Source organism: Gambusia affinis, linkage group LG10, assembly GCF_019740435.1.
Source record: "Gambusia affinis linkage group LG10, SWU_Gaff_1.0, whole genome shotgun sequence".
In the NCBI taxonomy this organism is placed as follows: domain Eukaryota; kingdom Metazoa; phylum Chordata; class Actinopteri; order Cyprinodontiformes; family Poeciliidae; genus Gambusia; species Gambusia affinis.
In genome coordinates this window covers 15,937,016-16,223,730 of record NC_057877.1, presented here as the reverse complement: position 1 = coordinate 16,223,730, position 286,715 = coordinate 15,937,016, and the positions used below count along the sequence as shown (strand labels likewise).

The window sequence follows — 286,715 nt, the reverse complement described above, 5'->3', positions numbered from 1 at the left end:
TTGGCATTGTGGGATAATAAATATGCAGAGTAGCATAAAAATGCATCTACCCCTGTGACTATAAAAGTAGAGGTAATTTAATTGCAGAAGGCCATATTTTGTGGTTTCCTTGTGCTTCAGAGTTGTACAACCAAGGAGTAGTCATGTTGCACAAAATATAAATAATGTTGACGTCCAGTTGGAAAGAAATCTGGTATTTGTTTTAGCTTAGTGATGCATGGCTGTGCTCAGACCAAAACATGCAATAAAAATCTGAGTAATATTTTCCGTATGATTCCCTTTCTTTTTACATTTTATTTTCAACATGTTCATTATATCTTGACTAAATGCTGAATGTGTATTTAACAACTATGCTCAATTTACGCATAGTAAAAAAGCAAAACAATTACATTTCTACTTTATTAATTTTTCTGCTTGTTATACCCCTAATTTATTTTTCTCTGTGCATCCCAAAGAAACACAACGTCTCACCCAAAAAATATGCAGAAGGGCTCCGGTGGGAAACTGCACACCGCAGTGCAGAGTGATTCACTTTACTTTTTTTCCACTTATGAAGAAAGAAGAAAAGCAGAACCTGTAAATTGCTCAGCGTAGGAGCTCTTTTTCTGTCAATACATTTTCACTGCCCCTCAAGGCTCCAGAGCATCAAAATTCAAAAAAAGAAGAAGGGATAAAAAAAGCCCTGATAGTGTCAGCATCCAGCAGCTCATCTTTAAAAATAAATGTTGGCTTCATCGAGTTAAAAGCAAAGTCCATGTTTTTTGTTTCCTAACTATCTTTTTCTGATTGCTTCGAAAAACGTGAGCAGTGACAAAATGGTTACAAGAAAAAAATGGAAATGCAGGTTCACAGGTGGGTGGAAGGAGAATATTATTTTAGACATATGTGAGAAAAATACTACAGTACAAACAAAGCTCAGGAATGAACGAGATCTGTGGGTTACAATAACGCTGATTAAAAATACCATCATTTCACAGCAGCATGTGATCTAAGCAAAAATTAAAAATATTGTCTAATTGTCCAATATTTAAAATTTAAAAAGCAACAATTAAACTGATGCTAATCTAATGTAATGTAATCATAGTAATTAATATGTAACATTAATTTGTCATCATTTTGATTGTGACACAAAAATGAAACGCCACTAGATTAAGAAGTAGTGCAGCTTTTGCCATTTTCCTAATAGAGGAAACACAAATAACAAAGGAACTGTTGGTTATAAAGTCAGACTTCCTGTTTGGACAGCCATCCTGCCGTTGTCTCACTCTTATGGTTCAAGTCAGTGGCGATTCTTACATGAATCCCGCCCTGGGTGACCCTCTCTTTCTGTGCATTATTTGAGTATGAATCATCATAGCTCATATTCATGTGACTCAAATTTTTTCCCATCCCAGAAACAAGTTTTAACGCATTTAAATCTTATGTACTACAATAAAGTGTGGCATGTTTTGTTTTTGTTTTTATTCAGCCCTCTTTACGCTGAAGCCCCTAAATAAAAAAACAACCTAGTGACCACAGTCTATATGACTAATCCCTTTTTTTGTATATTGTGGCTCCAATTTGCAAAATTATTTGATTCACAAGAGTCCCATGATTCACAAAAACTAAGAATAGCATAGTTAGTAGCATTTTATTCATTTATGTTTTCTAGGAAACCTATAAACAATTGAAAGGAATGCAGTCCATATTTAAAGCCCTACAGGTTTTAGCTTGACGTACAACACTTTAACTCAGGTTTGATCAGCCAAAGAATTTTAATTTTGGAAGATATGAAAATCAAAGTTTTCAAGAAAAATATTATGTACCATTAAGTACCAACAAACAACAACAAACTGAATGAATTAATCTCCTTTTATTTGACACACAGAAACACAGGATACACAGACAGGGTGCAAATGGCAGAACACATCACTCAACAGAATCTGCCGCTATAATTTTAATGTAGCTTTAGATAGAAAATAAAGAAGGGGTTCAGCAACAAGTGGAGAAGGGGTCGTGCTCCATTACTTTACACTTCATCAATTTGGCAATTTCTCTGGTTTCACATTGAAAGTACTTTAAATTGTTGCAACATTAAGATAAAAAACTTAAATGAAGTTGAAATAATATAAAATGCTGATATCAGTAATTGACCCATGGATCATCCAAGTGATACACAAGGACTTCCACGTTATCATGGCAAACCTCACCAGTTGTTAATTAACATGTATTTCAGCGTAGATGTGAACATTGGTTGAAGAACTTATTTTTTTTTTCTGTACCGATGTTTCTCTTCAGTCATGTAATTGGTTTTCTTGTGGCCTCTCTGAGCATGGCACACACTGCACCGTGCGGCAGACCCGAGCCTGTTCCAACATTTCTGAAATGACCCCAATGCTGGCGACTTCAAGATGTTTTCTGGGAGCTGCGGAAGCTGGAATACAGCAGGGTCCTCTGCTGGTGGCAGGCAGACAGGAAGGTGTGGGGAATGAGGGGGGTGCTGGGGGCCTGGAATGAAGCTTGAGAGGCCAAATCACCGAATCTGGGCCCAGGGTTTTTTGGCAGGCAGCAGAGTGTGAAATTTACAGAATTTCTTATGTTGGTGGTGCAGCTGCCTTTTTGCCCACACCATTGTGTTGTCAGACACCAGCTTGGAAAAGGACTTGAGAGCTGGAACAAGAGAGTGGAAGAATGTAGATGTGATGCTATGCCAGCTTTTGTTCAAAAATGCCACAATGCAGATAGATGAGAAAATTGTTAGGTGACTGATTTTTCTCTGCGTCTGATATGACTTCAGCAACAACTTCAGGTATGAATGCCTGAACTGTTTGTGTTTTTCTCCGCATTTCAATTAGTTTTGTTGTGGGAGGCTTCTCAAACGAAATGAGACAATCCAAAGTAATAATAGAGTGAGCGATAGCTTTATGATGAATTCATTAAAATATGAAAATTAGGGGAACACTTGAGTACTCTTGTTTTCTGTGTCCTTTTTCCAACGCGACCACATTTACATTTACAGGAAGGTCACTGAGCGTGTCTAAATAATACGTTTCAGACGCTTTGTTTTTGTGTTGCAAAACTGCAGTCACTTCTCATTTGGTTTCTTTTTATTTCTGCAAGAGAAAACAATTGGAAAATCTCAATTGTGGGGTCCACACACACCGGTCTCATCCCTGCCTCCGGCTTTCTTCCCAGTTCATCTCCCTCATCATCTCTCCAGGATATCTGTTCCAGGATTGTCTGGAACAGATACCTTCATACTTTCGACAGCCTTGCCGGTTGTCTCGGTCAGTTGGGTGGTAAGTTGCAAAGGCTTATGTACTCACGCTGAAATGTGCAGCACACACACCTAATCTGCGATGACACTAAGGCATTTGTTTTGGTTACTTCTTGTTTAAGTAAGATGAGAACAATCCCCTCAGGTGATTAGTTCATTTGCAGGTGACCAGCAGCAGAGTTTAGCTCAAACTCAGTGCCCCTCTGAGTCTTTCTTGATGTCATTACTCTCTTATTCATCTGCTACTGGCGTCATTCTTTTCTCTCAATTTTTTTGTTTGTTTTTCTTTTCGCTTTCAGGAGGGAGAAGCAAATAGAAAGGGAGCAAAGAAAAAAAAAACTCCCACCAAACTGACAAACAGAAATGTTAAGCCGACTAGAGTGATATTGCTGCTCTTTGTCTTGCTCTCATTATTTTCGCTTTGATTACAATCTGGAGGAGCTCAAGTTACCCTAATTCAGTCGGCCGAGGCTCTGGCTGAAATTGTGCTGTGTTGAGTGATGGTTGAAGCTGCTGGAGGTAGGTGGAGTGGGTCGGGGCAGGAAAACATGGTTTGATCAGCTGTAAAAACAAAATAAAAAGGACTCAGAATTCGAATCCAAAGAAGAAAATTGCTAAACGAGAGGCAACATCTGGTACTCTCGTGTGACAAACATGAATCAATGCAGAGTAATAGACACAGTAAATTTTAGACTCATCCAGTGTGGAGATGTAAACGATGAGACCAACCGTGTAATTCCTTCAGGGGTGCTTTGATGGCAACGGGACGTCTTGTTTACGCCAAAGTGTCGAGAAATGGTTTCGGTGTAACGCACTTCTCGGTGGATGGAGGAACAAGGAGGCATGCTGGGATTCTCTGGACAGAGACGGAGGTACCACAGGAGGGGGAGAAAGTGCTGAGGGCGCCGCCGCCTAAGGCTTCAGCAGCTACAAGGCACTAAGCGCTGCTGAGGCCTAGTCCTCATGTAGCCCTAATCACAACCTCCTGCTCTCTCCATCTGGCTGTATATTATCACTCCACTGGTTTTCCTACATTTTTCCTCCGGTTTCAGTATCTTTTTAACTTGTGTGGCTGGATGTTTCTTTCCTTTTTAATTTAAGTCTTCTTACTTCAAGTTAAATGAGTGGGCAGGCTAAAATAAATTAGACACAATAAGTTCACATTCAACGCTAAAGAAATAAGGAAAGCATATCAACACTATTTGTGTTATTGACTAACAAAAGTCATTGACTTACAGTAAGTAGAAATGTCAGCAGTTGAAAGAAAATAATACTTTTTTTTAACGATATTTCACAGATAAAAAAAATTCAAAAGATCACTCATCTTAGTTTGAATCCAGTGTGAACAACTGCCTTCAGAAGTCACCAAACTAATGAATAGAGTCCAGAAAAAGAGAACATGAGTCAAAGACGCAGCCAAGAGCCCCATGGGAAGTCAGGAGAAACTGCAGAAATCTATAGCTCAGTTAGGAGAATCTGTTGACAAGACAGCTATTTGTCGCTCTCTCCACAAATCTGCTTTTTATTGAAAGGTGTCGAGAAGAAATTCAGCATTAAAATAAATCCATGAGAAGTTCTGCTTCCAGTTTGTCATAAGTGCTCTGGTCAGATGAGAGCATAGTTAAAATTTTTGGCTGCATGTGGCTGTTGCACACATCTTACTAAACACATCATCCCCAAAGTGAAATAAAAGGATGCCAGCATCATGCTTCCTGCAAAATTTTCTGCAACAGACACAAGCAGGTCAGATTTGTAGGGAAGGTGATGCAGCTACATAAAGGATTAAAGTAAATATATTCCCTTTTTGCATAACATTTTAAAGCCATTTGTTATTTTTCTTCCACTTCCTGATTATTTGCTGTTTTGTGTTGGTCTGTATATTGCGATCTGTGGTTGTGTTGTCACAAAGTTTAAACAGTTCAGGGAGCTTTAAGACTTTTGCAAAGCCCTGTATAATATGTAGCATGTGGGGTTTTTTAATATGTTTTTTTTTTCCATCTGCAAATTGCATTTATTAAATATAGACCTTCTATAGATCATGTATTTCTAGATGTTCCAACTGCTGAACTAATTCAAAAAAATGAAACAGCCTATTGATCTGGAACACATTTATTGAATCTGTCACTGCTTTACTCTCCCAGCTGAACAATGTTTCATGTAATGTCCCTTCTGCCGTCTGGTCGCAGCACGTCATCTGATGTAAATGGCAGAAAGTAACATCAGACAGATGTGACTTGTCTAACTATGGCGCTATGTCACTTCACTTATCAGCCCTGCACACAGTTGTACTATAGCTGCACTGAATTTTGCTGCCCTTAATGATCAGATTAGAGCTACTAATTAAAAAAGGAGAAAAAAAAAACAATATTACGAGCTGCCCTAACGCTTCTCTGGGTGGTGATGAGTGAGGGCAAAGTTATTATTCTTTTGAACTCCTGCGGTGCGGGGGAACGCCGGCAGACATTTAAAGCAGCATGACTTTTAGTGTTTGTTATTTCTTTTTTACTTTTTTAATTCCTGGCCTGCAGATTTATGGCTTGATAATGTCTTAAACTTTTCTGTTTTTATTATTTTTTTCTTTTCTTTTTCTTTTTTTCAAATGCCTGAGTCAGAAGAGATTCTCATTTATAACTATTAGACCGACTTTTTTCTAATAAATCTTTTCATTTGGACATTTTTAATGCAATTCAGCCCAATAATCTATAGTAACATCTAAGATAACATTTTATGAAAGTCTCTTAATGTATCGTACTGTATTGCTAGTTTAAAAAGGCTCAGAAAGCACTTCTTTAACAAGAGAGGAAACAACTGGAAGCTCCAGCCATGGTAATAATGGTGTGATAATCTTGTGTATTATTGTGCTATTTACAAAAAAATTTAAATAAATGTAGAACAAATATAATACGTTTATTTAAAAACAGAAAAGCAAAATTATTTCTGCTGCTGACAAATTGTTTTATTAAATTTATTTACTATTTTATATGGAGTCTTAATCAAAAATGAAGAAACACCAACCTTGTAGAGGTACTTCTCCTGATTCACATTCCTTCATTTTTAATTTATTTTTTTTGACATTTCAGTTCAGAGTACTTAATTATTAATTATATTAAGTTATTCTACCTGTTTGCACATTTCTTTTAATCAGAGTAGACTATATTTATCAAGTTGACTCCATAACAAACATTTCACCGATCGCTTCCCAACTTTAGTTTTAAGCCATATATTAATAAACTGTTTCTATCTTAACCAAGTACAACTGTACATTTTCTAGAATAAAAATATTGTCAAAAATAACAGAAATTCAATTGATGACATCATAATTTACATCTAACATAAGCTGTAAAAATTTTACTTTGCCAAATTGAGTTATTTTTAATTCTGGTATGAGAGAGTCCAGTACCTGCTGTAAGTTACAAACTTTACCTGTTTACCATAGTGGTGTAAACCACATATATGATAAAAACACCATGACTCATACTGCAGCAAGAGGTGTTTCATAAGAGCTTGGTGTGTTTTGTGAACACAACAAGCTCATTTCTTTGTAAAATCGAACGTTTTGTAACCACATAACCAGCATGTCCTGCTTCTGAACTACGGCTATTTACAACAGGTTTTAGCCAATCCTAATATGTAATCCTTGTTATTCTAGGGATGCTAGCAAGATTATACTCTCTTTTTTAATCCAAATAGGAGTAAATTATGCAATTCAGATAATTTCTCCTTTGCAAGATATTATTAACTATGGCTATTTTCAGAAGCTATAAAAACGTTTATGGAAGAAACAACAAACAAAGAAACTGAATTAAGAAAATTAAGCTATAGCTACTGAAGACCCAATTAAGACATTAAGGTCTGTCCTTTAATTTAATTTCATTTAACTCCATTCAGTTATCTCAAACACCACATTTGCATTCAGACATAAATAACATTTAAATCAAGTTAACCTGATTTTCAGATAGATTCAAAATAATTTTCAAATATTTATATTTGATCCTAGTTATAAAACAGTTCAGTCACATTTATTTTGCTATGGCAATTGGTAAAACATTTTTTAGAATGAAAACTTGCTTGATTGCGTCGACTCATTGACTTTGCAGCAATCTGTCCTCCTGAAAGAGCATGTAGAGACAGAGGATGGCTGATTGCATTGAGCTGTCTTTCCTATTAACAGAAGCCCTGAAAATAGGAATAATAGGTGGTGCTCCACTAGTTGCCACACCACAAATTTGAATCTTTTTCACAACTGGAAATTTTTCCAAACAGCCAATTTAGTCTTTCTTGTAGATTCAAGTATGGTACAGCAACTTTGCAGCCTGTTGATGACCAGCAGTGCATAGCAACAGGTGGGGGAGGAGTAAATCTGTGTTGCTCCTTCTCCCTTAAACTTGTAGCAAACAGCAGCATTTTCTTTTTCTAATTTCTAAATAAAATGATTTTACTTATAGAGACGCAAAGAAAGGGAATGCTTAACATTTTTAATACTTTGTGTCTTAAAACAAAGAATGAAGTGTTTTGCAAGAAAAGTTCAACTGAATGAATTTTGGTGCCCACTAAGTTATTGGCAAACTTCTCAGTCAGCCATGACTTCATTTGTTTCTGTTTCCCATCAAGCGTGACTGCTCGACAGCCCATCCGTATAATTAAAACGACCTTAAAGCATTTTCTCTGCAGAGTTTCCAATATTTTTAGCCTGGTCATTATTCCCAATGCACAGATGTGGATTGTCAAGAAGGAGAACATGGACCTGACAGCATCACACTCCTGTTGTTCATTTTGTATATGTAGTCAGGCTGGTGATGGACCTATTTCCCAATTTATTCATTCAAGTGTCAGTTATACAGACAAATCTGTGTGGTGCCAGGGTGGGGCAGGATTTTGGAGCTGTTACAGCCTGTCAACACTGTGAGAGCGCGGTCATTAATCACCATACATTTGATCAGAATACAGCAAACCTCTACTGTTTCCTGTGATGGAAGGACAATGGAAGGCTGTGTTAGATCTTGTTCCGCTAATTGGGTTAGTCTAGCTAATGGCCATTTAGATGGAGGATAACAGGGAGGCATTTTGCTCCACAAATGTGATGATGGATGCTGAAGCTATCATGTATTTAAAATGTTTCACAAGATAATGAAAAAAAGGTTAACAGTTTATGCTAATGCTTGACTCAAGCATGTTACAGATGAGTCATTTTTTGTAGATTTAAAAAAAAAAAAATGCAACCTTGCCCAATTGAATATTTTACAACTATTTGCTTTATTTTTCCTATTCCCACTGCTAATAAATATTATGGTCTACAATATCACAGAAAGAAAATGACAATGGACATCAAGAGTGTCACGAGAAATCAAGTAACCTACTTTTCTGCTCTCTCGTAATTTCAGTTTTCAGTGACATTTTACATCAGACTCATTTGAGAAGAACAAGAGCCCCACTGTATGGGGCCGTGGGAATTGAGAAGGGAATTAAAATTACAATACCTGCATGCCCAGCTGCCCGACTCGCATTGCTCAGCTGTTATACGCTCCTCTATGCAATATCCTGCCACTGAGCTCTGTGCAAGGCGCACTAATAATGGAGCTGTCTCCGGCATACGGATTTGCTTGTGCAAGTCATGAAAATTGGAATAGTCAGAATGGAAATGTGATCGTACCCACTAAAATGGGCTAAGGGGCCTTGAATTCCCCAATCAAGGTCACTAAGGAAGTGTTTTTTTTTTTTGTTTGTTTAGTTTTTTCTGTGGTGTCCAGTGGAAGCGACTGCCCAGTTGGTAAAGAACAGTTTGCCACCTTGGAACTACAGAGAGCAATTTAAGAACTAAATTAGGTACGTCTGCACAGCTCTTTAAGTGAGTCTTAAAAACTAAAATGTAAAGAAACAATAGCTGCTTGGCTCGGTGTGTCGCTCTAGCTCTGGGGTGCAGTATCTTTTTCACTGCCAGCACAGTTTCTGGCCCTGTTATTTCTTTCCAAATGAGAAGGAAATGTTGTTTGTCCCCACTATAAGCGAGCGGCCGCTGAGATGAGGAATAGACCCGCTGTTTCACGCAGACTAACGTGACAGGCTGCGTGATACCAGTTAGTCAAAATGGATTGCTACTTCAAAATGGGACAGTTCAACCCAGTGTTAGCAGGGCTCTGAACGGGAGAAAATAATGGACTCTGAAATGTATTCAATCTATTTTCATTTAGTTTTAGTTTGGCTGCCATGGTTTACTGTGGATTGAAAACATTTCTTGGTTCTATTACCTTCATTCTTCCTTCGTGAAGAAAAAGGTGAACTATAGAGACACAAATTAAAACTCTTATTAGCAATCTTGAAAGGAATTCACAGCATCCTGCTGTGTTTAATAACTTACATTCAGCTCTATTCCCATGTCTGAAATTAGCCAGTGAAGATTACCTTGGCGACATCGGCAATCTTATTGGCACCAAAGCAGCTTGAAACAGTCAGAATGTGAAGCTTTACAACAGTATTATTACCGATAAGTCTTTCACCTTTTTGTCGCATTACGATCAGGAACCTCGATGTACTTTACGGTGATTTTATTCAATAGACCAAGACCACATTGTGAAAGTGGAGGAGGTATTTTCTTTTTCGCTAATAAAAATCTTAAAAGTGCGTCAGACTGGCGACCCGTTCAGGATGAACCCCGCCTCTCACCCAAAACGTTAGCTGGAGATAGGCACCAGCACCCCTCCTGACCCCACTAGGAACAAAGATGTACAGAAAATGGAAGGATGGATGGAAATCTTGAAAGTGTAACAACTATTTGTTGTCATCAGCCCTGTGTCAATGTTTTGTGCAACCATCTTGACGAGAGCAGCTTTTAAAAACTGTTCTAGAAACACCAGACAGGGCCCAAACTGAAAATGTATGGCGAACATGTAAAATTTTGTATTCAAGAAAACTAACATTTCTGGTCAACCTGAACACACCACCCCCACTGTGAAGCAGAAAAATAACAAGTACATCCAGACAAAGTCTAAATTCCAGGTGGGAAAGTCGGCTTGTCAAGCAAACCTGAGTTTCATATTCAATATGGCTGCAGCATAAACAAAATATAGAGAAAGTTGACACTATTGTCCGTTTAGTATCACTTCTAAAAATTTGGAAGTCATTAAACCAGTGGTTTGGGGCGTGCTGTGGTGGCGTAGGGGATAGTGCGACCCATATTTGGAGGCCTTCAGTCCTCAACGCGGTGGTCGCGGGTTTGATTCCCGGACCCGGCCGACGTTTGCCGCACATCTTCCTCCTCTCCTTCCCCCTTTCCTGTCAGCCCACTTTCGAATAAGGGACACTAGAGCCCACAAAAGACCCCCTGGCAGAAAAAAAAAAAAAACAGTGGTTAGTGTCAAGACCATCTAACTTAAGACCAAGTGAAAACCAAGACTAGGCAAAATCAAAACTTTAAAACCGAAACCAAACCAATACAACACAATTTTCAATACTAAACACTAAAACAAAAATTGTTGCAAATCTTTAAAAAAAATCTGAGTGGGAACATTTTAATTTAGAAGCACTCCCAAATCATTTAGGTGAACCCAAACTTTTTCGTTATCAGACCCTCAACTACATGTCCCATGTCTATTAAATCTGACTGACAAGCTGGTATAAAATCAAACAAACAAAGCAGACAAATCTGTGCATACATACAGCTAAATGATTACTGACTTAGTATTAGCTCCAGGCAGAGTGAGTGGGGATGACAGGTGTAGGTGGAGGACTGAACTCACTCAGCATTTTTATTTTGCATGTCTCACAGACAGAAAAACATACTGTATATTTGCACTGAAAAAATTGTTCTTTTGTTTTTCTTACACATTTTTAACATTTTTTTCTCTCCATGTAGTGACAGCGATTAAAAAAAAGATATTTTTTAACTGTATTTTAATGCAGCTTGGAATTTCAGACTTAGTTGCAATATTAATAAAAGCTGGTTGTAAATATGGTTTTAAAGAGACAAAATACTTAAGACCGGTCTTGCGTACCACAACAACACCAGTGACCAAACTAGGACTATAAAATAACTATTTGTGAATCTTCTGAGGTTGCATCACAGTGTAAAGAGATGCCAGTTCTGCAATGAGACAATGTAGATAAATGTGTTTTCAAGAGTCAGAATAGCCTGTTAAAATCCAAACTTAAATCTAATTGAGAATCTATGAGAAGAAATTTCATTTCCATACACGCTCACCATCCAATCGCACAGCTCAGTGCATAAAACATTTACTTCAACTAAAGGTTTACGTAAAAACAGTGTCTACATAAAACTGTTTTACTTTGTAGCAAACAGTGCTTCAGTAAGGCTACATACAAATGCATATCACACTTTTCAGATTCTTGTTTGAAACACAACTATACTCCCTGCAAACACCTTAAAGTTTGTGGCTTTGAGTCCAAAGCATATTAATGCAGCTTTGTATGAAAAAAGAAACATTCTTTGAAACTCCTCTGAGTTGTTGGATAGGTTTTCTATGGAAAATTGGGTGTCTTTTCCCAGATGACATCAATTTGATATTGTAGGATTTTGGAAGCTGTGTGAAAACTTCAAGCTGTTTCTTGTATTCTTTGAGACTTTCCGAAACCCAGCGCTGTCTTGCTGGGGAAGGGGTGGATGCGATTGGAGGTGCTACCGTAGGGTAAAGCTGTTGCCATGTGCAAAGCGTAATTGGTCTTCAAGAATGTATAGGTAGGAGGCAAATGTCAAAGTAACAACCAAGTCAATGCAGATTTTTGCCAGCACAACACTGTTGTACCATGGCAAGCATTACCTGTCAGTGGTGTTAACGTCAGGCTATATATACTATTTTAACTATCATGTCAATGTTTGGGTATTATTTGTTGAGGTTTTGAAGTAAATGAAAATCTCAGTGATGCTTTGTCAGTCCTGAAAAATAAACCCACATAAATTCTTTAAAGACACTTTAAGTGAAATCTTTAGATGGTGACATTAATACAAGTTTTCAAGAGTGACTTATCATAGTGTCTAATTTAGAAACATCCCCAGAGTTGAAATATAATATGCGTGTTTAAATGTTAGTTATCAATTTACAAATATCTGGCTCTCAAATATATATTCATTTGAGATTAATTACCTGTCATATTAAACAATAATGGGTTTTTTTGTTGTTGTTTTTTTTTGCTAACTGGGTCTGTATATGGGTGACCCCCTTCCCAACCAACCTTCACTTTGCCTTTGGTGACCTGTGCACCGCTCAGACCCTGGGGGCTCAGGCGCACACACGCAGGGCTTCATCCATTGCTTCTGGACACGTTTGATTCCATGGCCTTTACATGCACACATATTCTCACCACACATGCACATCTGGTTTCCAGGATGTCCCTCATGAATGCAGACCTTTTAGCTGCCGTTACAGGCGGGCTGCTAGTGTTAATGACTGGGGCACTGCTCGGCTCCCGGGATGAAAATAGAGGAGAGGATGCAAAACAGAGGCAGCCATTGCCACTAAAAGGTAACTCAATCAATCTAGCAGGAGCTACGTGTGTGTGTGCGTCTGCGCGTGTGTGTAAATGGCCAAAGGGGGTAGGCCAGCCAAAGGTCCTCGGGGTCAGAAGAGGTTGCCATAGCGCCAGTGCACCTATGTGCCAGGTCTGGCTTCCTCTCAAAATCACTGAGAGGTCAGAGCAATTTCCGGCAGTCAGGAGTAGGTCAGGGTCCCACTTCCCCTACATATCAGTCAGTGAAGGATGAGGAGGAGAGCGCCGGGCCTGGTCTTTGTAGAATTACCTTCCCTAATCCCCAGAGTGTCAGGACTGCATGGAAAGTATTCTGTTGTTTTGGAGGGCGCGAGGTCACGTGAGGGAAATTCGAACCAGAGACTCTACTTCTTGGTCTGTGACTTGAAATATAATTATTTCATTCTGAAATGGTTGGGAATTTCATCACAGATGTCATTATTTTCTGGTTATTGGCTCAGTCCCAGATGCTTTCTGTTAAGTCTTTTTAGAAATGTCAGAATATCACCTTGTCTGCAAAAGGGAGAAAAAGAAAATGATCTAAGATCGTTTTCTGAGCAACTGTATATAAATGCTTTAAAAAAAAAAGATTATTTGACTAGCTCAGAGGTAAATTAGTTGTTTACCTGATTTTGCTTTGACACAAAAGTTATGTTTTGTTTTTTTTTATCTCCTGTGCTTTCAGTTTAGCTCCGGAATCCTGACCATCCATCATTCTCCACTGCTGTGGGTACAAAAAAGAGAAATAAAATCGCTCTTCAATGAGGAATATTTTTTGTAGAAAGGACATAGAAAAGATAACACTGACTTCATCTTAACAATGGGAAAAGGTGGGTGAAAAGTAAAAGAAAAACTGTAACATCGCCATGACAACTACATTTCTACACAATGGTAACTCAGAAGGGCGACGATAATCTCTAACAAATGATTTGCCCTCACAGACTTTAGCTCTGATTAAATTGATTCATATTTGAGTTCGAAGTTTAGCCTTTAGCACCAGAGTTTAACTCAATTCTGAAGTCTTTGTTTTGGAGACTTGACTGCAAACTCAAGTCCCCATTTCTGTAATTTCTTGTTTCCTGCAAACTTGCACTTTTGCATTTAAAGACCAGAATTCTGTGCAAAGGCAGCAGATTTTGTTTGTCATCAAATGTGCATTTCAGCGTCTAGATATTGTCAATGACTACAGTATATTGCTTTACGTATCTACATATGTTATCTATTCAACTAGATTTCCCTAATTACATATTCAGCTATCAGCATTAATGGTTTACCAATACAATGAGCCATTAAGAATCGATTAATATTGATTCAAGCATTTAGGAAAAGCATGAGCATATGTCAAGGTAGAGATATGTAGTTCACTGTCGTCAATGCCTGCCACCCAGCTAGTATAGAGATCAATCAAACCCTGTTCCTCCGGCAACCACAATTTAAGAAAAAGTTTCAACTCCAAAAGTGCAGTAAAAACAATAAAAAAGTGGACAAATTCCTACCAACTTCTGGAAAAAAGGTCTTTAAAATAATAAACACTGCGCAAGAAAAGAAGGGAAAAATATTACACTACTTTTATCTTCTTCCACTTGTCCCTGTTGCAACAACACATTTCATCTGAAAAACGGGAGCCGGGGCACCAAAGCGAGCAGCCGGCCTCGCGTGTCACTCGAACCGCTGATAACAAAAGCATTCACCCTGTGCACTGCTAAGCAGTTACCACATGATTTTATGAGAGCTGCGCTCATTTATGAGCGCAATCAGATGCAACCCAGTGCCCCACAGGATGTCAGCGTTAGCGCCCCTCTTTGTCCGATGATGATGGACTGTCAGCTCAATGGCGTTATTGTAGCTCTAGTGGCCATCCTGGGAGTAATACATTGATAACAATATCAGCTCATAAAAACAGGCTGGCGGAGGGAAAGGTCACTCCCTTTTTTTTTACTCGGCCACAACGTACCTCTACCTCCTCTCTCTCTGGTTCATGATGCCTCCCTGGATTCCTCTGTTATCTCTCACTTTCTGGGGGCTCTCTGTCGGGGTGACGAAGGCTACCCATCAGTGTGCGGGGTATCTGGAATGTCATGTTTAAACTGGAGTTGGAGGTATGTTGACAGGCCAGACAGAGGAAACAGATGGCAGCGTGACATGCCCAAGGTCATCTGGCATGCCACTGTCAAGACTCCTGCCTTTCTTTCCTTCATTCTTTGGCAATTCCCATCTATCACCTCCTATTCCTCTGCTCCTTTCTTTGCATTTTGTTGGGTCCCTAACCCATTTCCTCTTCCCCCTCTTCCCTCTTTCTTATGTTTATCACTCCTTCCTACCTCAATATAGGTCACAAAGCTTCCCATACAGGCTGCTGCCTATCTCTGCTCAAACACACTACACCCCTGAACTCTTCTCACGCTCACATTAGCGCTGTTGAACATTTATATTCCAGTCTCTCTCGTTTTTTTTCCCTGTTCGATTCCACACATGTTGATTTGGGGGGCGTGGGGAATGTGCCAAGCTACCTTTGTCTCCCAAAGTCTTGCCCCGAACATTCCTGCCAGCAGAAATGTAGAAAGAATCCAGAAGAGTTTTAATTACCTGTGCAGCCATGCCTGGAAGGTTGTGCTCTGAAAATCCCAACAGGCACGGGGTACAGTAAGCATGCCATGTCGCAACACATAGCCTCTTTGTCTTAAAGGTAATTTCCAACAGGAGGTGGTGCTGGGGGAGACAAAAAAAAAAACTGTGGGAAAGGAAAGAAAAGTTTGTAGGGAGAGGAAGAAAAAGGGAGAAAAAAATGCTTGTTTCTGCTTTCTGCCTTTTCCATCTTTGCAAAATGTTTTTTCATGTGTTTATAGCTGAATCCTGAGAAGAGCAACGAGACAGGACGGTATCCTCTCCTCAACCAAATCTTGTCAGGAATGTTCGTTTCAGCTCAGCAGGCAGAGCTGTTTGTCCCCCACCCCTAAAAAAAAAAAAATACATTCACTGCTCCTGTGATAAAGAAAACATTTCGGTGTTGATGCAAAAAAGAAAAACATAAAGTTGGGAGGGTAAAAAAGTAAAGCAGGCAAGGCGAATACTTTTTTTTTTTATTATTATGAAATTTACATTTTGAAAATATCCAGCTGCAGACAGCACAGCAAGTGTAGAGATTTGTTGATCAAGCATGTCTGACAGCACATGCCCATCATGGCCCCAAACTGTTAACCTCTGGAAAAAATATCTATATTTTTAGCCTTCCGTTGAGAATTCCTCAACTTTCACATTCAGCTTGGCACACAAGTGGCCCGTGCTAACTCTTAACAAGGTGACAAGAGCGCCGTCCTGAGGTGACATTTCCCTCCACACGTGGCGCCTTAACAAATAAACCTTCACATTTATATTGGAGAGACGCCATCACCCTCCCCCTCGATCAGTGACTCAAAACAACCCGCATTGTGTTTATGAGAATGTGTTTACGGCTGGTGTTTGCAGCCATCGGAGCAGCGCGATTACGCTGGTTGTTTATTTATTTATTTGTTTGTTTGTAAAAAGAAAGAAAAAAGGGGCCTGAATACCACCAGAGTAACAAGGCAAAGGCTGATTAGACTTAAAGGCAAAGTAGACGGAGAGATCAAAATCACACTGGGTTGAGGGAGAAAGAGAGAGGAAGAGGGAGAGAGAGGGAGATGAGGCATAGAGATATGGTGTAGGAGAGGGTGAGTGGAGGTGTGGTGATGGTGATGGGGGGTGAAAACTGTTTCAAATCTTCTCATCTACAAAGGTTATTTTTTGAATCGAAAGTCTTTCACCATGAAACCGCATGTTTTTCCTTGAATAGGAATATGCATAGCCACAAACGGAGAGCATATGGATGTATTTATGGCACAACTGTGTTCTTGCAATCTTGACTGTGCAATGCTGAGCCTCTAATAAAATAATAACAAAACAAATCCTGTTTCTCCCACATTTTCAAAGAGGAATTTTAACTCCGCGAGAACAGAATCAGAAAGTATATTAAAGGTAAGCGATGGTATGATTTGTCATAATTCTACTTGCACCTCTACGCTTGCAGACTTGCAGTATTGCACGTGTGGCTTTTTTTGTGTGGGTGTGTGTGTGTGTGAGGGTGAGATTTAAGTTTGAGCTGAATTGGGTCTCTGTGTGGGCCAGAAACACTTGATGCTAGTCAAAGTTAAAGAGTTCAAGATTGACGTCTCGATGAAGAATTTGATTTTGTGAGCAGCTCTGGTGCCGTGGCTTCAGCCATTAATCATCCATCTCTGGAGGACGGCGACTTCAGTGCAGCACGCCGGCCCGCTCTGTGTTGCCACAACCGAATGAGAGCCAAACCCAGCGTTCTTGAACAATAGATGCCCTGACGTGACACCATTTTAGCAGAGAGCTGCCTCTGTGAATGCGTGTGTGGGTGCCTGTGCGTTTGTGTGTGTTTGTGGGGGCAAGACAGATTCTTGAAAGTACAGTGACACCTAAAGGCCTAATCCTACAGGCCCTCTACCTCTCCTCTCTGTCTCTGCTGCATTTGAGTCAAGGACATGTTAAAATTTGGTGAAAAACTGATGACTTCTTACTTTTCGCTGCTCTTGATAGTTCCAAGCGCGTGTACGGGGCATCAAATTTTTTTCTACTAATGACGTGCCTTAGGCTGCCTGCAGGTAGAAAGGCATTTGTATCTGTACACTTGAGCATCTGATTGGCCACAGAGCACAAGTGTCTTTTTTTTTTTTTTAAAGAATGCACTGCATTAATTTGGGACTACTTAAATTGCTAGTGTATTACAACGCAGTTTGTGTCCTCAAATAACTTTTATTCTTAAGTTTGATGTGAAACATGTTTAGTTTGACTTCATTACAGTTTATATATGTGTAAATATTACATATAACTATATGATTCATTTATTTTACAATTAAAATTGCATGTACTTTGTGAAATACATCAAAAATTCCTTTTCAAGAATTTCTAAATTTCAATTAAGGTTATTTTTTTTCAACGCCATTTTACAACATAGAATAATCTCAAGAAGGAAAGGTTTAAGTCACACAAAAATATTAAGCTAGAAGTTTAATGATATTCTTACTTATAAAAACGTTATAATTCAATTTAACGCATTCAGCTCAGTCCAAGTTGTACAATGCTGTCAAATTAAGTTTATAACGGTCAGTGAATAATTATTAATGTGGAAGCCCATCCGGTTACATCAAGTTATTGACTTTGCAACAATCCCTTCTCCAGAGCAAGCATGTGGTGACAGTGGACATTGCCTTAAATAATTGCATTTCTTAAGGAAAAAAAAACTCAATTGTAAATTACGTTTTCTGTTTTTTGTTTTTTTTTACATTTAGGTTCAGCTCTATTCCGAACTTGGCTCACACGATCTAATTTAGTATTTTCAAAGTATCTATTGCTCTTTTCTTTCCATCCCTCACAATACACACTTGCAGAAACACATTCCTCCATCTGAACAGCATCTCTGTAGTGAGGAGAAGCTCACCAGGGCACTCCTTTGATCTCTCCTCATTCCCTGCGTCTGCTTTCACGAACAGCTCTGCATGCACGGCCCGTTTTTAATATGGCAGCGCAGCCTGGGTCCCCGAGTAACAATAAACTTTACCTTCAACTGTCAGCAGGACCTAATCACTGGGGTTACCGGAGCACTAAATGTTGGATCCCCGTTAATAATTCTGCCACTGAAGAAAAAGGGGGGGGAAAAAAAGCAAACAGACCCACAGAGGTACAAATCTCAACCTCTCTGCAACAGAAATATCCTTTGGAGTTCACAATCTCATTTTCATCACTTGCAAATATGACGCGGAAGACAGGAAGGTAAGAATAAGCCTTCAGTTTCAGTGAATGCGGACAATCACAGAGGAATTCTTTCTTCCTTTCTAAGCTGCGGGCCTATTCCCACAAATGTACGATCGGTCACTCTCAAAGAGCCTTCAGCAGAGCTGTTATTTGTCGTCCCGCGAGGTATCAGAGCTGGAGCTCACCAAGCCAACTAATGGAGCTTCAGAGGGCTGCAAATGGCAGGCAGCACGAACACGACAGCCTCTGTGGACTAAATAGATTTAGATATCACTTTAGGTTAGCGCCCTGCAAAAGCGAGAGGCACAAAGCACAAATACATTAAAACTACAATTGTGTGTATGTATTTGATGTGATAATACAAACTCATATATTTTATAGAACTGCTAATCCCTGACAGATTTAGGTTTAAAAGCAATCTTTACATTTTACCAACAAGCAGTTTATGAGTGGACGTAATATTTTGGAGTGGCTGAATCAAATAATGACTTGAGTCTGTTAGAGAATTAATGGAGTGTGCTAAAGATTAGGGTGATGTAAGGAGGAGCGCATAATTGAAGATAGTGGAAACATACAAACATGCAACTGTATTAAGAGTCTTATTGCTGTAATGCCAATAAAAAAGTTCCCTACTTATTATTGAGAAGAGTACTGAAAATGTTTGACAAATTAAGATATAAATGTAAATATAAATAAAACACATATATAGATATAGATATAGATATAGATGCAGTTTGTTTCACTGGTTTTTGTCAGTGTTTCATTTTATACCAAATACAAACTTGTTGGTTGAAAAAAAAAATTATCTAAAATTTTGGGCTTAATTGTAGTGTAAGATTTTTTTTTCTACTAGGTAATGTTTAGTAAAATTTTATTTAGACCCCTTCAACAATATTATATCAACTAGTGACCAAATTGTTTCCCTTTGTATTTATTTTCATTGCATTCTTAGAAAAGTGAGCTCAAACCCAATTGTGCAATTTTCAGTGTCATCCATATATTCACATACACAACCCCTACTCAAGAAAAAAAAAAAAAAAAAAGATGGCACCGAGTGGATTGAGAGCGTGTAGTTTCAGAGGCAAAATCCCTGCTCTGCCGGGGCCAAATATTTTACCATAGCTTAGCTGCTCCACTAAAATCTGCACTTGCCTTGCACTCCATTGCCCCCTCATCTTGCTTTGAAAAAAAGAAACACCAGTGGATTAGAGGCCGTTGTCTCAGGACTCAAGCGGCTTGACTCCTCCGCGACACGGGGTCTCACGCCCGAGTCATGTTGTGGGAAACAGGCAACGGGGGAGAGAGAGCGAGCGGTTTTAAACAATTCAACAGTAAAGTCTCTTCGGGGAGAGAGCCGCAGCCACCTCTGAGAGGTTGGGCCTGTGAATGAGTATTCATGCATTTTCATCAGCAGTGATATCATTCACAGAGAATGCAATTCAGGTTGGTTTAAGTGAATACATTAAAGTAACAAGAGGCCGTCGTTTATTGGGTTTATGCTGTACAGCTCGTGTTTAAGGTTGCGCATGGCTGCACTCTGGTGACACATGCAAAATGGCTTTGTGTACATTTGATTTTTTAATACTTTTTCATCCTCCTTCACCCAGCTGTATGCTGTGTAACTGACCCTACATCCTTTCTGCTATTGCTCCACTGTTCTGCAGATTTGAATGTATGAATAACCCCAAGTTGCAGAATCGGAGTAGTATTTGTCAGGTACAGTTTTTATTTTTTTTTTATTTTTTTCAGAGGGCACGTTTAGTAAAATGTTTCCATCAACTTCAAGTAAAGTAAATACTAAATCCTTGGATGTTTCTATTATCCCTCTTCTTTCCTTTAGCATCTTGCTACCACCGTGTTAGCAGATATATGATGGTGCTCTTTATTGAAATGATTTCCATGGGTGTTTGTCTCACTTCTGGTTCAGTGTTAGGCTTTCGGGAGGAGAGATTGAAATAAGTGGCGGAGGAAAGACAAGGTTGGGGGGTTGTGCTGTATGTGGGAAGCGGAGAATATGAAATTGATTAGTGAGCTGGAATGGAAAATAAAGACTTCATCAGGATCATCGTGGAGTCCCCACAATCAGCTGTGAGACATTGCAGGCTTCCTAATGAGGACAGAGAAGCAGGGGACCGTGTGTGCAGATGTAAACCTGCATGGTGTTCGTGTGTGAAAACAGAAGGATGAGCACAAAGGTTTCTGTCAGTTTTTATCCGAATTTGTACTCTTTTTTTTTTTTTCATTTAAAAAAAAAACGGCATTGTTCTTCAGCTACTTTCAAGCAGAGAAGAAAATCTTTTTGAAATTGTGCTTCAAAGCAGCTGAATTAAATTTTTTCAACTCTAATCGGAGATTACAAGTTTAATTATTTTTGCACAATTGTGCTAAGTGACAGTGGAATTGACAGCATTCTGGCGTGTTTGATGTCTTGACAATGCAAAAACAAGCTGAAATTTCAGAAGAAGGAAGACAAATAAAGCAGCATGAGCCAAATTATTGTTTTAATTGAAATACTGAATTTTTTGTTTGGATGCGTTTTAGTGGGAAGAAAATTATTTAATTAATAGATTTAGAATAGAGGAATGATTGCAGTATAACTTTTGATAGGTTTTGTTCCACTTTGTTGTCTTTAGTATCAAAATATAGAAAAATATAATTTGTGTTAAATGGTATTTAATTAAAAATTGATTTCAGATTGTAATCATTATATATACATTTATTTTACTTGTATTTGCAAAACAACACAAGAGTTTGTTTTTTTTTCTTCTAACAAGGTTCTCTTATTTTTTGTGTTTTTTAACCCTAATTAGCCAATATAAAATATAGGTCAGGTTTCAAGCTACTTTTTACCCTTTCTACTTACTTTGTTGTGTTACTTTTATTCAAATCATTTTAAATAATAAATCACTTAAGGAAATAAATCATCTGCAGTTTCGTCTTTATCACGGTGAAACAGTCACAGTTGGTGATTCACGTTCACTCTATTAATCATGACACCTTTGCATTATATATTCAGCCGTGAAGGCATTTCTACAGCGACATTAAGAGTCTGACTTTGTCTGTACACCTGAAAATCCACTGAAACACAGTCAGTAAACTGCAGTGAGTGTACGACATTTTTTGAAAAGCGGAACATGACAATGAATAAAATTATCAAAAGTATTTTTTCAGCGTAGATAGAATTTTAAGGTAGTTAATAAAAAATAACAGCGAAATATTGAAATTGTACCTGTTTTTATTTTAATTTGCCTTTTTGTTGAAGCTGTTACGCTTCCTCATTTGGAAGCCAATAACTCTGCTAGCCTTGATGCTTCAAATACCCAACTGGTATTTAAAGGTTAATTGTAAACTTATTATTAACACAATGGACGGTTGTGAAATTCATTAAACTCAAATCTCCAACCACAAGAGAAACATACGCACCAAAATGGGGCATGTTGCCAGAGCCAATCACTGCTGAGCACCGTCAAGCAGGCCTCCAATCAGGATGCTGCTCCAGATGATGCTGACGAATCCCTCAAAACTTTTTTCTGTCTCTCTTTTTGCCTTATTTCTATGCTGATAAAATATTCTTACCAAGTGTGAGAATGGCTGAATTGCCGTAGTGCTGCTCTCCCACTGTCCCCCCCTTCCCTGGTTATTTTGGTACGTTGGAGAAAGTGTGGTTGACTCCTGGAAGAAACCCTCTGGCGACTGCTATTTATAGGGAAGACACACAGTCACATTTGCATCTGGAGCTTATGAGGGAGGGAGAGAAAGAAAGAAAGACAGAAGGGGAATGTGAGAGAAGCATGAAGGATACAGTCAATTTTGGAAGTAATCTACACCAAGATTTCATTTACTTTCTTAGCAGGACAAATACAGGAAGAAAAGGTTAAAAGAAAATAAAAAGGAGGAAGCGGGCGGGAGTCTAAAAACAACTTCTTCCAGATATTCTTTTTTTTTGTTTAAAGTAAAAAAATAAAAAACACTTTGAAATAAGACAGGCTGACCCAAATTGAATTAAATCGATTTGGATTCTCCTGAGCCTGCTTTTTCCACAGTGTACACAGTATTATCCTCCATTTCCTGTGACAGTGTCATAAGCACCATGCATTACTCAGCTTCTTATAAAAATACTCGAGAGCTATGCCATCGATTCCTGTGCTTCAATAATTGAGCTGCCGAAGCAGAACAATGACGTTCCTATTGTTCCCCGTTTGGGCCGCTGAAAGTGTGTCTCCCTTAAGGCCGTAGGTTAAAAAGACTTCTTTTTATATGTGACCACAGACCGAATGAGTTCAGTGTGAGATCAGCGAAAAAATATGAATGGATTTTGAGTCAGACAGATAGGACTATCCCGGGGTCTGCCTCTTCTAACCACAAGGCCTGAATGCTGATTATCTGTGATATCTGGAAATATTCAGCCTACAGGTCTCTACAAAAGAGAGAGGAAGAAGAAGAAAGAACGCCTTGATGGCTTAAACAGATTTTCTGGTGGTGTTCGTTTGCTCCATTTGAAGTCAATGGCTAGATGCGATCTCCAAAAAACTGAGAAGGGGACGGCAGCCCTGCTCTACGTCATGGAGAGCATCAGAGAGAGCGGGCCCTCTCTGGCAAATCACAGCACCAACGTAAATCTCCCTCCACAGACACAACGATAGACCTAGCAACAGCAGGAGTGTTTTTGTGTGAGCCCCTCAGTGGGAAAAAACCTGATTCTAATTCCTGATGGATACTTGGAGCTCATCAACACATTAGGACTGCACAATTTAAGATCCATATTAATAGGTGCAGGAAGTTATTCTCAAGGCTTTAAAACATCTCCCATATTGTCATTTTTTTTTCCTTTCTGCAAATGAGTCCTTAAGGAATAAATATGTTAATGCATGTTTAGCCCTATTCTCCAAAAGGGCACAGCGCGTTGAGTGTGGTGAAGCACATGGTTGTAGAAGCGGGGTAAATGGGGAGAGGGTTATGGAAGAGAAGCGAGGGCGAAGGAAAGAAAGGGGGAAAGACAGCGGGGCGGGAGGGGAGGTGTATACATTATTAACTACGACTTCATCACATGTTCCCAGTTTCTTAGGGACTTATTATTCCGAAGCGCTTTAATGAATAACAAGAAGAGAGGGCAGAGAGAGAGGGGAAAGGGAGTGATTGATGGAGCAAGTGCAGACACCGCCCCCAGCTGGCTCACTCCAGTACTGCTCTTCAAACAGGAAGACCAGGGGGAAAGAGAGAGAGAGACAGTTGGAAAAATAAATAAATAAATAAATAACCACAGAGGGCAACAACCTCTAAAGTGTCCCTGGCATTAGCATTTCACAAGGTCCCCGTCTGCCAAGCTGCATATAGATTGGGATTTGCTTTGTCAAGGATACTTGTCAAGCGTAGGCATGACAGCCTGATTTCATGAGCCCTGCGCAACAGTGAGGTTGGACATCGAAGCGGGAGCTCAGCAAAGCCTCTCTGTGGTGTTGTGCTTTTTTGTGTGCGTGCAGAAGTGTGGGGAGGAAAGTGCAGTTGAGTTGAAGTCTTTATGCTTTCATGCATGTGGGCGTGTGTGTGTGTTTGCAGGTGTGTGTGTGCGTGTGCGCGTTTGTGTTAAAACATGCTTGTGTGATTGCAAAACCAAATTGGATTGTGAGATTCACTGTATCCAAGGTGACCGTTGGCGTTTTTTTTTTTTTCTCAGAGAAGGTGGAGCATTTCTGATCAGCATTGTCCTACTTTCCCTAAGTTTATACACACATAGATAAATTGACATTTCTGTGTTATTCCCCGGCATATTACTCACTGTCCTGCTGGTCATTAGCAAATGCAAAGAAAGCGGCGGAAGCGAAACTGTTGGAGATCTTTCCTCCTAGCTGCTCTTTAGATGCTTCAAGCTACTTTGTGCTTAACAGATACAATAAGTTGTGCTTCTACTGCTGACAGTGTATTCCTGCAAAAGTGGGTGTGTCTTTGCAGATATGAGACCGTAGTTGCTTCAGTGTGCTTCAGGGCTTTAGGAAAAAAAAATACAAACAAAAAACATAACAACAAACAGTAAGCAGGCTGGTAGGGAAGTCTCGACCTTTAGCGAAAAAAGGAAAAAGAGAATGCAATATCAGAGGATGTCGGGTCCATTTAGAGCGGTGTGAATCAGGCCCCTGTGCTCCCTGCTGCTACCTTTCATTCTGACTCAGAGGAAAAAGTACAGCATGTGTAGAAGGCCATTTGAAGGAAACTCATGAGAGAATAACAGCTTTTAAGCTTTAACCGATCTCTTCCGCTGCCCAGTCCAAACATTTCTTTTCTGGCTCTTTTTTCCCCATCTATTGTCATGTAAGCACATGTAAGTGAATTGGTGGCAGTTTGCATAGACAATAATCCACCTGAGAACATTTACAATAATTATTGTGTAACTCTAAGTACACTCATATGGGCCTATGCATTTATTAGCAGCGCTTGTTCGACAGTTTTATCATGCTTTTGTTTTGGTTTGGTTTTTTTATTTGCTGCAGCAATCAGAATGTGATCATCTTCAAATAGAATTCAATTTGGTTAAGTTTAAGTATATATCAGCACTTAATTAAATTTATCTTGAGGCACTATACAAGTTCAGTTCATGTGATTTTTTTATTTTTATTTCAGATTCAGCTGGTGCCGCGTTTCTCATCAGACTCTGGCAGTGTTTTATACTCTGATACGTTTAGTTTCTTTCTTCAACAGAACAGCTGCTCCATTGTTAAATGTTGACTCTAAAATACACAAACACAAAAGAAGAAATGCAACAGAAAAATGCTGAAAACAAAAAGTCCTGCCACCACAGAAAATAGAAGGAAAAATCTACAATCAACACAGCAAATGCGAACGTAAAATGCTGCAACCACAGGAAATAGAAGCAAGCAGGAAAATGTCACAAGTAGTAAAAACACCAGCGCTCCACAAAACACAAGCGCTCCAGACCACTAGGGGGAGTCAACCAACAAATCATATAGGACCCCACTAATGGTGTGTTACAATTCATGTTTTTTACAATACTATGGAATGGCAGCATATTTACATAGATAATGTTCTCCACTCCCGACAGCAACATCCACAATGGTGTGGTGGACTTCCGTTTTGTGGAGCAAGCTTGCAGTTGGTTTTTCCATTTGCAGCTTTTTCACTTTCATGTCCATCCTGTGGTTGCAGCATTTTGTTTGTTGGTGTTAGCATTATTCGTTTACATTTGTTTTGTTGATTGTAGGCTTTTCCTTCTATTTGTTGTGTTTGCAACATTTATCATTTACAACTTTTTCCAGTTGCATTTGTTTATGGTATTTGTCAGTTTTGGATTGTGCACCATTTATGTGTGTGCATCTAGTTTTACTATTTGCAGTTTGTTTCACCGTTTACTGGATGTTTGTAAACGGTTGTAAAGGGCTGTAAATGTAATGTAAATGTGTAGTTTAAAGCATAGTTTAGAGTTAACAGAAGCTATGCCACCTTGAGGTGGCAGAAAGAGGAATATATCAAGAACTGTCATCGGATGTTGGAGGAGGCAGGCTGTGTAAATATCCCAACTAACAGAAACAGACTGACAGCTAAACTTGATGCCCAATGAGTTTCCTGTTTTTATGTTTTTGGCTGAATGCTCGAGGGCTCCATTCCTGAACTCCAAGACGTAAACCGATACCGATCCAAAAGTGCTGGAAAAGTGAGCTCCAGCTTGCTTACAACTATATAAATAAGCTAAAGAGTTTTTGACATTCTGTTCTGTGAAGCGATAAATCAAAATCTGAGCTTTGCAGTTTTGTGGATCAGTATAATGTCTGGAGGAGGAAGAACAGAACATTCATTGACCTTTTTTTGCAAGTCATTTGTCATACACTGTCTTAGCCACTAGCAGTGTAATATCCAGCCATATAAATATTAAGTAATATTTTTTTTTTATTTTGTTTGGCTTCATTATCTTGGAAAAAAGAAAATAATAAGCTGTGCATTTAATTTTAATGGACAAATTCCACAGAGAATAAGAGATTTGGCAGCTTTCTTGTTGATTTATGTAATGATACGATCTGCTACATTTCTCCAAAAAGCAGAACATATGCCAAAAGAAAGACCCAGGCCAACATGCTTGTAAATCTAATTATATGACTATATAAAGTAAGGACTTGCACCATTTTTTAAATAGGATGTAAAAATGCTTCTTGCTCTGACCATCAAAAATTGATTGTGTGGAAGAATGATGTGATGCAACCAGATTAACAGAAAAATGATACATATCAAAACAAGAAGTTTAAACTTTTAATTACCGCTAATTGATTTCTTACAGCAAATACTTGAAAAGATGCAGAGCCCATTCCAAAGCAAATCTTATTAAAAAAAAATTAAAATAGATAAACAATTTAACAATTAAAAAGAGAGAATATCTTAATGATGAGGATGTATTTTTGGGATACAGTTGGCGATAAACCTAGGAGACTAACTGAAGAAATACTACACTCATTGACAAAAGAGGAAGCAAGAGCAGCCTGAATGTTTGCATTAGGAAACTGCTGTGAAATGACAGGGGACATTAATTACCACTTCGGTGTGTTCTCAGTCATCTCCTATATTTCGAAGTCTCGCTAGATCAGACACGGCGTCAATGGGAAAAGTCAGCAAAAGTTAACGTCTTGTCAAAACCGGCATACCAGCAGCTCCATAATGGCTTTAAAAGTTCGACTTCCCGTCTCCCACAAATGACCACAGTCAGCTCTGTTCCTCGTCATCTTTATTTTGTAACTCTAACCTCATCTGCAGCTGTTTTCCTGCAGGCCTTTGATTTCTCTTTTTTTTCCCCTCTCAACAATTGGACCAACTGGTACTGAGTTGCACCAAAGGCTGCTACTTGTCGTCTCTGATGTGTGACAGCTTAACTGTTTCTGTGCTTGGCAAAGACAGAGTGTCTCAAACAAGCAGCAAAATCCCAGGGTTTCAGCCGGTGACTACCGACAGCTAGGCTTCATAGAAGTGGATAATCGTGTTTATTACACGGGGGTCACAGGTCACACATCGCCTAATAACCTCAGACGGGCCGTTTTGTCATGGCTCGCCAGAGAGGAAAGCCGGTTTGGCGCACATGAGCGGCTGTCACACTTGTTTTCACAGAAGCAGAGAGGGAAGGAGTGACTGTAAGGGTTTAAGAGTTTTGGGAATTGGGGAGAGTTTACACCTGTAACCTGTCACTCAAAGCCTGTCATCACTGATCTCTGCCATTCATCATGTTCGTAAAATCATTAATCTCATTTTCTTCCCGGCAGCAACTGGTTGCAGATGGGATCCATCCGTGTCTTGTTCCACAAAGCGATACCTTCATCTGTTCGGTCTTGTACCAAGGCTGCTCACATCTTTGCTGACATGTTATCATCCGAAATTAATGCTTGTAGTCTCTGTTGTAAAAAGGAAAACAAGAACCTGGCATCCGCTCAAAATGAGTATTGACATATGAATGCATTAGTTATTTTTTCCAGGTGATGAAAACCGGGATGGGTTCACATAGAGCCTCAAGATAAAATCATCTATCATCTTGTTGTACAAGATGGGGCAAAAAGATCACATGTGCGAGACAGAAAAGCAAAGGGTTTGTACGCTGGCTTCAGCTGAAGGAATCTCCAAAGATTTGGCTTTATTGCCTCGCTCAGCCCTATAATGATGTTAGGACTCCGGGCTGCTTTGGTTTGTCGTGTTTGGGCTCCCCAGCCAGCCTCCATTTGGCTTTGGGGAAGCAGCTGATATTGGCCAGACTGCACTGAAATTTCCCCAAACAGGTTAAATCTCAGTTTAAGCTGCAGACACACATAATGAAAACATGCATGTGCATACATACATGTATTCACACGAAGGCAGTGTATACGCCAAAAGCAATCCAAGCCCTTGCAACAAAATGACATTTGAGAGCTGCACAGTGGTGAAATGGTAGCTGCCCTTAAATCTAATGTAGGTTTCTCTGAAATGTTGAAGTACTTGAAAACTAGGCACAAATCCATTTCTAATATCAAGATTTTAAAATGTTTGTTTTTATAGCCACAGTCTGACTGTCTGAGGTACTTTAATGAGATGCCAGAGAAAGTGCCCAAAATGAAAGAGGCTTCTAACTTTCAGTTATTCAATGCTGCCCCTCTCCCACCTATTGCTGCATACTGACGGTCAGTTAGCATAAAGATGCCTCTTGTTTACAAGTTAGGCAGCTTGAAGACAAACACTGAAAGTGTTTTTTTAATTCTGTTACGTGTGGAAACTAAACATGACATTCTTAAACACAGCTCTTGACAAACTACCAGAGGGATATTTCTCAAGTGACTGACAGGCTGGCTACCTGAGCCTGAATAATTAGTGCACAAATGTTATCTTGTTCCACACGTGTTCCCTCATGGAAAGCAGAACATGTGGGTATTAAGTTCTGTGCAACAGGCACATTTTCTTGAAAACAGCTAATTAAAGTACGCTCATCTGTCTGTCTGTTTTAATTGTGTGCTTAACTCCATGTATCAAAATAAGAATAAATAAATGATATCATTTGACAATCAAAGGTTTAGTCATTTTAGCAGCACTGGACAAACTGTTGCTTTTCTGTTTAAAAAACAAAAATGAGGTTAACCTATGATCTGTCATTATGTTTTCACCTTTTTTTAGTTGACGTGCCAAATCTTCTTTTGTTTAATCATTATGAATGTGCTTTGATTTTTCATTCTGATTGTTTGTGTGAAAAGTTTAGAGGTTGTTTTTCCTGGGTTGAGTTACTTCTCAAGTAGGTTAAGTAAATTGTAGTTTAAATAATAAAGGGCAGATATTCATCCATACAACCTGCCTCTATGAAATAAAGTAATTCTCCCCTAAACCTAACAACTCATTGTGCCAGCATTGATGGCCACTATGAAACCTTTATTCTGACCTTTGTTTACACCATTTCATTGGTGAACTTGTTGGTTTGCTTTAGATCATTGACCTACTGCACAACCCACATGCACTTAAGCTGAAAATCTTGGCCAAACATTCTTATGCAGGATTTTTTAGCACAGAAATCATCGTTCCAATAATTACAACAAGTCATATTAAAGCACCAAAGCAAGACCATCACAATCACTCTAAAACAACCATGCTTGAGTGACGGTATGATGTTCTTTTTCTAAAATGCTTTGCTAGTTTCAATCATCGTTGCCAAAAACAACAACTGAGCTCTTTCTGGTAAATAGTTTTCCCCTTGTAACTCTTCCAGGACTGATATTTTCACAGTTTCTTTTATGTTAGACAATGAGCAAGGACTTGTTCTGAGTCCTGCAGTGTTTCAAAAGGGCTTTTTTAACCATCTAGATGAGTCATTGTTTTTGTCGAAGTAAGTTTGGTATGCTGGATCACTACTGGGACAGTTCCACTGATCCAAGATGCTTCGTCCATTTGTTGGAGTCCCAAACCCTTAGAAATGTTACCCTTTGCAGAATAAAAAAATGTCAACTAGTCTGTTTCTCATCTATTCTTTATTTTTTCTCTCCAGAGTATTATTTATTTATACTGTTGGACATGTAACATTTATGCAAATTATTGATTCCACGGGTCAGTCTGTAATCAGGGCAAAAAAAAATGCACTTAATCAATAATGATGTGACAAACTCAAATCCTGGTTTCAAAATTGTTTTTTGTCATTACCCAAGTGCAACAAAAAAAAGCAAAAGTTGAAAACATGCAACTGCCTTTTCACAACATTCTACTTGGCAGTGAATTAATTAGATTTTTCTATCAGATGGAGAATCCATATCATCAGTGGATATTTTCAGACATTTTGTTAAGTGTTGGGGACAAAAAAAAAGATCTTCTGCTAGATTTTTTTATGTAACAGCAAAATGTACATAGTCATAAATATGAAAATTGTCATTCTTATAAAACTGAACCTGCAGACTTTTCTATTTATGTTTTTTTTCTGGGCCAGGAATTGCAATGGTGCCTGTGCATCTGTGCTAACTACAACACTCCCGATTAAAGGTTGTTGTTCAGTTTAGAAAACCCACACATCCTCCAGCATCACGATGTGTCATGACAACATATGACAACTTAATGTTTCTCTCTTTCTCCTTGCTATTAGTAGGGTTAGTACCAGTGATGGTTTTATCACAAGATGAATGCATTATCATAGCAGACAGCCCTGTTGCCAAAGTGGGAATAATATACCCATTAAATAAATTATACACTTATTATTTTAAATACTCTGCCTTTTTGTGATGGACTCCATTAGACTCCACTGTGTAGTACAGTCAGGATTTGGAGGTTTTGTTCTAAAAGAACAATCAGGCCGCTTGACCCAATGCAAAAAGTCACATTTTGTAGATATGACACACACTTCAGTTTTCTTTTCATGACTTTTACAGGTTTGTGTAAATGTACAGCTTTTCATAAAGTGCTTAGACATTGAGAAAAAATGGACACTTTAACAAATTGCAGATGTCATTTGGGTCAGTGATGTTTTGGAAACAGTTTCTTCCTTTAGCCAACTGAGACCTTATGAGAAAGTCTGCAGACCTGAGTCCTATGTTTAACTTCACAATAAAAATAATTTCCCTCTGATTGTATTCTCTCTTTGAATCTTGGTTCAACCCTAAAGTGTTTATTGCTCGCCTGCCAATTTGCTCTCTTCCACAGATGTTCCCACTCACCTGATTTCCCTCACCTGCATCACTCTCCACTCATGATGCATTGAGTTATATACTATTCTTTAGTATATAAGTTGACCGGTTTTTCTTTGCTGGTTCCTTCTGTGTTGTGATCTGTCTTATATGGTTGTTAAGCTGGTTCTTTTGTGTTTCCCTGTGTGCTGCAAAGTCATCTTGTTTCGTTCTTTAATAAAGTTCTCACTTGCTTCAGTCTCTGTGCTTTGGTCCTCTTCAAACCTCAAATAAGCCTGACAGAAGATCGATGTCTTTTCCTCAGTTCTGGGATGTTGATATTTGTAGAAAATGTTTGGAGGTTTTTTTTGTTGTTGTTGTTATAAAAAATAATTTAAGAAAAAAACTCAAATAAGTATGTTGGTACTCTGGTACGTTTCTGTCGAGGAAATACAAGTGTTTAATTTTTATTTATAGATTTTCTTTTTACGATCACCGTGAGGTCAAATATTCAAATCAAAATGGTTTCACCCGATAAAAAGTCAAGTGTTTTACTTTTTATCAGGTCCAAAACTTGACTTTTGGACCTGATAAAAGTTATTGAGCCAGCTTCCCGCACAAAATCTGAGACAAAATCTTTGCGGTCATCTGAAGAGGGCTGTGGAGTCTGCCAATATTACTCAGCCAAGATGTGGGATGCTGACAGACTCCAACCAAAGAAGAATGAATACTGACATTGATCCAAAAGGTGTTTTAAGAAAGCATAGATTTCAAAGTGTTCTCACATATGAAACCAGGCAGCTGCATTTTCTTTAATTTTTTTCTCTCAAACAGATTTGCTTGGGTTTGCTTGAACTGTGTAGGATATACATATCAATAATGGTGAAAGAAATTTTGGAAGGGATTCCTAATGGTCTCACTTTTAGGTCCAAAAAACCTGAAATTGAGTGCTAAATTTTTTGTTAAGCCTCTTTTATTAAAATGTCCCAATCCTTAAAAATAGAATTTAATTTTACAGATCTACACGATACGCCAGGGAAGTCTAAATTTCCCAACACAAATAAAAAAAACATATTAACTTTCAAAACGCTGCAGTTGCTGCAGTCTTCCACCCTGTGGTTGGGGGGAAAAGGACATTTTAGTATGTGCCATTTCAAAACCACATAAAATAAATGATGCAATTACCTAAAAGGCACTACTTCTCCCTCAACCAAGCACCGTAACGTTTGTGTGTGGCTGCTCATTCATGTGCACTCTCCTGAATTTATCATGTCGTATAAACTTTTAGTTGCTTAAACTCTTCAGGGGGCTTTTTGACAATGCTCTCAGAGACATACACCCCCAAGCTTGCTTTGCAGTTCACCAGTTCACATGGTCACCTTATAAACTATCCTTCAACCCATACTAGACACCAATGGTCCCTTTACTCTCTGGAACAAAGAAAGGGCTTAAATGAAATAATAAATATCCACAGTATGGCTCCCACTCACGCACCAGGCCGTACTGACCCCTCTCAGGACCTTCCAAGCCAGGCAGGAAGAGGCAACGAAGGGAATGGAAGCATGAGGATGTTTGGGAGGGGAGGGCAGTACACCGCTCAGGTGACCCAGGAAATGCCTTGGAGGACCTGGGGTCCTGGTGATTGCCTGGGAGAGACTAGTTCAGCGCTGAACATCAACAAAAAAGGAAAGAAAGACGGAGCCTTAGCTGAGCTGGACTGAGCCGAGCTAAGCCAGGCAGCTGGCAGATATCACAGAAAACATGTTTTTGTGCCCTGGACAAAGCAGGTCAGAAGGGCTGTGATCCAAAAGGGAGGCATAGAGAGATGGAACGGGGAGTAAAACTACGAGATGAAGATGAAGAAACTGACAGGAAAGGCAGGAGGAAAGGGGAGTTTAAATGAGATAAGATTGGCAAGATTTATAACTTAAACTTTTTTTTTTTTTTTTGCTTTCATCCTAAACTCCGAGTTTTGACTCGGTGACATCGAGCACAAAACCCAAACAAGTGAACATACATTTAGGGTAGAATCGATTTACAAAGTTATCCTGCACTCATCTATCTCTTCTAAAGTATATTATCTTTTGCACGTGATATATGGCAATCCTTTTTTGGCCCTCAATCCCGTCCTTGACCTCTAAACAGCACACTCTAGGAGCGACGTTGATCTGTCCAGATGCTGCAGCCTGTAAAAACAACAATGTGGGCGAGTCTCCCTCTTCTGAGGGCCGAGTTCAGTGCTGTTATAACACAAGAGGACAGCGGGATTAGGCGAAAGCATACAGCTGCGGCTGCAGCCCCGTGTTTGTGTGTGGGAGAAAAGGTGGATAGAGGAGATTAAAGGATGGGTGGCAGATTGAAGGATGGAAAGGTTGTGTTTGACACTTGTGTGCAAAGAGGTGATTGTGCAAACTGCATGTGTGGAAGGGCGGCAGGTTAGTGGAAGGCGGAAAGAAGATGACTGTAATTATGCTGGGCAGGCTTTAGTCAGGGAATATGTAGACAACATGTACATCTGGTTGACAGTGAGCAAGCTCAAGTGTCCTTGACTGAATGAATACAAATATTTGCAAACATGTGAAGCCAGATAGAAAATGTGTGCAAAGACCAACTAGCAAAGAGTACTACATGCTTGTCCTTGAGTCTCTGAAAAGTACAGCTCTCCAATATTTCATACTTTGACATTAATAGCAGAGCATTCTCCTGTTTTATTTACTTTGCAATATTGCAAATGGATATTTTCTAAAAAGCTCCTTCTTGTGTAGTAAATAGTTTTTTGCTATAACCTCCAATGTATTGCAGTGTATTGTAAAGATTCTTATACCACTTTGTTAAAAACACAGTTTGTTATAGACACACAAAGTGGCTCTTCACTGTAAACAGTTATAATTTTTATATGATTTAAAATGTTATAATAAAAAAAAAATCTGAAAATGTGGTATGTGTATGATTCAGTCTCTTTTACTCAAAATTATACGCACCTGAAATTGTCCACAGGGATAACCTAATTAGTAAAGTCCTGAATTTATACTGCATTTAATCTTATTATAAATGCATTTGTTCTGTAAATGCCTCATACTTTTGTTATAGCAAATTGGTAAATAAACATCCTGAAGAGCTGAAAACAAAACAGAAAGGTCAAGGTTTCAGTCGTGATAAAGCTCAAGAAGATAAAGGAGAAGTTTAAAGCACAACAGCAGGCCTACTGAGACATGGCCGTCCAGTTAACCGACTGGCCAGACACAGACAGCATTGATCACACAGGCGGTCAGGAAAATTGTAGTAACTTTAGAAGCTCCAGGAAACAGTAGCTCAGTTTGAATAGTACAATTATTAGTTTACTTGCACTTGAGAAGAGTAGTGAAAAGCAAATTGTTATAAGAAATGCAAAAAAGGTTTAATTTGAAGTGTGACAAAATCAAGACTGTGCTCTTTAACCTTTTTACTTACATGTAAAACACAAAGTGTGGATAAAAGCTTACTTTGCACATCATCATTCTAAACTCATTCTGGGGATAAAACAAAAGGTAGTGAGTTGCACCTTTCACAAAACACAAAGTGTCCCACAAACTACGGTTTTTGTGAAAGGACAAGTGAAGAAAGGTAGATAGAAGTCAGTCTACCTCTATTTTGCTTCTGAGGTTATCACTTCTCTGCATCAGCTAACTTGCATATGGACAAGCAGGCATTGTAGGGCAAGGGCATGATTTACTGATGACGTATGTTTTATGAGGGGAGCCAGGACCAAACGTGTTCTACACTGTAAACTCTCGCAGCGGTGCAGGATGTTACCAACTTAACTTGTGATTGATCAAAGGCAGCTTCTCTTTGCTGTTTGAAGATGGCGATGTTTTGTGAAAGAGAGTGCAATTTTTGTGAAGATGGATAGAAGAACATCTTAAGCTTCAAAAGGCTTAAAATTGGAGTGGAGGTTTACATTCAAGCAGAACAATGATCCTGAAAACACATGCAGTGCTGCAATAGAACGGTTTAGATCAAACCATATTCATGTGTTAGAATAGAGAAGTCATTTTATAAAGATTTTACTTTCAATTCATGCTTGCTCTATCACATCAAACTTTACAGAATAAAAAGTTTGATAACTCTTGTCATGAAGTGTCATTTGGTAAATAATGACACTTTTAATGCAAAATTGCTTTAAAAGTGTCACTATTCACATTCATAAAGGCTCCTTCGTGTTCATAACTGGTGTTTTCTCATATTTATGATGGTGTCATGTCAGTCTTATGCAGACCCCTTCAAATAAAGTCTTCCAGCATATTAAAAGCTTGTACTTGTAAAATGACAAAGAACAAAAAGGAACATAAATGCTTTTGCAATGCACTGCATATAGTAGCTCTGTGGTAAGAAGATAAAAAAGCCAGAGAACACAAATTTCTAAAACAGAAACAAACAAACAAAAAAATACATGCCAACGCTGTCAGACTGAATCCAAGGCCAGTTGTTTATAGAAGTTTGTGCCAAAACCCAAAATATGCACCCATTTGGTTTATGTTGCTTTACAAAGTTGATCTTTGAGGTGTTTTTCCTTCCGTTTTTCTCATCGTATTTGACTTTTCCTCCGTCTCCACCTCCAAGAGGCATCCAGGGACAGCCTTCAGCACTACGCATTTCTAAACAGCCTGTCTACGGGGGGTTAGTTTGTTTTACTATCCCAGCAGGAGGGCTGATGAGAGTGAACCGGGGTCAAGGCAGGCTGAGACTTCATAGCAATCCTTTGACAGAGGGGCGTAGCCTCTTCAGACCCCACAGATTGTTGGTTCAATAACAGCACAGAGCACCACTCTCTGGGAGTTCCTGTACCCTTTATAGAGGACAGCTTTAATCAACCATGGTTGGGCTGTTTGTGCAGTGGTCTTAAAGGAGTAGTAAGTCATTTCTTGTCTCTAGATGCCAAGTTTTTCATTTAGGTGCGTGGGGATTGCAGTGGGCCATAAAACTTTCCTCAGCAACCGCAAGAGGGATGAAGGCAAGCTGTGCCGGAAAATTCATCAATGTAGCTTTTAATTTCAAGTTGGATGATATAAAACGCTCTGGTTCCATATGGAAAAAAAAAAAAAAAAAAAAAAAAACAGTCAGTGAAGAATCTCATTAAAAATGCAGGCAGCACACAACTTTAGCATCGTAGAAGTTACTTCTCTTTGTGTTGGAATGTATTGAGGCCAGAATTTTTACCCACTTTTGTCGTCATGTTGCGCGGTGATGTCCCGCCCCTGGAGGATGTGAGCGGCTCTCAGCAGATGTGAGCAGCTGGGCTCTGTAGAAGGGCTACTTAAAGAGGCCTTACAGGTGCAGTAATGAGCAGGTTTTTAAAATCCCCCTGCCGCCTCTCTTCTAATCAGCCTCGGGGCTATTTTTACCAACCCCTGCGGGCCCCTCTGTCTCATCCACTTTCAGTTGCTCATAGAGGGCACATTGTTTTCACAGAAACACGCACCAACAGTGTCACAGTACACACATTAAGGAACAGTACATGCAAATTTAGTAAAAACGCCCACACAATCAGGTGTTAAAAAAAACCACAGGCAATTGAAGGGTTTTACTTGCTCACTGTAGGTGCTATCTTGCCCTTTTTTTCATGATGTTTCAACATTTTGCAAGATCTCTATATTTAGATGTGCCATTTATTTCTTAAGTTGGAGAAAAGAAGACCTAACAATGTCCTTGTTTTTCAGCCAGAAAGACAGATAAACACTGGCACACTTTACTTTTCAAAAAGGCTTGGGACAGTCTTCAAAATAAAATATCCTGGGGAAAAATGTGCCATGTCATGTATTCCATAAATGCACTTGTTGTCATTATAAATAGATATTCATTTGCTTTCAACATTTTAACAGAATTGAATTGAATTTGGGTCGGAATTTGTGCTGTTAACTAATTAGCAGTCCTTAAAGCAGTTTGTCTCTTAGTGAGAAAAAAATCACAGAAAAAAAATGAACCTTTTAAAATGTATGTGTTGGTAATTTGTTTATTTCCATATAATTTGTCTTGGTTTGATTTCAGACTGAAAGATTAATCATAGAAGGAACAATGCCAGAGTTCAAGAAGTACAAAAATAGAAAGAAAAGGAAAAATATAATTACTGTGGGGATAATGGTTGCCACCACAGTGACCTCACATGACTCTCACTGCATCTTTCCCAATCATTTCCTCCCACTCGTTCTTTGTTTTCCAGCTGGACTGACACTGTGCAAGTTCAGCAGCATGTTTAGTACATAAAGTAACACATAACGTGACTTGTGGTGGTTGCTCTCCAGCTCTAGTCTCAGAAAAACCACCATCCTGTCAGCTCAGGGAAAGTGCATTCAGAACGGTGGGAGGTAGTGGCAAACACTGGCTCGTCGCGAGGTCGTTAAAAGTTTCCCCCATATCCAGCTCACAGTTGTTTGTCTCAGGCTCTGAACTTGAAGACTGAGGCAGAGGCAGGCTTCTGATTGATGATTTGATTTTTAAACATGACACTTAAAAGTGTTTTTTTTTCCTTCTTTCTTTTTGTACTCTGTCTTGCACATGCATCATCACTGGCGGTACAAGGCATGCTTATTACTCTGGTATTGGCATGTTTACTTCCTGCAAAAAAAAAAAAAAAAAAAAACGTCTATTGCTCCCCATCTGTCTCTCCCTCTGTCTGACAGATAAAGCCAAACATTTGTGTCTGTGTCTTTCTCCAAGTCTTTTTCTTGTAATATTGCTAAACTCTCAAGTGCATTTGATCAAAGCGGTTCATAAAAGAGAAGAAGCCTGGGATTAATTATCTGTCATTGCATACATTTAAAGAAAGGCTAGTTCATGGTTAAATTAAACTCTGTTCAGAATTTCACTTTACAATAGGTAGCAAAGATATAGTAATAATAGTGTTATTCAGAAACATTAATTGAAAGATTTTGAAGTGAAAAAAACTCTAAGAGTGTTATATTGGGAGTTTTTTGTTAATTAAATCAAATGAACAGATCTGGATAAAAAAGCAAAAGCTTTATATAACTAAATATAATTCATGCTGCATGAATTATGCTTCCATGGAGTCACAGTATAGACATCATAGATATTGACTAAAATGATGGTTTGCTTCCATACCATCATACTTGAGACTGATCGTCTGTGACTTGAGTTGTCTGAACATCACATTTTCATCAGTGCACAGTTCACACATGCAAGCTGTCACACAGAAACTAAATTTTCTGAAGTTGGCAGACAAATGTGACAGTATATAAAAAGTGGAAATGACAATATGCAGACTTTTCATTCAAAATTAGCAGTGGAAATATGAGCTATTATGTATTTAATGTTGCAAAACAGCAGCTTTAGTAGAAGGACATAAAACATGTGAGAGGTGTTACTGTAAAGTCTAATGACTGATACAACGCAGAAGACACTGAAACCTTGACTACTCATGCACCATAGTTCCAGCTGAAAGTTTCTCCTTATTGAAGCTAACAGAACAATATTGTCTGCTGTTATACAAAATTGTGCCTGGCTGGGATTTAGTTTGACTGACCACTCGTCACTCGACTAGTCCTTTAAAATATGTTTTAATCCTAACTCTAGATTACATCATTTTGTCTAAAGACGGCTCCCTGATTTGTTAATGTTTAAGACATGTAGCCATAAAATGGTTAAAAAAAAAATTAGCGCAAACAAAAGTAGCAGGTTTTTGCATGAACATAGTGGGATACAAATTACAATATTTCCCTTAAAAATGTAATTTGTTAAGTACTCATATGAGAACTTAACATTTCACATTGTGTAGTAGTGAATTTTTCAGTAAAGATTTTCCACCATAGGATATAGATGAAAAGTCCTCAACTGAATGTACCTGTTATTTTTCTCATATACAGCCACATTCTTAAATGGGAAAAAAAAAAAAAGCTTTTGTCTGGAATCAGAAGAACTCATGCTGTACAGATTCTTTCTGATGTTATATTATTGATCTATTTCATGAAACCAGACATAAATATTTCTCCCTCTATCAAAAAACACATTTATGTCCAACTGTGTGGGAAGTGTAACCTGAGAAAATAAAACCAAGGGATAAATACCTGTAGTGGCGTCAACACAGTGATGATATATAAAGAAAATAAAGTGGATTTGGAATAGGATAAGTTGGCAACAGTTTCACATTAGATCACTTACTTATTGATCTCCTCAGCTAAACATATGGAGGATATTTCCAGAGCTCTACATGTTGCATCTTAGGTATTGGACATATATGCAGCTCCATGCTGATAATGTCACTTAGCATTGGTGTAACGCAGCACAGATGAGGTATCAAGTATGAAGTTGTAGGGGATGAGAGATGTAGACACACCAGCAGTTTGAGAAGCCAATTATTTTCCAGTTGCAAAGGCTGTGAGAAAGCTCGGCTAATTATCTAAATCTGATCTCGCTGAAAGTCTGTGAAAAGCTGCAGACACTCCAGAACAATTTGCTCCCATTGAGCACCTAGGGTAATTAACGTCAGTCTCACATGTGAGAGTAAGTCATACTTTTGCGTAAAACACTTTGATGTACCACCATTTGCCTCTGCTGAAAGAAGTATGAAGAACTTTGAGTGGTGCCTGTCATCCTGCAGGTACATATACTTAAGATGTCGCTTTCTAAAGACCGGCTGTCTGAGACAAAATGGCACAGAGATAACAGCTCTATTTACTAAAGTGATTTCATCGAAAATTACCATGCTGTCAATGAAACACAAACACTGATTTGTCTGGTGACACAATGCATAGACAAACCTGTCGCACAAATCTTCACAAAATCATTTTACAGATTTATAAAACAGACCTGAACACAAGTTTGAATCACCATCAGAACAATGACATTGCCTTCATAGCACACAGTCATGTCAAAAGATCATAATGGCATCAAAAGGTTGATCTTTCTCATTCAAATTCAAAAAGGAAAATCCAGGTTCTATATAGATTCATTACTTTCCTTATATTTGATTCATGTTTTAAATGAAAAACATTAAATATGTCTTACAGTAAACAGAAATCCTGGGATTTAGTTTTCCTATTAAATCATATCAATTAACAATAATAATAATGATAATAATAACAACGAAAGGTTACAGCTAACATAAGGAAAGGTAAGACTGTGGATCTACTGAGAACAAGAAGCTCATTGCTAAATAAGCTGGCTGTGGAGAGAGTGTTGTGTTCAACAGTTCTAATAGAAAATTAAGTGGAAGGAAAACATCCAGTTGTGACAGGGACAATATAGGTTTTATTAGAGTTGTAAAACAAAGTATATTTTAGAGTTTTCGGGAGATACATAATTAATAGACTACAGCTGGAGTTGGTGCCCAGGAGTCAACCCCTTTAATTCAGTTACCCTCAGGTAATCACAACTACCTTACGCCAAGCAACTCTTACTAAAGTCAACATCAGAAGTATTTTACTAAGGCCAATAATAATAATAATAATAATGTAAAAATATTGTGTTGCTCTTCAAAAGTCTAACATCCCCTTTTCAGATGAAATTCTTCATGCATTTCATTTGGAAATAAATGACCCAGAATCTGGGACTGAGTGGAAAGAAGCAGGATCCAAGCTGTTTGAGGTACAATGTGAAATTTCCACAATTTTATAAGATGCTGATTTCATCTGCCAACGCTGACAAAACTACCAGTGCCTGGTTTATCTATCATGGCATAACTGTGTTTGATTGGACAACAAATTGAACAGAGCTAAACCTAATAGAGGATCTGTGGTTTAGTCTAGAGGTTAAAATGAAATACAGCAAACACCTAAAAGTGCACACAAGCCTGATCTCCTCTGTGCCACCCCATATTAATGGAGTAATTCATGCAAAGGGAGAATCTGCAAGGTACATTCCCATTACATACAAACTGTTCAGCAGAATGACATTTAGTTTATGATCTGCTGTCAGTTATAATATCTGGATTTGTGTGAAACAACTCGATTATATATATTTCAATTCATGTTTTAATTCAGTTAACTTCCACTGATAATACAATTTATAAATACTGACCTGTACAATGATTCACTATTCCACATAGAAGGGAAGACTGTTTGAAAGAAACGACAGGCTTGTTTTTCCTTCACTTTACCAGGGAGGCCAGTAAATATCAGAGACCTGCATTTGGCTTGCTGCTGCAGGATAATGGCTAAATCAGGAATGAAACTGGGGACGTATAACACAGACAGTCAGCCACATGAAGTCATAACAGACAAAGGATATGCAAGAATTAAACAGAAGACGCTTGCACAGTCAACATTTTTATACACCTTTTAGAGTTTTTTTTTTTTTTTTTAAAGATGAGGTCACGGTGCTGTTTAATCCATCTGATAAAGATCCAGAGCCCTTTGGCTCCACAGACCCAGCTGTGGTTTCTGTTGATGGCTTCTCCAGTTTCCTCCGTGTGAGAGCTGCAGCACTTTTTGCCAGAGATGTGCCCCTGTGAATCATCAGAGGTGAACTGAAAATTGGGAATGATTTGACTTTTTACTACCTGGCAGCAGCAAGAAATGTGCTCATCGGTCATAAAAAAGTTACCAAGGGTGGAATTTTGGGTCGTGTCTTTAGTGAGAGATACATCAAACCCTTCTGGTTTTGGCTCCTGCAAAGAAACGTTGAGTTGTCATCCATTAATTTATTTTTTTGTCTTCCTGTTTTACATTGGTGTGAAGGCTTTTGGAGCCGAGGGAGCCGTGCATTTACAGTGAGCGTATAGAAGAGACCGAAAATCACAGCCAACCAATTCACACTGAAATCTCCTGTTGAGTTGTGTGGCATTCATTCAACTCTGGGATGGTTTCAACTATTTCCACATAATTCACAAGTGCCAATACAAGGTCAGCCTCCTCATTACACAAATGGAATATAAAACAACTCTCTAACAAAGTGTGGATGGAGGTTTGAAACACAAGAGAAGCGATACTGACATGAGACCGGGTGGGAAAAGAAAAAAAAAGGAAAAGTATTCCCAGTGAAACAAAGCTCTTAAAGAGGGGAGGGCAGGGGTAATTACAGGAGTGGGCGGTAGATTCCGAGTGTAGATGTACTGTACCTTGGCTCTGTCAAAAGGCAACAGCGTGAAGAAAAAGAAAGTGGAATAACGGTTTGAGAAGCATTAGAGAAGGAGCAAGGCCGGTAGAGGGACACCAAATTGACAAGAAGCAAAAGGACAAAGAAAAGTAGAAAGCAAGGCTGAGTTGGCCGCTGGGAAAGACTTTGAGGAAATATGGAAGAGGCAAAGATTGAGAACTAGTTGGCAGAAGCTCCACTGAAACCAGCTGTTTCCCATAGCACTGATGCTCAGCAGTAGACTAATAGGCAGAGCGAGTCAGTGGCTCCATCTCCTGTCTCCCAGGCTGCCTGGAGGGTCTGTATTGATAATATCCCAGCCTGCAAGGCTCAATCCGTCCCCTGGGGCGCTCAGCGGCAAGTGGATGAAGAGTCCCTGGATGGTCTTTTTCCCCTCCCACAACTAGACACTGCAAGCGGTGGAAGAGATGTGAACACCCTTGAAGGCAGGTACACGCATGCAGAAAGGCACAAGCAGGCACACTGCCCAGGCGCCTTCCCCACACCTCATTTATTCTCATTCTGAGTTTTTCCTCTCACACGAGCGGCGGAGCGAGGGCCAGAGAGCAATGATCACACGGGAGGCGAGGAGATGTATGAGGGAGGCGAATAGCGAGACAAGAGGGAAAAGTAGAGGAGAGTAGAATGACAGCCGGCGCAGAGTATCATCCTCCTCTCTTCTCTCCCATCAGAAGTGCTAATCCAGCCGGTGAAGGTGCCGACCACGGCTCGCACCTGCTTGCTCCTCTCCATCTTGTTAGGGGCCAGATGGGAGGAGAAAGTGACTTCTTGCTGTACTTTCACTACGGGGCTTGTTCCCTCACATTAATACCTCCACTGCTTGGCTCCATTTGTTACAAACGCTCAAGACACACACTCTGGGGGAGCCCGGGGCTGTGAATGATGGCCATATGCAGAACTGTGCTCATCTATAACCCCCTGTGGCTGAAACAAAGTACAGTATGCTCCTTCAGTGTTACAGCCAAGGTTATCATTCAGAGGTGGTGCAGTGCAGTGCGAAACACCACCTCTGCAAAAGTGCACCCGGTGGAGAGTTGGCTGGTCCATAAAGGTTAGCCAACGGGTTTATAGGTAGACGTTTACTAGTTTAAATATAAATGTGAGTCTCTTTATGTGTGAGAGAAATAACAAGGCCGGGAACGCTGGAAAGAGTTCCTCACTACCTTTTGTATACAAGAAGTCATGTGACAACTCTGAGTTTGTGCTTGGTGTGCTAATAAGTGAATGTGAAACAAAACTGAATTTAAAAAGCATTCATGAAGACCTGGACAGAGCCTCTCCAGATATATGTAAAAGAAAAAAAAAAACATAGTTGATGGGTGGATCAAAAGAGAAAACAGTGCAGGACTCGCACCAAACCAGCCACCATTAAAATTCAAACAGGGCAAACCAAGGGTATGGTGGATAACATGCACTGAGTGGTGCTGCTGAAATTGTGTGTTTTTTGGCTACTTCTCAGCATAGCAGAGCTCTTTCCTTTGCCTTTTTCAAGGTTGCTTTCAGGATTTGGTGAAAGAAAAACATAAAGAAGTCAGTACAGTGGAGAAAAAAAAAATCTTTTTATAAGAAAAATAAAAACAGATGTGAGGTCTATTTTCCTCATGTTTTATTGTTTTTGAACTAAATGGACAGATTGTTATCAGGTTTAAAATTTGCAACAAGTGAAACAGCCTTTTAAAGATCAGAGAACATTGTTTTTGTTGCTGTTTTCTTACAGCATTCTTATTTTATTATGTGAGAAAAGCTTATCCCACCCCTTAAATTGTCTTTGTGATGAAAATGAACCAGCGTGACAATCCATTTAATATATGCACATTTTATGAAGTCTGTTAAGAGGTTTAGTATGCTTCTTTTTGTTTTTTATTTGCACATGTATAGTTGTACCTGTAAATATCAGGGGGATATTAATAGCAGTCATCATATTTATAATATTCAGTAGTTTTAGTTACATGAAATATTAATGTGAGTTTATGTGTAAGAGAAAAAAATATAAGAATAGCCCCAACATTACTAATAATACTAACAAATGTGATAACTAAAGAAGCATAAAAATGTTTAGACAAATAGAAATAAACAAATATTAGTGGGGAAAAATTCCCCTTCTAAACATGGAATAAGTGAATACAGTTATTCTACCTCTTTGGCCCAATATTTACCATCCAGGCCATCCTGCAGCAGGACACCAGCAACTACGAGCACAACATGCCAACATGCAGGATTTTTGCAAGTATATTTTTTCACAAATCAAAAAACCACCAGCGCATTTAAAAACACCTTCTCAGTCTATTGTGCGTTATAAATCGAACAGCAACATCAGGAAAGGATCTGAAGTCTGACTTTAAATTGGGAAATGAATGAACAGGTCAAACAACATTTAATTTAGCAGTTAAGGAGTAGTTAAGATTTCCTGGATTTTTCTAGCAGATTTAAAAAGTTTATTCAATAAAAAAAAAAAGCCCACAGTGGTATCTTCACATTTTCTTTTTGTTCTGTAATCACATGTTGTTTCACCTCTGCACATGATGGTAAATATTAATCCAAACATCTGCTGGATACAAGAAATAGAAACAAAAACCTGACATTCATATTGCATAAGCCAGACTGAAACTTTTCCTCATCATGTTCTTTGGTCTTCATGACACTGTTCACTAATCTTTTACTAACAAATCTCTGAGGTCTTCAGAGAACACTTCCAGTTTATTCACTAATTAGGTGACATTTTTCAGGAGCATCAAAGTAAGAAACGTTGAATACAAATTCAGATGTTAGTTTTTTCTAGAAATGTATTTATAAACAAAAAACGTATCCCGTGTTATCATCAGTTGCCTAAATGTAATCAAACCAGCCACTTTGTTGCTGACAAATGCACAGTAAATAACCTAAAGCAGAGGGACATACTGAGCAAAGACCATCCTGGCTTCTCAGTGTGCCTGTGTTTATCTGTTGGTTTATGTGTCAGTTACTTGTTGGACCCCTGCTGAGAGAAAAGATGTTGTAAACAAGGCACCATGCACAATGCACTGCAGCGGACATCAGAAAATGTGTTTCCTTTGAGAATACACACACACACAAAAAAAAACAAAAAAAAAAAACACACAAACACGCAAAACATGCAAATTTTACTGCAATATGGCAGCCATGAGGCCCAAAAAACTAACAAAACGACTGTGAACATATGCGAACATGCCATGCACACATATGCCAACAAGACAGCTCAGTTGGACTGCTCATAGGTGGAGTAAAAAGCATTGATTATCTGTTATTAATGCCGCATGTCAAGCTCTTGGACGGGCTAGTAGGGGTAGCAATCTGTTTTCTCAGTTGGATGGAGGCAGAAACAGAGAGCAGGACTCAAGACTAGAAGAACAGGTTTGAGCACCATAGTTATGAAGGCTTAAAACACTTACCATCCTTTAACCCTCTTTGAACAATGTCCCTGGCTCGTTCTCCATGTTCTTTGGTCTTCATGACACTGTTCACTAATATTTTACGAACAGATCTCTGAGGTCCTCACAGAACACTTCCAGTTCATTTACTAATTAGGTGACTTTTTTCAGGAGCATCAAAGTAAGAAACGATGAATGCAAATTCAGATGTTATATTTTCTAGAAATGTATTTGTAAAGAAAAAATGTGTCCCGTGTTATATTTCTTCCACTTCCCAATTCTGCACTTCTCTGTAACGAACCTGCACATAAAATCTAAGTGAAATACATTTCACTTTGTGGTTCAAATGTGATAAAATGCAGAAAAAAAGTTAAGGGTTACAAATACTGTTGCAAGAATTTTATAAAGTCACAACATGGAGTACGGCAGAGAAAGCTGACTATACAGTGTTTGCCGCCACAAAGCAGAGCAAACACACACACACACACACCCACTCCCACTGTCAAACAAAAACTGGACACAAACTTCATTTGTTTGTTAAAAAAAGGTCACTTCTGCCCCCTGAAAGCTCGCAGACCACCACCAGATACCCTTTAAAAGCTTTCCTGGAGGGGATAAGGAGGGCAGCTTGTACACCTCACTTTCACTGTCATAAATACAGAATAAACCACACTGCTCTTTGAAATAGTGGATTAAGAGCAAATTTGAAGCTTGGCCATCTGTGTTTTGAAGCAGAGTGTGCTTCCTTATCTCATCTCAACCATCCACCTCTCACACAGCTCCCAGTCGCTTTTTTTACTCTCCAAGCCTGAGAGGTTGTTCGGCTTAGGGCCCTGAAACTGGGTCATCTGGGTTTTGCTGGACACTGTAAGCAAAGCTGCCTAGGCCACACACAGGTAAGGGAAAGGGGCTTGGAGCAATTGGTTGGATAGGTGACAAGTATGAAGTTCAGGATGGAACAAGGCAGCCCTGTTGATGGCAGAGATATTTTTGGACACTATGTGAGGGTTGCGGTGCCAGACCTGCACTGCCTCTTTGCTCTCATCTGGTTTCGGGAGCCAAGGCAAAGGCCAGAGGGCTCGGAGGTCAGGCTCGGCATCTCCTCTGCTGACAGACGGGAGGAGGAAACTGTACAGGATGCTACCGTTGTAGGTCTAAATAAAACCGACACGGCTTTCCTTCCACAAACACACACACACAGCGAAGCACAGGGGCCAGGTCTCAGGTCAAGATGGAACAAGAAGGACCGTCTGGGTACACACTCTCATTACAGTGGCGAGTGACAGGTCAGGGGTATCGCCCGTCCGCGGGGGCTTCTGCTGCGAAATGTGATAGTGCTCTGAGGTTAAACCAGATAGCCTGAGAGCAGCTCTAGTAATGGATAGCAGGTGGACAGGAAGTTTTTATCCATTACTGTTTTGCTGCGCATACATGTTGTAATTAGTTCTGCCTAATTCGCCCTACTTCTTTTAACCGCTTACATTACAGCACCACAACAAAATACAATGCAAAGCTGCACTAAAATAAGAATAATAATAATACAAAAAAATGGATCTTCACCCATGAAGGGGTTCCATAGGAATTTTTTTAACAAGCAATTTTCACACAATTCCAGAGAAACCCAAACAAAAAAAAAGAAAGCTAAACAAAAATATTTAGAAGATTTTCAATTACCGTACACTCTTCTCTTTTTAAATTTCTTAATTTTAGCTATGATTAGAAGAATAAGAATGATTAAGTGTTCTTTCTAAAATATAACTGCTTTCAATTATACCGATGTCAGTCTTTATGTGAGTGGAAGTAAAGATAATCTGGCATTTTCTTCTCTTCTCAAAATACAGTAGGGGTGTGTCAGCGTCTGTTTGATGGCCCGCATCTGGACGCAGGAGTGTCAGTTCTTCACTGCAGGGAATGAGGGTCAAAGTAAGGAAGCCAGCACTGTAAACATCATGTCACAGCGAGACAGTGAGTTGTTGACGAGCGAGGACCACAGGAGTGTCCAATAAAACTCAAAGTGATATCTCGAGGTAGATTTACACACCATTAAATGTGTCACTGCTCGCCAACTCATTATCTGTTTAGCCGGCAAACCTGCGCTGGTGGTGGAGTTTTGCATAGACGTGGAAAGCTCACATCTTAAGGGCCGTGAAAAAATACGTGCACTCCTCAAGGATAAAATGAGTTGCTCCTTCTGTGCGTATCTATGAGGTCTGCTGCTGCTTTCGCTTACAGTAATATGGATAAAGCTCTGCACTGATGGAAAAATGGGTTTTCGACTAACAACATGCTCCACAATTATTGAAAGTCCTGGTAAGGACGAGTAAAACCAAAACTTGAACTACAAAAAAATATTTTTACTGCGTTTTATATATATATATATATATAAAAATCTGAGAAATACTTGATTTTAATAAAATTATCTTTGTAATCTATGCTTTACGTTATTGTTCCCCAATTTTAAATTTGTAAATCAAGATTTTTCATTCCCCTCTGATACAAATGTGATATGTAACATAATGCTGATTTCTTATTTTTTCATTCAAGTATGGTAACATTAATTTTACATGGTTTATAATAAAACAATAAACATTGCTTTTTAGAATATGAGTGCCACTTACTAAAATATGGATGCTCTCAAAATTTTACACAACTCTTTAAAAATGTCAAGTTTTTCTGACCTTAATAAGATATCCACAACCATATTCTACTTAGTTATAGTTTATAAAATTTACCCTATACAATTTGATTTGATTGAAAAATAGATTTCTGAAAATGTTAAAAACAAAAATAGACCTGATTGTATGTGTGCACACCGTCAAACCAACATTTTGTTGAAGGATTCAATGACAGCTGCCAGTCTTCTTTGACTCCCACATCTTGTGATGACAATATTTGATATCCTTTAACTAATCAATACATCTGGCAAAACATGAGAACATTTTACACACAACCCTCCTCAGGTTGACCCCAGAGTTTATTTCAGATGTAAGTCAGGACTCTGGTTAGGCCTTTGCAAAACTTTAATTTTTCTCTCAGTTCATCATTCTTTTATTTATTTGGATTAAGGCCTGAATGATGAATCTATCTTCTGCTTTACTTTCGAGCAGAGACCTGGAGGTTTATGTTCAAAACGTACTTGTGATTGTTTTTATATCTAACTAACTTTTTGAAAATGCGGGCCAATTGTAAGTTTGGTTTCATCAGACATATTATTCAGGCTGTAGGGAGATTTTTAACCAGGAGTGCATTTTCTTTCGTAATTTTTTTCAGACTGATGTCTTACAGCCAAACTCCTGTCAAAGTTAAAGTTCATGCCACCAAGAAACTTGCTTCTTATTCTAAATGAAGCAGAAACTTAAAATGAATTGCAAGGTGTTTATAATGAAGAAAAAATAAGGATTTTTCAAGTACGTGTTCCAATGGCATGATCCTGCAGTTTGGAAAATTTGACCTTTTATCTTAATTGAGTTCATTGAATCAACATTTAGAATAAATTGTTTTTAGTAAAATGTGTTCAAAAGTGATAGGCACTCAATAAATATAATGCAGAGGCCCTTTTCACATAGTCAGTCTTCAAAATGGGAAATTCCTGAGCAGATGTTATTCAAAAGCCAATTTTCAGGAATTGCAATAATGGGTTTTTTGGGGCTCACTAAGTCATCACTATAACATACTATGACATTTTAGTAAATGCATGCAATGAAATTGTTGGATTAGGGGGAAAAAAAAGAGTTCCAGTCGCAAGATTTCAAATTTATTAAAGCAATAAATCAGAGCATGAAATTGTTTAAACATTTTATTGCTATGTAAAATTAAAAATCCTGTACATTCAATGAAAAAGTTCTACTTTTTTTTTTTTTACACAAAATAAAATTAGGCAAAATGAAAAAAAACAAATGGCATCATGAAGGGGAAAAAATGGGGACACTTCAGTTTCTAGCAGTTTCAGCACATCATTGCTGCTAAACACAAGTTAAAATGGTTAAAAGTATGCATACTGTACTGTTAAGTACAGACTATTATTTTTATAAGTCAAACACACTGAAGGTATAATCCTAAACATATTTTATTATATTTCTATGTATTAACATAAAAGGTCTAGAAATGAGGTCCAAGACATATTAGCCTAAATAAAATCCAACATATGAACACATCTGTGAAACCCCTGGCACTTGCATCTACAGTGCTTGTGGACAAAGGCTGCAGCTGCTTCCCGCATAAATCACTCCTGTTACAGTGCAGCAAGTGAGAGCTGATGAGTCTACTCACTCAGCGTGTTAAACAATCTCTGAATCCTGATGCACGTCCTTGTCCTCAAAACAGCAGCACTGGGGATAACAAATGTGAAAATGAAGTGTCCTCCCCACGATAGCAGAATAATGAATGACAACACAAAACTTCAAGTATATCCCAAACGCAGCTCCTTTGTGGATCTAAAGAGACTAAAGGCATGCATTCTCTACTAATGTGCAGCCGCTTTCACTTTCTGTGACACACTGCAAAGTACACATCAGGAGCTAGTGGGTGCTCTTGGTGAGGTTTGGCTCTTCATGCCGTGACTTTAAAGCCAGCTTGTGTTCCAGGAGGCAAAAAGGCTTGGCTTACTACATTGACATTCAAAACGCTTTAATTGGGCTGCACTTAATCTCACACAGTAGAAACAAAACAGTGTTAGCATTCAAAACACCACGTTCTTTGCGCATCACCTCTTTCGCAGTTAATTAATTTCATCTGCATGATAAACAACATAAAGTGACTGTTATTAACGTAAACCATCTGATATAAATTGTGAAATAAATTATAATCTGAGTACAGAAATAAAATTACTAATTAGGAACAGCAAAAATAAGCGTTCTACATCAACGTATTCAAATAAATCAAAGCTTTGTTGACGTTATTCCCAGACTGCATCCTGCAGCAGAACTCAATGCATTTGTGAAATACCTTACAAAATAAATAGTTACATAAATAAATAAATCTTGCATTGTTTATTCATTGTTAATTATTCCTTTTACAGTACCATGACTTGAAACTGTACAGTGAAATATAATACAGCAGTTACAATGAAGACAGAAGAGTGAAGCTGCCTTCTGTTATTACTAGTGCTGAGGAGAGGGATACAGGAAATGGTTAGCTGGTCTGAAGAAGATAAACTAAACTAAAACGCCCTATAGTAATCCCAAATCATCCAGCATTTTCTCCTTTTTTCTGGATCTTCCACAAGGCGATTGGGATGGGTTGAGACCCCACCCACTGTCCAGAGCTGCCTCAAATTCACATCCATACTGGGATTACTAAGATCTGAGTTTGGCTTGAGTGGGAGTTGTGGAAGAGGTGGGCGGTGGGGGGGAGGTTGAGGTCAAAAGGCGAGGTTTCGGCAGCCAGGCTTGCCACGGTGACCTCAGAGGTGGTCCATCCTGGCGGCGTAAAGGCTGCGGGAGCGTGGCATGGCCGTGGAGGCGCGGCCAAAGCTGGACGAAGGCCACTTCATGATGAACTGGGAGGTCACTGGCAGCAGGCACCTGGACAGACGGACACGAACGAGGGATGGAGGGATTAGGGGAAGAGGATGAACATAATGAGAGGATTAGTCCCACAAAGGTCACAATTTAGAGGTCGGGGCGCTTTGATAGGCACAGAGGCGGCATATTGCCCACTTTTCATACATTGATCTTTATGGCCATCTTCATTTGCACAGCTCAGTTTTAATAATGGCTGGGGGAAGTCAGGATATTATGACACCTCTTAGTTTGACAAAAGGAAAAAATAAAAGAAAAACCTAGAACTTAAAGACAGCGATCCACATAATCACAGGCATTTCATTGAAGACATATAACAAGAGTTACCATTATCACAAAATAAGATTTTTCTGAAAATACCAGATAATGTTGATTTTTTTTTTCATGTTCAGTGCAACAAAATGTGTTTGATACCTTACAGATCCCTTTGTTTTTTCCTTTTGGTTTTTAATGTACTTTTTTTGGCACATGTAATTGTTTAGATTATCAAAGAAATTTTAATATCAGACAAAAATAACCTGAGTTAACAAAAAAGCATTTTCACATAGAGATTTTGTTTATTAGGGGGATAAAAAAACTATCCAAATCAAGTTATCCCTGTGTGGATAAGTAATTGATACCTAAACCTAATAACTGGTTGCCATGGAGGCAACAAATGCAATTAAGCATTTGCAAAGATGCATGCCATGGCACACTGTTTGAATTAACGTCTCAGCTTTGACTAAGACACTTCAAAAACTTAATTTTGCTTTCACTTGGAGATGGACTATTGTCCTTCTGTATATGTCAAGGTTGCTAGAGTTGACAACCAGTCATTCTCCTTTTGGGTTTACTTTTCTGATAAAATGCAGATATGTGGTTCTATTACAGCAGGTCATTCAAGTCCTGAAGAAACAAAGGAGACACAGACTATCACACTACCAGTACATTGTTTTGTATTTTTTGCTGAAATATATATATATTTTTTATGGTTGTTCATACTACTAATTAAACCTGACCACAATCACACATCTGTGTGCACAGTTTACAATCCTAAAGTGAACCGTGTGCTCAGAAGAGGAACGCTGACATCACACAGCAGCACACTGTGCAACTTCTGTAGTGAAAGTCTGTTTAAAGCCAGGAGTGATGGGACTGTGATGTGATGTGCTAAAATTTAAACCATTTTTTACGTACAGATGTATTGTGTCTGGCTTCTGCTCGTCTCATATTAATTTCATAAAATGAGTCGGGACCATTCAGACTGCAGATGCTTTGAAAACATTAGGATAAGTATGGCACAATCAGATTCTTTGGGGAGGTGAAAAGGTCAGAATTGGACCATTTACACTGCCATGAAAAAAGTCGAATAAAGGCCACATATGGGCAAGCAAATCAGATTTGGGCTGCAGTCGCCTGCTGTGTGAATGTAAAAGAGCAAACAGTTTCCATAAAATGTTCCACTTTTGTCTTTCCTGTCTAGAAAATGTTAGTAAATGTTTTGAGGATCACACAGGCTGTTGTGTTTTGGTCAGGGGGGCTTTAACCTTTTTGTGTGTTTTATCATCTCCTTTGCCCTTTATTTGAGAGCAATCAGTCAAGAAAGCAGGTTGCGAGAGAAAGGGAAGACGTGCCGCACTGGTCGTTAGGCTGGAACTCGAGCCTGTGATGACTGTATTGACCTCTGTATATGGGTTGCATGCTTTACCACCTATCCCACCGCAGAGCCCCAGCAGGGTCTTTAACCTTGAAGCTCTTTTGCCCATCTTTGTTTTTTTTTTGTTTGTCTGTTTGTTGTTGTTTTTTTTAATGGTTTTCTTGGTTCTAGTGGCCTTAATTTGACAGTTGTCAGACAGGAAAGCAAGTTGAGAGAGAGAGGAAAGACATGCGACAAAGAATATCGGGCTGGGACTCGAACCCATGATGGCTGCGTCAAAGACAAAGGCCTTCACATATGGGCCAATTGCTTTACCCTTGCACCACAGCAACGCCCCTCAATTTGTTTCCCATTGCTGAATCATCATTAGTCAGGAAAAACAACACTGCAGTATGGCTGCGCACAGGGTAAGAAGCTCTTCGAGTTCAACGAATCCTTTCTCTTTAGACCATGGAACATTAATAAATTATGTCAACATTTGAAAATTTTGTTTTTTACAAAATTAACAGGATATCTTTCTCTTGATTTTAAAATTTGGTTGGTGATCTAAAACATTTAAATGTGCCAAAAATTAATGACTGAATAAATCTTTAAGGTGGCAAATACTTTTATTTGTAAATTCAAATCCTTCAAAAATAAATAGTCTTCTGCAAATAAATTTAATAACTAAAATGGACAATGTCCTAAATGCCAAATATAGAGAGCAAAAAACAGAGTTAAAAACTGTACATACTACTGTACATAAGCTGTAGGAGTAATGCATTGTGACCCTTTGGGGCAGTTTACTTTTAGTTTTTCTGTAATTTGACCCTTAAAATTTCTAGTATCAGGAACAGAAAATCCTCACCTATCGTTCCGAGGCACAGACGTCAGTACCTTTCTAAGACTTTTCTATGACACCTTCCACCGAGACAGAGCAGTGAGGCAGCTCCTGCTAACAGCGTTCCAGTACCTGAGAATGAGACCAGTATCAGGTTGAGATAGAGTCAAGGAGTTGTGGGAGGTGGGGGAGGTTCTGGACCCTTCCCCCGTCTGCCTTGGTTGCTTTAAATGAGTTAGATACGGCTGTCGGAGCAATGTCAGATGAGGTGATCAGATCCTGGGGAGGGTTAACGGAAGCTTAGGCAAATGTCGGGGTACTTACTTAAAACACATGAGATGGAGAGTTTTAAAATTCCACTCTGATAAGTATGAGCAGTGATTTGAATTTACAGTCTTTTCCAGAAAACTTATATCATTGAATTATACATTCAGTGATCCTATTTTTTACATCTTCAGTGAGGATCTTTCTTTAATAAAAAATACATCTAATGCTCATTTAGTTAAACAAGTACAATGGTCACGAGAAGGAGCTCCCTGTGGAAGTGTTTAAGATGTGACAATCTAATCAAAAGGAACCCATTGGGGCTGAGGATTAGAGTGGAGGAATAATATCTTCTTTAAACCATGTGTGGCGATAGCAGATTTTTCTCTGACAGCTCTCGTTTCTTGTGAAACAGCTCTTGGACAAATTAGCTGAGCAGCTTCTCCCGAAGTCGACTGGAAAGGAGAAGAAGAAGAAGAACAAGAAGAAGAAAAAGAAGAAAAAATGTCGCTAAGGGCACTCGTATCAACAGAGATTCAAACCCAAGAGAGTTAGGAGGGGATTCATATTAAATTGATTTAGTCCAATGAGAGTGTCCTTGAAACAGCTTCAAGTGGGTTGTATGGATCCCTGAAGCACAGAGTCTTCATCTACTCCTGGACTGGGTGAACAACGGCTCAGTGTGATACTTGTTCTAAAAGTTCTGCACTTCAGCCTCTGAGAGGTAGGGAAGTTCTGCTTTCAGCTTTTCATGCATCTGTTATGTAGCCTAAAGTGCTTTTGATTAAATGATTTCATACAAAGATTTAAATGTTACAAATGGACTGATTTTTGTCTTTTTTAATTTGTTTGTTTTCCCATTGCTCAGCTCCATGTATTCTGTCGCTTCCCCAAAGTCAGCATGGAAAAGGAAGAAAGAAAGATAAATATTGAACATTCGTGTAGGGCTGAGTGTCTGTTCTTTGCTGCTCCTCTGCAATTCACTTTGAGAATATTCAGCTCATAAAAAGAATCACTCTGGCAGTGGTGAGATGTGGGGAAGGCGGAGTCCAAGCGGCTGCTGTCTCTGCAGGCTACATTTAATTGGACCCTCATTCGGCATCTTCCAGGTTCGTCCTCCTTTTGATCAGAAAGATGTTCCAGAGGGGGAGGCTTGTTCATGCCCTTGTGCTTTTGCTTAAATCCATCAACAAAGATATGAGCTGCGACTTATAGATGCAAAGTTGCTATAAACTACTGTATCTCCTGACAGGCCAGTCTATAGTCATCCATTGGGATGTGAATGTCACGGTGCATTAAGAGAAGGCCAGAGAAAACAAAATATCATGACTAAGGATGGACGGGGAGACTGCAACGACAGCTGACGCAATCGTAAACCAAGAGGCTTCGACGTCTCAAAGGTTATTCCCTGCCCACATTGAGCTCAACACCTCAATTAGCTCTAATTACTGCCACACTTTTCAGACAAATGAAAGTTAATAGAATTTGAAACTTTTGTCATCATGAGAAAATGAAGTCTTTTGGTATTGCCAGTAATTCCAGGCTTAACAAGAAAGTCATTAGTAAGGCTATTTGGCTACTTCCTCTCATCAGCCCACACAGGCCCACTGAGGGTCCTCCAGCTCATGAGGGCTTTGACACACTTGATCAGAGCTCTTCACACAGGAGGGATGTGTTTGAATAGGAGCAGGCAGGTGTGGTCAGTAACAGAAACCCGGCGGACCCCAGGTAACAGACAAACTTTGATCCATGTGGAATGCTGCAAAGAGGAGACCTAATCTGTTCACACATTGGATAAATGAGAGAAAAGATGACTTTAAAGAAATCAAGTAGTCAACACTACCCAGTAAAAGTATTCATTCCCTTTGGATTTCAAGTTCAATCAGACTTTACAGAGGGTATCTGTTAACATCATTTTGCAGACTATTTGTAGCTGTAGACCTAGGTACTCTGTAACAGTATTTTTGCACCTGAGTTGTGAGTTGGCCTCTTGGTTGGTTCTCTGTTTGTCTGGTCTTTTAGTTTGGGTAAACAGTTTGTGACGTGGTAGATTTGCAGTTGTGCCAAACTCTATACTTTCAGCGATAGAATGGACAGTGCTTTGTGAGAAATTCAAAGCTAGGGATTTGGTTTTGTAGTTCAAAACTGCTTTAAACTTTTCTGCTGTGTTTGTTTTTAAGATTAAATTACACACAGGTGGAATTTTGAAGGCAATTGGTTGGTATATATACAGTGGTATCATAGTATCATAATACCTAAGTAGGGGAAATTGGGGCAAGATGAGTCATTTTTTATATTAAGGATCGCTACATCAAGGCAACCCTAGTTTGATTGCAAACTTACATATCTGCAAATATTTCAGAATATTGTGCATTTCTTCAAATAATCAGAACAAGTGCAGACATAACTGTTTTGATATGATAGCCTGTCCAAAAAAGGATGTTTCATGACACACTTACCTGTGTGTATGGGGTAAGTTGAGCACAAGTTTGAGGTAAATTGAGCCGTATACATATAAACACACACATCATCCTATTTTTGTAAGGTGTAAGGTACTGTATATGTGTTGCACTGTACCTTATAGAGGGTGTCACCCTGGGCTTTTCTAAGGTCCCGATCTTTGCATTCTGTGTTGGTTGTGAGCACTTAATAGACAGCAGTAATAGAATCCACCTATCACTCTCACCAACAAAAGTTTCATTAGGTGCAACTTTCCCAAAATTCTGTTTTAACTTGAGAGTTATTAAAAAAGAAAATACGAAAAATGCCACTTGTGTGATGAATTTGAATATTTACCTCAGGCTTGAATCACTGGTTCTTGTTGTTGAAAGTCTGGCATTAAAATATGCCATTTATGAAACCAGCTCATTGCTCGAGCCATCTGGCTTCGTTTCACAGCCCTGAAGGTTGCTGCCTTCTAAGGCAAACCAATGCTTCTTTGTATATGATCATGTTGAGGGCTGGTAAAACTAAAAGGTAATTCATGTGGAAATGAAAAACACCTGTGTCCTTTTACCATTTTCTGCAAAACAGCCTTTCAAAAGCATCGTGCATTTTATTACACTTCCACTGACGTATACGTTTACCTTTTTAAAGTAGGTCCAGAAAAACAGCTCACATGTACATGATGAGGTTTATGTTTTGTTATTCATGTTTGGGTCATTTTAATGTAAAAGACAGGGTCAGTCCCTATAAGCCACATTTTCTGTAAGGAAAATGCCAGCAGGCATGCGGCTTGAGCTACAATATGATTTCAGAGCTTTTATATAGACTGTCACTTGGTCTTTCAGATGCAAATATACAGCTAAAGAAGTCAACTTGAGTGTTTAGAGAGAGGGACCGCTATCGGGTCACGGCACAGGACATGAGCATGCACACCCATACGCTTTCACATCCACACAGTTTAGCCTTTCATGTTATGCATATGCATCAATGAGAAAATAAAATCCTAATTGCTTCTCAGCCATCTGAAGTGGCGGCAGTGGTTTGTGCGCGGCCCTTCGCATGCCGATGAAGAGACGTGAGCCACTTGTGGAACTGCAAACCACACGTTATAAACCAAACTTCTTTTTTTTTCCCCTGTCAACCTGTGACGGGAAGAGAGCGGTGCTCGGGTTGATAATGACACAAATGCGGTGCAGGTGAAGCTCTCAGTTCCCACTGAGACACTTGTACTCCAAATGTTCTCAGGCTACAGTAGGATGCTCTTGATTAAAGCATTTTGTGTTAAAGACGTGGTGGCACTCGAGTGCTGTGCTGCAAACAGGTTGAATGTTTGCAGAGTCGACTGAAAGTGCTCCAAACAGTCTGAATGTGATTTCTTCTCCTTATTTTTTCTCTTGCGACACAGAGTAACAAATTTGGGGAAAATAGTGCAATCATTAAACTGTTTCATTATGCTATTATAATCTCAATATGGATTTTTTTGCTGATGAGAGAAGGAGAAGGACATCATGCCAGACTGTTGGTTCTGCAGCCAAAGCAACCATCTTCGGGCAAGTTTGATCAGGCCTTCATTGAAATATTGAAGTGGTGGCACCAACAGAAAGCAGTGAGAAGAGGCATTGTTGCAGGATGAGGGGGGATGGAACTAAACCAAGCAGAGACCTGAGTTGAGGGGCGAAGAGACGGAAGAAGAAGAGGTAGAGGAAGCAGCAGCGACAGCAGCAGGAGGGGAGCCATGGGTGGAGGTTGGTCCAGCAGCGAATGGAAAGCTTTTTTATACAAAGATATATAGACAGAGGAAATAAGGAAAGACAGACAAATGCAAGCTTAAAGCTATCCGAAAGGATACCTTCAGCAAACATGTGGTTCTGAGAATGATCAGATCAAATAGAGAACATATTTGCATTCACATACTCGAAAATCAGTTCAGGCAAATTATAAAGGAACATCACAAGAGATAAAGCATAGAAACACCACATACCTCTTAACAGCTAAGGTTTTTATACACTAGAAGCAAAGTGATAGCTTGTTAAAATATGTGCAAGGCTTATGAATCATGTAAAGTGAGGCCGCAGGAAAAAAAAAGGAAAAAAAAAAGCTCTCTCTCGTAAGGTCATTTGCTGCTCAGACTCATCTGGGCTCTAATTGAATTAAGAAGGCCTCCAGAGGCCCCGGGCTAACCTGAGCGCTAATCTGTGGGCCATTATTTCCTGTTAACGGCACGCTCCCTCTCTCTCCCTGCTCCCAACTCGGCTCCCGCCCTGTCTGACAGGCCCACAGCATGTGTGATTTAAAAGTTCACTCATTCCAAACCTGAGCCGCTGTTCCCTGTGGCGATCTGCGTTAAAAATAGAATGAGGCTGATTTTTGCTTGTTTGTTTTATCGGGGGTTGCATGAAGAATATGATGGCTGCAAGGCTCCGCAGAGGGGGAGTGGGGGAAGCGGAAATGTTTCCTGAAAGAGGTTTAATGATGATAGCTGTATCGTAACGCAGTGTTTGTCAGTGCCTTCCAAAGGGAATTTATTACTTGGCACTTGTGGGGCTTTAGTCTGCTTTGATTAACACTCCACTTTGACCTAAATATCAGATTAAAACACCAAAATAAATATTCATCAAGGTTGTTATCTTTACACATGTTCAGCACTGCAGCAGGTATCATTCATTGCCTCTGTGTTGTGCTTATTATCTGATTTATTTTTTGCTACGTTTTTAAACTGTTCATGGCATTGCAGCAATCAGCCAGAGCGTTAAAACCACCTGCAAGATACTGCACAATGAGCTGGACGCAGGACAGCTGGGAATTTTCTTGTGATGTCATGTCGTTTTGGGTTGCGGGGAGGGGCTTGTAAATACAGACACCCGACACTGCAGTATTATGACCTGATCAATGCCAATAACATTGACTGATTGTAATATCTCGTTAATATTTTACACTTATATTTCTGGTTCATTCTCATTATTTCGCTTTGTAAACTTAAACACAGTGATCTGCACATTAAATAGTTTAAGTAAGGATGGAAGTCAAGACGTCTTCCAAATGAATGTTATAACAAAAGCAATTACTTTAGTGTTTATTGAGTCTCAAAAATTTAGAGGATCTGGCTCGGCTGGATTCAAGACAGCAGCCTCTATCCGGTCTGGACAGCACTAATCCCTCTTGAACATTTTCACCTTTTGTCACATTACAATCCCTAAGCTTCAATGTAATTTATAAGTGATAGTTTAAGTTTCTTTTAAATTATTTTTTGGGGTTTTTTCCCATTGTTTTGAATGTTGACCAAAAAAGGACAAAAGTGGTCCCACCTGAATAGAGCATGTTGAGAATAAATAATTGTAAAGGAAATGACATGTTAGGACACACCCTCAAAGCTAAGGTTAGAGGATATGACACACTAGGGAACGCCCTCTTTAGGGCATAGCTTAGATAGACGCTAACAATGGAGATCACCAAGTGTTCTTGGGTGCAATTTTGTTCTGCTAGCCCTTAAGGATAGCATGAACTATGGATCACCTCTATTTTGGTATTAATAAAAGGAATTCATGAATTCAACTCACTGACTCTTCTTCAACCTGATACATCAAGAACTTTGCATGGAGAACGGATAAGTTCTCCACAAGCACCACATTGCACAGGTTTGCTATTTCCCTTACAGGACTTGCCATAACCTGCAAACAGGATTTGTTATGATTGTCTAATAGAAAATAGATTGGAGTGCCTGACCAATAGTTGCCCTATTAACAGATTTTATCACCTGAGGTGTGGATCTCTGCAGCTTTTCCAGAGTAATCAGGGTCTCTTGGCAGGTTCTGTGTCTAAGAACCTCCTTGGTTGTTATGTCTCTTTAAGTGCTCGGACAAGTTCTATGATCTTGATAGTTGAATATTGATCTTTAAAAAAACCCTGAGGCCTATAAACAGTAACTGGATTTATGCAAAAATGGACTGTATTTATTAATTAGCTGCCTTCTGTCAGAGAAAAGAGGCTGGAAACAAATGAAAGACTTTGCTTATATACATTTTTATGTTTCAAAAATTATTGAAAGCCATGTAACATTCTATCCTACTTTCCATTTTACAATAATGAACTACTTTGTGTTGCTCTAGCTTATAAAATTTAACAATGAGGTTTGTGGTTGTAATGTGACAAAAAGGAGTGGAATACTTTTGCAAGGTAATGTAAATGCATCTTAAAATTATTGGCCAGGTATGAAGTATATTTACAGGTTATCAGATGAATTCTCAAGACCAAAACTGAACATTTTTATTTGCATATTATGGCTTCATTAGGCATATTTCTTATTTTTTATAATTTTTAAGTAGCTTTTGAAAAGCTTTTTGAATTGCCTTGTATATAAACAAGGCTATACAGATGAATGTGCCTTCCTTCAAAAGAGTGGAGGGCCCTGAGTAATTCATATTGCACCCTAGCATGTTTTTCAAATCTGTACTGCAGCAGAACAAACCAGAAAGACTGTTAAAGTCCAAGAAATCAAAACATTTGAACCCACTTTTTACCTTGTATCATCCCATTCAGGACTGAAGCTTGTCAAAGTGCCACGTGACTCTGAGACAAACTTGTAAACGACTAACAGGCAGTCCCGGCACAGCTGGACGAGTCGGCGACAGCATTGCAGCTCCTGGGGCGACACCACATCGCTGCCCTTGCTGAAGATGATCTCCCACGACGAGCTGAAGAGCAGAGAGCCCAGTTAACACACAAGTAATAAACATCACCAGGAAGCCTCACTTACAAGTTAATTATGTATGCATTATGACCACAGTGTAACCTTTTCACTGTTGATGAGTGCAAAAATCTGCATACACTCTGAAATCTTCCGGCATGGGGATAAACCCAGAGGAGGGATGAAACAAATCCAAGTACAGTTAACCCTCCTAACAATCCTATACATACCCCTGACTGGGAGAGAGTTTCAAGAACTGAGACAGACAACCCCAGGGGGGAAGTTTTGATGTCTTCCCCTCTTCGCTCCTTGGGAGGTGGGACGTGCTTCCTCTGAAAGGGCTCAAAACTCTGTTTCCATTCTCCTCCTCCTAAGTCCTTTCTTAAAGCCTGCTGAATTAATTTCCCACAATAGCTGCTGGGCCGTTTGATTGTTGTTAAGTCCCTCAGATAAAATATCAAACAAGAGACAGCGAGGAGCAAGGAGGGGGTCTTCACCCTGGATTTAGAGGGTGCTTTTGGAGCAGTAACCGCCTCACTGTCTCTGCGTGATATGGGGCTCCCTGTTGGGTTCATCCATGTTAGAGCGTGCCACGTTGAAAGGAGGAGGCCAGGCGATAGGCTAGAGAGCTAGCTGTATCATCCAAGACCACGCTGTGATCAGACAAAGATAAAACGAGGGGGGTGGGATGCAGCCTTGTCTAAACTAATCCTTGCAGGCTAATGTCCCTCCACCCAATCCCTGCCATTTCTTCTTTTCAATCACTTTCCAAATTCTCTCAGTTACTAAGTTAGTCTTTGACTCTCCCTACTCTTATCAAGCGCTTCATCTCTGTCACCTGCTCGCTCCCTCCCACACTCGCCCTCAATTAGGACTCCGATGGAAGCAGGAGAGCAAAATGGAGAGCTGTGGATGGCGGCTTGAGTTACCCCCCTGAGCCCTCTGTGCCAGGGGGAACACGCCGCTGAACAACTGAACTGTAAATGATATGGAGACTAGGAGATGTGAGAAGGTCACACCTTTATCTCAAAGGAGATGAAAAGCTAGCAGTTCAGCAGCTGTCTGCAGGTCGGGGTGGTATATCTGGATCTTTCCGCTTGTTGTCTGATTAAAGGTGCTTGTAAGACTTTAGTTACAGGACAAACCCCAACTGATCTCAATGTAAAGTTGTTTTTTTAGAAAAAGTAAATATTACTTAAAAAAATAAACCACAAGAAGACTTCAGACTGTCAAATAACAGCCTGAACTTAAGAGGCCTTCATTCACCTCCCACCCGATTCCATTCCTCCCTTTCTCTTTCTTCCTGCTCTCACCTGTGAATAAGCCCTGATTAGGCCCGGTTTAAGTGGAGAAAGTGCAGTGGGGTCTGCCTGATCTGTCAGTCACTCCACATCTCCATCTTCCACCTGTACATTTTTTCTGAAGTCAGACTGACTGGAAATGCCAAATTGTCGCTGCTGTCAGTAAAAACTGGTTTATTGATGAATGGAGGGCTCACAGGCATGGGGAACCTAGGCAGTGTATGAGCCTCTAGTTATGGAGATGGAGGAGTGATGCAATGAATAAAGTAGTAATTGGCTTGGAGTGCAAACACTTGTTCCTGTTGACTGCAAGCGATTCAAATTCATTCGTGGTTTTTTGATACTTTTTTCTGTTTTTGTATGTCTGATTTTGCCACAAGAGTACAGAGTACATCACAACTCATCTCATGTCTAAATCATCTTATACTTATTCTAGAAAAATAAATATAACTCAAGAGTTTTTGCAATTGATACTTAAAATCTTTAAAGTTTATCAGAATGTTGAACATTATTTTTTTTATGTTTTGCTCTTTCTATTTGACTCTGATGTGACAAAAAGACTAATTTCTCTTAGCTAGTTTAAAATTTGTAAAAGTAGAGAACATGTCATTCAAATAATGTAGATGTGTGTTGATCTTTATAAGCAAGTATTAAGAAAGCAACAAGAAAACAGTTGTCCATAAGAAAAGCCAGAGTATCTACTAAAAAGTTTAAAACTACTGGACCTGTGATGAGCAAGGCTGGACAAAGAGCCAACTTTCTTTCCACCCAGTGATGAGAAAGACAAGAGGAGTATAAAATATTCAAAGCTCCTGGCAGCAAAGGCTGGCTTTTTGAGGACCAAGTCTCCATAACAATCATTACACACTTTTCCACCAGGTTGTTATTTTGTTCTTAACTCAATTAAATGAAGGTTAAATACAAAAATTAGAAAGTTCACAAGTCAACAGAATAATCAAGAGGCAAACACTTATTCTGTCCTACCATGCATTGTTAATATGCTATTGTAATTTTAATTGGAACTGTTTGCTTTGATCAAATGAAATCAAAGTTTTCAGCGAGAAATACTGCAGGAAATTCTGGACTGAAACAAATGATAAATATGTTTCTGTTAAGCATGGTGGAGGATCCGTAATGCTGTGGGATCGTTTCACTTCCAAAGAGCCTGGGTGTCTTGTTAGAGTGCATGGCATCATGAACTCTTATTGTGAACCCAGGAGAATTTTAAATTAAAATGTGGTGGCCTCTGCTACAATACTGAACACAGGTTATCACTGGGTCTTTCAGCGAGATTACATGAAAGACCCAAAACAAAATCAATTTTTTTTTTTTCCTAAACATGCCAGCCCCAGACCTAATTCATGGAGAACATGAGGAGAGAAGTGAGCTGAAAAGATGAGAACACAATAGATTTTAAATGCTTCACTCCAGACTTTAAAGCATCTAAAGAAAAACCAAAGAGGACTGGTCAAAAATCAGTTATAGGAAAAAACTAGTGCCATGACTTCAGGTCGAAAAATATCTCGTGAAGGAGGATTTTTTCCTCCGATAGAATAAAAGCACAAGAATTAAAAAGAGATTTTTTTTTTACAGTGTGATGAATTTAAAGCAAATCATTGTAAGGCTTTATTCCTGAGGTGCAAACAATTTTGAAGGACAGCGTATTTAGAATAGACCCACTGGTTTTCTGTTCAGTATAATTTTAAGGGTGTTGCGTCCTTTGTTCATTTTAATAGAATTCATTTGTAGACGCAGCTCTAGTCAAGCTCAGACCAGCCTACCCGGTGTTGGAGAAGCAGCTCCAAAGGCCCTGGCCATGACTCCACAACAGTCGATTGAAGACGCGTTTAAAAAGCCGATAGAGGTGCAGGCTCTCTACATCCGGCTCCCTCCAGATCCGCTGCAGCACCATGCGAACGTTTGAACGAACAATGTCCAACACCTGAGGCAACCAGAAAGTAAGTGTGAGATGAGGAGAAAAACAATACTTACTTCAGGTTCAAAGTTGTACAAGTAAAAGGAATGTTTGTTGTAATGAAATACATAATGACGTTTCTTATTTATATGCAGAACTTGGCATTTCTTCCAGTTGTAATTTCTTCCTATTTTTTCCCTGTTGATCTTACCATGAAATTAGCAATCACACAGGCTCCCAAATTTACTCACCAACAAAGAGCAAGCTTGCATTTATGAATAAATCCAGTGAAAAATGCATATTCAACAACACAAACTGAGTGAAGAAAAACTTTAATCAAATTTTACACTGTGCACTGACTATTTGAGCAGTTTAGTCAGTGCTTTCATAGAAGTCTCCATGCAAAGATACAAATCCAATGTCTTTGTGTGTGTGTGGCTGAGCTACAGCTAGGACGAAAAACCAATGGGGCAGACAGTGGAGAGCCTGGAAGAGGGCTAATTGCTGCACCAATGTCAGTCTTGGAGATAAGGTGTCAGAAGTTCCCGGGCGGTCCACAGACACCTTCGCCAGGCTTCCATCTTTCCCCCTCTTCCTTTTTCCTATCCCTTCCCACCTCACAACCTTCTATTTCTTCCCTTTTCTTCCCCTTTTCATCCCAGCTCAGAGCAGTGCTGAGGCTCTTTTGACTTTGATTCCTCGCTCCTCATTACTGAAGTGCTTGTCCGTCTGTGCATCCACGCATGTGTGTATGTTTGTTATCGATGCAAAAGAAGTGAGATTTCCCCACAGCAGCATGAGGCGAACAGGGCATGCATGCGCTCTCAGACAAACTGATAGATGAGTAAACACACACAGATATGTCTTGGTATGGTAATCAGGCGGCAGAGCGGTGGGTGCTACGTTCCTGACCTCTGCCTGCTGCTCATTAGGCTGCTTCACTCCAAATAAACATGAGCTCACGCCACCGAGGCCCACAGCAGAGCACAGCGGTGCAGAAAGCAATGGCTGAGAGATCACATCATTACTGACACGCCTCCTGGATGCCATTTCACGTCTTGTCCCCTCTTCTGTTTTGTTTACATCTTTTTTGGTGGATCTACCTCCCATGGTCCGACATGGTAATGATCTTCATGTTTGTCATGTTTTTTTTTTTTCCTGCTTTTTTTTTTTTTTTCCTCTAAAGTTTGATTTGGGGATTATTTTTCGTGTTTTAAAAGTTGTTCAAAAGCTTTCACAGAAATAGGTAGGCGCAGTGACATTTTGTCATGTACGCTGGTTTTAACAACGTCCATTCCGTGCATGGCGACGAAATAGAAGCCCTGACAGCAAAGGCAGAGGCAGGCCATTTATACGGACGTCAAAAGATAAATGAGCCCCATTTTTAACACTTTTAGACCTAACATCAAAAAAAGAAAGGAATTATCATGGTGAATTGTGTCTGAAAGATAAATGTGTCCCAGATTTAACTCTTTCAGACCTAAGATAAAAAAATTAAATGAAGCATTTATTTCAGAGAAATGTGTCCTAGGCAGGGTTCAAAATAAACCTTTTTATTTTGAACCATCAGAAAACTGGGAAAGGGTGTTTCTCAAAAACATGTAAAAGCATTCACAATATATTTTGACAAAAAGCAACAACTTAAACCTCAACTGATCTTCAGAGTAAATTTTATGGGTACATGGACATAAGTAACAATAGATTTTTAAAAACATCACTTCAGTTTTATACATAGTAAAATATATTGTAACCCAATGCAAATCATAAATTAATTTACTTTTGAGCAAATCACATTTGCGAACAATGGGAGTCATATTGGTCCTAACTATTTTCATTAAACAAAACAAGCTCTAATTATATATTTTTGCTGTCTTTTTTTACCCATAGCTGGCTTTCTTTTGAGAAATTGGTAGACTAATTTGTTAACTTTATTTTTTCAAAATTAATTTTAAAAAAGATAAAACTTACCAGTTCTCTTTTTCTCTTATGATGTTTGATGACATTTCGGAGAGCAACACGTTTCTCTAAACTTTTACCAAGTCAAACAAACATAAAAATACTTTTATTTTAAAAAGTCTTTTTATTTCAAGTTCTTTTTTTGTAACTCAGATTTTGTATCGGGGTTCTGATTCAGACTTCAACTGCCTTGGCAAAGCAGTTCAGTTCATCAATATTCATCTCTTGTTAAAGATTCTGGGTCATTACTATGGTTTGACCTACATCATTCTATTTTAGATCTGGTTGTATGTTTAAGGTCATCATCCTGCTGAAAGGCTAATGTCCACCCAAGTTTAAATGTTTTTGGAGCCTCCAACAGGTTTTATTCCATCACTGACCTGTCCAAGAGTAAAGTAGATGGAATGGGAGTCAGATTTTGAGCCTGATGATTTGGTTCGGAACAGGGAAAGGATGGTCTGCTAATAAAAACTGTGGAGTTAAAAGTGTCTCAGTGAAGAAACAGCTGTGCCCAAAAGGGAAGTTCTTTTGGTCACAAGACATCGACTGTGATCAAAGAACAAGATTCCAGATACAAGTGACTGAAATACACATGCTTCTCAGGTGGGCTGGACTCGACCGTAGAGACAGGCTGCAAAGCTCTGTCATCTGAGAAGGGCTCGGAATAGAGGTGCTGCTCCTTTGCATCAAAAGGAGTCAGCAGAAGTGGTTGGAACATCTGATCAGGATCCCTCCTGGGCACCTCCCTCTGGAGCCTCTCCAGGCCTGTCCCTCTGGGATAAGGCCCTGGAGCAGACCCAAAACTTGCTAGAGGGACTCTGTCTCCCTTCTGGCCTGGGAATGACTTTGGGATCCTCATAATGAGCTGCAGACGGTCACTGGGGAGAAAAATGTCTGGGTTCCTCTAATAGAATTATTGCCTGACTACTCGCTCTTGGAAAATGAAGCACAATGGATGGATGGATGAAATTTTAAATGGGACATCTTATGGTTTTACTTAAACCATAAGAGGCCAGTAAATCTAAAAAGGCAAGATCTTAGGAGTTCAAAGCTAGTAGTTATCCTGTGAACTAATTCTCCCACCTGAGTTAACGATATCTTCAGCTCCTCCAGAGTTACCAAAGGTCTCTTGGCTGCTTTATTTAAAGTTATCTTTCCTTGACTGGTTTGGTGGAACGTCATTTCCTGCTAGATTTGTATTTGTGATGTAATCTTTCCATTTTCAGAAAGACTAGGGCATGGTCTTTGAGATGATTACAACTTATTGTTTTACAACCTACTCCTGCCTTGAACTGCTCATTATATCTTACTTGTCTGTTGTGTTTCTTGGGTTTTCATGATAAAATACAAATTTGAGAAATTAACAATAGATGTGAATCATTTGCAAGTCACTGCATAGACATAAAGATACAGTATTACGATAGACTTGGATTCTGCTTTGCGACTCACCTTCCGCTGTTTGGTTGAGTCCAGCTTCACCAACCAATATGACGCCACCTTTGATTTATGGTACCGCCAGTTGTCGAGAATCTGTGCAATGAGCATTCATGTTAAAGCTTTGGAAATGCTTGTAACAAACAAAAGCAAATACATTATTAAACACCATTTTATGAGATGGAAACGTCCAGTTGCATTAAACATTAACCATCTTCTCTGAGCATTCAAGGTTTCTACAGGCCTTTTATACGTAGGAGCAGAGAGAAAACTATTGAGATGAATTTATTCATCTTTTAAACTTATTTTTTAGACACTCCTTGTGTTCATTATTTTTCTTTCCACTAGGCTAAAGAATAGCAAAAGCTTTCCTTACAGAAATGAAAAACAAAAAAACATTTTGGTAATATCAAAACAATATTTTAGATGGACGCATTATGGAAAACCTATCAAACCCTGAAGACTGCAGTGTTGCTGGGTCTGTTTGATGGTTAATCTAATCACCTCGCGCCTCCTTCAAATCAGTCCGCGTTACAATAGAGTTCCATGTTCAAACATGACGGCACCATTAGACACTGGGTTCCTTGCACGTTATTTGCCACATCAAGCTACACAGGAAAGTACAAGGTGACAGACTGTTTACAGCAGCACAACACAGACTGTCTTATCTTGTTAGTGCTCTGACTCCTGTCTTTATACTCTAATCAAGGGAAAGATTTTAAAGCATTGTTAAGCTTTACAAAATCACACGTCAAAATATTTCCTGTAACCAGAATTAGAACATTTTTTCACCTTTATATGTGTGACTCTTATAACCCTGTAAAATGGTGAAATCTAAAAAAAATCCTTCTTATGGAGGTTATGCTGAAAAAAACATCTTTGTATTTTTTGATACATTTAAAACTTGTGTGGGTAATTCTCATTTTCTTACTTTTAGAACCAGAGTAACAGTGCATATTGGCCCATTGCTGTTGTTGTTAAGCCACACTTTCCCACTGATGTACTTATGTCACATAAGGTGCTAGATCCCCTGCAAAGAGGGTCACAGTGGAAAGCTCCAGTACAGTTTACCTTTCTATTCTCACACACACATATCCACACACAAGTGGGTTTCCAATGGTTTTTAAAAATCGCTTTTTTGGAGGTTTGCTTTACCTCAGCCACTTGTTTAATGCTAACTGCAAGTGCACTGCTGGAATTCGGTATTTTTTTTGCATTGTGGGGACATTTGTTGCAAAGACTAAACCTTTACGTTTGTCTTTTAAAAAAGGCAAAACATACAAAAAAAAAAAAAAAAAACTTTCCCTGTTGCTATGCTCTTTATTTTACATATCAAGATGTGGGCAAATTTTTCAACAAAAACTGCACATAAGAAATGTCCCTTATCAAAAAATTTAAAACTTGCAGTGAAAGACTAGGGAGGCAATTACTTTGATACAAATATGTATTATGTCTAATTAAACCTGAATTGTGAATTATTACAAAAAAAACCCAAAAAGAAGATAAGTGAATGCTCCTCCTTTGAGTTAAGGAGTAAACAGTACAGGTGCAGTCTCCCAGCTGTGCTTTCATTTTGCGTACAGGTGTAGTGGTAATTGTCTTCCACAAAAATAGTTTGGAATCTGTATTGCCTGTGGCAAGTTGTAATTTTAAATCATAACAAGCACCTAAAATCCATTATTTGTTGCTGAATGTCAGAGTCATGTCAAGGAAAAGATTTTTTTAATATATTAATTTAGTTAAACAAAAGCAAGAGAAATTTGTATTGCTAAAACTGAAGTTGATTATTGAAACTTGTGCCCCAGGTATCTTGAGATTTTATGCTTATTTATACAACCTATTTATACGACACGTTTCTGCAGAGAGTGCAGGAACATATAAAAAACCCTACTTAGTACATAGAAAAGCTTCATCTCAGTAAACTTGATCATGCCCAAAAGTAAGTTTATTTGTTTAATCCTAAATCAAAAAATGTTAATCTTACATTAAAAAAGGCCATTGCAGAAAGAACAAGGTATTTCAGACTTTATTTATTTTGATGATTATGGCTTACATGTAATAAAATTCCCAAATTAATTTTCTCATTAAATGTACATACAGGTTCACGGGTTCACACAGCTTTCACATTATAGATTCAAGATGAGCTTTACAATTTTAAAGGGAGCCTGATATTATGTGCGTTTATTTTCATAAAATGAAACTTGACTATATTTGAGTTTTTTACTAGCTGATTAACAAATGTACGGTACATGGATAAAAATAGTTAAAATATGCACCATCTGCACATACAGATTTAAAATAGCAGGACCCTCTCCTGACAGTTTCCGTGCAATTACAAAGAAAGTGGCTGTGATTAATAGAAAGGAGTGGAGGAGAACAGCATTGGATTGTTACTGTTACTGGGTTCATTTCAAATATAGAGGAAGACAAGTCTGATCTGACATGCTATCGTAAAGTGAGACAAGGAGATGAATCGCAGCTACACTGTAAAAACAATCAAACCAGGCAACAGAGAAATTCAAAGCATCTCTTGGTATCTTTGCTTCTTATAATTTCCCTGTTTTCTTTTTTATCCCAGCATAAAACAGTTCAAAAAGAAAATTAAATTAAACAAATGACCTGTCTACAAGAAATCTTTACCCACCTCGTCTAGCACTGCCTCAGCCTCTTCTTCAGTCTTCCCCGGAAATCTGATCCGCATGGCAGTGAGTGCTGAGAGGGTCTGACGCACCATTTCGGCCTCCTGCTCCTTAGACTTCAGGTTTATCAATGATTCACCCTAAAAATATATACATGACAACTTAGAACAAAACTACACACACACATCATCACTGACATGATGCTGCATTTGAATCTGCTTCTGTATCCTTCTTTTACCAGGGGAGTAAATAAATAATACAACAAACAACTGCAATAAACATTTTAAAACTAGAATTGGATGCACAAATTTTGATTTATTGTGGACTTTCTCTAACCCAAACAATATCAAAATTTTAGATGTATATCTAATACATAATACCTCATATATAATACCTCATATTAATATAAATTTGAGCTTACGTGAAGTAGTCTAAATTAAATTAAAATTGCTGCAAAGAAATATTATTTCCAAAAATGTATGCCCTTTTCTTTCTACCTGAAAAAAACTCTAAAAAGAAATAAGTTAAAATGCATCTTTAAAAGTCATTCCTGACTATGTAAACGCTTAGTACTGTTCACTTTATTCAACAGTACTAAGAGAAGACAAGCTGTGAAGAGGAAGGTAAATTGAGAAGGAAGGCAGAAAGCAACAGATGAGGACATTTGAAGGTCATTATCATGGGCTGCAGTAACCTGATATATGTGTTTTAAAAAATTGACAGTACTATTATAGTCACATGAAAAACAGAAAAAATGAAGGTTTACAGGTTGAACTAACAATTTAAAAATGAACTATGTAAGCATACTTTATAATTTAACACATCAAAGGTTTGAGTATCTTACCACATTAGAGTGGATAGTCCCCAGGCTGCTGCTGTGAGGCACACGGTGGGCGGAGCCACTACGGCTCAGCGAATGAGAACGAATCGCAGCGGAGCTCAGCGTAGCGGAGCTCGGCCTGGTGAGAGGCGTTGCCATCGGAATCATCGGAGGTGGCCTGGAGGAAAATGGTCGCATCTCATTGGGTGAGGGGAGGGAGGCAATGCAGCGAGGGCAAGAGATAGAACGTCTGATTGGACCAGAAAGGGTTGGAGACACAGAGGGAGTAGTGCCTGTTTTGGGGGACTTGATTGGAGGTTTCCAGAACATGCGGCCTGTAAAGACACAGGAAACGTTGAAACGAAAGTGTTTGAGATTGAGAAAACAGCTTTTCACTCCTCAGATTTCACAATGTCTTTGTCAGGCTAGCAAACTCTCCTGCTTGCTTTGCATCATTTGGCGCCTACGTCATGAGATGAAGTGTGACACACTGACCCAGCGGTTCAGCTTTTGTGTTATTAGCAAGTCTGTCTTGTGTTGTCAATGTCAGAAATTTAACATAAATCTGGTTCTTGTCAGGTCTGAGGCCAGATTAAGGAGCAGCTCACACACACAAGGAAACTCGTAGAAAATTACACAGAAAACCGTCACAGACTCGGTTGATAAACCTGGATACTGTTCCAGCTTGTCTATCAGCCAGTGTATTAGTGTGCGTCCATCGTAAAGCAAGTTTACAAGTATGTGTGTTTGTGACTGCTGAATCTTCCAAGGTTTGGTCAGTGCCAACTGTGAGCATTATGGAGCTTAGTTGTCGCAGTCCTTTGGTGGCTTGGTAGGAAGAAGGACTTGGCAAGGTTGCTGTCTCTCTGCATACACCCACACACACACACACACCCCAACACGCATGCATACGCTTCCACAAAAAACTTTATTCTTTTCCATGATCTAGCCCCTTATTTTGTGACAAATTGAATAGGTTAATGCAAGACTCCTCTCCTTGAGCGGTATAACTCAGCCCACAATACAACCAGAGAATTTCTGAGCCAAGGTCAGTGCATTGACTTCTGTGAAAAGTGTTCTCTTTTCTCACTTCTAAGAGCAAGAAAGCGATTCAGTACATGTGACTGTTGTGAATTGGAGGAAATGTATGAGGCTTATCACTCTTGCTATAAAATTATATAATTCTACATAAACCCTCAAGGTACTTTCAAGGTGTTTTACAAAAAGGTCTCTGCTTCTACTTCCATCAAAATTCTCCTGTTTATTTCTATGCAGAACTTCACCCACTCCTGTTCTCAAATGAGTGCTGTGGCCCTTTCCATCGGCGGTTGCATTTCTGAAAAATTGTTTTACCAATGAACATGAGCAAAACGAGCCAGATTGCTGAACTCACATATTAGGATTTTGCAGCAGCAATTAGGGAAGGAACATACATGATTTATTGCATCGGGTAAGCATAACAACAAAGAACCTAATACCACCTTCTGAGAAGATCATACTTTAATTCTGACCTTTTTTGGATATGGACATAAAAGAATTTGTTCAATGATCCTCAGACAAACTAATGTGGTTAGTGACACATTAATGTGGTTGCATAAACTCGCCTTCAATTTAAATTTACTTAAACATATTTTGATCAAATTTTGGCACTCATTCTTTTCAAGGTTTCCCCCCAAAAATGGTGGTTGGGTGCTAGAGCAGTCATTCATCCAGCAACCCAATGTCTTTTTGAGTTAAAAAATGTGAAAAGTTTACAGGAAATTTGAATATACCACTTATAATTATGTGTTATTAAAAGATTGGAAGATTAATACCCCGACACCAACTATAAAGTCTTAAAAATGCAAGCATTTTAAAAAGACTTAAAACAAATAAGTCTTTTATTAGCCTGGTGGAGGCACAAGTAAAGCCTAGTGGCCAGCCAAGTTTATAATGCACATGGGAAACCCTGCTTTTTGTAGGAAGCAATTGAGTATGTATCAATTGCATCCATTAAAATTTTGTTTTCAGTTGCATGAAACTGCAGTTGCCTTGGAGTAACAAGGTTCTGAATTCAAATCACAGCCAGGGTGGTTCTATGTGGAGTTTGCATGTTCTCCGAATACATACATAATTTCACTACAGGTACAAGCCTCTCAAAATGGCTTGTAGGAATGACTATCTGCACGCATGGAAGCTTGTTCTGTGTGTCACTGTGTTGTCCTATGGTGAACTGGTGACCTGTCCAGGGTATACCTACGCCTCTCCCAATAACATCTAGGAATTGCTTACAGTCCCCTGAAGCACCACAAGGAATAGGTCAATACAGACAATGACTGAATGAAAGTAAGTTGTAGTTTACAAAGAGCTTATAGAGAAAATCAAAAGCCTCTTATTGAACAGAATAGAGAAAAGTCAACAACATTATGTGTAAATTATGAGAGAGAAACTACTCATTAGTCACTGGAGAATTGATGGGACAACAGTGACATAAGAAAATCTAAAGGCTGCTCCACATTTGCTAAAAAGGCAAGATGATAACTGGTCAAGGAGGTTGCTAAGAGACCGGAGGCAATACTGAATTAGCAGCAATTTTTTTTCATCTATAAAAACCGGTTGTGTTACATATGGACAGACAACCATCATTTTTATCCACCTTATATCTGAACTATGAAGCAGGCTTACAAGATTACAGCTTTTTCTTCCAAAGGCAACATCCAGATCTGCCAAAAATCTATTCTGGTCTTCTTGTACTCAGCATCAACAAAATAATACCATCATACTCAGATGGAATTAGTTTTTTTAGTCAAGGTGGGATAAACAGTGAAGTGTTTCAGATACCAGTCAGATTTGACCTAAACCTTTAGGTGTCTGAAAAATCTTTCTTAAAAAGTTAGACACGATAGAAGTTTGTTCCACAGAGGGAAAAACTAAGACATGAACTTTGTGAGTCTCTGTCAATCAATCAAGGAAAAGTCATAAGGTTATTTCCAAACAGTTTTGAGTCCATCCATCTGACGTAATAAAATACTCACTGGGATAAAATATCAGAGAGACATCCTCCAAAAGTAACTACAACTGAATCCTCACAACCCATCTTATAGGCTTTGATGGTAAAATTTATGACATTATTAAAAAGAACAGTTGAGTTTGGCATGTGTTTAAGTGATAGTGTAGATATGGAGTCATATCTATTGTACTGTTATGCATCAGTAAATTTATTGCTATGTAGAAAGTAAGAAATAGCCCAAGTGTATGACACAAAGCTGTATATGAATGTATCTGAATGAATGAGAAAGCATATTCATTTTAAAGTAGGTGATGTGCAAATTTGAATATCTCTCTACCACATTTAGATACCACTAGACAATTAGTCTCAATCCATAAAACCTCACATTAAACCTTGGCTACACCATACTAGTACCAGATTTTACCCGTTATTTTCTTCAAAACCTTCTCAATAGTTTCTGTCACAGACTTAAAGTGTCGGAAACACTCATGAGAACTTTTTTAATGCATTGACATAATAGCATCAAGCAGTTGCTACAGTTTAACCAGCTTTAAATCCATAATGTCCCAAAGTTGCTCAATTGGGCTGAGATTTGGTCACTATGAACCAGATCACAGTACAATGAACTCATTATAATATTCAAGAAACCACTTTTAGAAGATGGGCACTTTGTGGTCATAAACAGATGGGTATGGTCAGCAAAAATATGCAGTAGAGTTTAAAATTTCAGCCCAAAGTGAGCTAAGAAGATGTTCCTCATTTCCTCATCAGGCTAAACTGTTTATGGAAAGCAGAATGAATCCATATTTTCAGATTTTTTTATGCCATATCATGACCTGAACATCTAAATACAGGGGCTAACATAAAACCAAGTACATTTTTCTCCAATGTGTTCTTGTCAAATTTTGGAGAGCCTGTGTGAATTCTAGCATTATTGTTTTCACAACCTGTGGTTATTTGAGCCTTTGTTCCTTTTCTATACTTTGAACCAATTTAATGATTCTCCTCTGACCTCTGATATCAAAAAGATATTTTTATCAGAATGACTGCCACTCAGCGGAATTTTTTTGAGAAATGGTTATGAGTGAAAACCCTAGTAGATCAGCATTTGCCAACAATGATTATGTTTGTTCAAAGTCATTTGAACTCTCAACTTAATTTTTTAAAAGCATGAAAGGAAGTATTTTGTCCTCATCACTCTTAAAAAGTGATTTATGAGAGTAAACAGAAAATAAGAAATAGCTTGCAAAAGTGTTTTGATTATCCAGCAGAGTGCTTTGACAATCTTGTTTCAGGAACTATTATTTATTCATTCTACCTGGTAAGTGTTTAAAGGTCGGGTCATTTATTGACGTATGTGAACTGCTTCACCGAGGTAAAGATATTTGCAGTGAAGTTATATTTTTAACAGAGTTAGAGACTTTTTAAAAGTTGTACATTGTACAGTTAGTCCAATTGTAAAGTTTGTAGCCTATCTAGGATCACTGACCTCAAGTCATCTTTTTTCACCATTAACATGACTCTAGTAATCAGGCCAGAACTTAAACAGTCTAACTATTTATTCATACGGTCTGCTGTAGAAATACTGGCTCACTTATTTCCACCATTTGTACCAGAAAAAATGATTTTTAACTTAATTAGCCCAGTCTAATTAATAACTTAGATTTTTATTTTCAAATGAATATCAACACTTCATTTTTCAGTTTTGACAAAAACAGTGAACATTATTTTTTTATAATATTTGCTTACCTGCATAAAGTTTTATTTCAATCATCTAGAGTTTTGATTAGCCTCAATAAATTTATAATTCCCTCATCTGCTAATATTTCTTTTATGTTTCTCTAGGCCTCTATTGTTTGTGGTAACTGCTATTTCTATTTTATGTCGGCAAACACACTCAAAAAATAAACAAGAACCTTGCAATCATATGTCACACCCTGCCTTTCTAATAAGGCAGTCCCAGAGCCTTTGCCCTACCTGAGCGCTCAGTCACGTTTTTATCCTTGCTTTCACTGAGGTCATAGGAGACCTTCTTCTCGCCTCTCTTTTCTTTAATTCCTCCTTCTTCTGTTTTTCGTGTCTCCTCTTCCTCTTCTTCATTGGACGAGGAGCATGAATTATCTTCGCTGCTGCCACTGGAGAAGTCAGCCAGGTAGTCTGGTCGTTGGCTTCTTGGCATCTGGCTGCATTCCGGCATGGCGGTCAAGGGCTGGCAACAACAAAGAAACAGATGCTCAGCACATACTCTACACATAACAGCAGAATATCAAAACGAACATAAATTGCACAGACAAAGTCATTAATCTTGACAAATAAGTTACCAGACACACCATTACAACATCGACTTTCAAGCAACAACAGTTCAAATGTTTCACATTATGTCCCATGACAACCACAAACCTGAAAGTATTTCTATAGGATTTCATGTGATAGCATCACACAAAGTAGTGCAAATCTTGTAAGTGGAAGGGAAAATGTAAAAAAGAGCAAAGAAAATTCATAGTTTAGGACAGTTGGAGCAATCTGCTTATAAGACCACTACTTGTTATTTACTTTCATAGCATGGTCTTAAAGAGTACCAAGAAAAAAGGAGGACTAAATTATGGAAGTCCTTCTTCCATAATGACAGTTGTGAAAACTGTAGGTTAAGGATATAACCTTTATTCTCTGAGCACTAATGTACTCTTCATGAACTTGCAGACCAGCAAGTCCTGCCTCACTGTTTTGTCGCCAAAGCCTGCATGGCAAACTAAATAGCCATCAAATATACTTTGGCATTGGAAAATGTATCTATCCCAGCAATGAGGTTGCCACACAAGTTCTAGTCAGTGGCTTGATCCTGTCCATGCTGAGCATAGATACATGCTTCATGACTATATAAGCTTTGTTAAAAAAAAAAGGTTGAATCAAATACGTTCAGTTAGTGTGGTGACCAGTTACAACTGTAACTTTCAGCACCTTGCATGGTAAAGCTTCTGGTCATATGGATTAAAGCCACATACTCCAACTCCAGTCATCAGGTGTTCAAACTTATCTACTATCAATCTTAAAGGAAAAATATGGAAGTCTGAACTCTTCAAGTTGGAGTTCAACTTGGACTCACAAGGATGCAAGAGTGGAAGGTTTTACCTGTGTTAGAAGATTTTACTCACAGAATCAGTGCAACCACTAACAACTGAAATGTTCTAGCTTGAAAAAAACACTATCTACATGTATATAAAAGAGCAATGTTAAAGTAGCAGCTCTTATTCATTCTACAACAGTTGTTTTCCTTCAGTTCGTCAAATAAGTGGATAAAATGTTGAGTACATGAGAGATTTTGATAACATGGAGAGTTTTCTTAACAAAATATGAACTTAGATATTTTCACCTTCTCGTCTCTATGTCTGTGCATTGAAATGTAAAGCATGAGCTAATAAACAAAAGTTTTTAGTTCAATGTTAATTATATATCTCCCATTTTGAAAGGGGGACACAATGAGGACATTGATAAAGCTTTTCTTCATCTGTTATTCAGTGTTCGGGTCTGGCATTGCTGTAAGGCCACCCAAATTAATAAGCAGGAAGTGATCATGGGTCTGAAAGAGTCACCCCTGGGTAGTCATGTGGGCGAGTGATGGAGGAGGCTAGAGACAGAGAAAGATTAAATACATGAGAAGAGAACAACAAGGGAAGATTGGAACATTAGATTGATGAGGTGAGATATAAAGAGAGGGACAAGGTGAATCTCAGCAGTGGCAGCAGAAAGGAACAAATAGAAGCACAGAGGAGGGACAGAATACGCAAAGAGGGGTGGAAATGAACTCAGAAAGGTAATGATTTTGGATATGGAGAGGAAATGAAAAGCATGCACAGGCCCTCATCAGTGAAGAGAGAGACAAAAATGAGAGAACAGACACTATAAATAAGATAAAATTTTGGTGAGAATAGCAATCATTTTGAACAAGGAACCAAGCAGTAGGGTAGGAAAAGAGAGTATCAACCACAAGCCTAAGAACAGTAGATCAAAATTAGAATTTGGAGGCAAAAAGCAATTAAAAAGGCTTATAAACCTCCCTGCCATTCTTTTTCTCAACATCCTGTCCCGTCTGCCTTAACATTTCCTTCGCTGACAGAAACATCAGTGCCATGTCTTTCCTTCAAAATCCTGTCTAACTCCACTCATCACGCTTTCACATTCTGCTTGGTTCAGCTCCACCAGATGGCTTGTAAGCAACTCACCCTCGAGAGGGAATCTATCCGTCACAGCACTTTACTTCCCCCTGTTACCGATGTCTCTCTCCATACGTTCTGCAACATCGAAGCTGACGGGCCCGAAATTAATTTGGACAACAATGATTGTGTCTGAACAAGTTCTCATTCTCGCTCGGGCCTCACAAACGTAACGGCTGAACTTCAACGTCTGGTCCCTAACACACTCCTCAAGTGTTCCAGTCAATTTAGCCCTCGAATGAGGGATGATGTACACGCATCCCAAAGAGAGAGGGATGGAGAGGTGAACGGAGGAGAGTGGAGCAAGTTGATGGAGGGAGTAATGTGCTGTCGCGAGAAATTGAAGGGGCTTACAGGTGGATGTGACAGAGAGGAAAAAGAAGAGAATGATAGACAGAGAGAAGGATAGCAAGGGGGTGTAAGAGGGGGAGCGTAGGTGAAACAGGCTGACAGCTGTCCCCTTAGGGAGTTGGGTCCCTTCTTTGGGCCTCTTTCTGATTCCTTTCTTTCTTTCCAAAGCTGCTAGACAGCCACAACCCCCATTCCCTCCAATCCTCACCACCACCTTTATTTTTCTGAATCACGTCCGATGTGCTTTCTCAGAGTGTTAGCTCCAGGCATCTGACTACCTCCATCCCTTTCTCTCTGGCACTCGTCTTTTTTGAAGGTCCCATGAGGCATCTGGACCCTACGCACTCTGTGTCTCCCAACCTCTCTCCCTTTCACCCACCTTTGGGCCTCGTTGCCTGGAGAATTTGCCCGTCAGCTTCTCGTCATCCAGTTCACATCGTTCCAGGAGATTCAGTATATCTTCTTCCTGCACGTTAATACATACAGGCAGCTCAGTTTAGATCAGCTAAACATAAAAAAATAAATAATCATTAGTCAGGATAGTTTAATCTTTACAATACACTTATAGAGTAATAATTAAGATTTGATATGTCTCTGGATTATCAAATTCTTCAATTAATGTAAAAGTAAAGAAAAACCTAAACTTCGCACTTTTATATATGCGCCTTGTCTGGGGAGATTGGAAAAGATACACTGGCCTAGGATCCTTTGCTGAGCTGAGCTCATTGACAGAGAATTAGTAAAAAGAGGAGCTTCATGGCCTTCACCAGCATGCTCAAGCCTGGTCCAGTTGGTAGCTGTTGAGGCAAAGATTATTAATGTTGTTCAAGGCAAGGAAATAACTTGCTGCTGAAATCCAATGTGATTGTCAGCTGGCCGCTGGCTTACTGGATTCATTCTGGTAGAATTAATACTTGTGAGTGTGTGAAAGCTTGGATGGTGGGACATGCCATTCTGGACACAGATGGCTTAAATGTCATATGTTTCATATGTGGATTGACTTTCAATCTGTCTGTGACTTCCAGTTTGTCTATATGTTTGGATTGAATTGACTTTTTCTGTAAAATGCCTTGAAAAAATGTTTGTTGCGAATTGGAACTGCATAAGTAAATATTGAATTAAATAAACTGGATTAATTAAAGAAAGTCAGAATAGAATTGAAGACCAACCGGAGTTGATTCATTTTGGAAACATACTTTACTTTTTTTTATGGTATGATGCATTTATTTTTAGTTGTTCTTCAAGTGTGTCAAAGCAAATAAACATCTAAAACATGCAGGGCAGTGTGCCTTAACAACCAAAGTAAGGAACATTTTTTCTAGAGAAATAGCTGAAGTTGATTGAAAACACTATTTTCTGATGTTTTTTCTCAAAATAAAATAATCTCAAATAGAAGTTGAGATTTTTCAAAACAGTATGCAATGACAAAATAATAATAATTATTATTTATTTTTATTTGAGGTCTTGCACAAATCTTTAGCAGAGGTGCCAGCCCTGCCAAAGTACAAAATTTGTAATTTTCCACTAAGTTTTTTTCAAGCAGGTCCAAGACCAGGATTATAATTTTTCTAAGGTAGATTTGAACCATGTTATCTGTACTGATATTTTCAGATTGCATAGTATGATCTGCACTACAGATGCCTACTGTATGCCAACAGTAAATCACCCCAACAAACTCTCTCTAATGTAATAAAACGTAATAAACTAACACATTGTGGGAACCCATTCTAAAAATGAGGGCGCCTCCTGTAGCTTTGCAGCACTAAATGGTTTTTTAAGCAGCCTTGAAAAGCCAGGAACTAAACTTTTAACTTTTTACAATGCAGTAATTATTACAGGGAAAATGTTACTTTACCTTGCTTTGTGGAATTATTTACAAATTACAGGCAATAAAAATCTGCTGCCAACTCAATAAGCTTTTATGAGGTGAAAGCTTTCCCCACCCACTGTGGTTTAAAAATCATTGGAGGCCCATTACCTTGTTAAATACCAGCAAGTGGATAATACCAATGTTTTGACATGTTTTTACAGCACAGGATAAAACCCAACTTGACATATATGCAGAAATTACACATGAAGTAAAAGTTATTTATTTTCCCTTAATTTTAGCTGTTTTTAATTTTCTATTGGAAAGAACTTATATCTTGTAATCACTTATACTATAACTAATTCATAAGATAGACTTGCCTTTTGTCTGTATTTGTCTGACTGCACATATTACGAATTCTTTATAAAGTAAAATTTAACATCAGCTAATAATATTTATAAATCATGAAGTGATGTTTGCTTTTAACTTTCTTCCATATTTTCCTGTGGTGCAGGACAAAAGCTCAGGAATGAGGTTGGCAAAATCCCACGAAGATTGAAAACCAAAAGAAGACCATCAAGAGAATCAGGAGAATGATAGAACCATGATGGCATTAAAGAGGAGGAAGCAACAAGAGGTCCTGCTATGGGAGAATGAAATACTTTAGCAATAACTAGGTGAGAAACAGCTGAGGGGCATGATGACTAGAGGTGCTGAGATTATCGCTAAACAACACAAATAAACAATGATCTTAAATTCTAATATCAAGCAGAAAATTTATGCAAATTAAGGGTTGTCCACAAAGGCAGCCGGGATGTGCAATACTAATGCTGATCACCTCATATGTATGCTTTTTAAACCTTCATCATGCATAGTGTTTATAGCAATTTGTTTCTTTTAGATTCCTAGTTCCCTTCATTTACTTTATTATCTGAAAAGCAAAAGATATGGTTATGTCTGTACTCCAACTTTTCTTTTCATTCTTTTCTACAGCATACAACACTATAACATACTCACTTTGTTTCTTCGTGTAAAACACTTTGAATTGTCGTGTTACTGAAATGTGCAATACAAATGAACTTGCCTTGCGTTTCTTTTTAAATTCAAGTAACCCTGAACTGCAAACAGCATCATCGTGCTCCAGTTATTTGTGAGAGCAGCAACATTGAAAAGAAAATCCATTTAAATTTAGAGTGAATATTCATTGTACAATAAAACCTACTTTCACATCAGATTTATCTTTAGTTTAAAAAATTGGCCAAAATGAGCTGCTTTAATATCCATGCTTAACTGCTGCATTTGCTGTACTTGCCTCTTTGGAAACATTTGATTCACGTTTGCTACGACTGTGTGCGTACATGCTTTTTTTAAGTTTCTGACAGAAAACCACAGGCTGCTTTGACAACATCCTGTTTCTCATTTTCATTATTCTTAAAAGTGAAGGAATAGAAAGACATCGTCTGAGGGGTGGAAAAGATATATAGCCAACAACAGAGCTAATAATCTGATGCATACCTTTCAACCTAACTGTAATGGAAGTGTGGAGAAGGGTGATGCAAACTCTGTGGAAAACAGTGTAACTCATTGCTGAAATGTCTCTGGCACAGCAAGCTGAAAGCAAGAGGGTGCTCTGCAGTCAATCAATGTTTTTTTATTTCTAGGAATACAACACAGACTCTGTGTTCTTTGATAGTGTGACAGTCCGTGACTTTTCTTCAATTCGTGGCCGTGAGAAGCTCACAAAGCCAGCAAACAAAAGTGTTGTGGGTCCAAAAACAGTCAGACAGAAATATTGACTGTTTGCTCGCAATGAAAGAACGACCCTAGACAGGCCAGTGATGACTTTTTTAGGAAAACAATAAAAAAATAAATAGACATTTACCAATGTCTAACAAGCTAAGTTCAGAGTCCCCATGTTTTTCCATTTCAAAATTCAGTACTTCTCTAATTTCAATCTTCTGATTTCTAATTAAATTTCTAGGTCACTTTTGGTAACCAAGTTCAACCAAATTCTAAAAACTGCACTGAAAAAGTATTTCCCTTAGATCTCTTTAGATTTCTTCACACTTCAATGTTTCAGATCATCAAATACATTTTAACAGACAAAGATCAGTAAATAGTTTTCAAATGATTTAATTTAATTAGAGATAAAAGGTATTCAAACCAACTCCGCCCTATGTGAAAATATATTTGTACCTCCTCTTTTTCTATATTGTGAATTAGCTGTCATTACTCACAGATAGTTGTTTAATTTCACCAGTCACACCAAAGTGACTGGTGAAATTAAAGATCAATAACAGTTAAGGGCATTAGCTAACCTTAAAATAAAAAATAAAAAAAACAGAAACAGAAACTGACAACAGTCTAAATGCAACATATCATGCCAGTAAATGAAGAAAATGAAGAAAAAGATTATAAACAAGTGATTTTCTATGAGTCTGGAAAGGGTTTGGAAGTGTTAGGAATCCCAGTAAACCACAGTGACCAAATAACTTCTAATGACATCTAAACCACTAATGGTCTCTCTTACCTTAAGGTCAGTGTTAATAATAAAACAATAAAAAGGAGGTATAGTTGCCACTGAAGAACTTCATAATATTACACTAAAATCCCCCCCAAAAAGGCATTTTGTTGCAAAAAGTTAATTAAAGACATTTTATGTTTAAATAAACCTTGTCATCCACAAAAGGACACCATTTTTTAGTATTCAATGGAACTAAGCTCACTGCAAATTGCCTTCTCACAAACAATACCAGCTCTTTATGCTTCCAAAAGGGGCACTCAATTCAGCATCTGTCAAATATAATCTATATGACAAAAGATCTGCTCGTCTGCACTGTAATTAGTAACATAAAGGAGTCTGGAAACAGAACAGTTTTTTCCAAACATTTTTGTCTTTGTCCATACTTTTCCATAACCGAGAAGCACAAAAACCAATGAGTTTATGTGCTTTTTTTAGAACCCTTCAGCTACGGTGTAAGCTGCAGTTCTCACAATATTTCAGAGAAAAAGTGCTTTCCGGAAGTGACTATGTTGCAAAGGAACCTTTGGTCTTCTGATTATACGGTAATAAAATCCCATATGATTACATTTGTTATTAAATGTGATGTATAGGAAACAAATTGAAAGCAGGCGACACACAATGTAAAAAGGCGTATCTGCATCAGCATGAAATGCACTACGTTTGGGCCGATCATTATCAGACTGAACTTCAGGAACCTTCCTTCTGTCTGATAAATGGCCCAGATTAGTATTTCACACTGTGTCCCTTAATGAGGACAGTTCAGTTGTTAGACATGATTGTGTTGGCAGATAGCAGCTGCAGAGCGACTCTCTCTTCCTTCTGGCTTTGAACAAAATCTCTGTCTCTGTGCTGGCCAAATTAAAAATATGTTCTTTTTCGACTCAGCCTGAACTTTGATTCATATCTTTATGAAGTTCCTGTGCAGTGACAGCATTCTTAGAAAAAAAAAAAACATACATACACACACAATAGTTTTTAGAGAAGAAAATGGCAAAAGGTCAGAAACAGTGAAAGTAGCTCCTATGAAAATTGAAACATGTCCTTATGGGTGATCTGAAAATAATTTCTTGCATCAATACATTTCTTAAAAATCCTAAGTTTAAGTATCTGCCTTCTAAATGTACTTCTATTTTGCTGCTTAGTGCTCCCCACTTCAGTTTTCAGCATCATTGTTTTACTATTCTTGAACACACAGGCATGGCAGAAAACTGCTGTTAGTCTCTTGTAAAGTTTTTTAAAAGGTTGTTTTTACAGATCAGAAAAATGAAAAAAAGCTCCTATTTCTCTCAGCTATTTGTCATTTTGTTCTACTGCACTCTCTTTCATATCCCCTTTTATAATTCTAAAAAATTATAAAGCTCTCAGTCAGTTTCAATGCTGTGTTTATCATCATAACTTCAGCTTCACACCTGAGCAAAAGCAGCATTAATCGAAACCACAGATGAACCTCTGGTGCGAGAAAACATTACTTCCTAACCCTGTGAAATTATCAAACTCTGAGAGCATGTTATAGGACTTTTATTTCAACATGTTAAATGTGTCCTTATACGTTCAATGTCTTACTTTTTAACATACAGTAAAAAAAAATAAAACATGTGGGAAGCAACTGTTACTCACTCAGAACGGATGCTGTCAGAAAGACATACGAAAAGCAAAAGATCCAGAAAGAGGACCGATGGAAGAGTGAGTAGTGTCGAAGTGAAGAAAGAAACAAACATGACATTGTTCTGTGGGATTTGATTTTCCTTTTTAAAAACATCATGCACTACACAATAAATATTTGTGAGGAGACAGTATGAATGACAGTAAGCACATATTGTGCTCTGCTTTCTTGCATATTGTCAAACTTCCCAACAAAACCCATGGCCTGCAACATACTCCACATTATTTGCACATCCCTAATCGTCTCTGTGGGCAGAATCTTAATAGAAATGTGCGTGTGTGTTCCTCTGCTTCCTGCCCACAGATGCCTGACTGCTATGCATGTGTGTGTGTATGTTCAGGTGTGGATCTCTGCAGGTTTCTACAGCATGTGTTTGTGTGAGTGTGTGTGTCCGTGACAGTCTGCCACTGATGTACGTGCCTTCATTCGTTTCAGAGGATTATTCATTTCCTTTTGAAGTGAGGCAGCTCGCCCAGCGAGGAAGGTCTGAAAGGCGGCCGAGAGCAGGCTTTCATACTTTTCCAACAGCAGCTTGTCGTCTGGGGGGTAAATACGTCTGCAGGCCACAGAGACAGGGAGAGAGAGGGGCAAGGAGAGTGAGAAAGGAGCAAGGAAAATAAAAAATAAAAAGAATAGATGGAAAATAGAAGGTAACGGAAAAGGGTTATCATTGAGGGGAGACAGTTGAAATGAGAGTCGGGCGATAAAGGGTAAAGAGGAGAAAGGAAAGATAGAGAGAGAGTGGGGTTAAGCAAAGGAGGCATGTGAGGTTAAAGGACGAGTGATAGAATTCGCAGCAAGGGTTTAGTACAGTAAAAAATGTACAACAAAAAGTACAGATACTGAGATAACAGCTAAATATTTGAGAAAAATTAAGAAAAAATTTAAAACAAGAGACAAGAGGGTGCAGTAAGCCAATCATAAAATATAGGTATAGAAAAGGATTACAGCATGCTAAGAGAAATAAAAACTAAATTAAAATGAGAAGAAGAAAGCAGAGACAAATTACAAAAAGACAGGCTTTACTGGCAACCTTGAGTCAAGAAACAGCCAAACTCTCATTTAATCAGTCTTTTCACACAGAGCGCTGCTTTCACGCAGCTGCTTTCTGCACCCAGAAGTACACTTCACAGTTTTTTTGGGGGGGCGGTTTGGCAATATACACTAATACGTCTGTTCGCACCTTTTAAAATTTCACCCTAAAGACTAAACTAACCCCAGTGTTTATAATGGGTCTAAAGGGAGTAGAACAATGTGTAAACCTCTGCCTGGTTATCCTCAAAATACATCTCCAAACCCACCCTCGTCATCGCTTTGGCCATCAAATCAAAACAATATCAGCTTTTTAAGCAAAATAAGCATTGGGTACTTTAAGTTCAAAAAGCAGGGAAATTTTCTGGCATCTGCAGAGTCCTATCAGAAGCCAAATCCCACTCCGTTAGATGGCCTTCCTGATTCAGACATGATGGTAACAGTCTTGGAAAACTAAATTGTGTGCTTTTTTATCTGAGAACTGATAGGTAAAGAAGTACTTATGAGACGCTTTTACGTCTCAGCGTGTGAGTAGTAGATTTTAGGGCAAGTAAAACGCCAAGTAAAGGTTAACTGTTTCAGCATTAAAACTTTAATTGCTCCCCATTTGCAATTAATAATTTTATGCTGTGTAGCTGTTCTGGGTGCATGATTTCCATATTGTTGAGAAGATGACCCAATTCCACATTACTGCGGCTCAAATAAAGCAACTGCCAAGTTCTGGGTCCTGATATGAGCAAACTAACTAAGCTCCTTTGAAATTTTTCTAACTACAATGCCTTGCAAAAGAAATAACACCCATTGTATATTTTTGTGTTGTGTCACATAGCACCTCAAATAATAGTAATAATGATAGTTAATGTGCAACATTAACTATCTTGATAGCAAATCCAAGCCTATCAAGACAGACCAGGAGAGAATTGTTAAGAGAAACAGTCATGAAACGGTTACTAACTCAGGAGGAGCTACAGAGATCCAGAGTACAGGTCAAATAATCTATCAATCAGGCAACTATTATTGGCATTATTTATATATCTGGCCTTTTTATAAGGAAAGAAAGCTAGTGTTGAAAGAAAGCAGTTTGTCACAAGTCATGTAGGGGCCACAGCAAACAGCAGATCCAAAGTGCTCTTGTCAGATCACTCTAAATGCCAAAATGTTTTGGCTTACATCCAAAATACTATGAGTAGCTGAAAACAAGCACTGTACCTAAAAATACCATGTCCACTGAGGATGGTGAGACTAGAAAGCTGGTCAGAGTTAAGGCAATGGTATAGTCAAAGCAAAAAACAACAAATTTTCACAAAAACAAATATTTCTGTTCACAGACAATGTTCATTCAATCTGACTAAGCTATTTTGCAAATAAAACCAGACAAAACTTCAGTATGTACATTTATAAAATTGGTAGAGACGTAGCAAAAGATTTACAAGTATAATTGCACCGAAGGTTGGTTTCATAAACTGGTCGGCATGGGTCACAGGTTTTTATTAGTGAAAAATATAGAAAACCTTGTATCTTTTCCCTTCAACTGCACAATTATGCAGTACTTTGAATTAATTTGTTGCATAAAAGAGACATTACAGTTTGTAGTTGTGATATGATGAAGTATGAAAAAGTTCAAGGCATATTAATCCTTTTGTGAGGGACCGCTTTCAGTTATATTACTTTAGAGGTGCATGGACCTTATTCTTTTGCTTCTTTTCAAAGACACACTCGACAAAATATCAAAAGGTCTCATCACATTAAAAAAAAAATCAATAGAAATAACAGACGCAAGAACTTGCCAATAGTTAAAGGGCCTCATCTAACCGAAAAGTTCATGGTCACTTCTTCAGCAGGCCATGTGAACACCTCGGGCTTTTTAAAGCTGAACATACGTACGTCTTGATTGAGTTGATGATTAGATTTCTCTCTGTGTGATCTCACGTAAGCGAAATGAAAAACTACAACTACTTCTTTATTTGAGATGTTAAGAAAATCTTTCTTTGTTTTCTGCTTAACAGCACCTTTAAAGTCTCATGACGCCTGCTGCTTAACAAGGTAGTGAGCTAGCAACAAGCAGCTGGGTCTTCCCCAGACATAACAGGGTCTGTACCTGAAACAGATCTTATCTAATAGCCAAATGTAAGTGAGTTCATTACTCAAACTCATCTAATGAGGAGCAGTGTGTTAATCAGAGTTCAGCGCTGCGCTGGGGCACCATTTGAATGCTAAGAGGTCTTTATTAGGGGGTGCTCCATCCTGCCTGATTGACTGTCTGGCAGCCTGTCGAGGAAAAGGAAAGATGACAGTACTTCATGCAGGCCTGGAGGAGAATTCTGACCAAGACTCGGTCAGGAAGTCACTTTGACTTTTGGAGACGGAAAGACAGGTGGGGGTGTCTGTTTTTGTTAAGAAATTGGGAGAAAGACACTAAAAAATACAATTCTGTTGTTGCTGAAGTGCTGTATGGAGAATGAAGCATAAAATGAGGAGTAAAGAGGAGCGAATGGCTTACATGGGCCAAGTTGTAAATTTTAACTTGCCAAGTCATGCTGTAGGGTGAATCTGCTCCATCTGTGAGGTTAGAAAATCGATACGCTCTGTGTCTTCCAGAGTTCCAGCTGGGGGTTTTGAGGTGAAGGGGGGAAAAAAAGGGATTGTTGGGCAGGGATGAGATGGCTCGCAGCAAGCAAGCAAAGTTTACCTACTAATCTGTGTTTCTAAGATGCAGCAAAGGGTAAGAATTTGGCAAGAGGAGAAGCAATTTGAGCCTCCATTTCTTTGCTTTTCTGCCTTTCTCTGATTTTAACTTGTGTTTATTCCAGTTTCCTGCAATCTCAAAAACAATAGGTGTTCTTTTTTACTTTCTGTCAGCAGTAACATTTATTTTACCAAGAGTTTGGCATTGTGGAGATTACCTCGTAAATGCGAGCAAGCTGGCACAAAAACAGTGGGTGGAGCTCCTGAAGGGAGAGCCCATTCTCCCCAGCTGTTTGCCTCATCTTTACCTGTAATTCCCCAGATGTCGATTTTCATGTTCTTCCCTGGAAACCTGCCTGCGAACCTGTGCAAGTTGTTCTTTCTAGAAACAAAGGAAAACATTTCACTTAGTAACAGAAAAAAAACAAAGAAGTCTTGCAAAATACGAGGAAAGGGTTTAAAGACGTCGCTGCCATAAATTAATAACATGTTCTCCCTTTCCCTCTCTCATTAGCATGTTATAAATGTGTAATTGTGCGTCTAAGCTTGTCAAATTGACAAAAAGCGGAGAGGTGGGGGCCACTTTACCACTAGCGCCGCAGTATCATTAAATGCTGAGTGATATGAGCCTTCAGCAGACCTCAACCTGAGCTCACTCTTCAGCCAAAACAGCACTCAAAGATGAGGTGGTGCCCTTTTTGAAAGAGCGCCTCTGCTCCTTTGCTCCTTATTCCCACTGATTACAGCTGTGGCTATCAAAAGGCTAATCAAAGAGGGTGGGAGGCATTAAAGCACTAGCGGCTGCCACTTTTCCCCATCTAGATTAGAAAAGCTCCCCTGATTCTGCTATTTTAAAAGGAAAAATAATTAAACAGTGCACATGTCTCACAAAACTTTGACTCTTTTGACATCCGCTGAGAAATAAGTGCAAATGAGTTTGTTCTTACAACCTTTTTCCTTTTCTAAATCTGCAGCACTCTAGTATGTTGCTTGTGCCTTGCAGTTTAAATGAATCATGCTTATCTGTAAAGCACGAAATCCAAACAGACTAAGGTGTAATTCAAACATGTTTATACCCTAGATTTAATAAAAAATAAAACCTAAACAAAACTAACACCACTGCTGGATTTCACTATTATCTTCAATTCGATTTTTGAACAGCAACATTTTGTATTCAGGTTTATTGTATGGATATTTAAAAAAAAAAAAAAAGTCAATAAACAAGTTGGTACTGAGAAGTCCATTGGTGCAAGTGTCTCGTAGGGTTGAAAGTGTGGAAAATGTTTTCTCGCTCCAGATGCTCCCTGTCCAGGTTAACCAGAATGAGGCAATATCTCTGCTTTTCTTAAACAGTTTCAAATTTCAGCATATCGTTTTTCTCCTTGAATGAGTTCAAACACAACTGTTTCCATTCTCCATGTTTGTTTCTTCTTTGTGTAAAATCTTCTCCATATTCTTTAATTTTTTTCTATAGTGCATTAAGGCTGATGAAATCCTCCAAATTCTTTGCACTACAAACAAACTACCAGATTTTAAGACTCCCAGGCATTAGCAAAGCCAAAAGTTCACGCTGGTTTAATTCTCAGAGTATTCAGAAGAAGAACTGTCTTTTAAAATTGCGTTACCAATCTGATAGTGTTCCAGGAACTAATTTAACCAAATAGTTATTTTGCAGGCAGCTATATGAAACACATTACATATTCATGTAAGCATACAAAAAGCGTGGGATTTGCAATGCATAGATTTCACCAAAATAATTGCTGTCAGATGAAGGCAAGTTGGAATTTTGATGCAGTAGAAGAAAGAGGAAAAGAAACATTAAGCTACAGCAGTCTTAGCTTGATAAAATGAGGTTACAGATGCCACTGAAGTTATAATTTATAACTTCAATCAAAGCATGAACTCTAATTTCATACATCCATACAGGTTCTAAAAGTCAAAGTGGGATATAATTTTCCTTTGACCATAGGTAATGATGAGCAGCACCTTATACAGCTTATGACCTCAGTTGAGGTAATATCATAAGGTCAGCTTATGACCTCAGTTGAGGTCATAAGCTGACCCACATTCAGATCAGCTGAAGGTGGAATATCCCGTTTGTGCCATACCAGTTCCTCTCTTCTGCGTTCTAGCGTGTGACGTTGTTTCTCCCAGTCCGTGGAAGCAGCTGAAAGTTTCCTCATGAAGCCTTGACCATAAAGCCGCCTCTGAGCTTCTGCCTTCTCCTGAGCCAGGTTTCTTTTCTTATCACTGGCCCTGAACCACAATAAAACAAGTCAATTAATAAAATGTTTAGATTTTTAGGCTCCTCGTAGTGAATAGCTCTCAACTGTTTAATAATCCTCTATGCTTTATTTTTTGTTTTCATACTTTTCCCATATAGTAAATGTTTGATAATTCTCTTCTAGCCCATACAGTAAAAAATATCCATTATTGTTTGAGAATATTTGTCCGCTTGATGTCTGGATAAGAGGTTGCTCTTCATTATTATTGAGAAAAAATATTCCTTCCAAAAAAATTCAATCAATATATTGAGAAAAAAAGTCGAGCTAAAATCCAAACAAAAACTGGAGGGACAGGATCAGACAGAATATTATGAACAAGTAGGTTACTGTAGCGTCGAGAGAGAAAAATGTATTTAATTCAGTCGCTGGCCCTTTAAACTGAATATTGAGTGCTGTGAGGGGGAATGACGTCTATCAATGTCCATGTCCGAATGGGTCTAAATTGATCCCAGTTGGATTCAGTTTGCATTGTAAACAGACCAAAGAGTCAAGCAAACACTAACAACTCCTTCCTCTGGGCAAAAAAGCTAATGTATATTAAAAGAGATAGATTAAATTTCTGCAAGACACTCATTCAGTCCATGAAGAAAAGGGCTTCATACTATGTACGCTCTGTGTTCTTACTTGCTTTCAATCCTGAAATAAAAACAAATTTTGTCAGAGAACTGGGAACACATCAACCAGAAGTTCCAGAAAGACAGGTAGCACAGCTGAGAACGTTTTCAACAAGCTACATCTATTATACAAGTAATTTGACTTCATTAAATTAGAAGAAATATATATATATATATATTAATTTATTTCAGCAATTCCAGAGTGATGCTGTTGTTATTGTTGCTTGTGCACCTTTATTGAATGATACCTTTTCCTTCCACTCAACATTTATTAATATGCTTGGATGCAGCACTCTGCCCAACTTGATCCACTTTTTGGAGAATGTCTGGTGGAAAGCTAGTCCTCTTCCACAAGACTGCATAGGCAATAACATTTCTCCGTTAAAATATTGTGTTAATAGATTTGATGTAAAATCATTAGGTTATTAATTAATGTGATTACCTCAAAATCAACGGAAATAAATTCTTGAATTATATATTATTCTGTGTGTTGAATCTATTTAATATATAAATGTCACTTTGTGAATTTAATTATTAGAATAATTTTATGTTTTGATGATTGTCTTATTTACTGAGATGCTCCTGTATGATTATGTGCCTAAGTATGTTTTCATTATGTTTCTGTATGTGCATGACTACTGGGGTGGAGACTATACTATTTAGGGTAGCGAGAAGAGGACATGCAGAGAGAAAGCAACAAAGGGAGCAGAGATCTAGAGGTCTTGTGTACAGTGATCAATCAGAGAACAAAGTCACTGTAGCCAGGGGACAGAAAAGCATGCCTATGAACACACACATACACATGCGCTACACATTACACACAAACCACTATGTATACAGAAGTACAGTACACCACAAAAAGAGGAAACGTAAGCAAAACAGGCAGACAAAGCAAGCAGAAAGTGCAGCACAGGAAGCTGAATAAATATACAAAGATGAGCAAAACATAAAAACCGAAAAGTCACAGACATTATAAACTTAAAGCTAAAAGTGACATGACTCACACACACTGACATGTGCAATTAAGGTTTTCTTCCCATTTTAAAAGACTTATGTACAGATCTGTGAGTTTGTGTAGGACACATTGATGTTTACTATAAATTTTAATAATATCCAAAAAAAAGTATTGTAAATAAATGTATAAATAAATGTCATACAATAAGTAAGTAAATATCTTAACTAAACTTAATTTAACTCAATTAATGACGTGAAGGGGGTACCCCTCGCGTCAACATGTGACGATGACGGACCTTGCCATGCGTCAATATATGACGAGTAGGGAGAGAGAATGGGTTGATTTTTGATTTATCACTGAGACACAACCATTTACAAATATGATATATGTTGTGCAACTGTTCACACCATTACCACATTTACAACAATTTTAAAATCACATGTCAAAAAGGTTCTGAACTCCACCAAGCATCAAAGTAAGCACTGACTGAAATCTTTAAACATTAAAAAAAAAGCCTTGACTTGAGCTTTAATGGGCCCCTTGATACAATATGTTTGTGTATCTGCATGAAGACCCACATACATGAGTGCAGCAGAAAGCAATACCTGATGTTGAGGAGTTCCAGAGCATTGAGCAGCACCCCTTTCTTCACATCGTAATCAAGCTTCTGATCAGTCCCAAAGCTCGGAGCTCGATTGATCTGTCAGGCAAAGAAGAAAAGGGACATTTAAAAAATGTTCTTTCTTTCTGTAACATTCTAGAGACAAGGATTGTATGCAATTACAGGAACAGACTGTGGGCTTGTTTGAAAAGAAAAAAGCTCTTCCAACAAGCAAAGGAAAGAGGAATGGAGCAAGCAGACAGACAGAGATTGAGATGTTTGAGGTTTTTTCTCTTTCCCTTTGAGAGACACTTTAAAGTCAGTTTGGCCTTTTCCTGCAGAAATCTTGACTGGCAATGATGTGTGTAAACATGAGAGTGAAGAAGAACCCGTCTGTCTGTTTGCGCACAACAGTTTGTATAAGTGACCCCGAAATCTAAAGCCTAAATTTGCTCAAAACAGACTCTATAGCACAGCCACCACTAACATTTCTGTCAGCAATAAAGAATTTCTCAGCTTGGCTCTATCATTTACAGTCAAAAGCAATCAGCGAGATTCAACCAAGCAAGAAAGAAGTAAGCCACATGGGATTTCAGGTACAAAAGCTGGCATCATCCAGGGAATAATTCAAGAGCAGCTTACCTTTCTCAACAGAACAATTCCAAGCACCGGAGTAAAGTATTCAAATATCAGTTATTATACTTGACACAACAAATGAATTATTTTTCTCTTTGTTAGCTTCCTTTATGTCTCCTCCCATGGTGAGAAATGGCTTATGTGACACAACAAAAGGAGCAACAAAGAAAGAACTGTCAACAGCAATTGGAATGGTGTCTTCCTATGTGGTGACTTCAAATGACAATGCAACAGATGCCCATGGAAAGGCTGGCGTGGGCTGATAAACCTTGATTGTTCAGATAAGTCAGGTCTCCGCTTGGCATCCTCTGAAAAACACATGAAGCACCCATTTTTTTTCTGTTTGGGAACAATAGTTTGGGTGGGTGGTTTGATATTATAAGGATTTCAATGGCCCTAATAGTGGTGCATTTGTTGTGGGAGTTTTTGTAAGTATGTGTCAAAATTGTTAACGAATGTCTTTTATTACACAACAGGTCTTTAAAGACGAACACAAAAGCTCGCACACACTGTGACCACCAGGATACTTGTATGGAACAGATGGTATTATTTCTATCCAGCTGCTACAATCCAAACCAACAAAACATTCATGGAGTTGATCAGATTATCAACAAATTCTTTCTTTTTAAGGCTCAACAATTTCTCATCTCCTCATTTAAAAAATCTAACTTGTAACTTTACCTGTGACTCATTTACAGATGTAAATTGATACTAATATTTTCAGGAAACCAGATGAAATGTTGAAATGCTAAAACAAAAGTGTTTGAATGACATCTATTTCTCCTGACCCCCAAGGACAACATAGTACTGTGAAAAGGTACATTTCCCCTTAAAGATTTTTGCTTTTTTTGCTATTTTTGCCACACAAACATGTTTTAGATAATTACTCAAAATGTATTGTCAGACAAAATTAATCTGAGTATAAAAATGTTTTTTAATTATGATTAATGTTTAAAGGGATAAAAACATAAACAGCCTGTTAAAGGTCTCAATAAGTATCTCATTTGATTTTAAAATCCACACTTTGACTACCTTATTTTTTTTTTCTTTTTATTGAGCAGTGATGAAATTAACTTACTAGTTTCCAATAATTGTCTAACCGTAAAAAAAAGATAAGCATTTTTAATGTCACAAACTGATGGTCAGACATTCTCCTTTAAGATTTTCTATAAGAGAGGAGAACGCATTGTTCCATCAATTATGACAAAACATCCAGGTCCCGAAAGAGCAAACGCAGCCACATACATACCAACAACCACCATGCTTTGCTTCTGAAATGCTGTGTTACTGTCAGCCAAAAACTCTCAAATAGTTGCCTTTTTGTTGAGTCAGTCCACAAAATATTTTCCCAAAACGTTGGGGATTATCAAAATCTTTTAATTGGTCTCAGTTACTACTCAATAATCTCATTCCTACCTTTGAAGTTGCCATTTCTAACCTGCACACATGTCTGGCTTCTCCTCACTGGCAAGTTTAGGAACAAAGTTTAAGGATAACATTTGAATCACAACCAAACTCTTTGGATCTAAGGGAATCAGAGTATTTAGTATACTGCCAGTTGTTGGCCACATTGACCAAAACAAAGACAAAAAAAAAAGTAAAGACTAATAAAAAACATTGAAAGACTGCAAAGACTCCATTTCCTAGCCCTCTGCTTTAGGTTCACCAAAAAGCACAGATGCTTCAACGTCTGATTTTTTTCTGAAATAAAGTTTCCTGAGAATCTTTCTAAATAGAATCCTCTCTCTGGTGTCACAGCCACAGGTGAGGCACTAAATCCTCACTGCTATGAACCGGGCTTGAATGGAAGCAGCTTTGTAAAGCTATGTGTGCACCAATGTGTGTTTTTTGTGTACAACAACCATTTATCAGAAGGTGGGTGATGAATGCCTTCCAGTGCAAAAAGGGAAAAAGGAACAGAGACACTATACAACTCCTTCACTCAATGGAAAGAAAGTATACAATGCGTCCCTGTGTGAATTGAGGACAGAGCTCCACTTCGAGCTACCATACCTCACCTCTGCTACAAAAGAAAAATAAGGAAGAGGTCTGTTTTCATTTAGAGTACTCCACAGCTTGACAGCCACAATAAAAAGAGTGCGACGTTAAGAGTGCGCCAGCCAATAGGTAACAGGCATACTGGCAGTGATCCTGGTGACGGTTGTCTCGTTACTTGTCATCATGTCTTGGTTTGATTTGTGGTGTCATGTTGTCATAGAATAAAACTTGCAGCAGCATTTGCTGTCTCTCTTTGCTCCTTGTCGTGTCTTTTTTTTTTTTTTTTCAATTTTTTGTGTCTCTTTTTTAGTTTCACTTTATTTTCTGCTGTCTTTCACAAGGTTTTCCAACTGGTCACCACTTAGCCTCCGCTCTCCATTTACTAGCCCTGATTCTCTGGTTGTTACCTCTCCTCATTTCTCTTCCCATATTTCTGTGCTCTCTTTTTCCTCCCTGGCAGAGGAAGTTAGACCAGTCTGTTCCTAATGAACCCCTGCAGGCTCCAAAACCCCCCACTCTGATTTCCTTAAGTGACTCTGGCAGGATTTTAAAAGAGCCCTTGGTTGCTTTAAGACACATTCAATAAAAATGTCAGATGAACAGATGAGAACATTCTTTTTACTCGATCTTTAATTTGGTTGCGTATCATATTGAGGCCAAAATGTCAGTCAGTCAAAAAGCAGAATGTGAAACGAGAGTCATGTTTAAAAATGAAGATTAAATAAAAACTTTTTCACAGATTCTTTTTCAACAATGAACTGCAGAAAAAAATTCTCAAAATGTAAAAAAAAAAACAGTATCATAAAAGTTAATGTAAATAATTTTTTATGCAAAGTTTATAATTGAATTATGACCTTACCACATATTATGAAGGGCAGGCAGATTAGTAGTCAGATTTCTTGTCACTGCTATAGTATAGGACAATGTGAAATTATGTTGATGTCCCACATTTGTCAGTGGAAGTTCTTCTTTGTTTCTTTTTAATCAACTTCATAGTGAAGCAGCTGTTAGTATTGTTGCCTTACATCAAGAAGGTCAAGGGTTTGATTTCATGCATCTGGGGTCCTCTGGTTTCCTTCCACACTGTAACTACTTGCAAGTTAGGTTACTTAGTATCTTTAAAAATGCCAGTAAGAGTCATTGATTGCATGGTTGGTTGTCAAGTCTGGGTGATGACAACTGCAGAGGGGCATGTCTTGCCTCAAGATAGCCACCAACCCTTCCTCAACCACCAATGGATGGAGGGACAGATGGATGGACAGCTGTTTCTTGAAACTGGAAGTAATGTTTAGGTTTTGAAGTAAAACAGCCAGAGTCCTGAATTGGAGAGAATCTGTGGAGTGTGTTGAAGAGTAGGGTGATGGAAAGGAGGCATTCCAATTTCAAAGATTTAGGATTTATCACCAAAAATAGCAGGTGAAACTGAGAAACTTAGTCAGAAATAGGCAAGACGAGGATTTGAAATGCCAAAAATGATTTTTTTTATTGATTACTGAAAAAGGGATAAATAATTTTTGTAATTTTCTAAAAGTAAAACATCAAAAAATAATAGTGGTAATAAATTATTTTCTTCAAAACCATACCTCTATTAACATTCTTTTTCATCATTTTATGTATAATAAAACATCCATCCAAAACTGTTGGGAAATGATATAATGATGAATGTGAGGAAAAAATGACACCCAACCCTTGACCTAACCATAGACTGAATTCTTTACATAAGCACATTGTGCAAAGCACTCACTTTCAAACAATAACATTAAATGCAACATCCTCAGCTGCAATTACACTAAAGACCCTGCAGAGACTAAACTTACCTACTTCGCTGAAATACTCCTCCTGCTACCCATCTCTATATGTGGTTTCAATCTCCTACGGATTCTGTGATAACACTGAGTTGTAAATGTTTACATGCAAAGACGCATTATGTAAATTATCACTGAGACTGAATACCATCTATATAAGTTCAGAAATAGCTTTAATTGTTGTAGTGATATACCAATTAACTACTTATTAATTGAGTGCTTCATTTATGATTAACAAAAATACAAAGTTTGAGGATGAGAATTAGACATTTACCCAGATACCTTACAATATGAAATAAACATTTGCACTAGACACAAACCAAATTGTTTATGAAGGCAACTGTGAAATATAGCTTATCAAAGGGGAGCCTCATTATTTTTATTTCAACTATCTGTTTGGGTTAAATTGTTGGCAAGCCGCAACTCTGTTTACAGATCATTACAGAAAGTAAAGAGTAGCAGAAAACAGACCAAGAGCAAACAACAAATTTAAATTACTTACTCAATTTGATGTAGTCGACTAATTTCCAAAGCGATAACTCCTCTGGTTTGGACGCGGGGTTTTGTCTAATGATCTCTGACCCCTTGGTGAGTTTGAGAACTGTGATGCGCCTCAGGATAGTTAGTATGTAAATTATTTTCAAACAGCAAAGTCCAATATCCAACAAAACTAGAAATACAACTGTCTTTCATTACCGCTTTCACTTATTCTACGCTGTGTGCACAGTTATATGAGAACTGAGTATTTTGAGAATACCCCTTTTTTCACGTTTTTCATTTTCAAGGTGCAGTATGAACATTAAACTTATTGAGCAGGTGTGTCCAACCAGATCAACCGTCTATCTCAGTGTGTGCATGATTACTAGGCAGCCTTGGTTAATCAGAAAAAATGGGAAAAAAAGTGACTTTATCAAATGATTTCAAAAGAATAATAAAAATAAATAAATAAAATAAAAAATAAACAAAAAGGGTTAAACCCTTTTTTAAGGGTTAAACCTTAAAAAAGCCCCCCTATCAAAAACATGAGATGAAATTTCAAGTCTGACATAAAATATTACACACCAACAGAAAACTACAAAGTCTATTGGATATGTGTGTGTTTGCTAGTGTAAATGTGCGAGTGGTCAGCTGCAAGGGCTTTTCTGTAGAGTCTGACAGCAGTGGGAAGGAAGGAGGACCTTCTGAATCTCTCCTGCCACTAAAGGCGCTCCTCAGTGCCATCAGAGGCCCCTATATGGGGTAAGAGATTGTTTCCAACGGACATAACAACTTATGTGTATATATAGAAAAAGGTTGATTTAGGTAACTTTTTCATTTTCTCCCCTCGATAAATGAAATCATGTATTTACTCAGATCTTTGTCTGATATTAAAATTTGTAAAAACAAAATCTTTAAAGATGCTAATTATTTTTCAAAGACCTGTATAATTGTTTCTGTAATAAAGAAAACTAATAAAAAGAAAAGTAATTAGAGTTGACACGAAAAAATTTGTACCTGAGGGTTTTCTTGTCCTACAAAAAAACTTTTCTAGTAGAGCAACACAAGACCAACAATCAGCTGCCTTATTTCCCCAACAAATTGCTTCCCCACATTGACATTCATTTTGCCTAGAATAGTCGCTAAAACAAGCACAAGGTCTGCTGGTGATTAATCGCTACAGAAAAAAAAACACCTTATTATTCCTAGCAGAGGGCAAACAACCACTGCTTTGACAAGCCTCCCTTTCTGCCCCGCACACTCAAGAGTATCAGCACAGTTCAGCCGTTGTCAGAATGGAGTGTTTGTTGCCACACAATGGTGGAATAAGAAACGGTGGCAAAGAGAAGGAGAACGACGGAGAGAAAGAGACAGCGGGAGAAAGAGAGAAACCAAGCGTGTGTGGCAGAGCGACAGAAAGACAGACAGCTAGACGCCCTGTTTAGTCGCTCTCTTGTTTCAGACGTCTTATCAATCACTGTTCTGTTCTTTTTTGTGGTGTTTCTTGCGGTTCGCTCGGACACAGGGAAACTCTAGCTGAGCGTGGCGGGCTGCTGCTGGTGCTGAAAAGCGAGGGGGCCAATGCTCAGCTCAGAGGCTGGGGATGGGGAGAGAGAGGCACTTTTTAAATGACATACAAAGACGAAATTAAGCACAGGCACTAAAGGTGCAAAGCAAACACAATGAAGCCTGCACACACAAATATGACTTTTTTTTCTTGTATGCATTCTTGAAAAGAAGAAAGAAAGAAAGAAAGGGAGAAAGAAAGAAAGGAAAAAAGAAAGAAAGATTTACTGTATAATTTAAAATGCTAGTAAAAACATCCTTGTACATCCCACAAATCCCCCGCATATATTACTCTCACACAACACAGTTTCTTGTGGCTCTCAGTAAATATGCCATTTATACCTTCCCTTTCAATCACATGTAGCGTCAAAAAACTGCTGTGTGTGTGATGATGAATGGATAAATGCTGGGGTATGTTTTCAACTGCCCCACATACAAAGACTGTGCTTGCCTAATTTGATACTTATTCCATGAAATAGTCATGTTGGGGGAGAATGGATGTGGATAGAGACAGGCAGTCCCATACATCATTCTAATTATTCTTTAATAAAGCTCATATAAGCCAAACAAATGATAACAGGTCAATACTGCCACCTAGGGTTGGTAAATGGAAGGGTTACACCACTTGAGTTAAGAAACACACATGTATAATACAGGAATAAATCCTGCAAACATGCGAAGATTATTCAGAGGTGGAGAGGAGATCACAAAAGGGCTAATATTATAATATCAAACTGTACTTATTCTCTACTTTTATTATTACCCCACATAATCATGTCAGGATGAAAACTAAATCACACAGAATACCTGATAATGTTTGCCTCGGCTGTTCCAGAGGTTAGGAAATTCTTCTCAAGTTTCCTGTGGATATAAATAAAAGGCAGGCTAATCTTTAAATTCCTTCTCTAAAATCCCTCAGAAAACAGTTAAGAAGTTTTAAATTTCACTCCTGCGTGAAATACTCTGACATACAATTTTCATCGCAGGCTCTAAAGATGAAACAGAACATAGTGCCCCTGTTTGTGTTTGGAGAACGAAAAGAATGAGGAAACTACTATGTGTGTTTGTCATAGCATCTGTTTACAGTTGCCTCCCTCTAAACGCCTCCTTTCACCACAAATACACACACAGTATGCCTTTCTATCTTCTTTGCATTAATTTCCATTCAATTCTTATTCATTCCTATAGCCCAACCCTAGTTGGGCTATAGGAATAGCCCCACCTAAACCAGGTAAACCTAAACCTCTGGTTTAGGGTAAACCAGGGTTGTGTGTTTCAAAGTGTGTGTGTGTGGGTGAACCCCCCTTAGAGAGAAATAACTACACCCCTTCACACAAAAAAAGCAAGAACAAAAACTAAATTATTGCCATTGTTTCTGTAAACTTTTCACTGTTGCTATACTCCATTCATACATGTTTCACGGATGTGGGGTTTTCCTGCTTTAGATACAGTATGTATAGCGCCACATAACTCGATGCTTCAGTTGAATTTACAGTACCAAAAATATAAACAACTTTCAACCACAGTTAAGTTTGGCTTCGGTAAAAAAGAAGAAAAAAAAGGGCCCAGGGCTTTACAAACAACACTATGGTAGTGGAGCATCTTAAGACTCCCTTCTTTGTTTTATTTTGTTTGGCTCAGACTCTGTCTTATTACTCACCATAGCTTTAGGTACTAAAAATCTATCAACTTTATCTTTGACATAGGCTTGGTGAAGTTGGCTAAATGTTTGCAGTTACTTTTCGCTCCCTGAAAAGCTCTGGCAGCCCTTAACCTACATACCTAACACTAAGACTAACCTGTACTCAATTCAAAGTCCTAAACCTAATCCGTAACCCTTATGGGACCAGAACTCTGGACCCCATAAGGAGCAGTGGGTTCTCACTATGTAGTATTTGTTGAAAAAAATGGGAATAAAAAATGCTAAAACACATACACACACACGCACACATACTTCCTTACATTCTAACTCAAAGGGAAAGGAAGTCTGGATTATGTTGGCTACAAGGGATGGACAGGGAAAACCAAACTCATCTTGAAACGATTGGGTGCAGACCACAGAGAGGAGAAAGTTGCAGGAAGGGGCAAAGAACTGCTGCCCTTAGGCTAAGAGGTCTGTTGTAGTCTGTTGCCGTGATGCCTGGTCTCTCTCTCTCTCTCTCTCTCTGTTTCTCTCTCTCTCACCCACACACACATGCAGAAACTCAGACACACAAACAAATCTGTGCCTCAGTTGACCCTAACCATGCTTGCCTCATTAGCTGCCAATCACTTTGAACAGACGCACTAAAAGGGAGGAAGGACCAGAGGTAGGAACACAAGAGATGAAGGAAGAGATACAAGTTTAGTTGTCATCAATAATCAAGCCACTCTTGTGCTGCTGTCTGATAGTCACTCAGTCCAAACAATAACACCTAAATAACCATAAAAGTGGATAAAATAGATTTCTTCCTTTTCTCCTCACTCCTTTGCTTTCTGAATGGCTCTGTCTGTGTGTTTTAAGCCGATTCCCTCATTGGCTCTTTGAGTGGATAAAACGAATGGGTTGTGGGCTGGAGGGTGGCCAACGACACACACACACACATACACGCATACACACATTGCAGAAGGCTATTCCAACATGGACTAAGACCAGACCCCCCCTGCCCTCACACACACTGAGACACACATGGAGAAAATGACAGGCTGTTGACACACTAACACAAAAATACAGACACATCCTAAGTTGCAAGACTTTTGATGTATGTTTATCATGGAGGCTTAACATGTGTGACAAGAACACAAATTAAAATTAGATTCACAGATGCTGCACACTTGCACACTTTTGCATGCTTGTTGCGCCTCTAACAAGCAGACCAACCAGCCTTTTAAGATGTTGGGAGCTCACCAATAAAAAGAAAAAAAAAAAATCTGCCTTGGGACTGAGCAAATTTTCATTTTTTTAGGCTCATTACAAACACTTCCTTTTTGTTTAGAGCTGAGCAGCTGGAGTTTTATGGTTGATGAGGGGAAACAATGAACAACAACAAAAAATAGCAAGAAGAAGTGAGCCAGAGCTTATAAGCTTATAATGAGGGTAGCCTTCAGACCACTGATCATAGCAGTGGGAATCATTGTTACCCATCGGAACCTCATGAGAACATAAATTGGGCCCTTGTTGCATTCAGGTTCAGATATAAACAATGGCTGAGACTTAATGTTGCATGCATGGTTACAAATCATGTTTTGGTTACTGGTATCAAAGCATTCCAAGGTATTAAAAATCCTAAAGTTTTCCTTTACATCACTCCTATGGTTTTAAAGATATTTAAACCATGCAGAGAAATTGCAAGAGGAAGCAGAGTTTCTCTGGCTGTATTTGAACTGAGGTCCTCCACTAGCTGTTGCTGCACACTGTTGGTCAACTAGCTGAAGGTATACTTTTTTCTTATGTAGCTAAAAGTAACACATTTATATAAACTATTAAAAGACACACAGCAGTTACTCTAAGCATAGGGTCATTGTTACAACTACTTTAGGATCTCAATTTCAAAATAAATTGCTTTGCCAGGCAAGACAAGGAAGTTTATTTATGCAGGACCATTCAAACACAAGTTGATGCAAAATTCTTAACATTAAATCAAATGAAATATATTAAAATAACAAAAACCCTAAAGCATTTTCAAGCACTGCAAAAAGAGAAATAAATATTAAATGCTAATTTAATATTCAATCTCCCACTAAAATCGCTCATCAGTGATCAGGCAAAAATCATAATATCATAATAATGCTTCCATCAAAACCTAGAGTACCCAAGAAAATTTCAGCCTGACTTAAATGAGCCAATAGTTTCTGCAAGTCTCAGGTTTTCTGGGAATTTGCCATTTTTCCTTGTTTAGTTTTGGTCCTAAGAACACTGAGTAAGCTGGTCTACATGGGTCATACTTCACAAGTAATCCAAGTTAATTCAGTGCTTTACTGATGAAGAGCATTTTTTTACAAATCAATCTGTCAGCAAACAAGGAACAACTGTGGCACTCTAATAACTGGGGTGATGTGATCCATTTCTTCATGGTGTTGGTTAGGACTCTGGCAGCAGCATTTTGGATGAACCGCAACTGCCTGATGGATTTTATTTCCCACATAGACCAATAAAATCTCTGTTGTAGTAATCTAGCCAATAGAAAACAATGCTGGTGTTTTTCTGAGTCCTGTTTCACAGAAAACTCTTAATTCTGCCAATAAAAAAAATGCCTCACTTACACAGTTTCTGTCACACATAAAGGGTCAAAATTCCATCAAAAATGTGAGAAACTCTTGGTAGGAAACAAATGTTTCACCCAAGTGAGACATTTCAAAAGTGAGACATTCTACCAAATAATATTGAAATATAATATGTAAATTTCAGAAAGTACAAAAAATATGTTATACAAAAGTATTTTCTAAGCATTTAGCAAAAAAGTAATTTCACTCTTTTCATACCACATATCAATATTTCTATGGTGCTCTTGAAAAAAATAACAAAAAACATTTCGCTATTTTGAAATATTTCTGGGGGCAAAAAACAGAAGATGTGAAAACTAAAGAAATTCAATTTGTCACATTTATGAAATCACCACTACCAAGCTACAAACTGTTTTAAGTAAAATTAATTATATGCTGTTGTGTAATTTTTGTTTACACTTTTTTTGTCAATTCTGTTTACATTATCAACCAAAAAAATAACCATACTGGCCTATGGTCAGTGGTTACATGTTATGTTTGTATTTACTTCATCCTCTCCCATCCCCCACCTTCAAACTATTGATAACATTTTTCCATTTTACTCACCAAAGTTGACACCATTTGTCATGCTGGCTTATAGCACTTGGACCCTGGATAAGGGGATGTAGGAGTGCAAGAGTTGATGATAATATCCTTCTGCTTTTTTTTTTGTCCATGTGTAAATGCAATCCTTGAGGCTCGTACTAGATTTCAAGTCATGTGCCTTCCTCTTTGATGCTCACACAAGTTTTAAGGCATCGGTACACATATTGAGAATTTATGAGAGACTGTGAATTGATTATAGTTTTTCTTTTCTTTCTTTTATTTTCTTAGGTTTTTTTCCTGAAGACAAAGGACATACTCAATGAAACCCTCGGAGCAAAAACCCTGGTTTTAACAAAAGAAACTACAGTCCAAGCAGATTGTGTACACTGGTGAATGTGTGCGTGTGGGGGGGAGGGGGGAGACGCAGCGAACATCACGGCTCAATGAAACGCCTTCCCGATACGAGACACAGATGCTGTCTGGACCTGTTTTAATGAAAGTGAATGTCTTGAGTTACGCCATTTGGGCAAGTGTGTGTGTTTGTGTGTCTGCGTGTGTAGCGCTGGTGTTTTGAATGTCAATAGAAGCTAAAACTCGTGTTGAGACTGCTGAATTAAGATAAGGATCACACAAAAGCTTGTGTCTCCTTTTTTTTGCCACTTCTCTTCTCCCCTTTCGATACTTGCTTTGAGCACAATGCGTCTGTTTGATGCCTCCCCTTGGTTTGAGGGGCATCGCTCTTGTCTTCTATGTTGTCACCTCTGTGACAAGCTATTTAGCAGGTGCATGCGGCTCTATGGATTGTTTTCTCTATTATCTCTGTATTCCTTAGGAGTTTACTTGCAGTAAGTGATTTTGAGCTGTTTTTTTCACTTTCAGAGAGCAGAGGCTACAGCAAACTTGTCTTTCAATTTAAAACCTATTTATAGTGGCACTAATTAGAATACATCTTATTATTTAAAAAAATAAATAAAACAACAAAAAATTGGCTATTTATTAAAATATAATTAGTAATATGAAGGAATATTTCTTCTCCCCCGTCATCCTCCACGACACACCCAGAAAGCGGCTGACAAAAACGCAAATTCAAGGGCACAACTAATATCGTCTGACAGATTCTTATACATGATACCGTCTAGCTTTCAGGTATCTGACCGTCTTTGAGTCTACACAGGTTGAACTTTCATTTCCTGCCTGCAAGTTTGCATGTTCAACAACCGGCTTTGACATCCTGAAGAGTAAGGGAGAACATTGTCGGAACACCGATCTGGGTAAGGCCCCGGCGAGGCGTGGCGCCCGTAATTCAGTGTGACACCAATAAAGAAAGTCCACAAACTCAACAGAAACCTCTGAGGTCTTCACTTTTTAAAAAATTTCTAACATTTTTTTTTTTTTTTCAGAAATATGTAATAGAGTAAAATGGTGAAATTCAGTGAAATGGATTTAGTTTACTCCAAAATGGTGCCAAAAGTAATGTCCTGAAAAATGTTATTTAGGCCTGGGGGCTTGCCATAGGACACTAGTTGTGGCAACGAGCCGTTGGGGCTTCCTGCGTTTTGCACTCCTGCAGGAATACACACACTGACAAGTTAAAAAGTAGTAATAAAGCTATTTTCAGGCTTGACAGTACATAGAGCAAGGACTGCAGACAGCGTCTCTATGCTTTCAAAATGTCCCCACTAATCAGCTGAATTTTAGAAATAAATGATTGTCGCTGCAAATGTTGCGTGAAAGAGAAACAGGGTTGCTTGTATGTGTGTGTGGGCGCGTGGGCGTGTGTGTGTGTGTGTACATGGGATGTTAATTGATGAGCGTTATAGAGAGCTGCTGGTAGCACAGGGGGGATCATTACTGCTGGAGTGGAACAACTGCATTCACGGCTGTTTGCTGTGTCACACACACACACACACGCATACACACGAACATGCACATGTGCCCACAAAGTCATGGCAGTCAAAGACAGTGCAATTTTCTAGGTTTCACTTGTACATCTTTTCATTTCAAATTGCAATAATAAAACAAATTTTAACATTTCAATTCTAGAGTAAAGTAAAAAAAAGAAAAGAAATACCAATCATTGAAAAAAACAGCTCACATATTTCACTTTCTTCCAAACTTGCAGCTTGACAAAAAGAAACATCTTTTTTTGTTTGGAATGAGGAGGAAAAACAAAACTACGATTCACGTGGCATTTCCTATCTTTCGGTCCAATTTGTGGGAAGAGGGGTGTGAGTGTAGCCACTTTGGGTTAAAGGATTTAGGTCACTCTTTAACTGACTGGCTGACATCAGAAAGGTGAGACAGAAATCCTGGAGTGGACTTCAATCTATATCTGGAATGAGTGACACTTAAGAGGCAGGAGTTGAAAAAATGAGAACCCTGGTTCGTTGTAGTGAACATGAGATCCTGACCTATATTTCTACACTCTGGATATGTGTTATCTGTTTGTTATTGAGCTTGAATATGTCTGAATGTATAAATCCTTGTAATCATGCATACCCTATTTGCCTTGCTTAACGTTTATATCAGTATTTTCTGGCTGTTTAAAGGATCATAAATAGATACTTGATACTCTGTGGGTGTTTGGTGTGGGGAAATGGTGTGTAAGCTATATAAGTGTTTGTTCACTCCTTTTCATGCCACTACACTTCAGCTGGAGAGCTGCTGTCACTCCAATAGCAAAAAGGGAGAAAAACTCAATTGTGAAAATAGGAAAATAATTCATTCATAAAAGACATTTTAAAAAACTTGAAATAACAAAAAAAAACATTATATTGATAAATAACTAAAAGCAAAATGCCCATTTTAGAGCAGCTGGAAGTGAAAGTCAAAGAGGAAGATTAGAAATAAATTGTTTATCCTCACAAAGAAACACATCTCTATTCAGATTTGTACCTCCAACAGCCAGGGTTTGAGTTTGCGGTCCAGGAGGATGTCAAAGCCCAGGACCTCAAAGCAGACACTGTCGCTCCCTGGTGGTTGCCCGGCGCGACACATGCGATAGGCGTGCAGCACATGGGGCTCAGCCACTATCAGTGTTTTCACCACCAACTCCTAGAAGAAATTGGACAAAAACAGAAAAAGAAAAAAAAAACACAGTTACCAAATTGAGCAAAAACAAATAAATCTAATTTTTTTTTAAAGTTATTTAGTAATTATTGAAAAAACACTAATGGAGGACCATTTATTTTTATCTGAAGTCAGAAAATACAGATTCAAATTCACAAGTAAAGTCTAAATAAAAAAAAGAGCTGGAGTCAAACATACAGTTTCCACTGAAGAGACAATCATTACAAAAAATGCTATCTATTGTCAGATTTTTCTTCTTCACTGCTTGTTTATTACCAGCTGATAATCAGACTCTAGTACTGGCACAGATTGTTTTTGAATTCCCTTCAAACACAGAGATTCCCCACTGTTGGTGCTGGTCCATCTGTGTTTCTAGTGGCGTCCAACCTGCGTGCATCTGTGTTTGCCCGAATGTTTGCTGGCTGCTACCTACTGGCCTACACCACTGTGGCAAACATGCTCAGTCTGACACACACATAAACACTTTGCACAAAGCTTCTCTTTACCAGGCAAGCGCCATGCAGTGCTGCTGGCATGCAGTTTTGCCCGGTCCAGTCTGACTGCTGGGTGCAGGAGAGAGGGGGGTAAGGTGGTCTGGCCCTAGCCTGATAAGGCTGCACCCTCCTGATCCTTTTTCAATCTGTGTGTTTCTCATGCACCTCCACCTATATGTCAAGCCATCTACTGTTTACCCACAGGCTACTCAGAACCATAACCTGCTCCCCCTAACATGTCTGTACCCCAGGTCCGCAGCACCAACTCTGTGTGTTTGTCTGTTCTTTGTCCTTGCCCACATCACCTCTTGCCTTATCCTGTGGCACCAGTTTGCCACTAATTTACTGTGTCCATGTATACCTATTCATAGTATTTATATACATTTTCCATGCCAGTTCGAATTTGTTTTTCCAGTCTTGCTTTTTGCAAGATTGTCTTTATGTTTTTATCTGTCAAAATATGAATTCCTGATTTGTATTATAAACCCTGTGACCTTGCTGTTATGGGTTTTTATTTAAACAGCTCTGCCTTATATTTTGTGTAAACCATGAACAAATTTTATTTTAAAAAGTTTTGATTGGTCTTAAAAAGTGTTTAAGCTGCAGACCAGGCATAATTTGTATGCCTATTTTTTATACATTACCACTCTTTTATTAACTAATACACAGGTTTTTTTAATGTCTCCCTGCTGAGAATATACATAAATACACTTCTTAAACAACATGGGCCTAATCGATAAATTGGAAATAATTGAAACTGGTATTTTTAGTGAGTGTAGAATCTAAAAAACTATTAGCAGTCCCTTAGTAGTCAGGCCCTGCCCACAAGTTTAGAGCAGCTACAAATGGCTGCACCTCTGCATACCTACCCTACATTAACTCATCAACATCTAAAGATAAGTCAGTAGTTCACATAAAAAACTATACATAATGTGTTTGACACCCACAGGCAAGATCTCAACAAGAAAACCACATATTTCTCATTTCAACACTGGAACCAGGAGTCTCATCAACCTACTCTGATTTTACTAGATGAAAAATTGCTAAGCGGATAGGGAACAGAATAGAAATGAAGAAATGTGTGCATCACAAGGAAGTACAAAAATACACAAAGGTAAGATTGTTAAGAGATAAGAATAAAAATCATAACATTAAGCCAGAACTCAAACACAAAAATGTAAACACGAAGAAAGTGAAAAATCAATAAAGAGAAGGACAAGAGCTGAAGAAAAGAAAAAGCATACCATGAGAAGAGAGCGTCAGCCAAAAGGATTTCATTTCCAATACAAGCATGGCATGACAAGAACAAGCACTGAGGGACAACACAACCCACACAACTGTGGACAAAGAGTCAAAGTAAAAAAGGAACTAAAAAACATGAACAGAACCCCTGAAGAGTTAGTTTAAAAGAAATAAGTAAGAGACAAATTGAAAAACAAACAATAAACACATGACAGATGGAGCTTAAGAAGAGAAAAACTCAAGAATTTTCCAAACAGACGATGAAGAAAGAAAGTAAGCAAGGTTGATGTGTGTGAGTTGAGCTGCACAGGAAAAGCTCACCCTACAGGAATGATGTTTCCTCTGAGTTCTGGCGAGAATAAAACACGCTCTCTGAATCAGCGTCATAGCAAATCAAATCAAACCTTAGTTATCCCACCTGTGTGTTGTTACAATCTGTGTGTATATATCAAGGTACAGCAAAGAGTTTAAATATGAGGATGTTTGCATTTGTGGAGTGTTTTTGATTCTTTAACAAATTTTCTTTTTCCTTAGCGAAAGTAAACATCTAAGACAGTTTGGATACACAGAACCAGATGTGTTTGTAACTGTATGTGTGGATGACACACTTACTGAGATGTCTTCCCAGAACTTTGACACGTCATAGTTGTTGACGCGGAGGAACTCGATGAACCAGCTGATGGACCTTTTACTGCCTCTGTCTATTGCCTCAAATCGTTCAAAGTTCTCATTGTGTTTGTTCACAGAGTAGTTTGTCAGATGCATGTAAAGCTGGGTCTGTGGAAACAGAAAGGCACCAAAGCAAATATAAGAAGAAGTCAAATCATTTATGGCAGGACAGAAAGCTTAGAGAAACAGGAACTAAGTTCATTTCTGAATCTTGTGAACCACTTTGGAATGATATAAATTGCAAAACAAGATTTTCAGTCAATGTCTCTATTCCTATATCTATTGACTGTGGCTAGGTCAGACGAGGTGTATTTTTGTGTATGAATCTATAAAAATGACACTTGAATAAATTATTTTTTTTATTATTTGTCTCCTTCTCTCATTGACTATGCATTCATGTCTCAAAAACAAAACCTACACTGATTTGCCAAAGTATGGGTCTCTCATAAACTTTTTCCTATTTTTAAAAATTTGAAGAAGAATTTCTGTCTAAATTACAGAATTGCAAATATCTTCAAACTTCAGAAAACCTGTGAAACATTATATGTATCATAAATATCATAAACATAGGTTGGCGTATCGGATGTCTTCTTTATCTAGCCACAAGTTTAAAGGGAAGCCATTTATCAGATCAAAGCACCGACATATAAATTAATTAACAACGCATACTAAAGATATGGAAGTCTAATAATAGTGTGAAAAATAAACATCACAGCAAACTACTTTTGTTGTATTCCCAGGTGGTCAAAATTACAAGCATTCAGAGCGATCTATATTTTGTCATAGGCTGTGCATCTTTGAATTGGATGACAACAGCTATCCGCCGTATAACCGTTGTTGTACCCCTGTCTTTAAACACCATCAGTCAAACTCAAAGACAACATATCCTTGTCCTTATTCTACAAAGACATAACGCCATGCCTGCAGGCCACCACAGCTCTGGATGGCTCTCTAGAGACTGCTCTGTGAGGAATTCAGCATCCATCTCCATGACGTTGTTCACTCCATCATGTGTCATACATTAAGACAATACAAGCTTGTGATGTCTATGCAAGTGTGAGTGTGTGCTTAAAGCAAGCATGTGTCTTTCTCGAGAAAAATTTGTGTGCATGTGAGTGTTTGTCTGCAACAGTCTGTGCTTCAGCAGGTGCAGAACCTCCAGGCAAATATGACTGGTTTGATATCACAGCAAACATCTGGTATGTGGACAATTTTGCTCAGCTGTCTGTGTACAATCTGTCTGCACATTCTGTACTTGTGTAGGGCAAAATCTCCACTTTAACCTTAAATTATCTGCATCTATACTTCGCTGAGTGTTTATGGGTGGTTATTTTTAGATTATGTTTTCTACTATTACGTTACAGAGGAGTCAGTGCAACTGAACGTAATTTCAATATTCAGTCACTGTTATAGCTCTGATGTAGACATCAATTCTGGTACTTAAAGATGGATTACTGAGCAGTTATTAGTTAAAAGCTACATGTCTGTATGGGTGTATCTATTTCTATATTTCTATGCACTATATCAACAGCTTGGAAAATTGCCACACAGATAAAGAGTGCAGCAGAAACATCCTAATCTGTGACTCACCAGGTTGGCCTCGTTGGGCGAATGGTACTTCTCGGTGCCCATGCGAACCAGACCGTCATTGTACAGGAAAATGCGAAGCGGGTCACAGGAAGTAACCAGGATGTAGATGCGGAGGTCAAATTTGTAGCCCTCCATCAGGAAGGGCTTGTCCAGGTACTCCTGAACAATAAAGTGCTCGTGGGTTGGCAGCTTCTCACAGCTACGGATAAGCGAGATCCTGGATCGAGAGAGGCTTTATTAATCCTTGGGGGAGCAAATTATGGTGGCATAATAAAAGATGGCATGGTGAAGATAATTAAAAAAATGATAGATGGAAGCATAGTAGAGACAATGAACAAGACTGATGACACTGGCACTGTCTTCTATTCGTACTGAAGTCAGAAAATTGGGGCAAACAAGATACTGATTTTAGGTGTTTCATTACAATATTTCATCTGAAAGCCGTCTGAAAGCGTTGAGGGAAATATTTCTGACAAACTCCCTCTGCCCATTCTCATGGTACTCTCTGTCTTTATGTCCCAAGATTAACTTTGGCCTGCTGCGTCTTCTGTTCAGTTAATGGATAATAACCATAAATTATACACATGGCATGTGTGATCATGGGGAGAGGATATTAAAATATGTCCATACCATACAATGAATGATTCTAAAACTCACAATAAATACCATAAGCCTTAAGGAGAAACAGTGTGATCTTGTGTCCATGTGAAACCCCGCAGTCACCAACTCTTTGTAAAGAAATGTAAATAAGAACAAAAAGTAAGCCTCAAGTCTACTTGAAGCAGGAAACTATTTGTTTCTTTGAAGAAATTGACATGCCAAAAATGTTTGTAGTGTATTTCTTCACTGCTGATCTATCAAATGTACACAAAGGGGCTACAGCAAGAATGATGGCTGATCTTAGCCATTCTCATAAGCATCTGGAGAACATTGTGATTTTTCTTCAAAGACAAATTCCTCTCTTTCTGAACAGCAAGTACGTCAGCTGCTCTGGCTGGGTCTTTAACCTGAGCACAGGTTAATAGGAGCCGACACTACTCCGTTTCAAGCTCGACTCTGATTCATTTGCTTTGGCCTCATGTCACTGGCACTCAAGACTTATAATATGCAGGCCATTTCTAGTTGGAATAAAGAATGAGTTGTGTTATTTTGTGGACATCCATGTGGCTGTGCAGCTTTTCTTTTAGTGTCGGTGAGTAGACTGTTTTGTGTGCAACAAGAGGGTGTGGGGTCATTTTCTGAACAATCTTCTACTATGTACAAGCAATGCAGCTGACCTATATCACCCATCACTCATAGGTAAGGCTGATTTAATCTAAATTGCTTGCATGAGGAGCCCGGTCGGCTCCATTGTACACATGCATGAAGTAACATGGCACACAAAAACTTAAAACTAGTCCAAGATGTGTGGACCTGAAATATAGACTATTGAACAGAAATATAGTGGCAGCAACATGACTCTGGTTTTACAGACAGAACATGAAGTATCATGAAAATGTGCAGACTATGTTGTGGAAATGCACTGGGAAATCTGCTTGGGACCCCAAACTAAGAATTTTTAGAGTGGCCTGTCAGAAACTCAGAAATCCAATCTTATTCTGATACCTTGGTGCTACCAGATTGTGCCAACAACTAAATTTGTCAGTGAAGAAGTTATTACTGAAGGAAGGAAACTCAAAGTTAGCATTCTTAGTATCAGCAATGCGTCTAAAAGTCAGATGAGGAAGTACAAAAGTGTTGGTTGGTATTGACAACAACAATCTATTACAGTTCATTCAAGCTGAGCAAGACGAGATTGGATTTACTGCTCCTGGAAGACAGCTTGATTTCCTTTCCTTTCAAAGAGCTGTTCAAAAGGCCATCATCTTTTATTTACATAATTTTCGAGAAGTCAGCCACAAGGTAGAATTTAGAATAATTTGCGTTAAAGGTAAATACTAAACTTTGCTTTACTGTTTTTAATGCAGAGAAGTATTTTAGGTACAAATGCCCCCTAGACTTCTACATTCTATGAAATCATGTAGACAACTCAGATGTCCACACTGCATTTTGCCTGTTCCATGTCTTACCCCAAAGAGCAGCAAATGAAAAAGCTATGTCTGCTTGTCTAAAACCTGAAACACTCTGATTCTGTCCCCATCATTTGTGTTCCCAACCCAACAATTGATATGGTTTGTTTGTGAATGTCACAACTGTATGAGGGATAGCAAGATACTTTCAAATACCACAAAGCCTGAAAGTGTGACAGCAAAGTTATTATGTTCCATCTGCAGAGCTTTCTATTTGTCTGTCATAAAACCTGTTGGATTAAAAAAAAAAATGGTGGCAACCTTCCGGAAATCTCAAAGTTAAGGTAACATAGTGTTCCAGCTGCTGGGTGGCAAAGCAGTACCACACCTCTGGTAACGTCAAAGAAAAAATATTAAAAATTGATAAACAGGAAGTGTTTGGCTCGCCCTAGTTGCGAGTTCAATTCACACCCATAATTAGTAATTAGCCACACTCGCGGCAGAAAGGCTAGAAAAATTGCTCAGTGTTGTCTATTATAACTTTTAAAGAAAAATAGAAATATAGAAAATCAGCATTAGCAGGTTGAAACTCAAAAATACTGACATTAGACATTCGTCACAAAACTCTAATCAGTGTATCCCCCATTAAATATCATAATTTATCCACTCAGTTTATTTATGAAGCTGAAAACAAAAGTTTAGATTGTATTTAGAAGTTTCAACATGAAAACCAACATTTGAAATAAAATGAAAAAAACTTTTCATTTTGCCCTCATCAACTGAGTTGGAAGAACCGTTTTATGCTTGCAGATGTACTTTCATGAACATGTTCAGTTCCTACTCCTGCCAACTAAGAAACTGCTCCGCTACAAATGACCACTTCACTGACCCGCTTATCACAGTACTTGAATGAAAGAGAGCAGAGGGGAAGTTGTTATGGGCCTGACCGTCAATATGAGGGGCCCTCTTAACTGGCTGACAGCTGGCTGACTGATGAGGACAGGGTTAACAGCGTTAGTTAGTGGAGCTGAAGTAGCTGAGGAGAAGACGGCATGATTGATGAGCTGGGGTGTCAGATAATCACAGCCCACTCTCCCCCTGCCTATTTAATTTGACACTGGAGGGGAGCTTGCCTTTTTAAGCTCTGCACGCACTTTTATTTTGTTTCCCCTTATAACAAGCTAGGCTTCAGACATAAACAATAACTTCATTTAGTTGGTCGACAGAAAAATAAATTACAGGGGGTAGATATAACTTAATTTCCTGCCGCGTCACACCACAGGGGAAAAAAAAAAAAGAGAGAAAAATCTAATTTTGCCAGCTGCCTGCCACTGAGTGGTCGAGCTAAACTCATCATCTTTCATATTCTTAATGTATTGCAATAATTCAGCCTTTATTCTTTAATAAATAAGGGCTTAGTGCAAGCATGGAGTTCTAAGTAATGCCCACATTATACCAGAAAGGACAAATTCAAAGAGAACTAGAGGGAGAGGTGAGGCACACAGAGCTATTTGTACTTCAATATCCCCACCTATTGGCGCCAGTGATGAAGTCAGTCCAAGATATTTCTTCATGCACACTCGTCTCAGGGATCACATTTTCAAAGAACAGAATGTGAAAAAGAATGATTACCACATTTTTCACAATTTAAGGCCATTCTGGGGTTCTCAAGAGAGCTAAAAACTAAAATTTATTTTTAAAGGAGTTCATACTCAAGCTAAAATTCATGCTCTTTTAGTCTAAAATTTATCTCCTGAAACCAAATTATTTACAAAACCTAAATATTAAATCCACTCTTCTTTATTTTGGCTTTTTTGTCTGTAGTCTTCACATCTTTTTTATTAACTGTTGAATAATTGGTTTCCCAAAGAATAAATAAAGTAGAATTATTAAAAAATAGATCGAAAAGAGAATTTAAGCTCTTTATACCAATAACATTTTTTAGATTAAAAAGCAATTCTAAGTAATAAAAAAACGCCCAGTGCTGTGAACATAGAAATGTTCTATTATTCCTTTCTCTGGCAAACTTCCTGACTTACCTATGGATGTTTTGACTCTGCTCATTTCTCCCCAGTCAGTGGAACACCTACAAAAGCCCAGATAGCTGGATCTCATCCTGCTCCTCTAATTCTTTTTAAATTGAGGGAGCTTTGTGATCAATATCAAAGTCCCCATCACTTAAAAAAAAGATCAAACGCTTACTGAGCCTTATAATGTTGAGATTTTATTGGCAATGCTTGTGGTGAGATGATGTAACCGGTTCACTTTCCAGGACATATGAAGGAGTGAGTGATTTTCAAGCGAATTCATCATTATTTTCAATATACAGTGCCTTGCAAATTCGTACTCCGTCTCTTTCACATTTTATCTTTGTTACAACCGCAAACTTTAATGTATTCTTTTTGCGTTTTATGTGATAAACCAACACAAAGTCGTGCATTGTTGCTAAGTGGAAGCATAGCTAAAATAGGACACTCCACAAACCTACACCAAAGCATATTCATGTGTTAGAATAGTCATGTAAAAGTCTCGACATGACTATTTGCAGCAAAAATATTAGTTAATTATATGCTACCGTTGAAGTTTAGGGTTGTAACAACACAAAATGTGGAAAAGTTCAGAGACCATCAATCCAAAAACGCCCATTATTTAACACTGTCTTGCAAGTCCTTCAATTATTTCACACTCCTGATCAAAATTGTGCACAAGAGGAGCTTGTTATATTAACTAGTTAATCTATTCTGAGAAAAATGAAGAAATACTTCCAGATTTTCTCTCCCAGAATGCCAAAATCCAGAATAAAACTTTGACATCACGATTTGAGCTGCTTCTTACCCCATGGGAGTGAAAGCATGAAATATGCATTCAGGTACGACATTTAGCTCATCTTTTGATAAAGAGATGCTATTGAGAGTTTGTGTTCCCCTGCAGCAGCCATCTTTGTCCATTTTCTAGTCTGACTGGCCTCTGCTGATGGTGCCTCATAAAGGAATCCAATAATCACATGCAGAGACCTTGAGGGGAAGGAACTACAGTAACTGCCAGCGACCACGAGCACTTGTGTGTGGCCCCCACTGGCAGTGATAACCGCTGATTTATGGCAGTGGTGACCATCGAGGACAATGAAGCCCCACAATGAGATTCGCCACACCCTCTCAGCTCTAATACTCAATCTGTTACCAGCCATCTTCCATTTCCATAGACATCCATGCCAGGGTCACAAACCCCTTATTGCTTTGTTTTTGTTGTGCTTGTCCTCTATTTGCTCTGCTGCTAATTTACTCCCTCCTCCCTTTTCCTTTCCCTTCTCCACTTTTACCCTTGCCCTCTCTGTCAGTCTTGGAGTCAATGCGCATAGATTACTCAGGAACACTTGCAATAGCCACTGACATACCCATGACCCATGGCTCCATTGGCAGGTTTGAGAATAAAGGTCTTCAGCTTGCGTTTCCTGCGCAGCTCTTTGACATAGTTCTGGAACTGTGTATACTCAGCGGGGAAGATCCAGGTTCTGGGTGTGAAGTTGTACTCATGAGGCTGGCACCTGATCATTCTGCAAGAGTAAAAGAGCTAGTGAACAAGTGTACTTTCCTCTAAGAAGCAATAATTTATCATCTTAAAATAATCTGGCAGTTGAGTCTGGCACTTATTAGGATTTTCTTTTTTTTTTGTCAAATTAAAAGACGAATGTTGTGCTTTCAAAGCAGACCTGACCATTTGCTTTGAATTGTGAAGTGCTACAAGTACCCAGCTGTAACTTCTTATAATACCAGCAGGCTTTTGAATGCTTGCGTTGCTTCTCTGTAACTGATCCAAAGCAATCACATGCATGTATTAAAGAGGGACAAAAAAAAAAAAGAAAAACTCACTTGGCCATGTTTCTTGCGAGGCAGTCTTTCCGGCAAATTTCGCCCATGCCAGGGAAATGGTTAATTCTCTGCAGAGGGACAGGCAGACATAATAATGTTGTTAGGGCCATTAAGCCACTCAATTCCACCCCCACCCCTTCATAAAAATGAGCACATTAAAGGCAGCAACCTGAAGTGAGCTTACAATGTTCTGACATTTATGCCCAATTACAGACTCAAAACAAAAAGGTGACGCTAAGACCTTTCCCAACCCTTATTTAGTTTACCATGTTTTTTTTAATACTTTAAAGGTTGGGGAGGGAAGAGGCGAGAAAAAAAAACGATCAATCTCTACTCAGAGGGGCCAAGGTAATTGGTTCTGCATCACAAGCTCCTGCGGTGACAGTTGAATGAATTGCTTTGAATGTGCCTAAAGGGGGGGTGGATGTAAAGCAAAAAAAAAAAAAAATCTGAGTTTTCTGTATTCTTTGACCAAATGAGCCTGAACAGGGGTGGTAATTAGACTCGTATGAACTGAAAATTTGACAGCAAACTCTCAAAGTACATCACCAAAACGGAAAAAGAGGACAATTTTACAATGGGAGGGGAGAAGAGGTAAAAAAAAACAAAAAAAAACGAGAATACAAAGTGTATAAGGAATGCATGATTATTATCCAAATGAGACAGACATAATTAGAGATTTTGAAGAGACTGCACAATTATGCCAGTGCCGCAAGACTACATGGCGTGTAAGCGCAAATCAAAACCGATTGTTGAGGGAATTTTTACTTTTCTTCTGAGATTTTATCTCATGAAAGCCACAGTTCCATGAAGACGCAGACAGAAAAAAAAGGCAAAGCATCTGTTCAATGTGAAACATTAGCAACAATGCAACATACTAAGCATCAATAGCATTCACAATATTCCATCTTCTTTCCTGAACTCTTGGTGCCCCTATTTTAACAAGGCATCCTCTTCCTGACTAGCTTGTGATTTAATCGATCATTAGTGGCCAGTCTAATCAAATAAGCGCTCGGAAAGACAGATAGCTAATGCTCACAGCCACGGGAGGGCAGCCAAGTTCACTGAGCAACATGCAGGGGTCAAACAGAGGTAAAATCATTCTCAGACCAGCAAGAAAACCGAGAGCAACCGTTGTTGTTAAGGCCCGTCTTATCAACATCACTAGTGACATCTGGAAGCTGCCCGGGCAGCCCCTGTTGTGCACAGGCTGTCAGTCTACCTGTCAATCTCTCCATCTCTGTATGGCCTCTGCTGTAGCCTCTCACTATCTCCATTATTTTTTCATACTGGCTATTTCCTACCCTTGCTACACTGTGCCTTAGGAGTAGCATCTAGGAGCTTCCACTTTGTAGATAAACATATATGATATATTTTATGTTTTGCTAAAACTTTTCTTAATGAATCTCTATGGTTTGTTGAATATGTCCTCCATTTACCACTCTTTTTATATTCATTGTGATAAAAGCATCTTCATAAGTGCCGAGCTTCACCTCTTGTCACAATATATAGCACCTTCCAAGAATACATACAACTTCACACACATTTTTTTGTGAATTATATTCGGAGTTTATGTGATTGACCAGTACAAAGCATTGTGGTCTGGTTCAGTGCAATTTTAAACTGAAATAGCTTCTAAATTGTTTTACAAATAAAATCTGGCTGTACTTATGTGTTTATTCCCTTTCAATTAAATACCTCAGAATAAAATCCACTGCAACCAATTACTTTTGGAAGTCACCTAACTAGAACAAAACGTCTATCTGTGTAATGCAATCTCAGTATGAATGCAGACATTTTGTGAATGCTTTTCTCAACAGGTCAGAGAAGCTGATCAGAATTAATGGGAAGATGGATTTAAATGTCGGGAAATACTTAGACAAACTGATAGAGGTCTACAAAATACTTGAGCCTGGGGAGAAGGTTCACCTTATGACAGGATTGAAATCCTAAACATACTTCAAAAGCTAAAAATTGTTAGACTGGCCCAAAGTCCAGACATACATCTATTTTAGAATTGTGTATCATTTACCTTCCATTTTACAGAGTACTTTCCTTTGATCCATTACTTAAAATCAAAGTAAAATACACTAAGGTTTTTGGCTGCAATGTTAGAAAATTTGACAAAGTTCAGGGGGTTTGAATAATTTAGAAAAGCATTATAAATTACCTCACCAAAAACAATATGGTATTTTACCATTTCGTCTAACTTACTTGATTGTTGATGAAACCTTTTTTCCCATGAATTTAAAACAAACATCACATACTTTAATGACATTTTAGAAAATCGGATTGCACTGGCAGTGGTTCTATATACAAAACTGTTTGTGTTAGACTGCAGTGACAGGTCCAAGGTCTACTGACATATTTGATCCACTTGAAACATGTGCTGTGAAGTGAAATGTGGTAAGTAATGTTTAAAATCAATAAAACACATTTTGCTTGAACCTCTCCAAGATTTTTGGGTTTTTACGCATTGTATTTCCACGATTTAGTTTCTCTGCTTACCTCAATCTGTTCTCCGTCCCACATTTTACATGGAATAGCTATAGCATCAAGTTACAGACCAAACACTAGTAAATATCCATAATTAACCATCTAAAGCAAAGTGCCTGTTAGAAGTTAGTTAGAAGTTTTTTAAGATAGCATGTGATAGCATTTACTCCAGTTTAACAATAGCTGCTTTTTCAGCTATGGAACTTTTCTCATTCTGCAAACTACGATTCGTCTAGACTTTTATCTGCTTCCGGTGAGATACTCATGGGCATCTGATTATGTTATAAAATTCTATACTAAAGTCAGAAAAAAAAAACAAGAGAACTTAGCTAATGATGCCCAAAACCTTCACTGCCCCAGAAAATTATTTTTGAGATAATCTTTCCATGTATCTCAAAACCTAACTTAACATTTTATGAAGCAACTTATGTGGTTTAACTATTAAGACAGTCACATGTCCAGTGCTATGTGTAGTTGGATGAAGAACCATTATTCTTATTTTTCATGTGCTAGCATTGAGCAAGTTACACAAGAATGGTTTGACCGGTTAAATATGACTAACATTGTCTTTATTTCACAAAAAAAAAAAAAAATCATACTTTATAACTACTGCGGTCTCAAAATTATTCAACCTCCTAAAAAGAATTGGGTGTGGTCTCAAGCACACCTGGTGCAAACAATCAAAGGCCTCATTAGTTGCATCTGGTGTATAAGAGACAGAACACCTCATGCCCTGGTAATGCAATGTAATGGTGACGTTTCACTACGTTAGAAGTTTGGAACAACTGAATGAGGCTGAGAGATGAAACTACTGACGGCTGCCACCAGACTCAGGAGGAGGCAGATGGAAGACTTGCTGCCAGACCTGCTGGATGACATGGTGGAAACGGACACCACTGCGAGGTGCATAATAACGCTGAAGGCCTTCATGTCTGAGCTCAAAGATATACACCACTACAAACCCAAAGCAAAATTAAAGTCACCTCCAAATTGCTGGAAACACAGAAAGAAGCCAAAAAGGATTTGGGATTCTGTTCTGTAGATAAATGGAAAAAAAAAAAATGAAAAAAAAGAACAACACCCTGCCTACAGTCAGGCATGGTGGTGGCTCAGTGATGCTCAGGGGGTACTTCTCCTTCTCTAGGATTGGAAAACTGCACTGTGTGCATATTTGATGTGGTTTCAATCAAATATCAGGAAATCCTGGGAGAAAATGTCATACCATCTGGGAGTAAGCTGAAGCCCTGATGCTACAAACAGGACAATGATTCACAGGATAGCTCAAACTCCACAAAGACTTGGTTCCAAGTCCTTTGAAATACTAGAGTAGCCATTATAGTTGCCTGTAAATCCTTAATGAGATTTTAAAAAGTATACACACCCAAGAATATTTATCAAAACGAAATGCTTGTCTACAAGGAGAGGGCTAAGATACTGCATCAGGTTTGCAGTAAATCTAAAAGTATTTGTAACAAAGGTGTTGTATAATTTTGGGGCAGCAATTGTAATTACAGGAACATTTTGTGCTGAATTTTGCCTGTTTAGTTCTGATCAGGTATTTAAATTGCTGTGGTTTTATTCATTTATTGCAAACACCGGCTGGTTTGTATATTTTGCCAATAAGCCTAATTTGTAGCAGAGTTTGAAACGTTGTGATTGATGTGGTACAAGTGATGAGAAAGCTTGATTGAAAGAGACAGACATTATGACAGTTGCAACTGTTTGGGACTGCTGTTAGTTAATGATGTCTGAGCACCCTGCAGCCTACATCTGAACACAGACACACGGTGCAACGTTTTCTGCTGTGTTCTCGCTGATTAACAGCCATTAAGAAAGTGATGCAGCACTGTTATAACACTTAGAAAATTTCAGTCAAATTGCCCTGAGATGAACAGACTTATTTCCGAAGCCACCTGCAGCCCATGGGATGTGTCAAGAAGACTGGGACTAGAAATTAGCTATTATATTTAATATGTTATATCAAGTTTGTTAGTTTTAAAAGTAATTTCAAAATAAATAAAGATTCTATAAAACTGTCTGACAGACAACAACTGGCAAACAAAAATTCCATCAACACAACCAGCAGGGCTGCAAGTTATCAAATTGAAGAGGTTTTTGTTTTGTTTTTTCAGCTATTTACTATAAGAATAATCAACTGGAACTGTTTTTTGTTTAAATGGTTTGAAAGTTTGTTACCTGAAACAATCTTTAGTTTTTTTCTTTTTTTAGAATAAAATTATATTTAATTTTTTTTAATTATGTGTTTGTTCCATTGCTTATGTCAATTCTGTTCCTAAATCTAACTTTTAGGAAACATATTTATGTTTCTCTCTTTGGAAACTCCCCTTTTACTCATTCTTCTACTGCCAGCTAAACACACAATCTTTCTAAAAAAAGTGTATCTTAAACATTTCATTCCAACACTGTAAACATTTTATGAGAATGAATCAACGTTCTGTTCTTGGACATTGCACTACAAATATTTTCCTATTCCATATAAGCAATCCAGGCTGCACAGTGGCGCAGTTGGTAGAGCTGTTGCCTTGCAGCAAGAAGGTCCTGGGTTCGATTCCCGGCCCGGGGTCTTTCTGCATGGAGTTTGCATGTTCTCCCTGTGCATGCGTGGGTTCTCTCTGGGTTCTCCGACTTCCTCCCACAGTCCAAAGACATGACTGTCAGGTTATTTGGGCTCTCTAAATTCTCCCTAGGTGTGAGCGTGTGTGTGAATGGTTGTTTGTCCTGTCTGTTTCTGTGTTGCCCTGCGACAGACTGGTGACCTGTCCAGGGTCAACTTTTAAACACTGGCCAGTTTGTCTACCTGATAGTTCCTGAGCTCAACAATTCTCTCATGCTGCACAGCTGAGTCATTCCAGATGAGGTTGGCAGTCTCATCATCATCCCGGGCTTTGATGAAGTCCATCTCCCTGGTGACTACACGTACTGCATAAAAAATAAAAAACACATTAGTATCTATTCTAAAATAAATACACAAAAAAGTTAGAATCTCCACAATAAACATGTTGAGTGCCTTGCAAGGGCATTCATTTCTCTTCAACTTTTTCAAATTTTGTCAGCTTATTACAACAAAATAGATCACACAAAGAAGTGCATATTCGCTAAATGGAAGAACAATACAAAACTCTTTACTCTAAAACCCTTCAATAATTTCCTTCCAGAAATTGATGGATATGCAAATAAAATTTAATCTAATTGTAAATAAAGTTAGCGTAGGCCTCAATTATTTTAGCCGCCAAGAGGTGGTAATTCTGGAGCAAATGCAGAAATGCATGAGAGAATCGGTCAAGAAAAATTATTTAATTGTGAAGGCTACAGCTATGAATTTTATGGATATATGCCAAGCAGAAAGCTATTCCTTGAAGAAAGTAAAAAAAAAAGGTACAGATTATAGCTGCATTAGACTACAAAGACACACTACACTTTAACCATGCATCACTTCCTCTACACTATTTTGCTGTACTTTCTATTGGTCTATATTACAAAATCTGAAAAAAAAATTATTACAGTTTGAAAATAATTGACAAAATGGTAAAAAAGAAAAAGAAAACTTAAAGATTATGGACACTTTATAAGCTTAATCCTGCAAATCACCATATCTTTAGAAATACCTCTTAAAAACTGACCTGCTATGTTCTAAAGACAGAGGCAGCTCAAAGTCATAGATGCAAGAAGAAGAACATGCTCTCCCTTGAACCCATAAATCCTAAACCTAACCAAGCGTCACAGATCAATATTTCACTCAAACATTTTGCTAGACCTAAATGTTGCTGTGCATTCATAAAGAGATGAATCTGGGAGGTTATAGATCAAAAAAGCTCACAGCAATATTTACTATTCATGAAATGGTAGCACAGCAGCTAATCGTAATGCCTCTCCTGAAAAAGATAAATTAATTGACTGTAATGCATTCAAATCCCACCGGAAACCCTATAGCATGAGAGATAGGTGGCAACCCACTTGGACATTAATCCAACAAGTATTCATTATTCAGCAGTTAATGAAAAATTCATATGCCCTAACAAAACAAAGTATTAATTAATTTCTTGAAAGCATCTACCAACCTGGAGAAGGCTTGCCTAATGTTGCGTGATGGCACTTGAATGGGGAAATAAATGTTTCCAACGTGACTTCATCCATCTGTTAATGTCAGCAGAGACTAAAAGTGTTTTGCTAACTGGAACAGGGAGGATTTACATCAAAGCAGACATATGCTTACGGTTAGCAGTATGGTCCTCTAGTACACCAGGGCAATAATTGATCCTTTTCTTGCAATTCTCACAAAACAGCCGTTTTAAGTGCTTTAGCATACATTTTCCTACTGAATGGGCCCAAAGCAGATTCCAAATCCTATTTTCTCACATCATAAAACTTTACCTGGGAAATTATCGGTTCTCAAAAAAGGTAAAAGAGGGGCAAAAAAAGGCAAAAACAAGCAATCCATCTGGCTTGTGGTGTTAATTTTCCCTCAAAATAGGCCTGAACTACCCTCAGAATGGCCACTGTGAGGGTCCCGTCACAGCTAGATGACTGACTCACAGCTGGACTCCCGTCTACCGACAGGATGCCGACTGCTTCAGACTTCTACTCGCTGCTGCTGACTCCTTACTTTCATCGGTTGTAGTTTACCCCTGAGAACTCTGCTGCCACACAATATATTGAACTTCAGAGGAGTGCTTACAGTGCTCTTTTAGCTAATCTCAAACTGAAAAGAACGACAACTCACCGCCAAGCTAAATTACCCCACAGAAGATTTATGTAAAGCATATATGGCTGAACTGTCTCTGTGTGAGCTGTTTAGCTCAACTGCAACTATTTGAGTGTAATTTGAGACAAAGAAAAGCGAGCTCTCTCAAAAATATATCCACCTCGGCAGATTTTATTGTTAAGGAAACATTAGAGTTGGATTTGTGGTGTTTTTGCAGAACTCACTAAGCCACAGGAAGAAACCGGGCTCAAATTTCCTTACTCATTACATTTTCTTATGAGAAAAACAAGCCTAAAACTCAATGAAAAGTTGCAGTACACAGAAAATTACTCTACAAAACAAACAAAAACATAGAATTTTCAAGGGAGACTTTGTTCATAGGGCTTTTCACTTGTCTATTTAAGTACATTTTGCTTCTCACCTGTCTTCTGAACCAGTGTACTGAAAAAAAATAATGGAAACAGTTTGGATAATGTTATAACTGCTGTTAGGACTGATTAATCTAATCAACTGTCATGTCCTATCAACTGGAAAGTTGAGTGGAAGGACAAAAATGTGGTAGTAAAAAGTGTACACTCTGATTGCTACCCATATCATTAATATAATTGCAAAAATCCAGAGTTTGGAGAAGGGTCAGAGGGCTTGGACTGAAGTCTGAGCAATGCTTCAAGAATCACCAGTCACTAAAGTATCCAGGAGATGGATGTCAACTGTAGAATCTCCTGATTAAGCAACTTATAATCATAATCACCTAACCCTAACCCCAGGGCTTTAACAGAAACAAAGATTTAAAATATATCACCTTTTGTGTAATGTAAATAATATGAGCTTCAAGTTTTGAATTGAATCACTGAAATAAATTTACATTTCAATAATATTCTAATTTATTGAGTTGCACCTGTAGTTAGGTTCTCCATTGGCATGTTTCTTTTTTAATTTCACATACTGACATAGTCATTATGACACCAAGGAAGTCTGAATTTCTTTTGAGGTAGAATACCTATTTCGTATTTGGTGCCAGAGACATTGGCGGTTATTCTGCTCTTCTTCTTTTTGCTGTTCGCCTTCCTCTTCCCACTGCTCCGGTAGGAACCCATAGATGGGACATTCACGGGGGATGCTCCTTGATCCTCTGGAGGAGATAACACACAACATAACTAGATACAAGCACAGCTTGTGTTCCAGAACAGGGAAAGAAGCAGAACTCTAATGTATTTTTCTTGTTCCTGCAGGGGATTTAGAGAGTTTTGTTTATGGGGGAAGAATGTAAGTGGATTATTCATCTTGCATGGTGTAGTTCCATACATCATAATCCTTAAATTATTACAGTTTCAGTGTGTGTATGTGTGTTTGTTAGTGTGGGTGTGTGTGTGGAGGTAGATTTAAGTATGTCACACTGCATGCACAAATTCAGCGCAAGCAACTAATACACTGACCCTGTCAGTCCTGAGAGGAATGACCCTCTCTTACTCACCTCCATCATTAGGAGGGGAGGGCATCTCAAGGGCTAAAAGAGAGAAGGGGTAAACCAAGCTTTTTGCCAGGCTTGGTGGGCGGGCCTCACAAGGTGCTCACAGCACCCCCTCCAAGGGCTCTCACACTCGCAGTAGTTACTCTTCCCCGTCCCCAGCTGCGTGGACAATGTGGTTCAGAATAGTCCGATGGATCATCTGAGAATCTCCTTGGCCTGCTTCAGCATAAGCAGAAGAGTCTGAGTGGGCAGGGGATTCGGAATGGGCAGCAGTGGTGGGAAAGGGCACAAAGGGGAGTAGGATTCCTCAGGGGTCTGCACGGCTTGGATGTATTTACAACTGCCAGGGTGGAAAGGGAGGGAAGGGGAGGACAAGGGGGTGGAAAGCCTGTGAAGGAGATGAAAAAGACATTGTTTATACGGGCAAAGTTTAGAGTGATCTAACCAATCAAGATGAGCAGCATGAAGCTCAGAAATTCCACAAACAATACTGCAAATTAAATTATTCAATACTGTGTCGGCTGGAATCATCCTGATTTCATGGAATCATGGTGAAAATATTAATGGACTACTCAAGCAAACTGTTTTGAGCATCACATTGTTTCGAGTGCCTGCTGGGTTTAATCGTGTGGCTACAAGGTCACTTGATTCAAACAGATGGTATCTTCACAGTGGCGTATTGAGATGTTACCTCAAGGAAATTAGCATCAGTCAGCCGCCCAACTCGGTGGTTGTCTTCAAAACCTTTTTGGAATGAAATCTGATATTGTTGTCTTGTCATGTCCAAGTTACCAGTATTGCTGATTTGAGCAGCAAAAGGACTCAGTGACAAGATTTTTTTTCTCAGTTTCAGGTTTGTTTGTTTGTTTGGGGGTGCGGGGGGTCAAACTGCACCTCTCAGGGTGGCAGCACATTGGACAAGCTCTCTTACTTTCATGTTCTGTTTCTTCATTTTTCGACAACATCAAGTGTTCCCTAATTGCTGCTGCTGCAGGATTTCTCAAACATACATGACAGAATCAAAGCAACACATATCAAAAACACACCTGGATATGTTTTTGAAGGGGAAATAACATTATAACATGGTACAAAGCTTGAAAATAATACATAATACCTCACCCGCTTTAAAGGCTTTCTGCAAAAACAATCTCTGGTCAAACATTACTTGTTTAACCAGATGACAAATTTACAGAATCGTTTTTTCAAGTCATTATTTCTGTTTATCTTATATGGATGCAACACACTGGCAAGCAATGCAAGTAATGACAAGCCATGTGGTCCCAAGAGATCAATTCTTTTTCCATGGGTCACAAGCCAACAGGACAAAAACATGTATGGTAGAAACTTTCCATTAATCCTTATAACTACCTACCCTTGTCCTCAAATTGGCAATTGCTGTCTCTTTGAAGCTCAAATAGCAAACAAATAAGATACTATATAAGCTGTAAGACATTTTGACTTTAAACATGAACAAAGGATGCAAAAATAGTCTGGAAATGTGCATGGAAGTGGTAAATGAAATACAATAATGACTATAAAACAACTTAACTCACAAATAACAGGTGATGTCCTATGGTGCCTCTTCGAATTTCATAAAGAGATCAACAGTAGCCTCTAGTGGTGGGAGTACACTACATAGTGTGTTTTCCACCAAACAATGCTCACAGCTCACATATCCACTTTCCCTCGCTACAGGATCAGTGAGCTTAAAAAGATGTGCTCACGAGACAGCTTACAAAGCAACTGCATTGATTCTATCAACAGTCTCTAGACAAATTAGAGTGAGAAAACAATCTAATTGTATTGCTTGATCATTCAGTAGTCCTCACTGTCAGCCTCTTGGTCTGCCTGTGGTAAGCACAGGACATTGATCCGGACTAGAATGAGATCAGCGGAGAGAGGGGGGAGAGCAACAACAAAGAGTCAGAGTGATAAAGAGAGGCTGGCTGTACTGCTGACAATCTGCCCCCCTGCATCTCCCAGTGTTGTAATGTAAAAGCTCTCTGTGAAGGATGGAGGGAACGCTGCCTACACAAGACCTCTGTTTATACAAAGCTGAAAATCTAACACAAAAACATTGCATATAAAAGAAGAAAACAACTTACCACTGGCATTTTGATATAGTTATTTTTGATTATTACAAAAACAGCCAAAAACTTTGCTGTTTCATACTCTCACCTTTAAAAGGGAGTATTATGTAAAACTTTATTGAGCTTTAAATCATGTTATGATATTAGTCCCTCATCAAAAACACACCTGGAACATTGCTTTCACTCTTTCAAGCATGTTTGAGGAATCCTTTAATCTCCCATGGCAACCATTCGGGAGTCCCTAAACGCTTGCTCTCACAAAGCGCCGCCTATTTCCACAAACGTTCTGCTTGAAGCTACAGTCTCCAGCCAAGCTTCCACCTCACAGAGTAACCCTCTTCTACGACTCTCCCACTCTGCTCCTCAAGGCTAGTGGCAAGAGCAATTAGCAAACACCTGAAAAACTGCAAGTCTGCTGAGCTCATAATACAAAATACTTTTCAGTTCAACGCTCCTAGAACGGTTGTAAATGGCATAATGGAGGAGCACAATATTACAATCATGAAGGCAGAAAGAGAAGGAGTTTCTTAAGGAGACAGAGACCCAATTTTAAATTATGCTTGAAACATACAACATCTTTATAACTGAAGGTAACATACTGTAGTTACTTGCTTGCGCACGTAACTATGTTGTGGCACTATGTGCCTGGAAAATACATAACGTCATCCCTTTAAATAGAAAAAACAATAAACGTAAGTCTCCAACAGGTAAACTCACTTTTCAAGTATCTTTCATTCATTGTGGATCTCCTAAATCTCTGTAACATCTTAAATGTATAATTCCAACGTTCGATTAAAGTTCAGGCACTTTAATAGACAAAAAATAAGAAAATATTTTAAAATAAAAAATGTAGTTCAAATTTGTTGAAATGCAATCACAATAAAATTATAAGATTATGAAAACATGTCCTAATTAACATTTTTACCATGCTGAACTACGCTGAAGGATGTTTGTAATGCTTTTTCTGTTTGTTGGATTTTATTATATACCTTGTACATACTAATTATTGAAAAAAGAAATCAAAAATTTTAAAGTAAATCACAATTTCTACCTCACTGATTCCACATTATTCCACATTATGCAAAATTTTTCTTTTCCTTTGTCCACATAAGCTTTAGTGGCGTCAAAGAAATCCACTAATGCAATACAAATATTTGACCAAGAGAGGGAGCCAAAATTCCATCATAGCAAAGTCAAGCGTGCAGAGCTGCTATTAATGCTTAGCTCATGCAGTGTGCTCCTGCCACACAACACACAAAAAGGCTTCTTTGTGAAGAGTCAGCTCTTTGTGTTGCTTTTCTCCACCCCTTTATGCTCTTCTGGCTTTAAAAGAACAACAAATGCTGGTTTGTTTTCAAAGAAGCTGCAATAAAATGTTCAGACAAATATTAATCACCAATTGTTACTATTTATTGTCCCATTCTGCAGAAATGTAATATTATAAATATTCACTAAAACTAAACAATAGATTAAATATATTCACATGGGCATGACTGAATTATGAGGAAAAAGCAAAAAAGCCCTTCTGATGAAATTCTTTTTTTTTCTTTTTTTTTACAGAAGGGCAAATTCGCAAGATATCTTAAACAATTGTGTAAAAATTGCATTAAAGCCAAAGAATTGGTAACTGTGCTCTTTCTGCAGGACAACTTGTATCACACCTATTACACATGTCATCTTAACAAAAGCTGTCCCTCTCCAAAGGGCCTCATTTTATCTTCTTGCTGTGTTACAGCTTGAAAGCAGTCATCAGACCCACAATCAAAAGTCTAAAGGAAACATTGCACTGCCTCATTTTGCGCTGAATGTGCAGGTTGTATAAATACAGGATCCTCTCTGTCTGAACTGTATGCCCAGTTGTATACCCAAGTCTTTAGGGCTAGTGTTTGCAACATACCACTGCAATTTATATGTTGCATTACTACAAATTTAAGATGTATTAATGCAACATCTTTAAGAAGTAACTATAAGAAAAAAACTCACTCTATATACATAAACATAGCAAAAAAAACATTTTAGTCACAGAAGCAACATTCCTGGATATTTGATACATTAAGTGTCATGGAGAGTGATGTCAGGTTACACCAAATATAAATAATTAAATGCAAGAATAAATAAATTATTCTATGAATAAAAGTAGTAGCAAAGAGAGTTGTTTAGAATTGATTGTGGACCTAAATTTACCTGTAAGCAGTAACCAACTCTGGTTTTGAGGCTCCTTCCAGCTAAAAGGAGACACAAGTGTGGGAGCTATCAACCCACAGAGTACTGAAAAACACTATCACACCACGCACTGTTTCGTCTGAAGTGATGCTTTTAACTTTTCATAGTTTTAAAAACATTTAGAAGTCAACCATTTTCTTACAAATCAGTTGAGCATTTCTATTAGCCACAATCAATCGATATCCATTTATGTAAGCTTACAGATCAAGCAAAAAGGGATGCACCAGGACACAATTTGGAAAGATGATGCACAATAAAAGCTAGAAAACAGTGGTAGACATTTTACTGGAAATTGTATCACCATGAGAATGTAGCATACATTTTAATAGATTGTGATAAAGCTTAATTTTGGGTCATTTTTTTAGAACATCAGCATGGTTATATGGGATGGAGAAAGAGATTAATGGTAGTTTTTAAAAACTGATGGAAGTGAGGACTAACAATGAGAGGGTAAATAGTTTAAACCAAAGACAGGAAGTCAAACCAAGGCATAGAAAACCGATCAGAATAAAGCATAAACTTAAGACTTTAGTTTTATCTGGCTGTAGCACACTGTCTGCTGAACTAACTGAAAAAAAGACTGCATTCTCAGAACATAGCAGAATAATGAGAAATTCAGCTATTTTGAAAAAAATTTATTTGTGAAAAACACAAACTAAAGGCACATCACTTATCACTCATTTTAAGGTAACAGTGATGATGTTAAAAGCAGCATAGCCCGATAGCCTGACAAATATCAGCTTGTTACACTTTATAGAGAACTATAAACAGCAAAATGGTATAATAAACTGTGCAGCAAGCGCAAAAAATAAAATGTTATTTAGTGAGTAATTTTAGATTTTTGCTAAAGTTGATTAATCAAGTCAAATGACAACAAATACATTAATCGGAGGTAAGAATAAAAACAGCTTCTCAATATTTTTAACTGATCATCACTGAAACAATCACAAAGCAGCGCTTTGGTGCAATATTTTGTGTTACACAGAGGTTCAAGTGTCCTTACATTAAACTGCTTCATAATAATATTTCTCAAAACTGAGGTAAGTTTTCACTGTCCTTTATTCACATATCTAAGACAGATCTTCGTGACCTAGATCAGAAAGTCCAGGGACAGCCATAGGGACACTCTGATGAGGCACGATACAGAAAGTACCGAGAAAAATGTGAATTAATCAAAGTCAATATTGTCATCTCAGTATTCAATATTAAAATATCAATGTAATGTTTCCTAAAACTGTGCAGCCCTAGAAAATATATTAGAATATGATGTGTAGTAATACTCACTGTATTAATCAGAGGTAAGAAATTGCTTTTGACTTGTTGTAAACAAACATGAGAATATTGTGTTATACATATTTGTTTTAAAGTGCCTCAAACCAGAAGCAATACCATTTCTCCCACTGAAGGAAATATAACTAAACAAAATACAAAGGTAAGGTGCCTAAATATAGTAAAACTCTAATATTTGCATAAAACACAAATATTAACTATGAAGGAATTACCTCAAATATTAGAATCTATCCAATGATAAAACAAATATGACCTTAGACTGCCCTTAAATTAACCGCATTGTTAATAATCTTAGATCAATAAGTATTCTGACTCCATGATATGCATGAAAGGGGAAAAAACAGATTTTACATTTTCTATTCACCTTACAATGTGTCGCTGAAAGGCTAGAAATTAGGATGCCACTCAGAAATCATGCTAAACTCTTATATAATCCATCTGCTCAGTCAGGGCTGGCCATCCACAGGGTGCTCTGCCAGTGTGTGGTGTGTAAAGTGAAAACTATACTACAAGCAGGACTAAATAAATCAAATCTTCAACCACCAGATCTCTCATGTAATTAGCAAGGCTCTGGGGCGCTTATTGCCTTGCTGAACATAAGCAAAAAAGGCTTGAGTTAAAGGCAGATTTATTAAGTGGGCTTATGCTGCAAAGACCAGTGGGGGGACCTGTATTGTATCATGCCTGTCTCAGCAAGAAGTCAATATGGTATCTTCCAGATCACTGGGAAGATTACAGGCCATCCCCCCTTCTTTAGATGTCTTGCTTTTTTTTATTAATCCAAGCATAACGTGAAATCCTTTAATTTGGCATGCAAGGCCTTAACGATGGAGCCTTTTCTTGAGCTCACAAATAAAATCAACCGAAGCAGGTGTAATACTGCTATGAATAAGCTGCTAGCAGTGGCTTGCTTAAGATAGGATGCTAGCTAGTTGCATAGGTCAGGTGGAAAAAAGCAAACAGGGAAGCAGATCTGGCATCCTGTTAACCTCCAGTGTACAACAGCTTAATGCTGGCGAATGACAACAAACTACGTGTTTTAATTCAAATGCTTCTACAACATTTAGGTAGCATTTCCTCCCAAATAGGACACCGTATAATAATTAATTATAAATGACACCGGCTGCTCTACAGTTAGCTTAGCAACGTCTGCTCAGATGAAACAACAGTTAACGTTACCGTATGTCTTATGCCAGTACAGCTCTTTTCCTCGTCCCACTCCGATTACACAGCTGCCATTTAGAGACACTGAGGCCTCCTTGGTGAATGCATCTACTTCCAACCGTGTTTCCAGGACTACTCAGTGCTTGTGGTGTCTAACACCGTTATAGATAATAAATGACGTTGACTGAAACATTATAAAATAAAATCAGTGTATTGTAGTCCTGTTGTCTGCTGTGAGTGCTGGAGCGAGTCCCCGGGCGGAACCAATAGCGCTTTGTGAGAGGGGGGTTCGTGGATGAACTGCTGAAGTTTGCGTTCGCAGTATGGCAAAATCAGACACTTACCGCACTGTGGTCTTCTTGGGTTAAACCGGCACGTTATAGTAGATATATAACTATTTAAAAGAAAAGGAGAGACTTGGCTGCTTGATAAGGCTTTTGTTTAACGCCAAGTCGGCCTGCAGCTCCTCCTTCACCACTTGCTGACACAAACAGCTGCCTAGCAACGGTGTCGCTGGCCATGGTGCTAAAAACATCCCGTCCCGCTAATGGGCGCGTCTCCTTCAGAGTTTATCAAGGTGTCATTTAGCTCATTAAAATATGTGCTAACTCTCACCTTTGTGTTGTTTCTGAAATCTTCTACAGTTAGATTGTGGTTTCTTGAGTACAGCTGCTAAATCTCTGCACTAGCTGTAATACTCATTGTAGATTCTATCTCTACAATTGACCCATAATGTTTCTCTACTCATTACATCTGCGGAGTAACTTTTGTCAATTTGTTTTAATGTATGTTTGTTTTGAAATATATATATTTTATGAGGTACGTGACATGTTCAAAAAAGATTATTTGTAATGGTATTAGTGGCAGAATTTTTAAAAACCTTTAACAATTTAAAAAGTTAATCATTTTACCGAAAGTACCATTCATACTGTTTAAAATCCACTGATTCCTGTTGTGTTTGTAATTGTCTAGTCCTGCTGTCGCCCGGGAGCCAAATTTTACTGTTTGCAGCAGTGCAGGTGGTTATATTTACTTGCACTCCAATAAGTAAGCAGACAATACAAATAATAGAAAAATACTTGGAACATGTGTAGTGTTTTTTTATTATTAGTATCCTTTATCTCTATTATTTATCTATATGTACTTTGTATTTGTTTGCTTGTTTTAATTAAATGATTAAGATTAAAAATAAATACATAGAACAGTCTAACGTGTTCCTTTGTGATTCCAGAAGTATTATTTACACATACTATGGAACATTTACATACACATTTAAACTGCACAACACAAAGCAATTCAGAGTAGATTAAATATAAATGCAATGGGGTTTTTAATAAAACCCTATTGCATTTACCCCAGCCAGTAGAAAGATTTTACACTAATAGCGGCAAGATTAATAACTATTTGAATCTTTCTTTTTTGTTTGATACAAAAATAAAACAACATTAAACTAAACAGGAGAAAAAATTAATTTGATGTAGCATCATATACAAGATTAAAATGGCAACTATACTTTGTTCAGCCCATTTATATTAAGTATGTCCTCTTCTTAAAAAGGAAAGCTGGACAGAGCCCAAGCAATACATATTTTGTGGATATCTTATTGTAAACAGGAAACTCAGAAAACAAGTGCTTTCCAACTTGTTTTTAGTAATGATTAGTAATTTAGTAGCTGGTACTGTTATATAAATATGACCTTAAATTCACTTGGCACGCACTATATAATGTGTGACTGCTAATAAATTGACATAATGTAGAAAAAAATGTAAATGGTACTGCACACTATTTTACTATACAACAATGACATTTTGTAATGAAAGGGGGATTTTTATTTGATTGGAGATTATATTTGCAAAAATGACCAACTTGTAAAATGTTGAATGCATGGATATTCTCCAAATAACTGCAAAATCAGCTATTACAAATGTATAAATGTATATTATATTATATTATATTATATTATATTATATTATATTATATTATATTATATTATATTATATTATATTATATTATATTATATTATATTATATTATATTATATTATATTATATTATATTATATATTATTATATTATATTATATTATATTATATTATATCATATTATATATTATTATATTATAATCATCACACATAATACTATTACAATTTTCACGACAATTACTGACATAAGAAAACAGAACCGTGTCACAACTTGCAGTATTGGATAGACTCATGTGTCTACTTCATATACATGGAGTCATTTATTTGAAATCTTCACACTGCTGACCAAATGCAACACCCAATTTCTATGCATGTTTTTTCCCGAATGGTCAGTGAAGGCAGCATTCCACCTATCAAGAGCATCCATGGGTATTCCCATATGACGTGAATGCAGCGCAGGACGACAGGAGGCAGAGGTGAAAAGTCTGGATCATGTTGTCATTCCAGCAGAGGCATACGTGAACGGCAAAAAGGACACGATAAATAAACATCATCAAGTAGGCCAGCCGAGCACGACCAGGTTCTGTTCAAAAGAAGAGCACGTTGATGGTGTTTGTATCAAGCTCCTTCAGCAAGCTGAAATTTGTTATCGAGCTAACCAAGGAGCCTGTTAGCTAACGGCCACCATCATCGCTCCTAGCCAGCTGTGGATCGCCCTGTCTTCCTACGATGGGAAACGCAGCAACTGCCAAGAAAGGAAATGAGCAGGAAAGCGGTGAGCACATGGAAGTCATCCTGTTTGCTTTCAGGCATTTAACGTTTGCTGTATCATCATTTGCGAGCTTGCCTTCAAAATTCAGTGGATAACATCGTTTAGCAGTTGTACAGCACTGGAGCAGACAGTACAGTAACATGAGCTGCACAGAAGAACCATCTTTGGTAGGACAGTTCTACAATACAAAGCGAGTTCGCAATGTTCGTAGCAACGTCAGGTTGCTGGTGTTTTCAGCTGGAAACTGTGTAGGAAATACTAAAAGCAGCTAGTATTTGAATATTTATCAGCGCGGTTATCATCATTCTACTGTGGCGTTTTTTGACAGAAGCCTTGAATGTCAAAGAGCACTGATTAAATGAATAGATTGTTTTTTATGTTGTGTTTAAGATGAGCCTTCAAGACGCTCTGTTTAACTTTGGGCTCACATCACGTGCCTGAAAGCAAGATAACATCGCCAAACAAGCTGCAGGAGGTGGCCTGGAGTCAGCTGAAAACGACCACCATTAGAGTTTATGCATTTGGTTTGACTAATCCTTTTTACAGTTAGTACTTCCACGTGTTTATTTAACAAGATCTGTCATATCTAAATATTCACAAATGTTACTAGCTGTTAATTTGAATAGCTAGGAAACAGATGTTCTTACTGTGCTATTAACCCAATATGAAATGTATTCTGGTACCTATATCTGTGAAAAACAGCTTTATTAGGGCGGCATTGGCTTGAAATGTTAGCAAAAGTAACAATCATGCTGTCAGTTTTGGAGTTTTGCAAAGGTCATCAGGTTGATTTTTTTTTTCTCACATAATGATTTATCATACCAATTCTTGTTCCACAATAATTATCTCCAGTGCAATAATTTCCCAATTCTACAAAGGGTTTAGAACAATCTAAAAGTGTTAGACCATGTTTTCAATGAAACTAAAATCAGCTGATTTCATATGTGTGGAATACTTTTTCCATCACATGCGTTAATTTTCCATGATTTTGAAATTTAAATGATCTTGACATCATAAAAGTTTTACAAATAAGTTGGTTTGTTACAAAACTATTTCTTTGAAAATTTGCAAGCATATCTAATAAAACGTTTTCTTTCTGGTCAAAATGTATTTTATGCACAGCTATTCTGCAGTGTAGCTCATCCATAGATTCCTTGGAGGACGCCGTCGTGGGCATGTTGTTGTTGTGAGCAGCCAGCCTAATCCACCCAACTGTGTCACAGCAGTGGCCTGTCTGCAGAGTCCTGATCTTGACCTGCTTTCTGATTGGCTTTAGTTTCCGCTGTCTAACAAACTTGAGACTCGGGCCACCTGCAGTTTCTGCAGAGGAGGGCTGGAGCTGAAACAAGATTCAACGGAAAGCACAAGCAAGATCGTTGCCATAACTTAGAGTTCTATGTTTATTCTAAACATTCAATCTGTTATTTTGACATGTACAAACTAATTAAGCAGAAAAAGTTTTTTGACTGTTCTTGATTTATTATTATTATTATTATTATTATTATTATTATTATTATTATTATTATTATTATTATTATTGTTGTTGTTGTTGTTGTTGTTGTTGTTGTTGAGGGTAATAGTTAGTAGAAAAATGAAGATCTGCAGTATGAAACATATCCACCAGAGAGCTCACTATCCTGAACGCTATGCCTCTCTCTGCTACTTTGTGGGTGTAACAGGTTTCTTATCAGCAGTCTTGGCTTGCCATGGTTGCACTATGTTTTTGATATGACATTTGAAGTCAGGCCTTCCGGGCTCTGTTTAAATTTTCCCTGTCAAAAAAACAAAACAAAAAACATAACAATTTGCCTGTAAGATGGAGCAAAGTGCTTTGGAACAGCACCGTGCCGACGCTGGACATGTATTTGGCCACTGTAGCAGAGAACGTGAACAGGAAGCTCAACTTTATGTGGTTAACCAGCCGTTGCAGAGCACTTGAATGCATACAGGAAGTTAGTATCACTGGTGTTAAGCCTACAAACGGTTTCTTTGTCTGAGAGCTTTTCGTACTCGCACATCGAGATATTTGCCTTAAAATGGCACAGGGAAAGGATCACTCCTTTGCCAGTCGCTTAATCAACAAATATCTTAAGAGTGGACAAGAAAACAAGGGACAGGAGAGTGAGGTGCCCATGATCTCTGAGTTCACCGTCATGTGGGATAAGTTGAGTAAGTGCAGTGGATTTCTTTGTATCTAATCCTCAGCTCTGAGCAGGATGGGATGTTGTTTCTTCAGAAAACAGATAGAAATTCGGGTATTTTCACTTGTAACATCTTTTCCATTAAGCCACTGGCTTGGGCGCTTAAACATAACAGTTTATATATTGTGTTTAAAAATATTATTTTCTTTAATGTTTGTGTTATTGTCAGATTTCAAAACTAAATTTAAGAGTTAAGTTAAACTTTTATAGGGTATTTTTCAGTATGTCCCCAAAAATAGTCTCTCTTTTCTGTTATTTTTTCACAGTCACGTCATCACTTTTTACCTACCAGAACATTAACACAGTTATTTTTAGCATAACGCTTTGTTTTGCAGGCTGTTTCTGGCACTTTAGTCATGTAATATAAGCTGACATTTTAATATCTGTGTCTTGTCTTCTTTGTGAACTGTTTAGTTTTAAATGTGCTTTTTCATTGGATTTCACAATTGGTGTTGTCTTTTTTTGTCTTTATGAAAACTAAAACTGACCTATATTGTCAGAATAGTCAAAAAGTATATACTACTGAGTAAAAGTCTGAAATCAATTAAGTTAAATGTAGCAAAAGAAGAGCTACACAATAACAATAACAAGAAAAGTGAGAAAAACTTGGGTTAATTATTACCTAAACCTTTATTGCAGTTTAATTATATTATTTGATTTCCTAATACCGTGCAGCCCTCCTTAAAAATCAAAGGATTTGGAAAACCTAATTATTCCTGCACAGCAGCAGGAATAATGTCCTTAATTCTTTATCTTTTGTTGTAAACTGGAATTTCTATTAGTAGTCAACAAATAGAAGTATAGCGCTTAATTTGGTTACATTTCTGCACAGTGATACGGATGCCTTACATTGTCTCCAGTGTTCGTTGTTTCTACATGTGGTTCTGAAATGTTGTTGTTTTCAGCTCTTCATAAACTGTTCTTCCTCTCTTTTCTTCTCCATCATTTCCATCCATATGGGTGAATGTTCCTGCAATCCCTGGCGAACTGTAGAGACTTTTGGTACGCTCATTGTTCCATGAGACATCCCAAGTCACAGAGAGAAAATTTGTTATGCACTTTCAACTCACAGGACTTGGACAGCCCTATCTCCCAGTTCTAGAACTTGCAAAAACTAGTTGACTATGTTCAATTTTTTATATAAATGAAATTGATAAACAGCAAATCCAATGTTAAAATTTACAATTTGTCAAATCTTTTGAAAAACTTTTATACAGTAAAAGTTCTTTGAGAGAATTTCATTTCAGTAGGTGAGCTTAAACAAATGTTAAACATTTTAAGCTATTTTAATTGATTATTCATGTGACGACATTATTTGATTAAACAGTTGAACATGTAATTGAAACCATAATAATTTTGCTCATGGTGCTTAGTAAATTTTGATGTTTCATATGGTCTAAAAACAATTGTAAAAATTGGGTTAAAAAAGGGTTGGGGTCACAGAAACTGACGCATAAGTGAGGATAATCTTATAATTCCTTCATTTTTTTTTTGTTGGATTCAGAGCTGATACATCACCAAACGAGTTACCTTTAAAAGCACTAATGGACAAAGCATGCTTAGATGGTTATCTGTTTTTGTGACCAAAAAGACACATTCTTCTTGTATGCAATTAATAGAAAAATGCAGTACTAGGCTCCTAAAGGCTGACTGGTAGTGTACAGCAACAGGTTTGAGAGGGGCAGAAAAAGCTCCAGTAGCTCCGGCACTTTCTGTCCCATCTCTTTAGGCTAAACTGACTCTGAAGCCTTATGTTTTTAACATTTTACTGCATGTAACCACATACTAATAGAATTCCTACCTAATTTTTAATAAAAAACAGTGTGAAAATGTTTAAACTATTTGCACACAAATTGATAAAACTCTCCCCTTATAATTCAGTGCAGTAAATTATTTTTCCGCCCCCTTTCAGATTTTTTCTTTGTTGTTGCACAGATATATTTCAGATCATCAACAAAATATTAATGTCAGACAAATATATCCTGAGAAATTACACTGTTTTATTTCTTGATTTTATTCCAATTTTATTTATTGAGGAATTCAAGCTGAACTAAACTGACCTGGCACCGTTTGAATTTTGGTTAGTTGGACCAAATTTGTGGGCAAACTTCCGTCTGGCATTTGTGATAACTGCAAATGGTTCTTTTGAATTGTTGTGGGTGAATTTTGACCCTCTCTTTGCAAAATAATTTTACGGTAATTCAGCTGCCCTGGAGTGTTTTTGCACATGAGCAGTCTGTTTACTGCCAGGTTACAGCAACTCCATTGGGTTTAATTCCAGACTTTGACTAGACAACTCTATTTGAATGGGTCTTCAGGTGGTCTTCAGGTGGACTAGTCCTGCTGCGTAATCCAAGTACAGCTGAGATTAAAGTTACACATTGTTCTCTGGACATACTCCATTTATTGTTAAATCATAAACACTGATCGTAAGTGTTCATGATTTAACAAGGTCTTGATGCTCTAAATGTTCTTCTGGTTTCTCTTGTAACCTCCTGGATGAGCCGTTCATCTGTTTTTGGAGTCATTTTGGTTGGGCAGGCTGCAGTCCTAAGAAGGTTCATCAGGTTTCCCATATATTCTCCTTGTGTCGGAAATGACACTTACCTTGATTTGCTGCTGTCCAAAAGCTTAAAAGTGAAAGATGTCATCTGTTCTCATCTGGCACTGTGTGTTGCTTTTCGAGAACTTTTAGCCTACTTCATGTGGTCTGCGAAGTTCTAAAATTAATTTCTTGATCTTACATGTCAAGCAGTCATCAGTCAAGTATGACTAGTGAGACAGAGCAAAATAATATGGGTAATCACTGTCAGTTTGTGATTTAACATTTAGGGACAGACAATGCTTAATATTATCCTATCCTATTTTATTGTCCTATAAATAAAAACATTATTTTAAAACTGCTTTTGGTTTTTACTCAGGTTACCTTTGTTTGGTATTAAAAGTTGTTGGATGATCTGAAATATTCAAGTGTGACAAAAAATAAAAACAGAGCCCGTCATATATACCACATTCCAAATATAATTGAGAAATGTCACCTCTATGATACTTTTAATTTAAAAACAGATGCATTTTTGCAAATTTAGGATTTTCTTACCCTTTACATGATCAATGGGAAAAATACAATGACTAAGTAAAAACCAAGCCATAACACCAAAGGGATATTTCATCGCTTTCAATGACTCTGTGACTTTGGACACCTCATGCTAGCCGTGACTTTGACAGTGCACTGTCCTCACCATGCCTGCTCCGTGTTCTCAGTTCCATGTATGTTGTACCTCTTGTCTTGTTGTCTGCCGACTGTGTTATTGTCTCTCTCCTTTACCGCAACCACTCTTGAAAGAGATGCAGAACAGCTTGTCTCGAATTGGGCCATATCTGTAAAGTTTACGGAGCTCTTTGCATCACTTTGTGATTTAAACTTTCCTGCTAAGGCGTGTGGTTTTGACTTGGAATACCTTTTTTTGTTGCTGTTGTTTTAAATGCAGTTCTCACTCCCCACTAAGTGACATTTGCCTGACCTCAGAATGCTTTCGTTCCCTCAATGGTGTAAACTGCCCTTTTTTTAAATTACCTGAATGTAAAATTAGATTTTATTTTGGTATGTCCTGAAATTTTAATTGCTTCAATTTGAAACAGTTTTTCTTGTTTATTTTTAGTGAAAGAGTTCTTAGCAAAAGCCAAAGAAGATTTTTTAAGAAAATGGGAGTGTCCCGCACAGGTAAAGTCCTTTTTATTATTTAAATTTAATTTGTTTGCTTATGATTTTGAAAAAAATCACATCCAGTTTTTGATCTTCATTTAGTTGAAAACATCTGGAATGCTAACTGATTGGGTATTTCTACAACTTCTTGCAAACAGCAGCCACTTTCACAAAAAAAATGTTTTCCATCCAGCTAATATATTTCCAGCTTGAGCTATATGAAAGATCTGGGGGAACAATACAAGTAAAGCTGCTTCAACTTACTTCCTTGTTTTTATTACAACATATTTTAACAGTGTACAACAACCCTGGATGAGTTTGAAAGGTTCAAGACTCTGGGCACTGGCTCATTTGGACGTGTGATGCTTGTGAGGCATAAAGGAACAAACCAGTTCTACGCCATGAAGATCTTGGACAAGCAAAAAGTAAGTGCACATTGTTAAAATATGTCCATCACAGCACCCTTAAACCATATTAACTACTGCTACCATATTAAACCACATTAACTACTGCTGCCGGAAGGCTTGCTTGTATAAAGGGAAAAAAATCAGCAGAAATTCTTCATGTAAATACAGGCGCTGTGTATCTGATGAAAGGAAATGGAGTGCTTCCTTTTATGTGCTGCTAGTACATTATCACTGAAACCCCCAAAGGCCCTTCGTATGAGAGTTTCGATCTTTAAATACAGACGTGGAAGTGGTAGAGACAGGCGGTGTTGTTCTTCTAGCACTGCTCTGTTCCCCTGAATTTGGCTGTTGATTTAAGAGGTTAACCTGTCTCACTTTAAATTTCACTTCAACAAAACAGCTTAAAAAAAATTTTCTTTACACAGTATGGCCTCGGCCTCTTTTTCCTCATTAGCTAGTTCTGCCTAATATAAGAAGTATTTCAACTGTAAAACTTCCAGTTTATATTTTAGCTCATATTAAGACTGGCTAAAAAGCAGCTGGGAACAGCAAACGTCAAGTATTGCTACATATTCTTTATTGGATTTATTTCTGGCCTTTGACTGAGCCGTTCTAACACATTCATATGTTTTGATTGTATTTATTCCATTGTCGTTCTGGTTACATGTTCAGGGTTTTTGCCTTGCTGGACAATCAATATTTGTCTCCATCCACTGTCCAGTTAACTTAAGAGGTTTTTTTGCACAGCATGATGCTACCACTGGTATGTTTCACATGGGGGGGTGGTGTGTTCAGTGTGATTTGCAGTTATGGTTTTTTGCCACACAAAGTACTTTGCATGTCGACCAAAAAGTGAAACTTTGGTCTCATCGACTCGAGCAAATTCTCCCTCATGGTACCTGCACGGCAAACTTTTCCTGCTCTCTTTTAACAATGGCTTTCTTCTTCCATCTCCTCACGTATTTGTGCAATCCATTAGCACTAGTTGTCCTGTCTACACATTCTCACACCCGAGCACTGGTGCTCTGCAGCTTCTCCAGAGTTACCATGGGCTTCTTGTGTCTTGCAGATGCATTTTCACATTGCTCAATTTAGCTAGACATCTATTTCTTAATACTTAGTTTTGTAGGTTGTGTCATTCTCTTTAGATTTTCAGATGACAAAGATGTGGTGTGTTAGAAGCTTTGATTCATTTTGGAATATAACCTGACCGTGATTTTAATTTCTTCACAACTCTATCCCTGACCTGTTTACTGTGTTCTTTGTTTTTCTTCATGCTTCTTGTTCACAAGTGTGAGAAAAACCTGAAGTTAAAGAACTCAAAGTCATATATTGTTTACTTTTATTTGACTTCTTTAAGCTTTTGGAGTTTATTTAGAATCTAAATTTTAGATGATTCCTGTATTTTACCAGAGAGGAGGGATACAAGTACATACCATAAATCCTTTAAAGATCATAAATCTTTTCATACTTTTAAAAATTAGACCTGTTACAACATATTGTACATTGTACTTGTCAAATTCCACAAAAACATTTATAAAAGACACTTTTTATGTGTAAAAATAGTGTTTTATGCTATTTAAAACTTGTCTAGACATCTATTCATCATAGTATGCTGTTGTTTTGCACACATATGTTGACAGTCTCTTTATCATGAAAGCTTTGCACCATGTCTGAGCTCTCTAGCTTACACATTTGTGAAATATTATTATTTTGGTGGTAACTTTGCTGCTGTCCCACTGTCTGTGTGCTGACATACAACTTTGAACTATATCTGACAGACCAGTAAACAACTAAGAAAATAAGGAAAACATTCTGATCTAATTTGTTTCCTTATGTTTTCAGGTGGTGAAGTTGAAGCAGATAGAACACACACTAAATGAGAAAAGAATACTTCAGGCCGTCTCCTTCCCTTTCCTTGTCAGACTGGAATACGCTTTCAAGGTACTGATGGATCCAAACCCTTCTGCAGGGTTTTCTGTTTCATTTTGAAAACTTTCTCTCAGTTTATTCCTCTGAATGTCATTGTCAGCTATCAAAAATTAAACCTCGTCCTGAAAATCACCTCTTACAAGGTGATGAACCCTTACATAATTTCACTGAAACAAAGTGATTTCAGTGAAACGAGCTGTTTGAGGTCAGAATTTATTAGCAAAGGCAAAAGTTGCAATGTGATTCAGTTTCTCATTTGGCTTTAGGATGAGATTACCCAGGTGGTTTTGTGAAACAAAAAAGAAACATTACTTCTTCTGCTTAACATTTACAGCTCAGTTCCTCAGAGGATCAGTTGCTCTCAACAGTCACACAAATCCAACCTGTCCTGTTTTTCCTGATTGGAAAGATTGTGTTTCTGTTATTTCCTTACACGACTGTGAGGTGCTGCCGTACTTGTTGATGGCAGAAAATGCAGCCGCTAAAATATTTTGGTGTATGTTTACTGTCATTTCCAGGAAGAATGTCTGGGGCATGTGTCTGAGTTGGAGTTTGCTTATTAATTTATGTTGAAAACTAAAAATACATACATCGTATGACACCATTATTTAAATAAGGATGCCCTTTAATTTGAAAAGTAAATGTTATTATATGGGAAGTAACTTTATGTGAATATATATCTCAGGACAACTCAAACCTCTACATGGTGATGGAATATGTGCCTGGTGGAGAAATGTTCTCACACCTCCGACGCACTGGAAGGTTCAGGTATAATGCACATTTTTGGGGGGCAGTGGGATTGTTTTTTGATTTATTCATCAACCTATTTACTCATTTCGCTCAGAAGAGACATGCCTCACTACAGTGTGTCTAATTATTTGTTTCCCTCTTTCAGTGAACATCATGCAAGATTTTATGCAGCTCAGATTGTGCTCACTTTTGAGTACCTTCACTCCTTAGACCTCATCTACAGAGACCTAAAGCCTGAAAACCTGCTCATAGATCAACATGGATACATCCAGGTAACCAGATCATCTCAGCTTTATTGTTGGAAAAATAAAGTTATGAGAGCAGAAAAAACTGAAAACTGATTGACATATTTTCACATGGCTGTCATCTGTTGCCCAGGTCACAGACTTTGGCTTTGCCAAACGGGTAAAAGGCAGAACTTGGACATTGTGTGGAACTCCTGAGTACCTGGCTCCAGAGATCATCCTCAGCAAGGTGAACCCCTCAGCAAGGGTTTCAAAGCAATAGATCTTCAAATTAGTTCGTTACATTAATCCAAGAGATCTCAAACCTATTGTAGTAAGAGCCATATCAGGTAACGCTAAACTATGTAAGTACAAAGGTAAGGAGATGATTAGAAAAATTGACAATTTCCAACATATGTAGTGTTATAGTATGCAGTTTAAGATTAGATTGTTTTGAGCACTCATTGGTGAAAAAGCATCACATTTTTACAACTTTCTATCTTGTGTTGCTAGCAGGCCATATAGACCTACCAATACATATATTCACTTTTATTCAAACTGTATTTTATGTAGTTGCTGGAAGTAAAAGCTGAAGAATGGTTTACCCACTTTCTAAAACTGCAGACTGTTTACTTTTTAAATATATACATCTGACCTCAATTTTGCAGATGTCCAGCTAGTAGATGCTTTATTTTTCTTAGTATGCTATACAGAATTGAGTGGAAGATGAAAATAGAACAAGAAAGTGCAACAAAATACATTCAAATGGAACAATTCTGTTTCTACATGTTGATCCTTTCAATTCATTAATGAAGGCAACTAAACTCGTGGTTAACCCAGTGTTTCGTCCACACAAAACAATCTACTTGGGCAAGAATCAATTCTAATTGATGATTAAGATTTACAAAAATTATTTTTTTTTAATACACAAAAAGGTTACATATTGTACAGTAAGACACTAAAGATTCATATAAAGAGTATCTGAAAGTGGTGTTAAAGTTTTCAAACCTGACAGGTTTTGTTTTTTTTTATTTCTGGGTATAAAAAAAAGAGACATAAACAAAGTCTTTATTATCATAAGTTGTATTTGTCCTGCCGTGTTTTTTTTTTTTTTTTTAAAGATATTGTTCAATAACCATTTAGCTATATCCTATTCACCAAATCTTGAGGAGATTTACTCATCATTTAACATGAATTACTATTCCCCAAGGACTAATATGTAAAGAGAGCAAAACTGCATAATGTGGATAAATATTGGGATTTGAAGGAATGATGTCTAATAATGTAATTTAATTGGATTATTGTAAATTTTGCTTTGACATAACTTCAAATGTATGACAGGTATCTTTCTGTTTGTGTTAAGTAGGATTAAAAAGCTAGATGACAATGATTTGTGAGGTCAGATGAATCTTTTTTTCTTTTTTTTTTCAAACAGCAAATTGACTTCGAAGGCTTGAGTGACTTGTCTGGGTGAGAATTTATTTCTCTTGACTCAGACACAAGACTGGAAGTCAGAAGCCTTTGATGCAAGCAGAAATTGAAGCTGACTGCTGTGCTGACATAGTGCATTATCACCAGGGCTATACCAAGTGACTCTAGGTGTTTTAATGGCTGCACAGCAACTGCAAACAATGCATCCACATTCAGGAGTTCTTATCTATGAGATGGCTGCTGGCTACCCTCCATTTTTTGCTGACCAGCCAATACAGATCTATGAAAAGATTGTGTCTGGCAAGGTAAGAGAAGATTTTCAAGCTTGAATATTTAAAGCACTTTCTCTCATATGGGTCTTCTATTGGACGCTTTAATTCACATAATATACAAGATGTATCTTTAAAATGATAAATGTGAAAATTATTAATTAAAATGTGGGTTTTTTTTGTAAGATGAAAGCATATATGAATATTCAGTTCTGTGTTACTTTTTAGTCCTATAAAGCATGAATAGGTTTGATCTGTTTTACTCATCTATGCCAGGGGGTGGGGCTAACATTGCTGTAGACAAGGTGATTGGCCTGAGGTTGAACTACTGTGCAGGTTAACCAATCAAACATAATGTATGGTGCATCACAGTGACATAGGGGGACAATAATGTTTTAACAATACTTTTAATAATATAAATAAATCCTGTTGTGAAATAAGTTTTTGTCCCTTTACAGATTTCTGAAGTTTTTGGTTGTGTTCAATTAAATGTTTCAGGTGACAAATAATGTTTTAATACAAGACAATAAATAGAAAAATATGTTTAATTTAGTAAGGGTAAAAAGCTATGCAAACCAAGAAGCGGCCTAGTCAAAGTTAACACTTAAATTTAATTGATATATGGCATGACCACAATTTCAGCACAGCACTGTTGAAGACTGTTAAAGCAGTTGTTGCCGCCACCAGTGGCCACAACCAGTCATAGGTTTGGATAATTTGAATCGCCTTTTTTCCTAATAAATTAAATCATTCAGTTATGATAATTTGAAAACAGTTGTTTTGCTGTTTTTATTCTGGTTAACTTTGGCAGTTGTAAAGTGTGTTTGCTGATCTGAAACATGTCAGAGTAATCCCAAAAAAACTGATCTTGAATAAGGAGTAAATATTTATTGAATGTTTGCTATTTTGTTGGATTCTAGCCCTTCTGGCTCCTGGTAGGAGGGGGACACATCTCATTTTATATAATTTATCACTGTTGTTCAGAATGCGTTGCTTCCTTCCTTGTAGGTACGATTTCCCTCTCACTTTAGCTCCGACCTGAAGGACCTGCTGAGGAACCTGCTCCAGGTAGATCTTACGAAGAGATTTGGCAACCTGAAGAACGGTGTAAATGACATAAAAAACCATAAGTGGTTCTCCACAACAGACTGGATAGCCATCTATGAGCGAAAGGTATTTATTTTTTTTGCAAGACCTTGTCTACTTTTCAATCCATGCTGAGAGATTTTGTCTACATATTAAGCGCTCGTACTTTTTCAGGTTGAAGCTCCCTTCTTGCCGAAGTGCAGAGGACCTGGAGACACGAGCAACTTCGACGACTACGAAGAGGAGGACATTCGCGTCTCACAAACAGAAAAGTGTGCAAAAGAGTTTGCTGACTTTTAGCCAGGACCCCAGCAGGTTTCCACGGCTTTGGGATATTTGCACTCTGATGAGAGTTATAAGGTGGAACTGAGGCCATCCTGTGCTCCTAACAATCGCCTCGTTCCTTCATTCCACACGGCTGAAAAGAGGTCGTTTTTTTGCCATGCCCCCTGGTGCTGCTGGCACCGATCTACATACAGGCAAATTATGCAGACACCTTCACGTGCTGCAATGAAGTACTAGACCACATTCTCATTGTTTTTGTTTTAATTTTTAGTTCCAACTCTCTCTCTCTCTCTCCTTGTTTAAATTTGAATGTGAAAAGCAACATGCAAAATGAATTAGTTCCTTTTTAATGAGGTACAGGAAGTGGTAGTATTACCTGTTGTTACACATGGTGTTGAAGAGTTTTTTAATCTATTTTTAATTTTTATCTGTTGTCTGTTACAAACCCCAGCGTGTTTTTAAGGAAGGGGCCTGGTTGAGTTTTGATTAATTTAAACAGCATTTTTATTATTCTGGTGTCCTCAAGACCTGGAAGCGTGTGTTTCCATCTAGACCTTAAAAGGTGAGACGTCCTTTTCTTCTTTCTTTTTTTTTTTAAAGCATGACCAAATTGTTAACAAAAAAATTAAAAACTGATGCATTCTCTTGCTTTCAGTTCTTGAGGAAAGGAATTACTAGTTACAAGCGGTATCAGGAAGCAGAAACATGTAAGCGCTGTGTCAGCTAAACAGTTGTAGCATGATTTATCCATATCTGATCACAGGACATTTCCTTTTTACCTCAGTCTTTTGATGGAAAGAAATTCTATATTTTCTAGGTACGAGTATATTTCACAAGAAGTGAATCTGAAGATGTTTGCGTTTTGTCTCAGCACAGTTCGTATGTTTGTGGTACATTTAAAAGTCTGCCCAGAAATGCACTAGCATGGCATTTTCCAGTCGCTGAAAGGTCAGTTTGTTACATTATCTGAAGGATACAAAGCAGTGGTGCTCACTTGGGGTGACCTTTGTCCCCTTTGGGTTGTGTTTTGAGTTTAACTGCTGTGTCTGAGCAGAGCACTCAGCCTCGATTGTGATGTTTTCTTTTCTTTTTTACTTTTGCATGTGTATGGTTGTGCAGCAGCATTACTGGAAGCAAATAGTATCCCCACGTTTTTTGTTTTGTAGCCTTGGAATTGTGTCACAGCATGAAGTGTGAAAGCAGGTGATATTTTGGTCTATGTAACGCAAATGCCATAAACTGTGCTGCATAATCACGTAGCAGCAATAACAGAACACAGAACTATCATGAAGTATTGATTTATGTTGGTCACAGCTAGACTGCTCCGTCTTCGGCCTGCAGTTATAACTTGTAGTCTTTACACTGTTTCCTAACTGAATTAATCAAGATTTACCTATTCTGCTTTGCAAAGCTTAGTGGCAACTGATTGAAATTGCTAATGGATAGAAATGTTAAATTTTTAAAGGGAATAAGGTAAAAAAAAAATAAAAAATATTATTTTTCAATTATGCCACTTCTTAAGATTATTTTTTGTTTGTTTTATTTCAATGAGACAAATATAACTTCTATGAGGGATTCTTCTGACTCATTGCATATTGTGCTGCTAAAATGTAGTCCCTGACTCCACATTCTTTTCTCCAGCATGACAAAATATTGCATCTATAAAAATCTATATTTCAGATGCTGAGTACCTATGTAGGTGGTATGCCTTTGATGTTTTCTTTCTTTCAGATAGCAGATATATTTTTGATTTTGGAAAGCCTGTACTCCTTTCAAGAGGAGTTTCTCTCTCCCTGTCATCCACAGAGAAGACTCAATTTCAAATTACAAGATACTGGACTCCATTGGGCTGAGGAGGAATCAAAATACACAAAAATGCGCTGTTGAAAGTCTGTCCAAAACTGACACCTGAGTCTTTACATATAAGAGAATAAAAAGCTATTTTGTTCAATTTAAACATTCTTAAACAACCAAATTCAAAAACAGGATTTAAGTAATTATTTGTTTTATTAATTTTGTCTGAGCACATGTGCATTTTATGCAATTTAATTTATAAAGGCACAACTATTACTTATGCATTTTATTTATGCATAGAAGTCTAACAAAATAACATTTAATTTTCCATAGGTTTCAGTATGTGTATGGAGACCTAAAATGTTAAGCGTTGCAAACACCAAAATTGTTTATTTATGTTTTTATTTCATTTGCTACATCTATATTTGATGCATATTGACACCTCTAATGCCTACTGAAATGTATCTTTTTTTCTTTTGTATTTATTCAAAATTATATATTTTTGTCCAGTTTGAAGGGTGAACAGATGGTATGCCTAAAAACAACTTCCAATGTTTTTGAATTTGATGAATCTCACTTGGCCCACAAGCATGTCTCTGTCCAACTGCCTGTGTGTAAATCCTCTCAGAAACAAATATGTAGGCAATTGCCAGCTCTTCTTCTGTATCATCTGTTCTACCCTCCCTCATGTGTGTGATGTTTGTTGAAATTTGATGTGAAACGACGGCACCTTTCCCTGAGCCACTTCACACTCCTCCTGACTGAAAAAAATCAGTTCTATGAGTTCTTGTAGCTAGTCACACGTGCCAGTATGGGAATCAATAATCTGAAATGTGTCTGTAATTTAGTTTGTGGATATTTTTGCACATCATTTAGAAAGCTGACACATTATTTTTCCCAATCATATTTACTTGTGTTTGCAAGCGAAGTACACTTTTGCTGTAGCAGATTTTATGTAACAAAGAGGATATGTCATTATAATAAATTCTTTTTATTGAAATCAACTATTTGTGTGTTTCTGTGAGAAATGGTTGTCGTTAAACCCGTTAAACTGCAAATGTACTACATTTCCCATGATTCCGTGACGTTGTGGGCGAAGGAAACGAAAGCGAAGAAGCTTGTTGGCTTACTTGAATATAATTTGATTTTATCAAATAAACACCGCAGTTTATTAACTGGTAAAAATACTACAGCTTCTAAAACTTTTTGTTTGTTGAATAACAATTTTTGACTTGGACGAGCAGCTGCTGTCAAGCCCGAATCTCCTAAAATAAGGTAACTGTTAAATTTGGTATTAGCAAACGAGGCTAACTATCCCTCTTAGCTCAACGTTAGCGTTATTACAAAACACGGAGAAGGTGCGATTAAATATCTGCTTGTCGTCTAGAACAACCACATATTTTATTTTCTTGAATTTGTAATTTTTTTTTCACCGAATTATAATTGTGGTGGGGTCAGTTTTTTTTTGTGTCGATATTTTTTCTGGTTTTAATTCTGCTAACAACGTGAGTTTTACGTCGTCAATTTTTACACATCACAGTTTTTTACTCCGACTTGTGTTTATGATAAACGGTGCTAGTTTTAGTTAATTAAGCTGCTTTACTTACGGCTTTACCCAGTCTGCTGTGGTGTTGTGCTTTTTCAGCAGAGACATCCAGTGAATGTCAGAAAGACAAACGATGATGGTGTTTGAACTGCCAACACACTGAGTTCTCTCGCAGAAGACATCTAATGAAAAATTACTGCAACGTAACAGAATGTAAGACTCGTTTCATTCAGTCTGTGTGTACTTAAACTTTTAATTTATTTGCTAAACTGTAAGGTGTTATACGGAAGCATAATGTGGAAATTAGGTTACTGGTCTCAGAGATTATTAGAATGTAATAAAAGAGATGCGAAATGCATTAAAATTCCTATTTAGACTTAACTAGGTAGGAGCTTGAGCTTAATTGTGTAATCAGTTAAACTTTAGATTTTTTTTTTCACCAATGGAGCAACATTTCATTTTGGGTTGCAAAATGTTATTTAATCAAAATAAAATCTTCCCTTCAAACCATTTTTCTACATGTGAATCACATAAGACATTTTTAAATATTATAGGTATGTGTATATTTATTGTGTTGTAGAGAATTGCTTATCAAGCTTTTCTCTTACCTGTTTATTTTTTGTTTTTGTTTGAGGAATATAATATTTTTACACTGAATTATCTGTAAGGTTCAAACTGAAGTCAATAGTTAGATGTAGCTGCTCCTCACTATTCCATATTGGATTTTCTCTTTCTTTTTTCATATCTGACATGCCAATAATTGGCTGCTCTTTTCAGCCAAGTGAAGGAAACCATGAGGGGCAGTAATTTTCATTTATTTAGTTTAAAATAGAACTCATTTGGCAAATACATTATGGCATTTTATTTTATTAGCATCTTAAAATTAACTTAATCGGTCCTAACTTTTTTTGTCTCATTTGTAAAAATGTGGGGGGGTTTTTCATCGGATGCCTAAGATGAAAAAACAGCTCATTTCAGAAAACATTCTTTATTGTTTTTTTAAATTATTTTAAGTGTGGATAGTTAATTTTCTGACCTCAAATTCTAATTTTATTTGAACTGAATTGATAATGAGATTGTTAGAATAATTGCATATGCTTGCCTTTTTTCAACAGCCGGTATGGAGGACAAGGCAAATGGTTCAGTTGACACCAAAAGGTATTATTCAAAATTAGCCGATAAATCAATTTACTTAATTCCTTTTGTATTGGATACTCCAATACAGTTTTTTCTACTGTTGTCACAGTTTAGTCTGAGTCGAGTAACTTTTATCCCACAGCCCGGTGGAGAACGGTCAGCTGCCAGACCCTTCCAACTGGGGAGTTGCTGACGTTGTCAATTATTTCAAGGCAACAGGGTTTGAGGAGCAGGCTACAGCTTTCCAAGATCAGGTTAGATTTTCCGTCTGTCTTACTCCATGTCAACTTGCAGATGTCAAAGCATCCAAATATAGAATTTCTCTTTTGGTCTGACAGGAAATTGACGGCAAGTCTTTGCTCCTGATGACGCGTAACGACGTCCTAACAGGGCTGTCGATAAAACTTGGCCCAGCGTTGAAAATCTACGAGTACCATGTGAAGCCGCTGCAAACGCAGCACCTGAAGAGCAACGCGTCGTAGCACGGCCAACTGCCCCGCCACCCACCTCAGCGACAATCATCATGTCAGGAGACTCCAGGTTAGCTGCGGCTTCACAAAGACTCTTCTGCCAACAGAGGCACCTTGACAACTTTTGAATGCTGTATGTTTTTGTTTTTTTGTTCTTATTTTAATAAGCGTGGATCCCAAAACCCTGGTCTGCACACTGCGTCCACTCAGCTGTTTACCCCTTCAGCCATTCTTGTTTCTGCTGCTTAAGATGTGTATTTTTGTGTTTTATTTAAGAAAAGAGATTAAGAGTGAGTATTCTGAAGGTTAGAGTTGTGTGTTTGTGTGGTGAATGTGTGTGCAAAGTAAATGAAACCGCAATGGGGTTTTTTAAAAATATTTGTAAATAAGAAGATATATAGTTGAAAAGGATGTATGTTTTGTTATATTTGAACACTTTGATACGTGCAGAAAATTATTATGATCCCATTGTGTTTCCCTGAATTTAGTTTTTACGTTTTAAACTGCACATCTGAGTCCATGATTTGTCCAGAGCATGTAACAATTAATCACTTTGTTTTCCAGGACTTTTATCTAAAGCCTCTTTGTTTCTTTAAACCAACTTTACTTAGACTTGAGGCTCTCGGTATGAAAATCTTTGTGTATATATTCTTATTACGTACCTACCTGTGGTGCTTTCAGCTTTGTCACCTGGACAGCTGTATTGAAGTGTTCATGACCCATGTTTAAGTGCAACACTGGAGTTTGAATATCTTGAGTCTAAAATTGATGATAAATGGTGCTTTTTTTTCTCACCAAAGAACTTCAGTTTGACTTTCTTGACTCTTTTTGTTTAATTTCACACATCACATAGTTAGCTGGCAACACATTTATTTCTTTTACAGACCCACTCAAATTTCAGACCATTTCTATGTTTTATACTATGTTTTATTAGAGATATAAAACATAGTACCGGTATTTGGTCTTTGTTTCTGGAACATAACAAAACTGCAGTGATATTCTCAGTGATAAATAGATAAAATAATAATGCATATAAATATCCGTTGGTAAAGTCTCTCTACCGTCTGCAGGGGGGCAGAGGAGATGGGTTAGGGGAGTAAATAAAAAATGCTAGCAAACCTCAAGAAACCATGCAATATGAAGAATAATGTGGCGAAATGTCTCTACACCGGTACAAGAAATTAATAAAGTCAAAGAAAATTGCTTCGACTGCAAACTTTTGGAATATATCTTTCTAGGTTTCGGTAAACTGTTTTTCCATTTTGACTTCATTTTTGTTTAAGACATAAGATAATGTGGAATCTGTTCTGTCTTTTTGTACACTTAAGGTTAAATTTAACTAATTTTAGAAACATTTGAAGATCAAAACTTTATTTGCATGCCCTGAAACATAAAACACTAAAAATTACAGCTAATGTTATTGTTTTGGGGGGGTTTTATTGCTGTATTTTACTGACATTTAGCAGACTGATGAAACTTCTAAAACTGAGCTAATAACTGAGAGATGTTGTGAAAGAACCCTCGGGATGTCATCAAACATTATTTTTGTTTTTAAACCAGAAAATGTGTTTAAAAATAAGCTTCTTAGCATTATTAATCTGAGAAATGTGCACTTAAACACAAAAGAAAATTATAAAAACATGTCAGTAGGCTCCCTGGTAAAGGCCAAACAATTAGGTTTTTTTACCAATTGTATTAAATATAGTCCTATTTACATATCTCCATACATGTAGTTCATGTCATGTATTACTTCTTCAGAGAACATTAGACTTCGGTGTAAAACATTGTTGGAAATCAAAAGAAATTCCCAGTGAAAGTGGCTGTAATTATTTTTTATTTTTCATACGTTTTTGGCTGGTCGGTGTTACACATTCAGAGTCAGAAGCAACTTTATTTACATCTCAAGGGACATTGTTGGATATATCATCAGATTTTCTATTAGTTGGATCAATAGGTTAACACTGAAAGCAGCAGCAGTGTCTTCAGGTTGGGCTTTCCCTTTTAAAGTCTGGCTCTCTGCTTACGACACACTGTTCCTGTAATGTTTCCAGAGGGATTGTCCAGAGGAAGAAACACCTGATCGAAAACCAAAAGATATGTTATCAACCAAAATAAGGCTTAATATTGTAAACAATGATAGTATTTACCTCATCTTTGTTGTTTAGACCCATTTTTGTCATGTCTATGGTGAAGTAATGCTGGTTGGGCATGACTATCTCAATTTCCTCCACCTAAGAAGAGCATTTCTTGTGTTCAATTTTATGCTACATATTGTTTCTGGTAATGTCCCACACATAAGAGTATTTTGAAGACAAAATCCACTTCTTACACTAATCATGTGTATCTTAAATTATGCAAGACAGTTACAACAGATTACACAGCCATAAGTGTCTTTGAATAAACTGATTTGTTGAAATGAAGGGCTCACCTCAGGAATCCTGTCCAGGACCAGAACTTGTGTTTCATAAAGGGTCTTTTGCACAGATGGTGAATACTCTCCTCGACCGTAGGGGCCAGCAAATTTCTCAATAACTGTGTCTCTCACACACTTCCTACAAATGACAGAAGTTTCCTTTCAGGATTTAAAATCATTTCTGTTGTGTGTTTTTTCCTGCACTTCCAGATTGATCCCACACTAAAATTAAGATAATTACCATGCAGCATCAAAGTCAACGTTCTGGACCTTGTTGTAGCGCCACCTAGAGTAAACGGTGGTGCAGAAAACCCTGTCCTTGCTGTCTTGCAGCGTTGTGAAACGATCTCGGAAAAAGCCCTCGAAGCCAGACTGAGTGGTTTTTAGCACCTTCATGTCCTTCACGCCACTGTGAACCACCGGAGTACCTGCGTGCAGAACAGAGTTGGTGAAAAAGCACAAAACATTTTAAATGTTTAGATGGGAATGGAGTCTGTCCCAAGCATTTGTAAGAATGGATATTAGCTGTAGATACGCAGATATTGACTCAAGATATAAAAAGAGATGTCTCTTTAGCCACCAAAACACTGAGCACATTTTAATAAAAACACACAAACACGCACATGTAAACATATTTTCAATGATTACCGTTGAGGTTCTGTTCAACATCACAGAAGCGACAAGCTTCTGGGCTGTAGATAAAAGCATGAACATGTCCGACACCATTCTGGAAAAAGAAAAAAAGAGTGATTGTGTCTAAAAATTGACCCTTTACTCTTAATTATTTGAATACGTCACAGATTGATACAGTGGAAACACGATTTTTTTCAAATCTTGTGTGACATTTTTTTCTGGATTACTCAACCAAAACACAAATAGATCTTTTCAAAAGAGTAAAATGAAAAAGATACTTAAACTTGCACACATTTGAACTAATAGTTTTTTTGTTTTTTTTTTTTTCCCCACCAGGGGGTCTTTTTGTGGGCTCTAGTGTCCCTTATACAACAGTGGGCTGACAGGAAAGGGGGAAGACATGCGGCAAATGTCGTCGGGTCCGGGAATCGAACCCGCGACAGCCACGTCGAGGACTGAAGGCCTCCAAACGTGGGGCGCGCTACTCTCTACGCCACCGGAGCACATCTCTACAGATGTTCGATTTAGCTGAGGGATACAAAGCCAGCTGGACATCATTGCAAGTTAATCAGATTCAATTGATGTGGTAGAACTCAGGCTGACTGGATACTGAAAATTAATCAGAAGGTGCCCCAATAAAGTATTAGTGACAATGTGTGTACACATTTTTTAATTTATTTTTTTTACACAATTGCATAAAATATTTGTCACAGTTTGCATAATGAAAAACCTGGATTTTAATAGGGGTAATTAGACTTTTGAGAGTTATTTAATTGTGATGCTATTAAAATAGCAGTCAGAAAACACACTAAAACTGATATTTTGTCCGGGTTGAGGGACCGGATTATGGGTTTTACCTTCTCCAGTCTTCTCCAGGGCGCCTCCTCCATGTAAACCTTGGCCCTCAGCACATGGTTGAAAGAGGTCAGGAAATGATGGCAGAGATCCAGGGAAAATTGCTCAATAGTATTTACCTTAACAAATAGAAAAAAAGAGTCTGAATAGTTAGTTTTATCTCCAACAGGAGACAGAAAATGCATACAAAGTGAAGCTTAAAAGCTGCTATCACAATATAGCTTAGCAGAGGACAGACAAGTTGTGGATTTATAGGTTCATTGATTATGACAGTGATTATCATTTTTATCTTCACTGAAATTGAAATTTATTCACTGTGAAGCAGTCAGCCTTTAAAAAAGAAATCTCTTTTCCTCAGATTTCTGTTTAGCTGCAAAAAAAAAAAAAAAACATTACAAAGAATAATCTCCCCTTTGGACAGAGTAAACCCAACATGCTGTGTTACTCACTTGCAGAATAACCTTTACCATGAACTAAGGTATTCAATGACACGCCCTTCAACATTTTAAACACAAATTCTTTAACATTCCTGTCTCTGTCTTAAAAAATAGCACATATTCTGCTAATTCCAAGAGAATTAGATAAGCAGCATAATCTGCATGAAGGTTCACTATAAACAGCAGCCTCTCAACAGAAATCAAGCAAAAATCAAGAAAATATCCTTTTTAACACAGCAGAAACGTAATTTAGGAGATGTTTTGAAAATTGGCAAGTTTATATTTTGAACTGTATTGAGAAGTACAGTGAAGCTGTAACTCACCCCTCTGATTTTGGCCAGGGCGTGGACAGTGTTTTTGATGGTGTCAGTGGGAATGATGTCTGAGTTGTCTCCGGTCAGATAGTCCTTGCGTGACTTGAGTGTTATCTCCACGTTAGCCTTCAGCTCAATAAGGTAGTGGTGGCTCCCCTGTCTCTTGATGACCATCACCTTCACTGCATTCTTGCCGTAGCCTGTCCGCACGAACTCCACATTCTGCATTAATGGGACAGACATGACATTTTCAACCAAATCTGCAAATGTACAATGCTAAATGTCTCATTCTCATGCTATTTAATCTCCAACCGGATTATTTCCATCTTAAAGCTTTAATTTGTGCCTAAATTGTAGACTTGTTTGTGGAGATATTGCCAAAAGCTTGCACCTTATTTTTGCACATTGACAATTTTATTTGTGTTTCTTATGTTTTTGTCAGGTTGTAATTATTTAAGAGTAGTTAAGAAGTACTGTAAGACATTTATCGACCATAAAAGTTTGACATTGCTTCATAGGTCTAAAAGTTGCAGGTTATGGTTTAACCTTGTGGTCACTGACCCCAAACATGATTTTACCTTCACTGTCAAAATTGTTTATTTTTACACTAAAAGAATAATTACATTATGTAATTTATAAAAGTAAGTCCTGTTTTCCTCTTCTGAAATAATTACCTGACTTCCAGCGTATGCCATGCTGCTTTGTTCTCTTCCACCTGCTGCGTTTCTGACCTTGTCGGGCTCCAAACCCCGCAAAAAAAAAAAAAAAAAAAAAAAAAAAAAAAAAACTCTTTCCAATATAGGTACGTCTTGTTGAGGGGGTGTTACCGTCTTTGTACTCAAACTATTGGGAGTTCTAGGTGGATTTCGTCATATTTTACATGTGCGTAATCGCGCACATCCCATCACCCTTGTACATAGAGGCTCCCTTATATTTTATTGATCTCCTTGTTTCCTAACTGAACTCTCCTCTCTGTGATGTGCAGTGGCTCATCTGGATGGGCTAGCTGCCTGCTAGCTGACATCCTTCCATCCAGATTGCAAAGTAATGGTTTTGCTGCAAACCCCATATTCTGATGCTGTGTTGATTATAAGAGGTAAAACCTGAAGCAGGAACTTCAGTGTAATGGAGATTACCTCTGTTTGTCCATAGTGGTTGTCTGTTACCATGGAGACGGTGCACAGTCTGGAGAAGAGGCTTTGCTGACCAAGAAGCTACACGTTATTATTATTATTATTATTATTATTATTATTATTATTATTATTATTATTATTATTATTATTATTAGTAGTATTATTAGTATTAATAATAATAATAAATTAATCTTAATTAATATGCATTAACTCCTAAATGAAGACCTTTTTATTGTTATTTTCTTTGAATAAGCGATTACCTTTTTACTCTCATCACATGTTGGTAATGATCTTTGTAATGGCGTTTTTACTTATATGTAGATTTAAATATTACTGCTTAAAAAATATTAAAAGATGAATCTTTTTAGATGTGGAGCCAAAAATATCTAGTTTTTTTCTGAAACAATGATTTTAAAAAAAGCTCAATTTTTATAGTACTTTAGTGTAAGTGAAGTGTAAATTATACAATAAATGTGGAGACTTTACTATACAAACAATGTTGCACCTGTTAGCTCCTTGATTCCTGAGGCAGGTCACATTTGATATGGAAAATTATGTTTTACTGTTTCTTTTCTTGGTTGGCTGTATAATTGTGTTTACTGCTTTAAATGTATTGTATTGACAATGTACATTTGCCTTTTCATAGGCTAATGTAGTTTTAGAGAGTTGGTAATTTAAATATTATTATGTTGGTTATATTTTAAAGTTAACAATAGCTTCAAAATCTCTGGACAGCACAAGAGTTGTATCCTATGTACCATACCATATCAGCTTTATTTATAAAGCACTTTAAAACAACCACAGTTGATACAAAGTGCTGTACAATCCAAAAACACAACAAAATAAAAATAGTTATAATTAAAAGTAGTTTAAAAACAAAGACATACACTATGTACTAATACTGCGTTAGAGTGTATGGTACTAATTAAAATGAACTCAGTTCTGCCCCACAACATTTACTTACAGAACTGATTTGTTCACTTTGGCTGTAAGGTGTCTAATTATAAATCAAACACTGGAACTTTCGTCAACTGTCTGTGAAAAAGAAACTTTCAGTGCCAAATAAGATCTACTGTTGTTTCTCAGCCTCAATGAGTGAAATGAAGGTTAACAACTTTCCCTCAGGTGCACAGTGGTGTCTTTTTTTAACCAAATATTCTCTAGTTCACTGATCAGCAGCCTGGTAGCTAAAAATAAAAGTTGATCAGGTGTGAACTGGTGCAACTGTAGTTCTTTAAATCTAAAGAACTCTAGTGAAGTTTAATTTTTAAAAAAAGAAGAAAGAAAAACTTTGCTTGGTAGGTGTTACTAAGCCCATGTAAAAAAACATAAATATTCAATTTATTTCCTTACACAGAACTTTCATGTTCCCCTATCATGTGACTGCATCTTACGACTTCCTTTTTTGCATATCATTGCAGCTGTGCTTTATTTACTTTCAGTAACTCTGTCATACAGCTCACAGCCTCCAAAAAGGCTTCAGACATTTTTTTAAATCCACATTTAGCCGTATTATTTTCAGGATGGCCTCTCAACTCGTCCGCTGCTTCCACATTACTGTCGTATTGTTGTGTTTCACAGTTGGCAGAAGTGACATTTCCTGCAGAAATGAAGCTGGTGAAGCTGTTGACTGGTGAGTTGATGTCACATTTTTCAGAATCCTTTTGTTGTGCTGTGGTCACTGATACTGAGGAACAAAAGGGTGAATAAGATGATCCCCGATATCTTCCTAATCTATGTTTTGATCTGTTTTTTCCAGGTTTATCATCTACAAACTACCCAAGTTCAGGATTGGGGAGGTTGGCAGTGGTGTGGAGTATATGTACCTGGACTCAGCAGCTGGTAGCTGGCAGAGGAGTAAATTTATGGTTAACACAACCCAAGGAGCCATGGCCAACACTCTGAATCAACTGTACAAGGGAAAGGTTTACATGGTGAGATCTGACGCTCTTCTTCATTGGCGAGTGCTTTTAATCTTTAAGGTAGACACCTAGGATCTGTAAGGTACAAACAGGAAAGAAGCTGATATATTTGAGTACATGGGTGTAGATATTTAGTCAGCAGAGAAAATTCCCAGATTTGTAAAGAAAATGACATTGGTTACAGTAAAAGTTGAACATTTCAGGAACTTCAGTTTGTTTGAAAGAGTTGGATCAGAATGTCCTGTGGATGTCAGACTGTATGCTTGTGAAATAAGTTTAACACATCAGCTGTGTAATCATAAAAAAGGGATAAATATTCATCATCTTATCCAAAAAGAACACAAGCGTACCTAGGTATTTATTCCATCAACAAAAAATGTAATATGCATAAATAATCGAAGTTTCCTCCTTCAATTATCAATTTTTATTAATGATTTTTCAAAACATCCTAAATTAATACAATGTCAGAGACAAATGTTTCAAAAAGTGCATTATCTCCTCAAATTCTGTAAAGGGGTATTTGCTGCCTGTTTCCTTCTGTTTCTGTGCCCTCTTCATATTGTCTAAAGTAAAAACATAAAGTGAAAACAAAAGAAAATGTACAAGCTGGCAAATACGTATTCACAATACGTACAACATTGTAAGTATTAAACTACACTGTTAGCCTTTGCTGTATTTTCTACAGCTAAATACCGCAAAATGCCCAGTAAAACTAACATAAAACATCTTTACAATTAGTTACTGTAATTTGCATTGCATTATGGGTAAAGGACATAGTATTACAGTAACTTACTGTATGTTTTGAAGTTGCAGTAATTTACTGTTTACACATTGCAGTAGTGGTACTGTATTTATAATATCTTGCACTGTTAGCCTTTACTGTATTTTTTACAGCTAAATACCGCAAAATGCCCAGTAAACTAACATAAAACATCTTTACAATTAGTTACTGTAATTTGCATTGCCTTATGGGTATAGTACATAGTATTACATTAACTTACTGTATGTTTTGAAGTTGCCGTAATTTACTGTTTACACATTGCAGTAGTGGTACTGTACTAATAATGTCTTTGCGCTGGCCATGTAAGAATTCTATTTGATTTCCAACGGTCATCATAGATGTTTCATCGTGGTTCTGTTTCTGTATTTTTACTCCTTTAGTGGTTAACATATTTTAAGGCAGAAAGAGAGCATGTACTTTTGTTTTTTCACATCCTAGCTAACATTAATATGCAGTTTATCTGGCAACGTCATCAAGGGTGGCTTCGCTTCCAACGTTTTTCTGATGACGTTTGTTTTAAACTCAAGCTTTTTTCCGTCCAAGTGCAAGTGCAGCTTTGTCGTGCTGTTGTGGGCTCACACTGCTTCAGCTCTTCGCAAGACAGGTAAAAAACACTTAGAAAACTGTTTGAAGCCAAAACCTAATCTGGATATGTACATTTTAGATGGAGCTAACGTAACTTATAGCATCATGCTGTAATGCTATAACTTAGCATGAGGTGAAAGATAGAAAAATATGATGGTGTTATTTTTTGAGCTGGTTCTGTATTAACGTTAGCTAAGGTGCTAATTTTACCGAAGGTTTTAGCTTGACTTTTGCCGCTAAATCTTCCTCGAGCGACTAGCTTTGGGTTGAGATAAGCTCAGTGCTGAGTGTCTGTTAGCATTGTTGTTACATCCTTTGTCGAACAATATAACGTTAACTGATAATTGATCCCCTTTTTAAAAAAATAACTAATAACTAATTATCTAATTATTTTATTAGATAATAAAATAATCTAATAACTGTTCATTTGTTTAAACCATGACCTTGCAAATGTTAAGAGTGCAGATTAGCTAGGTCAACAAGGATGAATTCTAACGTTGTTCTTTTTTTTCTTTTTGTCAGATGACTTTTTTAACTCCCAAGCTTTTTCCCTCCAAGTGGCTGTGCAGTTCTGTCCTGCTGAGTGCTAACATAGTTTCAACTCTTGAAAAGACAAGACAACAGGTAAAAAGACAGCTCTTCAAACATATTTGAAGCCACAAAATAGTCTGGAAATGTAGAGGAGCAGCTAACCTAATCTATAACTTTGAGCTTGCTACAGCTAGTTAGCCTGCTAAAGTACCATTACATCTCCAACATAGTGTATAAGAGTCTGTAAATGAGGACAAAGGTGGAAAACATTCAAGTGGTTTCTGTTATTTTTGAGTTGGTTCAGCCACAGTGGCAGGTGGACAAAAAAGTTAATTTCCAACCCTGGTTACATATAAGGACTGTTCACCTGTTTAAACCATGCTCTTGCAAATTTAAAGTTAAGTCAGTACTAACAGGTGCAACTATGTACAGGTGTAAATTCTGCAGCATTTGTACTTCATAATTTAGAGAATTTTGTAGTCATGTGAAGAAACATCAACACACAGCTAATTATCGGTTTCGTTGTGGAATAGAGCAATGTCCTACTTCCGTCAGAGAAAAAGAAAACATTTCGAAGAAAAAGAGGACTCAATCTTCATCTTGGTTGATGTAATTTTATATCGACTCTTAACTTAAAACACACATCTTAAATCAGAATTGTTCAATTAATTTGTTAAAGGTATCAATTCACCCAAATTACAAACATTTCGTCAACCCATATTGTACTTAGCCATTCAGATACTGTATTTGTGGAATGTAATGCTTTCAAAAATGCATTTAGCCTCACAAACTGTCATTCACATCCGCTGTTTCAGAGTGGTAGCAGGATGTAGGGGTAAAGTCTAGTCTAGTCTCTGGGGTGAGGTTCTCAAAAACCTGTTGTAATCTGGGTGAACTGGCCCTTTAAATATAAATTACTACCAGTAATTCATATTTAAGAGTTTTCCTTTTATGTTTCAAAGGTATCTTCCACCAAGATGTCTGTTGAGATGGAAATGACCTTACCTACAACACCAAGGGTAATCATGCTTGGTAAGAGGAATATTTTCTATCACTATAATTTTTTGTAGCAATCTATGTAATAGTTATGGTAGTCTGTACTTTTACTCACTAGCGTTAGCCTGACAAGGGTTTGTCTATTTTAGGAAATAGCTTGATGTCTGCAACCCGGTGGATGGTCAGTATGGAGGAGAAGGTATTTTTCGAGCCTGAGCAACTACATGACTTTGCCAGCGTCCTTGCTGTCTTTTTTAGGTCATATTATGACTTCAATCTGGAGTATCAGGAGTCAGCATCCACCACGCTGGAGATGATACAACGGTAAGTACTCTACACCAAGCCATTTATGAATTAAATTTAATGACAGTTTGACTGATGATAAAGAACCATAGCTGATTGCTGTATTGTATGTCTTCATTTTAAAAAATACAATTAATATATTTTATTTCTGTTAAAAGATTCTTTGTGAGGATCAATCCAGATGTTGGTACCAAATGCACAGCCAAAGTCAGTACAAGCCGCAAGACGGGAAGTCTTGTCAAGAGGAAAGTAGTCAGTGTCAACTCCCGGATCAACACCTTCCTCAAATGACTCGCTGAATTTGAATAGAGGACTTCCAACTAGGTAAGCATTTTACCAAATGTTTATTATTTTATTGTCCACCAACAAAATGACTAAAAAGATTGTTATGACATGTTGTATTTCATCGTCTCCTTGGGGACATTTGCAGGGTCTCAATACAGTACGCAATCGTTTGAATTAGTGAAGACTGACTGACTGCTTTTGCCATAAACAATCCAAAAACCTGAAGTGAAGCCAGTCCTGCTCATTCTTTATGCAGCTTCTATTATCATTTCAGTGCAATTGATTTTTTTTTAAACAAATTATCACCTTAATGCTGCTTTATACCAATGGTTTTATGCATTTGGACATTGTCACTTCAGCTTAATTTGTCAGCCTTCCTGTCGATTTGAAAATGTAGATAACTTCCTGACCATCTCATGACTTCCCACATCATCTGTCTTATTCTTTACAGTTCAGCTTCCACAAGATGGATCTCACTGATTTTGTTTGACAAATGGAATAAAAGTTCTTCTGATGTAGGAAATGCATCTGATATAACAATATTTATTGATATGAATGTCTACCATATAGTACATTATCACACTTGCACTGTTTTTGTGATGTATTGTGTAACAGAGCACATTTAAGCTACTGTTTTCTGACAATGCAGCCTCTGCTGGTTTTTTAAATGAAGTATATTCTATATATTTTTTAAAAGTCAGTCTTTAATAGTTTATGGCTGGTACTTGATGCACATGTTCATGTTGCTACATACATGTGCCATAAAAAATATTGACATGACCTGTAGTGTGTTCTATGGTTTTGTTGTTTTATAGCACATTATATTGTATTGTGATATTGTTCTTTATGACATTGTGAATATATAAATGGATTTTATGTCAACAAATCTGCTGAAAATAAATACCTGTTTTTATTCACAGTACTTGGACTAAAATTTCTTTTATAAAATTTTTCGGTTCATGGTAAAATATTCTTGTATTAAAAAATTTAAACTTTAATTTACAGTAAAACTGACATTATGTTGTGAAACAAGTTTACAGTTGACCAGCTTTACTATAAAATACATTTACAGTTTTATGCTATAAACTGCATTTACAGTAAAGCAGTCATAACTGCAAAGCACACTCACAGTAAAAATTAACTGTGAAATATCATGACAGTAAAGGTACCGTAGAATGGTGATCACAGTAACTTACTGGCAACACTGTTGCCAGTAAGTTGCCAGTAAGGTACTGTAGAATGGCAATTACAGTAACTTACTGGCAACACTGTTGCCAGTAAGGTACTGTAGAATGGCAATTACAGTAACTTACTGGCAACACTGTTGCCAGTAAGGTATTGTAGAATGGCAATTACAGTAACTTACTGGCAACAGTGTTGCCAGTAAGGTACTGTAAAATTACAATAAAAAGTCTAACAGTGTAGTTTCTCTTTCAGTCAAACAGCTCTGTGTATGCACTCTACAATGACGGTGCACCACACCAGAAATACATACACACTTATGGACACACTAAAGGTACAGTTAATCTGAAATAATTACAGTTATACTTGTTTTATCCATAAAATTATTTCACAGTGGTTTGGATCTTTGAATATATCCTTCATGTCCTGAAACACTGTTTTGTTTTTTTTTCTGTGAAAGAACTGAACTTTTTTGACTGCACTGTAAAATGTGCTACATTAAGGAATCTGTAGTGTTTAATTAGCTTTGCCTTATATTTGTTTTGAGTCTCTGTTTTTGTGAGGGGTTTGTAAATGGTACATAAATTAAAATAAAAAACATTTAAGGCATTGCTATCATAACAGCAGTAGTTAATAGAAACAAAGCACAGTATTTTAAGTTAAATAAAAATATCTACATCTTTACAGTTAACTATAAAGATGCAGTTTTATAGTTAACAAACCAGCAGTTCAGCAGTAAAAGGTTGTGATTTAGCAGTGAAGGCAGATCAATGTGAGAGGAAATGTCCAAAGAGCAACAGCCTGATACTGTTTACTCTGACCTCTGTAACACTCTGACACAACTTTGGTGGAAAGGTTTTTGCAGTCTTTATGCTTGTTTGCACGTGTGTGAGCATAGATGTGCTTTCTTGCCTGCTCAAGTGTGTGCTTTCATGCATCCTGCAGGGATTCTGCTCTTTGACCATTCTCAAGGTTTCTGGCTGTCTCACACCGTTCCCCATTTCCCCTCGTTCCCTGAGCGAGGCTACCAGTACCCCTCCTCTGGCAAACACAATGGCCAGACTGCCCTGTGTGTGACCTACCAGTATTCACAGTTTCTCAGTATAGGTGAGTGAGTGCGTCATGAAGCAACCAGTCCTGACTGCTTATAGCGTGTGTGTGTGTGTGCGTGTGTGTGCCACAAAGTCTGCTGTATAAATTATTAAGCATGTTGACCCTGTTTTTCATAAACATGCAGAAAAATATTTCATACTGCAAAGCAAAATGAATTTAGAAACAAAACAAGCCAAGATATTCCTTTATTATTTTTCTCAACCCTTTTTGATATGTTAAAAACTCAAGACTGTACTGAGTTAAAGCTGGAACAAAGAAAAATGACTTTCTGACTGACTAATCAAACGTACAAATGCCACGTAAATCTCAGATAAACCACTTTTTCCCCAGTACTTAAATGCAACATCTGCTTTAGGCTTTGTACCAAAAGGTGTGTGCAGCAAATCTATGAACCTGACATGTACAAAAGAAACATTAAGGAGAGTAAACTAATTATGTGGAATCATTATTAAAAATGAATTTAAAAAACAACTTATGTACAAATAGAGATACATATTTGTTTTCACTTTTGCTTCATTTCTTTTAGCAGTTATTTTTCTGATTCCACTTCAAGTTCTTTCTTCCTCAAAATTGTAGCAATGTTTGTAGAAATAAATCCTGAAGCCAAATAAAACAGCAGCAGCCTTTCAAAAACCTTTTTAAAATCTGGTCAACTCTGTTTTTCTGCTGGGAAAACAATCAATCCAGGCAAAACTTATGTCCACTTATTTGGACTTTTTTTTAAAACCCTTTTGCAAAATATAATTTAAGTTTGAACAAAATTTAAGTATATGATTATATGTTGTGTTTTTTAACTACTGAGAGAGGCATATTCAGTGAATGACATGTTTTATTGATGCTTGTTTTTTAAAAGTATCTCTTAAAACAATAACCTTTAAGTATAAAACATACTTTTTGTTCAGCCCATTTTTCCTGTGTTAAAAATTTTGCTTTTATTGTTCTGATTTAATATTTTTATTCTAAATGTTCTGTTTACTCTGTGTACAAAATGTCCTCATCATTAAGAAAATCAAAGGTTTGAATTGTGTCAAAATTGATTGTGTAATCAATTGCACAAATTTACGCACAGGTTGTTCTCAGATTTCTAAGTCTCAAAAACCTAGAATTTTAATAAGGGTAGGTACATTTTTGAGTTAATGTATAAAATTAGGCCTTTATACGTTTCAAAGCCTATTTACGTTGTGAAAAAGATTCTTCATGCATAGTTACATCTTTATTTTCTTTATTTTCTACTGCAGCACAGCAGCTCGTCTATGTTTACCCACGTTTCTACAACTGCTCTGTTCCCACCGCGTTCTCGGCCGACCTGCCGCAGCTCCTCCAGCTGTGTGAGGGCTCCAGACCGCCACTGACCGCCAACAAGGGAGTAAAGGCACTGTTTTCTGTCAGTGGGGACAAATTTGTCAGCTACGCAAAATCTGAGCACTTTGTAGATGGTAAGAAGTTCTAAGATTTTGCATTTTGATCTTTAGAGGTGTGGTTGCTTACTCTGAAGGGCCAGAGTAGTTGGTCTCTCAATAGTTTTCTCGAGATTCCAGGAAGATGGTGTATATGTGAAATCTTATTCCATCCTTTAAATGCATGCCATTGTGTATACCACGATGGCATGCATTTAAATACCATGAATAGATCATACATGTTCTTTGAGCTGTATATACTTCTGTAAGATATGTTTTTATTCTTGATGGACCTGAGTTCTCTATCTGACCTTCCTTCAGATATCTACACAGGCTGGGTGGCTCAGGTCCTGGACGCTGATCTTCTGGTGCAGACTTGGCAGACCCAAGGTCGAGAGCTGCCCTCCAACTGCTCACTGCCAAGGCACACCATGAACATCAAGAGGACTGTGCTTCCACCATCAGTCCAGTTTGAATCTCATTACGACCACTCAAAGTGGTGTGTGTCACAGGCTTATAAGGACCAGGTGGTCTGCCTGGGGGATCTGAACCGGGTCAAGACTCAGATGTTACGTGGTGGAGGGCTGATCTGCTCCTACAACCCTGTGATTTACAAGGCCTTCAGAAAGGCAGTGGACTGGTACATTAGCTGCTAAACAAGACTGAATTATAACTGAGGATTATTTAGTCATAATTCATTTACAATGTACACAGTTAAACATGAGGTTTACCATTTTAGATTTTAAAAATCTGTCTTATAAGCATCAACTAAATTTAGTTTAACTTTTACCTGATAGGTTATTTTGATCTTGAATTGAGTAAGTTAGTGTGACAAACTCACAGTGACCTTCACAATTATTGGAACACTTAAGTTGTGTACAACAGCCGTAAATAATAGTGGTAGAGATTTGGTAACCCTCTGATTTGATGCAATCACTCTTTGCTAAAATTTTTACATTTAGTTGCACTTCTAGTTTGTTATTTTAACTTTTTTTTAATACAAAGCACAGCAGTAAGCCCTAATCTGATTTGGCTCAAAAATTTTTTTTTTTTTTTTTTTTTTTTTTTCTGGTGTTGTCAAACTCTGTTTTGTTTTTACAAATGTTGCTGTCAAGTGTAACACAACCAGTTATTAGGTTTAGGGGCCAGTTACTTGTTTTACAGAGTGGCAGGTTGGTTATGCAAGTTTTAATTATTTTATAAAGGATACCACTCTCTGGAAACAACTTTTCTGTATCAAGATTATTTTTGTGTGATGGCGTTTTTAAAGGACAAATTGATACTCCATGACACTGGAACTGGGTCGATGCGTCTGAAAAAAACCCAAAAACAAATACATTACTATAATACTGTAAAACCAGCATGAAGAAATTAATTGCGTCATGTGACTGAATCCATTCTGTCCCCGTTCAACATTTGTTTCTATTTCATTTGCGTTAAACAGTGCCTCCTAGTGGTCACAGTGGTAGGACGTAGTAAAGCCGTCATGTTATTTTGAACATCGAGCAGAGGATTGCATTTCCTCGTCTGCACTGACCATGAATTCAGCTAAACAGTGGAGGCATTTGTGTTTTATTATGTTTTGCTTGAGAAAAACTGAAACAAACGACTATTATATGAATTTGTATTTGATGAAATTGTTATTTTTTTCAGTTGAGTAACATGTTTAGAAGACAATAAATAAAAACATTAATCTTTGTGTCCAATCATGGTGTTTTCCAGCTTTCTATCTACTTAGTGAATCTGCATGAATGTTCAGAAGATGCTGCGTGTGAGTTGCACTACTAACAACTTTTGCTCCTACATGGTGAAACAGAATGGAAGTGTCAGCAGGTGTGGAGCAATTCAAATTGTTAAGACACAAAGGTAACAATGTTTCTTTCACTGTTCTGGTTTGAGCAACAAGGAAGCAGCAGAAACATGAAGGCGAGATGTGGGTGTGAGTTTCCTTTTTACGCTGACATATGACACGGCAGCTTTTTCAAACAGGTTTGTAATCCAGTTTAAAGGCGAGTGAAGATGACAGCGCACGTAAGTGATATGTTTGAATATTTTAAAGAGAATAATAGCATAAATTAGTTGTCTGAAGTAGAGTTTTATCTTTATTTTAAGATAAATAAAAGAACTTTGAAATAAAGGATAGTTTTAACTCCGTTTCCTTAATATTATTGAACTGTTTGCAAGTTTGGTGCATGAATGAGAGCTCACAAAGTGAAAGTAGTATGACATCTATATATATTAATATTCTGAATAGATTTCAACTGTGGGTTTGACTTGTTCTTGTGAAGGGAAGTCGTTGTGCTGCATCGCTCATTTTTATTAGTCCAGGAAGAGCATTTTATAGGAAACCAGAACGTGCTTAAAATATTTTAAACCCAAATTTTGGTAATGAGAACAACAATCTTGCATATTTGCAAAAGCCTACTCCATAACTCCTTAAGATAACATGTGAACAAAGAAATTACTAGACTTCTAACATGATGTGGTTAAAGTCTTAGTTATCTTGACTATAAGTTTGATCCAATGTCTGTCTCAATTGTTCTAAAAAAACTTCTATATGTTTCATCTTAGTAAGCAGCTTAATCACTACAACTAACCCTGAGTTTATCTAATCAAGCCCAAGTATTTTCTTTTTTAATTGTAATTACACAATGAACATTATGTAATCATGTTTGTTTTAATTGTTTCAGGCTCTAATCGGATTCCTCCTCAGTATTGGACTTCTTTTTAAAGCGTGTTATTCAGATGTGAAGTGCAGGAATGACAGAGGAGAAGATGTTGACTGGTCAGTGAAGATTTCTGACAATATTCTTACCTCTATTGAGCTTAAACTGATAAAATGATCAACTATTCACATCTTCACCATTAGGTATATTGTGTATAAACTGCCCAATGTGGAAGACGGTGGACTGTCGTATTTGTACATGGATGAGAGCACTGGTGGGTGGAGACTCAGCAAGGAGAAAATCGACAGTAAAACTAGCTTTCTTGCACAAACACTGAAACCTCTTCTTGACTTCTACACCAAAAAGGTGAGATTTTATTAAAATAAATAAATTAATAAAAAACGTATCAAACCAGCTTTTAAAGCGCATTGTTTTTTTTCTCTATTATTTTTAATGGTCAGACTGAAGGGTTTGGATACATGCTCTACAATGATCAACCTCCAAATTCAAACTCTGCTCCTTCATCATTCGGTCACAGTAAAGGTGGGCCCAATTCTTCTCAACCAAATTGCACACAAAGTACAGGTAGGCTGTCAAATTAAATTGCTTGCACACTTATTTTATTTCCTTCAGGGGTTGTGATGTTGGATCGCAACTTTGGACTTTGGCTTTCACACAGCACACCCAAATTTCCAACATATCGCAGTACAGAGTTCTGGCCAAGCAGTGGAAAAGCAAATGCGCAAACATTTTTTTGTGTTACTTTCCCCTACCAGCAGTTTAAAGAAATAGGTAAGTTACTGGAGAAGCTTCCTGGAGCTGCACACTAGATTTAAAAAATACATATATATCTTTTAAATGATGCCATTCAAATCCTCAGGACTGCAGCTCATGTACATCCATGCCTATTCATTTGACTTTGAAATTCCAAGAACTTTTCATGAGGAGCTGCGTTGTGTTGCACAGAGAAGCTGCTACCCAAAACAAAAGCCCTGGTTTAGAGTGGAGAGGCTGAAATCAGCAGCAGGGAGCACTTTCACCAGCTTTGCAAAATACACACGATTTAAAGATGGTGAGTTTTGGCACTGATTCACAAAATGTTTTTTTGTTTGTTTTGTTTTTTTTTTAATTAAGAAAACTTCTGAAGTTCGTTGTCTAAAACTGATGATGATCTATGTTCTGTTACATCCTAGACCTTTACTCTGGTCTCATAGTGAACAAAGTGTCCGACGAACTTTTTGTGAAGAGCTGGGGGAAACTGAGTCAACCGCTATCCTCCAACTGCAGCTCAAGGCTCAATCATCATGTCTACAATGTAAAGGAAGTGCAGCTGCAGAAGGGGAAGGCCGTCAGTGTCACTGTGGATCACTCTAAGTGGAGTGTGACTTCAGACGGTGGCTGGACCTGCATCTCTGATATGAACAGGGAGGTCAGTCAGATGAGCAGAGGAGGAGGAGCAATCTGCACTGAAGATCCACGAGTGGGACAAGCTTTCAGGTCACTGATCTCAGACTATGAACCGTGTGAAAAGTCTCATTCTAAGGCTCACAAGAGAGAACTGTAAAAGCTGACAGTCATGAAAATCAACTGTTTTTCACAAATGAGCATCGTTACACCAGGGGATTTTCTTTTATCAAATACTCTGAGCAAGTGACTTGTGTCGAATAGAGATACATATGTATGCATGAAATCACTTAGAAGTCACTTAGATTCAAATTTTTACAAGAATGACTTTTTTGTATTTCTGTTTGTGTTACCAAAATCTGAAATGGTATTAATGGGAGCCTGAAGAAAGACATGGATTTTACTAAATATAATTTGGGGATAATGACAGGGTACTTATGTATGCTTATTAAGAATTTAATACTTATTAATATATTTATATGAATTTCCGGTTTTGTCTTTTTCTAGTGTACAACAAGCAATAAGATATTTGTACAGTATTTTATAATGTATAGACAAACTGGAGGCGAAAGAGAGGACCATTGGATACTTCATCCTGCTACTTTAATTGGAAAAAAAAATGTAATCAGATATCATGTATCTCATTCAAATGCTGTGTTTCAGAAGATATTTTTCTGTAATGTTGTATAATTTAAAACCCTAAATTAAATGCAGGACATTAAACATGTTGAGCCAAAATAACTATACAGAATTAAGGGCAATAATATCAAAGGAAGTATGATATTGACTTTATAATGGAGGACCTACTGTACTTTTTTTAAAGTGATTTTGATGTTTTGGGATTTTATTTAAACAATAGCTGTACAGCTGCATTTAGATAAATATGTTATTAACTATTATATGAAAGATTTTATATTACAGGTCAGAATGATCAGAATTCTTACTTTAAATGTATGAATTAAGAGTTTTTATTGATTGATTATGATTTTCATGTCAAAATTATGACTTGAAAACTGACACTATAATTTTGGAACTCAGTATATAAATTTGAAAGCCTGAATTGTGACAATAAAAGTCAAAATTATAAATCTAACGGTCAAATGTGTGACTTTTTAATTTCATCTCGGAATTATCACAAATGCTCAAATCAAATGCGCGTCATTAAAATGTGGCTAAGTTGTTCAGACCTTCTCAACAGCGATGAGTGAGAGATGTAGTACACCTCCTCACCACCAGAGGTCCCCCTCTTTTATTGCTAAAGTTTAATCTCTTCACCTCTCATTCTAGGAAGTGAACGCAGTCGAGCACACAGCCTGTAAACACGTGAGATAATAACTCAAAACAGACCGCTGACATACGAAAGATGGATATCATAGAAGTTCCCACGGATCAGGACAGCAAGAGCAAGAAGAAGAAGAAGTCAATGAAAGCAAAGACGAAGGTTAAAAACATAGAAGTGAAGGAAGAGAGCAGCGCCGCGGAGAACCAGGCCGATCCGACAACAGCGTTTCCCCCCACATTCAATGTCTCCGAGATCAAGAACAAACAGCGGAGACACCTCATGTTCATGAAGTTCAAGCAGGAGAAGAGGAAGGTAAACGGCCTTCAGGGTCAAGCTGTCCTCTCTACTACAGAAGAGTTAAAGTTTCTTTATTTGAAGTCACCCAGTGCATATCATATTGTTAACATTTCCACCTATTAAAATGGAGTGTTGAAAATAACTGGTATATTTCTGACTTTTAGCAAAAACTTCAACTGAAGAAAAAAAGGAGAAAAGAAAGGGAAGCATTAGGTGACAAGGTGAGTGTTTATTATTCTTTCTTTTTTTCTTACTTGTTATCTTAAATTATAATCCAAATAAGTGCATTCTTGTACTGGTATTTTTTCATACCAGTCATTCACTCCATGTTAATCTATTTCCAACATAGGCGCCACCAAAGGAAGTCCCCAAAACCATAGAAAACCAGAGAGTGTTCGATGAGACAGCGGTTGATCCAGAAGACGAAGAGGTTTGGATTTTGTTGCTTTGCTCTTTCTATATGTGTGTGTTTATTTTAACAAACACTCTTTGTTTTGTTCATTTTGCTCATGACCAGGTTGCTTTTGATGAGGGAACTGATGAATTTTCAGCATATTTCAACGGGTTGACAAATCCCAAAGTGCTCATCACTACATCAGACAGACCCAGAGGGGTGAGTGGCTGCAGTTGTTCTAAGACTTTTAATAGTTTTGAATGCAGTTTTTATTTGTATTTTTTTTAATTACCAGCCATTAGTAGTTTTGGGATTATTTGCTATTTTAATTCAGACCTAGTTTTAAAAAAGAAGCTTCATATATGATGTCATCTATAAGACGGCATAGTGACATTAATGTTGAAGAATGCAACAATAGTTTTTTTATGTATGTAAAATGTAACTTTTTGGACTGAAAATAGAAATTACTTTAAAATTTAGATCATGTAATTGAAATTCTAGAATTATGTGTGTCAACCTCATTAACTGCATCATTTGTGTTTTGCAGAGAACAGTGAGGTTTTGTGAGCAGCTGGCCAGTGTCATCCCAAACGCCCATGTTTACTACAGAAGAGGCCTCGCCCTAAAGAGGATCATTCCCCAGTGTGTTGCCAGGGACTTCACATACATGATGGTCATCAACCAGGATCGCCTGGTGCCCAGTATCCTGACTTCAAAGAGCACTACTGATGACATGAGGAAATTTATTTAGATACATTCAGTTTTTGTTCCCACTTGAATCATTGACTGCTACTCTTCTGACTTCACAAAGTGTTGTAAATTTATCCTCGTCCCAAAATATGTATAAAGAAGCTCAAAGACTATACTAGAATCAATATTTATAGAAATGTTGTTTTACTTACCATCTGGGTTCTGTGATTGCAAAAAACCCAAATCAGACTGGCAGAAAGTTTTTTTTTGTTTGTTTTGTTTTCATTTGACTACTTATTTTGTCTAATCTGGATCCTTAACAGTTATTTTCAGACGGTTTGGTTCTCTGTCACCTTCCTGAGGGGCCAACTGCACACTTCAAAGTCAGCAGTGTTCGACTAAGAAAAGAGATAAAGGCAAGTCAAATAAACGCATCCTCAATATTAATGCCTTTAGGGGGTACAAATCTGAATTCTCATCTCCCACAACCTGCATTGTGTTTCCTAGGCAGTTTAAAAATAAGCTTAAAAACCCTGAACATTTTGCATAAAAATGTGTACAAACCTTGTGTTCTTGTGCTTCCCTGCTCTTTTCCTAGTTAAATACCACTTCTTAGTTGGAGACGAACCTCAGCTCTCATACTGATGCACCGCTGTCCTGTCTCCTGTTTTCAGAGACGAGGTAAAGAGCCAACCGAACACTATCCAGAGGTGATTCTCAACAACTTCACCACCCGCCTCGGACACAGCATTGGTCGTCTGTTCGCCGCTCTGTTCCCGCAGAACCCTCAGTTTGTGGGTCGACAGGTCGCCACCTTTCACAATCAGAGAGACTTCATCTTTTTCAGATTCCACAGGTAAATGTTCAAGCTTGATCAGGAAGACATCCTTCCATTTACAGGAATTATTTTTCCCCCCTTTTTTATGTGGATGCAAGTAACTCAAAATCTTAGATGTAGATAGTTCATAGAGATTTTTCTGTATGTCACTTATGATGACATATTATAGTTATTAAATTATAATTATGCTTGCTAAATCCAAGAATTATTGCTAATATATTATTTTAAGCTTTCTTCAAATTCGGATGTATTTTGTGGAATAGCATTTTAAACCACATGATTTGGGAAAATATTTTGTTTCCTTCCTTGCTTCCAGTCTTTAACAGTCAGTACTCCATCAGGGCAAAGTCTTTACTGCTGACAGTAAATTTGAGCCTGGCTTTAGCACATTTTCTTCAAAGCTACTTACTTCCCAAAGACTTTAGAGTGAGACTTTTCAAAGTTAGATGTAGGTGAAGGTCCTTTAGGAAAGTCTTTACACACATCAAGTTGTCTCTCTTTTCATAACTATCCTGCTGCTTCCAGTGCTGGAGTTTTCAACCTGTTGTAGTGTATGTGATTATTTTACCTATCAATAAGTAAAATGACCTTAAAAAAATGGAGTCAAGGTCAAATGGCTCAAGTTTCTTTCAGTGAGGTCAAATAAACTAATTATGGTATTTCTGTAAGGTATATTTTCAAGAACGAGAAGAAAGTTGGTATTCAGGAGCTGGGACCTCGCTTCACTCTGAAACTCCGATCTCTGCAGAAGGGCACGTTCGACTCCAAGTATGGAGAGTACGAATGGGTGCTGAAGGTGAGTCTGTATAATACAAAAGGAGATTTAATTGACTTTTTCATATCAACTGGATTTGTTTGCTTAAATCTGCTTATCTATTATAGTATATTAGGATTTTAATGAGATGCTACCTGGAGAACACATCAGTGGTTTTATTTCTTACTGTGACACAAAAATATTTTCACTTTTCAGCGCCACGAGATGGATGCCTGCAGACGGAAGTTCCAGCTTTGAGTTGGACGTTTATTGGTCAGGAAAGATCCCGACCTAATGCCCTGCAAATATTTATGGACTTACACAAATTTGCTTCAGAGTCTCTGATTCTTTGAAAGAAACCTGCGTTAGCTGTACAAAGATCTAGATGCAGCTTTTAGTGATGAGGTGATACTATGTTGTCTAGTAACAGTTCATGTATACACAGTTATATTCTTTTATGACTTTAGTTATTACCTGAAGATGAGTTTCAGACTGCAGAGTTGAGCTAAAGTGAGAGAAAGTACAAGAGATGTTCATTTCTTCAGACTTGCCTCTGAGTGATAAAGTCAACACAAAATGTTCATCTTTCTTTTTTAACCTTCATGTTTGTCTGTAATAGTGACACATTCTCAAATTTAACCATGTAAAAAGTACAAGTTCTATTTTATTGGAAGAGGGTTTGTGTTATCCTTAGAAACAGGCATTTCAACACAAAATAAACTTTTAATTTAGAGACATTCAGTCTGTGCTGAAGGTCTGTAAATGAAAAGAATCAGTTACGGTGCTCTGACTCAGAGCACAGGAAAGCTGGGTGTTGGTCCATGGGCTAAATAAGGCTCAACATTTTCAATATACTTATCCTCCACCAAACTGAGGAAACTCATTTCGGTTGGTTGAGTCTTGTTTCGAATTAAGAGTGTGTAGATAAAGGTCAAAGCTTAGACACTGCAATGTTTCCTTTTTAGCTCAACAACTTCATTACTGCTGCCAATTCCCAAACCTATTGCGCTTTTCTCCTCCTGTATACTCAGTTATTGTACTTTTCATTGTTCAACTCTTGAATAATTTCAAGTTTGTACTTGCTAAGGTTGAATTTATGAGATATTTTACGTCTTTAACTACTAAACTATGTGGATCATTTTTAGCCGTCGCAATTAGTTTTATCCTTTAAAACATTTTTTACAGGTCTGCTGCAATGTACCAGAAGCAGATATTTATCCATCTTTGGGAGATAAAATTAGTGTAATTAAACTATTAAATTTACTTTATATTGTAAACAAAAATCTAGTAGGGCAAAAATCCAATGTTTCCTACATGGACTTGAATGAATCAAATGAACTTTAAGTTGAAGAAAATTTGATAGCCATGTTTTTATGTGTTAAATCATGATTCAAACTTGACATGCCAACATTAAAGATTTGGTCATCAACACATTATAAGTGTTATAAAAAAAAAAAAACATTGAGCAAATTGATAAATACTAAAACTTAGGAAAGATAAAATTGGAAGTTTGAAATATTGCAGGGAAAAGGGGAGGCTTCAGTAGTATTAGACATTTATCAACACGACTGCAATTATTAAAGGTATGCGTTAACATCTTTTATAACCTGGAAGAAAAAGTAGCAAATTGAGTCACAATGAACAGGAACACTTTAAAGGAAGTTACTAAAACAAGTCTGAGCATGATGACTTATCTTCACGTTGAGGATTCATGCAGCGTCTTTCAGTGTAACGGACTGATAGTGATATCTCACCAGGACTTGGAATTCTAAAGAAGTATTTTTCTTTAAAGTCTAACAAATGAAGACATCGGACAACAGCTTTAAGCTCCAAGCGAGGGATAAAAACTTTGTGACAGCAGACTATTCCAGAAAAGTGTTTAGGTTCATATTGCTGCAGTAAAATTGCTGGAGTTTATTTTAAAAGTGTTTTCTCCACTCACTTCGCAGAGTAGATCACAGACAAGCTGGTTTTAGTTTGTTTTACCCCTAGTAAATTAATCTCTCATTAGAAGATTTACCATGTAAATGACATCAAGAAGTATTTGCAAGAACTCGCTTTAAGGTTAAGGTTATCTGTTCTGCACAAGAGCTTTGAGTTGGATAAAAGTCTTAAGATTATGAAAGAAAAAGAACATGAAGCTGCATGTCTACAATGTGGAAATAGTTCAGTTTTATTGAGGCAAGAAACATTTACATTTCAGAAGGCACATGTGTTAGTTGTATGCAGGAAGGCTGAGGCGTTTCTAAAGCACTCAAGGAAAATGAGTAATTTGTATTTATATATATGTATATTTAATTTGTATAGGTTAAAGTTTAAAAAGGCTCAAGTTAAAATTCCTGGCCCAAATTCCCAAAACTCCTGAGACGATTCCAGTCCATTTTGCAGGATTCTGCAGCTCACCTCAATGAGGCATGTAATCCAAAACCTGGAGAAAACATCATATTAGTAAAACATACAATGTTTAAAACAAATGAGACATATAGCAAACACTCTAAATTTTACTGGGATAAACTTCAAATATATTAAGCTAATTAAATAAAGCACCATCACACATTTTGGCATCTTTGTTTTACAATCCGCCAATAAACTACCTTTTTATTTATTTTTGTACACAATTTTAGTTTTCATATTTTATTTATAGTCTTAAATAGCCCATCTACTTTTCCGGTCCCGTATTTTGGTAAAAGCAGTTCATTCCAAAAGGTGATTTGCCAATACACGACTTTGCATTTCAGAAAACTCATTTAACACGGATTTGAGTAAAAACAGTTTAACAAATAGTAAAAGTTGCTATAAACGTATTTATTTTAAAACATTTTTATTTAAACCCTTTTTTTCTATGCCACTTTAAAAACAAAGCTAACAAAGTACAACATAGAAAATGAAAATAATAAAGAATAATCTTAATAAAAATTTTTAAGACTTTTTGTATATACAAAAACTTTTAATAGTAGTAATTATGTAGTTTATTAAAAAAAGGAAGGATGCCAAATTGTACACGTATAAGATACCAAAGAGAAAGCGATGACTCTTTAAAGCGGCTTAGAGGAAGTTTTGCTTGAATCAAAACTAACAGTAATGCACTTGGCTGCCATAAAATCAACTCCTGTAAGCGTCCACTGAAAATCATGAGCTGATAAATGTATATGTTCGTACTCACAGTGGTCGCCCGGCTCGTCAGTACTATAGGAAGGAGCAGACTTTCTGCGGTCTGAAAGGATTGTTGCTGGAAGACATGCCGGTGAGCAGGGGGTCCTGCTGGGCGTTCTGTAGGCAAAACTGCTGGAGGTCCGCTGCGGCCTGCGAGACCTGGAGAAAACAGATTTAAAATGGAATAAACTCTTTATGCTAAACGAATAGCGCTCCCGAAACCTCACCACAACCCAGACCATTTCGACAAAAACAGTAACATTACAGAAACACCGAAATGACCGAGAAAGACACACGCCCTAAGAGCGACTAAATGTATAAAACTTACCTTAACTCTGTTTATACCCAATTCAAAGCGCAACTGTTGAACAACTTTCTTCATAGCGACAGTGTTGGATGGTCCCGGCATAACTGCGACCCGGAATGGCTACGATATTCAAAATATTAAGTGTGGAAAAGTTAACGCAAGCTAGTCAACGCTAGTAGCTACCAAGCTAACTTTTTTTCTTCCTCCAAGGAATAAGCTTCCGGTTTTTTTAAAGGCGTGCCCGCTAGTGCTGCATTCACGTGTCGTCTGCAAATACGGTACATTTTCAGACGTTTTCACTGCCACTACTTATCTTGTGATTTTAAATTAAACATATATGCTTGGTGTATTCCATGTTTGACAGTTTTGGTTTTTTAACAAATATTAGTGGAATAAAATTAGTCATGCTTTATGTTAACTTTATGTCTAAAATATCTGTAGATTGCATATTAGTAGAGCTAGTTTTGCTATATTTCACATAATTAGTAGCGTTCCTTAACATAAAATCTGATCTAAATAATGTTATTAATTACAAAACAATTCATATTCGAAAGTTTTATAAGAAACAGTTTGAATAGCAATGTTCAATCCCACAGCAATTAAATGTTCGGATTACAAAAGAGAAATAGACCCCCTAGTGGTGAAGATGCATTTACTGATTCAAAAGTTCAAGGATTAAATTAAAACCATAACAAAATTGTATTATTTGAAAATTAAGGGAACTCTTTCATCTTATGTGTTGAGAAGTTTTTGTTGTTTGTTTCCACATGCTGCTCTGTCATCCGGAGCATCCAGGGCTGGCACTCTCGTAAAAGCATGTGTTTAATTGCAGCAGGTTGTTTCCCGGCAGTCTGGAGCAGTCACAGCGCACGCAAATAGAACTCTTTTGTAGCAAATACTCCCACATTTCTATAATTCATCATTTTACTGCATTTCTTTCTCTGAACCAGACTGATAATGGAGCTGTCGTGTGAATCAGTGAGATTTACAGAGGACAGCATGAGACCGGCCAGCAGTAAGGTAAATGCTAAATCTCTTGACATGATATAAAAATGTATTAAGTAAGCAAATGTCAGGGGCTGTAAACTTCATTGTTAATTTCAATTATGTGTAGCTTTTGGAGCTCCATGTGCTGTTTGTGCCAGCTGATCAGTGGGATATGAAACTCAATAAAGTTCCAGCTGAAGCTACAGAGAGCTTTATTTCTGCTGGCTTCATCAGGTAAAAGTGCTTGAAATATTTTATTTCTATTATCATTCAAATGATAACAGTTTGTATCAAACAGAGGTGTGATTATCGAAGCCATATATAGCTCCTGGCAGAAGTATTTATTGAACTGTGTCATATTTTATAACAAAACAACTAGTTTTAAGGCATTTGGTGGGATTTTGCTTGCCGGACTATATAGTGCTCTATTATAGTGATGCGGATTCACCTTAAATTTTAGAAAAATAGATAGAAGTTTTAATTAGAAAAGAAATTGAAAAAAAAAAAAAACATCAGGCGATTTGAAAGCCTGCTCTGTTAATTACAGAAATAATAATTAAAAGCAACAATCTCCCATATGCATTTCAGATGTCCAGTGTGCTACATTTATTTCGTATGTAAAGTTCAGTTAGTAAAAAAAAGATTTAAGGTAATTAAAATATCAATTTTCTGACAACTTGGAAATTAGAGAAAAAAATTAATATGTTGTTAATGAGTGTAATGACTCTATTTTAAATATATATATTTTTTACTATTGTTAAGTTAATCTTTATTGTCATTTACAGCATGAAAAGAATAACACAATGCAACAAAACATCGGACCTCAGTTTGGTGTTGCCATGAATGTACCATAATAGTTTTTATTATTAACTATTAAACAGTCAATATTAGCCTATGTAAAACTGCTAAAACATTCATTCAACTTAGCCATGATTTAACAATTTTACTAAACCCCTGACTGGTGCACATATTGTGTCCTCGTTCCTGGTGACATTAGGGTTTATCCTGAAACCACCCTGCAGACTCTGAGGGGCGAGCTGGCTGCTCTGCTTGGCACTGAGAGGAGCATCCATAAATTCTCCTTCCTGAAATGCGTGGGCCGCAGTCTGGCGCTGGTGAGTGCAGCTGACAGTCAAGAGGCCTTTTGTAGGGCTGATCATTTCACTGCGCAGACAGTGCCCTATTCAGGCTGAATAGGGCACTGAAGGCTATAAAGGCTGTGAATGGGGAGCATAGCAGCTTTACTGCTGCGCTTCTCACGCTGTAGTTCTTGTCTTTTACAGGTCAAAGGCAAACAGGAGACAAATCTGAAAGTGAAAACATTCGCCCCACCGTATGTACGTTGAGTCCTCGCGTCTTATTTACATCCCGATAAGTTTATCGGTTTCTTACTTTAAATAACTGCGTTTGCTCAGTCCCTGAAATGAGCCGTTGTAACCTGTCGGCAGGCGGCCCAGCCGGAGCTGTACCTTCTGCCCACAGGAGAGGCAGACAGCACTTTCTGCTCTCAGTCCTTCACCATGGATTCCAGCAGCAGCTCCCCAGAGCACCAGGTCTGTCTCCACCCTTCCAAGATGTGCAGCATGGCAACAGGGACAAAGAAGGGCATTAAATTCCCCCACACCTCCCAGTGTTCCCAGCAACCAGTTTCTGTCTCTGTGCTGGAAAAGGAACACGAGGATGAAGAAGATGAAAGCAGCTGCAGCAGCTCCTCCTCAGAGGATGAAGCTCCAAGCTTCATCAGGAGAACAGAGTCGGAGATCTGTGCAGGAAAACCACAGAATCAAAGGGTCCTAAAGCTGATAGCACTTAGAAAAGGTATTAAAGCAGTCATTCATAACATATTGTCAACAAGAGTTTATACAGTTGTACTCTCCATAAAAGAGTTATCAAATAATTAGATCTGTCCACACATAAAACATTAGCTTTTCAATTATTTATGGGTTTTTTTTTGCTGAGAAAGTACTGACAAGTATTGCTGTCATGGAGGAAAATACATTTTTGATCACTATAACATTATAACATGATAACTGTATTGATTATATGAATGTCATAATTGCATTGTATAAATGTGATCCTTTCCTCCATCCAGAAGCTACATGTATAGAAGTGTGAGAAATAGCTTAGCATAAATTAATATCATCTCATCTATAGCATGTTTTTTGTCAGATTGCATAAGTTAAAAAAATAGAAGAAGAATTAGTTAGTATTCTATTCTATTGTATTGACCCAATTTATTAAACACTGAACCCCTCATCTTTTTTGCTGAATTAATATGTTTAAATGATGAAAATGATCCACTAAAAAACATTTCTCATATCATATATTTTAACACACATAACACAACCTTTACACTCATCTGGCTGCAGTGTTCATTTTTAGGTTTGACAGATGACTTACAGTTTGGTTAACAACAAAAATATAATCAACTAATAGGGTGTTTTGTATTTTTTTTTTAGCTCATTAACAAAATGACATTCTTTAAAGAAAATAAAACATTTACTTTTTGTATGTTTACAGCGTTAGAGATATGTGAACCTGATTCAGCCCATGCCGTTTGGTCAGCAGAAACAGAGGAGACCTGCCGAAAGACAATATGTCAACCCAAAGACACACATTCAGGAGCAGCTGAGTCTCTGAAAGACCACAGTTTAGGCTTTTTGCTCTCAGACAGGTACCATATGTTGTTACACTTGGAAGGCTCCTTCTTTTTTTCCTCCAAATGAAACTGTGGTCAAATGTTTATCAGACCACAGGACATGTTCCAAAAATTAAGGTCTCTGTTTCTGAGTCTATGGTAGCAAACTGTAATCTTTGTAATATAAATTTTCTTTACAGAAGAAAAATGCATGAGGTTCTTATTTTTTGACTGTGCTTCTTTGTTTTAGTGTTGGAAACTCTAAGTGCAAAGGTCCAGACAGAGAGAAGACCACCAGAAATAAACCAACAAATGGGGTAATGTGCAGCTGTTGTGAGACTTCTTTAAAAAAAAATACATAAACATGTCTCTTTCAGTCAATATTTATACTGTCTCTAAATTTGTTGGTGTTTGAGATGTTGGAAGGTCCAGCCATCTTGTCACAACCTGTTCAGTGTACAGCTTCCCCCCGAGGTTCAGACTCGGCCTCCAATAAAGCAGTTTCTGCTTCGCTAGATTGTCTCTCCGACAGTAAGGAATACTCAGATTGTTTGAGCCAAATGCTTATGCTTGGTTACTGAACATATTTTGTACATGTAAGGAGAGGCACTAATGGAGGAAATCAAAATGGTGAGAGAGGAGAGGAAGCAGCTGGAGTGGACAAGACAGCAGCTTTTGAGAAAGGGAAAAGACTTGTTGGCTCAGAACCGACACCGCAGGAACCAAGGTGGGATATCAACATCTAAGTGAAAACAAAGTCAGACTGAGTTTCAAAAAAAATTTTCAATTTCTTTCCCTACTCCACTAATATAAAGCACGAGACAGCTGGAAAAAGAAATATTTTGAAACCAAGAAGACCACAGCACCATTGGAGGAGCATCTGAGAAACTTGAGGCAGGAACTGCAGCTATTTCACAACAAAGTTCTGCATCAGCTTCAAGCCAGAGAGAAAGCAAGGCGACAGGGGAGGACCTCCGAGAAGGTCCAGTAAAATCCCATATGCCTTGTTGCACCACATAGTTAACATTATCATACATATTAGGAACAGACTCAATTAAATTAACAACTTTAATTTGAGTATGACACAAAACAACCTAGTCAGGTGACTTCAAATGGTCATAAAAGGAGCATGAAGTCCGGGATATCAAAGGATGTTGTTGTCGTCTTAAAATTTAACCACACACCTGTAGCATATAAAATTGACATTACTAATCTTTATCAAAAAAAACCATTCAGAATTATTAGAAGATTAACAGGGGGCAACAATGGTGAAAGTGATTGGACTTGGTCTCGCTATTGGTGGGTTGCTGGTTCAAACCCCCACTCTGTCAGTCTCAGTCATTGTGCCTGCTGCCAGTGTTCAGAGGGCAGCTGTGGCTACTAGCCAGTAGCTTACCCCCATCAGCATGGGATTGACTGAATGAAGGGTGAAGTGCTTTAGGGCCCTCTGGACAAGTGCAGGCCATTTACTGTAAGCAATTAAAATATAAGAATAAAAATTGAAGGAAGGTTTAAAAAATTAACAAATTTAAGATGCAATTTCTTGCTTAGAATACCAAATCTGGACATATGTTGCATGTTTTAAAGGGGTGGTTTTGTGTATTTTCCAGACACTTAATGCCTTTTTATAGCACCATCAAGTAACTGTTACCTACAGTTATAAAAATGCTAAACATACACACCTTCTTGCTTTTATTTTCAAACTAGGAAATGATGAAACACAAACAGGTAATTTTACTAAACCTGTCGTTTTTATGTGTTTGGAGATCAGGATATCTTGTTATACAAAGAATATATTGAGGTGGATTATTGCATGCTACTTAACATTATTGCATGCTACTTAACATACAGTATTTAAAGATTATTTTTGTTCATCACAATAAAATGTGCCCTGTAAAGAAATTAACCCAAGAGCAATATTTCAGAATGAGCTCATCATTCAGATCATGAAGGAGAGCTATGAGGTCGACAACCTGAAGAGGAAAGTTGAAGATGCCAAGATGAAGCTGATAACAGAGATAAAGGTAACAATCAGTCCAGCCTCAATGAAACAGGTGACTGGTTGGGTTTATTTCTGATATGTTCTGGATAAAAAGCCTAGCAGATCTGGAATTGACTGTAAAACAAAATATGTTTTTTTTTTCCCCTACAAGTTGAGAAAGCAGGCTGCTACTGAGCTCAGAGACCTGAAGACCGAACTTTCCCAGAAAAAGAATCAGTCAGCTCCTTCCTGGATGGACTGGAAACACAATGTGGGACAAAGCACAAGTTTAAAGCAGCTTCTTCATCGACGTCAAGAGGACTGCTCTTCCTAGCCTTTAAACATGAACTAACCTGCCAACTAATACTTGTATGAACTGGATAACTCAATTCTTCTTCCTGCTTTTGATGTTCTTTCCGCACTGTGTGTGTTTTCTACAATAATGTAGCACCAGGGAGTCCACTAGATCAATTAGTAAAACCTTTATTAAAGAATAAAGTAAACAAGATCACAGTTCTTGGAATGGTAATCAAAAATCAGTGCAAATGTGATTAAAACGATTGTCTTTGTTACTGAATCATAATTCATTGCATCTAAAGTAAAAGGCAATGTGCAAGTAAGCATCCCTGAAGATGAATAGAGGCCACGCCCAGTTACCAAAAACATCTTCTAACGCCCAGTTAAAAGAAGATGTTTGGAAACCAACCCGAGCGAGCTCAGCAAGAAGCTCCTGCTGGAGCATTCGGTTTATCCCAGTTTGGATCCTAACAGGGCATTCCACATCAGTGCGGTCTGCTGCCTGGCTACAGGATCGTCACTGTAGTCCAAAATGTTGCCGTTCCACATGCCGATGCCTCTCAGGCCTTTGGACATGACGTAGTCCGCTTTGGGGGACAGACTCTGTGGGTCATCGTACCAAACCTGATGGGACTGTCCTGTCTCATCCTGAATTAAGCAGTGAAACAAAGAAGAAAATAGAAAAAGTTTAATTTGTTTTGTGTTTGTTTAAATGCATTGTTTAAGAAGTATGTTTTTTTTTTAAAAAGACACCTTGTAATAGAAGTAAGGAGCTTTTTGCTCATCATCCCACAGTCTGCCGGACGACGTTGGGCTGTTGAGTTGCTTCATGATCCATTTGTATGTTTTTTGTTTTCCCGCTGCATCACTGCAAGGAGCTCCACGGAAAGGGACTTTAGGTATGTAACAAATCCCCTCCTCGGATAAAACAGAAAATAAAAACAGAAGCGTTTTATTTTGTTTCATTAACAGGCAGGTTTTACACAGCATTTGCCATGGTGCAAAAGAAAGGAAACAATAAAACCCACATCATCTGCAGTTTTTAAGAAAAAAATATTGTGATTTTGTGTTCTATGATTGAAAGTCAAGCCTATTAATATAGGGAAGTAAGTCCTAAATTAATAGGATAATGATAATGTTAGTCAACATCATCATTGTTGACTAATAAAAAAAACAAAACTAATAGTGCTCAAAGAATTTCTTTAATGTGTAATGCACTTTGCATTTCAATGGAAATTTTAAATAAAATCCAATGTTTAAAAAACGAAATGCATTTAAAACTTTCCAGAAAAAAATATCAGATTACATTGAGCCACATTTTAGATCAAGATTGGAATAAAATACTTTATTTTTAAATAATTTTTTTGTTATTAGCTGAAGGCAGTTTTAAAAGGATGCCACAGTACTATGAAATATTTCTCCCCCGATAAACCTCACCATAATTGGTTGATCATTAGCAGCAAATGTTCCTACTGAGACTTAGGACAGATCGGAAATTAACTATTAAACTTTATTAGTGTGAAATGTGTGTGCTGATGTGAATAATTAAACTGATCTCTCTTGTGGTAAAGATAATTATTATTGATTTATCTTTGAAGTAAAGTATGCTGAATGAAAACAGAATGCTGAGCCCAGAACCATGTAATAGCATGGTCTGCCACATGGTGGCAGTGTAGGGAAAGGTATTCCATTTGTTGTGAACCGACATTAAAAAAGCTGAAAGAACACAAGACTGGACATACGATTTGCTCACTAGCTTCCAAACATTTTTCCATTTAGAATGTATGTTTATTTTCGTCTGGCTCTTCTTTAGAACATTCTGAACATTTAATGAAAAATAATAACCTAGATTACTGCAGTTTTATGTGTATATTCCACAAAACATAAAAATATCACAATCATAAATTTAGCTTCTCATATAAGCAATCGTTGATCAGGTCGTCTTCAAATGTATTGGATTTCTTTAATCTGAAGAGGTCTGTCTTAATATATATTCGTCAAAGTACAGTTTGTGACCAGAGACACATTCATTGTGCCTAAAGTGACCATAGACACAATAGGCACAATAGTGTTGAACATTAATGTTAATCCCATCCATGAACTACTTCTTGGCCAAACTGACCTGCTTCGTGGTTCAAGAGCCCGCGTCATCTGGCTGTGGGCTCTTGTCAGTAAATTAAAAAGCCAAAATAATCAGTTGGACAAAAATTTACAGTGCTTGCAAAAATATTTATACAGTATATCCTTTTTTACATTTTGTCATGATAAAATGACAAATTTCAATAGATTTTATAAGATACAATACATATCTTATAAAATAAGTAAAAAGGAAGCACCCCCAAAGCATGACAGTGTTTCCATCAGGTTTCAATGTTAGGATTGTATTTTTCAGAATGACATGCAGCGTTACCAGAAGTAAAGTGTGCAACTTGTCATTAAATATGGCCATACCTGAGAAAGGTTAACACATGGATAGTCATAGCCGTACCATGGCACTCCCATCAGCAGCTTATTCGAATGAATCTTCAGATCCAAATAGTCATCATAGGCTAAAATGGACAAATAAAAATTATTTCCATTGGGTCACATTAACAAGGTGATTGGTTCTCAATCCTAAATGTGCATCTGGACATAAAGACCTTTTAGAGTTTGGCTGAATGGGGCATTTGCCATTGCAATGCAGTCTCCAGTGATCTGACTCTGCTCATCGTAGGACATCACAAACACCAGGTCACAGGATTTGGCGATGGTGACGTAATCATAGCAGCGCTTGTCGATACATTTTGGTGACCAGGCGACATCAAATGAAACCTAAAAATCAGGGGGGCAAAAGGAAATGGTAGGGGGTAAGCTGGCCATTTTCCATGGAAATAGAATTGGAAATCATTGGTGAACCATTGCTGTTCTACCTGAGAGCCTGGGATTTCCCTGTGGAAGGCCTCTGTCGTCTCATTGACGAGTGCTGTCAGAGCGTAGTACTCTGGAGAGCCGTCTTCCACTGCTTGCTCAACGTCAATGTTAATCCCGTCCATGAACTGCTTCTTAGCCAAACTGACCTGCTCCGTTATCCATCTGGTCCTGTTGGCTTGGTCCACAATGTAGGGAATATGAACATCACCTATGACGCCACCACAAAGAGACATATAAAGATAACACTTCAATAAGCAAATGTCAAAACATATTTGTAAAAAGTCTGAAACACCGAATGTTGATACAGACGTGAACTTTTGCAGACTATTAAGGCAAACCTCACCTTTGAGGACAACTCGTGCTCCTTTTGAGTGAGCGAAACACATTAGCTCAGCATCATAATTTCCAAATGCGGCCACTGTCGTCACCATACTCCAGTTGTAGGATTTCCATGTCTTTCCCCCCACATCGAATACAAACACCTAAAAGCAAAATCAGTTATATTGCTGATCATGATCAAGGTGTCTTGCAAGCAAAAACTCATAAGAGAGCAAAACCAAATGCAGTTTCTTGAAGATTGAATACAATGCAATTCAGTTCATTAATATATAGTCAATTTACAACAAACCTCCTTTTTGCAACACAACCAAAAACATCAAGTAAATCTAAAACATAGCATATCATACTGAGCAAACAAAATATTACAACCACTGAAAGAAAAGAGCAAACAGTCAAAATTCTCTTATGGAAGAAAGTTCTGCATTCTGACATTTAAAATGCATCTTTTTAACATTTTTATCTAATTTTAGTGTTTTCTAGATTGAAAACATTTTTTTTAGTTTACTGTTATTAGCTCTACATTTATTTTTTCCCCAGAATTTGTTCTAACTTGTGCTTGTGAATGTTGTCTGAATAGGTCTGTTTTTAGAGTCCAAACAAATCATTTCAGAGGTTTCTGACTTTTTAAATTTAAAAATCCCATATGTGCCTTCCATCATATTTCTTGAATTCACAATTCTTTATTAGAATACGAGGAAAAACAAAGATACACCAGATTTTATGGTAAATATTGTAACAGTGAGAGGATACAAGAAAGAAAGAGACACACAACCGCGACAATGGCACAAAAAATAAACTTTGCAAATTCTTCCATTTTATCATACTAAAGACAAACAGGAAACCTTAAAACACTGGACCGAATCTGTATAGTCAGATAAAACCGGAGTTTTTATCAGTGTGTTCACTGACACATGTTGAATAGTTCACATTCCTGAGCCAATGTTAGCTGTAATGCAGAAAGACGGATGTTTAAAAAGAGGAACTTTAAACATCCCACCATCTCAAAAATAACTTTAGCAACCAAAGTGTCAACTTTTCTCATAAGATCTGTTGAGATTAGGATGCTGTTTACTCCCCAAGTCACTGTGTTTTATCCAAGCTGCAGTATAAAGTCGTGTTTTATTAATGTGGACATCACAACCTGTTTTTGTTTCAGGTGCCCTGATAGAAGGAATCCATTTTCTGAAAGTACAGAACTCCAAAAATCAGTGCAAAACTAACAGACAATTTAGTACCTCTGGACTTTAAATAATATTAACTGAAAGGTTCGGTTCAGAATATCATTCTCAAAAAATCCTATTCTGTCATATCATTGTTAACTCGCAAAAAACAAACTTGTTCTTCCAGGAAGAAAAGCTGAAGTAAATAATGACACTTCGCGGGAGGTATGTTTGTTTTATATGTTGACCGAGTCCGCCGACAGCGTTACCTCAAACTCTCTCTCTCCACGGATTGGCTGACAGAGCTCCGGCCTGTCACACGGACACACGCCGGAGCCGCTCACTACCAGCAGAACCGACAGAAACACAACGAAGGGCAACATTGTGTTGGTCCAAATCAAAACTGCAGCAGCTTGTGGTGAAGCTAGCTGATCATGTGAACTTTTGTACGGAGTACGAGATAGGACAAAACTCCTCATGTCGATAAAATGTCAATTGACTGACATCGATATGTTCAGTAGCCTATATATAAACATACATTAACTATCAATGATTTTTTTGAGATAGTGATTATCACGTCTGGATTGGCAAACTAACTTTAAGCTGTGTGGGCTTTGTTGTTAAATTTCTACATAATGAATAAGCAGGGGGTCAATGACCAGTATGAAGTAAAATATAACAAATGCAACAAGATAGCCTATTTCTTTTCTCTTGCTGTATGGAGCACAGAGGTACACAGCACTGTTCCTCACTCACCGGTTGCTTCGCACTGCTAGTCAGCTGGCTAAAAAAATCCTTAAACTCTTTTTATTGCACACATAGAAGACTTCATGTTTGGTGAAATTGTTTTAAAAATTCAACAAACTAGTTGTAAGTGGCATGTCGGTTAAGCAGGGTGGCCACATAAACAAATTACCTGACTAATTAAACAACATATCATCAAAAAGTTATTTTAATGTCTACAATAAGCATGTTTACTTTAAAACTACTGCTTCTTCTTATGGGAATTTAGCTTTGTTGAATAATCAATATAACATGAAGTTAAAAATATACATATTCACGCAAAATACTTATTAAAATATTGTTTGACAATTTAAGTTTCTTGCATGAAATAGTCATGTGACAACTGATTCAGCAATAAAAATGACAATCCAAGAAGCTATGCCTGGCAAGGAGCCTAAATAGGAAACTATATGAAAAACAGATAATGTAAGAATAACTGAAATCTTGGTTTAATCCACTGAGCAAGTTTAGCAACTTCCTCCCTTATATTTACCACACACAGACACCAGAATATAATGAAATGTTCACTTGCAATGTAACATAGTTGCACTTCTCTTCTTCTATTTAAGAAAAGTTTGACAGTGGATGGTTGAAAGTATTTTTAAAAGCAAAGTGGTGCAATTGGCAGCAAATCCCAGCTGGGGATTTTCTGCATGTTCTCCCTGTACAGAGTCCAAAAACATGACATGAAATTGTCTTTAGGTATGAGTGAGTTGTTCGGCCTGTGTGACTTGTCCAATGTGTGCCCTGCTTCTAACTCAATGACCACTGAAGATAGGCACAAGCCCCCCGTGACCCTGCAAGCATAAGCTGCATAGACTATGCATGAGTGGAAAAGTAAGTTTAATCAGTAGTGAAGGAGAATAATAAACTCTTATAAGCCTATAATTTGAAGTTCATTATTTTACACAAGCTCTAAAGAGAAATTTTTAATAATTTTTTTTAGTTATCAAAAATCTAGTATGTTATTGACAAACTCTTCTGCTATCCCCAGATCATGTTGACCCATGTCTTCTGACCCATGTTAGACAGAAACACTGATAAAATGCAAATATGCATTTGTTTGAATGCCAGATATCAACATACTGACTGATCCAGATTAACTAGATGGTTGCACAGCAAAGTGCAAAACCAAAATCCAAAGGGTTGGAAATCCTTGTGATCACAGGCAGAAGATAGTTTTGTGCCGAGATTCTCATCCTCAGTATCACAAGACAGAATGATCTGAGAAAAAAGGGTTTGCGCAATAGTAAGGTTTTGCTCTTGCTAAGATTTTATGAAGAGGAGTAGTATGCAGTTTTTCAAGTAATTAGCCTCAAGTCCTACTTTATCATGATATTGTTTGAGTAATATACTTACTCCTTAAGACAACAAATACAAAAAACAGAAATAGAAATATATATATATAAAATTAAATAAATTGAATCTTTCTTTCTTGTAATATGTTTATATGGGTTGGTTCAGCATGCTGAGTCTACAGTTTTTGACAAAACTTTTCTGTATTCAATTTCCATCTGAGTGCTTTTTGCAGCGTTACTCATTTCTCTGCCCTACATCCTGTCCAGCTTTTGATGAATAAATGACAATAAAGCCTAAAAAACCTTTCAAAAGTATGTACATACACAGTGTTTTTTTTCTTTATTTTTTTTATAAAAGTGGAATTCAATCTTGAATTAGTGCAACTATGCAAATCAAAGATAATAGCACCAACACCAACATAATGCTTGATTTCAGATATCTTTGTCTTTGGATAAATCATTAGGGTCTATGTCTTTTTGGAGTTTACCTACAAGTACTGTCACGCATCCTCTGTTTGATACTCCTTAAACAGTTTATTGAGGAGAACCACTGATGAAGGTTACTCAAACATTTTCGAAAGCAAACAGTATAATTTCACAATCTTGTCATTTTTGTGAAAGCATTGTAGGGTCAGGACATTATGACACATGAATCAGTCACCAGGTGGGATCAAGCTGCTCTGACAGCTCTGTACAAATCTTAATATTTGTTGTCTTTAAACACATATAGAAGTACCTTTTGAGGTAAACACATATTTATTACTTTAAATATGTTTTGTTCTGCCAACCAATATGACAAATAAAAACCTTTAACACATTTCTAATGCTGCGACAGACAGGCGACCTGTCCAGGGTCCACTTCTCGCCTGAAACGTTAGCTGGAGATGGACACCAGCACCCCTCCCGACCCTACTAGGGACAAAGGTGTCAGAAAATGGATGGAAGGATGGATGGAAATTGGACACTGTAATTTTGGTAACTCTACTTCAGGATGTGCAAACCCAGAAATTATCTTTATTACCTTTCTTTTGTTTAAAAGGTCAGATACTGACAGGATTTCCAATAAGTTCAGACATTTTCAGAACATTTTCTGATTAGCGTATTTACTCAGCCTTGTCGACAAGATCAGGGCACAGTAACCACCAAGGGAAACGACAGCCAACATTTAGTTAATGTTTCATTTTCAAAAATAATCTCTGCAAATCTTGGCTTTAAAAGGAAACCCTTAGCTGCAGTCATTCACAACCACCAACCATGAAGGTGATTGTGCTGGCTCTGACTGTGGCCTTTGTGGGTGAGTGTTGCTGTATGAGCGAAAATTTAGTTAGTTTAGTTTGTTTATTTTAAACATATTCACATTCAAACAGCATGATACATACTTAGATAACTATTTGAAAAGGAAATGAGAAGAAATATAAACTTTTTTGTCCCCACCCCTTTTCTTTTATCAATAAATGGTAATAACGTTCCTCCAAATTTTAAAAACTTAAATTGATATTATTTTAAAACACCAGTTTCAATAGAAGTGTATTCTTAAATAATTTTAAATATCATCTCCCCTCAAAACAAACAGATAATAATAATTTTAAAAAATCACAACTCTAATTTATTTTATTTTTCTAATGTTTTTCAGCCAGCACCCAGGTTAACTATGGTAAGTTGTTTTCTAATAATACTAAAAATAAGAAAAACAGCAAATCTATATATTTTTTTTAAGATATGGGTGATTTTTGCTTTCTGTTATAGCCCCAGAATTTGCAGCTGGAAAGACCTACGAGTACAAATATGAAGGATATCTTCTGGGAGGGCTGCCTGACGAGGGCCTGGCAAGAGCTGGGGTGAAAATCCAGAGCAAAGTTTTGATCGGCGCAGGAAATCCTAACAACTACATTCTGAAAGTAAAAATTGTTTCTGAATAATATTGCATTATCATCACAAAACCTAATCTGTACAAACATATCAACCAATATCCATGCTTGCTTGCATTCTCCCTAACATGTTGCTTGTTCTTTCAGCTTGAAGACCCTGTGATCTCGGAGTACAGTGGTATCTGGCCCAAAGAGGTTTTCCGCCCTGCCACAAAGCTCACCTCAGCTCTCTCTGCTCAGCTCTTGACACCCATCAAGTTTGAGTATGCCAATGGTGTGATCGGTAAAGTGTATGCCCCGGCAGGCGTCTCTACAGCTGTGCTGAATATCTTCAGGGGAATCCTCAACATCTTTCAGATAAACATCAAGAAGACTGTGAATGTGTATGACCTGCAGGAGGTACTCAATGCTTGCTTTCGATAGGTCTATTCAGGAAAATGGTGAACCACCTATAATGTCTTCTTACTTTTATTTTCTTTAAATTAGACTGGAGTAAAAGGTGTCTGCAAGACATCCTATGTCCTTAAAGAGGATCCAAAGGCTGACCGCCTTCATCTGACAAAGACCACAGACTTGAATCTCTGCGCAGAAAAAATCAACATGGATGTTGGCATGGCTGGTTATACAAACAAATGTGAAGAGTGTGTGAGAGTAAGCACAGTTTTCTCTTATTCGCCATAGTCTCTGTTGAGGAATTTAAGCTGTTTGATTATTGATTTTGTGTATTATGTCACTACAGCGGGGGAAAGTGTTTTCAGGAGCAATGTCTCTAAGCTACGTCATGAAGCCCTCAGCCTCTGGTGCCTTGATCTTAGAGGCCACTGCTACTGAGCTCCTCCAGTACTCCCCTTTCAACATTGTGAACGGAGCTGCCCAGATGGAGGCAAGGTATGTGCTTTAAATTATGATGAAGCTCATCTCTGTGTGTTAAATTTTAGACAGCTGATTGATCTGATGTTAATCTCCTTTCACAGGCAGAATATTACCTTCGTTGATGTCAAGAAGACCCCATTAGTGCCTATCAAAGCTGACTATGTTCCCCGTGGAACACTGAAGTACGAGTTAAGTACTGAGGTCCTCCAGACACCAATTCAGCTTTTGAGGATCACCAATGCTGAGGCTCAGGTACCTTAGGAAGTTCTTACTGACATTCTGTTTTTATTGATTCAATTTTGTACTTAAAAACCATTTTGGGGGATTGTTTTGTAGATTGTTGAGACTCTGAACAACCTTGTGAGCCTCAATTTGGGCAAGGCCCATGAAGATTCTCCCCTGAAGTTTATTGAGCTCATCCAGCTTCTGCGTGTGGCCAGATATGAAAGCATTGAAGCTCTCTGGAGGCAATTCAAATCCAAAAGCGATCATAGGTAAAGCCACTTTCACTTAGAGAATTAAAAGGCAAACATTCTTAAAGACAATTTTACTGAAGCAAATCTTTCCCAAGGCACTGGATGCTGAGCTCCATTCCTGCCATCGGTACACATGTTGCTCTTAAGTTCATCAAGGAGAAGTTTGTTGCAGGCGAACTGACCACTGCTGAAGCTGCTCAGGCCATCATGTCATCCCTACACTTGGTGACAGCTGATCTGGAGTCCATCAAGCTTCTGGAGGTAACCTGATGTTTAAATGTTTCATGTTTATGTCTAGTGGCACAGAAACAGTTATATATGTAAACAGTTTTTATATTTCACCATTCTAGGCTTTGGCCAAGACCCCTAAGACTCAAGAAAATGCTGCTTTGTATGAGATCACCATGCTGGGTATTGGCAGCATGATTCACAAATACTGTGTGGAGTACCCATCATGTCCATCTGAGCTTCTCAGGGTATGTATTGTCTGCATATTTCCAAAACCAGTGTTCAGTTGCAAGACCAAAAACCTCTATTGTTTTTTGTTTGTTTGTGTATCCTGCAGCCTATCCATGACATTATTGCCAGTGCTCTTGAGAAACGTAACAATGATGAGCTCTCCCTGGCTCTCAAAGTTGTGGGTAATGCGGGACATCCCAGCAGCCTGAAGCCGATCATGAAGCTGCTGCCTGGTTTTGGCAGCGCTGCCTCCAGTCTTGAGCACAGAGTTCATGTTGATGCCGTTATGGCAATGAGAAAAATTGCAAAGAGAGAACCCAAGATGGTGAGGCAAACCTTCTGCCCACCCTACCTTACAAATCTATTCCTAAGGTTTAAACATACTGTTCAAATGTATTAAGACAATTATCCCTTTTTTTTGTTCAGATTCAGGACATGGCTATTCAGCTCTTCATGGACAGGGATCTTGACCAAGAGCTCCGCATAATTGCTGCTATTGTGCTGTTTGATACCAAGCTACCCCTGGTTCTGGTGACCACTATAGCTCAGAGCCTCCAGAACGAACCAAACCTGCAGGTTGCTGGCTTTGTCTACTCTTACATGAAGGCTTTCACGAAGACTTCCGCCCCCGACTATTCTTCTGTGTAAGAACCCTGGTGCACTATCTCGTTAATACGTCAGTGCAATAAACTAGAACAAAGGATTACTGATATTTGTTCTCTCTACAGAGCTGCTGCCTGCAATGTTGCTGTCAGGATGCTCAGCCCTAGGCTAGGAAGACTAAACTACCGCTACAGTCAAGCTTTCCATTATGACTACTATCACAGTAAGAGTGTACCAGAAAAATCACGTTCTCTCAAGAGATTTCACTCACTAATAAATATCAAAATGCTTTTTAACCTGCAGATCCTTGGATGATGGGAGCTGCTGCCAGCGCATTTTACATCAATGATGCTGCAACTGTGTTGCCAAGAAACGTCATGGCAAAAGTTCGAGTTTACATGTCTGGAGTATTTGTTGATGTTCTGGAGGTATGATGCTCATGTTTTAGACGTATTGTTAAAACCAAAAGGATCCAGTTTATGCAATAGAAATGATCTTTGAGCTTAAGAATGACTCAAACCTTTTAATATTAACTTATTGAAAAAGATTTGTTTGAGAACTTGTTATAAATTAAAAAGCTTTTTCCATGCTTTTACAGTTCGGAGCCAGATCTGAGGGAGTACAGGAGGCCCTTTTGAAAGTCCGTAATGTTCCAGGGGACGCAGACAGGATCACCAAGATGAAGCAAGCTCTCAAGGCTGTAGGTGTATAAGACATTTACCTGCGAGAGAGTTTTTCACACTTCCATAAAAAAATATTTATTCTACAACTTTCTTCCTGTTACAGCTAATTGAGTGGAGAGCCAATCCTTCCCGCCGGCCTCTTGGCTCTCTGTACGTGAAAGTTCTTGGACAGGAAGTCGCATTTGCAAACATTGACAAAGAAATGGTTGACAAGATCATTGAGGTAGTGTTCCACAGAAATGTTTGCATGCCTTCAATATCACGTTCAAATAAAAACCTTAGTCTAATAAGAATTTTATTTTTAATAGTTTGCAACCAGACCTGAAATCCGCACTTATGGCAAAAAGGCCTTAGATGCTCTGTTGTCTGGTTACTCTCTGAAATACTCCAAGCCAATGCTGGCTATTGAGGTCCGTCACATCTTCCCCAGCTCTCTTGGTTTACCCATGGAGCTCAGTCTCTACACTGCTGCTGTGGCAGCCGCATCTGTTGAGGGTAAGTTTCAGTGTTACAGTTCTACAACTGAAGGTTTGAGATGAATAATTACGCTAAGAAATAACAATTTTAAATTAATTCTTCCTAGTACAAGCCACCATTTCTCCACCCCCTCCTGAGAACTTCCATCCTGTCAACCTCTTGACGTCTGATGTTTCCCTAAAGGGTTCAGTCGCTCCGAGGTGAACCAGCTATCCTGAAAACAAACATCTAGACTAGAGGATAACCTGCTTATACCAGTTGTGTTTTAATATTTCTGCATGTCTTTCTATTTCAGTGTGTCTTTGCACACCTATGCTGTTATGGGAGTAAATAATCCTTTCATTCAGGCTACTGTGATGTCAAGAGCCAAAGTCCACACAGTTATTCCTAAAAAGATGGAGGCGAGACTCGACATAGAAAAGGGTTACTTTAACTATCGGGTCCTGCCTACTGAGGGTGTGAAAACAATCGCATCTGCGCGGTATGTACATTTTTTAATTCTCTGGAATTAACAAACCAATCCCCTTTCTTATTTGGATTAAATGTTTGGGGTTTTTTTCCGCTTCCTCTATAAAAGTCTTGAAACAGTTGCCATTGCAAGAGATGTGGAAGATCTCGCAGCTGCCAAGGTCACACCAGTTGTCCCATTAGACAATTTCAAGAGCAAGAAGCCCATCTTAAGACTTTCACAGTTCTTGGATCGTGAAGTAAGTCTGAATGAATGATCAAACCTCCCGACCATGTTTTCTTTTACCCTCCCTCTGATTTGGGTTGCTTGCTGTTTCTCTTTGTCTTGTTTTTTTTTTTTACAGTCAAGTTCTGAGGAATTTCTTCCTCTTAGACAGCAAAGTCAGAGAGTCAGAAACATGAAAATCCCCAAACCAATTGTGAAGAAAATGTGTGCTGCCACATACACATACGGAATACAGGCCTGCGTTGATATTAGGTCTCGCTCTGCAACCTTCCTCAAAAAGACCCCCATCTACGCCATAATTGGAAACCATACTCTTATGGTTAATGTCACCCCAGGCAAGTGAAACGGATGCTCTGATGTTCTTAAAATGAAGCCTTTTGAAAGGGTCAAAAACCAATCTGTTTAATTTATTTTCATTTCAGCTGCTGGACCAGCCGTTGAAAGGATTGAAATTGAGGTTCAGATTGGTGAAAAGGCAGCAGAAAAGATCCTTAAAACGGTTATCCTGAGTGAGGAGGACAAGATACTTGAGGACAAAAACGTCCTGATGAAGCTGAAGAAGATTTTGGTTCCCGGTCTGAAGAACAGGACAAAGTCTTCATCCTCCAGCTCAAGCAGCTCTAGCTCCAGCAGCTCTTACTCAAGCAGCTCAAGTTCTTGCAGCTCACATCCTAGCAGTTCTTCCTCAAGCTCCTCCTCTTCAAGCCGCAAAAGCAAGATGCTGGATCTTGCTGACCCGCTTAACAAAACATCAAAGAGGTCCTCTAGCAGCTCCTCCAGCAGCTCCAGCAGCTCCAGCTCCAGCTCCAGCTCCAGCTCCTCCAGCTCCGTGCCTAAGGTGAGGCAACTTCACAATTCACAACTTATACAGTTATGAAAACTGCATTGTTGTTTTGGAGACTACAATAAGGACAATTTCATCCACTTGCTTTTCTATTACAACAGGAACGGTATGAACTGAACTTCACCAAGGATCACATCCACCAGGTAACTTTACTGTGATCTTTTAAAAGTGTTTTTACTCACTTTGACACTAAAGGAAATTGCATTCAAATTAACGACTCCCCAAGCTAATTTAAACTGTAAACCACCTTGCCGTCTTTCTGAGCTGGTAAATATTTTTCCTTTGCAGCATTCCATCTCAGCAGAGCGTCTGAAAAGCAAGAGCAGTGCTAGAAGCTTCGAATCCATCTACAACAAGGCACGTTGCAAAAATTATTGTAGCCTTGTGCATCCATATACGAGTAAAGAAAGAAAAAACAAAAACAATCTATATGTCTCCTTTGTGCTTGCAGGCCAAATACCTGTCCAACACCGTCCGTCCACAAGTCACAGTCCTTGTCCGTGCCATTAGACAAGACAAGACGAACCAGGGATATCAGTTCGCTGCTTACTATGACAGACAAACTGCTAGAGTGCAGTTCATTGTGGCCAACCTCACTGAAAATGACAACTGGACGATCTGTACTGACAGCATGATGCTCAGCTACAACAAAGTGATGGTACATTTTTTGTTTTAGCATTTTATTTTTATTCATTATAACTTAAAATAGTCACCATGAAACCCAGACACTGTGGCTGTAGTATGAAGCAGTTTATTTTTAGAGCGGTTACTGCTTTCATTTAATACTGACAGAAATTATAGTTTTATTTTCCTATGGGAATATTAGAAAATGAAAAGTAAAAGGTAAAACTGTTCAGCTTCAAACTGTTCAGCACAAGGCTAAGAATATTGATTCACAAAGTAACAAGGATTTCATGTTGCCGATGAAAGATTTGGTCCCCAATTGTGGTTTCTTATAAATTAGCAGACATTAATGCACCTTACCGTTTACCAAGGTAAGAACTGACCACAACAATGCGTTGTTTTTCAATATTTTTCTGGAATTGTGAGTTATACCGTTAAACTGGCAAATATAAAGTCTCAACTGAGGAAGGAAGATTTTAGATTAAGCTTTTCCACCAGTTCTCATTTAATGCACTATCCTTTAGTACTTATAATTAGTATGTTTTCTGGAAACTTATTTTTTTCCCAGACTCGACTAACCTGGGGAGCTGAATGCAAGCAGTTCAACACCACGATCACAGTTGAAACCGGTCGCGTTGATAAGAAACCTGCAATCCGTGTGAAACTGGCCTGGACGAGGCTCCCTCATTACATGAAGAAATACACAAGAAGGTAACATCACAAACGAAGGAGCTCATCCTGTAGCCATCGCCCTTTATGAGTCAAGCCTTAATTTGTGCAAATTTTTAAGGGGTTTTTAACTTTTTTCCCGTTTAGAGTCTCTCATTGGTTTTACCATGTTGCTGAGGACATTGGATTGAACAGGACAAAGGCCGTCAATGAACCCAGACAGATAAAACTCACTGTAGCTGTTGCCAACGAGACAAGCCTGAATGTCACACTGAAGACACCAAAGGTACAGCAATGCATCATCTTTTCATTCATGCAAACACCACATTTGCATTGCACGTATATCCAAGGTCATTTCTGTTTGTTGGAAATCCAGCGCACCTATTACAAACTGGGATGGGTCACTCCCTTATACCTGCCAATGAACAACACTGCTGCTGAGCTGCAGTCATATCAGGACAAATGGATGGAGCAGGTCGCCTACGTGCTCACCAAATCTAACGCAGGTGAAGACCCCTCACACATCACTGAATGTTAATATGTAATTTCTATGAGCAGGTTAATGATAGTAGTGTTTGCAAATATTCTAAAGAAAGCAATTGCATTATGTTACAAATTTTTACAAATAAAAATACAATCTGCTAATCTCAAACTGGGCCATGCCTAATTTATGCTCATTTTAAAGAGGTTAAATTCGATATTTCTCTCATTTCAGCTGAGTGCTCCGTGGTCAATGACGCAGTGGTGACTTTCAACAACAGGAAGTTCAAAACAGAGATGCCCCACTCTTGCCCTCAGGTCTTGGCTCAAGATTGCACAAATGAACTCAAATTTATAGTTCTGCTGAAGAGGGATCAAACAGCAGAACAGAATGCGATCAGCATCAAGATTGAAAACATGTAGGTTATGACTACAGAGTATGCAATATGACTGTTTTTGAAGAAAACGGCTTTAACACTTAAACTGTGTTTCCACAGTGATGTTGACATGTATCTCAAGGACAGAGTCGCTATGGTGAAGGTTAATGGAGCAGAAATTCCTCTCAACAACCTGCCATATCAGCACCCATCAGGTAGGACGATGTGGTGTGTTATATGCTGGACTCCCACATATCATCCATTTATTTTTATGTTTAAATGTGTAAATTTATAACAGGCAACATACATATCAGAGAGAAAGAGGAGGGCATCATTCTGTTTGCTCCCCGTCATGGTCTTCAGGAAGTCTTCTTCAGCTCTGATAAAGTGCAGGTGATTACATAAATCTGGCAAACTTGGGTATTCATCACATGATATCTTGATAATTGTACAATTGTGACTCAAATACCTTTTTTTTTCCCTCCAAGGTTCGGGTGGTGGACTGGATGAGAGGCCAGACTTGTGGAATCTGTGGAAAAGCTGACGGTGAAGTCAGACAGGAGTACGTCACTCCAAACGAACGGGTTTCCAGGAACGCAACGAGCTTCGCTCATTCCTGGGTTCTGCCTGCAAAGAGCTGCCGTGAGGCCTCTGGTAAAATTTGTTACGGTTTTAAAAATGCAACCGTGTTTCAAAAGACTTTGCACAACGATAAACTCAAAGCAGTCTGCAAACAATACAAAATGAAAGGGTCAAATATTTTTCCAGGGTGCTTCATGCAGCTTGAATCGGTGAAGCTGGAGAAGCAGGTCAGGATGGAAGGTGAGGAATCTAAGTGCTACTCTGTCGAACCTGTGCTGCGCTGTCTCACTGGTTGCCAGCCAGTGAGGACCACCTCCGTCACTATCGGCTACCACTGCGTTCCTCTGGGTGAGCAGCTAACCCCAACAACACATTTATTAAAGCACTCCTCAAATCTTGCACCAATCCTAACTGTTCCACTCTGTCTTTCAGATACGAACATGAATCGCTCTGATGGTCTCAGTAGCATCTACGAGAAGAGCATTGATGTGAGGGAGACAGCGGAGTCCCACCTGGCCTGTCGCTGCACTCCACAGTGTGCCTAATTGTGTTGCTGTCTGACATTCGTTTTGTTCTTGTGTTTCCTTGATCCTTGTAAACTAAAATAAAGAAGCAATTGAAATGATCTCTGTGGTGAACGTTGATGGCACAAAGTAATAAAAGGTATCATTAAAAAATAAATGTAGGGTTAAGAAAATTATCATTCATTGCATTCTTAATTATATGTATTATTTATAATAAAAAGAGCAAGAAACAGAAATACCAAAAATAAGATGAATTTGAAAAAAACCCCACAAACATTTGGACTGAGATATGATGGCAACATTTGAGATGGTTATTAGACAAAAAATGATAAGCTTCAAGGGTGCTTTTGTTTGCTACATACCTAAAAAATAATCAAAAACAAACCACAATATTTAGTCTTTTCATACTATTCATATATAACACCTTTATAAAATGTTGCAAATGTTAGTTTTAGCAGTCAGCTAGGAAGTTATTAATCTGTTACAAAGTAAGCAGTTCTGAGTCTTGGATATATCTGGATTATTTTTTTCCAATGTCATTCCTACTGCAATATGATGTAAAACAAACAAGACCAGCAGAGGACATTTTTCCTGACATAATTGTCTTTCTTGCAGCCTATCATTCTCATCAGAGGGGTTTTATGTTTATTCTTGCTCTGACACATTCTTATCCAAATCACCGTTAGTTCTTCTGATAGTTCTTCCTTACCAAGAACTATCAGATCCTGAGCCTCCTGCTCAACAACTTTGTATCTAAAACCTAACTCACTGAATTAGCTTCAAATGTGTTTTTATAATCTGTTTGTAAGATTAGATTCAGATTCAGATTCATACTTATTCATGTCCCAAATGGGCAACTGATGTTGTATAGATGTTGTATAAAAGCTAAAAGACAAAACTAACTAAATAAAAAACAATAAAACATACCACAAAAGACACTGACTATAAATCAATTTGAAACTTAGAATCTATCACCTGCAATCATAAATTGCAGGTGGAGATCTTGTGTGTTTGTGGAGGTCCTCCTCAATGAGGCCTCGACACAGGCATGAGATCTGACCCTAAAACGTGGCACAATAATCTGGTTGGGAGTGTACATGTGTGGATGTAGCCGTCTGATGCAGTTTTGTCTCTCCACTGTTTCAAGATCCTCCACCATAATCTTTATATATTAACATTTTATCTGTCTCTGTAGAGACTGGATCAGAACTTGAAGTAATGTAACTATAATTTTCCTTGATTTGGCCCTCACTTCCGGATATAGAGTCCATTGTAATAGATGTAGATTAAAACTGACCCACAGCAGCCTCAGTGCACAAAGATTTTAACAACTGTACAAAAGTACACATGTGGTAAAATAGCTTCATTTCTGTATATTTTTTTTTTAAACTCAGCAAAAAGGCATCAAATTTAAATAAATACTTGTAAGGTATGTCAAACATCTTTTGAAGATTTCACTTTGTTGATGAGATCCAGGGGGTAGAGATGGCAAACATGTTACAGATTCCAAATAATTTCTTACTGCTGATCACCGCACCCAACTTCTTGCTCCCCCTGATGTTTCTATGACAATAAAAACAATTGATTTAGTCCAACTTTGTTTTCAAAAACAGTCAAGCAAGTTTAATTTTAGCTTGAGTTTTCTGTGGAGTTGGTAATGTGACTTTAATCTAAGTTTTAACATGATCTATTGTATTTAATTTGCTGTATTCATTTTTTTTTTTTTTTTGTTTCTGTATCCATTTTAAGAATATAATTTTTTGCCATCAATCCATTTATTTATGTAATGTGAGTATACCTGCATTTTTTTTATTCACAATTTATAAAAATAGCAACTTACATTTTCTCAGCTATAGTGGATGAAGATTCATTCCTGTAGTATCAGTCTTTATTCATCATTTCAGGTATTATTTCTATAATTTAATTTGTATTAGTGTTGGTATGTGTGTGTGAGGTGTTCCCTCCCTTCTCTGTATTTCATGTGTATGAATATCTCTGTTGAAAGGTTTTTCAACCCCAAATGCTTTGTCTAGCCATTTTATATAAAATGTATTGTATAATTAGAAACTGATACATTCAAAGAATAAATGTAATATCTGAATGTCTGAGCCCAGATTTATTTTGTATTTGTGTGCTGGTTTTGCCACAGCAGGTGTAGCGGCTAAAATCCTATATTTTAGGCTACTGGTTGTCATTCTTCAAAGGCGTTGGTCTTACGTCCGCTCAATTAAGATTCAGGATGCCGATCTTTAGTTTTACTTTTAATAAAGTCATTTATTGTTAGCACAATGTCCATTGTTTTACTATTTCTATTTACAAACACATTAAATCGACATTAATCCGAACTAAACACAGTAGAAAACTGTTGCCTCTTCCTGTTAACAACACCTGAACAGAATCATGGTTGACCTTAAATAACCCCATCCCCCCATCAGACACTCAGAACTCAAAATGAAATGTGCCATCTGGTGGCGATAAATAAAAGAAAGGACAAATGGCTCATACAGCAGGTATGATGAGAAGGAGCCTGACTGGACAAACTCCTAATCTTTAACTGATGATTGGATAAATAGCTCACAAACTAAGACAGGCCTTCTCATCCAATATCAGTAGCCGACCTCATTAATGGAAGAAAAGTTCAAATTCTCAAAAACACACTCCTGATCTGTGTGGAAATCCTTCTTATAAGAGTTTAAGCTGTGCTAGCAGCAAAGGATTAGTGAACTTGATGTTAAACCTCATTGGGATGTCATCCTAGTTTGCGTGTTTGAAGGCAAAAGAGCAAACACATTTGGCAACACAATGTACTGAAATGTAAATTGTAAAAATGAAGATGATAATATGCTGAGACTGCAAAACTCTTGAAATATGCATTTCTCAACAAACAACACAGATAAGATATAATATATACAATATTGCAGGCTGGTATTTTACTGTCTCATTCTGTAAGTAGTATTTACCTTCCATTCACAGTGCCTGGGAACAGGGGACCTATTTGTACTTCCATTTGGGCCTCGAATGCTTCTAAAAACTTCCAAAAAGTCCAAGCACTTACAAAGAATCACCTGTTTGTTGCTGTTTTTGCTACTACCATATTGTTGGCAGTACTGATTGAATAATGATGGATATTATAGGCATATACACTTGTCAAAGTCAAATGGCTCACTGATCCTGAGATTAGGATTGACTCATAGAGGTCTCCATATTGCCAGATTTTGCTACGCAGGAGTTCAAAGTCAAGCTTGATACTTATATTGCAAATATTCAGTGTGATGTGTTTGGTTTTAATGCTACTTTAAAAATATAGAATAATCAATGTTATAATAAGAAGAGGTGTTTTTTATGGTTTAAGAACTGCGTGTCATGCGCTTGCATCATGTTTTTAGAACGCATTGGCCTGGGTTAAAATAACACAGTAAAACAAATATGCACAAGATGGAAACGTGAAAACTTTTTGTGGTTTGCACTGATAAAACTGTTCGAGCCTAAAAGCCTGACCTGTTAAAATGATCTGACCTTACTGGTCACAGTGACCAAAGCAAACAAAGAAAGCAAATATCGTCCTATTAGATTGCCTCTCTGAGTGAACTTTGAAATTGATGAAGAGTTATCGCAAACATTTATGAAATTAATTAAGGAATATAAATAACTAAGAAATATAAGACAAGAACTGAAAATGTATTAACATAAAGAAAGTTACTTGCATTGTAGAAATTCCAAAACATTTAACAAAAATGTTATTTCAAATTACACAATTTTTGTTACTACCAGCATAACCCTGCGGCTAAAGAACAGCTTTTTCTCAATCTATCTGTCACGTCCTTCTATCCTCTCTGTCCCCCTGGGACCCACACCTGCTGCACCTTAGGAACTAACTAAGACTTTATTTATTCATCTATTAATCACTGAGGATACCACTCCAATTTCATTATGTTCTAGAAGCATAATGACAAATACAAATCTTATTTCTGATATCATGTCTATGAAATGTAATTGCATTCATTCTATATAACTCTCTGATTTTACCATATCTATCATATTGCTGTGAAGTGTGGGGAGTTAATTACAAGAGCTCTTTACATCCGATAATCGTCCTACAGAAACGAGCCATTAGAATCATCCATAATGTTGGTTATTATGAGCATACAAACCCGCTCTTCATAATATCCAGAATTCTCAAATTTGACGAGCTTGTAGAATTTAAAATGGCTCAATTTATGTTCAAGGTATCTAAAAAGTTGTTACCTGAGCACATACAGAGCACGTTTTCTGAAAGAGAAGGGGGGTATAACTTAAGGGGTCACTCAAACTTCAAGATCCGCAATTTTAGAACAACAAGGAAAAGCTTCTGTATTTCAATTAAAGGTGTAAAGTTATGGAATAAGTTACATGAAGATTTAAAACTAAGCAATAGTTTAACACAATTCAAAAGAAAGTACAAAGAGGTAATTTTCAATAGATACACACATGGGGACAGAAAGCAATAAGGTGTGTATTGAAGATAACAACTTGGTGTAAGGGTTTAGAAAGATAAACCAGCATAAAATGGGAAAATGTATAGGTAAATATTAGTAACTGTTACTTCTGACTGCCACTTTGATTTTGATTTTTTTTTTTTTTTTTTTTATGACAGTAGGACTCTAAAGTCTCAAGTGTTTAGGGGTAGGAGTTTATAAGTTCTCACTTCTTCCTACCCCATTTTGAGCATGATATGTTAACTGAAACAAAAAAATCTATATTTTCTCTTCTTTCTTATGCACTTCTTGTTATTGTGCACTATTTTATTTTTATATTTGTATCATGTTCGAATAAATTTCATTTCAAATTTCATTTCAAAATAATTTTATTACCAAGTCTTGTTACATTTGTATTGCCAACAAACAAGCAGAGTTTATCTCCTTTAGCAATATATTGTGAAGCCTTTCTGAAAGAAAACGTGTCATATTTTGTCAATATTTCCTTCTGCAATAATGTTTACATATTAGCAAATACAAATACAGCGTTATAGATGTAGAATAGAACGAAGCTGTATTACAGTTTGGACAGAAATTGCTAAATGGAACTTTTTGGTCATGATTTCGGAACAGGACGATCAGGTTTGACCTGCCTCAAAGAGCCAGGTCAGGTGACCCTAACTTTCCATCCTTTGATGCATGTTGCACAAACCAGATTCTGACCAAAAGATAAATAAGTTATCCATCAAATTAAAGGTAACGGGCATATTTGCATAGCACCGATGTCCCTATAAAAGGCTGCCTCTGACCACAGATTGTCACAGCCTCATCAGCCATGAAAGCGGTTGTACTAGCCCTGTCTCTGGCCTTCGTGGGTAAGAAGCATACTGCTCTAATAGATTGCATTCATAAAATGTTCTTTTCGTAATTTGCCATAGGCTTTTATTATGCTTTGATTTATAAATTGCACATTTGATATTTTTTGTATCCTTTTTAAAATTAGTTAAGTGTTTATTGTGTAAACTTTTGGAATAATTTTAGAATTTCTTTAAAGTTTCTGAATTAGTTCTTCCATATCAGTTTGATACAATAATTCATTCTTCTTCAATGTTTGACAAAAAAAATTTCCTTTTTTCCCATCCCAGCTGGACAACATTTTGATTTGGGTAAGTCCAGTATTTGAACATAAACTAAATGATTCAACATTAACATAGCTAAACTTTTATAGGTGAATTTTACCACATTCTCTGACTTATAGCTCTAAAAATAACATACATATGTCATGCATTATTCTTACTGGGCAAAATTGTGTTCACAGTCCCTGAATTTGCTGCCGGTAAGACCTACGTGTACAAGTATGAAGCATTACTCCTCAGCGGTCTTCCTGAGGAAGGTTTGGCAAGAGCTGGACTGAAAATCAAGTCCAAAGTTCTCTTCAGCCGAGCTGACCAAAATAACTTACTGCTGAAGGTAACAATAAATCAATTAGCAACAGCAATCATTCACCTTTCCAAATACCTAACCAACACATTTTACTTAAATCACAGCTTGTGGAACCTCAGCTCTTTGAGTACAATGGTATTTGGCCAAACGACTCAGCAATCCCAGCAACCAAGTTGACGGCAGCCCTGGCACCTCAGTTTGCGATCCCCATCAAGTTTGAATACACCAATAGTGTAGTTGGTAAAATCTTTGCTCCTGAAGGGGTTTCGCCTGTGGTGCTGAATATCCACAGAGGCATTGTGAATGTGCTCCAGCTGAACATCAAGAAGACCCACAAAGTCTTTGACTTGCAGGAGGTTTGTAAAGGAGGCAAACGGTAGCCTATTTAAGAAGTTATTTACCAGTAGTCATAAAACTTTAGTACAAAACGTTTTCTGTTCTCCACAGGTTGGAACTCAAGGTGTGTGCAAGACCCTCTACTCCATCAGTGAAGATGCACGTAATGAGAACATCCTTCTGACCAAGACCAGGGACCTGAACAACTGCCAGGAAAGACTCATTAAGGACATGGGATTGGCATACACTCAGAAGTGTGAAAGGTGCCAGGAGGTAAAACTAAACCCATTGTGTCCCGAGGTAAAATTGTTCAAAGCTTAGCTTTGCATTTAACCCATGACTTGTTTCTGACAGGAAACCAAAAACCTGAGAGGTACCACAACATTCAGCTACACCTTGAAACCAGTCGCTAATGCCATCATGATCCTGAAAGTGGACGTCAATGAGCTGATCCAGTTCTTACCTTTCTCTGAGGATAATGGAACTACTCAAATGAGGACCAAGTATGTCAAAGATTACTAACAAAATGGGGGTGATATTAGGTTTTAGTTTAACCTCTTAAGCATTTGTGCTTAAGCATTTGTGATTTATTCTAATTGTTTTAAGTTATTTTATGATTATTTTCTTTTATTAGAAATAGCATATTTATTGACTTCTGTACAGCATTTTGGTGCAGCTTCAACTGTTTTGAAAGTGCTTTATAAATACATTTGACATTGACATCAAACTAACATGTTTACACCTTAATTTAAAGGCAATCCTTTCAGTTCCTTGAGATTCAGAAAGAGCCCATTACACCTATCAACGCTGTATATAGACACCGTGGATCTCTCAAGTACGAATTCGCCAACGAACTTCTTCAGGCACCCATTAAGCTTGTCAAGATCAGCAATGCAAAGGCCCAGGTACGGTTCAGACTGCTTTGTAAGACAGGTCAAGGATTATTAAATAAAGTGAATAATGGCTTCAAATGATGATGCTTGTGTGATGTTAGACTGCAGAGGTCATGAATAAGCTTGCCACCATCAACGTGGAGAATCTTCATGAAAATGCACCTATGAAGTTTTTGGAACTGGTACAGCTCCTCCGTCTTGCTCGCTACGAAGATTTGGAAATGTACTGGAACCAGTACAAAAAGATGTCCCCTCACAGGTTCATATCAGCGACCGAACATAACTTGAAAAATTAATAAATGCTTTTAATAAAAAATTTTTTTCAAACATAATTTCTTTTTGCCTTTCCAGACACTGGTTCTTGGATACCATCCCTGCTGCTGGCACTCCCGCTGCTTTTAGATTCATCAAAGAGAAGTTCATGGCTGAGGAAATAAACACTGCTGAGGCTGTTCAAGCATTGGTTGCAGCTGTACACATGGTGACTGCTGACCCCGAGGTTATCAAGCTGTTCGAGGTTGGTAATCTGCACTTTGTTAATAACTCATTCTATCAATAACAAAGAATGAATGGATATAATATGAACGCTTTTCCACTTTTGCAGAGCCTGTTAGCGAACGACAAAGTAGAGAAAAATCCACTTCTGCGTGAGGTTGTCTTCCTTGGATACGGTACAATGGTTTACAAATATTGTAATAAGACAGCACCCTGTCCAGCTGAACTTGTAAAGGTAATTTAACCACATAAATTCCATTTTTCTTCATACTGAGGAAAAACTGGGAGAACTAAATTATGATGTTAATTACTCATTTCCGTCAACAGCCTATTCAAGAACGACTCACAAATGCTGTTGCCAAGAATGAGGAAGACAAAATCGTCCTGTACGTAAAGGTTTTGGGAAATGCTGGACATCCATCTAGCTTCAAGTCTCTCATTAAGATCATGCCCATCCATGGTACTCCCGCTGCATCTCTGCCAATGAGAGTTCATGTTGAAGCCATCATGGCTTTGAGGAACATTGCAAAGAAGGAGCCCAGACTGGTTGGTTCTAATATCAAGTGTTTAAAAGTGTTTTCATCTATCCACAGAGGTACATTGGTAGTTAATCTTTCTTCTCTGAATTAGGTCCAGGATCTGGCTCTCCAGCTCTACATGGACAAGGCTCTCCACCCAAAGCTCCGTATGCTTTCCTGCATTGTTCTCTTCGAGACCAAACCTTCCATGGCTTTGGTGGCCACTGTTGCCAACGCTGTGAAAACAGAGGAGAATTTGCAGCTGGCCAGCTTCTCTTACTCTCACATGAAGTCCCTGAGCAGGAACCATGCAACCATTGATCCTGATGTGTAAGGCAATCGTCTCTTCCTGAATTATCATTAAGTCCTAAAAAATTATGCTAAGTCACCTCTTTAATGCTCCTACCGCAGTGCCGCTGCTTGCAGCGTTGCCATGAAACTGTTGAGCCCAGAGTTGGGCAGACTGAGCCTGCGTTATAGCAAAGCTTTTCATATGGACATCTACAGCAGTAAGACAACATAAAGAGAAGATGAGTTCTATTTTTTACTGAAGTACTAGCTAACCTGTATATTAATATCTATGTCAGGGTCCTTGATGGTTGGTGGTGCTGCAACTGCTTTTTACATCAATGATGCTGCAAATATTTTGCCAAGAACTGCTGTTGTAAAGACCAGAGCCTTCTTGGCTGGAGCAACTGCAGAAGCCCTGGAGGTAATTGAAAATACAAACACATGTTCAAAAACATGTAGCAGAAGTATTGTTTTTAATGCTGTTGTTTTTTTGTTTTCTCTACAGATCGGAGCCTCTATTGATGGACTGCAGGAGCTGCTTCTGAAAAACCCTGCTCTCGCTGAAAACACTGACAGGATCACCAAAATGAAGCGTGTCATAAAGGCTGTAAGCACCAATCAGATGAACAAATATTACAGTCCAACATGACAAAAAGAAGAATAACTTTTGTTCTCTCCACAGCTGTCAGAATGGAAATCCCTGCCCGCCGACAAACCCCTGGGTTCTATCTACGTCAAGCTCTTTGGACAGGAGATTGGCTTTGCTAGTATCGACAAACCCATGATCGACCAGGGTGTTCAGGTACTTTAGAGACAACAATCAACTGAACTCAAGGAAGGTCAAGTTTTGGCAGACTATATAAACTATATACTCCTTCTTTACAGTATGCCAAGGACTTACCCATTCAGGAATATGGAAAAGAGATTCTTAAGGCTCTGCTCGTGACTGGCGTCAACGTCAAGTATGCTAAGCCTGTTCTGGCTGCTGAGGTGAGACGCATTCTTCCAACTGTTGCTGGTCTTCCGATGGAGCTTGGTCTGTTCAGTGCTGCTGTGGCTGCAGCTTCTGTTAAAAGTGAGTAAAACACGATTTAGAGTGAATTTCTCTTTAGGCTTTGCATTCTAACTTCATACTGAGAGGTGGAGATGACAGGATGACAGATTATTACACTGCAAAAACACAAAAAAGTAAATTTTTTTCAAGCTTCTAGAGCTTATATCTTAGTACACTTGAAATAAAACAAAACTTACTTACAAATAATCTTTCAGCAAGAAACCAGACAAAAAATACTTGGTTAGACTTTGTGATTTTACAGCATAAGCATATTAAGATATAGTGTCATTTAAATATGACTTCCTTATTCTGTTTTCTTAGTCAAGCCAAACACAACACCACGCCTGCCAGAAGATTTTCCCCTCCAGAAGCTCCTGGAGACGGACATTCGGCTCGAGGCTGAGGTCAAACCAACGTAAGTGGCCACTGTCATACACTACATGAAATTCACCATTAAATGAGCAACGCGATAAAAAATAAACTTGAAAACCTTTCTTTTTTTCCAGTGTTTCCATGACCACATATGCAGTTATGGGACTCAACACTGACATTTTCCAGGCTTTTGTGATAGCAAAGGCCAAAGTCCACTCTGTTATGCCAGCCAAAATTGCTGCAAGACTCAACATCAAAGAAGGAGAGTTTAAGATTGAAGCTCTTCCAGTTGAAGTGCCTGAAAACATCACATTTGTGAAGTAAGCACTTGGATTAGTTTAATTTAACCTCTATCACCATACTTGCAGTCCAACTGAATTTGTTTATTTTCTCTTCAACAGTGTGACAACTTTTGCTGGGTCAAGAAATATCGAGGAACTTCCCGCTGAGAGAATTACCTACCTCTTCCCTACCAAAGTCTTGCCCTCAAACCCAGTCAAATCATCCGAGCGAGCTTCCTATGCTGACAGCATGGTAAATTTAACTCAGCCTTGACAGCTACTATTACATCTGCAATTGAATTCTGATTGAGTCTTACTTCTCTTACAGCTCTCATCCTCCGAGCTCCTTCCTGAGGAAGTGAAATATGTCAAGTCCATTCGTCGACATAAGATTCGAGGATTTGCCAAGAGGTACTGTGCTAAGAACAAAGGTGTTGGACTGAGGGCCTGTTTCAGGTTTGCCAGTGAAAACGGTGCCTACATCCAAGATGGTTTCTTGTACAAACTGGTTGGCCGCCACAACTTCTCTTTCTCTGTGACACCAAGTAAGCACAGGCAAAATCACACTTGAGTATTCTATAGAAGCATGTTGCACACAAAATATATTAATGGCTATCTTTTAATTTAAGTTGAAGGTGAAGTTGTTGAGAGATTGGAGATGGAGGTTAAAGTTGGACCAAAGGCTGCAGAGAAGCTTGTTAAGCGCATCAACCTGAACGAAGAGGAAACCAGAGAGGAAGGAGGACCAGTTCTGATGAAGCTCGACAAAATCCTGTCTTCAAGGAGGAACGGCTCCTCATCTTCCTCCTCTAGCTCAAGCAGCTCTTCATCTCGTTCCAGCAGTTCCTCAAAGACCTCCTCTAGCTCTTCATCTCGCTCCGGCCGTAAGATCAATCTTGCAGCCCGTTCGAACAAGAGCAGCAGCAGCAGCAGTTCCAAACGCAGTAGCAGTAGCAGTAGTAGCAGCAGCAGCAGCAGCAGCAGCAGCAGCAGCAGTAGTAGCAGCAGCTGGAGAAGCAGAAGCAGGAGTGGCAGATCAAGATCCAGCAGCAGTTCAGATAGGACCAGCTCTGCTTCAAGCATAGCATCTCTCTTCATTGACAGTTCCAGCTCTTCTCGCTCCAGCTCCTCTCGCTCTAAGGTAAAACTCTTTATCTTGAGGATGTCTTTGGATGTGGGAAATCTGACAGAAATGTTTGTTCTTTACAGCAAGTGACTGAGAGGTTCCAGAGGTTACACAATAAGGAGAATCCCTCCAAATCAGCTTCCAGAAGCAGGAGCATTTCCGCCAGCGTTGAGGCCATCTTCAATCAGGTGAAATTTGGTCATCAGAAAATTTAATAAGCACTTAAAAGGTGTTATTTATGTTCTGTTTAGTTTTAAGTGTGAACCTATCCCCATTTAACATTGAGTGTCGCCACAGAAAAAATTCCTCAGGGAAGAGGAAGTTGTTGCAGCCCTGCTCTTCCGTGCTGTCAAAGTTGACAAGAGGATGTTGGGATACCAAGTTGCTGTCTACCTTGACAAGCCAAATGCCAGACTTCAGATCATTGTCTCCAACATGTCTTCTGAAAGCAACTGGAGGCTCTGTGCTGATGGAGTTGTGTTGAGCAAGCACAAAGTTACAGTAAGGCCCTTTATACGAGATACACAATAAATGTCTATCAGCAACCATAGGTGACTTATTCTAATGTAATGTTGTTTGTCAACAGACTAAGGTTTCCTGGGGCGAACAATGCAAGAGATATAGCGCCAATGCTACAGGAGAGACCGGTCTTGTTTCTTCAAATCCTGCAGCTCGCCTCAGAGCGTCCTGGGAAAGACTGCCTTCTGCCCTGAAACGTTATGCCAAGATGTAAGAAACTCTACATCACCTAGGACTCCATGTCAGGAATTTTTGTACAGTCTCTGAGGTTTTTTCATTTTTCATTTCCTTCTAGGGTCAACAAATATGTCCGTTCTAAAGTGATCTCAGACTTGATTCACACAAAGAAACAAAACAGCACCAGGAAACTCTCAGTCATTGCAGTTGCAACTTCTGACAGGACAATTGACCTCGTTGTGAAAACTCCAATGGTATAAAAAGGATCAGACTTTGTTCTCCAAATAGACAGTGTCATTAATATTCTGAGTGTTTATGTAATTGAAATGAACTCTTCTTGCAGAAAAATGCCTACAATGTCACCATACGCCTTCCCATGTCTATGCCCATTGATGAGATCAAAGGTCTCAGCCCATTTGATGAAATCATTGACAAGATCCACTTCATGGTTTCAAAGGCTGCCGCAGGTAACGCCAAATGTTTCTTTCATAAATACAGATACCTTTGTCTGGCAAGTTCAGACTAAGTGTGTTTTCTTACTCTTTCCAGCTGAATGCAGATTCATTGAAGACACACTCTACACATTCAACAACAAGAGCTACAAGAACAAGATGCCTTCCTCTTGCTACCAGGTTGCCGCACAGGACTGCACTGATGAACTGAAGTTCATGGTTCTCCTGAGGAAAGATTCTTCAGAGCAACACCATATCAATGTCAAAATTTCTGAGATGTAAGTTTCCAAGGCAAATTAGAAGGCAGCTTTAGTCTCCATACACAGGACGATTAAGAACCCAAAATAAACAGGGTTTTCACTTCCATGCTTTCAGTGACATCGACATGTATCCAAGAGACAACAAAATCATCGTGAAGGTCAACGAAATGGAAATTCCCCTCACCAGCCTGCCTTACCGCCACCCAACAGGTTACTATGAACAGTTCTTACTGTTTTATTTAGTATCACACTAGTATCTACAAACCCCAGTTCCACCTGATAATTTCACTCTGTATTTCTGAGAGTCTTTACATTTTCTTAAATTACTGCATCATGAAACTGTTACAGCCTCCATTGAGATCAGACAGAGTGGAGAGGGCCTTGCTGTATTTGCACCCAGACATGGTCTCCAAGAAGTCTACTTTGACAGAAAGACATGGAGGGTAAAATACAAAATACTGTTTATTATTAACTTTTCCCTTGCATGCTCTAAAAGATTAGAAGAGAGAAACCTCAAATGCAATTGATATTTGTGTTTTCTTATGTCCCGATGTTGCATTGCAGATCAAAATTGCTGACTGGATGAAAGGAAAGACCTGTGGACTTTGTGGAAAGGCTGATGGAGAAATCAGACAGGAGTACCACACTCCCAACGGACGCGTGGCTAAGAACTCAGTCAGCTTTGCTCACTCCTGGATTCTGCCTGTTGAAAGCTGCAGGGATGAATCTGGTAAAGCCCAATATGTATCTAGAAGTTTTGCACATGAACTAATTGTGTGTTGCCTTCGTTGAAAACTGACTTAACAACATTGTCCTCCTGCAGAGTGCCGTCTGAAGCTTGAATCTGTGCAGCTGGAAAAACAATTGACCGTTCATGGTGACGATTCCACTTGCTTCTCTGTTGAGCCTGTACCTCGCTGTCTGCCTGGATGCTTGCCAATCAAGACCACCCCCGTCACTGTTGGTTTCAACTGCTGGTCATCTGGTGAGTTTTTCTTATATAAAATAGGGGATAATCCATAAAACATTTACAGTGCAATTTCTTACTGGTGTATTTTCCTTGTTTGTGCAGAATCTGAGAGCAATGTCTATGACAGAAGTGTGGACCTGAGAAAGACTACCCAAGCTCACCTGGCTTGCAACTGCAACACCAAGTGCTCTTAACTACATTTCCTTTTAAGTCACTATGTGTAAATTTTTTCTGTAACAATAAATAAACTGCATCTAAAAATTCAGTGATAGTGGTTATTGAAACATATGTGTGCGATATATAGATTTACAAAAGATTTTAAAAGGGAAAAAGCTCAGCTTACTCTGGGACGCAACATTTCTGAAGGTCAGACAGACTTTTCACTTAACTTAAATGTGAAAATGTGCAGAACTGAAACTCATGTTGGGTTTTCAACTCAAAAACATAATAAAACTGCTTCAAATAGAATTCAAATACATTGTTCAAAGACTCTCAATAAACACTGAAGGAACCTTCTATAGTCAAAAAAATATATATCCCTGCACATCAGTGAAGGGAAAAATGTATTTTACCCTTTAAACCATTAGTCAAAATAATTGGTGGAAAAACAATTGCTCACTCAAAGAAAAAAAAAGTCTAAATTTTACAAGATGTTGTGATTATGGGGAAATATAAAACGACCATCACTCTGTGGAGCTCTATGACAGATCATGTCTCAAAAGGGGAGCAGGATCTTGAAAGTGATGAGAGTTAACTTCACAACAGCACAGGCACATCTTGGTACACCCAGCGAATGGCTTGGAATTTTACCGTAATGCACTGAAACCTCCAAAAGGCCTTGTTTAGAGGAGAGAAGTACAAAATGTGTGATTTCATATTAGAGAGTTACAGTAAATGTCTGAAACCTTAACAAACCACGTTTACAATTATAGAAACACTGAAGTGGTTTGAATCTAACACATCATGTACTTTTATAAAACTTACACATTTACAAAAAAGAAAATTCAGTAATTCATATTCTAAAAATTAGATTTGTGCTACATCCACATAGCTCTGATATAAAATAGCTGCTTTAGTGCTACATTCTAAATCTTGGTAAGAAAAAAAATATCTTAACAAGCTCTACCAAGGAATTCCTCTTTCAGGCTATATGAAGCACTATTAAACACTGAGCACAACTAAGAACAGTCCTGCTGAAGAGAAATATGTTTGCTCCTCCACAACTGAACAGCTCATTCAGTTTCAAACATAAAATATTACGTTCAACAACAATTATTACAGTATCACATAAATAAATAAATATTTCCCCCCAATTGTTTTAAAACACTAAGAATATAAAATAAGAAACCTTTACAATTCATTTTGTTTCAGTCATTAACAAGACATATTTGGCTTCGTTTTACTCTGTCTTTGATGTTTGCATTCATCAGATACACAATTCTGCAACTATGCATAAACAACATACATTAAGAGATTCTCATTGAAATAATAAAAGTTTCCATGGCTTCATATACTACTGCTCTTCTCAGGTGTGAGTGAATGGTTGCTGAGGTCTTCGCTCTCCCTCCGCTGTTTGTCCCGCAGAGAAATATTTTCACATAGTGGGCTCAATTCCTCAAAATGTTCTGACTTTCTGTGTTCTGACAAGCTGCAAGTCATACTTTACAAAGAGAGATAAAATACAATTACACTCAAACGTAGAAGTTATTATTTTACAAACTTAAATTCAAGTAAAGACGTTGTACCCGTTTCCTGGAATAAGGCGAAGTTCACACTCCAAATCAGCTGCAGAAGATGACATGAGAGAAACCGATCTAGGTATTGGGGAGGCCGAGTCTGATTGACATTCGCTGAGTGTTTCTGGACCCATCGGTGCACTAACCTCCGTTTCAGCTGGTTAGATAAAAATGTGACTTAATAACCAACCAAGATTAACAAAACAGTAACTGTTAAATGGTTCTGAACTTAAGGAAAGACTCACCGATCAATAAGGCACTTGCAGACTTCGGCCCATGAAGCTGCTTTGAGTTTCCAAACGGACTCATACTTAGAAACTGCTGTTTGAGCCATGTGCCCCGATCCTCCTCAAAGACCTTCCTCTGCAAGTTAAATCATTTTTAGAAACAATCAATATAGTCATTTTCAGGCTCACGTTTCCTGTACAGTATTTTGTTCACCTCATGGCTCAGTCTAATAGCTGCTTCAGTGAAGTTCCTCCTTTCCCTCTCAAAGCTCTTTCTCTGTTCCTCTAAGTTCTTCCATTCCTCACCGAGGCGTTTCTTCTCCTGCAGCATGTAGCCCTCATTCTGCAGCGACACGGAGTCTTCGTTGCACACACAGCTCAGCTGCTTCTGCAAACCGATTGAGCACAAGTACAGTCAGGACCCCAGCGAAGAAGGAGGTATTCAGAAGAAATTCACATAGCTCAGAATTAACTTGATAATTCCACAAAGATAAGATAGGAATTGTGCCCATTTAAAAAAAGAAATCATATATGATAAAATATCACTGCTTTTGTAGTATCATTATGCAAATCTGTCTCACAGAATAGATACACCAGCATCTATAAACATAACTAAACACAAAGATACACATACAACTTCACAGAAATATAACAAAAATACTAAAATACACCAATAATGAGGTTAAATAAATACGCAAAAAGTGGTTCTAGAGTCTGAGAACAAGTAAAAAAATAAAGGCCACAATTCAATTAACCTATTTCAGTACAAAATAGGTCTTGATACAAATGTTCATTGTTTGACGAGCTTTATCTTCAGACTTTTTTTTTTATAATTTAGCCCCTCAAAATGCCGTCTTACCTGCAGGAGCTGCTGCTGCTTTTGAATGAAATCTTTGCACCGCTGGATCTCCATCTTTAGCCGGTCCATCTCCTCCTCATGATTCTCACGAGGGACAGCGTCATCATTGCTAGACTCAGACATCTGAGTCAAAGACACTAAAAAAAAAATAAATGAATAAGGCAAAATCATCAATGTCCCAAAGGTCTTATAAATCAAGAATTTGACTATTACCAAAAAAAGGGGGTCTTGAGAATTAATAATAAATTGATACAGACCAAAGCATTAGGATGATTTAAAAAATCCCCATGTACTGCTTATATATGCACTGTGCAAGATGTGCTGTTTGATTTTATCTGTTGAATCCTTGATCTTTAAACTTTCCTTTTTAGTCATACAAATAATACGAGGAACAAAAATAAAGAACTGTTTGAATGGTTAGCAATGAACAGTTCTCTCCTGATCTACTGAAATTTATTTAACAATGGCAAATAGTCGTCAAACCCAACAAGTTTTTTCTCCACACTACCTTGGCTGTCCAGTCTTTCAACGTGGCTCTTGAGTCTTCTCCACTGGAGGCGGATACTGTTAGTCAGCTTCTCCCTGGCATCAATACAAAACAGCTCTAAACTTTCCTTACTGGGGTCAAACACCTCATCGTCTTCGTCTGAGGCAGCCTGAAATTAAGATACAAATTCTTGGTAAAAGTGTGCAAAACACCGTATAAAATATGTTTTTGTATTTATAGATAAAACAGACAAAACGAAGGGAAAACTAGTGTTTACAGAAATACGAGTAAATTGTAAAGAATATTTGGCTCTGTGTGCAACAGAGACTTAACAGGAAGAAACAGGACTAGAAAAAGTGGAAACAGTATTTACAAACAGTACTGGCCAACCTGCGTATCATTATGCTCATAATTTTCTCCTTTGGGGATCAGTTTTCTTGACTTCAGGATGGACACAATCTCCTTCTTCATCTGATGCATCACCTTCTTCAGCTCTGCATTTTCCAGGACAAGCTCCCTCTGCCTCATGTCGTAGTCGCTTAGAAGTGTCCTATACATCTCTCCCTCATGCCTTCAGGAAAGAAATTAAAAATATATACATATGTCATTAGTCAGTTGTAAAGCTAGAGTCAAAGGCTGCCAAAACCATTTAAACTCCCAGATATGATGTTCTTAAAGGTAAGGTTTCATCTCATATAACAATCTGTTGAAAAACCTGGACGACTTTAGGTTTTACGCCTTTAAATTCAGACAAGACAGAAGTTGTTTTTGTTAAGTCTACTCCACTGGGGGGGAAATACTGGTAGTCAGCTTCTCCCTGGCATTCATACAAAACAGCCTCTAAAAAATGTCACTAAGGGCTTAGCTAGTGACAGGATCTGAATGGCATCAAATTGGGCTTTGGTAACAAAGTAAAGGACGTCAGTGTCATTTTTGACCTGGTTATTTTGAGCTACCTCTGTAGATATGCTGAAAAGCTTAAGGATACTGGAAGCTGTTTTTCCTCACTCTCCATTTTATGTCTGGTCTGGTCTTAAAACAGCAATATTATCATTTATCACAATAATGACTGGGACAATTTCTTGCTCAGAAATTTTGACAGAACAGAGAACCACCCAGCTGGTCGTGGCAAACGACTCAAAATGAGTTTTTTGGGGTTTTTTCTATTAAAAGGAAGTCGCCCCTTTCTCATGTCCGCAGTTGATTGAAGACGCAGAGAACGCATGTGAACACAGTTTTGTTGTTTGTGAACATAGCAATTGCTTTAAATTACTGCTTTATCAATAATATAAATTAAAATTAAACTTTGTGTTTGAAATACATATTATTTAAACATCCTGGCAAAAACATAACACTTTTTGTAATATTACAATCACAACAACCTTTAGCACAAACACCTTTACACACATTTTAAATACCGCCAATGATTTTCTTCCTTTGTGTGGCCATACAAATTTAAAAATTTCCTAATAATGATAAAAGCATTCTGAATTAAAATATATCTCTATAAAACTGACAGTAAAATCTATCATGACTCTAACAATCTAATTTGATTTTATAAAGGTGAACAGAACCTACTTTGCTTCTGTTTTTTCAGTTTTCCAAAGGCTTCTCTTTCCATCAGCTCTTCCAATGTTGTTTAATACGTCAATAGCTGGAAAACAAGAACATGAAAAACAGAGAACATAAAGCGGGGGAAGTTACCCGTTTCTCCAGCTAGTTTATGCATTGTAATATTGTACACTTTTATTTTACGCCACATTTTCTTCTTCAATCTTCCATGAAGTATCTCATTGTTTTCCACAAATACAGTTATCATTCTTATTTTCAGCACAGTAGAGGAGTGAGCAGGTTTCATTGTCTCCAAGCTTTTAAGTCCTTATATACAAGTAGTACTAAAATGAGAAATTATTATGCAAGCAAATGTGCTATTTTACCTGATTTTCTATCTTTTTTGTCAGCTAGGAGTTGATTCAATCGCTCCTTCAGTTTAGTGAATTCTCTCTCCCTCCTTTTCATTTCGTGGTTGAACTGACAGGAACGGCTTGAAATTATGTTCTGCAGTTTCTGCACCTGTCGCGAAGGAGAGACAAAGGAAAAACAAGCTGATGCTTTTTGTACAAAATGTATGCGGTAAACTGTGAAAGTATTACTTATGATAAAACTCATCCCACCTCTTCTTTCTCATTTTTCAGACAGTTCTGCAGACTCTTCAGTTTCAGCTGCAGCTGTCGTTCTCTCTCAAGCAATCCAGTGTTTTGTCGTTTGGAAACTTCAACCTCTTCCTGCACAGCACAAAGGAAAGCTGTTACTGACAGCAAAGTCAGATCACAGAGAAATGCAATTGAGTGTGTGTGTGTGTGTGTGTGTGTGTGTGTGTGCTTTTACTATTCATTAACTAATCTGCAATTTTATTATTAATGCAATATTAAAAATAGGCAAGTCACTCCTTACTTTACCTTTAGATGAGTGTTGTTGATCTTCAGGTAATCCACATTGCTGCTGAGTTTCAGCTGCTCTATTTCCATGTTTTCCAGTGTTCTCAGGCTCCTGTGGTGCAGCTGAATCAGGTCATACATGCAATTCAGCACAGCCACAACATTCAGCTGTGAGCCGCTGTCTGCCTCGGTCCAGCCAGGCGAGAGACCCAGCAGTGACACCTCCTGTAAAATAAGATAAATCAGGTGAGCTGACATTCAGACTTCCAACATATTGCTGCAGTTTGCGCCAGATCTGTCTTTGGGACTCAAAGACAGATCTTATAAATAGGCCTATCAATTTGAAAGCTACGAAACTAACAGACCTGACTGATGTGAGACAGGCATTCCTGCAGATTGTGCTCTGTGCAGAAGGTGCTGAGCCTGTGTGAGTTTCTGTGGAGTAGCAGCGATGACTGGCTGAACTGACTCAGGGGAGGTGTTCTACATTCAACAGAACAGCGGCGAGCGTCCTTGACTTGAAGGAGAAAAGAAGTCTGTCAAATATCTCCCATGCACTGTCTTCTGTGCATTTACTATATGAAAGAACTAATAACTTTCCAATTAAAATAAACTGTCGAAGGAATTTTAGAAATTATTTTAACAATGATTACGAATAGAATTTATCAGTTATGATTTCTGATGCAGGACTAAGCTTGGACATACTGTTAATTGAATAACGCAATAGAGAACTAAACTGTAGAGAAACATACAGCACTGAAGGACAAGGTTGATAGGTGAGTCAAATACAACACATTTTGTGAGACAAAGAGCATTTTGCAATTAATTATAATATTTCACGAGACTTAAAACTCACCCGGTGAGGACTCTGGCATTGTTGCAGTGCAGCCGTCAGCAACCAGTGTGGAAAATCTACAGCATGTGCAGATTAGAAAACATGAATGCAAGATCCACCTACTGCATCCTGAAATAGACGGTCAGATTAGCAGTGGCCATTCGACACACTCTGGATTACCGGGCTTTGAGAATAAACAAGCGATGGTGAGGGGTTGAAACCTGCAACAAACTGAGTTAAAAAGCTCATGAATCAAGAATAAAAAGTTTGTGATTTGCGTCTAAAATATAGTGTATTTCTTTTACAGCTATTAATATGGTTATTTAGTTAGTTTAAGTGTATGGTATCATAGCACTTAAGAGGTTGCAGGCTGAGCCAAGGCTGTTAATTTTTCCTGATGGAGTAATCTGTTGATCAGATTAACTCCAGACAGACAACATGTTGGTTTATTTCCAGAGAAACAAAATCAAGAAACATGGATGGAAACTATGTATGTTACAAAAGAAAATAAAATAAAAATGTATGGGCTTTCGAGTGAGACTGATCAACTCTCATTTGAAAGCGCTTACTGAACTGTTTCTCTTGCAATTTTGGATAAAAGCTACACAAAAATGCATAAAGTTCAATTAAAATCTAAAATATTTAAATAATTAAAATGTTCTGACAATTCTGTACTACTGTTGTTTTTTATCTTTCCTGTTTCTTCTTAAAAGTTAATAATATAAAGCAGAAGAAAATGCATTTTCTCTCAGTGACACTTAATCTGGTTAGACAAATTGGGAATCCTGAGTGACAGACTACTAGTTTTAACCTTTAATGAGGGCATTTTCATTTTCAACGTCTGTTCATGCGTGGTGTTTGGAGAGTTTTGCCTTGTCTATAGGGCGGTATCTACTAAATACGATTATTTACTTTTGATTGATTTAAATTAATTTAACTGAGCTACAGTTCAATGTAACTTATTTTAGCATGTCTTGTCTTTTTCTTGTCTGAAAGACTAAAATATGTGTACTTTGTATAACCAGAAATATTGAATAAACAGAAAAAATGCACACGTTACTTCATTATAATCGAGATAAAACATTGATCTGGGTAGTCAGCGCCGTGCGGCGTGACATTTAAACTGTATTGCTGCCTAATCTGGACAAGCTTAATCGTGTAAGGCGTGAATGAGTTTATTTACAGAACAAATTTAACGAGTAATGTTTTATGTACTCACTTCATGCTTCAATTTATGCCGTATTTCCGAGGCTAAATGTTTCCCAGTTCAGCTTGTCTCTGCAAACCACGACACACAAACCAAACTCGGCGCTGAATGGCCCACTCGTTGCATAGCAACCAAACATGGCTCAATGTGATTGGCTGCTGGCTGTGAGGCAGTTCGAGCGTGTTCTAAAACGCAATAAATTTTTAACATGAACTTTTACCATGTTTAACAAACCCTTCAAACAAAAAGCGCTTCTCACTTTGTCAGCTTAAAAACGGATTTGAAGACTAGAATTCTAAAGTTAAAAACAAATATAAAGTCTAATGTCAGCTATACACATGTTATTTTAAACAAAAGCATCGCAAAATGGCAGTTCAAACAAACATGTTGCCATCATTTAAAAAAACCATTTAAAACATAATATCGACATAATATAATAGTTCTATCATTCTATATCAATGTATTAACTGATATGTTATCTTCGCATCATTCTGCAAAAAATCTGTTTTTGGGTTGAGGTGTCTGATTTTGTACTAAGCCTTCAGAGAATCAAATTAAGAATTATGGCTATTTTTAAGCTCATATTTAAGTTTGGACATACGGTTTGTTGAATAAATGTAACTCTGTCTATTACAAACACAAGGAAGAAGAGCTTGAAGATAGACATAAAAGCATATGTATTTTTAAAAAAAATCTTATGTAAGATATCATTTAGTTAAAATGAGAGCAGATCTCTCTGAGTTCTCTGCACCCTGTTATAATTTCCTCTTTATTCTGTTACATTGAGACAAAATAAGACAACATAGGAGAGTGAGAGAGTCATATTGCAAACATGTGTCTCTTTAAAATTTAAAGGAAGTCATTAGAGTCTAGTGACCAAAGGAGCACCACTGAAACACATCAGAGGAGTGAGCAGAGTAGCTTTCTCCCAAGAGGCTGGGGAGTAAATCCATCCCCATCAATTACAACAGCCCCACCCTATATGAGATCAAGGGTCAAAAGAGAAGTAGAACCCATATTCTGAAAGAAAAACACATTTTGTCTGTCTTAGGAGGGTTTAGGATGTCATTTGATCTTTTAAAATCTTTATTCTGTTTCAGTCAGTTTCATGGCATTGAAAAAACTGTGGCATTTATTTCACATTAAAAGCGTAATTGCTTCCAGAAGATTAAGCGTGGATCAATCTATATCTTGCAACTTGAGCAAGTCACGTTTACCACTCTGTCTGGATAGGCCTGTCGCAATGAGTAATAAATCAATTCATTGCATGATAAATCAAAATGAGCTCAATAATTTCCATTTGCATGATTTGTGTTTTCTCTGTCGTTCTACCAAAATCTGTACTTGAATCAGTTTGCATCTTCAAATATAATGAGTGTTCAATGGTAAAGAAACCATCTCAGGTGTTCAAAAAAATTCTGAAAATAAATAAATAAATAAATAAATAATAATAATAATTGTTAGAAAAAATTATCTAGGTGAATTTACTTATGAGTTTATTTAAAAGGTAATGTTTTCATATTATTATTTTGTGTGTTGTTTGTTTGACTTCTTTCTTTTGTGGTACATCATTAACTGTTTTTAGGATGTTTGCCTGGAGGCTAGAAACATTTACACATTCTGCTGCTGCTGTGGTCATTGGCTGATTGTTTTATTAGCTTCCTGTGAAACTGATTGGTAATGGTCAGCCTCGTGTCCTTGTAATCATGTCCACAGAAGGTTCCAGATCATCCTGTAGTAAAGGTCTTTGATCCATTGTGTGAAAAAGCCAACCCCCTTCTTTGTAATCATAATAAAAGGCAGTTGGGGACTGATAGCCGACGGAGTTGATCCCAGACAGTGTTTGACGATGGTTCTCCACGTCTGGCTCAGCTTCCCTTTTCTGCAGACAAGCAATTTGTGTCTCTGGTTGATTCCTTGCAGGTTAGGAACTAAAATAGACCCAATAATAATAATAATAATAATAATAATAATAATAATAATAATAATAATAATAATAATAATAATAATAATAATAATAATAATAATAATAATAATAATAATAATAATAATAATAATAATACTGCCCATCAGTCAGGTTCTGCAGACATTGTAGCAGCTTTTTTAGAGAATGAGTTCCCCACTGACCTGCCAGCAATTTTGACCTGCCACATGCTGAATATGAAAATATATGAAACACAGAAAGTTTCTTTCATTTCAACCTGACTTTCAGATTCAAAAAAGTGTAGATGCTATATTTTTATGCCTGCAAGTCATGTGGAGGCTGTTTGAAGAGCCAGGATCCTAATGCCTGACTCCAGAGAAATTGATGCCATTTTGAATCCGAGGGACCACTCAGCAAGTAAAAGACAGGAAGAGAGAGATGTACTTATCTATTATATGTTGAGCAGTCTGTGTGAAGAAATTTCGAAAGATTTCGAAAGAACACCACATGAGTGAAATCTGATTCTCAATGGACATAAAGATGCTTCCATCAGTTGTGAAGCAAGAGAAAAGTAAAAATACAAAAACACACAGAAGAACTAGATTTTCTCTAGATCTCAGCAAATTAATGTATCTTTGTCAACATCTAAATAAATTCAACTGTGACATAACTTAGAACGACCAAAACCTGTAACACAGCTGCAGCTACAAAGACAGTGACATATTGATAAACCACTTACGTTTGTAAATTTTGAAAAGACGAATTTCTTCACTACCACTAGATGGCAGTAAAGAGCTCTGGATGAGATTACAACCATAGTTTAAGGTTCAGGGTTAAAATCTGTTTCTATCCTGCACTGATATCCATTGTTGTTAATTATGAACTATGTTTATACATTAAACTAGTACATACACTCCTGCTTTGTTTTTCTCAGGGGTAAGCTATACGTTCTCAATAAATTCTGTTTTAGTATTGTTTGTCTGACCTTTGTCATCGTATTAGTTTCTGTCATATTTGTGTGGATGGAACAAAATGACCAGCATTTGGAATAACTCCAGAATTCGTCAGACTCTTAAAAAAGTTAAAATAAATAAATAAAAATTAAAAAAGTGATTTAAAAAAAATTATATTAGAACAAGTAGCAGATTCATCATCACAAGTGACGGTGACTTTGTCTGTCATGGTAGTCATCTGTTTTACCGTGAATGTAAATGGCTCCACGATTTAATAAGGTGCGCACTATTTTAGAAAATATAGCAAAACATCACTTAAATATAGCTTCTACATAACATCCTTTCTCATCCATGCTCCTGGTAAAATTAGAGACAACTGCTGGTACAAAGCAAATGGCTACAGTCTATAGAGCAAGCTGTCACTCTGACTGAAAGGAAGTTAGAGCAAGTTGCACTTTCAACCACAAGAAGAGTTATACGTGTGACCAGGCAAATCTGCTAATAATAATTATACCAAACATTTGTCTTCTTCATCCAAAGATCTGCATGTGTAAAGTTAAAAAGATCTCTGAGTCAAACATGTGGACATCTGTTATTTCCCAGCTGCTTTTCAACAGAAACTATGGAACACAGTTTGCTAAGTTTACGTCTCCTCTACCTTGTATACTTCCTAACAGAGTGTTCCTCTGGCTGACTTTAAGAAGCCACCCACAGAGGAAATTATAGAGTAAAAAGAAGCAGTTTATTGGGTGATTGCTGCCGATGTACTATGTGGCTGTTTTGTTGTATCAGATTCAAAGTATAAAAGCTGTATAGCTGTATGTGGAACGTCAAATACTGAAAAACCTGAAAGTAACACAATGACAAAAGCTCTCACTTGTGCTGGAGATATTTTGCACACTTTGCACACTCAGCAGTCACCAGCAGCCCTGTTTTGAAAGTGAAGCTTCCCATAAAAGCTCCTTGTGCTGCTGGAGGCAGGACGTCCAGCTAGCAGACAGCTAATTAATGTGTTGGACACAGCAGAGAAATGAATTACCCTTGCAGACTCCACACCCAGAACAAATAGGATGTCCTGCTGTGTCTCATGTGGGAGTTTCAATGTTGTCTGAAATGATTTTCCAACTAGATTATGAAACAGAGATGTTTATTCCAGGAGAGCAGTCATATTTGTATTTGTTTATTTAGTAGGTTGAGCTTTCCTCTCCCACAGCACATCGATTCTTTGAGAATCTTATGCATTGTGTTTGTTTGTGTGGTTAATTTTCCCTACGAGTCACACTGTAGGGTCCTTAAAGCAGTGTGGTTGTATAAAAGCAAATCTGGTGAGTCATGCTGTGTGTTTACAGTGAAACTCTGTCAAAAATAAATAAAAATTTTAATCTCATTCAATGAAGTTGGGTCAAAATTTCTGCTTAGTAGCTCTAACTCTGTTATTTGAATAAGGAATTTAAGTTTCCAGCAAATTCTTGGCTTTTCACTTGTCTCATTGTATCTATCATCTTGATAAACAAAATATCTACTGGGAGGACAACTCTGGATTCCAGAATAGTGTCTAATCTTGTGAATGACAACCTGATGTTGTTGTCATACACATGTCATTTTAATAACATTGACAAGTAACTTGATGGAAAAAAGGCATGTGAAGGCAAACTTTTCTGCTCCTCAAACTTGCACGTCTTTAAATACAAGTGATATCTTTACAAATTCATAAATTAATTTGCATCAAAACTCATGTCAAACCAGAGCTTTTGATTTTCTAGATATTTTTACCTCAGGGTACAACAATTAAAAAAATATCCAATGTTTTTAGTCTAGAAAGCTGTTGCGGTTTCTATTTCAACTTCTTTGCAGAACCACATCTATTGCTGAAGTTACAGCTGCCAGTCTTTTGAGATACGTTTCTACCAGCTTTGCACATCTGGAGACTGAAATTTGTGCCAATTCTGCTTTGAAATATAACTTAAAGTTTTACCACTGGTTAGATTTAGGTTGGGACTTTGACTAGACCATTCAAACACATGACTATGACTTGATTAAAACCATTTCATCGTAACTCAGGCTGAATGCTGGACGGAGAATCTTCCTCCCAGTCTCAAGTTTTCTGCAGCCTCTAGCAGGGTTTCCAGGATTGTCCTGTCTTTAGCTCCATCTGCCCTCCAGTCAGTCCTGACCAGCTTCCCCGTGCCTGCAGAGAAAAAGCATCTGGTGAGAAAAAGCAGCGTTGGTTTTTCACCACACATTCAGTAGGGTTTTGCCTGTACTCCAAATAGTTTATATCCAGTCTCATCTGCAGCACCTTCTTCCACATGTTAGCTGAGACATCCTAAAACGGATTTCTTCTTCTTCAAAAAAAAAAAAAAGAAGCAGCTTTCCATTTAACACTCTCAGATCAAGGCCATATTTGTGGAGTGTGCAGCTTGTTGTCCTATCAGCAGAACTGTGGATCTCTATAACTCCTCCAATGTTACCTTCTCAGTTTAAATTGACAGCCATGTCTTGCTGTGCCATTCTCTTTCTAAATTCAAGTGATTCATTTAAGTGCTTTGTGACATGTAAGAAGTTTAAGTTACTGCTTTCTAAACTTACCCCGCTTTAAACAGCTCCCCAACTTCATCCCTGGCCTGTCTGCTGTGCTTCCTGGTCTTTATGGTGTTTATTCAGTAATGTTCCCTTTGGTCTTCACAGGACAGCTGTATTTATGCTAAGGATAAAGTGTACACATGTAGACTCTCTTTACTAACCACTGAAGGCAATTTGTTGCACCAGATTTCATTTAGGAATATCAGAGTCCAGAGAGCTGAAGATGAATCCACAAATCTTCACCACAAATTAGCAAAGAAATTTCCACAACCAGCGTTTTATTTCAGACAGACCCCCTGAGTCCCAGAGCATTGTAGGTGTTCTTCATTACACAAATTCCTGGAGTTAATGTTTACCTCACCAAATGATGAAACACTGGAATGTAAAGGTTTGAATTAAAAGCATTTACTTATCTCTGCAGAAAAGTACTGAAGATTGAGGTTTTGAGACATCTTTTGTTTTTGCAATTTTTCTTTAGGAGCATTGCAAAACTATACGAGGATTTAATATGATCCTGTAAAAAGGCATGTTGAAAAGTAGAAATGCTTCTCTTTTTAATAGCTGTATTTACATCAGTTTACCTTTGAAGTCCTGCTTTTTATGTGTGATTTTATATAAAGCCCGTTCGAAACTCTGAGAAAACACAATTTCAAAGTTGTTGCTAACGGATAGAAAATCTTAACAACACACACAGCTGGAGTTGTTGCCCTTTAGTGTTTAGTTCAACTATTTCAATACCTTGACTATTAAACGTGTCTGCATTTACTGTGAAAGATGAAACCATGTAGTTTGTACCTTTGGAAGAAAAAACATTAGAGTGTGAGTCATTAGTGTGGGTGTAGATGTGTAACAGAAAACCTTTACATTTATTACACCTGCTGTGTTGTGAAATCTTTGTGTTTGTCACAGAGGGACCTGTTGCTGCATGCCAGCACTTCTCCATCCTGGGCCTCCGGGCGTCTGGTCTGCATGCTTTTGTTGGTTCTTTAATCTGCTTTTGTACATTTGTTTTACATCATTTCACAGTTATTCTTCAGTAGAACTTGAAGAACAATTGTTCCCTTTAAATCAGCTAAAGTGAACTCAGGTTCACACACTACCAGTTCACTAACATAGCATAGAAAAACACTAACATAGTTTGATGCTGGTGCCATGTATTTCACCAGTAGGTTGGGATTTGTTTACTGTAATCTGGTCTTTTGCTCGATCAGCGGCATTTCAGCCAATATCAGTACAAAACTCACTTTACTGATAAAGACATTCTCTTCCCAGTCTCAGTCTGTTCTTATTTTGACACTTTGCAAAAAAAAAAAAAAAAATGGCAGGATTTTGGTTATCATAGCTCATCTTTAACTGAAAATATTTAGTTTAATTTCATGTAAAAGAGTGAGGAAAAGAGGTTAAGTGTATTTTTATACATTGTACAAATACTTCCTTTCAACTCTACATGTATTTACTTAAAACTTACTTTTGGTTGACGTCAGTTTCCAGGGAAGTGAAAAGAATTTGCAGAATATTGCAAACATGTTAAAATGACAAACAAATAAAAGCTACTTAATGTAATACAAAAGCTGAAAACATTCATGCTTAATTTAACCAAGAGTTTTCAAATCTAAACAAATTTAAGATGATCAGCTTATTTTCTAAAATGACTTGTATGGATATTTTTATGTTTTATTTTAAGTTTTTTCTACCTTCTTTGTTGTCCTTTCCCTAAGAAAAACATTCAGAAATAGACTGTCCTGAGTAAAAAAGTAACTATATTATTACCTTAAGCCAGAGGGAGCATAACAAAATTGACTACAATAGAATTTAAACTTTACATGTTAGATAATTTTGTTGAGAGCCATGTGGGATGTAGGTTAGAATAGTACAAACATTTTGCATATCAAATTTCTCGAAACTGCGCAGTTGACAAGGTAAAATGTTTTATGCAAAGTGTGTTAAGATGTACATGAGATGTTTTTCCTGACTTACCGTAGATTAATTTTAAGCTCACATTGCTTAAAGTTATAGTGGATCAGCTCTACATTTTTAAATGACTGAGTGTTTGTATTTCACTTGTAGTAACAGCATCGCAAGTTAAGGCCACAACCTGAAAAGAGTCTTGACGACGATCACAAATACCAGTGGAACCTGAAAGTCTTGTTCATCACTGTGGTTAAAGGTGAGAAATCTGAGGCCATCAAAGTTTGCACGAGACATTGAACCTGACTGAGCATCATTTTATACTGATGACATCCAGAACGGTTGCAACGCTCGTCCAGAGCAACCATTACCTAGACTTGCAAAAATACAATGTGGTCATCTGCAGCTGTAGCCCACCTGCTTCAGTTCAACATGACCAGCATTCAGATGTGATATTTCACATTCCTGGGACATCTGACATTGCATAGGTATTTTCACAAAGTAAACTGCAGAACACAGGATTTTAAAATTCATGAATTTCAGAAGTTTCTGCTGGTTGAGCACCAAGAACGTCAATTACTTCAATTCCCTCATTTCTAGTGTATTCATTTTGTGTTTTTGTTGTTCCTTGTTCTTTTAGTTGTTTCGAAGTATAGTTTAGTATATTTTGGCTTGTGGACGCATTTTAGAGGGGAATTTATAGGACTGCAAAGAAATTGCCCTTTTGGATTAACAAAGTTGTCTGAATCTGAATTGTTTTCACTGTATTATTTACTTCCTGTAATCTGTGTTGACAAGCAAATAAGCCGTGTACCTGATCAAGTGATTAGTAAGTGTGAAGTCATTTAAAATGTGTGCCCACTGTCAGCATCATCCTCAGGTCCTCGCTTCATCTGAAGGCATCATTTCATTTCTACTTCTGATTTCCACTAACCTTGGTATGCTTGTGAAAAAATGGTTCATAAAGCTGACTTGTGACTGAGCTGAAAGATGTTGATCTAAAAACAGATTTAGCTTTGAACTTGTCCTCAATCTGAGTTCCACATTTTCACAACCAACAGGAACGTTTCTGCACACCAATTCATGGTAAACATTTATTTTATATTTTTGCTCACATATGTTTGCTCTAAAATTCAAAGCAAACCGAAACGCAGCATTTCTGTACATCTGCACAATTTAACTGGTTTCCCAAGAATGCGTAATTACAGCAGGGCAGAAGAAGAAGGTTTGCCTCTCTGTGCAGTTTACGGTTCATATTTTTGGGTAAGCGAAACCAGAGTGGCAGGCAGCAGTCACGCCAGGTCTACAGATTTCTCTTCAGAGAAATCTCCTACCAAACAGCTTGGACATAATTTATACCATATGAAGTTTTTTCCACATTTGGAGATACAAGAGAAATTAATTTTGATGGAAAAAAAACAGATTTTTCATCTTGGGAACGCTAAGATGCTCAGTGCAATATGTATTTTCTCTAAAAACAAAAGTTTAATTATTTATAACTTAACTTATTTTTCTAGTAGTCAAAGTCATATGAATTTTCTCTTATCTGAATCTTGTGTCTCAGTCTTCATGGCTCTGCAGCATCAGAAACCATCATAACTCAAACCAGTGAACTCAGCAGATACATTCAGTCCTAATTCATGAATCTGCTTGTTCTTCTCCTCCCCAGATCACTTGTTGGTCTGCTGCAGTGAAAACTCAAGATCTACTGAGATATTCAAACTATTTCAGCCGTACAATAAATCTCACTGTAACTGAATTCAGTAGCTTTAAAGTTGGCATCAGAAGTAAATCGTATATCTTGTCCACTCTTTTGTTTTCATTCTGTTGTACATTTTTATGTTTAATATTGCTAGTATTCTTCTAATTATTAATAGTTGTGTGACCTTCTGACTGCAATGTCAGTCAGAAGTGCTAATCACTGCAGCACTGCATGGCCGATAATTATTATTATTGCTATAATATTTGATTCAACTGTATTTAGACAGCATAGCACAAATTCACAACACATCATCTCACTGAACTTCAGAAAACAACATAATTCAATCACGCAGACAGATTCAAAGTAAAGTACATACATTACAGCTGATCCTAGTTAAACATTGCAGTAAGTTTATTATTGAAACTGATTAAAAAGTTTCATATCCAAGGAAAAGGAGCAGATTTCAGAGAATCTGAGACGTGCAGGATTCATTCCTCCCTAAAAAAAAAATGTAGCGACAGCTGACAGTGCTGTTGTTTCATCATTCTCAGTAAGTATGAGTATGCAGTGACAACGGAAAGGAAAACTCCTCTTTAGCAGGAAGAAACATCCAGCAGAATCAAATGGCAATCTCCTTAGACTCACTGGGACTTTGAGAAATTACAGAAAACATAACAAAAAGAAACAGAAGCACTGATCCAGGAGTACTTTCTATGTTAAAGAAGAGCAACAAGTTAATGGCAGTAGAACTTCTTTTAGGAGAGAAAAACAGACTCCTATGTCTGAGCAGAGAGGCTGCTGCTTTCTCAACACATGAAGAAAGAAAGAAAGAAAAAGGTTGGAGTAAAGAAAGAAGCCAGTGATCAATGCAGCTGAACTTACATTTTTACAAATAATTCAAATTATAAGATAAAATTTAGAGAACAGTAACACAAATTAAAATTAACAAGTTGGAAAAGAAAATAAGGATGAAAAATCTGTTTCTTTCAGTTCAACAACAAATTAGTTTTAGTTCAAGTAAATTCTTGATGTTCCTATTGCGATAGGAATATGGACGATATTTAGGAAAGTGAAAGTAAATTGCTAAAATGTGTTTACCACTTTATTATGTTCTCTTTGCCCAGATCAGGGGGGTGAACATGGCTTTATAATAAATCCCTCTAAACATTACATCTTTATTATTGTTGTTTCCTGGCCTCTGTGTTTCCTAAACCTGCATCTGGCTGCTTGCCATTTTTTATGATACTTCTCTTGCAACATGAGCATTCCTCAGTGAGGCAACTGTGGCAACTTTTCCTGGACGAACTCAAGAGGAGAGGAGCATAAAGTCATTTCCAGAAAAATTGAAAGGTTTAAAATTTTCAAAATGCGCCAGTCTGTAACCTACTCTATTAACCTCAAAACAGTAACATATTAAATCAAATAACTATTATTAAATGAAACCTTCTGCTGTGGTAATGATGAAAGCGCTCTTCTTTCTCCTTTTCTTGCTTAATGAACAACATCAGAGGGACAGACAAAGCTTTGTTGTTTTTTTGCCACTTTTGCAGACTGTTTAGGTTTTACACACCAGGGAAATCATCCTACAGGTTAAATGGGATCTCATTATAAAAGATTTAAACATGTGAGTGATGCTGTCAAACAGGTTACAGAAAGGAAAATGAAAATGTCTGTGGATCTGTAATAACAAAGAATAATTCTAACAAAAAGAGAAGGGACTATGAATGAAATACCTTTTTAATGTTGTCTTTTCACTTCCTGAAGTGTTCTTCACATATAAGATATTTAGAGGAAGAAAATTTGAATCTTGTTTAAAAAAGGGAAAAAGTTTGATACACACAGTTTAATGTGTTCATTATTTAAGTTTAATTTTCATTTATAGGTTATTTATTGATTAATATGTTGCATGTGATTACTTGTTATTTATTTATTCATTTATTTGTTTATATCTAGTGATTTTGAAATTATCACTCTTAGGTATATATATCAATATATACTACAATCTTTGCATTTATTATCTAAGATGGAGTAGCTTTCAACAAATAAGCAATTTTCCCTTGGTGGATCAATAAAGTATATTCTATTCTATTCTACTCTATTTTCCTGTCTAGAATATTTCTTATAGTTAAGTGGTATTATATCTAGGTTTGTTTTTCAGAGTTACATTGTTTTTCTTAAAAGTGATCTAAATTCCCCTCTGGTGATGTTGCAAGTTTTTACTGTCAGTCAGACTACACAGAACGAGAATCAAACGGAGAAGTTCCTTGGATTTTCCAGGCCTGATCCATTTGTTTGAAATTAAGTTGCATCATTATTCATCGTAGCCAGTTGTTGCTTCAGCATATTTTACACATGAAGTTCCAGAAAGTCATTTTTAAATTTGCTTTCATGCAATTGCGATAGAGACAAAAACAGACCGGATACAGTAAGATAAATGTTTGATAGTGTTTCATGTTGAGAACTGCAGTTCCTGAGTCCAGTCCTGTTCGTAAACAGAACTGGGAAACAGAACTGTCTGTCTTTTGTCTAAGTGATTAAAATGGCCATGTCCTCGTGACTGAGAGTCTACACTGACATACCCAGGTCAACAGTAAGGTGTGTCTTATCAGTTTATCAAAGGCCGGTTTTGAAGTCATTATCTCCCATACCTTTTGTCCAGAGTCAGATCTCAAGGGTCACTGTCCTACATGTTTTAGTTCTCTCCCTGGTTAAACACCCAGGTAGTCCTGACATGTTCCTGTTGTACTCAGAACTGGAAAATTCCAACTTTTCCAGTAGGAAAAATCAACTGGAACGCCCCGGAAGTCTGACTAACCCCAGCTGTGAGGTGACATTTGACAGTAACATGTTTATTTTACTAGAGACACATATAAGAGTCTGTCTAAAATCAATTTTGAATGTGGCCTCTGCAACTCTAAACTGAACAAATTAAAATTGCTGTTTGCAGTGCAAATGATCTTTATGGGCGTCACCATGTTGAAATGTTGACTTCTTCTCTGGACTGATGTCAAACTCAGCCAGAAGTTCCAACTTCCCAGAAAACCAGAAAGGCTCTACTGCCTCCTCAGCAGAGTCACAAACCATCAAGTAATGAAGATGTGCTGAAGCAGGGAAAAACACTAAAACATGCGAGATAACGGTCCTTGAGGACTGAAGTACAAGGAGATTATCACCAACTTTACTACCTGGTGTGAGGCCAACAACCTTCACATCAACCAAGACAAAGGAGAAGGTGACTGGCTTTCACATGAAGTCTGAATAGACATCACCAGTGAACCAGTAGAAGTACCTGGATTGGTCCTCCAACCCAAACTCTCTGGACAAGGAGGGTTAAAGTTGCTTCCATCCTCTGAGGAGACTGAGGTTTCGACATGTGAAAAAAACCTTTCATGACACTGTGGTGCATCTGCAGTGTTTCATGCTGCACTTTGGGACAGAAAGTGACTCAATAAGTTGGATAGGAGAGCCAGCTCGGTCTCATCCACCACTGAGGTGGTGGGTGAGATAAATTGACATTCATCATGGAGAACATGTCTCAGCCCCTCCATGCCAGTGTGAGCTCAGATTGTTTAGCAGCAGGCTGCAGCATCCACAGTGTAAACCTGAGCACTTCAGAGGCATTTCATCCCCTCCGGCATCAGACCTTTCATTAATCACGTGCAATAAATCACATGAGTCAACTTCATGTGAGCACAGTAACGTTGTGCAAAGAATATCCAAAATATATTCTGTAATTATTTGTTCTATATTTTAAAGCCTCCCAGATTTTTGGGTTTTTATTTCATTTTATTTTATTTTATCTGCAAGTACGGTAGTTTATAAATACACAAATGTTCATATTTTTACAGATTTTGTTACTGGACTGTTGTAACAAGTGAATTTCCCTGCTGTGTGATTAATAAATCATTTCTATTGTATTCAGTTCTTTCTATATTTCTCCTTTACTCTCTCCAAACATTTCCTTTAAATTTCAGCGTTCAAATCTCATAATTTAAATGTACACATTGTGCTGATTAAGGTACATTTTCCTTCAGATAACGCTGCGAACATTCATTTATAATGTTTGCACTGCAGTTAACATTTTGCAATTACCCTTATGTTGGCTAGAGTTCATGTTTGTTGATGTTTTATTTTGTTTCTTTACTTTAATTATAAAATATATTAGTATGATTACTGCTGAGTTAATTATTGATTCTAAATGTGACATATACAAAGATAATTTGTGATTCTCGATTGGAGTGTCAACATTGGGGTTCTGAGAATAACTATCCATCCAGAAACATAATATATAATTGTAATGTATAATTGTTTAAATGACTTTTGACTCTTTATAGTTTCCTAAGCCAAGTAAGGAGCGCCCTGGATTATGTAAATAAACTTTTTTCTTTTTACTAATCACCACTTTGCTCTGTGTAATACTTCTGGTTTCTAAACTAAACCAGACTTTGTTTTGAGTTAAAACAAGATGTTCTGAACAGACTGGTAATGAACTGCTTTTATGCTAAATATCTCATCAAAACTTTCAATTGTAAAAAAACTCAAGTGAACAAGCAACCGGACTCACGATTTTCACAAACTTGAATTGTTCCTTTTAAATGATAGCAGCAGATATTACTAACAGCGCTATTTAACAAGAGAAAAAATATTATCTTCATCACATGAAGCAAGATCAAATAATAGTTTGATCTTTTACACTTAAATAGCACATGATTCCTCTAGTAATGGGTAGAAAAAGGTAGAAAGGACAAAGACAATTTTGCACTGTAAATAAATTTAATAGGTGCCAAAATCTGATTCTGTTTATAAAAGACTTAGTCCAGATTATAAAAGTACATTGGAAAAATAAACCACTTTCAGAAATGAGTTGATTTGTAAATCCATATTTTAATGTCAAACAAGGGAAGCCCCATGGAAACAGCAATTTATGAAATGTATAAGAAGTTAACATTAATACATCAGCAGGTTCTTTTCTCATAACAACTCTCTCAAAGTATCGGGGGTTTTTTTGTTACGGTAGTTTTTTTTAATAGAACAGAATGTACATGAAGTAATCATTATCTCATCTTAAGTAAATTAGACAATAAAACAAAAATCTATTTTATCCAAAACTCTACAATTCAGATCCTTAGGTTGTGTGGCCTTAATATGTTAGATGTATCCTTGCTCCAATAGAGGTTATTATGAACCCCACTAATCTACAGCACAGACATGCATGGTGTGTTCTAGTTTTCAGGTCAATTACACATTTATATGGTACAAAATACAAATTCAGGCTATAAAAAAAGAGGGCGAGAAGCCTGGAGGAGCAGTTCTGCATAATACAACGTTCAAGCAATAATAGTTGCTCTTGGTGGAACAAGTGACTGCATACAGCTTGTCTCCTTTGCCCTTTAATGTGGAAATGTCATTCTTTCTATAAGACACTAAATTATGGCGTTCTACTTCTACATGAAATAAGTTTTTAAAAACAAAGCACAGTTCAAAGTGAAAGATTTCACATGAAGGAATAATCAGAGAAGTTATGCAAGATGGTTGATGATTTGACAAGTCCAACGGTCAAAGTGCATGAGAATGGGTAATCTCTGCTTAATTATTGGAGCTTCGAATCTTTCAGCTGAGCAGTTTTATAAAGCTGAAGTGAAAAAAAAGATTCAAATAGCTTTGATGAAGAAGGGTTTCTTTACAGTTGTGCTGGCATAAACACATTTAATAAAAACTCAGTAGAACTCTGCTGCGGGTTTCGCAATTTGTGCAACTGTCTGTGTGGAGAGGGATTTACTGTCTTATCCTCCTCAATGCTAAAAACAGTATCAGCTGATCCTATAGCGGGAATCCAGTGTGTTGCAGAGAGGGGAGGCATTTTTTATTTTTTTTTAAAGGGTGCAGAAAAGCATGTTTGTTTTCATCAGGTTCTTTAACAAGGAAGTTTCTGTTTCCATGAGTATAGAAAAAGAGGAGATGGATTGGGTATGAAAAACAAAATCTGATCAAGAAGTATAAAAAAGGGTATTTAAGAAAAATCTTCTTATACTATGTTCAAGTATAGAGTTCCTTTACAGCAGTTTACAGTCATTTACACAAACACATGACTTTAAAATTCAGCCCTGCCCAAGCATATTTAGTTCTAAATCCTCCATTATAGTTTTTAAATACACATGCAGTAAAAAAAAAAATCTATTTACAACAAATATTTAAAAAAAAAACCTTTTACAAAGAACATCCTGCTTCGTACAACTTTTACACTTAAGGGTTCAAAATGTTTGTATGCACCTACTTCATCAATCACTGGGGCGCAGCATCACCCTCTCTGACAGAAAACATGATGAAACTGGAGTGAATCTCCCATTACACATAGATTGGAGTAATGTGCCCAAATAGATGAAACCCGAGTAAAGCCGGACATCTTTACAGCCATTAGAGAATTTAGTAGTGCATAACATTATCTTATCTCTTTTTACTTGACCAGATGGTTTGCAGAGTCCCTTCAAGAAAACCTTTTCAAGCTGAGGAAAATTCATGGAGAACCGCTACGGATAAACTGTCTTTGTCCGAGTCGGCAGAGTCTTCACAACGTTTCCATGTGGGAAAGCAGTTCTGCAAAATCTACCATAAGACAATGTTTCACGAATCGAGTGATTCATTGTCATCACTTTTTCTTTCTTCTGAGGCCGGCGGAGTCGTGCTCGCGTCCTGACTGGAGCCCAGCGGCTTGGCATTGGCGCGCGTCGACCGCTGTCGCCGCGTGCCGTTTCCGATGCAGCGCATGAGGTTTTTGAAAGTTGTCCACATCTCCTCGTCCTTGTAGGAGTAAATGCAGGGATTCATGACGGAGTTGGCAACAGCCAAAAGCAGCATCAAGCTCTTCAGTTTCTTCAGATTACAGTCCTCACATTTCAGGCCGTCCAAGAGCATGACAATAAGACCAGGGGTCCAGCAGATTACAAAGGCTCCTAAATACAGAAACAAAAATTATTATCATAAATGTGTGCAAGTCGCCCTGCGACAGACTGGCGACCTGTCCAGGGTGACCCCCGCCTTCTGCACGCATTTTTAAATGTTTGGACTAATAAGAGCTGGAGGGTTTAACTTCCAGAAGTAACTCAAACAAATAATGAAATGTTATTCATTATGACAAATGAAATATTAGTTAGTTCAAAGAGGGAATTAAAACTCTAAAACACAGCCCAAAGGAACAGAAATATACAGTTTTGGTAAAAAGTGCAGAAGAGGTGCATCATAAAATCAAAGATCCACAGAGAAAACGGGTGAAGACTGGCAAGAATTATTTTTCTCATAGGACCAAGTCCAATTAATGATCAGATGGCCTGAAAATAAATGTCCAATCTTTTCTTCCAGATCAGTAAATTCATCACATGAGACCAACAAAAACACTCTTCAGTGTGAAAGATTTATGCTAATTTCAGTATCACTGAGAAGGAAAAGGAAAGTGCGGTTTCTGTAAAGGGATATCTGCTTTTTGGGGCTGACAGAGGCAAAGTTGCTCTGATTTATCCTCTGAGTTTTCAGGCTCCAAATATTAAGGAACATGCTGGAATTGGACATGTTGGCTTGGAAAATCTTGCAGAGAATGCACATTTAGTAATGCTTACAGCATTGAATGCACTAATTGAATCTGTAGGATGCTAACGACAAGTTTATAGAAGGTTTCAATTCTGTTATGTTGCTTTTATTTCTGAAATAATAGTGAAATACTGTTTAACTGCAGAGCTACGTTCATTTTATTCTCTCAAACACACAATCCAACAGAAATTTAATAGAAATTTTAAAAATCATCTGTCACCACAGAAAGGCTTTTTGGGCACCTGTATGCCTGAGTGATAAACAATTTTAGATTAATCTAATTTAATTGTGCTTAGCTAATAATATCAGAAGTGCTGTCATACTTTTTACTTGGATTTTATTTGTAGCTTTGAGCTGTTTTTAGGCCATAAAGGCTTCATTTTGATATTAACATTTCATTGCAAAAGACTCAGTTCAAGTTTAAATTTAAAAAATGGCTATTTATAGTTCTTCTAAGGAATCAGTCTGCTAAAATCTAAACTGATCTATCAGATCTTTACATAGTATGCTGATGGGAACCCGGCCACAAAACCTCTGATCGATGCATCTCAGTGATGCACAAAACAAAACAAATGGCCCGTCTGTGTGTAATGCAGCCATGCATGCTGGTTTTTCTGCAATCCTACACTCCCCTTTTATAGGAAAACTTCCTTATCTTTCTGTAGCATTAGTGCAACTCCTCCCTTCTGAAGAATTATGAAAAAAAATGGTGTGTCCTGGTTTGCAGCTAATCTCCTTATTCAGACTCTCTCTGCCTTTAACTCACCATGCCACTGGAAAAGCAAATTAGATATTTCCTCCAAACATGTTGGAACACAAGTTGGAGAGGGAGGAAGCTACAGGCGGTGACTTGTCTGCACTACCAGTTTTTCTGTAAATATACAGATGCAAGGTGCTGCTGCAGCTCACTTTGCTTTGTTTGCTTCTGCACAAAGCAGACAGAGGAGATCAAGAGGGCCATTAAAGTTTAGCTTTTACATTTGAAAAGTACGTTTAGGTTCACGGGCTGTTGTTTAAGAGTCCGTGAACAGATTGAGTCGCTTGTTTGAATGTGGGCTTGGCTCTAACTCTGACAAGAGAAAGGATTATTTTATGGACATGTTCTGAACGCTTGTTGCTTTCATTATTTATAAATCTGATAGCTTAATAAGTCGAGCTGGAACGAGTTTAAATTTATGTAGAAGTCCAACCTTTCTGAATTTTTCCATCTACTTAAAAGAGTTTAAAGCATATATGTGCCAGATCAGAGTCATTATGAGGTCGTAGAAATGCACTGTAAAGGTGTCCTGCTCCCGAGTTGCACATGGTGTTGATATCAAGCTACCTTCATTCATTTCTATCACCACAGATAGAAATGTGGTGATAGAAGACTATGAACTATGGCTTTGTTCATCGTCTTCTATGAACAAAGCCAGCAAGGTTCACTTGCATCCTGAACTGGTTTCTCCGGTTGAGCAATAGACTTTATGTTGGGAACAAAGGTTTTTACTACTCCCCCTTCTCCTTTTTTTCTTTATTGTAATATCTGTCTATTAGTAAGATCTGGAGCTGCACACAAGGATTTTAGAAAATCAAATTACCGTATTAATTAAATGTTACGCTGTATTGAAATGATGCAACGAGCAAAGTTCATTTCATACCGAAACTTAAGGTGAGCAAATAGACAGAAATCAAGGCTGCTAAGACACACACACACACACACACCTCTACTGAGTAGCACCTGAAAACAATTGCCAGAGTCTTAAAGTATAACTTTTGCTTTTCTTGGATTTGGGGATGTTTGCTGAAGGCCAATGTGTTGTGGCCGACGGCTGGCCACACAGGCCATGCAGCAGCGTGCTTGCATAGAGGATAATTACACGGCAGCTTGAAATAAAGGGTGTATACAGGCAAACAGCTCTTATGTACCATACAGTACAGTATGGAGCCATGTGGACGGAAGAAGAGGACGGCCCAAATTACAGAGCGTTTTCTGCGGAGGAGACACAGCAACCATCTTGTGTACGTTTTCAGTTGGATGAAAACTGAAAATACTGAGATGAAAATATTTCACCAAGACAGCACTGAAGTTTGCTCCAGATTTCAAACAATAGGAACTAACACTGAAAAAAAAGATGAATCCAAGCTAATAAACAATTTGCTCTCCAGTCTAGCTGGGTTCTTCTTAAGCAAACCTGACGCCTGATGATATCTGGTCTGTGACACACAAATACGGCTTTCTCAGAAATCTTTGATATGTCATCCACTGAACCGAGGCAGCGCTGCAGTAATGGCGTAGCCGTGTGTGCTTTGGGTGCGGGTGCTTTGGAATCAGGGGCATGGCATGTAACATGGTCTGTTTGCTATATGACCTGCTGAAATCCTGCTGTGCCAGCTAGAGATTAAACCTGGATTTAATCTCTAAAGATTTCACCCTTTAGCTGTTTTCTAGTGCACAACTAAAAATGTAACTAAACAAATTAGTGGTTCACTTTGATCTCATTAAAACTCTGTTTGTTTGGCTTTTGTTTGTATCTGAAACGTTTTGCAGGCTGCTTTACTTTTTGTGTTAAAGAATTCAAATTAGGAGGTAGTCATTCATACTGAGAAAGAAAATTAAAAAATACTGTAAAGAGATGTTACGAAGAGTTTAAAGGAGGGGTGTGTAACTCCAGTCTTCAAGGCAAGCTGTCCTGAAACTTTTGGATGCATCCCTTCAGATTCAGCAGACAGATTTGGCAAAACTTGCTCACATGCCGAGGAGTGAAACCAGCCTCTTAACTCAGGTGTGTTGCAGCAGGAAGGCATCAAAAAGTTGCAGACACCTGAGGACTGCAATAGCAGATCCCTGGTTTAGAATTTTAATTTGAGGTACTGTGATCAGGTTATCCACTGTTCTTATCTTACCTGCATAGATAATTCACCTGGAATTTTCATCTAGCATAAATCCAGATTAGTTTGTTGTAGCTGCTGAAAATAATTGTTTATCTGACCAAAGCAGACCTCTATTGTCCTAAAACTACTCCAGTTTCAACAATATTATGTCGGTGTATATAAACACATTTCTCTAAAGTTTAAAATCATCACCATGTTTGCATTTAAACTAACATATGTGTATACCTTATATGGACATTATATAGCAGATTATCTACTGCAGGGAAAATAAATCTGGAGTTAAAACTAGGCCCATACCAATACACAATAAATCAATTAATCGCATGATAAATTAAAAGAAATGTAATAATTTTGCTTGATTTAAAATTTTTCTCTTTTCTTTCTCTTTTCACCAAAATCTGAATGCTAAAAGACTTCAGTCTGGTGTTTTGGTCTCAACTAGCAGCTTTCTGAAAGATAATTTTGTTTACAGAGACTTCATAATTCATTTTAGTTGCTGTTTCTGTTGTTTTCTTTATTTATTTTGGATGCTTAAAATGTCTTCTAGTTCCAGTCTTTAAATGTTCATTAGAATTTAAAGGTTATTGATCCTGGAGAATGTTTTCTTGAATTATTACTATTACATTGCTTGAAAATTGTCTCAAAACAACATTATAATTTATCGAAATACGTTCTGGGACAATTTATCGTCCAGCAAAATTTGTTATCGTGACAGGCCTAGTTAGAACCTTCTAAAAGAACCTCACTTCCAAAATCCCAACTATTCCAATAAACCCGGAGCCTCTTTCCTGGGCAGCACTTACCGAGCACAGCCATGACCGTCTTGATGAGCTTGATTGGCGTCCTTTTGCGGTTGAGGGAACTGGAGGTGTGCGACATCAGCATAGTTGTCTTCCTCTTAACGTAAGCGTAGATCCTCATGTAGATTGCCACCATGGCAACAAAAATGATCATGTTAGAAACCGACCAGAAAATCAGGTAGCTCCTGCTAAAGATGGGAGCCATCACGGAGCAACTCTCCAGGCTACAGATGCAGTTCCAGCCCAGGCTGGGCACCGCCCCCATAAAGATAGAGATGCTCCACACCAGAACGATCAACAAGGTCACCCTTCTCTTGGTCAGGTTGCTGTGGACTTTCCAGTTCATTACAGAGATGTAGCGCTCCAGAGCGATGACGAGAAGATTAGCCAGAGACGCCGAGAGACTGACATCCAGAAGTCCTTGGCGGAAAAAGTACTCCCTAATAGAGAGCGTTGGCGACACATCACCTGTGTTGAACATGAGGTACACGTACGCTATGCCTGCCAGGAAGTCCGAGGCAGCAAGGTTGGCAAGAAGGTAGTAGAAGGGGTAGTGGAACCTCTTATTGGTTATTACAGCTGCAATTACCATAGAGTTAGCAACCAGGATGAAGATGCAGAAGGTGGAGCCGACCACTTGGACCGTGATGAGCATGGTGCTGTTCAATACTTCTCTCTTGCCGACTTTGTCGTAGAAGAACTGCATGCTCTCATTGTAATAACAGTTATCCTGAGCCATTTTGCAAACCAGTCTGTAAAAGGAAAAGATAAAGTAGAATAATACGGAAATGACAAATACGGACTCAATCAGAACATTTCTGCAGTCTATAATGACTGAATAACGCGTGTTTAGTGTAGGACTGAAGTTGAGATTTCTAATATTAGACAATTAAAAAATGTAATTGACTATTCAGCTGATGAATCCTGCACTTCAAATACTTTGCAAGTATCATATTTGAGGAATTCAGACAACAGGATAGATCAGGTTATCGGCCAAATATGCTGTAACAGATTTATCTCTATTACCATGTCTAATTAGTAAAGTTTGACAAGATAATTACTTCCATCGTTTCATAGAAAATGAAACGGTGCGTTTTTTAAAGAAAGGCATTTTAAGCTGACAATACAGCCGTGATAAAACACAAGGCTTTCTCTGAGGTTTGTTACGCAACTTTACAGCTATTTGCCCGGCCAGGTTTATTAAACCCGGTTGAAGAGGAACAAATCCAACCAGAAACAAAAATATAAAAAAAAAGAACGAAAAAATGGTTGGTTTTTGAAACTACAGCGCAGTTAAATAATGAGAAATACAATTAAACAGGTGAGTTTACCTGTGGACGGACCGAGGTATTGTAAGTGCGTTGCGTTAGTAGAGTCAGAGTTGCGAAACCTCCTGTGCTGTGTGATTAAGCATTGCAGCAGTGTTGTTCCTGGCAGCTGCGCACAGAGGGAAGTTACAGCACCGAGCCTCGGGTCTACAATGAAGACGGAGCAGGTGGAGTCTTCACTTTAAAGCTGTCTTCAGCCCGCTGACGCGGAGGGCGTGGCCCACCCACACTCTCAGCTGAATTCCCCTCTACCCTACTACATGCTGGCCAATTCACTCACGCAACCGACACTTAAATGTTTTTATTTTATTTTATTTTATTTTGCTTTACACTTTTTAAAGTCGGGGGAAAAAATCTTTAAATAACTTTACATTAATTTCCAAATATGTTTCTTTAAGATGCCTTGTTGACCAACTACACTACAACATAAGCACAAAGACTTTAGGAGAGTAGTTAGTCCGGTTTTACTAAGATGTTTATGTTTTATTAAGTGGTGATATTATGTGGAAGAAGTAGGTATTAAAGTTTTCTACATGTTTTTCTGGATTGACAGGAAACGGAAACACTTCTTGCCCTTTAATTTTGTAATAAGTTCGTTTTTTGTTGTCTGGTTTGCAGTTGTTGGTAAAAATTTATTATGACTGCGTAATAAACACTCTATGTCAGTTTTGATTATTTATTTAGTGGACCATCAAGCATCGCTCAATGCAAATTGAATTGGGAACCTATCATCTACCAATGCACCCCACTTTGAAATACATTATTTGCACATTGTGTATTACTGAGCCAACAATAACCTGCCTGGAGAGTTATTTGTTAAATAAAAGGCACTCGAAATAAAACATTGTATAAGGTGAAAGTTTTAAATACACCAGGCCAAAAGATGGATATTTCTTCATACATACATGGAAAGTAGGTGAGTTCCCTTTGAGATTTATTTGCAACCAGGCAGCTCACATGCAAGAACAGAAATGAATGGAAACAGCAACAAATACTTGTTTTATTAATTTAAATCAAGACATCCTTCTTCAAATCATTTTCAAATTTGTTGGAGTGAGGTTAAAAGTTGCTTGAAGCCCTCAACTTTTGTAAACCAAGGTTCAGAGAGAAATGTGAACATTTCCAAGCTATAGTCATCATGTTTCACATCAGAAGCCTCTGAACGCTGTGAGAGTTTATCTCTGTGTATTCACAGCTCTTTCTTTTCTCCACATTTTAATTTACAGCCTTTTCCAAAATGTATTCAATTAATATCTTCCCTCAAAGTTCAACACACAAGTATCCCGTTATGAACATGTGGAAAACTTTTTTTGAGAGCTTTGCTAATTTAGTAAAAAGAGAAAATCAAGAAATCACATGAAAGTATAAATAGTCTCACCCCTGAACTCAAAATTGAGCTCATAGGCGATTTATCTTGTTAAATTAAACTAATATATAAAAAAAAAATCTTATTGCCACCAAATATTGTTCTTTCCTTGTGTGCTTAAACAATCCACACACTTACAAAGGTGATTACTGTTGATCAAAACACAATCTTGACTGATGAAAATCTTAAAAGTTGTTACTCTGCTCTGTTTCTGAATATGCCAGAGTTTTGCATGTTTATGGAAAACACTGATGTGAGCAGCATGTTCTAACAAAATAATGATTTGATCTGAACCTCAATACTGTCGATGTTTATGGTCATTATGCTGCTGGAAAGTGATACTCCATCCAGTCACCAGCTTCTGCTCCCCATTGTTACAAAAAAAAAGTGTCCCCACAGCATGTTTTTTTTTTAAACACTAAAAGGTATTTTTTTCATGCGCGTCTTGTTCATGCTTTGTAGGAATACTCCTCCCCCCATACCCCCGAGACCCTGTAGGAGCAATTTTTCCAAAGAAATAAAATCCCCCATAAATGCAAACAGCATTAGGCATTTTCACAACCTCTTTTACGCAACACAGTTATGTTGTGATCGTCGGTCAAAAAGGACATTCATGTTTCTACTTGCATCTTTGTGCGCTAAGCTGTAAAGTAATTTCATGCAATGACTTCTTTAAATGCCTGTGGCTGTGTATACAATTTACTTATGCAAGAAAGACAAACGTATAAGTTTTATACCAAAATTTAATTCAACATTTGAATAATTTACATCCTGCAGTGCATAGGATCCATCTATGCAATGCCCTGAAAACAGTTCTTTGGCCTTGAAGTGCCTGTGCAGACCTAAAAAACAAACAAAAGGGCCAGTAAACTTTTACGCCATACCCTGAAATACAGTGGAATTTGGTACTATATTAAATAATTCATCTCAGTTCCAGGTCAGAGTCCAGATTTGTGTTTCCTGTTACACTTTATTGGGTATTTTACTCATGAACTCGACATGTGCCTGGATTTTTTTTTTCTTTTCTTTTCTTTTAAAGACAGGAAAGTTTGAACTCCGAGACTGCCTCAGAGAAAGAACGTCCCGGTTCCAGGAACTTCCAAAAAGCAGCTCTTCTGGAAGTGGGCCTGTAATTCAGCTAATTAGTATGACATCATCAGATGGTGGCGCCCTGCAGAGAGGAAAAAAAACAAGACATGAAGCAACCGATCTCCTGTGAAAGAACCGTTTGAATATCAACCGCATGAAATTAATAATAATTAACAGCGGATCTGAAATCATTACTTTCAGAAATCAGCATTTTCTTTCATTCCAAGGGTATGAGCCACCAAAGGGAGGTCTCCAGATTATGTTTTATATTTTTTGTTTTGTTTTTTTAAAATAACATTTTAGTTTAGCTAAAATTATAATCATGTCCACAGTTACACATTCTGAGGCGGTGTGTGAGTCAGTACTGCAGGCTCACACGGTTGCAGCAACAGGTTTCACAAATGTCCGTGACTCATGGTTATGATTGACATCTTCAACAGAGCTGTGAAACTGCAGGTTGCATGTTGGACAAGTCTTTAATTCGATAAGAGCGTGACAAACAATCGTCCACTGACAGCACACTCTAGTGTTTAGTGGCTCTTCACCTCAGTCTGAGCTTGACGGCTTACAAGATTTGAAAAATGTGATGAAACTGCACCAAAAATAATTCATCAAGTCTAAACAATTACATGTGTGCAAATTTATGCACAGGTGGCAATGCAGAGGGTGAAGAGGTGAACATGACAGGTTCCGTTTGAAGCTTTGAAAGTAAGCATTGACAGAAATCTTAATAACTTCATATCAGACAAAAAGGTACAAGGCTTTTTTAAACTACATTTTAATAAAATTAGACAGAATTGAACAGTTATGTTGTTTTCAAAAAGACTAAATTATTTATTACCGTTGGTTCTTTGCTTATTCTTAAAAAAAAAAAAAAAAATCCCAACTATATTTTGCCAGGTTTAATTTGCTAGTCTCCTAATTTCAGCTTGGTCTATTTTCTTTCAATCATAAAACTGATGGAAGCCACACAAATTTTTATATATATATATATATATATATATATATAAATTTAGTCAGTTTAAAATAATCTGATTACCCCACAAAGTGAAGACATGTTTTGATCCACAAAGCAAATGCAATAAAAAGGCTTATTTAGCTGTCAAAATTTTTAGACCAAAGCCTCATAATTATGCAGAAAATGTTTGTTTCGTCATGCACTTACTGTTTCTTTGTCTCATTTAGAAAGTGAGCGGGAATTAGCAGTGGGTTTTTAACACCGCACAGAAATGAGTGTGCAAAAATGGTTAGTGGTGAACCTTACTGCATGTAATGACAGATGCCAAAATACACTTCGCTCAGAAGTTTTAGTCTTTTTAAATTGATCAACATCTCTGTTCACTACACTAATACAGAATAACAAATCCAGAAGGGTGAATGCGTTTTTAAAATAATGATTACTGCACTTTCGCTAAATGCTCTCTTCTTCCTTAGCCAAAGCCTTTTGTCATTTCCTAACAAAGTTAGTGATTCTTGAATACACTCCAGGCCAGAACTGCCCACAAAAGACTCAGGAAGTCCTATGAGTATGTTGTACCAAAGTTGTCATAAAACATACCACAACTTAAACAAGAAGCTGCTTGTTCAAACTGCTCTGGTACTGACATCAGTGTGTGGGGGGTAGTTCGTAACAAGAGGTTATTAAAGATCATTTATTGGAGGTTTGGAGCAATCAAACCTCCAATAAAGGTTTGGAGGTATCTGATTTGGCAGATACAAATCAAGCAGCAATGAGCAAATATATTTCAAATGGGGTGGCATTAAATAAGAAAAAGGAATAAACATAAATTTTGTCAAGAGTAGATTTCAAAAACATAAAATGCATCTCTAAAGATCTGGGATGCACTCAGAAAATCCTACTGCAAAGTCAAAATATGTTTTAACATTTGTTTCACAATTTTTCAGCAATAAAAAAGGGGAATTTTGTCCAAGACCAGTCCCACTCATGCCACAGATCTACTCAGCCTCTCACTTCCACAAACGTCCACATTTCAAGTATGTTTTTGTTCTCCAGGGAGGAACAAGTCTTCTGAAAAACAAAACTCAAAGGTTTTGACCAAGAGGCTTCTGTGCACAACACCACATCCTCTTTTCCATTAAACACTCACATTTTGGCTTCTTTTTTGGCACCAGCTGCTTTTGTTGAACAGTAAATTGAAAAGAAATGGGGTGGAGGAACAGGGGGGAGACCTGCAACAAACGGTCCGAGACCAGGAATTGACTGGACCCTGCGGGGCAACAGAGGAGAAATGGCCTTCATCACAAAACCAACCTTTTTTTGTTGTTGTTGTTGTTTTGGCCTTCATATTTTTTTGTTTTGACAAAAATAGATGGCTCTACATCCCCGTATTTGCTACAATTCTTGATTGTTAAGTCAGAAAACTAAATAAATACTTTCAGCTGTACCAGAATAGGGTCCCAGATGCTATGAAAAAAAATAAGTAGAACTAAAGTTGTGTGTTTGTTGGGTTCGGTTTAAATGTAAAAATCAATACAGCTGTAAGGTGAGCTCCTAATTTTTAAAGTTTCCCTCCATCACATATTCTCTTGAAATAAAAATAGAAACTTCTAAGACCAATTTAAAAATATATATATATATATGTAGATTCTTGCATTTCAGCCTCCATCTTAAACCAGAATGAATGATAAATGCTGATGATAAATGAGTCCCATCATCAGCAGGTCAAAAAAAAAGAAAAGAAAGAAAAGCTAACTAAATTCAGATCATCTTTCATCCTTTGGAACGTCGCCATGTTTCCTCATCTATTCCCACACATCAAGACAAACGTACTCCGAAGATCAATAGTCAGTAGCAAGATGGCAACTGTCTCCAATTATACAGTGTGCAATTTGTCTTGGGTACTAATGATACAACTTACCCTATAATTGAGTTGCACTACTCAGTCTTACATAATTGCTCCGTTACTGAAACTACACTTTAACCACTTAAGATCCAGAGCAGGAAACCCTAAATGGCCCAGAAATGGATCACAGCTCTAATAGATCCAGGAAAAACAAATGAATTACAGGTTTGAGCACAAGAGTCTGGTGAGAGAAACCTTATTGTGGTGATGCAGCACTTTCCACAAGTATTGGCACGCCAGGTAAAAAAAAAAAATATATATATATATATACAAAAAAAACTTCAAATAAATGAGCTCTATGTTGCAACGGTGTAATCTTCTATGGTGACATTTATTGAGTGAAGGCAGAGGAAACCGCACATTAGGACAAACTTCCTTTTTTTTTTTTTTTTAATTTGCCAAAATATTTGGCATCCATAACAACTGATTTGTTGGTTAATTCTGTACTTTAAGTTGATCGGCATCAATTTAAATGGAAATCCTATCTCTAGGAATACATGGCATTGCACAGGTCACCATTTCTCTATCTCAGCACTTGGTATTAAATAAAAAGTAAACACAACAAACTATGAAAAACAATGCTGGACGTAGACCCAGTTAGATTGTGCCACCAGATAGTAGGAAGGATAAGGAAGTTGTTTGGAGAACTGCAACAACAAGTGGCATCTTGGAGGGGGTTACCAAGTCTCCATAGCAACAAAAGGGTAAGATTTTACACACGTATTTTCCAGGGGTGGCAATAACAACAATGGAAGGTGTGTTAAACAACATGTTTTCAAACAGATCAATGTTTAATCTAAGCCTTTCGTATCGGATCTCATTTTAAAATTATGCGAGTTCATATGACATAATGAAGGAGGAAAATATGCCAGGAAAGTGATACCTTCTCAATACTAAATCTGTTGTAGCTAAAATTAAGTTTTTACCATAAACTTACATTTTACATATCTCAATCAACAATGTTAAATCAATAATCCAACTACAGCTTCCAGCATTTTCAGGACTTTAAACATTCAGCCATCTTAAAATCTTGAACACGTCACAATAAAATTCAAACCTTTTTTAAAAAAAAAAAAGGATTTACTTTTAAAAGTTTCTACACTATTATTCAGCATTGAAACATTTTTCAATGCATCCAGGACTTTTTAAAGGTCTAACTGTCTGCTGGTTTACACACCAAGTTATGAATTGTTTATTTTACTTACAAAGCACATTCCATGAATATAAACTTCAAATTCAAATTGGGAATAGAATAATAATGAACTGCTTTATCTCTGCAAAAAGTGGCACTGTGGCTCCTTGAGTTGTTGAAGAGTCCATAGAGAGTGAAAGCCAAATAGGAAGACATGACTCAAATGCGATGTAGTGACCAAGACAATAAAACACCAGTCATTGCTTCATGTTAGGAAATTGTCATGTCATCTGATTACAAAAGAGATAAAAAAGAAGAAGAAGCATTTCTACTAGATGAAACTGGACACACAAGGGAGATTCTATTGCATTATCTTCCACATTAAAGCTAATGAGTAACTTTAAACCATAGATCGTTCAGAAGTCTTCCCAATAAACCACACTATGCTAAGAAAATGCTTCTGACTCTAGCCCAGCTCCAGTGACAGAGCAGAGATTGTTGTTTTTAAAGGTAATGTACCGAGGAGAGGAGGTGGGGGGCAGAGCGATCTTCTTCCTACTTTTCAGGATGCAGCTTCTCTGTGATCAGTCCATCACTGGGTGTGTCTGCATAGTTCCCTCCACTAATTTCATTCCTCTCAGACCAAGTAAGGCCACAAGCCAATCCAAAATGTGGAGGAAACACCGCTGTTGGCGGATGATAGGGATCGACTCATTGGAAAGGAATGCACATTAAAAAGAAGACAGGAGTGTTACATGTCTCATTGGCAGCAACAAGATGAAACATATGCAAAGTGAGTTGCTAATTAAATCTACCAGCAGTGTACCAGTATCTGTAAAATACACTAGTTTATTCGGCTTAGGTTGCTCTATTAACACTTCAGTGTCAAACTTATCACTGTTGGGATGCTGCGGTGGCACAGGGGTAAAGCACAACCCACAAAAGAAGCCTTAGTCCTCGACGCGGCCGTCAGAGGTTCAGATCGCGGCCTGATGACCTTAACTGCATGTCTTCCTCTCATTACCCACTTTCCTGTCTGACAACTCTCAAATAAAAGCTACTAGACCAGTGGTGTCAAGCTCAGTCACGTTTTGGGCCATATCAAAACTCTGAATGTTCTTAAAGAACCAGTTGTGCCAGAATGGGTTGATAAAACCCATTAAACTGTTAAAAAATTAAGAAATAGAAGTTTATTTGGTTTTTGTTTCAATTAAATATTGAACATCTTTTCACACTAATCAGTTCCTTCAGGATTTTTTGTGTTTTTTCTAATCAAAATCACAGATTTTGTGGTGCTAATTTAGAAATATGTGTAAGAAATTGTTCTGGTATTTGCACTAATGTGTGAGGTTAGATGTGTCTTTTTATTACTCATTGTATCAATCACAAACTATAACTTTACATCAAGCAAGTCTGGGGCAGAAGTCGCCTCAACCAAATGCTTTTGACCAGTTTTGAGAAAAATTTGCACTAAAAATCAGAAAAATTATTTTGCGTGAATTTTGTGGATTTGTGAAAAACTGGAGACTTATTGATGTAATTTGGAGTCTAGAGGGCCACATAAAAAGCTGCGGCGGGCCAGATTTGGCCCCCAGGCCTTGAGTTTGACACGTGCACCGGCACCCAACAAAACATTTATATAAGGAAAAAGAAACTTGTCACTGTCAAAGAGGTGAGGTTAATATTAATCATGCAGCTGGCAGATTTAGATTCACTTCCCTTTCAAAGACAATGTTAAAGACAAATCGGTAACATTTTATTTGAAGGAGTTGTGCACAGGACTGACATGACACTGTGATGAACATGAAGGAGTCTCGTCATGAAGTGTCATTCTGTAAATAATAGGCCTGTTGCGCTAAACAATAAATCAATTAATTGTACAATAAATGAAAACTACCGACCTCGTTTTAGTTTCTGCCTGTATTTTTTTTCTTTCTATTGACGCTGGATGAGAAGGCTCAACTCCGGTGCTTTCCACTGACCCCTCTCTTCCTCATTTTTTAGAAAGGGAAAAAATGAGGAAGGAGGAATGGACTATCGCATCAGGTAATCAGGGCGCGCATCATTTATTTATTCATTTGTAACTCAAAATATTCAGTCATGTTTATTTTTTTGTAGCATGGAGACTCTAATTAAGACTGTTGTCTGACAATAATTTTACATACAACAAGACAAATTATTAAGGAGAATTAGTAGAAATGTAAAATGTAGCATTTCTTTAAAGAAGTTGAAATACATTAACTTATAAAAAAAAATACTATTGTTCTAATATAGTAATAATATATTTTGCTTTTTGGTGTTATTTCTACTTATCAGTACAAGGAGAGTAATATGTTACCTGTCACTGGTGAAGTTCGGCCCTAAATGAGCAACATAATATTTATATATATTTTTGTAATAAAAACATTTTCAATATCCCACAAAATGTTGTCACACAATGGGTTGAGAGGATGTTGGAGCAACTCCCAGCCGTAAGACAAGTCGTGGTTCAAGACAGAAAGCATGGCCATCTCAACCCAACCTGGCAGGATGTTTCGGTGTTGGAGTCCATCAACGCAGCTATGAAACCACTGGCTGACTTTACAGATGTCCTTTCAGGAGAAACATGCGTCACAGTGTCCTCTGTTAAGCCTGAGCTGAAACTGATTAAAGGCAACCTTCTCTCTCCAGGCCCTGATGACAGCACACTGACTGCCAGTATTAAACAATACATAATCCAAGATACTGACTGAAAAATACAGCTCACCTGCCATCCAAGACCTCCTCAAAAAGGCCACCATCTTGGATCCAAGGTACCGTGGCAGCATGGAGGAGGCAGGGTCATTGGATGACGTCAAACATCAGCTGGTGCTTGGGCCAGAAGTAAGTGAAGAAGGTGTAAGTGGTGAGGGCTGCAGTCAAGCTGCTGGAGGAAACAAAGATGAATCTACAGATGCCCCACCCACCAAGAAGAAGAGGCTAAGTGACCTTCTTCAAAACAGAAGAGCTGAACTCACAGGTCAGACACAAGCTAAAGAGAGCAGGCTGAGAGCAGGCTGATGCAGAACTGACCAAGTTCCTTCAAGAAGATGCTATCGATGCCTCTTGTGATCCCTTGATGTGGTGGTGTGACAATCAAAGAAGAGATCCTTAGATGGCAAACTTGGCTCAAAAGTACATGTTATTTGTGCAACAACCACCAGTTCAGAGAGAATGTTTAGCACAGCTGGAAACGTTGCTACTCCTGAGAGATCCTGCCTTAAGCCACTCAAGCTCAACATGTTGGTATTTCTTGCTCGGAATCTGTCTGGCTAAAGCAGCGACAGATCTGCTTAAAGATTGTTGAGGCATCTGGTCTTATTTAAGAGTGTGCTTATATACAGACTTCATAATCTGTACTCTTTTGGTTGAACGTAGTTTTTATTTCCACTGTGGCTTTATCTTGTGTTTAGTTTTTATTCAAGTGCATTTTTTGTTAACAGAGACTGAGAATCCATTTTATTTTTATTTTAGGTTGTTTTATTATGTTAACCAGTTCTAGTGTTAAGTGTTCTTTTGAAAATTAAGTGTATTTATCTTTGGTAGGATGTGCTTGCATTATTATGTCATTATCATTACATGAGTTTAAAATGGTCTCCAAACAATATCATCGTTTATTGCAATAATTTTTGAGACAATTATTCACTCAGCAAAATTTGTTATTGTGACAGGCCTAGTAAATAATGACACTTTTAATGCATAGTTCCATTAAAACTTGTATAAAAGGTCCATTAAAAGTGTCAACTTTGTGTTACCAGCGTCATAAATTATCGAGTGACACTTCATGACAACAATTATAAACATTTATGAAGATTCCTTTACGATCATAACAGGTGTTATATCATGCTTATGACAGTGTCATGTCAGTGTAATGCACACCACCCTTAAAATAAAGTGCCATTAAAAAAAATTAAATAACCCCCAAAATTTCTAAATTAATCTAGAAAAAAAATAAAAGTGATATAAACCCTTATCACTAATTAATGAAATAATTAGAGTCACAGTAATCACACGTCTTATGATCGCTGACCAGGTTTTTTATATGCATTTATTGTTTTTTTGTTAATATTTGCTGATGAGCTCCAAGTCTTCATCAAGTCTAGTCATTGAGAGTGAACATTCTGCAACTTCAGGAGAACAGGTGCCAGATCTGGGCCTCACTTTGCCAAGATCAGCTTTTTAAAACCCTAAAACTAAAAACAACTGGAGCTCATTAATACTGTACAATAGAAGATACAGGTTGCATGGTGTAATGGAAAACGTGATAATGTGCTCCTCACCCCTCTTCTGCTTTAGGTTATTTGTCCTATCATACGATTGGTCAACCTGCTCACACGTACACCTCTACAGTGTCACAACAGCAGAGGAAAGATCCTTTTCCTGGACACTAAAAGTTATTTTTCCAACCCAGAACTTATCTGCCCTCTTTAGCATCAAAGAACAACCCCATTTCCTTAACAATAGATAAATGGCAAAACCATCTGTGTTTTGAATCCTTGGTGCCTAACAATCAAATATTTCCACCTACAGTCTAATCAAGCCTCTCTTCTATGACCAGAACCTATAAAAGGAAGCCATTATCCTCTATCAGAGCAGAGTGACAGACTCCTGTGACTCTGCATTTCTGTTCTCACCTTGCAAAGTTTTAATAAATGTTTTCTCATCCAGACTCTTGTTAAAGTTATTTTTTCCACCAACTTAAATATTAGATTTCCATTTGTCTGCAATTTGTCAGCAGAAAGCTTGAACAAATCAATATTTCAAACAAGGTCTCCGTTTTATAAATTAGTACTTTTGGTCAACAATCTTTATGCAATGTCCCAGTTGGACCTTTAAGATGAAGTTTTTAAGTTCAACACCCTGAAGTCAAAAAATCCAATATGCCTGCTGCAAACACAAAACATAATAACAGCTCCTGTAATAAAATATTTATTTGAACCTCATTAAATAATTTGCACATATAGTATAGTACAGTAAAGGTGTTGCTGTTGGGGTTGAATTGAGAAAATATTCAACCCCAATATCTGGGGTTAGGGTTAGGGATCTGCCAACATGCATAAGGCAGATGGAAGGATGCAGTAAAAAGAGAGGAGGAAAAAGGGATTTGTATCTTATTTTATTCCAACTGTAAAGCATTAATAGTTTCCTTGATTTTCAAAGACTGATAAGCCTCAACTCAAAATGTTGACAGTAAAGCTCAACTTGGATACAACTGTGGCCGTGTTGGTAAAAGAAACTGACACCAGATTAAATTAGGAGAGGAAAACCTGAGAGGACTAAGCAGAGTGAAGGCTGGATGTTTGATATAACTGAAAAATTATATAATTTTCCAGATCTAATTTCTGAAAACTCACAAATTTGAACCAAGTTGTGACTTTAGAGTATTAGCATTGCTGTCATACCGTTGGCAGCAGTAGCAGTGACGTATAGAGTTACTGAGCTCGACTTCTGTCTGGCCGATTTCTTCTTGAACAGGAAAATCTTTATGTCCCAGAAGAAATTTCTGCAAATCAGTGAGCGGGAACCCGTCCCTCTGGTAGTTCTGAAGACAAAGGAAATACACAAGGTTAGAGAAGCAGCACATTTCAGATGAGATTTGAGAGAATCTTCTTTGTTAATTTTCCCTTTAGTTTACATGTTTGATTACACACAACGAGGCCTGTCACAATAATCAACAAATCAATTAATTACATGATAAATTAAAACAAACTCAATTATTTCCACTGGCTTGATTTATCATTCGTCTCCTTTTTTCTCTCTTTCTACCAAAAACTGGATGATAAAAGTCTCCAGTTTGGTGCTTTGGTCTCTATAAGCCTTTTTTTGAAGGGCAATTTTGTTTGCAAAAACTTCAAAATTCATTTTATTTGTTGTTTTGTTTATTTATTTTTGATATTTGAAATGTCTTCCAGTCCCAGTGTTAAACATTCACTAGAATTTAAAGTTTACTGATCTTTAAGATCAGTGATGCGCTTGCATCATTATTTTGCCATTACATTGCTTAAAAATGATCTCAAAACAACAATATTATTGTTTATCACAATAAGTTCTGGGACAATTTATCATTGATTTTATCAATACAAAATCTGTTACTGTGACAGGCTTACAGATAATATGAGTTATGCTAAGATTACAAACTACAAACAGCCACATGGACATTAAGTCATTTATCTTTTTAAAATAAAAGCACTACCAGACCAACTTGCACCATCATCATCAACATCACCATTATCATCATATCAGGTGCTCATTTCGTGTGAAGCACTGAAATCCACTGTGTGGATATGATTTGTGAAAAATCATATCCACACATCGTCCCATGAGGCAGTGGAAAGGCTTTTCTTCATCAGGGATATGAAAGCTGGTTGGACACGTGGCCAAGAACTAAATGATACTAAGGTTTGACAGCTTTTTGTTTTGTTTTTTGGACAGGTGTTGGTCTACCACATTAAATCCAAATCAAATGTTAAATTTGAAGAAACATGTCCAAATGTGAACAAGTTCAGGGGATTTGAATACTTCTGCAAGGCTCTACTGGGTATCCAAGCATTTCAAGAGAGCTACCATTTTCCCTTAAGGGTAAAATAGTAGCTCTCTTGAAACCATCGATTTACCTTAATGGTCTCATAAGAGTCGGTGATGAGGGCGATGAAGAGGGACAGCACCATGTAGATGAACAGAGAGATGAAGGAGTAGAGATAAGCCCGACTGAAGAGCCACACCAGGATGTTTTTGTCCTTCAGCTGGGCAAAGGTGGTGAACATGTCGTCGCCGTTCAGCAGAGAGAAGAGACACTCTGCAACTCGACTCAGGCCCTCAAACTAAAGAAAAAGCAGGTGTGAGAGAGATAAGTGATAAAATGGTGCAGGTCTAATGTGAAAATAACTTTTGTATTCAATAACATATACAGAAAGAAAGGGGTAAATTCCATACATGAACAACTTGGAATACAAACTGAAATAAAAAAAAAAAAGGAAGATCTCCAAACAAATTGAATCCAAAAAGGAAGCAGAAAACAGATAAATGACAGCTGGCAAGAGACTGAAAGAAGGACAAAGGAAAGAAGAGTCCTGAAGATCAGACATGGACCTAATCCAAGAAGCTCTGGTCATCCAGAGAGCGATGGCATCTAGAAACAACATCCTTCTGCATCTCCATGGATACGAAGTACAATACTTTGAGAATCCACGTATGGAAAGTGGAGTTTTATTACATCCTCTGTATATTTACTGGAGCGATAAACAGAGATTCCTGGAAGGGCTGACAGGAACTTCCCTGGTCAACTTTCTGTAAATATTTCAAGTATTGATAATTAACTGCTGCAGTGAGCAAATTGTTACAATGCCACCAGGGTGCCTGCTCATGAGCACTGGAATTAAGTTTTATATAAAATATTAAAAGGATACAAACGTGACAGTGAGAAACCAGAGAGTGCTGCTTGATGTAGTTTTGAGTAGAACAACAGTTTTAGGTTTGTATGAATGCATTATCGGTGTTTTACTGCTTGAAATTAAGGGTAGAGCAAATTAGTAAATATTAAATCACTATATAGTTATGCCAGAAAATAGGAAGAAACCAGTTATCTTTATTTTGGTCAAAAGAAAAAAAAATAACTAAAAGGAAGGTATGTAGCAAATAAGGCATTCAGATGTCACCCAACTTTGGAGAGTAGAATTACTTTCCAGTTTAATGAAATAATAAAATAAAATGCTGAACAATAAATTACGGTGTGCAAACTAGGCTACTTTGTATCATGTTGAAAAAACAAAAATTAAAAAGTATGTTCCAGCCAAATGTTTCCCATTAAAAAAAAAAAGATTTATGGCTGAGCAGCTGAAGATCATCAACAACTTTTATTTGCTGTAGATGAACTCAAGTGAAGCAGCTGATATAATGCCGTCTGAACAAACTTACCTCTGCAGGCCACGACTTGTTTTGACTCCCACGTGCGGTCAAAACTTCCGTAAATAATTTATCTCTACAGAGAAGGATAGTAAAAACACACGGATCTCCAATGCCGCTTGCTGGCACGGGATTTTCCTGTCGCCACAACCAGCTGTACTCCTTTAGAGAGGTTGCTGAATAATTAAATGGTAGCAAAAGTCTTAAGTTGTTAAAGTGCTGGAACATTCAGAGTCTGCTTCATAAACTGTCCTTCACCAGGTTTCTGCATATATTGGTTGGTTTCTTTAACTACAGCCTGCAGAGTACACATTTTAATGTGGTTCCTGGTATTAAAATGGATATCCATGATGTGGTGGTTCATAAGTTTAAGGATGAGTTGAGAATCATTGAATATTTGTTACATGGCAGCCTAAATGATTTAATACAAACAAATGATGTGTGAATGATCACACATTTCCAAGCATAAAAATGTTAGAATTTCCTCCAGAATGTGTTTGTGTTCAGCTTCATGACTTCAGACTTACTGACACTGACACCTAGTGGATGAACTTTATCATTACAACAACTTAAATGTAAGTATTTGAAACGAAAGATTTTATTTTTCCAGTTTTCCAACATTAATTATGCACCGGCCTACACCAAGCTGGCAGTGAGGCATCTTTTAGCCTTCCATCACTATAAGCAAGGCATGATTAAAGTTAAGTTATTAAAGTTAGTTAATTCTGCAGCACTTTTGTAGAGCCTAGAATATCATACATGTCCAAAAAATCCCATCTTGGAAAATGTTAATCCAGGTGTGTTGGATTAGGCCAACATTACAACTAGTTAACTAGATCTATCCAAATGTTTACTGGAGCTGGTCAGCGTGTGGGTAACTTTGTGCACTTTTCCTTTCCACCAAAACATTGACCTAATTTCAGGATGTTTATTAATTTACAATTATTTTACACAAATCATACGTTTCTGAGCAACTTTCAGCCACAATAGTCAAAATGAACTAAACCAGATATCTTACATAAGGCATCAGCTGCTGTGCATCAGCTTATCAATACAGTTTAAAGCTAATCTGTTGAAATGATTAGCCTAAATCATTTCAACCTAAATAAGCCTAAATAAATAAAATAAAAATGTATTTATTTTTTGTACTGTTTTGGCTAATTGCTCCAAGTGTGTTCTTCTTTCAGCAAATAACCGTTTGAGTCTCTACAGTCCAGTCAACAATTAATCAATTACTAAATTAGTTGACAAATATTTATATGATCAATCATTAGATGAATTGCTTCAGCCCTAATCTTACATTAAACTTTTTGGCTCCTTATTTTATGACATGCCTTCATGCTGTTTCTTTTTTCCTTTTCTTAATCATGGCTACACAGCCATTGTGTGAGTCCAAAAACTTCATCAATTCTCCAGAAAACATACAAACTGGCAAACTTCTTTTACAAAATTTCCGAGTTGCTGTGTATTTATCTCTAGCGTCTTAGCAACCCAAAACCTGAAACGGTTAAATTTTTGTTTCTTGCTGTGATTCGTTGATGAAGCAAATATAAAATAGCAGATTTTGGAAATGGAAATAAGGTACAACATCTGGAAACTACACAAATAAGGGCGTGTTTAAAGATGTGGTCTCCAAGTTAGGTTTTTTATGAGAAGGCTGTCATTGTATTTCTATTACAATCCTGACCTCCTCAATTATTATTGCTGATGTTGGTGGCTTATGCACTCTTGTTAAAAGAACATTTTGAATGGAAATGCAGTTTCAGACATTTGGACTTCCTGTGTTTAACCACATGCGTGGCCTCAGCAGTTCTGCTTCAACAAACAGCATTAGTCACCTAAAAACACTCAAAGACTTTACAGTTCATCTGTGGTGAGTTACTCCACACCACTCTCAACATGACTCAGTCCAGGTTCTCGGATAAACAAACCTCTGTGTCTGCAATTTTTACCTTTTCGTGGTACGGTCCGAGTACGATCCACCCGCAGAACGTGTAACCGAGGTAGATCATGCCAGCACAGCAGCAGAAACGGAGAACTTTAGGAAAGGCTGCTTTCATGGTTAAAATCAAGACCTGGAGGCATAAATGTTGAGTTGTTTTATGTTTTAGGCATAAAGCAAAAAATATTAAAACTCCCAAAGATGAGAGTGTAATGTCCATGATTCTTGGCATTCAATTCTGATTGCTACGCTGTTGGACACAACACATAAAAAACAAACAAACATGTAGCTAAAGAATTAGAAAACAACAGGTCCACTTACTAAATCCTTCTGTCAATCACTGAACATACCCAAAAACATCTATGAGAGTGAGTTTTTGTTGTTGTTGTTTTTCTAATGGGATGCCAAGAAATGAAAATGCTCTCAACTCACATTATATTTCTGGAAGTACCCAAGATACCTGATCACCCCGACCCAGACCAATAACGTCGAGGTTCCCAGGAAGATGCTGCACACATCATAACTTGTCAGACTCTACAGGAGACAAAGAGAGCAGAGAGAAAATAAGAAAGAATATAAGAGCAGCATGAACAATTGAACAAATTCTTGTTCAATAAGAGTAAATAATAAAAAGAAAAAAAAGTTCATAATTGTGTGTGACTTTAGCTTTATTTTAAGAGTGAAATCACAAAATACAGAGTATACAAGATAGCTATATTCATATGAGTATTTATATTTGTAAAAGTGAACATTAAAGACTTCATACTAAATATTTGTAATTAATAAATTCCTTTCTAGTTCAGCTCGTTTATCTACATGATGTAATTTCATACCAAAGTTCACTCACAAGTTCATAAATGGCTACAGGTCAGTTTATTACAATAACCAGATGTCAAATCAAAAGTGATACCAACCAGTTATCTAGGCACTTATCTGAAGAGATTGATAGTGTAAAGAAGGTTCAACTTTATTAGACATTAGACAACTTTATTAGAATATAATAATAATAGATAAAAAGTGCCACAATACATCTCCATTTGCAGAACTTCACAAAATTAACATAGAAAGATCAAAAACTGTTACTTCAAATGTCCAGCAGGGGGCAAAAGATTTGAAGTACAGCAGGAAACTATTGTGCACAGAATATAACTTCATACTGCAGTCCAAAACATTTATCACATTTTTAACTATAGATCTTATTTTCATGCAACAAGTTTGTTCTCAATACATTGATAAATGTATTCTTACACAGATCAAAACATTAAAATTTTAGGTAAGTTTTTTTTTTTTTTGCTAGATCTGTACATGATGTCAACCGGACTATGAGGTCAGATTCCTACCTATTTATTATTCAACATTTAATTCTGCATTTTTTTTCATGATACTAGTATTTTTATTGGATAAAATACAACAAAAATGTGCAAAAAGCAATATATCAATTACTACAATTTGAGTTTTGGTGCTTTTGAGTTAAAGGGTGTTCCTAGGCCCTGCATTTTTAGTGTGCCACTGTCTCTTAATGTATTACACATTTCTGTGAGGTTTGTGGTAAAAGCAAACTTTCTTACAACCGATTTGATATGAAATGTGATATTAATGGCCGAAAAACATCTGGAATAAACCACACAGCACAGCACGCCCAAAGTGCAATGTTTTTAAATAAATAAACAAATTTACATCACGACATTTTATACTCAATAAGAGTATTTTAAATTTTTTTTGCCAAACATCTTAAAGTGAGCAGTACATAAAGACATCCAGTGCAAAAGAAGTCTCAATGATGCATCAAATGCACACTGGCCACATTACAGGGATCTTTATAGCCAGTTATGTCAAACTAATCAACAAAGAATTAAGTCACATTAAAGAGTTTATGTGACTTAAGCTACATTATGGAGCTTACCTTTGCCTGAATTTCCATTTTCAGTATGGAGCCAACTATTGCCAGCAGGTCGCTGACAATGACCAAAACGTACCAGCCATTCAGGAACTCGCTTTGGTCGTCCTCACACACTTTACGATTAAAGTTCTCTTGAAAGAATCGAGAGAATCTCTTGTGGGAAAAAAAGAAGAAAGTCAGTAACTTAAATTTAATTCCTAACAAAAAAAAGGTCACAGAAAATGGAGGTCAGCAAGTCCAGATGGTAAATGTCAAATATTTTGATAAGATAAATTTTATCACTGAAGTTTTGTTTCAAAAGGTTCTTTTGCTTAGATGCAGATTTCTCCCAATAATCATTAACCAAGTATAGAAAGAAACCGATCAGTGGACAGCAGCAACTAAAACATAACAAAAAAAAAAAAGTTTTTATTATAGCTGACCTGGAGTAACCTGACAGCCAGTATGATTGAGCGCGTGCATAACGCGGCTGATGTTATGCAAACCAGAATGACGAAACCATCAAACACCAGCAGATAGTGTGTGTTCTTCTGAGCTGAAAACGACAATAAAAAGGAAGGGCCTGAGTGTGCGCTTATCTCCTTCACAACCCCCTCACACTCACTGCTAATATGAGTCTGCAAGAAAACGCCTTTTAACAGTGAAAGGCTTCCAGAAGGAAAAGTCTGATAGAGATTTCACTTAGAAAACGAGTTTGAGTGAAACACAGAACGAGTGTTTAACTGGGTGGAAGAAAAAACATGGTTTTGGTTAAGAAACAATTCTTAATCTACTGAACTTCACCTGTTCCAGATATCTTCCAATCTTTGCATGCATTGCTTTCGGCATCTATGTCCAGGAATAACTTGACCTTCCCACTATGACATTGGTTGTCAAATATAATCTGAAAAGGGGGGAAAAAAAAAAAAGAGTAGTGATATTTTAGTACATTTCAACTTTGGCTCAAATAATTGATTTTCACCTATAAACAGCAAAGAAAATCTATACAGTGACATGGAACGAATAGCAGTCAGGTAACTCCCGGTGTCGAACCGTCTGCAGGTTGATTCCCTTCAGCTGGAAGCTTATCTTTATGTTAACAAGCCTTAAAGGAAAAAAAGGAAAAAGTTTTGAAAGGTTATTTCTACTGGGGATTCTGACATGAAAAAATGGCACAGATACACATGACACTACCTGTAGAAGTCCAAACTGAAGAAAGATGTATTCTGGGTTCTCCACATGTTTGCAGTTCTTGGATCATGTGACATACAGTCTGAAATAGAAAGAAATACATTTGGAAAAAAGTACATCACGACAAAATAATTGTGCATTTGTATAAAACAAGTGCAATTCTCACACACACCAAAAGAAAAATAATTTCTTTTAAAAATTTCCAATATAGGATGAACACTTCAAACTGGCCAACCTGTTTCTAGGTGAGCATCGATATCATAGGTCTCGTCCGAAGGCTCCAGGCTGCCTTTTCTGTAGTACTCTTTACAGATGGTGAGAGGCAGCAGCTTCCCATCTTCCTCTGCATAGCTGATGGGGCCAACTGAGAGCTGGCCCAACTGGCTGTACTGTAAAGATCACAGGCTTCAGGTGAAACAGTCTCAGAGTAAAGCGGATTGAGGGTCTCCTTACAATGACCCCACAGCAGACCGAACATCTGCTTCTGTTTTCTATTTTTGTTTTCTGTCATCGTATTCACAGCTAATATAACCCATCAATGTTACCGTTGCAGTTCGTTATCTGTCGAAATTCACATGCATGGTTCGTGACATAATATTGTTAATATCCTACCAAATAATGGATTCAAGCAGTCCTTTGTGATTAGGGCTAATATGAATTTTACAAATTCATATTAGGGAGACTATTGTGATTCCAGCACACAAAATGTCTTGGACTCTCATCTCCTGTCAGCTGGCTACTTTTAAAATAACTGGGCATCCAGCTCATCCTTGATAACATGTCTGTAATCTTCTGTAAGTATTGCCTATCAAAAACACTTTGTTGCTACAAACTTACCACTGTTGAACAAGTAGCAAGTAAAAGGCCACAAAAGCCAGCTCGCAAAAATTGTTGCTATTTGTCGAGGTTTGCAGCTTGTCCTGCCCCTTCAATGTGACAGAATTACACAAAGTTGTGCATAATTGTGAAATAAAAAGAAAATGACACGGTTTTACATTTCTACAAAGAATCATTTAAGATGTTGGCACTTTGCAAAAAAAAAAAAAAAACGAAAAACACTCTCACTTCAGTTGCAGGTTATTTCACATTTAGACTGATTTTTTTTGGGGGGGGGGCTAAAGTTAATTTTAGCTAGCTATCTTTAGCTTGGACAAAGAACATCTAGTCATAAATTTGACTCATGGAAAGTTCTTAAAAAAAACACAATGTGTTCTTTGACTAGAACATTGCATAATTCCACCATATTGTAACAAGAGCAGCTTCTAGTTTTTTTTAGTCTCCTACAAGGATTGTAGAAAACTCAATTTCTTTTGGTTTTCTTTCAACAATGGGTTTCTTCTTGACCTCATGACTAAAAGTTGTTTTGTTGACAAACATTTGCAATTGGGCCTCATCCCAAATTACTATTCTGGGCCAAAATTATTGTAGTAATTTTAATCCAGGCCAAAATTAAAGTCATTTTGGCCCAGACGCTCAGTTTAGCTCGGCCACAATGCCTTGCTAGGTTTGTAGTTCTGTCGTATTCTGCCCCGTTTAGAGTGACGGACAGCAGCAGAGGGAAATGTTCAAAGCCTGGGACACAATTTAAAAACCTAACTTTTTCCATGACCTGTCAGGTTTGCTTCTTGGTATTTATGATGATGTTTATTCACCAATGTCCTCTGAGGCCTTCACAGAACAGTTGTATTTATATTAACATTAAATCACAAGTCAACTCCATTTAATATTAGTTTATATCTGAAGATTAGTTGTGCTACTTTGTGTCAGTTTATCAAAAATCCTAATTAAGCTTATCACATGATAAGTAAATGTGAGAAAAGGTCAGAGTTAGTGCAAAGGCTTTAAAAAGCATAATTTTCCAGTCAGTTTCTGTTTTTATGAGATCACAAAGTGTTTTCAGAGGATTATTATGCAGCTTACTTATTATACAGCTTCTGCGCTGCAGTAGTGTCTAATATGTACAGGATTCTTCTCAGATTTCAGGAAATATAATGTTCTTATTGGAGGGATAATTTATATGGACTAGTAACTGAGACAATATTTTCTGCAAACTAGACATTTAAAGCAAGTCTTCCACATTAAGTTTCCTAAAATTCTCTTTTTCCTTATTCTAAAAACCATCAAAACACAAAAATCGAACAGCAGCTTTAATTTCTGTACTTGCCTGATCAAGGACGTAAAAGAGGCTGTCAAACACAGCCTGCTGTGTATAAACAGCTACACTATAGTCATCCTCATCCACCCCAGTGTATCCTTTCAGGAAAAGGTTTTTCAGGGCCATGGTGGTCTCCTCCTTATAGGCAACTACCAGCTGGTTGTTGAGGCCAAACAGGATGAGCTAGAAAGAAAGAAATGGAAAGTGGACACTTAACCAAAGCCAAACAAACAGCATTATTCAAGAGGGTAATTTTCTTTTTTTTTTTTTATCCCCAAAGGTGTCTAGTTTTTTACGGTATCAATTCAATAAGGTGTGGGAAATATTCCTCTGAAAGGTTGAGCCATTTTGAGGGAACAGACTGAATCAGAGAGTTGTAGCAGCCGGATTTTGAGCTGAATATTGATTATGTCTGTAGCAGTGGCTCAGGAGGTAGGGGTGTGATCCAGAAACCCGTGGAGTGGGTTGGGTCCCATCAAATCTGGTGACTCTGGAGGCTATTTGAGGACAGGACAGCTACGGTCATATACAAGAAACCAATTTGAGTTGATCTGAGATTTATGGTGCACCATTCTGCAGGAAGTAGCCATCAGAAGATGGCTATGCAGTGGTCATTAAGGGACGGACACGGTCAGCGTATGAAAACTCACACTAGACTGTGGCATTTAAACAATGCTAAAAATTTGCATAAATTGGGTCAATAATGTGTCCCCTCACCACTAAACCGTCACCAGAAGCATAAACCATGGATACAGGCAGGATGAATACAGACTTTCAGATCATTTTTTACTAACTTTTGACTTTGTCAAAGTAAATGGACTTAGCAGAGAAGGAAATAATTTTACACTCTGTTTTTGTCCATTTTTGGCTCAGTTTCCTGTTATTAGCTGGGAGAGGAGTCTCTGCATGTGTTCCTCTTCTACTGCAGCCAATCAGGTTAGACGGTTGGCACTTCGAGATGGTGCAACACATTCTAGCTGTTCTGAAAGCAATATCTACATTAGGCATAAAGTCATTTTGAATCCCCTCTCACCATTTCAGTGTGCTGTTTGAACCAGCCAGTTGCATCCATTTCATCTAGTTCCCTTAAACGCTGTAAGTTGCTGTCATTTGATTGGCTGTTTTGCTGGAGTTTCAGGGGTGTGAGGGTTGCGAAACTTAGGTTTATTTTGTTTAGAGAAATCTCTCGGGTACATGTTTGTATTTTTCCCCGAATAGGTGTGGAACAGATCCAGCATTATCATCCTATTTTGAGGCTGTTCTTTATACATACTTGTGTAGTGATCATGACGATCTTCAGAATCTGGACTCCCATTTTCCAGGGTATGTGTCGACGGGTCCTGTACTTCTCACAGGGGCTCATGAAGTAGTATCTCAGGTCATCTCTCAGGTTCTCCTCCTTGACAAGATCCTGAGTCATGTCAGAGCTGCCATGAAAACAGAAACATCAGGCAGGAGCAGATGGACCCTACTTATGTGTAAACAAAGTGGTGCTGCAGAGGACAATAGTCTCTACCTTTTAGCCTATTTCCTTTGCAGAAAGCAACATAAAGCTCTCCGGAAGAAAATGCAGAAGTGGTACTATGAGAGTGCAGTTATTTCCTAAGTAACAGATGTTTAGTGAGGGGGGAAAAAACAACTTCACAGAGAGTACAGTGTCTGCTTTCAGGGCTTTTCCAAGGTTCAAGTCCAAAGTAAATCAGTCAGTGAGGGCACTACTTTCAATATTTTCTCAGTAGTTTGTCAACCGCAGGCACAGCACCAATCTCTTCGTACTGCACGTTTCTGTGAAGGTTTTTCTAGCGAGTTTTAGGGGGGCAGATGGGGACGGTGAGGTGAGATTTAAACTTTAGATTAGTTTCTGTTTTAGTCACTTTGAGAGTGAGATCGCGCAGGCGTTTGAGAGACAGACACAAAGTAACATAAAATACTTTTAACTCCTAAATGGGATTTTTACTCATAATTTAAAAAATAAATAAATAATCTAATAATAATCTTACCTAACAGAGTTGCTCCTGTCAAGATACCGAACCAGTAGCTCCATTGATGATGATGAGCCCCGTGAGAAGCACCATTTACTCGAGTGGGGTTGTGACAGCGATTACAGACACTTCTCGCGTAGAAAACTCCCTGCAGCTGAGCTTTCTGTGTGGCGTCCAGTCAGCCAATCAGCAACCGAGTTCAGGAGGCGCTCAGGTGCGCAATTTCTGGTCAAAGAGTCAACTATGGAGCGCTACAATAGCCAAATTAACAGGAAGGCGCTAAAATATTCTAATTTGTAATTAGAATATTTAAAAAATATTTTTTGAAATCATTTAAATGACCATAACGATTTAAATGATAATAATAAAAGCCGGATAATTTTTTTCTACACTTATTGATATTTGATCATATGCCACAAAATCTGTATTATTTTGAACACACAGGAGTAGTTGTGATCTTTAATAGAGATTTTCTTTTTTCACAATGATGGAAAATTTATTATTTCACCATATTGTATCCAAAAAGTATGTTGTAATAAATCGGTAAATAAATCTACTTTGCAGTATTTTCAATCAATCAATTTTTTTGTACATTTCAAAGTTCAACAACAAGGCAGTAGAAAATGTTTTACATCATAAAAACACAAAAATACAAAGTTATTAAAAACACCATACCCTAACAAACATTACATTTTGATGAGCGCCATCATCAAAATCATCAATACACATTATGTATGCTGGTCAATGTTCCATTCATTATGATTCAAATGCAACTCTGAACAGGTGGGGGTTAGACTTGATTTAAGGGAACTGTTTCACTAGTTTCACAGTTTTCTGGAAATTTGTTCCAGATTTGAGGTGCATAGAAGCTCTGCTTCTCCAGAGCCATATAACCTCTAAGTTTCTACAAAAACTGACGATCATTCAAAGGTTTTGAGATTAGCATTTCACCTTACAATTACTTTGAATACTGCCATTTTTTGTGTGTTTTTCATTAAAAAAAATAATATGTTAATGACCAACAGGGTTCTTTTGTCAGGTTGTTGCTTGTTTTTATGGGAGTTACCAGCACCCCTGTGGCCCTGCAAGGATCAGTGGGTATAGATAATGGATGGATATACTTTAATAGCTAATAATTGGATGAAGCGGTTATGTATCTTTATTTTATTTTTTTAGCTGCTGAGGGTTAGAGTTGGGTATTTTTGAGTTACAAAATGTTGCTTCTTCATTTTAATGAGCCTCTCCTCACTAAATGGACATGTGACATGCATTTGTGACATCCATATGTTAGTCAATGTATAGCATGTGTTCTGGTTGATTTTGTTGGTAGAAGTGCTGCTCTGCTGGAAGAACTCGGTTTATACAGTAACAGACTGTTTGACAAGAAGAAATAGAGAAATAAAAAAAAACAGCTACGATTACCTTGTTCTTGAAATCGTGTTAAATAATTTACATTTTGGGGAAACAAAACAGAATACTTGCACTTTAAAAAAAATAGTCACATACCTACATCTGCAGCTCAATTTCTCATCTTTATCCCCACCAAACTTAGACCTCTATTCACTTTATTTTCACTCTAAATAGAAAAATGGAAAGTAAAACAAATCTTTTGCTGTGTTTTTTTTTATTCCAGAGGCATTACATGTAATTTCTCTGGTTTCTATTTTATTTTGAAAAGCTAACATTTTATGTAATGCGGTCAGTATTTCAACATCTTTTTATCATAAACGGGAAGTGTAACACCAACCGTGCAAAAATGCAAACAGTAAAAAGAAATATTACAGAACTTGAGGTGTTTTAAAGTTTTCAGTGACAGGCACACACAGATGACTGGATCTGGGTCTGTAATAACTTTATTACATGGTTGACTAGTGCTTGGCAACAGTGTCTAATTGCATATTTGTTTAAATGTCTTACAGTATAAGTCTACACAAAAACAAAGCCCATTTTACAAAGAAAGATACAATGTCTGACCAAACATGAAAATCCTTTTAAGCAGAAGTAGAGGCAGGCAGATTTTTAAGAACAAGTAAAGCAAGAGCCGATTTACCCAACACCTGCCGCAGCAGTCGATATGAGCTGAAAATCCATGATTTTAAGAATCTAAGTAAAAATATTGCACTCATTCATATTGTCTGCACTCTTTTTATATTTTATAATAGGAAAAAAAATATTTAAAAAATATTAAAACAGACATTCTAAAATAACTTGTGTAAATATTTCAAGTTGTATGTGTTTAATGCAAGAAAGAAACTTAAATTATCAGACTAAACCAAGTATTTGGTTATTGCACATTCAAGTTTCATGAATCTATCTTGTAGTTTTGTGAATCTGGACCCAGCACCATGATTATAGGAAATAGATAAAATATTTAAGCAAAGTGTAAAAAAAAAAAAGTCTGAACTAAATCAGTTTAAGAGAGAATCAATGGAAACAAAGTCCTCCTGATACAATCAGCTCTTCCTTAATGCAGCCACAGTGCTGCAGACCAGACAACAAATTGCTCAGTATTGGTTCAGCTTAATTTGAATCCAATTGTTCTCATTTAATGCTTTTTGAAGTGAACAGCCAACACTGATTATAAATACCAATTTTATTTAGCTTTCAGCTATAAGTACAGGTAACCCATTGGATCCGATCATATCTTCTAAGCAGAAACATTTTCAGTGTGAATCTGTGGGATCCAGACACACTTTCTACTGCATGGACAGATTTTCAAAAATGAGTCCCATTTTTCCACATTCTGAGACATCACAACATTACAGTGTTAAATTGTGCTTTCATAATCTTAGAGTGATTTAGCTGAATAATTATTAGAACTAACTCACCTGTACGCCAAAGGTGCAGGTGCTGCACTGTCTCCACAAGGCTCATCATGAGAACCTTTCTTCTCTGCTTTTATCTTTTTATTCTTTGCCTGTGAATAATCTAATTTAGGTTGATTGCCTTTTGCTTGGTCTGTTGGAGTCACAGTACTCCGCCTGACCTCCTACCGCATCTCCTGCTGGTCTTCAAAGCCGGACTTAATAGAGATATTATTCCTCTCATCAGTGTTTACCTGGCCCCCCTCAGCTTCAGGAACCCCCTCAGTTTGTGGATGGTCAGCACTTGTCAGAATCTGTATATTGGTCTCTCTTCCTTGGTGCTGTTGGGTGACATTCTAATCTATCCTGACATTGTCATTTTGGAGTTGGTTAAGTGCTTGTGCACCCTGGTTTCTATCCAACCAGGGTAGAAAATGTCTGACTTGATGGAAAACTGCTGGCAGTCCTACCACAAGAGCTCCCTGTCAGTCCAAGACATAAAGGTGGAAAACAAAGTCAGACTTAAATACCAGTGTAGAGACATACTGTGGATGAATTTATTAGCATGTCATCATGACAGATCTTTACCAAACTTAATATGGCAATAATGATGAGAACTGGTATCCAAAGGATAAATGGTAGATCTTTGAAGAGTGCTTGAAAGAAACCACCCATCCCTTCTCCTAAGGCCCTCAGTGGCTCTATGATGAAGGTGGTCAATGTGTACACAAATGCCTAAGAAAGGAAAAAGAAGGATGTCATGTTGCAACTTTCTGTTCATAAGGTATACATTTGTTTTCTGACTATGAATCAGGACTATCTGTGTGATTATAGCTAAGTAAGTTGATGAGGAAAGTTTTAAACTGCGATGAGGAACATGTGAGTTTTCATGACTATATTTCAGTATATATATTTATTTCATATTGAGGAATCATGCAATATCTTTTGAGACCTCATGCAACCTTCTGTTTACGAAAAGGAAAATAGACTAACAAATAATTATTACCCTTTAGAATAAAAATCTAAACAAAATTCATGTTGTGCATATAAAAAAATTTAAGAGCAGTCAAAATTACTGAAGAGTATAGGAAAACATAAAAGGGGGACAAAACATTCGCCAAAAAGTCACCATGGCAACACTCGATACGGACAAAGGAAGCAATTTTGTTTTCCCCATGCAGCACCACAACAGCGACTCCTTGTGGTCACCGTTGGTTACGATATGATCTTTAAAATGTTAACTCCCAAATTCAACAGTAAATAACAAATGTTGGATATTTAGAGGCTTTTTGAATAATTAGGGCTAAACATTTTATGTGCTTTTATGGATGCCTGAATTATAAATGCATTTAAGGCTCATTCTAACCTTACCTTGGCACAAAAAGACACTTGATAAATGTTGTCTTTGCAGGAAAAAACATCTAATGTTGCTTTTAACATCAACAGAAAATGATTTCAGACCAAGCAACCTACAAATCCAACATGGGACTAGCCTTTCATTAAACAGCAGCAGAGTGGTTTACCTTGATTGCCGGTACCTCGATAAAGGGGTCAATTAGGATGATCTTTAGGTATTCCTCACAAGGGTCACTTTGAAAAGTCCAACTGGTTCTGTACCATTCTGAAAATAAAAAATGCACTTACAAATGACCATATGGATTACAGTTACCGATAAAAGCTTTACATATTCTCTGTGCAATTTTCTACGCTTTCTGTACAATTACAAATGCCTCAAAAGGAAAAAAAAAATTATACAAAATTGACAGAGTGTAAATTAAATCATGAAATATAAACATAGGCCAAAAATACTTAGACATCAGTCATTGTGCTTTCTATTCTTACTATCTATAGCTTCAAAAATAAGCAATTTAATATCTTATTTAGTAGGTTGTAAAATTTCTGAATATGAACATTTTGGTTGGGAGCTTCTATAGTATTTATAGCAGCTAATATAGTTATTTGATACTTGAAGTTCTACCACCAATTGCAAGCTAGTTCAGTATTGATTCTTTTTACAGTAAAGAAATGCACTGTATGCATTTAGTCACCTCAATGTGTGAAAATATACTAATCAAGCTTGAGTTACTGGGTCTTGGTCAATGAGTCTATAGGATAGTCCGGCTCTCATCTTATGTGTTTTAGGTGTGAAACAAAACCGTATTTAATCTTCACAAGTAATAAATGAGAGTAATGGAGTCTCATTCTTTAAAGATTGAGTGCTTCCATGTAAATCAAGATTTATTACCTTTATATTTTTCCCTGACTTGACCAAATAACTAATTAAATAAAAAAAATCTGTTTATTCTTAGTTCTTCCTGGCTTACCTTGAAGATGACCAAACCAGCTAAGATTCGGTAGTCTCATGCACTCATTATAGAACATTTCCACTTTCATTAATTTGCTCTGGTGTTTTGCATAGGCCTCCTGATCAAACAAAAAACAAAAAGAGAAATGTAAATTGTTATACACTAAATGAGAACAAAACTAAAGAAGAAAATAACAAGTTCCTTTTCACCTTGTACAGATAGAGCCAGTTCCAAAGAATGCTGACAAAGAAGGAGATGGCAAATGTTGCAATGAAACACTTGAACCAGGAAACTCTTAGCCGTGGGATATTTAAGGCAATAAGTACACCAATTATAAAAAAGAACCCAATCTGCAACAGGGAAGAATAAAACTAGTTAAACAGGATTGAAAACTCCTCAATCCTGGAGACGTTTTCAAGACTGAGTAAACTCAACCTTGAGTTTTCTCAGTCTTCAAACAACATCTATTATTTGAATTTCAGGTTCAAATTGCAACAAGTTGGATTTCATACCTTTTTTTCTTTATTAAATTAAATCATCTGAAAATTGCATCTAGGTTTTTCTACGCCTGCCTCTTTGTCTGAATCTATCATTTGACTGATCTGAAACATTTGTGTGTCAAAAAAGCAAAAAACAGATTAACTCTGTGAGAAGCCAAATACTTTTACACATTCATCTACAGCTCTGGAGGACAAAAATACTGAATATTTTTTAATCATTTGTAATTATTTGTTAAAGTAAAAGTGACATTTTCCCCAAATTTGAAATAAAAGGTTATTTTCAGCATTAATGCTTCACCACAATACTAATGCTTAAACTTAAGAATATATTTGATGGAGCAACCTTGATTTTCACCCAGAACTTTTCAATCTTTACATTCTTTCTATTAGTGTTTCAGAATGCTGATTGCACTGGTGATAACCAGTAACTCATTAAGAAGAATCTGGAGTGTTTTGTGAATCTGGACCCAAACGCAGACAAGAGAATCATCAAATTTGCAATTGTCAAAATAAGATGTACAGAGAAACTAAAGAATCTACAAAAAAAATAAAATAATAAAAGTATGGTATGGTATGGAAGACAGCAGCCTAAGGACAATGTAAGGATCTGACAAGGTAGTAAATTAACTGACTGACTTTGAACTGCTGAGGAAATGACTGACACACATGAGACCCAGATGACAATACTGAGAGGTTTTGGTATGTATCCCAAATGTGTAAATTTAAAAGAGCAATTTGAAAAGCAACCACCAGCAGTAGGTTTTGTTGCTGAAGTAGAATATTTATCAAACAGCAATAAAACTAAAAGATGTCAGCTCTCTGTCTGATTTGTAAGACCAGGCTGAAGACTGCAGGAGTCCTTCAGACCATCTTAATACAACTGTTTATGTGGTCATGGCACATTCGGGACAAAAGAACCTTCTACAACCTGTTTCCAAGGACACGGTGGAAATAAGATATGCTCAATGCTAATGTTGCTAATGTTGGTGTTTTAACCCTCACTTCTGGAAGTTTTTGTTTGGCAAGGCCTTCAATCTACAACTCAGGTCTCTGATGACTGGGTAATTATTTAAGAGCATGTGCTGCTAAATAAAGTGATTTATTTTTACTCCCTCCTGGAGTCACATCACAGATCTGTCTATGTCAATAGGGGGACTGTCTACATCAATAACTATTGAGTGAAGATAGACAGTCTGGAAGCTCTGACATAACCTCAGACACACACAGGAGAGGCAGTGGGGTTGTGTGGGGTTTTCATATAAAATTAACTGTTTTAGCTATATGAGATGCTATAATGTTATGATAATGTTATTCTCTCATTAAAAACATACCCATAGTGTTCCTTTGATTCATTCATACATGTTTGAGAAATCTTTGAATCTCCTGTGGCAGCTGCTCAAGGTGTCTAAACATTTGCTCTCATAAAAGCCTATTTACTCTCAGCCCCTCCAGACTAGCAGCAGCAGCGATTAGAAAACACCTGATGGAACTGCGCACCTTCTGAGCTCATTGTACGAGCTACTTCTCAGTCCAACGCTGCTAAGAATGATTGTAAACTGCATAATGGAGGAGCATGACATGCTGAAGGCGGAGTGTCAGAAAGAACAGGAACTTCTTTTAAGGGACAGAGGTCCAATTTCAAGATGTCAGTTTGTGAAGTCAAATTTCTTCAGTTTGATAAATGTGGAATTTCTAACAATTGAAGGTAACATTGATACATGATCACGCTATGAGATGAAACTATGAGCTTAGAAAATACATGCTACAACCTCCTTAAGGTTTTCTCTCACTCTTTTTATTTTTAAGACATTAGATAATCTAAGCCAAAGAGTAGGTTTTTAGTAATAAAGAAAATCTCACCAACCCCAGTAAGCTTGTTTGGGATGAATATCCAGTTAGTGTATGGAATACATCTGGAGTATATCCTACATACATCAGTGACAATCATGTACAATCCAATATCAAAATGCCTAAAAATCAGCTAAAACAAGGATTCCTAGTTTAAATCCATTCAGAAGAAGACTATTTATAAAATATAGTTTAGCAGACAGTATTAAGTTGGGTTAAAATTTAATTTTAAAAGAATGAATAATCTTACTGTTAACATTGGGACAAGATCTACTCCAAACATGTATTCAAAACTGGGGGGAAAATTGTGAGGTTTAAGTTCCACCAGTATGCCACTAAGAGCGTCATCCAAAGCCTCGGGTCTGCAGTCGTCTTCATCATTCATAAACAATTCAATTTCACTTATAGCTGTTCTTGACAGCTTGATTTTGGCATTGTAGTACAAGTCGTTGAAGTCTGTGGGCTGAGAGAGAGATTGAGAAAAGTGCATCAAAGTGAAAATGACTTGTTCTCTTGTTTGGTTCCATAGGTATTCATGAAACAACAAAAAAACCCACTAGGGGTTTAAAATTTGAAAAAGGCAACACTCCAAAACCACAAAATTTCCTGTCTAGTTTCTAGTGCAAATATCTTAGTCTGCTTTTCAGCAAGATACAGGAGCTTGTTTTGAGTTAGTAATTCCTTTATATAGATTAAAAAACATATCATATATATTTTACATTGGCAGATTATTTCACTTGTACCAACATATTTTTCCAACACTATAAATGAAATAATCTGCTAATGGAAAAAATACTTTTTCACAAATTTTAAGAACTTAAAACAAGTTCATATTTCTTGCTGAAAAGTTAATTACAAGTTAGTTTTGTCTCATTTCAAGTGAGTTAAGATATTTGCACTAGAAACTAGACTATAAATACTAGGTAAGATTTTGTGTTTTTGTGAAATGCAATTTGACCCCAGTTTTTTTGCAACACACAAAAAAAACACAACATTGTTGAATGCATAAAATCCTGACTTACCTCACCAGCCCTGTATATTTCCCTCATGAGTCTGCCAAGAAACCTCTTCAACACTAAATCATACCGCAGCTTTGGTTTTGCCATAATCTTCATGAAATAAAAACAAAGTATTTAGAAAACAGAACTTTCTCTGTTCATCTTGGCCACTGTTGTTCTGGGGGCTCCAAAGCTCAATTTTAGGTCTTATTTTGTTTATTTTATATTTATTGCCTCTTGGTCAAGCATTTAATTTGACTGCTATGCAGACGAAGTCCAGATTTATATCCCCCTAAAAATGCTAAACGGTCAAATCTGAATCTGCAGGAATTAAGAGATTGTTTAGCTAAATCATGGATGGACCTGAATTTTCTTCACCTCAATCACAACAAAACTCAAGTCTTATTATTTGATCAAAACATTTTTACTCAAAATCAGGATTAGCTCCATTTTGTCTGTTACAGATCTTTTTGTTTGCTTTGATAGCTGTTTAGAATCAGTCAAAATAAATCCTAGATCAGTTAAATCAAGTTTTTACCACTAGCAAAGGGGAAGTTTTTTGAAGGAATTATCCATACCATTATTACATTGCAATTGGATTATTGTAATTCTTTATATAAAGGTGTGGATAAATCCTTAATACAGTGTCTTCATATGATCCAGAATGCAGAAGCTTGGCTTCTTCCCCCCCCCTTTGAAGCTCCAGGTGCCCTTTTTTGAGTTTAATTTTGGTATCTGAACCAATAAAGTTTGTTGATTTCTCTGAAGCACCAAATGAGTCACACAGATATTCAACATCCATGAACATCAGGAAGTACAGATTTATAAAGTCTAACAGTTTTAGTATTAAAAAAATCTACTAACCTCAGAGAGACTCCACATTTTGTCCTGTCAAATAGAACAAAATAATCTGATTTTAGTCAGACTTCTTTACATCAGGTATGTGTCAGGTGTGTCTTTTCTGACACATATCTACATTAAGATATGCATGAAGAATGCATATCCCACAACGAATGATTTAGCTGAGTTGCTGACACTAATCTGTACCAGTCGTAAAAGGAGGATAATGCAAGTTGTCATTGAATTTATCTCTCCTGTTAAAAAAGTACAGATTTTAGGATTGCAGAGAGGAAATTAAAAAGAAAACTTTATTAGTATTCCAATCCCAGTTCTTTAAATTGTTTGGCACCATACTGAGCATCAAGTCAAAAGTAGTCAGAATGAGTTCATATTTATTAATGGACATTGATTAGAAATGCATGAATAAACTCTTTGGAAACATTGGAATCTATTATCTCTCTAGATCAGCTATTGTTAATGTGTTTGTTCAGATCTAATTAGTTCCTAATGAGTTACAGATGTCTTTTTTACAGACCCAAATTACTCTAAACAAATTTCATATTTGAGCATAAAACATATCAGGATACATGGTTTTTAAAAATACAACAGTTTAGGTTTAAACATAAAACATCTACTAACCTCAGAAGGTTTCCACACACAATCCTGTTGAATAGAACAAAGTGAAAAGATGATCTGAGTCAAGGAGTGGTTTCTCAAACAGCAACTGCGCTTGCTGGCAAACAAAATTGGGAGGGAATATACCTGGCAGTGATGGTGAGGTAGAAACCTTGAATCTACATAAAGACACGTCACCTGAACAAGGTAGCAGAGCCACTCACTCTCAAAACTCCTATGCTCTCAAAATAGGAGGATAATGCAAGTTTGCCAAGTAATTAATTTATCTCATATGCTCAGGAAGGTACAGATTTTAAGTTTGCCAAGGAAATATTAACAATGCTTTGTAACATGATGAGCACAGAGTTAAGCTAATAGCCCCAAAGCAAGAAGGGTTAACATGCAGACTTAGATTCTGGCATAGATTAGAATACATGAATGAATAGTTTGGAAAGTGTGCCAGAGTATGAACTTAGGCATCTTGAAGTTGACTGACAGAAACCAGTTGTTCCAGTATGATTAACTACAACAGCAGAGCAAACAGAATTTCCCTGTTAAGGAAGTATCCTCACTTCTGGATGTTCGCTTTGAGTATCCAAATATAAAAAGTCATATTCTGTGACTGCACTTTAAGATGTCTGAAATAATTTCTTATTACAACTGTGCATGAAACTCTTATCTACACTAGAAAGGCACACAAAACCTAAGGCTCTCCTATTGAATGTGGGTTTTACTTTGCATGTTTCCAAAACTGAGACATTAACCTTGAAGATGGAAAAATGCAGTTCAGATCTGTACATTGTAGATACAGTCCAGCACAACTCCCCCCAACCCCCACCCCAAAAAAAAATATTTGCATCATTCATTTCCTCATACAAATTACTATTTGCACCAGCTCCACTGCACTCCAGATTATTCCTATGGCATTTTTTTGCAAGTCCTGAAGACTGTTAAAAGAACTACAGAGGCCTGACCAAAAGTGACCATTTTCTGGTGTCACAGAGGAAAATGTGTATTCACACATAAGATAGCAAATTGAGCCATTGTTTTTATTTCACCGACACAAACAGGTTTCAGGAAGAGAAAGGAAACAAAACTTAAAACCTGTCTCAGGAAATGGAAACCTAAAGCATTTGTAGAAATGAAAGGATGTAAACCTAATATTGTTTTGCTAATGACACATACCAGCAGGGTAAACGATGGTAGCATAAACTTGTATTTCTTGCTTGTTCAGAGCCTGCATTTCTACAATTGGACCCACGGTGCAACTACTTGTTTTATCTCGTTTTATCCATGTTGATGAAGTCCACGCTTTAACACAGGATTAGTGACTGTCACAGTATGAAAGTGTAACTTGAAGATTAGATTATAGCTGTTATCAGGACATCAAACTGCCTTTGAAAGGTCTCTTAACTTATTAAAAATATAGCCATGTGTTTTGATAAACGGAACACTATTTTCAACAAAAAATATTAGGTGTAGATTACATATAAATATTTCTTTATCTTTTAAATATTTAAAAGTTTCACTTTAAATTCAACCATATGTGTGGAAACCCAACCTCAAGGGGGCCAATATATTTGCCAAAGGTAACGCCCAGAATGGAGTAAACAATGTGAAATTCTGATAAACTATGAAAATGAATAATTATTTATATCCGTTTGTTCTTATACAGCCAAAATTTCAGATTGAATAACATTTTTTATATTGCTCTCAATAATTACATCTGTTCCAATTATAAATACAGACTGGAAAATTATTTAATGTTTGTAAACTGTTGAGTTTCTTTCATCCATTTTCCACAACTTAGGTCTTTAAGATTTTTAGTTTTTTTTATGCACTGATTTTTTAAAAATAAAACTCACCTTTCATTTCCCTCCACATAGTTTTTCTTAATCAAATTCTAATGCAAACATTTATTCTTTCTTCAAAATATTCCACGTGATACTTTTAATCAGTAAAAGCAGCTCAGTACAATATCACCATTTGAGCCTCCAAATGCAATACACATCCAAAAATATTCATTTTATTTGCATAACGACATGGTACATCCATTAAAAAAACCCATTTATTTGGAAGTTCAATTAAAAATTTAAGTCTGATATTAGTCTTAATTAAACTTTAATTAATTAAGACTAAAAACTGTGATCAATAGTGCAGCTTTGAAAATCCCGTCATCCTGATGGTGTTGAAGAAAGGCTTCTGTTTAACCAAGTGCTTTGGTTTTTTTACCTTAAAAGACAAAGTAAAACCATACAAAGAAACAAGAAGTCTTGCAACAAATATGAGCACAAAGCAGAAAATGAACTATACAGTTGAATAAATATCTACAGTCTACGGTACAACATTTAAAAGCCATTTGCTCTAAGACCAAATGGCACAAGTCACTGATGGGTAAAAAACTTGCTGTTTTGATCAACAGTATTTATTCTGCTGCTGGATTCGTCTCCTGAACAGGAACTCCAACCGTCTCTATTCCTGTCAGTGGGTCTATCAGGTGGGTCTGTTCTTCTCCTGAGGCTCCTGGATCCTGCAGGGAAAAGATTGACATTTAAGTTTTGCACGCAGCTTGTGTATGCATTGGCCTAATGGAGACGATTTTTCTGCTGTGAAAGACGCCACCACTCATCTTTCGATCCTGGTATTCTAGAATTGGAAAACACATCTCTAACTCCATCATCCCCAATGCTGGGATGCCTCAAGGGTGTGTGCTCAGTCCACTGCCATTTATGCTGTTACCATGTTAACTTCCATTCACATAGTCATTAAATTTGCTTGTGATATTATAGTAGTTAAAATTAATCCATCATTCCCATAAAAGAACCAAAGGGAGAAAGTCAAAAAGCTAGAGGGCTGGTGCAGAACACAACAGACTCTCCCATGATTCATCCGAAATGTTGAAATTAGCTCTGATTGATGTAGCCACATCACAAAAATTGCACCATTTTGTCCGTGTGATATGTTGTGTGATTGGTCAAAGGTTTGTGCCCATGTTTTATGCAGAAATGCGCTTGGACAGCAATGCTAATATTTGCTTCAACACACTGAAAAAAATGACCACAACACTGACATTAAATCTCTTCTTCAGTGAAACGCATAACAATCCTGCACTGCATCACTATCGCATGAAACAAACACAACATGGCCAACTCCCCTCCCAAAACATCAACAATATAGAAATAAATATTGGACACTAATATCAAATTTTTATTACGTATCCGACCGATACTGACAAGTTAAAAATGACCAACACCAGATGATCTTAATCCTAATGTGGATTTGCATTTAAAAATAAATCTAAAAACTGATGTCTAAGCACATTCACAAAAATGTCATAACATTTAGCAAGCAGAAATAATCATTTTAAAGTAACAAAAAAAACTTCCAAAAACCCAGATCTTTACCAGTTTATGTTGCAGGTTATTATTCAGCCTCCTGTTGTGCCTGCATGGCACTGCAGCGGTGAAACAAAATTCACACGTGAAAGGAAACTATGATTATCTTCTAATCTGAACTAGTTTGATGCAAATTAAAAACAACTCACCTGAACATCAGTCTGTGAAGGCCGTCTGTCTGCTGGCTGGGGTGGCTCTATTGTAACGTCTCTTCTGAGTTCTTCTTTAGAACCTTTCTGCTTTGTTTGTATCTGTTTCTTCTTTGCTTGTGATGAATTTGATTCAGTTTGTTGGTTTTTTGGTTGGTCTTTTTTAGCAGCAGCATTTTCCTTTGCTACCTCCTCCCGTGTCTCCCGCTGGTCTCCAGACCCCGAGTTAGCAGAAGTGTTCTCCACTTCAAGGCTTTCCTCTTGCTGCTCACCATCTAGTTCATCCTCGCTGAACCGAGGGTCTGCAGCTTTTAGAGTCTCCACACCGATTGGTGCTCTTTCCTCCTTGACCCTGTTGGGTCGTCTGCGGTGGATGTTGTTCCTGTCCAACCTCGCATTATCACCTTGCTGCTGTGGGATGTGCGGTTGAGCAATTGCAAGTGGAGGTGGGTGAGCAGGTGCGTCTCCTCCAGCCAGGTAGTCATGGTTCTCAATCCTGGGAGGAGGCCGCTGGTTATGCTCCAGCCCTGCAGGAGGTGGATCCCTTCGAGGGCGGCGAAAAGGCGCCATGATGCCATGCTGAAAGACTGCATGCACACTTCCATACATGACCACCTGGATGGGAGTCAAACACACCCATCAAAAGATCCATTGCCTTTACCGTTCACCTTGTTTTATTACTAAGTGTAATAAAATTGTGTGCTTACCAAAATAGAAAACATAATAGTGATGAGGACTGGGATCTGAAGGGTAACTGGCAGATCTTTGAGGAGTTCCCTGAGGAACTCACTGATTCCCTGCCCAAAATGCTTCAGCGGCTCTGTGATGAAGGTCGTGATGGTAACTGAAATAGCCTAAAAAATAAAGTATTTAAGGATTACACATTATAATAACGCAAGTTACATAGAACGTGAAAGTTGATGTTTAACAACAAGTAAAACAACAACAGAAAAAAAAACATTTTATGATGAAAATAACTTTCAATTAGTAGCTGGATAAAAGTGTTCAAAGTCAGACATCTATGTCTGCAATTAACTCAAAGCAGAAATATGAAAACACAATTTAGCCAAGTATATATTTAACACAAGAATATTCACCAACATTATTGCATGTTTTTGTTTTCCACTACTATTTAACACTATTTTGTCCTTGTCTGATATTAGGCTTTTTAGGTGATTTCAAGCATTTAAGTGAAACAAAAAAGAAATCTGTCAGGGAAGGAATACGTTTCAACAGCACGATAGATGTAAAGATCTGCTGCACAGGTTCCACATTTTGTGTCACGATTATGCTAATATGGATAACCTTGCAGCATGAGGAAGTTTTTACATAATACTAGACAAATGCTTCAAGCGTTTTAACAGGTCTATTTACTCACTCAACAAACATTAACACATTCATCAACGTGAAAACCTACCTTGGTTGGAGGCACCAGCAGGAGGGGGTTAACCATGAGGACTTCATAGTATTTTTTGCAGGGGTCATCTTGCAGAGTCCAGGTGGTTCTGAACCACTCTGTAGAATAATAATATAATTATTCATGCGACAGGTAAAAGTGCTTTTCTTTTACTGAATTGGGCGAATATTAAGCTGAACCTTTTAGATTATCCCTCCAGTCAATTTTCTTCACTCCGGTGCATTTTTTATTAAAGTTTTCCATCTTTACTATGTCGTTCTGATGCTTAGCAAAAGCAGTCTGAATAAGTAAGAAAAGCACATTATTTCAAAGTTCTGCATGGCAGTTAGATAAAACAGTAAGACACCTGAAAGAGCTCATTTTTACCTGGTACAGATAGAACCAGTTCCAGATAATACTGACAAAGAAGCAAACAGCAAACATCCTCCTGAACTGGACTAACCAGGAGACAGCTGACCATAGCTGGGTGCATATTATGGTTGATATAATGAGAACAAGCATCATGATCTGGAACACAGGGAAAAGAAATAAGAGTCAACATAAATAACTTAACACCTAAAGCTTATAGAAGATACTTAGAAGGTTTTAGCCAGCCTAGCTATTATTATTTAACACTACACTTGGTTAAAACCTCAGTTACAATATAGAAATGTACTTTTGTCACTGGTTAATGTATGTTAAGAAAGGTAAAAAAATTATCTGACTGCAAGCTTGACCTTTGACTTGCTTACAAGATATACAAGGCCAGCTGACCTGTAACCTACTAAAGATATTATGCATGCAAAATAAAATCAATACCTTTAATACTGTATCCAGCTCCACACCAAAGGAGTCTTCAAAACGCCACTTCCAAGCCTCATAATCATGTTGTTTAAAGTCCACCAAAATCTGACTGAGTGCATTGTCCAGAGCTCCCGTTCTCCATCGATCCTCGCCCTCCAGAAGTGACTCAATTTCAGTCATGGCTTGTTTGGACAGCTTGATTTTGGCATCATAGATGACATCCGACGAGTCAGTTGGCTGATGAGATTGAAAAAATAAAGAAAATTTTGTGTTTGTTTTTGTTCAGTGTGTGAATAGACTTCTTGGGTTCATTCATATAAAAAAAAAACACCAAAAGCTACTGTGCTTCACAGTGAATCCAGTTAAAACGGACACCATAATAATGATTTATAACGGCTTGTATTAAATCAGGACCCACCACACTGAGTCTTTGAATTCCCTTCAACAATCTGCTTAGGAACCGTTTGAACACTGGGTTGCAGGTAGGCTGTTGTGACATGAGCGCCATCGTCTTCTTCTGGTCCTCAATCTAAAGCAAAGTAAAACTATATTTTATACAGATGACATTCTGTACAGTTCTACAAACATCACTGTTTTTGGACTGTGTGAGGAAGCTGGAGTACCCAGAGAGAACCCACACATGCACACGCAGAATAACGTCAACACCTTGCATAAAATCGGGATTCAATCCCAGGACCTTCTTGCAAGGCAACAATGCTACGGTTACTGTTTACTAAATTAAATGGTTTACAATTTTTATTCGTGCGTTTACTCTTTCAAAAAATACACAAAAAGTCGTTTGGTATTTAATTCTTTAATATTTGGTATTATGCTTCTTTACACATTTCTGAATCCAGCATACATAACTGCTGCTGTGAGGCTGAAGGGAAGTGAACATTTTACAACAACATTTAAGTGTCTGACTTTTGTGAGCACTGACCTGTCTCTGCAGATTCTCCACCTGGTGATTACAGGCTGTCAGCTCAGGCTGGTTCTGGTCCTGGACGTACTCTCTTCTTTTGGTGACCACATTGGTAAAGGTTGTTGGCTGGGAAGTAACACACCCACAAGCTGAATACGGCGCCAGAACCAGAGACATCACCATATTTTTCACAACACTCAACGAGTCTGTGTATTAACCAACCTCGGGAGTTTTCTTCATCGTTTTGGTGCTAGAATCGTAGTTGAGCATGTCGTAAGGATCGAGCCAGTCGCCGTCTGCCTCCTGACACCGAGCAGACAGTGACAGGTAGCACAGCAGCAGTAAAAGCAGCATTTTGTCCATATGTACAGAGGACCAACTAAACAGCAGCTACAGTCCACCTGAAGACGAACTAAAACAATTATGTCGAGGATACAGCTACAATGACAAAGAGTCTATCGAGACACCAACTTTTGTTCATGTCTTCACTGGAAAACATTACTGCGTTACCGAAAGTAAAAGTTACCGCCACATAAACGCTTCAAGCAGCACAACAAGGAGTAGGAAACGTCCGTTTTCTGCTCCTTTATGAAAACCGGAAGCAGTTTAAGGGATAGTGAAAGGGATTGTGGGAAATGCAGTTTGTCATAAAAAAGATTTGAAACGGATGTCTCTCAAAAAAGTGGAAATAAGAAACCACTGATTGCTTTCTCAGATGTGTTTTTAAAATATAAAGTCAATGGACAAACCATTAAAAGGCTTTTAATTGGTTATATAGTTTATGCAATTAGGGCTCTTAGAGTACATCTAAAACTACAAGGAAGTAAAAAATCTTTTAGGATATCGGATTAGCTCCACCCTCTGCCCTGCATAGGGCCGGGCCAAGCCTCTATAGGGCCCTAAGCGAAATTTGTTTGAGGGGCCCTCTCTTTCTGCTAGCAATGTGGACCGGCTGGAATCAACAGTTAGAATATTAGATCACCTGCAATAAACTTATTGTATCTTTGATAGTGCTGTTTACATTATATCCTATGCATATAAAATATAGGATACATTTATTGGACAGTGGATTTCTGGGCACCAATTTCCTTAATTTTGGGGAATCGTGATTGGCTGATATTTAATTGGCTGACACATGTGAAGCCCATCTTATCCACTGATCTTATTTTTTGTCAGCAAAGATTTAAAAATCAGCCTCTGTCCTCTTCTGCTTTGCAGTGAGAGGTTTGACTGACAGACCGGCCCACCAGGTCATATCTGAACGTTTACAATCATGATATTCTATGATTAAATTAATTTCTCTTAAGCGTAACTCCAAAAGCTAAAAATGTAATTTACACCAGGTGAGTTTTCTCCACTGAGAATGTAGACTGGTACTGGGTTGATTCTGAGCCTTCAAATAATTTTATCAGAAGTTTCACATACCTTATAAAGTTGATGTAAAAAATATTGTTTGTTTTACCCACATAAATGTTCAGCAGCAAAACAACATATCCCCAACTACAGCTTAGAACAGCTCAGTGTTATATTGATGCACCAGCCATGTAGCCAGATGGGAAACTATTTGCTAGACAATGTCAAAAATTGAGAAGTTTTAATTATTCTTAACAAATGTTATCAAACACGCTGTTTTAAAGCTTAAGAACCTCAGAAATATACAGAACCAACAATGACAATCAACTCATTTAAAACTCAGCTTCACACAAAGACCCTAGCATAAATGTTTGGCTATTGAACTGAAAGATAAGTCCTTTTTTGGGACTTATCTTTCAGGGAGGATAAGTCTCCCTGAAAGATAAGTTACTGTTTTGCTAACTTATCTTCTTCCGGAGCTTTGGACCCTTGGATCCGCACTGCACATTGCACAACAGCTCAAATTACCGGCGAAGCATGCCGTACCTACAGCGGCCACCAG

The 286,715-nt window shown here is 37.6% G+C and overlaps 17 protein-coding genes across 28 annotated transcripts; 8 read left to right on the top strand and 9 right to left on the bottom strand.

Annotated features, from left to right (window-relative positions):
* Positions 1–50,193: 50,193 nt before the first annotated feature.
* ttll7 (tubulin tyrosine ligase-like family, member 7) lies at positions 50,194–132,884 on the bottom strand. Of its 5 annotated transcripts, none has more exons than XM_044129518.1 (23): positions 132,748–132,884; positions 125,640–126,024; positions 125,166–125,297; positions 122,261–122,382; positions 116,947–117,014; positions 116,472–116,630; positions 111,069–111,285; positions 109,422–109,586; positions 106,900–107,058; positions 92,739–92,833; positions 90,388–90,535; positions 88,588–88,661; positions 84,983–85,118; positions 78,948–79,034; positions 75,984–76,215; positions 71,042–71,352; positions 70,203–70,337; positions 67,574–67,654; positions 64,035–64,195; positions 60,786–60,959; positions 57,931–58,037; positions 53,587–53,691; positions 51,065–51,106 (listed from the first exon to the last, which is right to left on the bottom strand). In XM_044129518.1, the coding sequence occupies exons 2-22, from the start codon at positions 125,662–125,664 to the stop codon at positions 53,609–53,611; spliced, it is 2,871 nt and encodes a 956-aa protein (XP_043985453.1). In that variant the 5' UTR covers positions 125,665–126,024; positions 132,748–132,884; the 3' UTR covers positions 51,065–51,106; positions 53,587–53,608. The 5 variants fall into 5 exon arrangements, with proteins under 5 accessions (XP_043985456.1, XP_043985453.1, XP_043985452.1 ...); XM_044129517.1 differs by lacking the exon at positions 132,748–132,884 and adding an exon at positions 132,419–132,653; XM_044129520.1 differs by lacking the exon at positions 132,748–132,884 and adding an exon at positions 127,190–127,381.
* A 1,861-nt stretch (positions 132,885–134,745) lies between these two features.
* prkacba (protein kinase, cAMP-dependent, catalytic, beta a) lies at positions 134,746–150,180 on the top strand. Of its 2 annotated transcripts, XM_044129524.1 has the most exons (10): positions 136,792–137,263; positions 140,955–141,016; positions 141,295–141,423; positions 143,251–143,349; positions 144,023–144,105; positions 144,233–144,359; positions 144,466–144,579; positions 145,931–146,047; positions 147,020–147,184; positions 147,272–150,180. In XM_044129524.1, exons 1-10 carry the CDS (start codon positions 137,131–137,133, stop codon positions 147,395–147,397), a joined length of 1,155 nt encoding a protein of 384 aa, XP_043985459.1. In that variant the 5' UTR covers positions 136,792–137,130; the 3' UTR covers positions 147,398–150,180. The 2 variants fall into 2 exon arrangements, with proteins under 2 accessions (XP_043985458.1, XP_043985459.1); XM_044129523.1 differs by lacking the exons at positions 136,792–137,263; positions 147,020–147,184; positions 147,272–150,180 and adding an exon at positions 134,746–135,097 and having other exon boundaries at positions 144,466–145,953.
* Positions 150,181–150,247: 67 nt separating this feature from the next.
* samd13 (sterile alpha motif domain containing 13) lies at positions 150,248–153,132 on the top strand. 2 transcript variants are annotated; one of them, XM_044129525.1, is made up of 5 exons: positions 150,248–150,451; positions 150,822–150,935; positions 151,838–151,880; positions 152,002–152,113; positions 152,198–153,132. In XM_044129525.1, the coding sequence occupies exons 2-5, from the start codon at positions 150,908–150,910 to the stop codon at positions 152,339–152,341; spliced, it is 327 nt and encodes a 108-aa protein (XP_043985460.1). In that variant the 5' UTR covers positions 150,248–150,451; positions 150,822–150,907; the 3' UTR covers positions 152,342–153,132. The 2 variants fall into 2 exon arrangements, with proteins under 2 accessions (XP_043985460.1, XP_043985461.1); XM_044129526.1 differs by having other exon boundaries at positions 150,255–150,354.
* Positions 153,133–154,146: 1,014 nt separating this feature from the next.
* Positions 154,147–157,923, bottom strand: uox (urate oxidase). The gene is made up of 8 exons (XM_044129516.1): positions 157,656–157,923; positions 156,991–157,203; positions 156,233–156,349; positions 155,391–155,469; positions 154,984–155,170; positions 154,758–154,881; positions 154,477–154,560; positions 154,147–154,405 (listed from the first exon to the last, which is right to left on the bottom strand). Exons 1-8 carry the CDS (start codon positions 157,674–157,676, stop codon positions 154,331–154,333), a joined length of 900 nt encoding a protein of 299 aa, XP_043985451.1. The 5' UTR covers positions 157,677–157,923; the 3' UTR covers positions 154,147–154,330.
* A 1,642-nt stretch (positions 157,924–159,565) lies between these two features.
* LOC122838691 (deoxyribonuclease-2-beta-like) lies at positions 159,566–168,902 on the top strand. Its single transcript, XM_044129515.1, has 6 exons — positions 159,566–159,747; positions 159,874–160,048; positions 164,955–165,033; positions 165,645–165,806; positions 167,051–167,248; positions 167,531–168,902. Exons 1-6 carry the CDS (start codon positions 159,638–159,640, stop codon positions 167,863–167,865), a joined length of 1,059 nt encoding a protein of 352 aa, XP_043985450.1. The 5' UTR covers positions 159,566–159,637; the 3' UTR covers positions 167,866–168,902.
* A 251-nt stretch (positions 168,903–169,153) lies between these two features.
* Positions 169,154–172,020, top strand: LOC122838688 (deoxyribonuclease-2-alpha-like). Its single transcript, XM_044129512.1, has 7 exons — positions 169,154–169,240; positions 169,900–169,994; positions 170,079–170,241; positions 170,337–170,418; positions 170,509–170,667; positions 170,756–170,947; positions 171,069–172,020. Exons 1-7 carry the CDS (start codon positions 169,229–169,231, stop codon positions 171,437–171,439), a joined length of 1,074 nt encoding a protein of 357 aa, XP_043985447.1. The 5' UTR covers positions 169,154–169,228; the 3' UTR covers positions 171,440–172,020.
* A 540-nt stretch (positions 172,021–172,560) lies between these two features.
* rpf1 (ribosome production factor 1 homolog) lies at positions 172,561–176,417 on the top strand. The gene is made up of 9 exons (XM_044129513.1): positions 172,561–172,873; positions 173,023–173,079; positions 173,208–173,288; positions 173,376–173,471; positions 173,800–173,953; positions 174,276–174,358; positions 174,617–174,798; positions 175,450–175,576; positions 175,751–176,417. The coding sequence occupies exons 1-9, from the start codon at positions 172,643–172,645 to the stop codon at positions 175,790–175,792; spliced, it is 1,053 nt and encodes a 350-aa protein (XP_043985448.1). The 5' UTR covers positions 172,561–172,642; the 3' UTR covers positions 175,793–176,417.
* A 1,267-nt stretch (positions 176,418–177,684) lies between these two features.
* LOC122838690 (guanine nucleotide-binding protein G(I)/G(S)/G(O) subunit gamma-5-like) lies at positions 177,685–179,263 on the bottom strand. Its single transcript, XM_044129514.1, has 3 exons — positions 179,016–179,263; positions 178,698–178,846; positions 177,685–177,962 (listed from the first exon to the last, which is right to left on the bottom strand). Exons 1-2 carry the CDS (start codon positions 179,094–179,096, stop codon positions 178,721–178,723), a joined length of 207 nt encoding a protein of 68 aa, XP_043985449.1. The 5' UTR covers positions 179,097–179,263; the 3' UTR covers positions 177,685–177,962; positions 178,698–178,720.
* A 555-nt stretch (positions 179,264–179,818) lies between these two features.
* On the top strand, positions 179,819–184,961 carry spata1 (spermatogenesis associated 1). Of its 3 annotated transcripts, none has more exons than XM_044129509.1 (13): positions 179,819–180,014; positions 180,109–180,215; positions 180,979–181,096; positions 181,265–181,318; positions 181,430–181,534; positions 181,652–181,799; positions 182,502–182,655; positions 182,870–182,936; positions 183,036–183,150; positions 183,221–183,346; positions 183,435–183,601; positions 184,545–184,643; positions 184,773–184,961. In XM_044129509.1, exons 1-13 carry the CDS (start codon positions 179,952–179,954, stop codon positions 184,932–184,934), a joined length of 1,485 nt encoding a protein of 494 aa, XP_043985444.1. In that variant the 5' UTR covers positions 179,819–179,951; the 3' UTR covers positions 184,935–184,961. The 3 variants fall into 3 exon arrangements, with proteins under 3 accessions (XP_043985444.1, XP_043985443.1, XP_043985442.1); XM_044129508.1 differs by having other exon boundaries at positions 181,613–181,799; XM_044129507.1 differs by having other exon boundaries at positions 181,430–181,799.
* Positions 184,962–185,067: 106 nt separating this feature from the next.
* ctbs (chitobiase, di-N-acetyl-) lies at positions 185,068–189,811 on the bottom strand. Its single transcript, XM_044129510.1, has 7 exons — positions 189,576–189,811; positions 188,151–188,289; positions 187,807–188,015; positions 187,537–187,708; positions 187,349–187,446; positions 185,651–185,815; positions 185,068–185,545 (listed from the first exon to the last, which is right to left on the bottom strand). Exons 1-7 carry the CDS (start codon positions 189,783–189,785, stop codon positions 185,348–185,350), a joined length of 1,191 nt encoding a protein of 396 aa, XP_043985445.1. The 5' UTR covers positions 189,786–189,811; the 3' UTR covers positions 185,068–185,347.
* Positions 189,812–192,620: 2,809 nt separating this feature from the next.
* On the top strand, positions 192,621–201,721 carry LOC122838684 (vitellogenin-2-like). The gene is made up of 34 exons (XM_044129504.1): positions 192,621–192,681; positions 193,021–193,041; positions 193,134–193,285; positions 193,403–193,654; positions 193,742–193,906; positions 193,995–194,143; positions 194,230–194,380; positions 194,465–194,622; positions 194,700–194,865; positions 194,955–195,080; positions 195,170–195,388; positions 195,490–195,707; positions 195,792–195,889; positions 195,970–196,094; positions 196,265–196,366; positions 196,453–196,572; positions 196,658–196,844; positions 196,933–197,026; positions 197,122–197,307; positions 197,404–197,533; positions 197,639–197,855; positions 197,943–198,358; positions 198,466–198,507; positions 198,653–198,721; positions 198,816–199,022; positions 199,557–199,699; positions 199,805–199,943; positions 200,034–200,163; positions 200,373–200,556; positions 200,635–200,729; positions 200,813–200,907; positions 201,003–201,168; positions 201,283–201,444; positions 201,529–201,721. Exons 1-34 carry the CDS (start codon positions 192,642–192,644, stop codon positions 201,639–201,641), a joined length of 5,037 nt encoding a protein of 1,678 aa, XP_043985439.1. The 5' UTR covers positions 192,621–192,641; the 3' UTR covers positions 201,642–201,721.
* A 5,145-nt stretch (positions 201,722–206,866) lies between these two features.
* Positions 206,867–215,526, top strand: LOC122838683 (vitellogenin-1-like). The gene is made up of 33 exons (XM_044129503.1): positions 206,867–206,949; positions 207,220–207,240; positions 207,393–207,544; positions 207,622–207,873; positions 207,965–208,126; positions 208,208–208,356; positions 208,608–208,758; positions 208,848–209,005; positions 209,098–209,263; positions 209,351–209,476; positions 209,569–209,787; positions 209,872–210,089; positions 210,171–210,268; positions 210,347–210,471; positions 210,556–210,657; positions 210,733–210,852; positions 210,936–211,125; positions 211,426–211,519; positions 211,611–211,796; positions 211,878–212,010; positions 212,086–212,302; positions 212,387–212,898; positions 212,967–213,071; positions 213,181–213,384; positions 213,470–213,612; positions 213,698–213,833; positions 213,923–214,046; positions 214,129–214,309; positions 214,407–214,501; positions 214,640–214,734; positions 214,856–215,021; positions 215,115–215,276; positions 215,364–215,526. The coding sequence occupies exons 1-33, from the start codon at positions 206,910–206,912 to the stop codon at positions 215,453–215,455; spliced, it is 5,094 nt and encodes a 1,697-aa protein (XP_043985438.1). The 5' UTR covers positions 206,867–206,909; the 3' UTR covers positions 215,456–215,526.
* A 678-nt stretch (positions 215,527–216,204) lies between these two features.
* On the bottom strand, positions 216,205–223,317 carry LOC122838685 (afadin- and alpha-actinin-binding protein-like). 2 transcript variants are annotated; one of them, XM_044129505.1, is made up of 14 exons: positions 223,063–223,317; positions 221,865–221,920; positions 221,374–221,525; positions 221,030–221,233; positions 220,745–220,855; positions 220,508–220,643; positions 220,149–220,224; positions 218,961–219,141; positions 218,592–218,739; positions 218,084–218,220; positions 217,439–217,612; positions 217,243–217,360; positions 217,007–217,154; positions 216,205–216,921 (listed from the first exon to the last, which is right to left on the bottom strand). In XM_044129505.1, the coding sequence occupies exons 1-14, from the start codon at positions 223,065–223,067 to the stop codon at positions 216,768–216,770; spliced, it is 1,800 nt and encodes a 599-aa protein (XP_043985440.1). In that variant the 5' UTR covers positions 223,068–223,317; the 3' UTR covers positions 216,205–216,767. The 2 variants fall into 2 exon arrangements, with proteins under 2 accessions (XP_043985440.1, XP_043985441.1); XM_044129506.1 differs by having other exon boundaries at positions 221,865–221,972; positions 223,063–223,316.
* Positions 223,318–226,810: 3,493 nt separating this feature from the next.
* On the bottom strand, positions 226,811–244,858 carry lpar3 (lysophosphatidic acid receptor 3). Of its 2 annotated transcripts, none has more exons than XM_044129501.1 (3): positions 244,707–244,858; positions 243,379–244,127; positions 226,811–228,115 (listed from the first exon to the last, which is right to left on the bottom strand). In XM_044129501.1, exons 2-3 carry the CDS (start codon positions 244,112–244,114, stop codon positions 227,985–227,987), a joined length of 867 nt encoding a protein of 288 aa, XP_043985436.1. In that variant the 5' UTR covers positions 244,115–244,127; positions 244,707–244,858; the 3' UTR covers positions 226,811–227,984. The 2 variants fall into 2 exon arrangements, with proteins under 2 accessions (XP_043985436.1, XP_043985435.1); XM_044129500.1 differs by lacking the exon at positions 226,811–228,115 and adding an exon at positions 236,985–239,070.
* Positions 244,859–246,794: 1,936 nt separating this feature from the next.
* Positions 246,795–268,422, bottom strand: mcoln2 (mucolipin TRP cation channel 2). 2 transcript variants are annotated; one of them, XM_044129498.1, is made up of 14 exons: positions 268,242–268,422; positions 267,515–267,668; positions 266,251–266,424; positions 264,322–264,475; positions 264,090–264,168; positions 263,904–264,000; positions 263,700–263,799; positions 263,339–263,451; positions 262,920–263,069; positions 261,449–261,550; positions 261,027–261,149; positions 257,787–257,993; positions 256,575–256,714; positions 246,795–247,240 (listed from the first exon to the last, which is right to left on the bottom strand). In XM_044129498.1, the coding sequence occupies exons 1-14, from the start codon at positions 268,283–268,285 to the stop codon at positions 247,204–247,206; spliced, it is 1,674 nt and encodes a 557-aa protein (XP_043985433.1). In that variant the 5' UTR covers positions 268,286–268,422; the 3' UTR covers positions 246,795–247,203. The 2 variants fall into 2 exon arrangements, with proteins under 2 accessions (XP_043985433.1, XP_043985434.1); XM_044129499.1 differs by having other exon boundaries at positions 263,949–264,000.
* Positions 268,423–270,065: 1,643 nt separating this feature from the next.
* LOC122838679 (chloride channel CLIC-like protein 1) lies at positions 270,066–275,994 on the bottom strand. The gene is made up of 7 exons (XM_044129497.1): positions 275,932–275,994; positions 273,543–273,683; positions 273,410–273,451; positions 273,273–273,282; positions 272,551–272,648; positions 271,616–271,762; positions 270,066–271,509 (listed from the first exon to the last, which is right to left on the bottom strand). The coding sequence occupies exons 1-7, from the start codon at positions 275,962–275,964 to the stop codon at positions 271,384–271,386; spliced, it is 597 nt and encodes a 198-aa protein (XP_043985432.1). The 5' UTR covers positions 275,965–275,994; the 3' UTR covers positions 270,066–271,383.
* Positions 275,995–279,945: 3,951 nt separating this feature from the next.
* LOC122838678 (chloride channel CLIC-like protein 1) lies at positions 279,946–285,425 on the bottom strand. Its single transcript, XM_044129496.1, has 10 exons — positions 285,023–285,425; positions 284,819–284,926; positions 284,297–284,407; positions 283,894–284,115; positions 283,462–283,602; positions 283,275–283,374; positions 283,096–283,193; positions 282,386–282,532; positions 281,679–282,293; positions 279,946–280,664 (listed from the first exon to the last, which is right to left on the bottom strand). Exons 1-10 carry the CDS (start codon positions 285,161–285,163, stop codon positions 280,560–280,562), a joined length of 1,788 nt encoding a protein of 595 aa, XP_043985431.1. The 5' UTR covers positions 285,164–285,425; the 3' UTR covers positions 279,946–280,559.
* Positions 285,426–286,715: the final 1,290 nt, after the last annotated feature.

Coding starts and splice junctions, on each gene's coding strand:
- ttll7 (XM_044129518.1), bottom strand. CDS start 125,664: ATGCCCTCCCCTCCTAATGATGGAG. Junction 107,059..109,421: donor AGTTCTGGGAAGACATCTCA/GTAAGTGTGTCA, acceptor AATTTCTTCTAG/GAGTTGGTGGTGAAAACACT. Junction 64,196..67,573: donor ACTCAACCAAACAGCGGAAG/GTGAGTCGCAAA, acceptor TGGTTGCCTCAG/GTGTTGGACATTGTTCGTTC.
- prkacba (XM_044129524.1), top strand. CDS start 137,131: ATGGCACAGGGAAAGGATCACTCCTTTGCCAGTCGCTTAATCAACAAA. Junction 143,350..144,022: donor GACTGGAATACGCTTTCAAG/GTACTGATGGAT, acceptor TATATATCTCAG/GACAACTCAAACCTCTACAT. Junction 144,580..145,930: donor AGGTGAACCCCTCAGCAAGG/GTTTCAAAGCAA, acceptor ATGGCTGCACAG/CAACTGCAAACAATGCATCC.
- samd13 (XM_044129525.1), top strand. CDS start 150,908: ATGAAAAATTACTGCAACGTAACAGAAT. Junction 150,936..151,837: donor TTACTGCAACGTAACAGAAT/GTAAGACTCGTT, acceptor TTTTTTCAACAG/CCGGTATGGAGGACAAGGCA. Junction 152,114..152,197: donor CTACAGCTTTCCAAGATCAG/GTTAGATTTTCC, acceptor TTGGTCTGACAG/GAAATTGACGGCAAGTCTTT.
- uox (XM_044129516.1), bottom strand. CDS start 157,676: ATGGCATACGCTGGAAGTCAG. Junction 154,561..154,757: donor TCCTGGACAGGATTCCTGAG/GTGAGCCCTTCA, acceptor TGCTCTTCTTAG/GTGGAGGAAATTGAGATAGT. Junction 154,406..154,476: donor GTCTAAACAACAAAGATGAG/GTAAATACTATC, acceptor GTTTTCGATCAG/GTGTTTCTTCCTCTGGACAA.
- LOC122838691 (XM_044129515.1), top strand. CDS start 159,638: ATGGCCTCTCAACTCGTCCGCTGCTTCCACATTACTGTCGTATTGTTG. Junction 165,807..167,050: donor TTCACAGTTTCTCAGTATAG/GTGAGTGAGTGC, acceptor TTTCTACTGCAG/CACAGCAGCTCGTCTATGTT. Junction 167,249..167,530: donor ATCTGAGCACTTTGTAGATG/GTAAGAAGTTCT, acceptor ACCTTCCTTCAG/ATATCTACACAGGCTGGGTG.
- LOC122838688 (XM_044129512.1), top strand. Junction 170,242..170,336: donor TTGACTTCTACACCAAAAAG/GTGAGATTTTAT, acceptor TTTAATGGTCAG/ACTGAAGGGTTTGGATACAT. Junction 170,419..170,508: donor ATCATTCGGTCACAGTAAAG/GTGGGCCCAATT, acceptor TATTTCCTTCAG/GGGTTGTGATGTTGGATCGC.
- rpf1 (XM_044129513.1), top strand. CDS start 172,643: ATGGATATCATAGAAGTTCCCACGGATCAGGACAGCAAGAGCAAGAAG. Junction 174,359..174,616: donor GACTAAGAAAAGAGATAAAG/GCAAGTCAAATA, acceptor TCCTGTTTTCAG/AGACGAGGTAAAGAGCCAAC. Junction 175,577..175,750: donor AGTACGAATGGGTGCTGAAG/GTGAGTCTGTAT, acceptor TTCACTTTTCAG/CGCCACGAGATGGATGCCTG.
- LOC122838690 (XM_044129514.1), bottom strand. CDS start 179,096: ATGCCGGGACCATCCAACACTGTCGCTATGAAGAAAGTTGTTCAACAG. Junction 178,847..179,015: donor TGGGTATAAACAGAGTTAAG/GTAAGTTTTATA, acceptor TGTTTTCTCCAG/GTCTCGCAGGCCGCAGCGGA.
- spata1 (XM_044129507.1), top strand. CDS start 179,952: ATGGAGCTGTCGTGTGAATCAGTGAGATTTACAGAGGACAGCATGAGA. Junction 182,937..183,035: donor GAAATAAACCAACAAATGGG/GTAATGTGCAGC, acceptor TTGGTGTTTGAG/ATGTTGGAAGGTCCAGCCAT. Junction 183,602..184,544: donor AGGGGAGGACCTCCGAGAAG/GTCCAGTAAAAT, acceptor GCAATATTTCAG/AATGAGCTCATCATTCAGAT.
- ctbs (XM_044129510.1), bottom strand. CDS start 189,785: ATGAGGAGTTTTGTCCTATCTCGTACTCCGTACAAAAGTTCACATGAT. Junction 188,290..189,575: donor GTGGAGAGAGAGAGTTTGAG/GTAACGCTGTCG, acceptor TTTTGCTTTTAG/GTGTTTGTATTCGATGTGGG. Junction 188,016..188,150: donor AGCACGAGTTGTCCTCAAAG/GTGAGGTTTGCC, acceptor GTGGCGTCATAG/GTGATGTTCATATTCCCTAC.
- LOC122838684 (XM_044129504.1), top strand. CDS start 192,642: ATGAAGGTGATTGTGCTGGCTCTGACTGTGGCCTTTGTGG. Junction 196,845..196,932: donor GGCAGCCGCATCTGTTGAGG/GTAAGTTTCAGT, acceptor AATTCTTCCTAG/TACAAGCCACCATTTCTCCA. Junction 201,169..201,282: donor GAGCTGCCGTGAGGCCTCTG/GTAAAATTTGTT, acceptor ATATTTTTCCAG/GGTGCTTCATGCAGCTTGAA.
- LOC122838683 (XM_044129503.1), top strand. CDS start 206,910: ATGAAAGCGGTTGTACTAGCCCTGTCTCTGGCCTTCGTGG. Junction 210,269..210,346: donor TCATATGGACATCTACAGCA/GTAAGACAACAT, acceptor TATCTATGTCAG/GGTCCTTGATGGTTGGTGGT. Junction 213,834..213,922: donor TCGTTGTGAAAACTCCAATG/GTATAAAAAGGA, acceptor CTCTTCTTGCAG/AAAAATGCCTACAATGTCAC.
- LOC122838685 (XM_044129505.1), bottom strand. Junction 221,234..221,373: donor GCCTGTCTCACATCAGTCAG/GTCTGTTAGTTT, acceptor CTTATTTTACAG/GAGGTGTCACTGCTGGGTCT. Junction 218,740..218,960: donor ATGAGCATAATGATACGCAG/GTTGGCCAGTAC, acceptor TCTTAATTTCAG/GCTGCCTCAGACGAAGACGA.
- lpar3 (XM_044129500.1), bottom strand. CDS start 244,114: ATGGCTCAGGATAACTGTTATTACAATGAGAGCATGCAGTTCTTCTAC. Junction 239,071..243,378: donor GACGGTCATGGCTGTGCTCG/GTAAGTGCTGCC, acceptor TTCTGTATTTAG/GAGCCTTTGTAATCTGCTGG.
- mcoln2 (XM_044129498.1), bottom strand. CDS start 268,285: ATGGAGCTACTGGTTCGGTATCTTGACAGGAGCAACTCTGTTAG. Junction 266,425..267,514: donor TCGTCATGATCACTACACAA/GTATGTATAAAG, acceptor CTTTCTTTCTAG/CTCATCCTGTTTGGCCTCAA. Junction 263,800..263,903: donor GCTATTCGTTCCATGTCACT/GTATAGATTTTC, acceptor CCCCCTTTTCAG/ATTATATTTGACAACCAATG.
- LOC122838679 (XM_044129497.1), bottom strand. CDS start 275,964: ATGTTTGGAGTAGATCTTGTCCCAATGTTAACA. Junction 273,684..275,931: donor ATCTTGTCCCAATGTTAACA/GTAAGATTATTC, acceptor TCCCTGTTGCAG/ATTGGGTTCTTTTTTATAAT. Junction 271,510..271,615: donor TTATTGCCATATTAAGTTTG/GTAAAGATCTGT, acceptor TTGGACTGACAG/GGAGCTCTTGTGGTAGGACT.
- LOC122838678 (XM_044129496.1), bottom strand. CDS start 285,163: ATGGACAAAATGCTGCTTTTACTGCTGCTGTGCTACCTGTCACTGTCT. Junction 283,375..283,461: donor ACTGGTTCTATCTGTACCAG/GTAAAAATGAGC, acceptor TTACTTATTCAG/ACTGCTTTTGCTAAGCATCA. Junction 280,665..281,678: donor CTTCACAGACTGATGTTCAG/GTGAGTTGTTTT, acceptor TTTTCCCTGCAG/GATCCAGGAGCCTCAGGAGA.